This window comes from Bos indicus, chromosome 17 (assembly GCF_029378745.1).
Source record: "Bos indicus isolate NIAB-ARS_2022 breed Sahiwal x Tharparkar chromosome 17, NIAB-ARS_B.indTharparkar_mat_pri_1.0, whole genome shotgun sequence".
Classification (NCBI taxonomy): domain Eukaryota; kingdom Metazoa; phylum Chordata; class Mammalia; order Artiodactyla; family Bovidae; genus Bos; species Bos indicus.
In genome coordinates this window covers 56,870,467-57,143,613 of record NC_091776.1, presented here as the reverse complement: position 1 = coordinate 57,143,613, position 273,147 = coordinate 56,870,467, and the positions used below count along the sequence as shown (strand labels likewise).

The window sequence follows — 273,147 nt, the reverse complement described above, 5'->3', positions numbered from 1 at the left end:
TTCTGTGTAAGGGGGGTTATCTAGAATTTTTGTGGGTGGAGGAGGGGTTGAGTTAGAGAGATGATGACAGCAATTGAGATGTAAAATCATAGTCAAGGGTTCTCACAGGAAACTGAGAAGAAGAATATACTATATCTTATGTAGGAGTCCAAAGTCAGTGTGTAAGGCCAAAGCAATGGCACCTCACTCCAGTACTCTTGCCTGGAAAATCCCATGGATGGAGGAGCCTGCAGGGCTGCAGTCCATGGGGTCGCTGAGGTTCGGACACGACTGAGCGACTTCACTTTCACTTTTCACTTTCATGCATTGGAGAAGGCAATGGCAACCCACTCCAGTGTTCTTGCCTGGAGAATCCCAGGGACGGGGGAGCCTGGTGGGCTGCCGTCTATGGGGTTGCACAGAGTCGGACACGACTGAAGTGACTTAGCATAGGATAGCATAGCAAGGCCAAACATGTAGCTCCCTAAACTACTTACATTATAGTCAATTTGAATTTTAAAAGTAAATTTCTTTTTTTTTTCAGCAGGGGGCTTCCCTGGTGGTCCAGTGGTTAAGAATTTGCCTTGCAATACAAGGGATACTGGTTTGATCCCTGGTCCGGGAGGATCCCACATGCCGTGGAGCAACTAAGCTCATGTGCCACAGTTATTGAGCCCACACACTGTGACTACTGAAGCCCGCACACCTCGAGCCTGTGCTCCTCAGCTAGAGGAGCCACCACAATAAGCCCACACACCGCTGCTAGAGAGTAGCTTCTGCTCACCACAACTAGAGAAAGCCCGTGTGCAGCAATGAAGACTCACCACAGCCAAAAAATGAAATAATTTTTTTTTTAAGTAAATTTCATTTTAAGTAAACTTAAACTCTCTTTCCTAAGTGGAAATTACAAAAGTTGTATATGTAGATAATACATTTATTATTTAATATACATATATATTTCTGTATTTGTGACATTTGCCCTTCTAGAACTTTGACTAAGGGAAATAGCTGGGCACCCTTTGGTTATCTAATCTCTGTTCACTTGCCTTGAACTTCTGGACAAATGTTAATTAACAGCAAAACCTTCCTAATTTGAACAAGTTGGGGAAGTCAAAGCAAATGGTAGGTTAATGTGTTTTAATAAATGTACAGTTGACCCTTGAACAACATACTGGTTAGGGGGTACCAGTTCCTTCATGGTCAAGGCTAATGCTGACCACAAGCCTTACTCATACCATAAACAGTCAATGTATATTTTGTATGTGATATTTTTATTTTTAAAATTCTGTATGTTATTTATTTACATACATTTTATGCACTCATGTCTTACCTTTTTCTTAATTTTTTCTATATTTCTAGGTTATATGGTTCATGTGCCAGTTTTTTCAAATTGTCACAAATATCCAAAACATTTTTCAATATATATACTGAAAAAAATCCATGTGTAAGTGGAGCTGCACAGTTCAAATCAAGGGTCAGCTGGAGTTGCTTAATTTCTGGAGTATGCAGAAAGTTCTAGTAAGCTCATAAAATTTTAATAAGTAATGATGGAGTGTAAAAAAGTGGCCAGTATCATAAGTAATTAGTATTAGTATTAGCTGTGAACTCATGCAAAAAGCTTACTAACACAGTGCTTGAAAGTTGCTCTTTTGAGCTGGTTAATAGGATCTCTGCAAAGGTGTACGCTTTTACCCCCTTGCTACCTGTAGAATATATGTCTTGCTTTTGCTTTTCTGCCTCTGTTTCTCTTCTTTCTGGTATTGGCACAATTATTTTCCTCTGGAAAGCTGCCCCGCCCCAATTCTAAGCAAACAGGGTTGGAATGGAGCTATGGAGGGGATGAGGACCCAGGCTGGTCAGAGTGATAATGAGTGGGTTAAGGCGGGGCCCACAGTTGGTCTGGTTTAGTGAAAGGCAGTCCTTGTATTCCTCTGGCAACCCCTCCTCCTGCTGGAGTTGCTAACCTGAACAAATTCAGGCCTGAAGTAGCTGGTGGCTGTCATTGGTCAGCTATTGCTGCATAAGAAATCACCACAGACTTTGCAGTTTAAAATAATATTACTATATTATATATCATCTCACAATTTCTGTGCACCAGGAGCTCTGCCTCAGGGTCTTTCAAAAGACTGCAATCAATGTGTCAGACTTCCCCGGTGGTCCAGTGATTAAGACTCTATGTTCCCAATATAGGAAGCATGAGTTCAATCCCTGGTGAAGATTTGGCATAAGCTGGGGTCTCCTTGGAGAAGGAAATGGCAACCCACTCCAGTGTTCTTGCCTGGAGAATCCCATGGACGGAGAAGCCTGGTAGGCTGCAGTCCGTGGGGTCGCACAGAGTCGGACACGACTGAAGCGACTTGGCGGCGGCGGCGGCGGGGTCTCCTTGTCAGGATCCCAGTCTAGCTGGGACAGAGTGCTCAAGTGTCAGGTGTGCAAGTAGCCAATTAAAGCTACAAGCTGAAAATGAAAAAGTTAAGCCTTTGATCATTTGCTTAGATGGTTTAGAGAAGAGACTGAAACTGGAGGAAGTACCTACTCTCCCCGTTGAATTTTCCCCTATATACATCTCACGGTTGAAGAGATTTTATAGCCCCTGGGACTTTCAGGGTGGGGACGGAGAGAGAGGAGGGATAGGAGTAGAAGAATACTGGGTATGAGGTCAGAGTGAGCAAGTGACTGCAAGGTCATGCCCCACCCTCCCCCATAAGAAGGCCTTGGCAGAGGTGCCTGGAGAGGACCTCTGCCTAGGACCTCAGATAAAGGGACCCAGGAAGCAAGGAGCACAATACACATGAGAGTTTGACAGGTAAGAGGGGCTGAGTCCTTGAATGCAACTCCCTTAGAGACAGCAATCTGCTGCCCATGCACCAGGTCTGGTGTGGGAAGGGCAGCTTTCCTCCCAGAGGCCTGCCAGGTAAAGCCTTTGAATTGCCTATGGCCTGAGAAATTACACGTAGGTTTTTCGCTGGAAGCCAGACAGTTCATTCATCTGGAGCCTTGACTGGGGAGCAATCTGCTTCCAACCTCACCCGGTGGTTGTTGGCAGGATTCAGTTCCTGGTGGGACATTGGACTGAGGGTTTCAAGTCTTCACTGGCTGTTGGCCAAGGGCCACCCTCAGTTCCTTATCACATGAGTCTTTCTACTTGGCAGGCGATTTTATGAAATTTAACCAGAGGAGATGGCAATAGAGTCTGCACCAGTAAGAGCTAAGTCCCAGTCTTATATAACCTAATCACAGAAGTGACCTCCATTAACATGACAGCGACAGTGACAGTGTTAGTCACTCAGTCGTGTCTGACTCTTTGTGACCCCATGGACTGTAGCCCATCAGGCTCCTCTGTCCATGGGATTCTCCAGGCAAGAGTACTGGAGTGGGTTGCCATTTCCTCCAGTCTATTGATTAGAAGCAGAGAAGGCAATGGCACCCCACTCCAGTACTCTTGCCTGGAAAATCCCATGGATGGAGGGGCCTGGTGGGCTATAGTCCATAGGATCGCAGAGTCAGACAGGACTGAGTGACTTCACTTTCACTTTTCACTTTCATCCATTGGAGAAGGAAATGGCAACCCACTCCAGTGTTCTTGTCTGGAGAATCCCAGGGATGGGGGAGCCTGGTGGGCTGCCATCTCTGGGGTCGCACAGAGTCAGACACGACTGAAGTGACTTAGCAGCAGCATTGATTAGAAGCAGGTTACTCAAGGGGAAGGGATTGCACAAGGCTGTGAATACCAGGAGGTAGGGGGATCACTGGGGCTGTCTTAGAAGCAGCTGACCACAATGACTGTCTGGTAACATTAAGGGAGAGTCTACTTGGGATTGACACCAGCCCAGAGGCCAAGAAAGTTGACAAATAGAAGGGATACTTAGGGCACCATTTAAGCCTGTGGACCCAGATACTTCTGAGGTCAACTATCCATTGGCATCCTAGTACCAGAACTAATACCTTTTCTTCTTTAAGGATTCCATTTGCACTGCATTTTAGTCACTTGCAACTGAAAGAGTACTGATTAACATAAAAATAACGTGGGCAGGTTCTTTTGGTTTCTTGGGACAGAGAAGTGCTGAGGTCACCTTAAGAATAAGGTGTTTCTTTTGGTGGCAGGAATGTAAATTGAGAAATTTACTGTGGAGAACAGTGTGGTGGAGGTTCCTCAAAAAAATAAAAATAGAGTTACCACATGATCCAGCAATCCACTCCTGGGCATGTATCTGGACAAAACCATAATTTAAAAAGATGCCTGCACCTCAGTGTTCATAGTAGCACTATTCACAGTAGGCGATACATAGAAACAACCTAAATGTCCTTGGACTGATGAATGGGTAAAGATGTGGTGCATACATACAGTGCAATACCACTGGGCCATAAAGAAGAATGAAATGATGCCATTTGCAGCAACATGGATGGATTTAGAGAATATTAAGTAAGAAAAAGACAAATACCATATCTGTCACCTACATGTGGAATCTAAAATATGACACAAACTTATCTATGAAACAGAAAAAGACTCACACAGAGAACAGAATTGTGGTTGCCAAGGGGATGGGGGTGGGAGGGATGGATGGGGAGTTTGGGATTAGTAGATGCAAACTGTTATACAGAGAATGGATAAACAACAAGGTCCTAGTGTATAGCACAGGGAACTATATTCAATATCTTGTGATAAGCCATAATGGAAAAGAATATGAAAAGAATGTATATATATATATATATATATGTAGCTGAATCACTTTGCTATATAGAAGAAATTAACACAACATTGTAAATCAACTATACTTAGTTAGACAAAATAAATTTTAAAAACCAAAATGTTTGCTGAAAGGGTGCTGGTGGTCTGGAACCCACCTGGAGCCTTTTTGTGGAGTGGTCAGCTCTGGAGAAGGGAAGCCATCTCTTCGGTACTCACTGTTCTCTGTGAATCTGCTGTTTTCCCACTATCTGTGGGCCATTTCTTCTCCATACTATTTACCCTTTTACCCACACTCCCTGTTGCCTCCGATTTCTAGCCTGCGCAAGACTCCTTTAATGGCCCCTTTGCACCATCTGTACATCTTCTCCTTTCTGCACTAGCTCCTACCAGTTACTTACACCTGCCTGTTCCTTCTCATATACTAGTGCAGATTCAAGAGGTCGAATCTGATTGGTGTGCATCACCTTTTTTGAGCCAGGCTAGTTCACAGGTGGTTTGACAGGCCTGTGCACTGCCTATCAGGTGGGGCAGGAATGGACTCATGAGGGCTTCCCAGGGGCTGTGGGCAGGCTGGGCATTCTATGGCTTCTCTTGTTTAAGGCATAAGGCAAGGGACTTCCCTGGTGGTCTAGTGGAATCTACCTGCCAAAAGCAGGGGACATGTGTTCAATCCCTGGGCAGGGAAGATCCCAAATACTGCAGAGCAACTAAGCCACAACTACTGAGCCCATGCGCCGAAACTACTGAAGCCTGCATGCCTAGAGCTTGTGTTCCGCAACAAAAGAAGCCACTGCAATGAGAAGCCCACATAACGCAACCAAGAGTAGCCCCCTCTGGCTGCAACTGGAGAAAGCCTGGTGCACAGCAACAAAGATCCAGTAAAGCCAAAAATAAATAAATAAATCTTAAAATAATAATAATAAAAATACAGATTCCTGGATACAGAGATTAGGATTTTTAAAAAAGACATAAGGCAAGCCATTTTTCATGAAGATAGTAAAGATTCCAGTTTGAATAATCACTGTCTTGATAGTTTAAGGTCTGAAAGAATGAGGCTTCACTTAGTTTTAGCATGACTTGGGAGACCTTGTTTCTATTTCTAGCTACTTTTTGATGAGCAGATCATCTGCAGTGATCAAGGACTCATTCTGTTGCAAATGAAAATCATTCAACTTAAATAGGCACACGTCCAAAATGGAATTTGCTGGCTCCTGTATCTGAAAAGTCCAAGGGTAGATCTTGTTTCATGCTTGGCTCCATCTAGGGGTCAAACAGTGTCAATGTCATCATATCATGATGACTATCTCAGAGATACTTTCCTCTGTATTGGCTCCTTTCCCAGGCAGCCTCTTTGGTCCTGGTGGGAAGATGACCACCAACATCTCTAGGCTGACATATTCTATCTTCAGCAGCACTGCTGGAAGAGAGATTCACTCTTCCCAGTGTCCTGGAACTGAGTCTCACTGGTTTGGCTTGACACACCTGTGCTTCCCTGAACCAATGGCTAGACAAGAGGGATCCAATGCTTTGGTTGGCTAGAGTTGGGTCACGTGATTATCCCTGCAGCCCCACCTAAACCACAGGAACTGAGAGTGACAGAAGGATGATTCCAAAGGAAGAGTGGGGAGATATTAATTGAAAGAGAAATGGGTGTTGGCAAAGGCAACACCAGTGTCTGTATTCCTTAATCTATTGTTGTTTCCCAGTCTCTGAAAGCACATGCCAATTGCAGAGTAACCATGTAAGCAATCTCTGAGCCTAAAAACATCTGCAGGTGACTTCTAGAATTTGCTTATATTTTTAATTGAAGTAAGATTCATGTAAAACAGCAAAATGGCTGAGGAGGCCTTACAAATAGCTGTGAAAAGAATACAAGTGAAAAGCAAAGGAGAAAAGGGAAGATATTCCCATTTGAGTGCGGAGTTCCAAAGAATAGCAAGGAGAGATAAGAAAGCCTTCCTCAGTGATCAGTGCAAATAAATAGAGAAAAACAATAGAATGGGAAAGACTAGAGATCTCTTCAACAAAATCAGAGATAGCAAGGGAACATTTCATGCAAAGATGAGCACAATAAAGGACAGAAATGGTATGGACCTAACAGAAGCAGAAGATATTAAGAAGAGGTGGTGAGAATACACAGAAAAACTACAAAAAAAGATCTTCATGACCCAGATAATCACGATGGTGTGATCACTCACCTAGAGCCAGACATCCTGGAATGTGAAGTCAACTGGGCCGTAGGAAGCATCACTACGAACAAAATAGTAGAGGTGATGGAATTCCAGTGGAGCTATTTCAAATCCTTAAAGATAATGCTGTGAAAGTGCTGCACTCAATATGCCAGCAAATTTGGAAAACTCAGCAGTGGCCACAGGACTGGAAAAGGTCAGTTTTCATTCCAATCCCAAAGAAAGGCAATGCCAAAGAATGCTCAAACTACCACACAATTGCACTAATCTCACACGCTAGTAAAGTAATGCTCAAAATTCTCCAAGCCAGGCTTCAGCAATATGTGAACCGTGAACTTCCAGATGTTCAAGCTAGTTTTAGAAAAGGCAGAGGAACCAGAGATCAAATTGCCAACATCTGCTGGATCATCAGAAAAGCAAGAGAGTTCCAGAAAATCATCTATTTCTACTTTATTGACTATGCCAAAGCCTTTGACTGTGTATGCTATGCTATGCTAAGTCGCTTCAGTCGTATCTGACTCTGTGCGACCCCATAGATGGCAGCCCACCAGGCTCCGCCATCCCTGGGATTCCCCAGGCAAGAAAACAGGAGTGGGTTGCCATTTCCTTCTCCAATGCATGAAAGTGAAAAGTGAAAGTGAAGTCGCTTCTGACTTTTAGCGACCCCATGGACTGCAGCCTACCAGGCTCCTCCGTCCATGGGATTTTCCAGGCAAGAGTACTGGAGTGGGGTGCCATTGCCTTCTCCATTTGACTGTGTGGATCACAACAAACTGTGGAAGATTCTGAAAGAAATGGGAACACCAGACCACCTGACCTGCCTCTTGAGAAACCTGTATGCAGGTTAGGAAGCAACAGTTAGAACTGGACATGGAACAACAGACTAATTCCAAATAGGACAAGGAGTATGTCAAGGCTGTATATTGTCACCCTGCTTATTTAACTTATATGCAGAGTACATCATGAGAAATGCTGGGCTGGAGGAAGCACAAGTTGGGATCAAGATTGCCGGGAGAAATATCAATAACCTCAGATATGCAGATGACACCACCCTTATGGCAGAAAGCAAAGAAGAACTAAAGAGCCTCTTGATGAAAGTGAAAGAGGAGAGTGAAAAAGTTGGCTTAAAGCTCAACATTCAGAAAACTAAGATCATGGCATCCGGTACCATCAATTAATGGCAAATAGATGGAGAAACAGTGGAAGCAGTGACAGACTTTATTTTTTTGGACTCCAAAATCACTGTAGATGGTGATTGCAGCCATGAAATTAAGACTCTTACTCCTTGGAAAAAAAGTTATGACCAACCTAGACAGCATATTTAAAAGCAGAGACATTACTTTGCCAACAAAGGTCCATCTAGTCAAAGCTATGGTTTTTCCAGTAGTCATGTATGGATGTGAGAATTGGACTGTGAAGAAAGCTGAGCACCAAAGAATTGATGCTTTTGAACTGTGGTCTTGGAGAAGACTCTTGAGTCCCTTGGACTGCAAGGAGATCCAACCTAAAGTTGGATCCTAAAGGAAATCAGTCCTGAATATTCATTAGAAGGACTGATGCTGAAGCTGAAACTCCAATACTTTGGCCACCTGATGTGAAGAGCTGACTCATTTGAAAAGACTCTGATGCTGGGAAAGATTGAAGGCAGGAGGAGAATGGGACGACAGAGGATGAGATGGTTGGATGGCATCACTGACTCAATGGACATGAGTTTGAATAAACTCCAGGAGTTGGTGATGGACAGAGAGGCGTGGTGTGCTGCAGTCCATGGGGTCACAAAGAGTCAGACACGACTGAGCAACTGAACTGAAATGAACTGAAGATTCATGTAACAAAAATTAACCATTCTTAAAGTGTGGAGTGGCTTTCCTGGTGGTCCAGTGGTTAAGACCCTGAGCTTGTGCTGCGTGGGGCTCAGGTTTGATTCCTGGGTGGGGAACTAAGATCCCACATGCCGCTTGATGTGGCCAAAAAATAAATAAAAATTAAAAAATGAATCGTGCAGTGGCATTTAATACATTCACAGTGCTGTATAACCACCACCTCTATCAGGTTTCAGAACATTTTTATCACCTCAAAATAAAACTGTAGTAGTTTCCCATTTCCTACTCCTAGGCATGGTGACCATCAGTCTGCTTTCTGTGCCTGTGGATTTACCTATTCTGGATATTTCACATAAATAGAGCCATAAAATATTTGATTTTTGTGTCTGGCTTCTTTCACTTATACCAGGGTTTTCAAGGTTCATTTACATGGTAGCATATATCAGCACTTCATTCCTTTTCGGGGGGTGGTGCTGCTGCTGCTGCTGCTGCTGCTGCTAAGTTGCTTCAGTCCTGTCCGATTCTGTGCGACCCCATAGATGGCAGCCCACCAGGCTCCCCCATCCCTGGGGTTCTTCAGGCAAGAACACTGGAGTGGGTTGCCATTTCCTTCTCCAATGCATGAAAGTGAAAGTGAAGTCACTCAGTTGTGTCTGACTCCTAGTGACCCCATGGACTGCAGCCTACAATATTCTATTGTGTTATTATATTAGACCATTGTGCAACCAACCTCTGGGACGTTTTCACCTCGCAAAACTGCAACACTATTCTCATTAAACAACTCCCTATCCCCTCCTCCCTACCTGGTTCTTGGCTACACTATTCTATTTTCCGTGTCTATGAATTGACAACACTAGATATCTCATGTAGTGGAATCATACAGTATTTGTCCTTTTGTTTCTGGCTTATTTCACTTAGCATAATGTGCTCAAGTTTCATTCATGTTGTAGCTTATGTCAGCATTTCCTTTATAAAGCTGAAGAGTATTTCATTGTATGTACACACCACATTTTGTCTATTCATTCATCTGTCGATGGACACTGGCTGCTTCTGCTTCTTGGCTATTGTGAATGAGGCTGTTGTGGACACGATTTACAAAGATCTCTCTGAGACTCTGCTTCCAGTTCCTTTGGATCTACACTCAGAAGTGGGGTTGTTGAATCATATGGTAATCCCATTTTTAGTTTTCTGAAGAACTAGAATTTCCTTGTTTTTAAAATTAATTTTCTGCCTCTTTCCTGAACTATTTTATGCAGAAGGTGCCAATGGGAATGAGTGTGTTTTAAAATGTTTTGAAATTCTCGGAGAGGAAAAGCAAAAATCTCAAAAAAAAAAACTAACAAGTGGAATGATGGAAACCAGTTGAAGGTCAATTTCTAGAACAATGTCTCAGTCCATCTCCTTGGCCAAGAGCCAGAGCCTGGACCCCTGGAGTCACAGTTCCAAGGTCACTGAAATGGCCTTGATGACAGTTTATGAACTCAAGTTTTGGCCACAGGTGGGAGATTTATCTTTGTTCAGGCCTCCCTTATGAACACTTTCTCTAGCAGAAGCACTAGAGTAAAACTGGAATGAAGCCATTCCGCTGAATAACCACATCAGTGAATTTCCTGCCCTTACTCAACAAACAAAAACAGCCTGTGGTTTTACAGGCTCATTCATTCTAGTCTACCCAGAGCAGCCCTACAAAAGCTCCTTGCCCAGACTCACAGACAATTTATAACCCAGAAAGGCAAATGTACAGAGTAGATGTGTGTCCATAAATACTAACATTGTTTTTCTTTTTAAAAATTGCTTTTTCCACCTCCTTTAAGACCTCTACCGTGACCTGAGTCAGCAATAAGTGTCAGGAGCTAAAAAAGTCCCCCAGTGCTGAGCTTTTACCTGGATTTTTAAAGCACTTCTTGGTTTCTAGACAAAAACAAGGCTTTCCGGAGGCATCTGCAAGTGTGCCTGGCTCCACCGCTCTGGCTGGCAGAAGTCCTCTCCCCACATACAAGATATGTTCTCCTTTCAGTTGGATTTCAGCCTTTGGCGAGTCCCTGAGGCTTTCTGAACATCAGTTTCCTAAACTATGGGAGGGTAAATGAGAACCAGTCTCAATATCTAACAACAAATGCATGATCAAATTATTCATGACATCATAATTGACAGTTGTTTTAAAAAACAATTTTTTCAAATGTATTTAGTAACAGAAAATATTCAACATAGAATATTAAATAAGAGATAATACAGAAGTTTGTGTTCTTATGTGGATCGAATACATTCTATATATATTGTTAAAATCATGAATATAAAACTTCATGGAGATAGAAAGGAACATTGAAAGACAAATGAGAAGGTAAAACAAAAACAAGCAAACAAAAACCATGAGAGAAGGATGTCCCCGGTGGTCCAGTGGTTAAGAATTTGCCTTGTCTGAGTCCCTTCGCTGTTCACCTGAAACTATCACAACACTGTTAATCGGCTATGCTGTGCTGCGCTGTGCTTAGTCACTCAGTCCTGTCTGCTCTTTGCAACCCCATGGGATGTAACCTGCCAGGCTGCTCTGTCCATGGGGATTCTCCAGGCAAGAATTCTGGAGTGGGTTGCCATGTCCTCCTCCAGGGGATCTTCCCGACCCAGAAATTGAACCCGGGTCTCCTGCATTGCAGGTGGATTCTTTACCAGCTGAGCTAACATAGAAGCCCATTAATCAGCTATACCCATAACACATGTATACCTGTGGCGGATTCATTTTGATATTTGGCAAAACTAATACAATTATGTAAAGTTTAAAAATAAAATTAAAAAAAAAAAAGTTCAGAAGAAAAATCTGCCTTGTAATGCAGGAGACGTGGGTTCAACCCCCGGTTGGGGCACTGGGATCCCCCATGCCACAGGGCAACTAAGCCTGAGCACCACAACTGCTGAGCAGGCCCATCCTGTGTGCCGCAACTCAGACTCAACACAGCCAAATTAAAAAAAAGAAAAGACACAACAGAATAAATCTGTTGATCACAAGGTTTCCTTTTGGCTTAAAAATCAGTCAGTCACAGAGACTTCACACAGTATGGAATATGGTATCCCAAACTTAAAATGCAAATGTTTGGCTCACTTCTATGATTTTTGTCCTTAGGAGAAAACAACCAACCAAGTAAGTGTACACGTAAAGAATATGTACATGTAAAAGAACACACATTGTGAGATGTTTCTAGAGCCTACTAGTGAGATCACCTAAAGTATTCCCAAATGGCAAATGTTGTGTTTAAACAAGGGATTGATAGACACAATAGAATCCTGTGCAGCCATTAAGAATGTTGCTGTAGTAGTTTATTCACGGACATGACAGGAGGAAGTGAAGAACAGCAAATTACACAGTAGCATGCATGTATAATTTGACCCAGTTCATATTGAATCCAAATTATCATATATGCATATTCACATTTATATACAATGAAGTTTGGAAGGAAAATCATAAGATGCTCATTGCTTTTGGTTGGTTGGATTATTAATCAATTAGTTAATTAATTTTATGTTTGTATTTATGAGTTTTATATAATGTAAAAATAGTAATAGCCTCCCATTAGGAGGTGCTCGGAGAAGGCAATGGCACCCCACTCCAGTACTCCTGCCTGGAAAATCCCATGGATGGAGGAGTCTGGTGGGCCGCAGTCCATGGGGTCGCTAAGAGTCGGACAAGACTCAGCGACTTCCCTTTCACTTTGCACTTTCATGCACTGGAGAAGGAAATGGCAACCCACTCCAGTGTTCTTGCCTGAAGAACCCCAGGGATGGGGGAGCCTGGTGGGCTGCCGTCTATGGGGTCGCACAGAGTCGGACATGACTGAAGCAACTTAGCAGCAGCAGCAGCAGCAGCAGCAGCAGCAGCAGCAGGAGGTGCTAGGTTGTGTATGAAGCATACCACCTGTGTTTCATTTAATTCTCACTATGATCATTTCAGGGGTGTTGACAAATCCATTTTAGAGATAGGAAAACTGAGGCTTAGTGAGGAAAGGTCATATTCTGTATAACTTTCTTATTGTTGCTACAACAAATTACCAGAAACTTAGTGGCTTACGGCAACATGAATTTATTATCTTACGGTTCTGGACGTCAAAAGTCTGAAATGGGTCTCACTGGGCTAAAATCAAGGTGTCAGCTGGGCTACATTCATTCTGGAGCCTCGAGAGGAATCTGGTTCCTTGCCTTTTTCAGCTTCTATAGGCTCCCTGCACTCCTTGGCTTCTGGCCCCTTCCTCCACCTGCAAAACCAGCAATGGCTGGTCAAGTTTTTCTCACGTGGAATCCCTCTCCTTCTAACAAGCCTGCCTTCTTCTCCATTTAAGGACCTTTGTGATTACATTGGGCCCACACAGATAATTGAGGGTAAACTCCTGATTTTAAGGTCAGCTGATTAACAACCTTATTTCCATCTGGTATCATAATCCCCCCTAGTCATATAAACGGAATATTTTCACAGACTCTGGGAATTAGGATGTGGCCATCTCTGAGAAGCCATTCTTCTGCCTGTTCCCCTTGCCTAAGGTTTCATAGGTACTAGGTGATGAATTAGAACTGTGAATGCATTCTGATTTCCATTCCTGTGCCCTTAGATTATGTTATTTGGCTGATTAACTGTGTATCAGTGGTTGTGGTTTAGCCACTAAGTCGTGTCTGACTCCAGCAATCCCATGGACTGTAGCCCACCAGGCTCCTCTTTCCAAGGGATTTTCCAGGCAAGCATACTGGTGTGGGTTGCCATTTCCTTCTCCAGGTGATCTTCCCAGCCTAGGGATCGAACCTGAGTCTTCTGCATTTTAGGCAGATTCTTTACCACTGAGCCTTCAGAGAAGCCCACTTGTATATTAAAGATGGTTAAAATTTTTTTATATGTTAAAAAAAAATAAAAGGACTTTCCTTTCGCTGTCCTTTCAGCTTTTTTTGCTATGTCATCCATCTGCCCCTACCTAAATCTCCCATTCTAGCAAAACCAGTCTGCTCACTGGTCCAAGCCCAGCATCCTCAAACACACCCCAAGCTTGCTTCCACTGCAGGTGGTCCTCATACTGTCTCTTAAACTTGGGAGTGTCACTCTTGGTCATCTGAGAAGCTGATGACAAGATGGGATTCAATGTGCAAGGAATTTATTAGGAGATATGACTGAGAAAAAAAGGGGAGAGAACCTGAGCGAGGAAAGGTAGTAACCTAGCCTGAGGTGCAGTTCCAAGGAAACAGGCAAGCTGGTTCTGACCACAGAGAAGCCCTGAGCCTCCCAGCTGTGGCAGCTTAACCCTGCCAAGTTTGGTCATGGGCTGGGGGCAGTCTGCCAAAGCATAGTCTTGGCCTCAAAGCAGAGACCAGCAGTGAGGGCCCTGGCCAACTTCTCTCCCTGCAGTCAGAGGTGTGAGAGTTGCATTCTCATGGCAGCCGGGCAGGGTCGTAATGGTGATTTACTGTATAAACCTTCACCAGTGGAAAGTTATCTGGAGTCAAAGACCATGCTTGCCTCATCTACTGCCAGCACTTCCAGCTAAAGCATGCTTAAGGACTTTGTGTCCATCTGACACTGGGGGCCAGGTGGGCTTTCAACCTGCTTTGTCACTTCTACTTCTCCAAGTCTCAGTTTGTCTATGAAACGGGTGAAGAGCAGTGCCTCGCACACTGGATTGGTGTGAGGCTGAAATGAAACTCTGAGCATCAGGGTCTTTGGGCAAGGCCTCGCATGGGGAAGTGATAACCATGAGGTGACGGAAGTTGTTCTCACTGGAGCACACTGACTTGCACGCAGTGCTTAGTAATGATAATTGTTGTTACTGGGGTATACCTACAGTGGATGCTTGGTAAATGTTAGTCATTCTTGGAATGAACTGACCTATAGGGAGCATGCACTTGGTAATGGCAGCAGTCCTTATGGGAACAGGCTGATCTGCACACAATGGATGGTAGTAAATATAGTTTGGCTGGTTCCAACTTCCCTGATAGCTCAGTTGGTAAAGAATCTGCCTGCAATGCAGGAGACCCTGGTTTGATTCCTGGGTATAGAATATCCTCTGGAGAAGGGATAGGCTACCCACTGCAGAATTGTTGGGCTTCCCTTGTAGCTCAGCTGGTAAAGAATCTGCCCACAATGCGAAAGACCTGGGTTCAATTCCTGGGTTGGGAAGATCCCCTGGAAAAGGGAAAGGCTACCCACTCCAGTACTCTGGCCTGGAGAATTGAAGGAATGTACAGTGCATGGGATAACAAAGAGTAGGGCACAACTGAGTGACTTTCACTTTCAACTATTGTTTTAATGGAAGTGGTTCTAGTTCTCTCTCTCACACACACATTCATTTCAGTTTGTAAAATGAAAAAACAACCAAAAAAGCACAAATGTCCAACATAAAGAAGTGAATAAATTGTGGTGCATCTAAACCATTAAAGTAATGAAGTTTTAAAAAAATTTTTTTCAGGGTGTGGATCATTTTTAAAGTCTTTACTGAATTTGTCACAATATTGTTTCTGTTTTATGTTTTGGTTGTTTGGCTGCTAGGCATGTGGGATCTTATTTCCCCAATCATCAGGAACTGAACCCACACCTCTTGCATTTGGGGAGAAGCCTTAACCAATGGACTTAGAGGGAAGTATCATGAAGATCTATTTTTAAAACAAATATTCTACAATGGTAAAGTAAATGTAATTGTTTTGGTGAACAAACGAACAAAATTATTTCTATTCATAATTTTAAAATTGGAAAGATATGTCCCAAATTGTTACCAATGTTTATGTCTAAATAGTGGAATAGAAGCAATTCTTAATTATTTCTTTGGATTTTTTTAATCTTAATTTTCTACAAAGCACTTGTATTATTTCCTAGTAGTAACTAAAAAACAACAAACAACTTGGGGGGAGGGTAGTGATCAATGTAAAAAATTGTCCTATGGTCTCTTCAGTCGTGTCCCACAATTAGCAACCCACGGACAGTAGCCTGCCAGGTTCCTCTATCCATGGGATTCTCCAGGCAGGAATACTGGAGTGAGTCGCCATGCCCTCCTCAAGGGATTGAATCCAGGTTTCCTGAATTACAAATGGATTCTATAACGTCTGAGTCACCAGGGAAGCCTTAAGGTCACATTAGGTAAGGACTAGTAAATAGTGCCCATCATATTTAGCAAAAATAAAGCTGGTGGCCACAACGAAAGCAGTTTTGAGGCAGAGTCACTCGTCAACAAAGGAGGAATAGTAACTATGGTTTGTTGACTAAAACAAAAATGCACAGCATAGCTCTGAGGAACTGCTTGGAAGAGGAAGGGGGAGAAGCCAGTACATATGTAATTTTGGCTAAAGGGGTATGTGCGATCAAGCTTAAGTCTTAGTATAAGGTTGCTTCTAGGAGCAAATAGTTCATGATTTTAGCGCTTTTTAAAAGAAGTATGGAAAGATGCAAGAATCTGGATTAATTTAAAAAAATTCTTAGAATATATCTAATTATCTAATAGTTTTGCCTTTTCTTCCCCAAAGCACAAAGTGCCTCGTTCTGTCCCGAATACCTCTCAGGGTACCTATATTGTAAATCGGGGACTGCAGTGGCTGACTTCATTCTTTTAAAACCGGATGGTAGCAACTATACTCCAATAAAAATTAATTAAAAAAACACACACACACTAGATGGTGAGCAACATTCCTCGTTTCACAAGTTAAAAAATAATTTCTCAAAAAAAAAAATTTTCCCCCAAATCTTGGCAAGACCAAGTGCGGATAGGAGAATCAAACGCTATGTGCAAATATTCTTGCCAGTTGAGAAAAGCGCAGACAGAAAGAAAGTGAAGTCGCTCAGTCGTGTCCGACTCTTTGCGACCCCATGGACTGTAGCCTACCAGGCTCCTCAGTCCATGGAATTTTCCAGGCAAGAGTACTGGAGTGGGTGGCCATTTCCTTCTCCAGGGGATCTTCCCGACCCAGGAATCAAACCCGGGTCTCCCGCATTGGAGGCAGATGCAAGAGGGGATAGGAGAATCAAACGGCATGTGCAAATATTCCTCCCGGTTGAGAACAGCGCTGACAAGCTCCCCGCAAGACCGTCTCCAGGCCGTTACCGAAGCCAGTGAGCATGCGCGAAAGTACAACGAGGCGGGGCAATGTGGGTTGCTTTAAGAAGTGCGAGAGAAAAGCGAGGCCTTACCATTTCTGCATTTATAAGGTTGAACAAAGAAAAAGGCAAAAAGCTTAAAAAAAAAATCGAAAGTAGCTCAATTGCAATTCTTGAAACAACAGTCTTGCAAGCTCAGTCATAACTCTTCGGAACTCCTACAGCAGCGAGTAGCTAGATCTCCCTCTGCAAAAAGAAAGGCCAAGCTTGGTGCATTGACCCAGGAGCGCCGGACGGCCCGCGATACAGGGCTCGACCAATCAGAGAGCAGAGTGGGGCCCCTCCCCGCCGGTGACTGGAGGAGCAGGGATGAGGCGGGGCGGTGGCTCAGGCGCATGCCCTCCTCGGCCGTGTGACTTGAGGTTCTTCGGTAGTGTGCAGACTGCTGTGAGTCCACAAGCCGCTTTCTCTGCTGTCTGACCCGCTCGGCTCCGCGATGCCGGTGGACCTTAGCAAGTGGTCCGGGCCTCTGAGCCTGCAGGAAGTGGATGAGCGGCCGCAGCACCCGCTGCAGGTCAAATACGGCGGGGCGGAGGTCGACGAACTGGGCAAAGTGCTGACACCCACCCAGGTACCGAGGGCGGAAGGGGTGCAGCTGCTGGAGGCTGGGAGACTCTCAGGTCCGTGGGTCGGCGACCCAGTGGAAGTGGGGAGGACGTTCCGGTCTCTAGTGCGCCGGATCTACCTAGGGAAGGGAGTCGCGGTGCCTAAGCCGCAGGCCTGCTGACCGCTCCCTCCCCGTTACCGGCGCCCGGAACCTGGCACGTGGCGGGCGGGGCTTCCCCTGTGGAAGAAATTGATACACTCTCCTGGGACTTCGAGGAGCAGGCAGGGGAGGAGGCCTTCCCCCGGAGGAAGTGGGCAGTGGCTGCTCACGCCCCCAGAGCGTCCCCTCCCGGCCCGGAATATTAGGCCGCAGTGTGGGGAGTAAAAGCCCCACCCGAGGGCGTTTGACTCATTATGTAACCAGTGAGCAGTAGAGCCCTGTGATTCCTCCTTTGTTTTTAACGGTCTGGAGCTGGAAGCCACCCAAAGGTAGGTGCGTTCTGCAGCTGGAAGGCTCGAGGGTAACGGCCGTGTTTTACGGTTTGGCCTTTGACCCCCGGCCCACCAACCCCACTTGGCTAAGGCCTAACCAGGTTCTGGCTGCTGCCAAGTGGGGGAACTAGGTGCCCGGACACCGTGGCCAGTAGTTGGTCCTGAAGCTTCGGGGCAGCAGTGCGAATAAACAGTGCTCAGATGGTTTATTAATTTAGATGTTTACAGAGTTTCTTGTTTTGGGTGTGTAAAGTGCCCGTCTGGCAGCCTCTTTTTGCCAAACTCACTGTCCACGTCTATCCATCTTGGTTTTCTCTGCCCTTTTAAATATACACTTAATTCAGATTTCACTTTAGCAGGCCCCAGATAATGTGGTCTCCAGTCTAGAGATTGTGTCATTCCAAATAATGTAAGGTTGTAGTCAGCAACCCTTGAAATCCTGACCCACCTCTTTCTGTTAATAACATGCTAGGATACTAGCCCCATAGTGTTGTTGGGACTAAAATAAATAACGCATATTAAACATCAGTTCTGGGTTCTTTGTTGAGTCAGTACAGTTGAGCTTTTATTAATAATTTCTGTGCTTGACCTTTGAGGAATCCAAGGTCAAAGAAAGAGTGCTGGTTTCTTCAGCATTTCTGACTTTTAAGCTCCAAATCTGTTCCTTCCTACAGGTTAAAAACCGGCCCACCAGCATTACATGGGATGGCCTTGATCCAGGTAAATTGTACACCTTGGTCTTGACAGATCCGGATGCTCCCAGCAGGAAGGACCCCAAATACAGGCAAGTTGGAGAAAGATGGGGAATAGTGGGTCATCCAGTGTGACCCAGTGCTTCTTGCAGTGTGTAAGTCCCTTGCTGGACATGCTGTGTGGGAAAAAATAGACTTGATTTGGGGTGTTCACTTCCATGCTTAAACCTGAGTGTGCTTTTTGCTCCCTAGAGCAAGATTCTAGAATAGCCGAGAGCTGGATCTACCCAGGCCTGTTTTTGTACAGCCCCATGAGCTGAGAATGATTTTAACATTTTTAAAAGAGCAATAATACTTTGTGACATGTGGACATTACATGAAATTCAGACTTTGGTGTCCCTAATTAAAGTTCTGTTGGCTGACTTCGCCTGTGAGTATGTACCGACTTCCTGTGATGCTGATGGTCCTCTCTTCCTCCATGCAGGGAATGGCACCATTTCCTGGTGGTCAACATGAAGGGCAACAACATCAGCAGTGGCACGGTTCTCTCCGATTATGTGGGCTCTGGGCCTCCCAAGGGCACAGGTCAGTAAAGGTTGCATTTGGAAGGAGATGGGAGGGGAGCCTGGGTGCATATTAGGATTGATATAAAGTGCTACAAAATCCTAGTCTAGCTTTTAGAGTTTTATATTTATGAGAGCCCTTACCCTAGTGAAGATTTTAGGCAACTCCGTTCCCCTCTAAAGCAGCTGCCTGTCGGGGACACTCAGACCCACTGTAGTGTCACGTGGCCAGAACCATGGTACTGGTTAGATGGACGTTCTTTTAGAGAATAGTGTATTGGACCTTGCCAAGTTGGATCAGTGCTGCCTAGGCTAATGGTGGGAGATGCGCTGTTATCATGTTGTGCCTGACAGGTGTTGCCATTTCCTGGAACAAGGAACTGGAATGAGGCAGAACACTTGATCTTGTACACACTGTTCACCCATAAGTTACTCTGAAGAGGTACAAGAAGGTCCCTGACAAGGGACCTGGTGTTTTATCTATAGGCCCAGAAGCTCAAAGTCCTCTCATGCATTCATAAGAGGGACCTCTGTCCCAAGCATCTCTTTAAGTTCTCTAGAGCCAGTTATAAAATCAGGCAATTTAATTATGGAAAGTATACCTATGAGAATAAAGCAGTTCTCTCAAGTAGCAGCTGTGTTCTCATTAACCAAAAAAGCTTCAGTGACTCACTTCTTTTTCCTTTTCACATTTGTTTAGTAAGGTATAATTTACATTTAATAAAACACAGATCAGAAGGGTTTAATCAATAAATATTGACTGGTGCATAAATTCATGTTAGCACCATGGGAAATAAGATGTAGGATGTTTCTGTCACCCCAGAAGGTTCTTAAGGGACTTTTTAAGTTAAATTTCCCCAGAGCTAATCATGTTCTGGCTCTTCTCTCTATGGATTACTCTTGCTGTTCTTGTATTCTTATAAATGGTGTCATGCAGTATGCATTTGTGACTGGTCTTCTGGACTTAAGGTAGTGTCTGTGAGACTCATCCAGGTGAGATTAGTAGCTCCTTCCTTGTCATTGCCAAGTGGTATTCCCTTGTGCAAATATACCACAGTTTGTGTAGCCATTCCCTGGACATTTGGCTTGTATTTTAGTGTTTGGATATTATGAATAAATTTGCTATTTCCATTCTTGTCCTTTTATGGGCATGTTTCCATTTTCCTTGGGTAAATACTTAGGAGTAGAATTGTTGAGTCATAGAAGTCCAAAATGGTTGAAAAACTTCTATACTCTAATCAGCAGTATTTCAGCAGTATACTGAAAGAAAGTTTCAGTAGCTCCATATAAGATTCATGCCATATGTATTGATAGAACCATTCCAAGATTCATCCATGTGGTAGCATGGGACAGGATTTCCTGCCTTTTTTTTAAGGCTGAATAATATTCCACTGTACATATATACTATATTTTGTTTATCTTTTCAATTGTCAGTGGACATTTGGAGTGCTTTCACCTCCAGGCTGTTGTGAATAAAGTTGCAGTGAACTTAGCCCCCTCTCATAAATGGGGGGTGGTCTGGGTCCCTCCGAGTTGGTGCATTCTCAGAAAATGGGTGACATCTCCCTCTCAGATGCTTAGCTATGTGTATGTCTTCCCTTCTGCCTCTCCCCCCAGGCCTGCACCGCTATGTCTGGCTGGTTTACGAGCAGGAAGGACCACTGAAGTGTGATGAGCCCATTCTCAGCAACCGATCTGGAGACCACCGTGGCAAATTCAAGGTGGCCTCTTTCCGCAAAAAGTACGAGCTTGGGGCCCCAGTGGCCGGCACGTGTTACCAGGCCGAATGGGATGATTATGTGCCCAAGCTCTACGAGCAGCTGTCTGGGAAGTAGAGGAGATGGACACCGTCCCAGAGTTCCCAAACAGTGTTTCAGTTTAGTGATGCATGTAGATTTTCCCCCATCTCTCTGCCTAAGCCCTGAGTGGTCAGATTTAGATTTAGGGTGACTTTTCTTTCCTTCTGCCTGTATTGTATAATTTTAGGGGGGTTATGTTTTGATCAAATTTGAACTCCATTTTGGTGGGGGATTCTTTGGTACTGTGATGCAGTTTATCCAAATGTTAATAGACGAACAACAACCCAGACTTTAAAGAAGAAAAAAAATTCTGGTAAAAAGACCAGGTCTGCAGTATTAGAACAGAACTTCAAAGAGTCTTTAAGGGAGGTTGAAAACAAAAAAGAGATTGACTGTCTCCGCCTTTGTGACCCTGAGCACAGAATTGTGTGTGAAGGTACCTACTGGCATGTGTTTTCACGGCTCTGTCTCACCAAGACAACCAGGGGACCCCCAACGTCTCAGGCTGGTTACTGCGTGTCAGTGTCCCACTGTGGCTCCTTTAAAGAGCAATACTGGAAAAAGCTCCATAGAAGAAATTGCTTTGCTGTTAAAGCCTGGCCATCTAGATGAGCAGCAGGGCTGGGTTGGGTAAGAGGTTATCAGAATCTGAAAGTCTGTGCTTGTTAAATTAATCACACTTTGGTTTAAAAAAGAAAACTGTTCTGGAGTTGGTGAATATTGTGTTAATTTTGCTGTTTGCTTATAGTTGAATAAAAATAAAAACACTGTGTAGATGAACCCGGCCTTCAGATACTTTGCCTTTTTCAGTGTGGGGTTTCATAAATAATGAGACAGCAAGAGATAATCTTTAGGGAATTCCCTGGCAGTCCAGTGGTTAAGACTCCATGCTTCCACTGCAGGGAGCCTGGGTTTGATCCCTGATAGGGGGAAGATCTGCAAGTCATGTGGTGCAGACCAAAAAGAAAAAAAACCCTGACCATCTGTTAAGTGAGTAGCCCCTTTCCCTGATCAGCAGTGATGACTGGGACTTGATGTAGGAACTATACAGGGGGTTCATACTTATATACGTGTCATTACACAATAGCAGGAGCAACTATTAAAACTGGAGGTCTTAAAGTCACAAAACTTTAGGCCAAATCTTGCCTGTAAAGCACTTTGTATTTTGTAAGTGGTCCTTTCCAACCTGAGAGTGAAGCTGGTTGAAAACGTTCCCTTTTGGTGTAGTTCAGTATAGAAACCACAGCAACGACTAAGAAGTTAGTCCATGCTTCTCATTGTTCCGTGATCCATATAGATCTATACCAAAAGAGCGGGGGAAGGGGAGACGGAGGTCTGTTTCACTGACCTGGTCTGTAATGGAGAAGCATCCTGGCCAGACCTGGCAGGTGTCAGCAGAGCTGGGCCTTTCCCCACCTTTGGCTGCAGTACCTCTTCTGAAAAAACTGTTGGGAAATGTTGCCTCGTGTAATCTCTGGGGACGAGTAAGGGAGAACATAATTTTTTTTAACTTCAGGGTTTTAAAATTCAACTTTTAAACAATATTTTGTAAAACAAAAGCTATAAAGGGAATGACTACCCTATTGCCCTTAAAAATAAATGTAAGGGACTTCCCTGGTGGTCCAGTGGCCAAGACTGGGCTTCCAATGCAGGGGGCTTGGGTTCAATCCATGGTTGAGAAACTAGGTCCCTTACGCCACAAATGAAAGATCCCACATGCTACAACTAAGACCCGACCAAATACATACATAAATAAATATTTTTTTTTTAATGTGAGAAGCAAGACATGCACTTGGTAAGACAAGGCAAATGGTAAAGAAAATGCCAAGCCTCCTCCATGGCAGTTAGCAGTTACTTGTTTTCTTTCAGAAGCAAATGTAAATATTCATATCAGCATATATCTGCATGTATATTGTTTAGTCTTCTATACACTGGTATACATTGTTCTGTACTGTTCCCCCTAGCTAATGTACCTTCATGTCATATGTCTTAAGGTAAAAGGTCACCACAATTCATATCATTATTTTGAACAAATTATCTACTTTATAGATGTTCCATAATTAACCAGTCTAGTGCCTTCTGTGGTTAGATTATTTCTGGTTATTTGCTGTTTTAAAAAGTGCTTCAGCATACGTTCCTATGTGTATAAAATGCTTTTGTGAGTAATTCAGTGGGAGTAAATCCTTAGCATTTTCAGTTCTGATACTGATAAACCACCCTCCAAAAATATCACTCTGATTATATTCATGTCAGTGGTACATGAAAGCACCTGTTTTTCCGTTTGCTCACCAGTTTTCTTGTCTGTTTACCAGTTTTCTCAAACTACCTGTTTGAACAGTTTGATATTTATGTATATTTAAAATCATTTATTCTTTTTATCTAAAGTTCTGTTTTCTTTGAGAGTTTTTAAAAATCTGCTAACCCACAGTATTTTTTTGATTCTAGATATAGAATCTAAAGAGTAATGAGGAATTATAGTAATCTATTAGTTTCCTTGTTAAAACAGGTACAGACCCAAAAATGATTCAGAAACAGGTAAGCAGCCTAACCAAAATTATGAAGTGTATGCACAAGAAGTTCACACAAAAAGAATACATATGAAAGCACATATTAATAACCTTAGAAGCAAGGAGATACCCTGCTTCACCTATTAAATTGGAAGAAGTGAATTTGCCCTCAGAATCCCCTACTTCCAGCTAGGAAGTAGGGGATTCTGGTTCTGAATGCAGCTCTGGCTTCAGAGCCAGCTCATCACCACTTCACCCACTTGCACACAAATTCCTTGCGAGGTTTAGCATCCTCATGTGAAAAAATGGGCGGGAGGGAATCATTAATCTGCCTTATTTACCTCAAAGGGTTTTGGAGAACCAAAAAATGATCTGTTGAGATTAAATGGATTAATACAGATGAATAAACTTGACCTGACTGACATACAGGGATCATGTCTACAAATGGCTCACTTTGCTAAAGGCTACACAAAAGTGTGTCTGTAGGTTTTAGAACAGAAAGACACAGGAGTCTGTTCTGTAACATGGTGCAGCTTAGCAGCCCTTCAGAGCCCAGTATTTCTAATAAACCTAAACCCTTGGGAGCTGCTCATCATACTGACTTAATTATAGAAAACATGGCAGTTACTCTGGAGGCCCTCAATCCCTGGTGAACACAGACTCTAAGACCATACATATCTAGTCCAAGCTCACAAAAATTTTGTTTTCTTCTAGAAATTTTATAGTTTGATTCTTTACTTGAATCTGTCATCCATTTTGAATTAATTTTTGTGGATAGTGAAATAAGGATTGGTGTTCAAGGTTTCCCATGTGGATGTCCAGTTGATCCAATACTATCTGCTGAAAAGATTTTCCTTTCTTCATTAAGTTGTACCTTTATAAAAATATGTGTAAATTAACCATATGTATTAATCTATTTCTGAATTGTCTGCATGGTCCCATTGTTCTGTGTTTATCTTTTTGCCCATATTAAAGTGTCTTGATTACTGTAGCTTTATAGCAATTCTTGAAATCAATGGAGTAAGTCATCCAATTTTCATCTTTTAAAAATTTGCTCTGGTTATACACATACATTTTAGGATCTGTTTGTCAATACCTATAAGAAACTTTGCTGGAATTTTTATTGGGATTGCACTGAAACTACAGATGGATTTAGGGAGAATATATATCTTAATACTATCGAGTCTTCCTACCCATGTGCAGAGGATGAGATGGTTGGATAGCATCACTGACTCAATGCTCTTGAGTTTGAGCAAGCTCTGGGAGATTGTAAAGGATAGGGAAGCCTGGCATTCTGCAGTCCAGGGGGTTGCAGAGTCAGACATGAATTAGTGACTGAACAACAACAATTATTGATATGGTGGGATTTAGGTTTTATTGATATGATAAAACAACAGAAAAATGTTTTATGTTTCATCATTTCTATGGCAAATATATTACTAAATTAAAACCAGAGGTATATGTAATTCTTACATGTGCATGTTTTCAGCTACCCAGGAATACTTTTTTCAGTAGATATTTAATTTTCTGTTTTTTGTTTGCCCTTTTATGTATACCATTTTATGTTTTCTGTTTGCCCTTCTTTTTCTTTATATCTCTGTTCTCCCTTTACTGCCTTCTTTTGGATTATTTGAATTTAAAAATTTTTAATATTGTTTGAGTATCTTAATTCATCTCTTGGATTTTTGGCTAATACTTTTTTGGGTTTTGTTTTTGGTTAAGTTACTCCAGGAGTTAAAATATACATAACTTTTTTTTTTTTTTTTTAACTTTTTGGTTGTGCCATTCAGCATGTGGGATCTTAGTTCCCCACCCAGGGATCAAACCCATGTCCCCTGCAGTGGAAGCTCAGAGTCTTAAATATTCATTGGACTGCCAAGGAAGTCATACATAACTAATTTTTCATAGTCTGCTTAAAATAAGAATTGTACCACTTCATGTAAAATCTAGAAGCATGGCAACCATATGGGTCAAATAACCCCCAACCTTTAATTTATGGTTCTCATATGGATTGCATTTATATACAGTGAAACCCTCCCCAGACAATGTTATATTTATTGTTTATAAGTATATATATATATCTGTATATTTTAAAGACTTACAGGGAAAAAAACCTTTTCTATATTTATCTAGATATTTATCATTTCTTGCTTTTCCTTTCTTCCTAGAGATCCAGTTTTCCTTCATGTTATCATTTCCCTTCAGTATGAGGAACTTCCTTTAGTGTTTATTGTAGAGTGAGTCTGGTATTGGTTTTAGTTTGCCTTCATTCCTGTGTCTAGGCTGCTTCTCCACAATCCACCTGATTTTATTCCTCTGTATCTTCAGATAGTTGTTTTTGCATTTTTGTCTATTTTTTAGCTGTAGGAAAAGCACACAGCTATGCCAAACTAGAACAACAGAAAAATGTTTTATGTTTCATCATTTCTATGGCAAGTATATCACTAAATTAAAATCAGAGGTATATGTAATTCTTACATGTGCATGTTTTCAGCTACCCAGGAATACTTTTTTCAGTAGATATTTAATCAACTAATTACAGTTGGTGGTAAGTTCAATACATTTTTACTCAGTTAATTAGACATCAATGGTAAGTATTCTCTGATATTCCCCATGACTGTAATTTTTCCTTTAAACTCCTGGTCACACCTGTCCTTGTCCACTATTGATTTAAATTACTCCATGCTTATTTACTTTTCAGTGGAGATTTAAACCATGAGCAGACCCCATCCATCTTACTTATTGCTACATCTCCAGGCACACAGTAGATGCTCAATAAGTATTTCTTGAATGAATGAGCTGAACGTATGCTGATCCTGGCACTTCTGACCCCCCTTACTCTTTCTTTTATCTATAGCACTTATTTCTATTTAAGATCATTTAAAATTGTAATTCTTATGTGTCATCATTTTCCTCCTAATGTAAGCTCCATTTGGGTGAGGATCTTTAAGGTTAAGATACATTGACAGAGCTTAAACATCTGGCACTGCATCTGACATACAAGGTAGTCAGTAAATATTCAGTGAATAGTTGCAAACCAAAGGGAAGCAGTCCTTATATTATGACAAACCTATAATAATCAACTCAGGGGAGTTTAGTATATGCTGGAATAATACCAGACACTGGCTCTCTGCTCCCGTCCCCAGTACTTTTATACCTCTTCTAGCTACTATTCTGGTCCCTGTCTGTTCTTACTGCCTAAGGTACTAGGATTTGGAAGACAGTCTGTACCAGATGTTAGGATCACAAACCCACATTCCTTCTGATAACTCCACCTTGGGACATATCATTGATAAAACTGTGGAGAGGGAATTTTTACAAAGCTCAGCACCTATAATCTCACAGACATAAGGCCTTTACATAAGCTAGCTAGCTAGTTTTCACTACAGACAGAAATGGATGAAATAAACTACAGGAAGTTTAATGTCCCTTTGCATGGCAGTGTGATTATACTTAGGAGTGTGGGTTCAGAAATCAGGTCTCAATTCAGACTCTATTGCCTCCATTTACCCTGGTCTGAGCTTAATTTCTCATCTACAAAATGTTTAGAGTTCCATCACATGGTAAGCATAATGCAGTACAGCCTTTTCCAGTATTACTTTCTGATGTACCTAATATGGGAATTTTAAAGACCTAAGCTGCTTAGGAAACTGGATGTTAATTATTAAAGGATGGACTTCCCTGGTGGCCCACTGGTTAAGAATCTGCCTGACAATGCAACGGATATGGGTTCGATCCCAGGTGAGCAACTAAGTGACTGAGTCACAACTACTGAGTCCGCGCACGTTAGAGCCCATGCTCCACAACAAGAAAAGCCACCCCAGCAAGAAGCCCCGTACAGCAATCAAAAGTAGCCCTTGCTTGCTGCAACTAGAGAAAGCCCACATGCAGCAACAAAGACCCAGCACAGCCAAAAATAAATAAATTGATTAAGTCTTCATGCTAGAGATCAGTTCTCAATGACCAGGGCTCAGAACCCTAAGAATATGAAATCTTACTGAGACTGTCTTGACCCCAAAAAACCATACCCTAGAAGTTATATATTAGTATTTTACTCCCTCATTGTCATGTGCACAAAATTATTCTAATAAAAGCTGACTATGAGGGGACAGGGTATCTACTATTACAGTGGGATCATTTCAAAATTTGGTTATAATGTCTTCTTCACAGCCTGCTTTAAGGTGCCTCACTTCTCTGAGAGACAGGGATCAAGACCATCTCCAAGAAAAAGAAATGCAAAAAAGCATAATGGCTGTCTGAGGCGGCCTTACAAATAGCTGTGAAAAGAGAAGTGAAAAGCAAAGGAGAAAAGGGAAGATATACCCATATGAATGCAGACTTCCAAAGAATAGCAAGGAGAGATAAGAAAACCTTCCTCAGTGATCAGTGCAAATAAAGAGAGAAAAACAATAGAATGGGAAAGACTAGAGATCTCTTCAAGAAAATCAGAGATACCAAGGGAACATTTCATGCAAAGATGAGCACAATAAAGGACAGAAATGGTATGGACCTAACAGAAGCAGAAGATATTAAGAGGTGGTGGTGAGAATACACAGAAAAACTGTACAAAAAAGATGTTCACGACCCAGATAATCATGATGGTGTGATCACTCACCTAGAGCCAGACATCCTGGAATGTGAAGTCAACTGGGCCTTAGAAAGCATCACTACGAACAAAGCTAGTGGAGGTGATGGAATTCCAGTGGAGCTATTTCAAATCCTTAAAGATAATGCTGTGAAAGTGCTGCACTCAATATGCCAGCAAATTTGGAAAACTCAGCAGTGGCCACAGGACTGGAAAAGGTCAGTTGTCATTCCAATCCCAAAGACAGGCAATGCCAAAGAATGCTCAAACTACCACACAACTGCACTCATCTCACACACTAGTAATGCTCAAAGTTCTCCAAGCCAGGCTTTAGCAATACGTGAACCGTGAACTTCCAGATATTCAAACTGGTTTTAGAAAAGGCAGAGGAACCAGAGATCAAATTGCCAACATCTGCTGGATCATCAAAAAAGCAAAAGAGTTCCAGAAAATGATCTATTTCTGCTTTATTGACTATGCCAAAGCCTTTGACTGTGTGGATCACAACAAACTGTAGAAAATTCTGAAAGAGATGGGAATACCAGACCACCTGACCTGCCTCTTGAGAAATCTGTATGCAGGTCAGGAAGCAACAGTTAGAACTGGACATGGAACAACAGACTAGTTCCAAATAGGACAAGGAGTACGTCAAGGCTGTATATTGTCACCCTGCTTATTTAACTTCTATGCAGAGTACATTATGAGAAACGCTGGGCTGGAGGAAGCACAAGTTGGAATCAAGATTGCCGGGAGAAATACCAACAACCTCAGATATGCAGATGACACCACCCTTATGGCAGAAAGCAAAGAAGAACTAAAGAGCCTCTTGATGAAAGTTTAAGAGGAGAGTCAAAAAGTTGGCTTAAAGCTCAACATTCAGAAAACTAAGATCATGGCATCTGGCCCCATCACCTCATGACAAATAGACGGGGAGACAGTGGAAACAGTGGCTGACTTTATTTTGGGGGGTCCAAAATCACTGCAGATGGTGACTGCAGCTGTGAAATTAAGACACTCCTTGGAAGAGAAGCTATGACCAACCTAGACAGCATATTAAAAAGCAGAGACAATACTTTGTCAACAAAAGTCCATCTAGTCAAGGCTATGGTTTTTCCAGTAGTCATGTATGGATGTGAGAGTTGGACCATAAAGAGAGCTGAGCACTGAAGAATTGATGCTTTTGAACTGTGTTGTTGGAGAAGACTCTTGAGAGTCCCTTGGACTCCAAGGAGATCCAACCAGTTCATCCTAAAAGAAATGAGTCCTGAATATTCACTGGAAGGACTGATGCTGAAGCTGAAACTCCAATACTTTGGCCACCTGATGCGAAGAACTGACTCATTTGAAAAGACCCTGATGCTAGGAAAGACTGAAATTGGGAGGAGAAGGGGATGACAGAGAATGAGATGGTTGGATGGCATCACTGACTCAATGGACATGAGTTTGAGCAAGCTCCAGGAGTTGGTGATGGACAGGGAAGCCTGGCGTGCTGCAGTCCATGGGGTCACATGACTGGGCTACTGAACTGAACTGAACTTCCTCTCAGCAATACACGCTCCTACCATGGCACAGTGTGTGTGTGTGTGTGTGTGACATGTGCCACCTTCTATTCTTTTTTTTCACCTTCTATTCTTAAGGGTAAAAAGGTGAACTGACAACTTCAGACAGTGTGACACCATCTTCAGCTCTGTAGAAGAACTTGAAGACACAGCTTTACCTGAAAATCTTGAATGGCTCTTCCTGAGGGGCCATGGAGAATGGTTTCTGGATGGTGGCTCTCCTTCTGCGTTAGGAACTGACGAACCTAGAAAGGAAACTTCCTGCTACAAGAACACAGCAAGGCAATGTGATGAACGCTTTTATTTACAAATATAATTAAAAGCTCTGACAGTTATCATGCTCTTCCTTGGAACCTGAAAAATGTTTTTTTTTTTTTTTTTTAAAGTGCATGCAAAAGAAGTAAAGCCTTTTTTTTTTCCATCATTTTTTATTGTAAGAAAATACACAGTTTGAAAGTGTGAATAATGCAATATTTATGACCAAGATATGGGATTTAGGGAGGGGCAGGGAAATAAAGAAAAAAGATCAAGATGATCTGATTGAGAGACAGTGTTGAACTCCAAATACTGAATTGGAAAAGGAGGGAGGTGGGGAGGACTAGAGGAGGAAGTAAAAAAATTTGATCAGAGAAACAGTTAAAATACAATATGAAAATAAGTAATACCTCTCCTTAAATTCCTTCTATACACAAAATACACGATTTGCCAAAGCCCAATTTGTGCTACTGGGATTCTGTGAGCTCCTTAAGTGTATTCACATCCTCTGCAACAGCAGAAAATGATTATGATACAATCAGAATATGCTGAAGACAAGTTAAACTCTTGCCAGCAGGTTCTTAAAAATCACAAGATCTCTTCACCCCACCCACCCACCCCATTCCCCAAAAAAGTAATAATATGTCACCACTGATATGTACATCACAATTAGTTTCTGTAAAATGTATCAAATTTTCAATCTTTAATAAAACTTTGTTTTTTTTTTTAATTCCTGATGAATAAATACCAAAAAATAAAATAAAATAAAATAATGCAGCAGCTAGTTAAGGTGTAAGGCTGCGGATATTGTGTCTCTCTCCCCCTTGGCATTTATTATTATTATTATTTTTTGCTTTACTTTCACAGATTGGTGGTAATGAGTGATTGCTTAAAGCAATATACATCCACTTTTTTTGTTGTTGTTGGTTTATTGGTTTTGTTAAAACTGTCTCCAAAGTTTTCACTGAAACACTTTGAATCACATCAATACTGTGACGTGTACTATGAATAGAAGAGATGGCCAAGTTCTGGCCAGCACTGAAAGTTGACACGGGGGGAGGAAGGGGGCCCCTGATGGAGTAAGAATAAACAGGCACTAGTCCGACACGATGTCAGTAAGAGTAAGAGAGAGAGAGAGTGAGAGCAACGCCCGTTAAAATGGGGAATGTGGTTTTGTAGGGTCTGAATTTTTTTCTGTTTTCTTTTTTTTTTGTAAATGGCAAAAAAATTTAATCTTATCTATAGTCCTCCTTAGGAAAATCTAATGTAACCAAATTCCCAAATCCCATTCTGAGGCTCTCCATGTCAAAAGTTTCAATCTCTCGCTCTTGCCTTTCCAATAGGTACTTTATTCTCTCGCTGCGTTCCTTCTGAAGGGCAGCCAGCTCTTCTTCAATCTGAAATAAGCACAATGAGCAGTTCTTAATGGAAAGCAGCTCCTAACAGGCATACATATACACACAGATGCACACAGATGACACACAAACACACGGGAACCAAGCGTTAAACTAGTCTGGGGCAGGCTGGGAGAGTCTTGTAATAGATGCTGTGTGTCCCATCCGTCATATTTAAAAGTTGCTCACGAGAATAAAAATGTCTGGGGCCACCTAGGGCTGGCACTGCCCTGCTAGCAAGTCAAGCAGCTGGGCTGATCTAGGTCAGTGTCCTGTCTCAGCAGGAGATGGTTCAGGAGAAGCTAAAAGACACTCATGCACAATTAGATTATGTAGCTTTCCCAGAGAGAGTCAAAAGCCCCCTGGGTCATTAGCAATTTAGTTCTAGATCAGGAGCTGGGAAAATAGTCTTTCTCGTTGACCTCTGGGAACTACCAGAAGAAACCCCAAATAACTGGTTAAGCAAATACACACTTAATGGCTTTGAGATGCTTTATGGCATCTTTTCTACTTCATATTCCTCGTAACATCTAAAAGCAATAAATATTTAAAAATCTGATAACATTAAGTATAGCAATATCAGTCTCTCTTCATTTTGACTTTTTTTTAACAGCTCTGCAGGTGATTTCTTTTGGTTTAGAAACAGCTGAGAACAAAAACCAGATCTGCATTTGGCTTCCTTGGGCCATTCAGTGGCCATACTATCAACTTAGAATACCTTTTATATGTCAAATCAGCTACCTAGTTATCTGTGTCAGCCCTCAGACTGTGAAGGTGGAGGGTTTCTGAGCAGAGTAATAGACAGAATTCAGGCTGTGGGATCAGATTTACGCATGTAATCTAAGCCTTTTGAGCCTCAGCGTCTTGCCTGTGGAATGGGGACTGTGCCTACCTCTCAGGCACTAGGAGGGTCAAAGCAGGTACAAAGGGAACGGCACCTTGTTAACCCCCCATTACACAAACAAGGGTCACGCCCAACCTCTGTCCAGTGGTACAGGACCCCTTGGCAACACGCTCATACCTTCTGTTCAAGATGTGCTCTGCGCAGAGACACCCTCTGCTCTAGCTTCTGGAGCTCACGTTCATGTTGTGCCTCTGTTTGCATCTTGATTTTGCTCTGGTAGGCATTGAGCAGCTCCATTTCCTGCTGGAGCTGTAGCCTCAAGGCCTGGCATTCTGCTTCTTGAGCCTCATCTAGCCGTAACTGCGGGCACAGAAGACAAATACTGTGATTGGCTCCTAGCTTACAGTGCATGGTGGCTAAGGGAGGATGCTTCCTTGTCTGGACTGAATTGGGCCCCTCAGGAAAACAGACGCCCTGGTTACATTCAGAGTTACAAATCAAAGATAGCACATTCTGCCTGATGGGCTACAAGTTCTAAAAACACTTCCATTAAAAAAAAAAAAAAAACATTCTTAAGAAAGCAAAAACACTCTTTTCTTAAGGAAATCTGGCTTTCTTAAAACTACACTAGCCAGGAAAGTGCCACACTCCAGAGATTAAGCCTGTGGGCTTTCCTCGAGGCAGACTCCTGAGCTAGAATTCCAGCCTCACTATTCACTGAGGTGTGTCACCTTACTAAGTTACTTAACCTCTCCAAGTCTCTCTCTCTCTTTTTTTTTTTTTTTCCATCTCAAGCAAGTAACAATAATATTTCTTGCTTTCTAAGATTTGTATGAGGATTAAATGAAAAAATTCATATAAAATTCTAGGCATAGTTCTTGATGTCTACCAAAGGATCAGTAAAGAGCAGCTGCTATCATTATTTTGACTAACCATTTCCATATTTAGATATCTTTAAGCCCCAAACCATCATACATTTAGATATCCTTAGCTCTAAGAAGAAGAGGAAGAAAAGAGTTCAATCTCTATAATATTTGAGGAGTATACCACAGTACCATTATGTTCCTAGCAAGTAAAGTTGGTCCCTATAATGTTGGCTGTACTTTATCCTGCTGGCCAGCCATCAAAAACTCAATTGGTTCAAAATCTCCTCCCCATAGAAGGTAGCCTAGATAATCTTAAGGAGCATATTCCAGTTTGAAGTAGTGAAATCTAGATAAAGTTTTCCTTGCGCCCTGCAGCACCCATACTTTGTATTATTTATTCACCAGGATACTGATCCTGTGTGGGGAATGGGCCAAGGCAACCAGCAGAAACACCAACCTTTCAATAAGTACAGTCGAAAATTTAGGGCCATTAGCAGGACTGTGTTTAGGGATGATGGCCCTCCTGCCCCACCTGGTTTAGTTTGGTCTAGATTTAGCAGGCCCTCAGTTCAGCTGGGAACTATAAGATTAGAACCCTTGAATTAGACAGTTCTGTCTACCCTGAGTATATTGGCATGTTTCCATACAGACCGCTTAGCCAAGATATTTACTTTCTATCTTAAACTGCCTTCCCTATTCTGTATAATTTATGACAAGTAACAACATTTCTTAATCTCTTGACTGAGTTATGGCTTTTTGAAATGTTATTAGAATAGTTTTATAAAGCTATTTTTATAGTGTCTTCTTTTGTACTTTTGGAGAAGTATACTCTATCAAAGGAACACAAAATAAATAATGGAGTCATATTTCCAAAGTACTTTCTAATAATTAATCCTAACCAGTTTTCACTCAAACCCACTAGAGAGGATACCACTCTTCTTTTTCCCAATCACAAGTGAAGGGAGAAGAGATACTAGACACAAAGAATGGTCACTCTGTAGCAGCAACAGCTCAGATAAAGCCCAAACGGCTCCCAATGAGGTTGTTCTTGATTCCCTCTTGATATGGGAGGCTTCTTACCAATAAAGGGAATGAAGTCTATTATTTTCTACGTGGTTTGGTTAACTGTCATGAGTACTGGCCAGAGGCTCATTCTCTGGACAATTCAGACCACTGAATTACCTCTGTCTTCTTTTCTTTCTGGCAATCCATTATTAATATCAGTAACTATGTTACTCTTAACCAGCTCTGACTCTAAAAAAGTGTCAGTCTAGAAATCAGAGGATATTCCAGTATTTGATATTCATCAACCCAAAGTTGCACATACCAAATCCATTAAGAAGTTTTATAAAAATATAGGTAAATATCAGGTTTGTTCCCTCTACTGGGTTAAATTCAAGAAAGGGATGTGACAGAAGCAGCATATGTAGTAGTGGCCAGGCATACAGGTTTACAGGGTCCCCCCAAACGTGTTCAAATCGCAGTTCCATCACTAATTAGCTACTTACCAGTAAATGACCCTCTAAGTCAAGAGTGGGTACACTATGGCCCAAAGGGCAAATTTGGCTTGCTGCCTATTTCTGTAAATGAAATTTTCCTGGAACAGACAAACTCATTCATGGCTGGACTATCTATGACTGCTTTTGTATGACAATGGCAGAGTTGAGTAGTTGTGACAGAGACTTTGTGGTCCACAAAAGCCTAAAACATTTACCATCTGCCCCTTTACAGAAAAAGTTTGTACAACTTCAATAAACCTCAGGTAAATCAGGGTTTAAAAAAAGTAACTACTTCAAAGGTTAGAGGGGATTCACAAAAATTAGATAACACAAAATACTTACAACAGTGCCTAGCACATGGTAAGTGGGTAGTAAAGGAAGCTGTAATTATCATCTGTACTTTTATCTCCTCCCTGACACAGAAGGGTTATTTCTCTTCTTTTATTCAAGGGCAATCATGAACCTATATTCCTGACCCTGTTCTCTCTCATCTTATGTAACAAACATCCATTGAGCACTTGTTGGATGCTAGGCATTGTAGCAGATGCTGAGAATTACAAATAGGAACAAAACCCAATCTTTACTGGAATCCCACCAATCTTTATGTTCCCACTGCTAATTCTCTCCTTACCTTTAACCCCTGTATGCACTCCTTGTCCTGATTCTACATCTCATCTCTGACCATCCTGCAGGGGCGCTTATCTTACCTGTCCTCCCAGCAACATTTGATACTGTGGGCTACTCCTTCTTTCCTGGAATCTATCCTGTCTTCTGAGACATTGAACTCTCTTGGTTTTTCCTTCCTTCCTCTCCTTTTCCAGTTATTCTCTACCCCTCACTGGGTCATTAAATGTGGGTGCTCCTTAGGGCTTTGTTAGTCTTCTTCCTCTAATCTCCCTTCCTAAGGAGTCTCATCTATTTCAAAGGTTTCAATTACCATCTTTCTACAAATGATTCCCATAACCACACCTCTATTTCAGACTTCGTTTCTGAGATCCAGGCTAGCTTATCCACTCTATATGAGATATCTTCATCTGGATGGTTCCCAGGCCTTCAAGCTCAACATGACTAATATTTATATATATATGTGTATATATGCACACACACACACATACATACATATATGTGTGTGTGTTGCACTATGCAGCATGCAGGATCTTAGTTCCCTGACCAGGGATCGAACCCTTGCCCTCTGCAGTGGAAGTGCAGAATCTTAACCACTGGACTGCCAGAGAAGTCCCTCAACATGACTTCAGTTCAGTTCAGTTCATTATGTTGGTGCAAAAGTAACTGTGGTTTTGCATTGCATTTAATATCGAAATACTTTCTTAAATAAATGTGGTTATGTTATACATTTTAAATCACATTTCTTGATTTATGGTTTTTGCTAATGAATTATTACTTACTGTTTATTTTACACATACTTTGTACTATGGAAATGATGTTAGACAAAAAGCAAATTCAAGTGATTTTCTTATTTGAGTGTAAAATGGGTCATAAAACAGTGGAGACAACTCACAACATCAACAATGTATTTGGCCCAGGAACTGCTAATGAACATATAGTGCAGTGGTCACTCAAGTTTTGCAAAGGAAACAAGAGCTTTGAAGATGAGAAGCAGAGGCCAGCCATCAGAAGCTGATAATGACCAACTAAGAGGATCATCAAAGCTGATCTTACAACCACATGAGAAGTTGCCCAAAACTCAGTGTTGACTGTTCTATGGTCGTTCAGCATTTAAAGCAAATTGGAAAGGTGGAAAAACTTGGTAAGTGGGTGCCTTGTGAGCTGACCAAAAATAAAAAAAATAATTGTTTTGAAGTGACATCTTCTCTTATTCTGTGCAAGCGATGACAATTTCTTGATTGAATTGAGATGTGCAATGAAAAGTGGATTTTATACGACAACTAGTGATGACCAGGTCAGTGGATGGACTGAGATGCCAAAGCACTTCTCAAAGCCAAACTTATACCAAAAAAGGTCAAAGTGAGTGAGTGGTGGTCTGCTGTCACTTGATCCACTACAGCTTTCTGAATCCCAGTGAAACCATTACATCTGAGAAGTATGCTCAGCAAATTGATGAGATGTACCAAAAACTGCAACTCCTGAAGCCAGCATCAGTCAACAGAAAGGGTCCAGTTCTTCTCCACAACAATGCTCAAGTGCACGCTGCACAACCAATGCTTCAAAAGTTCAATGAACTGGGCTAGAAGTTTTGCTTCAGCTGCCATATTCACCTGACCTCTCGCCAACCAACTTCCACTTTTTCAAGCATCTAGACAACTTTTTGTAGGGAAAATGCTTCCACAACCAGGATGAGGCAGAAAATGCTTTTCAAAAGTTTGTTGAATTCTGAATCACAGATTTTTCTGCTACAAGAATAAATAAACTTATTTCTTATTGGTAAAAATGTGTTGATTATAATGGTTCCTATTTTGATTAATAAAGATGTGTTTGAGCCTGGTTATAATGATTTAATATTTAGGATCTGAAACTGTAATTACTTTTGCACCAACCTAATAATACTAACTAATCATTGTTTCCTTCCCACTTTCCCAATTTCCAATTCATTTTTTGACCATATAGATAAATGGTATCATCATCTACCATTTTATTCAAACCACAGACTGGGTGTCATTCTTAATATCTCACTCTCCACATTCAATCTGTTACTAAATGCTTCTAGTTCCACCTCCTGCCTCGCTCTCAAACTGAGTCACTTTCTGCTTCATCCTGTTCCCTCTCTAGTCCGGCCACCATTCCTTCACACCCAGTTAAAGGCAGCAACTTTATACACGCTCTCCTTATACCTGCACTTGCTATCTCCCAAGCCATTGTCCACATTTCACCTGAGTTATCATTTAAAAATGTAAATCTGACATCAGTCTCCTCCTTAATGCTCTTTAATCGCTTCCCAATGCTTTTAGGATAAGATCAAAATTCTTAAGAAAGCTTACTAGCCTATACATGATCTCGTCTTATTCTCGTGTTAGTTGCCTCCTAGTTCTCTATATTCCAAATACAATGGACTTTGAGTTTTTTAAAAGTGACACTGTCTTTCCCATCTTTACATATGTATAATAGTTTCTTTTGCCTAGAATGTGCTCCCTACCCCTCGGCTTAAATAATCATTTTGTCTGAGAGCCCTTTCCTGACCCTCTAGACTAGGCACACTCTGTGGGTGGGCACACTGCACTTGTTCTGCTGTTACATGTAGACTTTTCCAACATCTTTTTTCTTCACTCTTTCATAAATTCCATGAGGACATTATCAACCTCTGTTTTTTTCACCACATTATTTCTGGATGTCAGGGGCAGAGCAGAGGCATTCAATAAATACTTATTAGATGAAAGGATGAATGAATTACACTGGTTTCTATTCTCAACTAAGGACATATTTAAGCCTTTCCAATTAATAGAAGTCCCCCTTTAACTGTTTCTTCCTTTAGCTAGAGCTCTATTTCGCCTTTCCTTCACTGACAAGAATCTGGGAAGAGCAGTCTCACAGTTTTTATCTCATTCTATAATCCCTTTTTTCCATTTCCAGCACTCCACTGTCTGTGACAAGCAATGGAAAAAGCCACTGCTGGGTCCACCTGGTCTCTCTGAAACATCTGAATTCATCAACTAGAAACCTTTGTTCTGGTTTCTGTGACACTCCCTTTGGTTCCCCTTCCACAATGCTGGTTATTCATCTTCTTTGGTCTAACTTCTACTTTGCCCTCAAATGTTGGTGCCCTCTACTCTGTTCTGAGTCCTCTTCCTCTTTAAACACAATCTTCTATCCCTTGGAGGTCTCAGGTATTCCCAACAGCTACAACTGCCCCCATATAATAATGACTTTTTTTTTTTTTTTTAAGCTGTGTCTCATGACATCAGCGATTTTAGTTCCCCAATCAGGAATTGAACCTGTGCCCCCTGCATTAGAAGCACAGTCTTATCCACTGGATGGCCAGGGAAGTCTTTTAAATTTAAAAAAACTTTAAATTAAAAATTCTGGGGGGCCATGCTACATGGCATGTGGCATCTTAGTTCCTCGCCTAGGTATCAAACTCAACCAGGGATCAAACCTGAGCCCCCTGCATTTGAAATGCGGAATCTTAACCGCTGGACCACCAGGGAAGTCAACAATGATTAACTTTTTGATGTTAATCCGGACACCCTTTTGAACTGAAGATTCCCATCTCTGTACCTTTCTACCTAGATAGCCACACAGCTAACAGGTCAAGTAATCTTCAAGGCACCCTAACTCATTTCTCCTTCTGATTTTCTACCTTGGTAAAATGATGACCCGTTCTGCTGTTATCAAACCTACCTCTCAAATTGGTCCCTAAGTTCTCTCTATTCTACCTCCTAAATATTTCTCAAATCCTCCTCTCCCTCCTCAGTACCCCCATTATCATGTTCTTAGTTCAGGGCTTCATTTTTTCCCCCTGGACTATTACAACAGCTTTCTAACAGGTCTCGTTACCTGCATTTGCCACATTTACAGCCAGTATCTTTCTACAGCCCACATCGGATCCTGTCACTTTCCTTCTTTAGATAGGTTTCAGCAGCTCTCTCTCTCTTTCTCTTTTTGCCACACTGCACGCATGTAGGATCTTGGTCCCCTAACCATGCCCCCTGCATTGGAAGTGCAGTCTTAACCACTGGACCACTGGGCAAGTCCTTTTAGCAGCTCTCCATTGTTGACAGAACAACGTCCACACCGCTGGCTTTTGAGGCTCTGACCCCTGACTATCCACCAGCTGCCTGTCATCCTTCTACCACCAACTACTCATCGTTTCTCAAATGCACCATCCTCTTTCAGGCCCTGGAATCTTTACATATACTGTATTGTCTGCCAGGAGTAACTTTTCCATTTCTGCTCATTTGACCAACTATTACTGTTTTTAAGATTCATCTCCTTGTGAAAGCTTCACTGAATTACTGGGCAAATTCCCATCCCTGGCTCACTAAGTTATGACTTCTCCATTTTGGGCTCCCACAATCCTCCTCCTTGAACTTTTGGGCTCATACCAAAGTTCTTTCACTCCCCAAATGCACACTTTCTATCTTTGAGCCTCTGTCTTTGTAGGCCCTTTTCCACGTAACCTGTTTGCATCAATAAATTCCTTCATGCTTTTTGGCTCCTGATGAGAAGCTTTTCCTCGACCAGATTAGTTGTTCCTACTTACCCTCCCATAGATCCTGGCAACTCCCAGTTCAAAGCACTTTTATGTTTTATTTTCATTGCTTAATTATCTGACCTTCTTACTTGACTGACAGGTGTGTGAGGACAGGGACCACTATCATCTCTCTAGTTCATCACTCTTACCTCTGAGCCCAGCAGAGTGCTGAGCATAGGTGCTTAATAAGATTTTACCAAATGAATGTGTCTGTGTGTCTCATTCATTTGTGCCTGACATTAGCTGTGAAATCTTTGGTGAATGAAATTATGATATTACAATGCAGTATCTATCGCACTGTGCCCTCAAAGAACCTATGTGCCACAGGTCTCATTTAGTGCATTATTCCTTGAATTCCATCTCTTAAAACACACTCCAGCAAGTATCCGCACTGGCTTGGCTTTATTCAGCGTCGTCATTTCCTTCAGTTCTTTGGGTGGAAAAATACCAATATCTTAAATGTGCACAAGAATCATCCTGGGACCAAAAGGCTGGATCTTGAATTTTCTTGATTCCTAAAGCTCTTGAAGCTGTGGCACTGAACCTAAACCACTTACCGCTTGAGAGGCCATCATTTCATTTATACTCTGTTCATACTGCTCTGCCAAAATGGCAAGTTTTCTTGTCTGCTCATCTTTCAGTGTCTTTAAGATTGTTTTGTGCTCATTCTTTGGAGTAACTTCCAACTGGTGATTCTTGAGTGCTTTATACTGTTTGGTCTGTACTTTGCAAGTGTCCTGAAACTGTTTTTTAATTTGCATTTCCATGGCCTGTATAGAAAAAGTGACAAAAGGAAAATAAAGACACATCAGTAAACACAGAAAGTCTTCCATTCTTATCATACAGTATAGGTTCTGGGACCAACTGTCTTTTGGTGCAGTGACTGATACTACTAGTCAATGACAATGAAAATAATACATAAGTCACAGACAGGAGTTAACTCCACCAATACTTTTGGTTTTATTGTCTGAATAGAAGTTGTTTTGAATTTACAAATAGATTTAAAAAACGAATTTTTACAAAATCACAACTCGAAGAAGATTGTGGAATATTGTGAAGCTTAATTTGTTAAAAGCTTGTTCATTATTTCAGTGGTTTCCTAATTAAAAATTTCAGTGTCTTCTATTGCTTGTTGCCTCACCTCTTTTTAATTGTTTTCCCCCATTTCCAAGTAAGAAAGGGGACAGCAACATATAAGTCATCTCTCACTGCTCTGTGTCTCCTTGACAAATCAATAAAGGACAACACTGGATTACACTTCACACCACAACCCATTCCCACTACTTGCATATAGCAATATCAAATATGCATTTTGGCAAAGATAAGGTGGGGTTTTTAATTGTTAGTCCAAAACGCATTCCATCATGTTGCTTGATAGTCACATGTACACTTCATGAACATGTGGAGGAATTTGGAAGACAAGGATCACTAATTAGACAAGTTGGCATCTAGCTAGAGAGAAGCATGGCCAGTGTGGTTGAGGTTGACCTTGTATCTTTGAAAATACTGACAATGACTTCCTTGACATATAGCAATGGCTTAGTCCACATAGCTTGTTAATGAGCAGTCGGCTAAAATTCTCTGGAGCTAGTGAGGGCTAAAGGAGCTCTCTATTTCTAATGTAGGTAAAATAAATGCTTGGTATGTCACTGCTGATTCCCATGCCCGGGACAGATGTCACTAATAAATTATACTCTTTGTTACTAAGTGTGGATATGGCCTTAGAGTCTTTCTCAATAGAGTAGCACTCAAGGTAACTAACACCAATAATATGACTGGCATGACTGATAAAATTTATCTGCTATATTTTGTCAGGTAACTTTCTCATTTCCTGGGATAAGAACCATGGACTGCTTTTATTTTATGTGTTATAATTTTAAAGAGAGAATGTCATGAAGGGGGTCAAAGAGGTTGTATATAATGGATACAAAGAAAAAACAGAGGTATCACATGGCCCAGAAACATCCCTTTAGGAGTCTGTTATACCTAGACTCTTGTGCTTCTGATTCAGTAGCCGAGGGGCCCTGAAAAGTGCAATTTATGGAGCTGCCCAGGTGACTCTGACAGTCATCCATGTGTAGGAACCACTGATATAGCCTAGCTGTGTTTTGGAACACAAACCAGGGAATTTCTTCTCACCTTTAAGTTTTTTGGCTGTTGCCGAAGTTCCATGACATGCTTTCTGTGCAGTTCCCTTTCTCGCCTCTTATTGTACTCCAGCTGGTTTTCCAGTTCAGTCTGGTGCTGTAGCCGGATCAGATCCATGCGGAGTTTCTGTAACGTGTGCAGCTGCCTGTACTCGAGCTCTCGGGTGGACTCGTCGTGCCGAATCAGCATGGCATGCTCCATCTCCTTCTGTGTCCTCTTTTTATTTAGTTCCTGCATTTAGCAACAAAAAGTACATGGAGAGAGATGAATGGAGATGAACTGGAGGAAAGTCACCACTCAGTAAGGGATGGCAAGGAATAGCACTGTTAACTGTCTCTTAATTGCCCATTAGTGTTTGGGAGCATGACTTAATAAGACTAGATGAACAATCCCTGGAGACTGAGATTCTGTATGTTCCACCATTTACAACTTGGGCATCTTCAGAGCCACCACAACCACTCCACCTGTAAAATGGGATTAATTCTGCCTGACCCCTTCTTACCTCACAGAGCTGCGGAGAGCCTTAATTAGGTGATGTGTTATGCATGGGTCTAAATAAACATTTATTTAGTTAGGCTGGCTGGCTGCCTGCCCATTAAAATCATGTGAGGAAGCTTTTAAACCAAAAGATGTCTGAGTCTCATAACCTGAAATTCTGAAAACTGAGTGGAGTGTGACCCTGACATCAATAGTTTTAAGAATTCTCTGCTACTGTTTCGTTGCTAAGCTGTGTCCAACACTTTGTGACCCCACGGGACTATAGCCTGCCAGGCTCCTCTGTCCATAAAATTTCACAGGCAAGAATACTGGAGTTGGTTGCTATTTCCTTCTTCAGGGGATCTTCCTGACCCAGGGACTGAACCCACGTCGGCTTGGCAGGTGGATTCTTTACCACTGAGTCAACAGGGGAGCCCTAAGAGTTCTCTGTTGCTGCTGCTGCTGCTAAGTCGCTTCAGTCGTTTCCGACTCTGTGCGACCCCATAGACGGCAGCCCACCAGGCTCCCCCGTCCCTGGGATTCTCCAGGCAAGAATACTGGAGTGGGTTGCCATTTCCTCCTCCAATGCATGAAAGTGAAAAGTGACAGGTAGATCTAATATGCAGTCAGAGTTGAGAATCACTCTATTAAACTGATCATGTCTGCAATGTTCCTAGTTTTGGGGGAAATACTCTGCTTTTGCATGTATCAAAAGTAGGCCAATTATCTATTTTTCAAAATCTCAGAGTCAGCGCTCACTGGGGAAAAGCAGATGAGATCTTTCCCCATTCATCTTTTCCATTACAGTCTGTTTGGTCATTTCTAGAGCTAATCATTCTGCTCCTCCCAGTTTTACTCATGTCTTCCTCTTTTGTTGAAGGGAGAAAGAAAGGAAACTAGAATTAAAAAAAAAAGGGGGAGGAGGAAGTTGGGTGAAACTTTTTTATTCACCAATTCAAGAATATTTCCTGAATGGCAGTGTATCAAAGCTGTGAACCATGTTCTCTGGGTACATAAACATATTTACTAAGCCATGACTTGGTGGCCAACTTGCTAACACCCTGACAGGGAAATGTAGTAGACACTTATGAAAGTATATGCTCAGCTCACAGCACACTGAATCAGTCTATCTTCTCTCCTGGGAATTTGGATTCAGGGACAGTTAATCTGTGTGTGTGTGGTTAGAACTGAGGGGCATATTAAGAACTACATATGTGGAAGCCACCTGCTGCTATAAGGGCTAAGGATTAGATAAAGCTGAGCTTCAGAGCAAGAAGAATGATAAAGAGAAGAAAGAAGGGCAGGAAATATACTGCTACCCAAGTTCCTAACTGGTTCTAAGCTCTCCGTATAGGTCCAGATATGTTATTGCTACTGGGCTTTATGAAACATTCCTATCTTTCTGTAGAAAATACCTTGGTTTTGGTTTTAGCCAGCTCAAATAAATTTTAGTAAGACACAAACAAAAGAAGCTTGATTAATACAGGGACATAAATTTTATGTTTATTTTTTTTTTTTCCCCAAAGTGCAAGGTTGGAAGTGGTAAGAGATACAAAAGAGATGAAGATTATTTGCTAGAAGATTTCCAAAAAGAATGTTATCACTACTAGTTAAGAAGAGCAAGGAAAGGAGAAAGCCCTTGAGCTGAACTTTATATCAGAACAATAGGGTGCCTCTCTTTTCCAATGGCATCCACTATGGAGAAAATGCAAGATCATTTTCATAGAGATATCATTAATATTTGTGCCCTGGCATGGTTGAGAAATATCTTGTGTGTTTGGGCCTTCCATTCACTTGAAGAGAAGTCCTTTAAACAGCACAGTATCTGTTACTGGAGCAAAGTTGCTAGTCATTCATTTACTTATTCAACAGATATTTGTTGAGCATTTCCTGTATGTTGGGCACTGTTTTAGGCACGAAGAAGGGTCCAGTGAACAAGTACATCCCCTCATGGGCTTATTTTCTAGTGGGGAAATACCTGGAGTATAAATGCCATTTACATTTGTTACAAACAATAAAAGATCATCTCCAGAGTATCTCCCCACATCCTCTCCCACGTTTTTCTTTTCCTTCCTTACCTGGACCATCAAATGTCTTTTAAAAATCACTAACTGGCCCCTGCTGCTGCTGCTAAGTCACGTCAGTTGTGTCCGACTCTGTGCGACCCCACAGATGGCAGTCCACCAGGCTCCCGTCCCTGGGATTCTCCAGGCAAGAACACTGGAGTGGGTTGCCATTTCCCTCTCCAGTGCATGAGAGTGAAAAGTGAAAGTGAATTCGCTCAGTCGTGTCCGACTCTTCGCGACCCCCTGGACTGTAGCCTACCAGGCTCCTCCGTCCAAGGGATTTTCCAGGCAACTGGCCCCTAGGTGGCACCAAAGGATGGTGAGGGCCTCTCAGAGACTAAAGCCAAGGAAAGCTTTTTGGATGGCTCAAGATTCTGTTCCTAGAACACTATCATCTTCAGTCTTTGAGTACCAGGAGCCCCAGTATTGGGCATTTATACATTTCACACATTTTCCTAAATGGAGAAGTTCAAACTGAGTCTGAGCTGTCCAGAGCTCAGAAATTCACAGGGGGAAAAAGATACAAAGCAAACAGCACTTTCAGAAGAAAACAATTGCTTCTCTGTTTAACGGAATGCTTCAGGATGTTGTCCTTGGAATATCTGCATCAGAATCACCTGTACTTGATAACATGCCACCCAGGTAAGTCTGATATGTACTAAAGTTTGAGTATCAGTGGAAAAATAATTCAGGGTGTGAGTCAGTTTTAGCTTTTCCATTGACTCATTATGTATGGCATTTGGTAAGACTTCAAATCTACATTTTGGTTTCCTCAAGTGTAAAGTACGGATAATAGTACCCATCGTGAACTACCAGTCTTGTGAAGTTGAAAGGAAAGACCATAAGAAAATGCTTCAGAATATATATAAACATGCCATTACTATTTTTCTACATTCAGAAGCGAATATCTGGCATACAATAACAAATCTAGATACTATAAACTATTTAAAAGGTGAGAGAAAAATAATACTGAAATGTTTTTTCTATTACAATTATAATAGAAATTACCTTTAATTAATTATCTTTAATTCATATGTCTGAGTTGCAGAGATGTTAAGCTGCCTATAACATTTTACACTATGGGAAAAAACCATTATTCAGCTTATTATGAGCCCATTGCTGTACCTACATAATAATGTGTAGTGTGCTCTCAATTATTAAAAGTGATTTTATATATCTTCCTCAATCCTAGCTGCAATCCTTATGCAGTGGTAAGACTGTTAGGATTTAACCATTTTTATATATGATAGTAAGGCATTTGGGAATGGAAGGGCTAACATAAGGTTACATAATTTCTATAAAGTAGAATTGAAGCTAAAACTCAGGTTTTTAGCTTTTCAACATTTTCCACTAAAAATGTCCCAAAGAATGGCTTATGTTTTTCTGTTTTATGCTGTTTCAGTCTGGAATACAATATTCTGAAGAGTCCCTCTGCTCTAGCTAGACATGATGCAATGGTTGCTTAGTCTGTACAAATGATATAATATATATAGTAGGGCCATATTCTAGCTTATATAAATTCAATAAAATTAGCTGAGCAAAAATACAAAAACAAATTTCACAGTAAAGGTGATTCTGTGCACTCCAGGTATATATGCCTTGGAGGGAGTATAAGATAAGAAGGCAGCTCCCTTTACCCCAGCCCACATCACATACATTGAGCATCACATCAGGCTGATGTGAGCTTAGGGGTGAAACATACATACAACATATGGCCATGACAGTACACCATGGCCACAAAACACATTTCTGTACACATTATTTGAACCTACTTCCTCTGAGATGTGGATCTAGGGTGTATCCCCAAACAAACCTTCCCCAATCATGATTCAAGCATTCTATTTAAGTTTCTATGGACGTACTATTGACTTCTTTAAAAGCATCTGATCTGACTCAAAAATTTTTGTGTTCATGCCCACTGACACTGAGTAAGAATGAGAATTCAAAATATAAGTGGGGATGTTGTTAGCCTATGACATTTAATATTTTCTTAGCTTCAGTTCTTAGCTGCATAACTGGTTAGGAAACAATGAGCACTGACGTGTAGTGACGATAAAAGAGGCTCAACTCAGCCTAAGGTGATCTTTTTAAATGTTTTCATTAACAAAAAGGAATGCTGGGGACTTCCCTGGAGGTCCAGTGGTTAAGACTCCATACTTTCACTGCAGGGCGCATGGGTTTGATCTCTAATTGGGGAACTAAGATCTTGCATGCTGTGTGGCAAGGCTAAAAAAAATTTAAAGTCTACCAAAAAAAAAAAAAGTGGGGGGTGGGGAAGATTACTAATTCTCAGTTTTGGCAAAGGTAGAGGAAAACAAGTAGTTTTTCTTGGTGGGAGTTATAAATCCTTAGAGGGCACCTAAAAATTCTCCTCCTGAGAATATTATATCCTACAAAATACTTGCTTACACGTAAAAAGTGATATTGCACAACTCCAACAAAATACCCAGAGAAGTGCTTCATTAAATAAATTATTCTATAGCCATACCAAAAAATACTATTGATGATTAAAAAGAATGAAGCAGAGTTATAGGTTTTAGATAGTAAATGAAAAATAATACAAACGGAAAGAGAGTTATGAAAGAGTAAACTGGATATTTTTGTAGGTTCAGTATCCATTTTCCCTTCTTTTTGTTAACAGGCTCCTCTTTTTGCTTCAGAAACTACTCCACCCTATGTGGAAATCAGAGAGACTACTGAGTAAGTGAATAAGCACATTACCCAATCAAGGGCTATCTCTCCTAGGAATTTGAGTCTTAAGCAAAAATGATACAAAGATGAAACATGGTTGGAAGAGGTACATCCAAATGGCAGTGTCTTGAGGAATGTCAATTAGCTCTTGCCCTCTAGGTCACGAAGTTGCTTTCCCAGCTTGATTCTTCATCTTTTCCAGCTTGGGTCTTCAGCTCTGTCATCTACCCCATATCCTTCCAATTAATTACTTTCCACGCTAAGTCAGTCAGTTTGTTTCTATTGCTTGCAAATCAAATAAACCCACTGGTACTAACATAATCTTATTTTTGTAAGATTAAAGTTATATATAATATATAAGTTGTACACACACACACATGCATATCTGAAAAAACTCTGGTAATATATCTGCCAAATTAATGGTGACTGTCTCAGGGGAGAAAATGGGTGGGATGGGATTATCAAGCACTTTCACAACTCAGTGTTTTTCTGCATTTGTCATTTTCAATGTTCTTTTATAAATAGAAGACAAAAAACTGAACATTTTCACTGAGGTGGCTCCAGGATAAGACTAAACAAAGGAAAACCTAGACTTTTCAGAAATAAACCCTTGTAGAGTTATTCTTCACCCAGTAGGTTAGAACCTGATACTAATGAATATAGTTTTTATCATTTGGAGGAATAATTGTCTTCTATAGTTTTTATTGGCACTAACTGCCCCTTAATCTCAGACTTCTTCCAAATACGTGACACTGGAACAAAAATAATAACTGCCAGATGGAAAGAATCCCAAATACCTTGTTTGTAACTGGCTATTGGACTTTTTGATTTGAAATTTTTAGCCTTCTAACAAACTCAACACATGTAATATTGAATTAACCAGTTTCTTACCAATATCTCTCTCTAAGCTTCTCTGTTTCTGCCCAAATCTACATTTCCCCAGCTCTTAAATCCTAGAAATAACTTTGACTCTACCCTCATCTCTTTCTCATATCCTTCTGTATGCCAAGTCCAGCTTATTTTATACTTCAAAATGTTTCAAACCCATCTCTCTTTTGCCAGCTAACACCCTATCTGTGTCTATAGCCTATTCCTCCCACCGGATCTCTTTGCTTCTAGTTTATTCCCTCTAAATTCAATGTTTCTCAACCTTTTTTCTCCCCCATTATTTCCATCAGGGGCCTTTTTAGCCTCCACCCTTCCCTGATCATCATCACCATTGAAATGCTAATAACAAACATGTACTGCATATCTTTTTATGTACTGTAGCCCTTCAGAGAGCCACAAGTCACTATAATATCCCCTCCTCCACAAGAACTCCCTTTTTACTCCCCAGGGGGTTATACTGCTCCCACTGACCATGCATGCTCTAATCAATCTGTGCATCACCACCAAACTGGGCTAATCTCTGTAAAGTAGAATGTTAGCCATATCACTCACTGCCTGGCTCAAAAATGTTCAGTTTCTCCCTCTTCCAATAAGATGAGATAACATAGATAAACAGCCTGAGCCTGGCCCATGATTATGTGTTCAATAAATTTTAGTTTGCTCTTTTTCTTCCCATTTGAATACTGCTCTCCAAAAAGCTTACACCAATTCACATTCTCATTAAATGTGCCGAAGGGCTTGTTTCCCTCCTGCAGCCTAACACTGGGTTTTTAATCTGACTTTGATAATTTTACCAATGTGCTAGCTCACTTGAGGGCTTCTCGTATTACTCCAGGTCACAGTGATTTCCTACTGAACTTTGTCTCTGCAACCAATTCACATTCTGTATTCCTCGTCTCAGCGAATAACATCATATTCGTCCAATTTAGAAACTCTGCATTCATTTTTTGACTCTTCTTATTTCTGAAATTCTCACAGCATTTGGTTTGAATTACTGTCATTTCTGCTTTAGAAATGTCACTCAGATCTAATCTATATCCCCACTGCTTCTTCCAGGTAGAACTAGAGAAAAGGCATTCTTACTGACCTCACTGTATTTTGCCTTGTACCACTCTAGGCTATCTTCAACGCTGAGGCATTCATTCTTCAAAACAAAGAAAAACTCTCATTGTCATTTCTCTGCTTAAAATTCTCTCATTTTGACTTACTTCACTCAATATTGTAGAGCAATTATCCTTCAATTAAAAAAAAACACACCTCTCATACCCATGCAACTGACTTCAGGCTGAAATCTAAAAGCCTTGCCTTCAGAATCAAGGCCCTCCGCCCTCCATTCTGCTTCCAACTGTTCCTGCTCTAACACTCCACTCCACACACTCAGAACACACAACTCCTCTTCAATCACAGACTCTTCCAAGCCCTTTCATGACTATATGCCTGTCAGAATTTATTTATGTCTACTATGGTAGACAACATATTACACTGTGATTAGCGTGTTACGTGTCTATTTCTCGTGTCTTCAGAGAAAGCTGAAGGTAGGGAGGATAGCATTTAAATAGCCCTGGCATCTCCAGTAAGTAAGAAGGCACTCTGTAAGTGCTGGATGACTGAATGAATTACCTTAACTGTAGAGCACCATTCTGTTCTTTTAAGTGCTTCAGAGAGAGTCACAAAAACTCAAGTCTTTGACAAACAGGCTAAAAGCAAAAATTCTCTATTCTACTTCTTTTGATTCTCCACTGCATGAATTTGGCTTATAATAGGTGTTCAAGAAAATTTTATTTGGAAAAAGTTGATTCCTTGTTCTGTAAATGGGCTTTCTCTGATCAATGGTAAACTCATTCCCTTTCACTTTTGTCTATCTGCTTTGTGTCAGGCATCACACTGAAGTCTGTATAGGTTAAGGATATAGGTATGGTCAAAACAGACACAGTCATGGTCCTCACAAATTAACTTATGTCTTCATAAGTTAATGACGATAGTTGTGGACAAAATACATACCTCCCGAATATTCTGCTGCTCCACTTCATGCCGCTTGATCATTATTTTCCGCTTGAAGAAACGACAGTTTTTGTCATAGTACAGTCTCTGCTGAGTGAGAAGGTGGGCTTCCTCTTCAGCCTGTGTGTGCTGCAAGTTCTCTTTATGCTTAGATATCCGCTCTTGCTTTTCCTTCTTGGGTGTGCTATGGTCCTCATTCATCTCCTTCACAAAACCAAAAACCAAAAAAAAAAAAAAAAGAAAGCTAAGCTCATCAGGCAAAAGGAACTATAATAGCTTATTGCAATGTAGATTACATTATTTTTGAAAGCAATTGAGAATGTAAGGTCAGAAAGTCTTGGTGTTGCAAAAAACACTCCCCTGCCATACGTCCCTCTCCCTTTTTTTTTTTTTAATCCGTTGAGAGGGAGACATGTTAGCATTCATGTCTCTGTCTTCTCACGCTCAGAAATCATGGGTTCACTCATTTAACCAATATATGCTTGCTGAGTTCTTATCATGCAACAGATGCTGTGCAAGGCAAAGGAGACAACGGTGAGCAAACATAGTATCTGCCATCATGGGGCTTTACAGTCTAGAATCAAAAATAAATCAAAGAACCACAGAAATTAAGTGAAGATTACTGTGATAATAACTACTGTGTAGTTGAAGTACTTGGTTTGAAGAGTGTTTAATAAAATATATTTGACCTTGGTAACAACTAAGCTGAAATTTCAAAAATCTGTAGCGAGAAAGGACAGGGAAGAATACTCTGGGCAGAGGAAACAGCATGTGCAAAATTGCTAGGGAAGGTTAATTGAAACATGGTACAGTTAAGGAACTGAGAGAAGGTCAGGGCAGGTGATACAGTGTGACATGAGATGAAGCTGGACTGGTAGGCAGGACCACTGGAAGTCTTACAGGCCAAGTTAAGGATACTGAGCCTTAGCACAGGAGAAATGGATTTTATATATACGTGGGGGTGTCATAATGAGATGCATTTCAAAAAAGATGACTCTGGCTGCCATGTGGAAAACAGAATGAAGGAGGCAAGAGCATGTCCATGGAGACAGCTAGGAAGCTATCACAAAGTCCAGATGAGATATAATTGTAGCTTGGACAAAGGAGGTGGTGACAAGATGGAGAGAAGTACATAGATGTCACAGGCGGGAGGTAATACTGCAAATGTCGCTAGTTTGAATTTTAGGAAAAAGCATTCTTCATTTGGTATTAGACCACCTGATCTGCCTCTTGAGATATTTGTATGCAGGTCAGGAAGCAACAATTAGAACTGGACATGGAACAACAGACTGGTTCCAAATAGGAAAAGGAGTTCGTCAAGGCTGTATATTGTCACCTTGTTTATTTAACTTATATGCAGAGTACATCCTGAGAAATGCTGGGCTGGAAGAAGCACAAGCTGGAATCAAGATTGCTGGGAGAAATATCAATCACCTCAGATATGCAGATGACACCACCCTTATGGCAGAAAGTGAAGAGGAACTAAAAAGCCTCTTGATGAAGGTGAAAGTGGAGAGTGAAAAAGTTGGCTTAAAGCTCAACATTCAGAAAACGAAGATCATGGCATCCGGTCCCACCACTTCATGGGAAATAGATGGGGAAACAGTGGAAACAGTGTCAGACTTTATATTTCTGGGCTCCAAAATCACTACAGATGGTGACTGCAGCCATGAAATTAAAAGACGCTTACTCCTTGGAAGGAAAGTTAAGACCAACCTAGATAGCATACTCAAAAGTCAGAGACATTACTTTGCCAACAAAGGTCTGTCTAGTCAAGGCTATGGTTTTTCCTGTGGTCATGTATGGATGTGAGAGTTGGACTGTGAAGAAGGCTGAGCACTGAAGAATTGATGCTTTTGAACTGTGGTGCTGGAGAAGACTCTTGAGAGTCCCTTGGACTGCAAGGAGATCCAACCAGTCCATTCTGAAGGAGATCAGCCCTGGGATTTCTTTGGAAGGAATGATGCTAAAGCTGAAACTCCAGTCCTTTGGCCACCTCATGCGAAGAGTTGACTCACTGGAAAAGACTCTGATGCTGGGAGGGATTGGGGGCAAGAAGAGAAGGGGACGACAGAGGATGAGATGGCTGGATGGCATCACTGAATCGGTGGACGTGAGTCTCAGTGAACTCCGGGTGTTGGTGATGGACAGGGAGGCCTGGCGTGCTGTGATTCATGGAGTTGCAACGAGTCAGACACGACTGAGTGACTGATCTGATCTGATATTTCCAAAAGAACAAAATACATAATTGTTTTAGATCATATGAGTGAAGGGAAGAAAGCAGTAAATCAGAGCAGTTAAGAAGATGTTAGTCTATGGGGAAAGTAAGAAGATCACTTTTAGAGAAAGTATTGGGCATCCTTTGTTCATACTGTTCATAAAGGTCCAACTACAAGCTGGACCTTTAATATCTGGTTAACTATTCAGTTGAAATCTTTTATTTATACCTATTTTACTTATGTTTTGTAATGTGGATGTCACACACTGTTTAGATTGTTTTGGCACTTAGCTAAGAAGTATTTGTAAATCAACTTTCAATTTTCCTGTTCCAGTGAAATCTCAAGTGAAATATTAGAATCAACAAGAACAAGAGCTATTTCCATTATGGAGTAAGCTGGGATCTAGATGCTGTGACTTCACTACTAGGTTTGGCATTAACCACTATATTGGACATCTAAACTGAAATATGATCATAAAAATTCATTTCAAAATCAAAAATAAATTATTTCTGGATCATCCATCATTCTGGATTACCCAGACCCCAGTTATCTATCAACAGTAGGGATAATGGAGATTGTTCTGTAATCTCAAGGATTATACCTTTTATTTTATTTTTTTTAGGATGATACCTTTTATATCAATATTTAAGCATACATGACATTTTCTTTTTCTAAAGATTTTTTTTTTTTTGATGTGGACCATTTTTAGAGTCTTTATTGAATCTGTTACAATATTGCTTCTTTTTTTTTTAATGTTTTGGTTTTTGACACAGAGGTATGTGGGATCTTAGCTTCCCTACCAGGGATAGAACCCCCTACACTAAAAGGCAAAGTCTTAGTCACTGGACCACCAGGGAAGTCAACAGTCTGAACTAAGCTTTACTTCATAAGGAGTAATACTAGCTTTGCATAGAGAAAGTATTATAGAGGCTGTCTTAAATTGAGTGTAGGTTTGTTTTTCTTCATGAGAATGTGAAAGACTTGTACGCTTAGGCCCGTGGTCTTTAGCACTCATAAATCTGAGTATGGCAAACCCAAAATAGCTCTATGCCTGAGGACTGAGTGGGGACTCTCGAACGCTGTTCTGTGGGAGCATCTTCTAAAGATGGAGTTCATACAAAGCTCCAAATACCTTAGTGGTACAAATGCTCAAAATGGTGGCTGCAGCCATAAATATGGCTTCCAGAACATGAGAAAACACATGGAGCTGTAAGTAAAAATCTATCTGCAGTTGAGAAAATTCCAAAATTTGTTACTGAAAAATCAGGTTTATCTCTGTGATCTAGTAACATCTATTAGGATATAATAATCCAGATCAAGAAATAAGTAAGAGAAAACGGAGAGCATGTAAACCTTCTTAGTTGGGCTATTTCTCTCCATAGCCTAGTTTTCCAGACCTTACAGTGTCAGACAGAGATGATTCTCATTCTGGCAGTGCAGGTTAGATAGAAATTTCTGTCAGTTCCAACAACTACCAGTGACCCATCTGGGCAGAGCAAACCCCAAGGCACTTGCTTTTAGTTATTGATTTAAAAATAACTGTTTAAAAAAAAAAAACAACTGAAAAGGAACCTAGCTAACTCTCATACTGTTAACTTGGAATATGTGCCCAAGTGACTGATTTCATATACTAAATCAAGTCCCATCTGACTTCTGTTAAGCCTTAATACACTAGTAGTCCACAAGTGAGAAACCCTAAGTCTTATGAGAAGGAATGTCTATGGACCTGCAAGCAATTCAGCTGTAAGTCCTGGTAAAAGAAGAAGTGAAGTCACTCGAGCTTCCAGTTCAAACTGCAGTTCCTCAGAGGAACTAAGTCCACTAGAGGTCTTCAACCTAATACTAAAGAATCACTTACTCACTGATCAAATATTTCACATGTACCAGGCACAGGGAAGTAATGACACAAAGAAAAAGACATATGGTCTTTGCTCTTACTGCTTACTGGCTAGTAGGGTAAAATAGCTCAAATAATCATATATCTATATATAGATACATATAAAACAGAAAATTAGTGTTATAATACCAGAGGTACCTATCTTGGTCAAGGCAGTCAAGGGAAGGTTTTCCTGGGGAAGTGAAATTTAAGTTATGGTACTAATAAACAATCCTTAGTCTTACAAGGAGGCTGGAAAGGGATTGGGAGTAGGGATGGGGATGCAGAGAGCACCTTGGTGGAAGAAAGAGTGTGAGTGAAGACTGTGGAGATGGGCAGAGCTAAAGGACCCAAAGGTGACAACTGTGGCAGGAGTAGTGCTGAGCTGGGATGGGTAAGAGGTGAAGGGAAAGTTGGTATGAGGTAAGAAGGGAGGCTGGTAGCTGACCACATAGGGACTTCTAGTATTTTGATCAATGAGCAAATACAAATGAAAGAGCAATGAAAAGTCAATAAATATTATACTCATGAAGTGATATGATGGTTTGAAAACTTATGGTTTGAAAAGATCACTGGCTGACATGTGAAGAATAAACCAGAAATAGGCAAGAATGGTTTAGAGGGTTCCTGAAGTGTTCCTGGACAAGCACCATGAGCATCATGTGGGAATTTGTTAGGAATGAACATCTCAAACTTCACCCCAGATTCACTGAATCAGAACATCTAGTAGTGGGTTAGCAATCTGTTTTAATAATCACTTCAGGTGATGATATTAGAAAGTTTGAGCATTAATGGGTTACGATATTGTTCACAATGTAAGATGAATTAAGTTCTAGTCATTCTAATGGCAACTTGATGACTGCAAAATAATGGTATGCTTACCTCTTTTATTTTTTCCTTACAAATCTTATACTGCTTCTTCTGACTTTCTAAGAAAGTTGTCAAGTCTTTCTTTTGCTGGGCCAAGATCTGTTGCTGGAACTTCTTCTCATCTGCTGCAGCTACCTTTGCCTGATAAAATAACAAATATAATATAGGATGAATTGTTCTTAACACAGAATTCAGCTGTCTATTCTCCAATGCATTCAAAGAGTCCAAAAGTACCGAACAGCATAATTTTTTTGAACACATAATTCATAAAACACAGAAAAGGAAATACCTGTTTTGATTCTCTTGTATCTTAAACAAAAAATTTTTAAAACTTATACCATCAAAAAATATATTCCCAATTATGGGAAAAACATGAAGGTAAACTGTAAATGTGTTTTATTGGACACATACATAAAATAAATGGGATGAAAGGTGGACCAAGGATTATAATAAAAACTCTTCATTATACTGCTGGTGGCCGAAGGGCTAAAGTATAAAATAGATAAATAACCATGACTGGCCAGTTTCTTTCTTTCCCCTCAAGAATTTAACTCTCTAATTGGTTACTTCAACCATCAGATATCTGAATGAGGTCATCTTTAGTATAACAGGCAAAAATTAATGACTTTTTGTTTTCTGAAGGATCTGCTATAATCCACAATAGTTGGGTATCAGGACATTTTGAGGACTCCTAGATGGATAGAAAATAGACTAGTCTTTGGCCATATAAGCCTGAATGCATCCAATCTCATCTGATCTCAGAAGCTAAACAGGGTCGGGCCTGGTTAGTACTTGGAAGGGAAAAAATAGACCAAATAAAAGATAACCCAACCAATACTGGCTCCTGAAAGTGACCAAATCTAAGCTTAACGGAACCATAGGTGAAGTACATGTGTAAGATGATATACTTAGAGAATAGAGGGGGGAAGTATGCGTCTTGGTTCTTTCTATGAATCTTTTCACTTTTATCTTCTATTATTAACAGTTTTTCCATTATGAACAATTTTTTCCACATATTTACCAAATCTAATTCCCAAGAAAGACTGACTGGCTTATTTAATCAATATTACCCCTGTTTGGGCAGAGGTTTTCATGACACACTGCCTCTAGATTGGTGGCTGTTTGGGGGAATGATCCTACAATTCTGATGTTTCCTCCCATGTAGAGAGAGAGAGACAGCTAGTGAGCCTGATTACTGAAGCACCCCTGACACCCTGTCCCCAGTCACTCCATCCCCAGGGAGCACAAATTCATTCCTGCTTTCCCACACTATGTAACTATATAAGTCTTATCGGGGTGGGAAAGGCAACTGGTTTAGTACTGCCAGTGCCTGGGTGGGTGAGTCTGTTTAATTTTGTTTGGGATTGTTAGGCCCATTTCCCTTCAGATATAAATCACTTCTCTAACATTTATTGGTAATAAAGAGATATTTTGACTATCTGCATTACCCTTCTGTCTTAAAAAATTTTTTTTTAAATTTATTTGGCTGTGCAAGGTCTTAGTTGTGGCATGCGGGACCTTTAGTTACAGCACGTGGGATCTAGTTCTCTGACCAGGGATTGAACCTGGGTCCGTTGCATTGGGAGCATGGAGTCTTAGTCACTGGACCACCAGGGTAGTCCCCCATCTTGTCTGTTTTTAAAATTAGTTTAGAACCTGGATGGGGAAGAAAGATGTTCCTAGAAGACCCAACAGTAGCCAGATCAACTATTTGCTGCCATTTACCAAGGTAAGGTGCCCATTCGTAGGCCAGTCACCACTAAAAGGGACTATTTGTAGAGCAGTTTTCTTTTGAAGAGGACTGTATGAGGCAGGCACACAGTAACAGACCTGAAAGGTGCAAGTTTCCATAGGATAGAAGCATCTTGTTTCTTTTCATTTGTATCATACCTCCATCAGGGAACTGATGCTCAGAATACAATTGAAAAGACAAGGATGCAATATATACTTTCATTTACTATTTGAACTTATAATGACAAATTTAAGTAGCCTCATAAAACCTGGACCCCTCTTCCCCAAAGCAACCCTGTTCCTCCATCACTAAAAAGCACAATACACCTGCCTCCTGCTCACAGGATGTGGCTGACTGGGACAGGCTTGGCTTGGCTGTGGTACAAGGGCATGAGTGTGTATACTGACCTCCTTTTCTATGATAGCCACTTGCTTCTTGGCCAGCTTCTCCAGCTCGATGGACGAGTTGTTGGCATGCGTCTCCACCTCTTTCTGTAGCTTGAGGCGGTGCTCGTCCATCTCAGCCTTCAACTTGTTCTCCAGGGCGATCAGCTGCTTCTGGTGCTGGCGCCGCATCCGCTTATAACCTGACATCTGTTCCCGCAACTCGTTCTCCTGCTCATGCTCATGGATCTGTCGTGTAACCTGATTTGGGTTGGGGAACAGAACTCAGGTTACCAGATTCATGGAAGAGGAACGTTCAGGCAAAGCAGAAGAACCCTCTGGTAGAATTTTATTTATCATCATCAGCATCAGTTCAGTTACTATTTCCTGAACACTCACATGTTCCAGGCACTGTGAGTAGGGTCATCTCTAATCCTACAAACAATCTCATTCACTTGTTCATTCTATTCACTCATGAAGTATTGTTACCATCACCATTTTATAGATGAAGAAATTGAGACTTAAGGAAATTAATGTATCCATTCAGCCAAAAATATTCACATATTTTTGATATATCACAATATATATCCTCATGGTCATATAGCTAATAAAGATTAGAGCTGGGATACAGACCCATTTCTATCTGATTTCAGAAACAGCACATGCTATTTCCACTACACCAGGATCTTTCAACCTCAGCACTACTGACAATGAGCCAGATAATTCTTGGTTTTGAGAGGCTACCTTGTGTGTTGTAGGATGTTTAGCAACATCCCTGGCTGACCCAACAGATGCCAGTAGCACGTCCCAAGTTAAGACGATATTAAAAGTCTGCAGACATTCCCGAATGTCCCCTGGTGGGCATCTCTCTCTGGTTGGGAGGCACTGCACTATAGCATACTGCTTATTTGTTTCTTTTTAAAGATCACATCTCTAACAGTTATAGGAATCTTAAATATCCTTTTAACATAGTTTGAATGAGATTTATTTCTGATTCTTAGTATGAACTGAGTGAGAGTGAGAACAAGCTCTTTCCTTTTAAATCATCTATCTCCTTCCTCCCCTTCCCCACAAAAGAGATATTAACAATTACAAACACTCACTTGCTCTCTGAGGAGAAAAGATTCCTGTAATTTTGGGATGGTTACTTTTCTTAGTAATTTTTCCTTAACCCATTCTCAAGTGACTATCCAACAAACTGAAGATTCCAAGTGTAAATTTCAACATCTCTTGTTTCTATTAAACCTTTTCTGGTTTTCCAGTCCTTTCTTCAATTTACAACCCCTCATTATTGTCTTGTTAAGAGTCTCTGGTCACTTCCTTCTAATCTTCCCTAGTTTAGTAGAAAGTCTTAATTACATAATTATAACTTTAATTTTGTTTTACACTATATAATTCAGTCATTCCAATCTACTACTACAAGACACTTCTCCCCAGCCTAACCCTCAGACTAAGTTTTACTGGAAATTTTCAAGCTGCTCTTAATTCTCTCTACTGTTTTCCTTTAATGGGTCAAAGTACATTTTGTACAAAGGACAGTTTGTTTCTTTGCTCTTTTTAGAAGGTGTCCCTGCATTCTTGACTGAGTCCTTACTATCAAGAGAGTGCTGTTCTGTAACTGGATAGCATTATCAAAGTACACCATTAAACAGAAGGCGAACTCTTGAAATCTTTCCAGTTGAATCTAACACTAGGTTTCTCATATTCATGTTTCTTTTCTAAAGGACAACACTCTTTAAGAATAAAGAATAAGAGCAGAAGATGTTTCAAGACCAAAGAACAAACAAAAAACAGGATAGCATCACCAAAGAGACACCTGACACTTTAAAAGAAAATAATCTGTTTTGCCATCATTATTTTTTTAACATGTATTTATTTCATGATAAAAAGAAGAATTAGTTTGAAATATATGTATATGTTTTACTTTCTTGTGTCTTTCTGAAGTTCAATTATAGAGGAAAAAAATTCCAATCAACTGAAAGGATACCATTTAGTTCTTTTCACATTCACTTCTTTTTCAAACAAATATGGCAGTAAAGTGTCTGTTTTGGGGTAATGAGTTTGAGACATGTTTCACATATAAATTTATTTTTTTCTTATTTGATCATCCCTTTCTTAATCAGAGTCTCAAAGTTGAGGCATGGCACACTCTACATACAGCCATCATGACACATTTAAAACTTGCCAGCATATTGTTTGGCTTGTGGTCAATAAAATAGTCTCAGGATAGCCACTTCCCTAAACCAGGTAGCCTCAAGATAAAATGGAAATGAGTTGTGTCAAGAACATTTTCTATCCTAATTGGTGGGTGAGTCCCTGTGAAGAGGGTTGGTCCTATCACATACCAGATCATATAAGCATGTGGCAGAGACAAATTACAAGCTCACCATATTATCACTGTACATCACTGAATGTTGGGAGACATTTTGCTTGTAAATGAGAATGCATCCCGTAATTTGGATAATCACTTTCTTAAACTCCTAATATCACCTTTCATTTGTTACAACCATAATTTCTAAATTTCAAAGTAATTGTCTTTTCAGGTACATTTAGAGTTACTGAGTTTTAGAGTTCCATGCTCAAGTTAGATAGATGAATTTAAATAAAAGTATAATGATATTTCATTTATCAAGTCTAACATGAAATACATTAAATTATTATAGTTATGTATTCAGTATGTTTTAAGTTTATAGTTTGTGTTTTATGAATATACTATCTGGTCAACAATGAAAAATCACTCATAATTTTAATCATGCTTTACGGTTTACACAATGTGCTTTCACATGTAATTTATTTCTTTAATTTTAATAAAGCCTGGGATTTGAACTAAGGTCCTAGGCTCTTGAATTGATTAAGGAAATTCATAACACCAAGGCAGAGAAGAAAGGAAACTTTCTGTTATGAAGTAATGGAAGGAACCAAACACCCCGGAGAGTGAGAGCTGGAGAGAATGGTAAGTCTAAACTACAAACTGAATAACTTGAAGATCTGAAAAAGTTATCAAAATGTAATTGACTGGTTTTTACAACGATAGCCTCAAAAATGTGATCAGCGAAAAATGGGTAGTATCATCTTACTACACTAAATAGGTTTCTGGGAGATAAATCTCATTCCATCCCTCCCTAAATAACTGATCTTGGGCAAATTACATAATTTCTTGAAGTCTAACAATATCTTCATTTGTAAAGGGGAACTACTGCGATGATGAAATAACACTTGTGCCTAGCAAGGTGTCTGACACATAGGAGATGTTGAATATATGTTGGTTTCCTTCTTCTGCCAAACTAACAGAATTTTTTTTTTTATTAATTTTTTTTAATTAATTTTTTTTTTCCCCTCAGCATTTCTGGTGATGGAGACATAGTATAGAAGTGGATCCAAATTTGCTGTGTGACACAGAGAGCTCAACCCAGTCTCTTTGACAACCAGAGGGGTGGGAATAGGGTGGGGGGTGGCAGGAAGGTTCAGGAGGGAGGGGAAATATGTATACTTGTGGATGATGCATGTTGATGCATGGCAGAAACCAGCACAATAATGTAAAGCAATTATCTTCCAATAAAAAATTTAAAAAAAGAAGTGGATCCAAGAGAAAGGACAAATTTAACAATAAAACTGTACCTGTATCCAGGTTGTGGATTATAAGTATATATAATTTCTGACTCTGAATTAGCTATTTCATGTATCTGGAATAATATATAAAAATAAAAAAACCATAAATGAAGACTGAACTTTTTTCAGGAAGTTTCTGTAGCCATTGAATTCTACCCTACTTATTCCAGCAAAATTTGGTCCTAAAACAAACCACTTCATTCTAAGTGTACTTTGTGCCTATCCCAAGTACAGAACATTGCACTAGGAGGCTAATAAACAACTTACTAAAGATAAAAGAGGAGTATGGTGGCTGATAATGTTACCCTCTTAAGAGATCAAAGCCAACTTACAAGACTAATTATGTGGAAGAATAAAAATAACATAAAACTGGCTACCTCAGCCCTTAGAACAAATGAACTTTATAGCAAGTTCTTAAAAAGAATAGAACGAGTCACATACTGGCATCAGAAATTTGTCATTCCACTCTTTATAACACCTAGGGAAAAAAAATGTTTCAAATTCATACTAAAGTAATGACTGATCACAGGCAATTCTGCCTTATACAGAAAAACTGACATAAGGAGCTTTGAAATGCACACTTATAAATCCAAATTCTCCTGTGATAAGAGGACTGGAAGATACTTCATTTATTCATTCATTCAACACTTTTATTGAGAGACTATGGTCATGTGAGTTGGGCGGTAGCACAAGTGAAAAATACTATCAGCAATGATCTTAGTGAGATTAAAAAACCAAGAAAAAGGAAAAGAGGAGATGTGCAATATTTTGATAAGCAGCCTCTGGTATATTTATGCTGAGGTTCTAGTATTTTTATGCTTGTCTATCAAACTCTTTCAGGTACACAATTTCACAGTCAGCTCAATGATTAGGTTGCATTTTTAAAAATCAATTGAAGATTTCATTTTTATATGAACTTTTCTATTGAATCTGGTAAAACCAAAGTGAAAGAATCTATATTTGAATGGATAGAACAATAATCATCTTTCTCTCACATGCTTTCCTGGAGACTAGAAATTAAGAGTTTCATGCCCCTCTCCCTAATGTGCATTCTAACATAAATCCACACATGTAGCAAGACCACTGCATTCTAGTTAGAATTCCTTTACAAGGCCATACAGAGGCTGAACTATCTTATAGAATGGCCTTGGTGCTCTCTATAGTAACATCTACTTGGGAACTGCCAGGGACCCAGGACACTATGAAATTTTAAGAAATGACATCAGATGTAACAACAGCTGAAAACACACTTATGGGTCACTAATTTAATTAAAATATTATGGTCTCCATTCACCAATAATAAAAACTCAAGGAAAGCACATCTCAAGAGTCTAAGAAGTCAGATGAGTAATTCTGAAGAACTATATAAATAATTCTTTTCTTCAGACAACAAATCAGCCCAGTATGAACTTTCTTACAGAAAAAGAAAAAGAAAGGATAACATAAAAGAGATTCTATGAAATGACATTCCTTCTAATTTTTCAAAATAAGGTCAATAACTTCTGCTCTTAAATTATATACATATATATATCTGTAAAGTTTCCTTAGAGTTTACTCTGGCATCAAGGTCCTTTGTTACAAACATAATTGTGCAACAGTCCATGATAATGTGTAAAAAAAAAAAAAATCTCAGTTTTAAGGTGCCAAAATAATAAAAATATCTAGTAGTAAAAGCCTGTAGATCCCTGGCTTAATATATTTGTCAGCAGCCCCATTCAAAAGCACAATGTAGAAAGAAATGCTAAGGGGAAAAATAGCAGAGCTAGGCCTCTTACCAGTTTATGTAGAAGAGGTAGGCTGATACAAGAAATTTGAGGAATTGTAATTATTTTTTTTTATCAGTTTGCAAGCCTGTTTAAAACAGACATCACTCATTTATCTAGTAACTGAAAAACTAATTTCTAAATTCTTTTTCTTCTTGTTGTTCACTTTTAGATCACTCTGTGGCTTGCTAACACTTCTGCTAGAATGTTATAAAGAAAGAGTAGGACCAAAATAAATAAATCAGTATAGTATTTCTACTAACTATGAGATGTGAAGTTTCAACAGTGACTTGATTATTTAAACCCCAGTCTTTCATTTTTCTGTGATCTTGTTCTTACTTTTATGTCATTTTAAGGAATTTTAGACTTTCTCACTTGAGTAGGGATCCACAAAAAATAATAAGGTGTGAGATAAGTTTTTAAAAATTAGATACTTCCTTTTGATGTTCCAGTATTCTGATTTATATATTCCTATTGGAATTAGCCTTTAAAATAACATAATGATAGCGGAACTGTAGTAATCGATAATACACATTAAAATATCCATACCAACAGTTAGATTGTCCAAAATGGGACATGGAACAACTCAACACCACATTACTTTTCCCTTCATTATTTTTTTTCTCCCTAAAAACCATTCGATACAAATACTGCTGAACTCTAATAAACTTACATCAATCCCACTCTGACTCCCAAATGATCACATTTGCAGAAAATTTTACACATAAACCAACTTATTCTGTGATTACAGAAACAGCCTATCAGCCACTCTGTTTTTAACTTAATGCAGGTGCAGGGGCCTTCTAGCAAATCAAAAGTCCATCAGATAGACTGATCCCAGCTGTTCTCTGAATGGGCACTAGGAAGTCTGCAGGATTCAGAAGGGCTCCTAAGGACTCTGCCTGTGGCCCTGAGATGGCCTAGTAGGGAAGCAGCTTTCATCATCCACAGAGAGGGAGACTGACGGCTGATGTACACACAGAGTAGCCCTGGGTGAGTCCACAAATGCAAGCGTGAGATCATTCTGGCATGGCAGTAGTGATCTTCCTGGGCGGCAGGAGAGGTCATGAATATATGATGTGGGAATGAGGGTGTGGCAAGTTGACAGAAGAAGAGAACCTGTCCTAGAGAGGGAAAACCCACTTGGTACAATGTCTGCTTCAAATATTCGAAACCTGTTTATGGAGCCCTGAATCTCAAGGGCTGTTGATTTCTCTCATTTCAACATGCATGAGTCTGGATAAAGGTACAAGTCTCAGAAGAGTCAGTGGTAAGTAGTCATATTCCAAACACACCATATTTCTTCTTTTATCAGGTATCATGGTATGAAGGTATTTATTCTTTAATAATTTCATGATACTTTATTTAGACTCAAAGCATGTTTTATAGTTGGCTTAAACAATCATTAGCAAATACAGAGTGGACATTTTAAGATCTCCATTACACAGTACGGCATGCATTTAAAATGAAAAATTGTTCATTGAAGAGAATACAAGAAACTTCTATACAAAGGAACTTAAAGGCAGGCTTATTTATAAGCAGCCTAAATTAAATTGCTTGCTTTTAGACAGCAGCAGGCATAGCAATATGTAGGTGCTTTAACTTCCATTTTCCTTATATTTTGGGTTTTTCAAAATTACAATCCATTATCAATCCCAAAGATAAATGAAGCCTTTTAAAACACTTGAGAATTACAAGTGGAAATCAGATTTTAAAAATAGGACAAGAAAAAAATCATCATTTCTGGGTCGGCCTTGGATGATGTCATCATAGGTTCTAAATGTAATAGCTGGGCAGTGTACACTAACTCTTCCTGCCCATGTGACCTCTAACATCAATTCAGGCAAAACAACTAATATTTCAATAATTTTTTTGGCTGAGAAGTGAGATTTGGAAACAAAAGATTAAAGAGAGTTTAGAGTGCCAAGGATGAAATGATGTGAATGTGTGTGTGTGTATGTGTGTGTGTGTGTGTGTGTGTGTGTGTGTGACTATGAGTGCGCACGCGCACGCGTGGGGGGCCAAGGGGAGGAGGCATGAAAACTAACTCTTCCAGCACACACCCCTTTTGCTACTACAAGGGCATCCAGCAATCACATTTGCAATAGTAAAAATGCTGAAGGATCCTACAGTATCTTTGCGCCCACAACCATCCCCACCCTCTCTTACAAAGCCCTTCTTGTTCTACGGGTGCCAGGAAATTCTTCAGGGGTTAAATGGGGAAGTGCAGCCACTACCATTGTTGCAATAAATAAATGAATGAACCAGAACGAACCGGCAATCCATCCTTGGGAACCAAGTATCTTATTTCCTACAATTATATACGTTAGCCAGCAACCATATATATATATATTTTTTTAAATTGTGTTTTATCTTTTGATGTGTGTGTACACATTACAGACACACATGCATCTATACAAAAAGGAGCATAGTGCCCTGCATACACACACATCCAATACCTTTAAGATATTTTTTTAGCATTATTATTTCAATGAAAAGACAAACAGCTTTTACAAAATTAGATACATTAGCAACTTCATCTCAAAGGCCTTTTATTTTGCACACACAGCATATATAAATACACACACACACACACACACACACACAAAGGGTTTTTTTTTTCTATGCCGTAGACAATGCTAAAATATCTGAGATCAGGTTGCTATGCCAACAGATTTTTTCTAAAATGAAAAAAATTATTAGGAGGGAGAAAACATTCTTGACTCCTTTCCTCCCATCCATGAAGCCGAGAGAGGCTCAGGGAGGGCGAGAGGCTGCCAGATGGGGAGGAGGGGAAGGAAGGGAAGGTGGGTAGAGGGGTGTTTGCTTACCAAAGATGCTGATTTGATCGTGGCAAAGCGCTCTCTGTTCCGGTAGTGGAGGGCCTGGCTCTGAACTGACTGGGTAGGCCGCGGCTCAGGCCTGGGATCGCCGTGGCCCGCCTCATCCCTTATGAATACATGATCCTGCAGAAATGGATAAAAACAAGGAGAAAGTCCAGCTGTGCTCTTTCCTCGCCGGCTGCCTCTCTCTCACCCCTCTTTCTGCACAAGCACTGCTGTTTGAAATGCATAGTTTAGCTCTCTGCTAGTCCCCGCAGCTCCCACGGTACAAAATGAATAAGCAACACATTGCAGCCTTCAGTTAGGAATGTCAGCTGATCGCTAGTGGGATGCCTTCTGAATCCCTGGCAGGCTTTTTCTTTACCTCCAGAATTACATATATGCAAAAGAAAAAAAGAATAGAAAAAACAAGGCAATGTACAGACTCCTTAGAACAGTTTGCTTAAAACGCTGTAACCAAATAATTCCTTTAAAAATGTCATGTCCATGTCTAGCAAGGAGGATGCTGGTGGCTTTTAACATAAAAGCGAGCCTCCGCCTCATTCCCTTGAAAGATCTGCTTTCTCAATTTAATTTTATTTGAAATCTGTTCGGTAGGATCATCGTTCTGCCTAGAACCAGTGTAGGCTTGTGCTGAACTGCCTCTCTATCTTGTGCTGGGAAGATTCGGCAGTCACTGAGGGATCCTGCTTTCCAGTCATGATCGTACACAGTTCTAGCACCTTCTCTCTACAGCTTCTGAAAGGATTTTTTTTTTTTAGATTTAAAGAGACAGGCATACAATTTTAACCAAATGATACTTTCACAAATTCTTCCTCAACTCTGTGTCAGTATGGTCACAAGAGAGAGTATAGCTGGAATTTAATGCCCTTGACTGATTTAATCAAGTCTGTGCTTCTTGACGGGCAAAGATGATTAATCTTATTGTAGTGCCCAGTGAAAAATAACATTCCCTGGAAGGATAATAATGGATGTTTCTTAAATGCCATTGAAATGACTTTTAAAGGGGAAAATGCTTTCAAAGGGCGATGCTTTGCTCTATAAAAGATGAAGTGGTCAGTCAGTAAATAGCACTAACCTTTCAGAAAAAAAATTACTATAATAAGTAATAACTCAGAAACATGTACAACCATGGGGGATTTTCAAATAGTACATGTTCAGGATGGGGAAAGAAAAATTAATTCTCTTATTGCCCTGGGGTTTTAGGAGAAACCATTGTGAGAAGTCAGTTTTGCATTCTGTCTCTGGCTATTTGGAATCTCTTATAATTGCTCTTTCTTTCTTCAGGAAATAAAATTATAAAGAGGTTTAAAAAACAAAATTTTATTATATAGTGTAAAATGTTGACAAGTCAAAACATATAAACTCCTTGAGGAAAATTAAATTTTACACCCAGGTTTCTAAGTAAAAGAGAAGAGCCATGATTAAATTTATCACTGGGCTAATTTTCTTTTCCCTTTTATAAAGTTAGAATGCTTCAGAATGTTGCGAGGGTATCTACCGTTACATCTATATTTAGATTTTTTTTTCAGAATTACTATATTGTGGCCTATTTTGCTTTCAAATAATTAAAGTACCTTTAATGCCACTGAAGACATATATATCAAATTTGAGGGGTGCTCTACCTCTGTGCTGTCCAATAAGATAGGCTTTAGTCACATGAATATTTTAATTAAATAAAACGTAAAATTCAGTTTCTCACATGGATATTTTAATTAAATAAAATGTAAAATTCAGTTTCTAAGTCATTCCAGCTATGTTTCAAGCTAGCCACTAACTATGGCTACCATATTGAACACTGCAGACATAAATAATTTCTATCATTGCAGAAAATTCTATTAGATGGTGCTATAGATTAAGAATGCATCTTAACCCATATTTTTGAAATTTGTAAAAAAAAAAATACTTGATAGGTCAACTTAAAATTTTCTTATCATCTCCTTGGAAATCTAAACTCTTATTTCACTGGGCAAAGAGAGATTAGGTGCAGGATATATGCACCTAGATTTATGGTTCTAAAGATGAAGGCCCTGAGATCTACTGCCATTCAGATTATTTATTAATAAATATTTATTCTGAATATTAACTCCAAAATCAACCTTACTTAATATTATAATCCCAGAAAAGCAATAAGCTTCTAAATGCCAACAATCAGAAGAGAGAGGCTCAGCAGAGGCCTGTGGTTTTACAGGTCAGAGTTTTGGTATTAGTTAGCTAAGTACACTTACTGAGAGGGAGCTCTTCAATGCTGTGGCAGCAGCTAAATTTCAAATTTTAATAACTTGGTTTACAAAGTTAACCAGTGACATTAGAATCCACGCTATTCACATAACAGAATAAAACAGAACACATTCATGTGCAAATAAGTATAACTCTAATATTAGTTTTCTATAATTTTCTAATAATTTTCTCTCAGATAAAAATTAACACTTGTAGGTTAGGACTCTGCTTATCAAATTAAAAGTCACATCATATTAGCTAAGTTTTTAAACTCAAGGATACTGAAATACACTGGAAAAATTAAAATCTGAAATCATAGTGATTTTAGTTGACATGAAGCAAATTAAATGACCAACTATGGCATATTTTAAAAATAATGCTATTTTAGAACTTAGTCTGAGAGAATAGGTCCAAAATTTTAATCTACTTTAAGTATAATAAATAATATTAAAAGTATAATCCCTTGTGTTCTTCCTCATTTTTTTTTTAAATTTTATAAAAGAATTCTTAGTTCCTGTAGTAGCTTTGTTACAGAGATCACAAACATTAAAAGTCTCCAAATAGATGAGAGACCACAGGATGAGGCAGTATTTTCATCTAACAGTAGATATCCACTTCAAGAACACAGGGATAAATTTTAAAATATTCAACACCACTGCTTAAAGTTCAAAATTCTACAGACAACTTAAATAATAATGCAATTTTAAAATTAGGGCAATGTGACTTGAAAAGCAAGTAAGAACTTATTAAACTATCAGCTTTATTGGGTATGTACTCTGTTGGTTATATCACCCCTTCAAGCAATAGCCCCTTTGAGAATGACTGTACCTGCCTCCCAGAGTTTCCGACCTGAACACATTTTAAGATCAATACTGGAGTGGGTCAATTTGCTATTTTATGCAGTTAAGCACCACTGCATATGATTTACAAATGAAGATGAGAAGACCAACATCTTCTCTGACGCTGAAGAATGATTTTTAGAACAAATATCATGTTTTACTTTACCAAGACAATATATATGACTTGCTTATAGTTTATCCTTAAAATCTTATCCAGAAGTGAGCAAAATAGCTCTCTGAAATATACGGTTTTGGGACCAGTTTTAAGTAAATTTATAGTGTCCTTTCATTATAAAAAGAAATAAAATTTCTTCAGATTTAAAAACTTTACTCTTATTCCCTGGACAAAGGGCTTTACTTTTATGTAGAAGTTTTCCCCTAAATGTCTGACTATTTATGCTTCTGAAGTGATATGGTGTGATCACTCGCTCAGAGTTTCTAGATTAACTTGAAATTAACCTTGGAAACCACTCCACTGGACTCTATTATGCTTTCGGTATATCTTTATCACACTCCTCATCATACTTATACTCATCTGTGCATGAGACTGTGAGCTTTCTGAAGGCAGAGTAAATGTGGTTCAAAAAACCTCAGTCTTTGCAGCACCTATCATGGTGCTTGATACTTTGTGGGCATTCAAAAAATGTTTGCTGAATAAATAAGCTCAAGAATATAGGTCTGAGAAGATTCTGAGAAAGTGACTTTTTTTTATTATTTAATAGAATCCTAATTCATATTTCATAAAAACCTGTCACTTTGTACTTTAAGGCAGTTGCAAAACAGTGACACACACACAAGCACATCTTTACATGGGGGGATTGGAGGGGATCTAAGAATGGCTCTTTTTTCTGGTGATGAGAAGTCTTTTTATAGATTCCCATACCTTTCACACTGTGGAGAAGGGATCAGCAAACTCACCATCTTTTTTGTTTTGTTCACTTCAAAATGATTAAATAATTGCCTAAGCAGGTGCAACTATCAAAAGCTGGGGCTAGAGGAAGGGGAGAAGATGGAAAAGGGTGTCTTCACCTGGAAAGATAGCTGTTAGGGAGAAAAAATGACTGGCAGAACACTGAAAGAAGGTACCATGGAGGGGTGGTTTGTACGACTGCTCTGTTCAAGAAACATTATCTTCATATATTAATTTACTTTTACTTGGCCAAATGCAAGTTGAAGAGTCAAAGAAACTGCCCCGCTCTTCAGCAAAAATAATAGGAAAGGCCACTGAAGCAAGTGAAAATTAAACTAGAACATCCTATCCCCTCGAGGACATTTCTTTCTTTCCTCTCACGAAAATGGGGAAAGCTGTTCTTTTTTTAAATAAGGGGAAAAGAAAACCCTCACTAATATTGATTAATGGAAAGGGTCAAGGAAAGCTTTAGGAGTTAGAAGAGAACAAGTTTTTAAAAAACTGATCTCTAAACAGGGGCCATGATGACTACAGTTCATTAGGCATACTAGAAACAACAAATTGATTAGTGAACAAAGAATTTTAATACATAAGTCTCATGATCTATATTAACAGAAGGCAGCAGCAAGCAAAAATAATTGATTGTAGACTTTAACAAAATAAAAATATACCTTTCAATTGACAAATTAAAAACAATAGACTTTTGTTGCTTAGAACAAAATTAAAATCTGCTTGCTACTGCTGTACACCCAATGGTTAAGGTGTAGGGTGGAGGCTCAGAGGCAGCCTAGGCTACAGCAAAAAACCCAATCTGGATTAAGAGTTTACCCTGGACTCACTTGTGAATAATCAAGAACTGAGGTGTAGAGTTGTGTCCCATAAAAGTTCATCTTCATGTTAGTTCACAAAACATTTATTGGGTGCTTACTATGTGATAGGGATTTCCCAGGTGGCACTAGTGGTAAAGAACCTGCTTGCCAATGGAGGTAGACTAAGAGACACAGGTTTGATCCCTGTGTCAGGATGATCCCCTGGAGGAGGGCACAGCAACCCACTGCAGTATTCTTGCCTAGAGAATCTCATAGACAGAGGAGCCTGGCAGGCTGCAATCCAAAGGGTTGCACAAAATCATACACAACTGAGCAACTTAGCATGCATACATGCACAATGTGCTAAGACACCCAGCTAGGTGGTATTTGAAGAGAGGTGTCCTGGAGAAGCAAAGAGTCTAGAGATGTAGTGATAGTCATATTATTGGAAAAAGCAGTGTGGCAACGCTACAACGGAGGAAAGAAGTGCGTGCCTAAAGTTTATTTTGTCAGAATATACCTTTAGACTTATCAAACCATTCTTGTTCAAAAGGAAGATTGGATTAGGATTTCTTCAGGGCCAGGGAAAGACCAGAGTAGAGGCAAAGATTGTAGAGAGGGAAGTAACTTGAAAATCTGGTGTTAAAGGAAAATTTTCAGTGTGCCACTTTGCATTTTTTGGGCTTGATCTATGATAGGTCTGTCCTCCTAAAATTAGGTTATCTTTATTCTGGATGCAGAACAGTTAGTTGCAAATCACGCTCTTAATAGTTATACATGGCCCTTAAAAGTAAGTTTACTTCCTATACAAAATGGGCATTCTGTTCATATATATGATTTGACTAATTTAGCATATGTCTGCAATCTTAATTGTAACAGTCAAGAGCGGGGAACAAAACAATTCCCTATCCTTATTCTTACATTTTAATATTTATTAAGCCAGTTCTTATTGTCAAGAATACTGTTATTGGAGACAATCTATTGTTTAAATCTTTCAAACCATAAAAATAATACTTAATATTATTCAAGCCTTTTAAACCATTATGTTCAAAATAGCACGGTGTTTAGTATCTGGTAAGCAATTTATTCATTGTGTATTTTTTGTTTGTTAATTCACTCATTCCTTAGATATTTACTGAGTGCCTATGCTGTGCCAGGTACTGTTCTAAGGTGTTGAGATACAGCACAGAACAAGGTAAGCATAATTTTGGCTATGATGACATTTATACCCAAATCATGAAATAATGAATTAGTACATAGTATAACTTTAGATAGTGACAAGTATAAAAAAGACAACAAAATAGGATAATGAGATAATGGTAGAACATTATTTATAAAATGATAATTCAGTGATACATAGGCTTTTCTATATCAAGGTATCTCTTTACCAAACAACTTGAAAGTCACATTAGACATTTACTCTTTTAAAATTTACAGGAATAGAAGCACAACATTTTAGAGCTAGAAACAATGTTGGAAATCATACGGAACAACTCCTTATTTTACAGATGGAAAAACTGAGGTTTGGAGAGGTTTGTGACTTGTCCAAAGTAAAATAAAACTAACAGTGGCAGACAGAACTTAAAACTAATTTTCTCATTCCTAGAGTCCACACCTAACTTTCTGTTGAGAGTTTAAGATCCTACTTTCTTCACAGTGTCTTATTGATTTTGAAAAATGTATTATTTATTACTGAAAACATATGTTATGTAGGAAATAAATAAGTTACTTTTTTTAAAGCAAAAAAAAAAAAAAAATCCCACTTTATGTTCCCAAGTGAAAAACTTTGAATTCAAGTAAAAAAACAAATATGAAACTTATGAAAAATTTATTTCTATTATGTTTAAAGACATGAAGCCCAAGTATAAGGCTAAATGGGTTTCATGAAGAGATACCATTATTTAATATTAAGTTTTTATATGCAATGGGCTTCCCTGATGGCTCAGGTGACAAAAAATCTACCTTCAATGAAGGAGACCTGGGTTCTACCCCTGGGTTGGGAAGATGCCCTGGAGAAGGGAATGGCAACCCACTCCAGTATTCTTGCCTGGAGAATTCCATGAACAGAGGAGTCTGGGGGGCTACAGTTCACGGGGTTGCAAAGAGTCGGACATGACTGAATGACTAAGCACATATATATAACATGCTCTATTTTTTTAGCCTGCTTCTATGTTTTCCTTTTTTAAATTGTGGTAAAATAAAGTTACCATCTTGATTATTTTTAAGTGTATGGTTCAGTGCTGGACTGGAAGAAACACAAGCTGGAATCAAGATTGCCGGGAGAAATATCAATAACCTCAGATATGCAGATGACACCACCCTTATGGCAGAAAGTGAAGAGGAACTCAAAAGCCTCTTGATGAAGGTGAAAGTGGAGAGTGAAAAAGTTGGCTTAAAGCTCAACATTCAGAAAACGAAGATCATGGCATCCAGTCCCATCACTTCATGGGAAATAGATGGGGAAACAGTGGAAACAGTGTCAGATTTTATTTTTCTGGGCTCCAAAATCACTGCAGATGGTGACTGCAGCCATGAAATTAAAAGACGCTTACTCCTTGGAAGGAAAGTTATGACCAACCTAGATAGCATATTGAAAAGCAGAGACATTACTTTGCCAACAAAGGTCCATCTAGTCAAGGCTATGGTTTTTCCAGTGGTCATGTATGGATGTGAGAGTTGGACTGTGAAGAAGGCTGAGCACTGAAGAATTGATGCTTTTGAACTGTGGTGCTGGAGAAGACTCTTGAGAGTCCCTTGGACTGCAAGGAGATCCAACCAGTCCATTCTGAAGGAGATCAGCCCTGGGATTTCTTTGGAAGGAATGATGCTGAAGCTGAAACTCCAGTCCTTTGGCCACCTCATGCGAAGAGTTGACTCATTGGAAAAGACTCTGATGCTGGGAGGGATTGGGGGCAAGAGGAGAAGGGGACGACAGAGGATGAGATGGCTGGATGGCATCACTGACTCGATGGACGTGAGTCTCAGTGAACTCCGGGAGTTGGTGATGGACAGGGAGGCCTGGTGTGCTGCAATTCATGGGGTCGCAAAGAGTCGGACAGGACTGAGCGACTGAACTGAACTGATTAATCCTCTCCCCAAATCCCTAGTAACTATCATTGTACTTTCCATGATTTTGATTATGCTAAGAGCCTCATATATGTGGAATCATACAGCAATTGCCTTTTTGTGACAGGTACATTTGTTCCACTTAGCATAATGTCTTCATGGTTCAACCACATTGTATTAATGGAATCTGGCAGAATTTCCTTCCTTTTGAAGGTGAATAATACTCCATTGTTTGTATATAACACATTTTGTTTATTCATTCATCATTTACATGGCTTCCACCTCTCTGCTGTTTTTGTGAATAAGGCTGCAATGAACATGGGTATACAAAAATCTCTTTGAAATCCTTCTTTCAATGCTTTTGGATATATACTGAGAAGTGGAATTGCTAGGTTATATGGTAATTCTAGTTTTAATTTTTCAAGGAACCACCATTTTCCACAGTGGTTGTACCCTTTTCAATCCCTACCAGTAATGAACAGGGTTCTAATTTTTCCATATCCTCAGCAACACTTGTTACATTCTGTTTTTTTAAACAGTGGTCACTCTAATGTGTGTGATGGCTACACACATGGGTGGTATCTTACTGTAGTTTTGATTAGAATTTCCCTAATGATTGATAATGTTGGAGATCTTTTCATATGCTTATTGATCATTTTCATATCTTCTTTGGAGAAATGGTGATTCAAGTCCTTACTCACTTTTGATTCCAGTTGTTTTCTTTTTTTTTTCCTCTTTCATTGTTGCTGTTGCGTTTTAGGAGTTCTCCATATATTCTGGATATTAATCCTTTAAAGATAGATGATTTGCAGGTATTTTCTCCCATTCCGTGGGTTTCCCTTTCACTCAGTTGATTGTTTCTACTATCTTACTTCCTTGCTTATATTTTAAAATTAACTAATTCATAGTTTTATTTTCAGATGTTTTTCAATATTTTTCATCACATTACCTCTATATTTAGTAATTAAATAGAAATACATTTTGGAAAAAATTTTCCTGACAAATATTTTCTGTATATCAAACACAACTACCTTCTATTTTGGATTATAAATTAAAATCTTATCTTCTTAAAATTACACCAAGGAGAAAAAGGCACTGAAAGGCTCATATTATTACAAGAAAGCTCTATACCAGCCTGCAAAAATTAAAATTAAAACCTCCAATGAGTTCAAGACCAGGGTCTTCTTTCTTGTTGATTATGCCAGTAATCTAATTTTGCTGATTATTCCAGTAATCTAATCTAATTATCTCTCTTCTAATTTTGGGTGCTCATTTGAGATGTCCTAGAGTAAAAAGATCCAACAGAATTCCTTTTTTTTTTTTTTTTTTTTGCTCTCTATCCCCACAAAGCCCTAGAGCTAAAAGAACGGAAAAAGTCAATATCTCTCAGCATCCATGATAACTCCTTCTAAAAAGAGAGCCCAGCAAAACCTTTTCCACCCTTCAAATACATGACCATTTGCCCATGTTTAAATACGGCTGACTGACAATGCTGAACTCTTAGCAGATTTCTTCATCTGCGTGGTATCACTGGTTTCCTCAAAATGCTTTTATGGCTTTCTAATAATCTGGGTCCTTGCTGTCACTCTGGTCCCAATTCAGTCTCCACACAGTCCTCCAAGCTCTAATTTCTCAGATTTTCCCTTTTTCTTGAACGTACAGAATTTCTTATCTCAGGGCCTTTGCACATATTGCTTCCTGAGTCACCCCCATCTTTCACCCCAAATTAGCTAACCTCTGTTTGTCTCTGAAGTTTGAGCTTAAATGTCACTTCACTGGGGAGATTTTCCTCTACTCCCCAATAGAATAAGTCCTCCTTTTACCCAGAACACGTTTTATAATTACACAATCAATTTACTTGTGTGATTATCTGCTTAATCTCCCCCACAGATAATAAGCTCTATGAAGGCATCATGTCTGTTTTGTCTGTATCCAAAGGACCTGCTACAGCTCCTTGCAGATAATAGGGGTCCCCACCAATGTTTGTTGAATAAATGAGTAAGTTAATCAGTTCAGAAAATAAACGTGATCCCTCCACTATTCATGACTAGGCACCAATATATTTTCACATGCTCTTCATCCTACCTGTTTAATTTTCTTTTTCTCCCAATAATAATATACAACCAGCAGACATCTAAGTGAAAAAATTCTTAAACCTGCTCTCCTACTTGGAGTTAGAATGTAATCACTCACATTTATTAAAATGAGTACATATACCAGAGAAGGCAATGGCAACCCACTCCAGTACTCTTGCCTGGAAAATCCCATGGATGGAGGAGCCTGGTAGGCTGCAGTCCATGGGGTCGCTAAGAGTCGGACATGACTGAGCGACTTTACTTTCACTTTTCACTTTCATGCATTGGAGAAGGAAATGGCAACCCACTCCAGTGTTCTTGCCTGGAGAATCCCAGGGACGGCGGAGCCTGGTGGGCTGCCGTCTACGGGGTACCACAGAGTCAGACACGACTGAAGCGACTTAGCACCAGCAGCAGCAGCAGCTGGTACATACACAACTCACATATACCTAATATGGAAAAAGTTATAAAGGATTCTTTTCTATAGTCCCATATTATGAACTGCTTACCTAAGGTACTTAAAACACTTTTGGGAATTCCTCCAAAAAATCATTGATAATTCTGTGCAATACTCATCTTATTGCTTTGAAAGAAGCTTAAAAATAATTTTTCATTTTAAAATAAAGCATATCAAATTATAAATCACAATAGGCTTTGTATGAAATGAATGATCCTCCATTGGAAAAGTAAAGTCAAAACAAAAAACAATCATTAACTCAAAAGTCAGACTATTTAAGCTGACACAGAGCTGGTCTTAGAAGAATTAGAAATGACAAATCCAAGAAACAACAAAAAAGAGTGGAAACTTTTTCTAAAACAAAGAGTATTTTAAGACTACTCAGGAAGAAACATACATCTGAAATACTTCTATAAGGTCACAACCAACATGTTTTACTTTAAAAGTAAAACCAATAGGTTTTACTTAAAAGAAAGCTTTTAAGGTCAACAGTATTAAGGTTATTGGTTTAGAAAGGAACTTAACTGGTTTCTTTGATGTGGAGATTTATAGATTTGTTTTTGTTTATTTGATGGTGGTGGACATCAGAGTATCAAGAGAGGAAGATGAAGAAACAGGCACAAATACAGCTTGCCTAGTCCTTCATTATCTTTTTTACCGAAAAGAACTATCATGTGCTCAGCTGAGTTCCATAATTTCAGCTGTAAAGAGGGAACTAAAATATCTGAATGCTAAGTGACCTGAGTTGGCTTCATAATGATGGGCAAAGCCTAGCACTGTGAAGGGGATCATGAAACTTACTTTCTTGTGCACAACAGAGGGAGTGGAATTTACTGGGCTTTCATCATCATGCATCATGACAAGTTCAGAGCTGCTATCGTCCATGACCTCTTGCATGCTGTTCACGCTGCTGCCCTGGCTGCCTGTACTCACAGACATGCTTGGGATGGAATGGTTGCTGCCCAGGCTGTCCAATTCCCTGCTCAGGCTGGTTCCATGTTCGCTGTCCTATAAAAATGGGGCACTTGGGTTAAAAAAAAAATGACTGGAGATAAAGCACCAATCCATTGACTAAGCTATTAAGTACATTCAATTTTGCAGTGCCAAGTTGCTTTTCTGCCAAATCTGCAAGATGAAACTTTTAATGTAGTGGCTCCACTACTCCACCACCATTTTCAGACATCTCCAATTCACTCTGATGCTGTCCCAAAGGCCTATTCTGGTGTTAGGGAAAGACTGCAGGCTACTGAACAGGGGATCTCTAGGAAAGCTACAAACATAGCAGTGGGCACTTGAAGCTCAAAGAGGATAAAAAGAGTTTTCAGAGATTTGACAAGCAATATGCTCTTTTTGCAAGTCATTATTGAGAAACTTCATATCTGAGCAGGGATATTAATTCTACTGTCCTGGACAGGTAATTAAATTCTGCCTCCCTCAAGCAATTCTATCAAGCTTACCTCTGTAATCTTATTAAATATATCTGTTAAATAATACTGGTATTCATCACTACTAGTCCAAAGACTACTATTTGAGAAATGCTAAAATAATTGGAACATATAATTTATCCATCACAGTGGGTATCTTTTGATACAAGATTAAGTAATATAATTAAAGCAACTTAGTTCCAAATAAACCCTGTTTTCAAAGAAGCATACTCTGTACCTACATAACTTTAATGAATTGCTCTTTAGCCATGGCAATATAAGGAATCACTGACAAAGGTAATTTGAGCAATTTAAGATGATAGATAATACATTATATTTTAAATAGATTTATTTCCCCAATTAAAGGGGCCTATTTGTATATATGCAATCAAGAGATTTTTATATTCCAGTTCAGCTTTCTGAATTTTATTTTTATAATTATTGATAAAACAATTTTATTTTCTTCTATATTAAAAAGTTAAACTAAAATTCATTCTTCATTTTTTCCCCCTTTTTAATCTATTTTTAGAAGAGTCCTTTCTTTTGTTCAAGGCTAATCCCTGCACTAATGCTCTTACTCCTATGCACTTTCTGAGATCCTAATTCCTTAATTGTGTCTCCTTCCTCTATTTTCAACGCCTCTGTCCTGGCTCCTTTCCTTCTGCATAGTATGAAGAGACTTGCCTTATATGTATGTACCTTTCTACATACTGCCCTTTGTCATTTTTCCTTCTTGACCCAGTTTATGAATCTTAAAATGACCAACTTTCACTATCTTTACTTTCTCACTTCCCACTTATTCTATAACCCACAGTAAACGACTATTCATCCTAACTATTCCTGTAAAACTGCTTTTACTAAGGTCATCAAGAAGATCCTACTTGAAAAACCCAGTTAACACTGTTTTTGGTCCTTGTTTAACCTGACTTCTCTGTGGCATCTGATGGTATTTGTAGCTCCCTCCTTGAAGCTGTGTATACTTGTAACATCTATGATGCCTTTATCTCCCCGGTTTCCCTTTTCTTAGGTGGCATGGACTCTCTTCTCATTCTACATTCAACTCCTGATTCATCATCATTTTAATGTCCTTGACCCCCAACCAACTACCCTTTACCCAGACCTCTTTCCTATGTTCTGGATTTGTATTTTCCAATCAAATGCTAGACATCTCTATTTAGGCCTCTTCGACTAATCCTTCTTAAACTATTTGAATAACTTAAACTAAAGTCATCTTTCTGAAAAAACTCCACCTGTACACTGTGTCAATAGCAGATGATGCCAAGACCTTACTCAGCAGGCATCAAACTGAAATCATCCTAAACCAACTCTTCCTTCTTGGTTCTTCTCTGTTCTTGGTACTGACACACTCTAGTCACTGAAGCACAAATGCTCAGAGTCACCATAAGCTCCCCTTCATCTGTCACTGTCAGTGAGAAGCACAGTATTATCAAGTTCATCTCTCTAGTGTTTCTCAGTGTTCCTTCTCCCCAATTCCCATGAATATTGCCCTTACTGCCTCTTGCATGGACTATTACCCAGAAAGTTATCCATTCAAATCCATCTTACATTCTGATGCCAGGATAATCTTCCTAAAGCACAGCATGAAAGTGCCCTGTAACTGCCGGTCAAAAGTGACCCACCTCTTCACTAATCCCACCAGCAGATGACTTATTCTGTCCCCACTATGGACCCCTACTGTGTGCTCTACCTCTGTAACACTGTTCATATTTTATCTTATTTTTTTCAATATCTCTTTTGCAACTGTGCATGTCTCTTAAGGCAGAGAACATCAACTGAATACATTGTTATTTCCCAAAGTGTTTTTCATAGCATCCTAGTCCAGAACTTTTACACATAGTAGGTACCCAATGAGTGTTCGCTAAAAGAAACTCAACCTACTTCTTCATCTTCCTGTGACTCATTCAAGGGTCCATTTCGTGTCTCTTGGAAAAGGATTTTTTTCATTTTCCGGTATTGTAGGTTATCTAGCTCACGAACGGCATCTTTTGTCCTCTGTATAAGGTCAATAAGGACACGAAGTGGACGGTCTCGTCGAACGAAGTCATGCTGATTAAGGGAAGAGAAAAAAACAGAAACTGATAATGAGGAGACATATTTTTAGGTGCAAGATTAAGATGTAAAGATAAATCAACGTAAAACAGTTCTGTGGATTTTGAAGATACAATTTTCATCTCATGTAGCCTCATACCTTGTATAAATCTCATAAAGTCATAATCATGTTTTTTCTCTTCTTCCTCAAGCCACGTTTTGTGGACTTGTTCTAGAATTTACTTGAGAATTCTTGAGGTTTACTTTGCCATGCAAATAATAACAATGACTAGAACTTTAAATAGTAGCTGAGAGCTTGTGCCTTTCAAACCTGAAACTATGTAATAAGCAAAAGCAAGGCAGAGTATAGAATATTCTTGTTATAATCTGCCTCAATCCTCTTTCTCACCCTACACTACCGTTTTAAAGACAGACTTCTGAATATTTTGTTTTCTATTTCTGTGGTCATATACAGTGTATGCTTGAAAATGTGGCAATTATTCCATTTATCTCAGAGGTCAGAATTTTGGCAACTTCATCTTCCCTTTACAGAGCTGTACAATGAGAAATAAGGCAAAAGGGTCTCCAAGGGGTTAAAATATTCACCCCAAGTCCACAAGCTTTTCTTGATGTAAACAAGCTTCACTTTCAATATTATCAATGATCTTTAACACATATTCTGGTTTCCTGGTTTCTCAGCCACAGCAGTTTAGAAAGAGGGAACAAAAGTAGGAGAATAGAGGACTGAGGACTGTTAGAGAGTTACTTGTTGCCAAAAAAAGAGTCTGTTGAAAAGGTATCTGACCACCTGACAGTAAAGAGAAGGAAATTCCATGATTAACACACCAAGCAACCAACCAACCAAATAAAAATGAACTAGGGTTTGTGGACTATTTTGTAAACGGGCAACTGTCCTTCATACACTTTTTTTATACTCCCAAGATCTCATGAAATGCTATTATCTCTGGGTAATCAAGAAGTGGCATTATATTCATTATGCTTTCTTGAGGAAGGCAGAGAAGCATATCACATATTTTGATAAGATCACCACACAAAATGATCAAAAGGAGGAGGAGGAAGTTTTGTTTTTTAAAGGAAAAGTTTCAGTTATGTGGAAAATTCGCTTATGTGAAATTATAATTTGAATATATTGGGAAAATGAGGTATTAATGTGGTAGGCCTCAGATGATGGAATGGATTTAATTTCTTTATAAGTTAAACAGATATAAAAGAGGAGCAGGACCACTGTGAGGAAAAAAAATCTGTATGTCTTGCAGTTCTTCACTCTGACTTTGCTGTCCAGGGAATTGTGGCTTTTGCTCCTATTTTAATAAAATATCTCTTTCTCTGCAAAGAATCCCTTCTGAAAATGAAACACCATTCCTGGAAGGAAGAGTAGCTTGCATATTTGAAGAGGAGAATTTAAGGGAGAAAGCAAAATTATTTGGCTACTTCAGTGCTTGCAATTAGACAAGAATAAATCAGTCTTTAGTAAACTTCAAGATATAATCTAGGATACTGAATTTTAGAGAAGTAGCTCTTAGTAATTCTTTTATTTCCAAGGTGAGGGATTTTAGGCCCAGAGAGGTTAAGTGATTTACCCAGCTAAACAATGCAAGAGCTAGAATGGACACCCAGGTTTCTTTATTTGGGAGTTTGTTTTCTGGTGGTCTACCACAGAGTTGATCATGGTATTAACTGTGACAGACACCTATTTATCCTTCATTCCAATCTCTTTTCCTTGCCTTTCTTTCTTGAAAGTAGTAAAAAGTATAAGACCTGGACTCTACCTTTCTTTGCAGGTATAATTAGCAATGTGACCAAGTTCTGGCCAAATTCTGAGATATAGGCAGAAACCCCAGAGGAAGGCTTTGTTTTCCAGGATAAAAAGCAAGGCACAGGAAGAGAAGGTGTTTTACTCTTTGTCCTGCCTCCTTTCTCCTGCCTGGAATAAAGTCTGAGTCCCGGAAACACAGGAGCCATTTTGTGACCAAGAAGACAAAAGTCAAGTGCAAAGAATGGTAAAGTAGAAGACAGGAGGAGCTATTGAGCTGCTTACAGGTCTGGACTGCTTCTAACACCTCCTTTCCTAAATCCTGGACTTCTTATTGTGGGAGGTAATTAAACCTTAAAATATTTCAAAACTGATACACCCAATGTCTTAAAAACATCTCATGGCCTCCATTGTAAAGTCTGGCCTGAACAGTCGGTTCCTGCTTGAATTTCTAGGCTCCACTCTAGTCACTCCTATTCCCTGTTCCACCCAATGCAGCATACTTGTAGATCATTCTTGTCTCTGCCATGGGTTTCACACCTGCATGTCTTTTCCCCTGTTGTTCTCTCTGCCTGAAATCCCATCTCTTCACTGTTCTCCAAACCCATACAGTTGAAAGGTTCTCAGATCATTTTCAAAGAATGCTTTCATTGTTCTTAGAAATATGTTTACTTTAAACATTTAAATAATAGAGAAATCAATAAAAGATAGTAAAAGAAAATCAAAATTCTGCCATCCAGAAATAAATGAAATATTATTTTAGACACTTTCCTTCCCTCTCTCCCCTCTCTCTCTCTCTCTCAGAATGATGGATATCCAGAAATAATTTTACATGAGAAACTTATTACACATGGTAATTTAAAAAATAATCTATTAAAATAAGGTATATTTGAATTTCATAGAATTAGAGGAGTTTAAAGTAAGATGACTGCTTAATGTTAGTTAAAATTTCTTCACCAAGAGTTACCAGTTCCTAAAAGGCCCTCTAAAGTTAAGGGGGGAAAAAAAAGATCATGTAAAGCTTTAAGAGATTAGAGTTACTTAAAAAAGACTTTCAGTTTAAGAACTGTTATTGACTATCTACCCTGAAAAACAGGAAAATCAGTACATTTACATTTCTTTCCTACCCCTACTTCTTTCTAGGCACATTATTATTTTCACATTGTTAATACATATACTGTCAATGTGTATAACATTTACATTCTGCCTTTTAATCACAGCAATGATTTTACTGTAGTTCTCTCTCTGTAGTTTTAATTCTTTGTGAAGGTGACATTTTAACACCAGGAAGAAAATGTTTGGAAAAGATGGATTATTTTAAAAATATTTGGGAATAATTAGAAAGCCAACTGGAGGAAAAAAAAAGTTAAATTCCTTATAACAAATTTCTGCACCTCCCCCCAAAATCCCAGAAAAAATAATGTCAAAAGTGAAATAAGAAAATAGTATCTATAAGATTTACTACAAATTAACAAGGGAAAAGCCCTCAGACAAATGAGAAAGATCAACAGAGAGTTCACAGAAGAGGAAATAGAAATGGCTTATCAACATAAGAAAGACAATCTAATTCATAATGAGAAATACAACCTAAAATGACAGTGAGAAAAGTTTTCCACTGAACTGATTAGAAGGTCAAAAAGTTTTGGTATTCATACTTTGCTAACAGGACCATAAACTGGGGCATCCTCTTTGGAGGAAAATTTGCAACACCTTTTAAAATTTAAAATTCACATTCCATTTGATTAGCAATTTCACTTCTAGGAATTTATTCTTTGGATATCTGTATATACAGATACAAAATGACACATGTGTAAGGATATTTATTGTAGAACAGTTTGTAACAGCAAAAGACTGTCAACACCATAATGAGTTGGTTATAAAAACAACCATCCATCTGACTATATAATGGAGTCCTTAGAGACGTTGAGATAGTTCTGCATGTAGTAACATGGAACAATACACAAAACACACTAAAACTTAAAATATTCAGGGTAGAACAGTTTGCTACCATTGGTTCAAAAATTTAAAAGGATATTTACTTCCATATGCATAGAATATTTCTAGAAGGACATGTACAAAATTGGTGACAGTGGTTGCTAACTCTAGAGAAGGGCCTTGAATGGGAAGGTTTTCTCACTTTTTATTCTCTCTTCTACTGTATTTTTATCTTTTGAAATTTGTATTGGTTATTCAAAATGAGGAATGTAGTCTCTTTACCATGCTAAACAAACACACAAACTAGTAGTGAATGAATAAATAAATGAATATTGGAGAGCAAACTTAAATTCAATGATCACCACCAGTTCTTTCACAAGTTTCTCCAGTCCCTAATTTACTTTTTCTTCCTTCTTCCCTCCCTCCCTCTCTCACTTTTTGTTTCATTGATAGACTGGCTGGATTTCCTTATCAAGCAATTGAGAAAAAGCTTTTAAGAAAGGAAAACTGCTTAAAATTTGTGAGGCTGGAAAATGTCCAGCTGCATTTATAATTGAGGAGCACCTTAGCTGGGTCACAAATCTTTGGTTTACATTTTCTTTTTCTTAGAACTTTGTAAATATTGTTATATAGTTTTCTGGCTTTGAGTGTTCCTGAAGAGGCAGATCTGAAGTCAAATGGTTTTTTTAGCCCCAAATAAATTTTTTTCAGCCTATTATGAATTTTTCTTTATCCTTTGAATTTAGAAACTAGATACAGGTAGGATTTGTTGATCACTGAAGTTCAGTTTCACCTCCCTAGAAATGCCTTGTATTAAAGAGCAGCTCCTGTCACTCTTTATCCCAGTCCTTGCTTTATTTTTTTGACATTATATCAAATTATTTGTTTGTTTTCTCACTCCTGCATTAGAATATAAGTTCCAGGAAGGCAGGGACTATCTTTTTCTTTGTACCACTGTATGATTTTCAGTGTTTAGAACAGTGCTTGGCACCAGGTAGATAATCAGTAAACATCATTGACTAAATGTTAGGCTTACTTGATTTGGTCCACCAAATCAAATAAGGGTAAATCAGGGGATTTCCCAGGTGGTCCAGCAGCTAAGACTCTGTGCTCCCAAGGCAGGGGGCATGGGTTTAATTTCTTGTCAGGGAACTAGATCCTGCGTATCGCAACTAAGATACGCATGGACAAGTATATATGTGTGTTTGTATACATGCGCACGCATGTGTGTATATACACTTAAGTAAATCAAATAAAATAAAGGTCCTAACATTAACTTTCAAAAAGTATATCTTCAAGTATATCTTTAAATATCTTCTACTCCATGTGTTTTGCTTTCTCTTTTAGGAATAACAGGTTGAAATATATATCTCCTCTGCCTTCCACATGTCATCTTTTCTATAATCATCTTTAGAAATTTTTCTTCTTCATTTAATTTTATTTCCCTCGGGCTATCCATCATTGGAAATACCCTACATGGGTGTGTTTATCATATTAGCTTGTTGTTTATGATATGATTTGATATGATATATCTTTAAATTTTTCTCTTTCATTTTCTTTTTCTACCTCTGCCCATTTGTTTTTTATATCCTTTTGTTGTCTGTTGCCCTATCATCTTCGAGGCATGTTTTTTGCTTTATTATTTTTAAAGCAAACTTTTAATTTTTTTTCCTCTTCTTTTCTTTCTCTAAACTGCTGTTTGTGTCCTGTATTTATAAATCTTTGCCTACTTCAAAGTAATAAAGACACTGTCTTGTGCTTCTGGTATTCTATTGTCTATAGTTTATGTTTAGAACATGTGATGCTTCTACACCAAAAGAGAATAAGGTAAAGCCCATTGTCTTGTTGCTTCTGTCACCATATTCCTGTGACCTGTTACTCACAAGAAGGAAAAACTTAATTTTGGGTAGAAAAGCTAGTCAGCTTCAGACCTACCTCTTCAGGATACTCAAAGCCAGAAAATAACAGAATAAGATTTTTGAGAAAAAGAAAATATAAACCAAGAATCTGTGACACTTAGCCAAGGTGCAATTATAAAGGCAGCTGACATGTTTAAGCTTCACAAATTTAGGCAATACAATTCTGAGGTTTTCTTAAACCAAAGAAAGAAACAAAAAAAGACTGGAAAACACACATACAGAAAAAGATTAAAGAAACCTGGACTATTCTGTGGCCAATAAAATACATTTATATTGTAAAAACAACTCCCACATACTTCACTGATATTAATGGAACACTGCCTATGTACACAGAGCCTATAATACAAAGTTACATGAAAACAGATGCTCAAAAATGCTATATTTAAATCAAATGAATGCAGTTAACACACAATAATTTTGTCACCAACATGTATGATGTAACACTATGTAAATATCTGTCTTATATATTTATCACATATCTTCACTGCCTGATGATTTGGCAACAACCTAACTGAAATCCTAGAGTTGGTATTTGAACCATTGGCAGACTCTGTCCTGAAAACTTTGAGTTAAAGTTCAGGCAGATATTAGTCACTGGAACATCAGAGTGATGACCAGAGCAAGGAGAAATGTTCTTTGTCATAAGGCAAAAAAGGTGGGTGGGGTGGGGAGCAGAAAAAGGGAAAAGTTGGAGGGAAAAGTATTCATGAGGAATATACAGTGTATCAGTTCAGTTCAGTTCAGTTGCTCAGTCATGTCCAACTCTTTGTGACCCCATGGATTGCAGCACGCCAGGCCTCTCTGTCTATCACCAACTCCTGGAGTTTACTCAAACTCATGTCCATTGAGTCGGTGATGCCATCCAAGCATCTCATCCTCTGTCGTCCCCTTCTCCTCCCACCTTCAATCTTTCCCAGCATCAGGGTCTTTTCAAATGAGTCAGCTCTTCGCATCAGGTGGCCAAAGTATTGGAGTTTCAGCTTCAGCATCAGTCCTTCCAATGAATATTCAGACGGATTTCCTTTAGGATCCAACTTTAGGTTGGATCTCATTGCTGTGCAAGTGACTCTCAAGAGTCTTTACCAACATCACAGTTCAAAAACATCAATTCTTTGGTGCTCAGCTTTCCTTACAGTCCAACTCTCACATCCATACATGACTACTGGAAAAACCACAGCTTTGACTAGATGGACCACTGTTGGCAAAGTAATGTCTCTGCTTTTTAATATGTTGTCTAGGTTAGTCATAGCTTTTCTTCCAAGGAGCAAGTGTCTTTTAATTTCATGGATGCAATCACCATCTGAAGTGATTTTGCAGCACCCCCAAATAAAATCTGTCACTATTTTCACTGTTTCCCCATCTATTTGCCATGACGTGATGGGACCAGAGGCCATGATCTTAGTTTTCTGAATGTTGATCTTTAAGCCAACTTTTTCACTCTCCTCTTTCACCTTCACCAAGAGGCTCTTTAGTTCTTCTTCACTTTCTGCCATAAGGGTGGTGTCCTCTGCATATCTGAGGTTATTGATATTTCTCCTGGCAATCTTGATTCCAGCTTGTGCTTCATCCAGTCCAGCATTTCTCATGACATACTCTGCATAGAAGTTAAATAAGTAGGGTGACAATATACAGCCTCCACGTACTCCTTTCCCTATTTGGAACCAGTCTTTCGTTCCATGTCCAGTTCTAACTGTTGCTTCTTGACCTGCATACAGGTTTCTCAGGAGGCAGGTCAGGGGGTCTGGTATTCTCATCTCTTGAAGAATTTTCCAGTTTGTTGTGATCCACACAATCAAAGGCTTTGGCATAGTCAATAAAGCAGATGTTTTTTTGGAACTGTCTTGCTTTTTTGATGATCCAATGGATGTTGCCAATTTGTTCTGTTTCCTCTGCCTTTTCTAAATCCAGCTTGAACATATTGTGTTAATCTTGCTACTTCTATGCCTAGCTACTGTCTCTGGACTTTAAATGACAAGGTGTATGTTCTAATCCACTTTGTCATGATGAGCTGCCACAGGAATGATTTATTATATTTCATTACAGTTCAGTTCAGTTCAGTTGCTCAGTCGTGTCTGACTCTTTGCGACCCCATGAACTGCAGCACGCCAGGCCTCCCTGTCCATCACTAACTCCTGGAGTTCACTCAAACTCACGTTCATCGAGTTGGTGATGCCATCCAGCCATCTCATCCTGTTGTCCCCTTCTCCTCCTGTCCCCAATCCCTCCCAGCATCAGAGTCTTTTCCAATGAGTCAACTCTTTGCATGAGGTGGCCGAAGTATTGGAGTTTTAGCTTTAGCATCAGTCCTTCCAAAGAACACCCAGGACTGATCTCCTTTAGAATGGACTGGTTGGATCTCCTTACAGTGCAAGGGACTCTCAAGAGTCTTCTCCAACACCACAGTTCAAAAGCATCAATTCTTTGGTGCTCAGCTTTCTTCACAGTCCAACTCTCACATCCATACATGACCACTGGAAAAACCATAGCCTTGACTAGACGGACCTTTGCTGGCAAAGTAACGTCTCTGCTTTTCAATATGCTATCTAGGTTGGTCATAACTTTCCTTCCAAGGAGTAAGCGTCTTTTAATTTCATGGCTGCAGTCACCAACTGCAGTGATTTTGGAGCCCTCAAAAATAAAGTCTGACACTGTTTCCACTGTTTCCCACATGACTTTAAATTCCCCCCCTCAAATATAAATTTGAAAAATTACCCGTAACAGTTCTGCTGATGTTGGCCTTTCCTGAGGCATTTTCTGCAAGCAGTAATCAACAAATCTCCTGAAGGAATCTGTCCTGTGTGTGCAAATACAATGAAAGAAAATAACATCAGAATCTGTAGAACATACTGATCACTTTAAATAATTTTTATCCAAGGGAAAACTTTTTGATTTGGGAGATTTTTATTAAAATACTTTGGAATATCAGGAGAAGTGGCCCATTTTCAAGTCTGAGGTATGTAAAATTAATTCTTTAGGATAATGAATGTGGACAGTTTCAAGTCAGTCAACACATAAAGGTATCTTATGATATAAACAAAGTCAAATTGTAATATATCTCAGAAAATGAAAAATACTATATTTATATAAAACAATTTTGTATACATTTTTCTCTCCAAAGATAACAGCTCTCCTAAGTCTAAAGCCTATATTCTTCATGACAAATTGGTAACTCTTTCATCACCCACAACCTATAACCAGGTAGTAAAACTTGAAGCATAAGGGACAGAGAACCTAGGAGTATGCTCTCTGGATGAAAAAGCCTTCTCTCTAGAAAATTTCATTCTGTGTACTCTTCTTGGACATTGCCCTTTTACAGTAGCTCTGTGATTCTAACAGTTATTAAAATGTTATAATTTTCAGAGAGGGTACTTTATCCTTGCTGACAAATGATAAGACTGAGATGATCAATATAAGACCAATCATGACTTAGAGATTAGACTTGTTAGGAAGGTAGCAGGAGATATATGTACCTGTTAGAATTTCAGTTACTACACATATTAATAACACAAACCATAGTAAGGGCAGAAATACTATGTGTGTGTGTAAAAAGTTCAGGCTTATAAAGCATCAGTGTCCATTATCATAGCATAAACGAAGGAATGAAATGCTTTCTAGGTCAGATATTTAAAACGTAATTTAGTGAAAGTGCCAAAAACATATGGTGATTTTCTTACAGATTTAAAATGACAGCTCAGCCTTACCATTCATTAGACTGTAACGTGGGGGAGTCATTCTGGGCAATGTGATATAAGGCACTCATGGCATTCATGTTGAAAAGTGGGGGCTTCCGTTCCGCTGAAAGAAGAGAAACACAATAAAGCAGTTCTTGAAAGACATTAGGCAGATGGAGAAATAAGGAACTGTGAGCAAAGCTTGGCCACTAGCTTGCTATTATCATCATGCTGTATAATCCACTTATTGTAATCTCTAAGGTTGCTCAGGATAGCCGTTCAAAAGAAGCTGCTGGTCATCTTAAAGTACACTGGAAAAGCTCCAAACAGAATCCATTTCAAGAAAGTAAAAAAATTTTTCCTATGTATCTTCAAAAAGTTGAACTTTGTTTTCCTACAATGGGTATGAACATCTTTGTGTATTGTTTTATTTCAAATAAAAATGCGTATTCATTGAAAAAAAATCAGAAAGCAGAGCAGTCGAATTAAAAAAAAAAAGATTATGGAACATCTTAATCATCACCAACAGAGTATGGAAGATAGAGTAAATCAATCCAATAAACACCATTTGAGGGCTCATCCAGACTAACGAAGTGGTACAAGTAGGGGTGGAGGGGAAAAAGGAGGATAAATGTAAGCAAGGTTTGGCCCATCCACTTTCTAAGGAGAAACTCACTGAGTCAGTTACTTCTTTATAAAATACATACTCCACCTCAGCCCATTGTTAACTCCTCTTTGGAATTTCTATTACTCTTTTAGTAGAGTGCTCACTTGGCATGCACTCTCCTATTGCATTTACATAAACATACAACTCTTTCCTCTCAACACAAATCATAAACTCTTAAGAGCAAGATCTTATAACCTTAATACTCTTGTTCTTTTATTTATTCTCTAGCATATGTAATAAGATGCTATTCACATATTAGGTGTTCTACTTGTTGACCAAAGGAAAGAAACAAGGTTCTAGTTCTTAGTACAGTTAATTTTACGCTATTTACTAGTTATGTCACAGAAGATAAATCACTATCTTGTTCCACTGTGCTTATCCTAATGGATTCTTGATGTAGTTCCACTCTGTAATTCATAATCTGATCTCAGGTTTCATCAGAGCATCTTGGTTTTTAAGTAAAGATTTAACCACTTTAAAAAAAGTGATTCCAGCTTATTCTATGCAATTCTAAGAAACAGAACAAGAAGTAAGGGCAGGGAACAAGAAGTTACAGGTAAGACATTTTTACTCATAGAAGGAAGAACTTCTGAAAAACCAGAATGGTAAAACAAAACCAAAAAACCCCACGAAACCCAGAATGAATAATGTTGAGATAGTGAACTTTAAGCTATTGGCAGAGTTCCAGTAGAAGCCAACTATATTTATCAGTGATCCTCCGGAGGGGCCTCTTATATTCTTAACTTTCTCAATAGGATACTTTACACTTACCAGATATCAGTATTATAGGGACATGGATGGTTAACAAGTGGAAATTTGAAAGTTGCAGTGTGGACAAAAGGATTTTATACCTGTTTCAAGCATGGAAGGCAAAAAAAAGTCTCAGGTTTATTTTATTTATCAGGAGGTAGATCTGAGAAAGTTTTTAGAGCTTGGCCTTCTGAAAACTTCAAGTATTTGAAGCCATGTGGAAGCAGGAACTCATCATGTAACCATCAATGGATTCCCACTGTTCTTAGGACAAAGTCTAGATTCTTAAACAAAGTCTCCTGGCCTTTACTAACATGACCCTGGCTACTTCCAGCACATCTTTCTGAGAAGCAATTTTACCCCCACCCCGTTCTCATGCATCTGTTGCTTCACTGAAAGAACCAAGGTCAGAGCCTTTCACACATGTTGCTTTCTCTGTCTGGTCTCCCTTTTCACTTTTGTTCCTTAGACTTTACCTGGTTAATTCTTCCAAATCCTTCAGGTTTCACCTTAAATAAAGTTGCATTTCTGCATTAGTTTAATACATATTTATCCAAGGCTTTTTATATGCTCGCAATCTCTTCCTTAGGGAACCTCTGACGACTAGTTGTCCCACTAGATTTTGTCACTGCAAATTACATTTTAACTTTTTACTACCTATCACAACCATAACTGATTATGTAATTCTTTCCTTGATGTATATCTTCCTTGCTAAATTTCATTAGGGACAATGTCTATTATGTTCATCTCTGCATTCTCACTGCTGAGTATAACATCTGGTATATATTTTTGGTGGCCCCAAAATACCTCTAAAATAAATACATAAAGGTTAATCAAATTAAGACAAAGAAGAAACTTTGTCAACAAAGAATCTTTGTGCAGCAAGAAGTCACAAAGATGACTGAGAAGTGACTAACTCTTGGGGCTTACATCAGATACTATATGGTGGCTTCATTCACTATTAGAATAGTAGGAACCCTCTCATCGGCCAAAGAAACACAATTCAAACTGCTCAGAACATGAAATTGCACAGGAGAAACAGTAAGGAAGGGGAAATAAAGAAAGAAGAAAGTAGAAATTTAGAAAGAGGAGGATGAAGGAACAACAAAATCCAATTCAATTATGATAAGGCTCCAAGATCTGTCTGTTCAAATAGACCTCAGTGTCTCTTCAATAATCCTGTGCATTTTATAAAGATAGTACTGGTATTTCAATTTTAAAAAGATTTAAAAAAGGAAGAAGCTCTGTAAGACTAAATATATCCCTATCCCCTCAACATACATTACAACATTCATTTATTAACCCAAACAGTGAGTGGCAATAAGAAAGTGAATGGAAGAAGAAAATTCCAGGCAGAGAAACTATGTAACAACATTTATGTCCTCCTGCCCCCATTCCTTGGAGAATTCATTTCTGAAAAGTCAATTCCCTGTCAATGCTGATGAACCATTTGCCAGCTTCTACCATGATCTGTGCTGGTGAACTAAGTGTCTGTAGATTAAACAGAAAAGCATCAGATGAACCTATTCTTGAAATAATCTCAAAAAATAAAGTATCTGGTGACTGGATAATTTTAATGTCCAAGAATTTTCCAAGGATGCATGAATTTAACTAGTTTTTTTTTTTTCAGTGGAAGATCAAGTTAGCAAAGATAATTTGTAACTACTCAGGAATCTTGGAGCTTGATCCAGGAAAGAGGGATGGTGCCAGTAAAAGTATCATCTTCTTGCTTTCTGATAATACCTCAGTGATTCAATGTACAGATTAGGGGGCTTCTTAAGAATATGCAATTCTACAGAAGAGGTATTATAAAAAAAGGGGACAACATATTATTCAGTCACTACAACTTGTACTGTAATTTCAATATTAAAAGCACAATTTAGAGTATACTGTCTGTATGTGAAATTTCATTAAACCTAAAATACACAGAAAACTTAGAAAAATTATTGCTTAGGATTATATACACAGCAGTTTAATCATCTTTCATGTAAAAAAAAAAAAACTTCTTTTATGTGTCCATTAACAAGACTAATGGAGAAGGAAACGGCAACCCACTTCAGTATTCTTGCCTAGAGAATCTCATGGACACAGGAGCCTGGTGGTTTACAGTCCATGGGGTCGCAAAGAGTCAGGCATGACTGAGAGACTAAACAACAACAATAAGACTAATGCCAAGGAAATAGAGATGTTATGGTAAAGTTGTCAAAAAGATACTTGTATGATTTATTACATTACCAATATAATGTTTTGAATAACTACTGAGAACTTTAATATCCTTGGTAGCAATTTTATTTTATGAATATTAACTGAGCATGTACTATCATCCTTCTCTGAATCTGTCATTGACAATAAGCTGCATTGCAATTTAAGATGCACCACTATTCTAACTTAGAATAAAATCTGCCAATTATAATCATGAAGTGCTGTTGCCTGTAAAATACCTTCCTGTTTAAATAAGAGATGTTAAAATGTAATTAAAAATTTGATGAAATATGACATATATTACTAGGATTGTGCTGACGATGCCTAACATTTACTGAACACATACTATACACAAGATTTAATAATAAGCACATTAAATCCATATTTTCATTTAATCCTGACAATCTGCATAAGGTAGGAGATCTTATTAGGCAAATTTCATAGAGAGTTAAAATATCTTGAACAAAGTCATACAACTAAGAAATGGCAGAGCTGGCATTAGAACTCAGGTTTATCTGACAACAGAGCCTGGGTGTTCTTAGGAATAATGTGATACTGTCATCTATCAATTTGAAGGAATAGCTGTTGTGGAGGATAAGACAATTTGAGAGAAAGTTACTTTGTTCTTTGATTCAGTAAGTTCAGTTCAGTCACTCAGTCGTGTCCGACTCTTTGTGACCCCATGAACCGCAGCACGCCAGGCCTCTCTGTCCATCACCAACTCTCAGAGTCCACCCAAACCCATGTCCATTGAGTCAGTGATGCCATCCAACCATCTCATCCTCTGTCGTCCCCTTCTCCTCCTGCCCTCCATCTTTCCCAGCATCAGGGTCTTTTCCAATGAGTCAGCTCTTCGCATCAGGTGGCCAAAGTATTGGAGTTTCAGCTTCAACATCAGTCCTTCCATTGAACACCCAGGACTGATCTCCTTTAGGATGGACTGGTTGGATCTCCTTGCAGTCCAAGGGAATCTCAAGAGTCTTCTCCAACACCACAGTTCAAAAGCATCAATTCTTCGGCACTCAGCTTTCTTTATCGTCCAACTCTCACATCCATACATGATACTGGAAAAACCATAGCCTTGACTAGACAGACCTTTGTTGGCTGTAAATCACTTTATAAAAGGCAATAAAAGTCAGGTTGATACAGAGAGCATGTTGTTATATATATTTCAATTTAAAAAGGTAAAATCAGAAATTAAACACATACAAGGGACTCTCAAGAGAGGAAATACCAAGGTATCTCCTGGAACCTGTACCTATTTTGCCAATATCCACTGCTGTTTGAAACTCTAGTCATTATTACATCTACAGCGTATTAAAAAGCAGAGACATTACTTTGCCTACAAAGGCCTGAATAGTCAAAGCTATGGTTTTTCCACTTGTCATATACAGATGTGAGAGCTGGACGATAAAAAAGGCTGAGCGCCGAAAAACTGATATCTTCGAACTGTGATGCTGGAGAAGACTCTCGAGAGTCCCTTGGATTGCAAGGAGATTCAACCAGTCAATTCTAAAGGAAATCAACCCTGAATATTCACTGGAAGGACTGATGCTGAAGCTCCAATACTTTGGCCACCTGACATGAAAAGCCAACTCATTGGAAAAAACCCTGAAGCTGGGAAAGACTGAAGAAGGCAGGAGGAGAAGGGGATGACAGAGGATGAGATGGTTGGATGGCATCATCAACTCAATGGACAAGGTTTGAGCAAACTCTGGGAGATGGTGACGAATAGGGAAGTCTGGCATGGTGCAGTCCATGGGGTCGCAAAGAGTCAGACATGACTGACTGACTGAACAACAACATATCTACATAGTATAAAAACTGATGTGATGATGATCTTGAATCATCATAAAAGGGTATGTGCCAAACCCATGTTATAGTTTAAATACATTTAGGTAAGAAAAAACTTGTTAAAACAATGGGTGGGCACTAATTAGCTGTAATGTTCAACTCAGGGGACATCCTTGTAAAGTGCTGTAAGTGAGGAGGTGCTACTATAGTTTCAGTGTTACAAGTAAAATTTTGATTCATTTTAGAATATAAATGACAAAATAGGAATAATCCTTTCTTCTAAAAAATAAGTAGATATAACTTCCTCTTCTATTCTCCAAAATTACTATTCTGAAATGGTATCTCTTACATCTATTAGTATATATGTATGCTCATAAACAACATATAAAGTTGCTTATAAAACTTTCATAATTGGTATCATACTGTATACTCTTCTGACGTTTTTTGTTCATTCAATGTTGTGATTTGAGATTTATCCATGATGACACATGTAGATCTAGTTCATCCTTAACTGTGATATAGTAATCCATACTTAATTTAGTCATTCTTAGGATAAGAATTTAGGTTGTTTCCACCTATTCTTGCTTCTACAAACAAGGTTGAAGCCTTCCACATTTTCTAGTGTACATGTATAAAATTTCTAAAGTGTATACTTAGAAGTGTTGAGTCACTGACACTCATCATCCTTACCAGATGTTGCCAACTTGCTCTCCAACACGGTTATACCAATTTACACTCCTATCAATAGTGTTTGGGAGTTCCTGTTTCTTTAGCAGTTTCCCGTCTGACTTAAAAAAATTATACCAATCTAATAAATATGAAATGGTTTTACTTTGCATTTCACTGAATATTAATGAGATGGGGTATCTTCTGATGTTTGTTGTCCATTTATGCTTTCTTTTCAGTGCTAACTCCTTGATCATACTCATTGCCCATTTTTCTGCTGGCAGTTTGTTGTTTTCTTTTTAATAAAGAAATTTGGTAAAGAAATTTTGAGAGTTCTTCAGAAATTCAGGGCAAATACTCTGTTAGTTAGTTATGTTTCAACTACTTTCCATTAGTCTATACGTAAAGTAATGCTCAAAATTCTCCAAGCCAGGCTTCAGCAATACGTGAATCGTGAACTTCCAGATGTTCAAGATGGTTTTACAAAAGGCAGAGGAACCAGAGATCAAATTGCCAACATCCGCTGGATCATCGAAAAAGCAAGTAAGGTCCAGAAAAACATCTATTTCTGCTTTATTGACTATGCCAAAGGCTTTGACTGTGTGGATCACAATAAACTGTGGAAAATTCTGAAAGAGATGGGAATACCAGACCACATGACCTGCCTCTTGAGAAACCTGTATGCAGGTCAGGAAGCAACAGTTAGAACTAGACATGGAACAACAGACTGGTTCCAAATAGGAAAAGGAGGACATCAAGGCTGTATAATGTCATCCTGCTTATTTAAATTATATGCAGAGTACATCATGAGAAATGCTGGGCTGGATGAAGCACAAGCTGGAATCAAGATTGCTGGGAGAAATATCAATAACCTCAGATATGCAGATGACACCACCCTTATGGCAGAAAGTGAAGAACTAAAGAGGCTCTTGATGAAAGTGAAAGAGGAGAGTGAAAAAGTTGGCTTAAAGCTCAACATTCAGAAAACGAAGATCATGGCATCTGGTCCCATCACTTCATGGCAAATGGGTGGGGAGACAGTGGAAACAGTGGCTGACTTTATTTTTCTGGGCTCCAAAATCACTGCAGATGATGACTGCAGCCATGAAATTAAAAGATGCTTACTCCTTGGAAGGAAAGTTATGACCAACCTAGACAGCATATTAAAAAGCTGAGACATTACTTTGTCAAAAAGGTCTGTCTAGTCAAGGCTATGGTTTTTCCAGTATCATGTATGGATGTGAGAGTTAGACTATAAAGAAAGCTGAGTGCAGAAGAACTGATGCTTTTGAACTGTGGTGTTGGAGAAGACTCTTGAGAGTCCCTTGCACTGCAAAGAGATCCAACCAGTCCATCCTAAAGGAGATCAGTCCTGGGTGTTCAATGGAAGGACTGATGTTGAAGTTGAAACTCCAATACTTTGGTCACCTGATATGAAGAACTGACTCATTTGAAAAGACCCTGATGCTGGGAAAGATTAAAGGTGGAGGAGAAGGGGACGAGAGGATGAGACGGTTAGATGGCATCACCGACTCAATGGACGTGCGTTTGGGTAAACTCTGGGAGTTGGTGATGGACAGGGAGGCCTGACGGGCTGTGGTTCATGGGGTTGCAAAGAGTTGGACACAACTGAGCAACTGAACAGAATTGAACTGAATTTTTAAATTTTTTGTGTTTTATATAGCTTTATATTTTAGAGCATTGGGTTGGCCAAAAAGTTAGTTTGGGTTTTTCCGTAAGATCTTATTGCTGGAGATATTCCCTAATATGAAGTTTTATCTGGAACTGCTCTCTATGTAGGTGAGTTTTTAAGAGTCTGATTTGATAAGCCTGTTGTTACTTTCCCAGAGTTCCCTTATATAAGCTGAAATGTAAATTAAGTAATGGATATTACCATGAAGGAAGAACATATGTCATCATTTGTGGTATGCAGAATGGATATTTTTCAAATATTAATACCAACTATTGTATATTTTTACACTGGTTAGCTGCCATATCTGCTCTAACTCTTTTACTTAAAACAATAACATGAAAATATAGCAGAGAGAAAAAGCAATCTTATGAGGTTATTATAACAAAGCATAGAAAAAATATACTAAACTCACACCACCTAGCACATATGTACCAGAAACTCATTAAATATTTAATAATAGCTGGATAAGTGAATTTGTAATTGTAATAAGGAGTGATTCTCAAAAGTACAATGAAAACAGCTCTTTGCTCACCCATTTCAATGCAGGTGATCCCAAGTGACCAAATATCAACTTTCCCATCATACTGTCCTTCATCCATAGCTAAGATCACCTCTGGAGCCATCCTGCCAAATATAATTCACAAAACTCAAGTTGCAAATTAAAAATAAAATTCACTTACTATATCCATATAAATAGCTGTTCTTGAGCATATTCTAAAGTTTTATCTGATAAAGTTATCATTTCTTTTTTTTCTTTTTTCTTTTTCTTTTATTTTCTTTTATTTTATTTTTAAACTTTACATAATTGTATTAGTTTTGCCAAATATCAAAATGAATCCGCCACAGGTATACATGTGTTCCCCATCCTGAACCCTCCTCCCTCCTCCCTCCCCATACCATTTCTTTACACAAATAATTTGAAAAAACACTATTGAAAATACAAAAATATACCCAGTGATTTACATGAAACAATACATCATTTTCAACAGGGCTTTTACTATTCTTTGATCTTGGCTAAGTTACTTAACCTTTCTTTGTATCAGTTTCCTCATCTGTAATATGCAGACAATTTTATTAGCTACCTCAGAGATATTTGTAAAGGATTAATATGTATGAAACACTTAAACTACTTTAAACAATATGAAAAATATTTCATGCAATTACATAAAGCAATATATAATCAGATATTTCCAAGATGTTATAAGTTAAAAAACAAATAAACTGGATATAGTAATGGATATTATTTTGTTTGTCCATAATGGATTTTCATTAGGAGGGTAAGGGTTATATAGATTAAGATGATCTATTCTCTATTAGTGTGTGTAGGTAGTTGCATAGTATATGTTATTTGATGATGGTGGGAAAAATTTCAAATAGTAACTGATTTTTTTTTAGTAGGCAAGTTAAGTTTCCAGGGGTGTAAGTCATTCCCCAAGGTACAGTGAAATTCCAATGTATCTATGAAATAAAGCAAAGGTGTCTTGAATAGAGTGAGATGAAACTTTAAGTCAGAATGACAAGTGAGATAAAGTATCAGAGAATTCAACAGAAATAACATGGATTTCTTTCATTGAAAGGTAAAATTTATGCTCATTGGCTAGAAAAGGCTAAAGAAATTAACTTGCTCTTGCCTAGGGACTCTGCCTGAAGAGAAAAGTTCAAAAGAAACTTCAAATGAAATATAAAACCTGAGCTTGGTCAGTGAGTTGATAATCCTACTCAGTTTACACACAGTGACATCAATCTTATTTGAACAATTTAAAGTCACTGGAACTTTTATACTCAGTCTAAGTATTTCTTTTTTGCTAGTGAAGTTTCTATCCTTCCTAATGAAATCTCATTTGAGGCACATGGTGAGGCAGTGTTAAAAAAAAAAACAAAAACAAACAAAACCAGTGCTATGAGCCCATCTTGGTTACACACACATACTGTAAAACTATGTTGTGTTTTCTAATTCCACATACCAGTAAGGTGTGCCCACGAAGGAGTTGGCAGGAGAAGCCATTGAGGCAGATCCAAAATCTGCTAGTTTCACCTGACCTGGCTCTGTTAGAAGAATGTTTCCTGCTTTAATATCCCTATAGGAAAAAATAAGAGGGTTAGAAAATTACTTTTCAATTTTGATTATGGAATAGGTCAGAGCATGCAATTAATAAGACAAAAAATTTATTAAAAAAAAAAAAAAAACTTGCTCAGATAGCCAGAAGGGGATTTAGTAATTACTGCAAGTTATAAAGGGGACCAAATTCCTTGGTGTACTTACTGGTAGGTCATAGTAATTATTAAAAGATACAGCTTCCTTCAGAGGCGAGGAATGAAATGAGAAAAGAGGCAGACATGGCAGACGAGGTAACCTACTCAGTTCCTACACTTACAAAAGCATATGAGTTGCTAAATTCAGTCATCAACAGTATTCTTCATGCTGGGAAAACTGGTGCCATTTGTAACACTTTTTTTCTTTTCTAAATTTCATGACATTTTTTGAGTCTAAACAAACCTTTAATGACTCTGAATTGACTACCTACCAATAAACCTCAACTACAGACATACCTTTTCTTTCTTGCCTGTGACCCTTTCTCTCTGCCTTTAATTGTAACTGCAACTCTAAGGCATTTGAGGGTACATGTTATAGAGAAGGTGTTATTTTAAAAATAACACTGTACAGTAAAAAGAAGACCCTGAAAGATCAAAACAAACAAGGATTAGGGGTTAGGAAATTGCATTTCTATTGTATTATTACATCTCAACTAGTTACTATTAAAGCTATTAGAAGTTTTATGCAACAAAAAGTTAAAAAAACATGATTTTAAAAAATTCAATCTCAAGTGGTTACTACTAAAGCTATTAGAAATTCTATGTGGCAAAAATTTTTAAAAATATGATTTAAAAAATTCAATCTTTAGTATGAAAATTTGGAATGAGAAGATGTGGATGTACTCTTTATTATTTTTAAAAAAGGCATGAGGTGTAATGAGTACTAGGAACTAAGAATTATACATTGATGGGCAATGGAAAGATAAAGCAGAGGGAATGAGGAAAACTTATGTCAAGTTGAAAATAAAAGGTTCAAATGCTCCCAAAATAACTTTTCCAAAAATCTTCCCTTGAAAATTCAGTTTCTTTCCTCATGATGACATTAGGCATTGGCAGAGAGAACTAAAAAAAAAAGAAGCATTATTTAATTCTCATACAACAGAAAAATATCTTTTCTCTAACACTGACTTACTTGCCTTTTAAATCAAAACAATAAGAATCTGAATTTATTTTTAACTAAAGAGCATTCTTTAAAAGTTTTTTTGTCTTTTCAATTCCCTTTACATATTAAAAGATAAAGTGTAATATAGAACAAAACATTAATGTGTAAATTAAGGTAACAAAGGCACAAAAAACTGAACTGTGACTTTTATAAACAGAAACAAGCAAAACTGTCAGAAACAAGTTGACATTCAGTAATGGCACCTTATATACATTCATTTTAAAGTTGTCAAATCTTCAGAAATTATAGTTAAATTAATTTTGTCAATATTTATTAGCCATGGCTAGGGTCATCCTTCATCCTTATAAATAAGCCAGACTCATGGCAGGAATTTCGGTCTGTCTGTCTTGAGGGAGTTCTGTTTTGAAGTATGTACCAGTAACTGACAATGGCTACTCTAGGGGCATGAGAAAAGAAGCAAAAGGAGAACCTATGACTTAATAGTTTCATTTCTTCCTGGTAAATGTAAATTTTTTTCTTATGACTTTAAGCCATCTCAGATCCTTTATGCCTACCTCATATACCACTACTTGGCCACTATTCATTAAAGTAACAGTACTAGAAGTTCTTTACTGAGATAAGGAAAAACTGGTAATGACATCTTTGTTTAGAAATTAGTGCTGGGAAGTAGGTTGGAAAGAAGAGAGTGGGGCTGTGACAAAAAAAAAAAAATGTAACTTAAGAGGGAAGCCTTGTGTTAGGCATTAGAAAATCTGAGTTTCAATCTTTATTACATAAATGCTAGGAAACTATGGGCTAATTATTTAAATTGCTCTAAGTCTCAGTTTCATTATCTGCTAAAATGAAGATGATAATACCTTCCTATATATCTATATGGACTAAAGAAATGCAAAAAATTTTAAATTGATAGAATAGCATATATTCACATGAGACTGACTTGTTATTGGCAACAGGAAAAGAAGAACTCAGCTAGGAAATAAACATATGCAAGGAAAGCTAATTTTCTTTTCTTTTTTTTATTGACACAGTATCAAAAGGTTGCTGGGCTCTTCAAATTTCGCTGCAGCATTAAGCCTGAAGAACAGTCACCTAGAGAACAGGGATGATATAAGTCTTTATGGATATATGGGAGAGACGAAGAGTTAGGAGCTAAATTCTGGCAACTTTACTCTTTACATTCAGAAGAGCAGCAACCTGTTTGCTTCCCATAAATCCTCAGGCACCCTAAAAATTTGAGCATGCACTAGTTTTCAAGGTTCCTTGAACAGACAGTCCTGTAACTGAAATGAAAATGTAACTGGTCTCTAATCTTACCTATGAATCAATGCATGAGAATGCAGGTAGGCTAGCCCCTGCAAGGCACCGTGAGTAATGGCAGCGATCTCCATTTCCTGAAGTGGTTTCTTATGAACTGAGGAAGGAAAAAAAAAAAGCCCAGTGGATGATCAGTTTCATTCCTATTTTTATTATCTTATATAGCAATACCAGATTGAATTATGTACTTTCTTAAATGACAATTTGGAAACACATTCACTTAAATACATAGAATATATATTTCCTATAGAATAGCAATAAATAATCAGATAACAGAAAACTCAAGCATAAAAACAAACTCCTTCAAAATAAAACAAAGCCTGATAGTCACTGTGCCTCTGTGCTGTGCTGTGCTGTGCTCAGTTGTGTCTGATTCTTTGCGACCTTATGGACTATAGCCCTCCAGGCTCCTCTATTCATGGGATTCTCCAGGCAAGAATACTGGAGTGGGTTGCCATTTCTGTCTCCAGATATTCACTGTGAGTAACTGTTAATTTGCTTGTCAGTTGCAAGTCAAAACCACACTGATTCCAATGTGTGGAATTTGGCCAGGTCCAAATTTACCAGTCCCGCTGACACTTTAAATGCCTAGAGTGTTTTCAGTTCAGTTCAGTTCCTCAGTCCTGTCCAACTTTCTGCAACCCCATGGACTGCAGCATGCCAGGCTTCCCTGTCCATCACCAACTCCTGGAGCTTGCTCAAACTCCATCCAGTTTGTGATGGAGTTGTCCATCCAGTCGGTGATGCCATCCAACCATCTCATCCTCTGTCATCCCCTTCTCCTCCCGCCTTCCGTCTTTCCTAGCATCAGGGTCTTTTCTTCGCATCAGGTGGCCAAAGGATTGGCATTCCAGCTTCAGCATCAGTCTTTCCATTGAATATTCAGGACTGATTTCCTTTAGGATGGACTGGTTGGATCTCCTTGCAGTCCAAGTAACTCTCAAGAGTCTTCTCCAACACCACAGTTCAAAAGCATCGATTCTTTGGCATTCAGCCTTCTTTATGATCCAACTCTCACATCCATACATGAGTACTAGAGTGTTTTAGATTGCATTATTTTCCCCTGTCACAAGCCACCTATAAGTACTCCTTCTAACTACAAGTTTTCATTATTGGTGAAAGCAGCTAATAAGCAATTTCTATTCAGAGATCAAGGATAATATAAGAAAGTCTTTTTTAAAAATGTAAAAATTTAACATAGTCTCTGGTTATAACAGTGTCCTGCATAGGAGAACTAGGTCAGTCAAAAGATGTGATAGGGTTAAATATCAATATAATTTGATACAATCTGCCTATATTTCAAAAATACACATGAATTTGATGTTTCTGACTACACATACTACATGACATTACCCAAATATTTTAGTAGTATCTGCCGTGGATGGCCATGAACTAAAATACTGAGAGGGCTGCTAATCATTAATCATTACACAGATATTATCAGTGACAGTGCAGAGATGGAGTCTGCATGGCTTATCCACGTAACCCTTAAGTCTAAGTGGCATTAGCCATTTAGTTTGCCCAAGGGGTGCTTTAGTATAGGAGCAGATAACATTCTGGTCAAGGTAAAAAGGAAAGAAGGGGAAAGTGCTTTTATCCTTACCTTCTAACAAATCAGAGGCTGAGCCTAAGCAATATTCCATCACCAACTGTAACAGATTGAAATAATAACCAGAAAAATTATTCTTATTAACCTAAGAATAAGAAATTGCTAATACCAATCAACTAACCAAGAATTAAGAATACTAAGAGAATAAATACTCTGATATACCTGAACCTGGATTAAATCTTGGTCATCTGGCACTAGTAATTGATTTTTATAACTTTTATCATCTGCTTTTGCTATTTTCTATTTGAAATTGGAATTGGTCTAAGACAATATGGGGATTGTACTCAAGGATTTAAGGTGGTTAGGTTACAGTATAACTTTAAATTTTGTAACTTTAAAAAAAAGTGGTAACCAAATAGTGACCCAGTAAAATCTACACTAGGAATTACTAACTAGAATAAGTCAAAAGCTATAAATTCTCTACTTTCACATTTTAAAAAATTCTAAACAAGAAAATACTAGAACCTCAATCTAAAAATGTAGGCTTCTATGCGTCATTACATTAGCTTGAATTCCCAAGAGAGATGGGATGTTCAATGTATGTCTTAAAATATTTCTAGAATATTATTAAAATTAAAATAATATATTGTTTTGGGATTTGCAACCTTGGAAGACTTTTGAAAAGCAAAAATGAGAAAACTCTTTACTCTCATCTTAGATTATTTTATGCATCCCAGACTACTGCTGATTTGTAGCCAAGGTCAGAAGTGGAGTGTTCAATGACCAATCTACACACACATACACAAGCATGCACACTCCTACAAATTATTATTTCTTAAAAACATAATATGTTTATTATGAAATACAAATTTCCTATAATCACATAGACACAACTACTAATAACATATTAATTCCTTTCATTTAAAAAAGTATATGTGAAAACACTTGTGTATTATTTACCCTGCATTACTGGAGTATTTTAGAAGGATATGAGATATAATATTATATATTATATTATAATTATATGTCATAATATAATAAATAATTGTACATAATATAACAATATAATATATATCTCATATTCTTAATTATTCTAGTAGCAAGGCACACAATACATATTATATATCATACATATATTATATATAATAATATACATATAAATTTATATTATTAAATTTATTATATATTTATAGGTGTAATTAAATATATATTATATGAAAAAGATTGTATTTCTAGAATACTCTAAAAAGTATGAGAAATTTAGAAGCTTAAAGTTTAGAAACTTTATTATAGCTTTCTGCTTTATATTAAAAGTAAGGAGATTCAGAAATATTAATTTTATATCTTATTGTGAAATGAAACAGTCCACATAAGTGAATATTATAATGAACATTAGCCTTTTATGGGCTTCCCTGGTGGCTCAGCTGGGAAAGAATCTGCCTGCAATGCAGGAGACCTAGGTTCAATCCCTGGGTTGGGAAGATTCCCTGGTGAAGGGAATGGCTGCCCACTCCAGTATTCTGGCCTGGAGAATTCCATGGACAGTGTAGTCCATGGGGTCACAAAGAGTTGGACATGACTGAGTGATTTTCACTTTCAACCTTTTATGTGTACTATTTTTCTTTTTTATTCTGCATTATTAAGGTATAATTGACAAACACTATTGTCTTCTTAGTTTTGATGGAAACATTTCTCATCTGTATTACTTACTTTTCTAAGTTATTTTTAATTAAAAAATTTTTTTAAATTTTTTATTTTTTCAGTGGAGTTGTACAGCTTGCGAGATCTTCATTCCCAAACCAGGGATGGAACCTAGGCCCTCTGCAGTGAAAGCATGGAATTCTAACCACTGCATCACCAGGGAATTCCCTCTACTTTCTTAAATTGTGTAAACTAATATGCGCATGTAACTTCCATAAACTGAGTATAAGGAAAATGAACATAGAATTTTAAAAATGAATGGAGTAAATGTTTATAGTTATGCTTCTATTTTTTAAATTACATGTTAACTCTGTATTTCTGTCCCAAATATTCTTTTTCCAATTACTACAGAGCACAAGGGCACCTGAGCATGGCTAGATGTTTGACCCTGACATTTAACAGCTCTGGTTGTTCTGCTTTTAAATTATTAGGTCTGCTCTCTAAATTCCCTAACTTCTTCCTTAAGATCAAATTAGTTGTGCCTATTTGTATGCATGTCTCTGGCAGCTTAGTTCTATGAGGTTCCTTCTAATTAGCCTAACAAATTCTTATAGACAGAGACTAAGTAACCAAACTTATTAGCACTCTATGTAATCAAAGAGTAAATAGGCTTCAAATAAGAGCTCAGAGAATTTTCTGAAGTTCTGAAACATATGAGATTTAGCACTTGATTTTGTAACATTTACTCTGCCTGCTCAAAATCCCTTTCTTGACTCCTTTAAGATAGCTGAGATTGCCAGAGAACGGATTTCCACATAATGAGATACTCCTCTTAATTTCTTCTACTCAGGATAGACGCAGTGGCTCTACATATCTTAAGAACTGCTTGAGCAGAAAGGTTTTATGTTTAACCTTTGCTAGTCTATCTGAGAACAAAAATTCCATTCCCTAGCTGGAGATCATGTATAGGAAAGCACTTGTACAGTGGTGAGTATTCAGTAAATGATACTGATATTGAATACTTTAAACTGGAATGTGCAATCCCATAAAATACAAAGTATAGCATTTTCTGGTTCTATACAATGTCTAATGTGTCAGATTAAAATCAGAAGCAAAATCATGTAAAAATAAAAACATACCAAGAGGACAGAGTGGAACAAAAGATTGTTTCATTTAATCATAACCTAGCAAAAAAAATCCAGCAAAAAACCTTAGACAGTGATAGTAATATCAAGCACAATTCCGAATTTGTGGGGAACTGGAGTAGGGGATGAGAAATGACAAAGATAAAAACTGTAGGATGAGAATAAAAGGCCTTTCTCCTTACTTTTGCAAATAAATCATTATAAAATGATGTTATTAACTTTCCACTATCTTTTCATTGAATGTTTAACAATAAATTTCCTATAGACTCTTAGATGTCATATTTAAACTTAAGAATGTATACCATATGACACACACTGGAGTAACAAATATTAAATACTGAAAACGAAAATCAAATGGGACAGAAATGGGCTGATAATTTTATAAACCAAAGACGTAATAGAAAAAAAAGGAAAACACAAAAAATTTTATAGGAAAAGATTAAAAGATAATAGAGGTCCTTTGACTTACCCAAGCAGTGTGCTCTTTCAAGTAACAACCTTTGTATTCAATGGTATTAGGATGTCTCAATTGTTGTAAAAATTTGACCTCCTTAAGAATATCTTGCCATTTCTATTGAAATCAAAAAGAAATATCATGATTTTTTAACAGAAGACAGTGTTTTATTTTCAAGTATACATACATAACATTCTTTTCATTATTTTAAGTGGATAAAGAAAATGCTTAATACATGAAGAAGCTATTTAAACTTGTGTTACTTCTTGTTTTAGTACACGTAAATTAAATCAATCACCAAATATATTATAACAAATCCATTATACTAATCCTGTGGCTTCACAAGTGGTGCTAGTGGTAAAGGACCTGCCTGCCACTGCAGGAGATGTAAGAGACGTGGTTTGATCCCTGGGTCGGGAAGATCCCCTGGAGAAGGAAATGGCAACCCGCTTCAGCGTTCTTGCCTGGAGAATCCCATGTACAGAGGAGCCTGGAGGACTACAGTCCATGGGGTCGCAAAGAGACATGACTAAAGTGACTGAGCATACTAAATTCATATTTTATTCCACAAAAGAGTTGACTGAGGTAGAATATTAGTAAATGTTTATTAAATTATACATAAGGGGAAAAAATGCTCAGGAAACTTTGTTTCTACTGTCACTTTCATACTAACTTGCATATGTCAGTTTAGTGACACAATGTCTTTAACATACCTCATGTGCCTGCTTCCCACTATAGGACATTTTCTTAATTGCCACCACCTCATTGGTGTGAGCATTTGTGGCCTGTGTTAAGAGAATAGAGAAAAAAAGTTAAAAAGAATGAACGGTGTTTCAGCCAGTTTAATTTAAATATTTGACTTGACTTTTATAACATTTCACATTCATTCTCACAGCTTAAAGATGTTGCAACTTTTGACAGCCTAGACAGACCTTTCCAGCCCACTTTAAGGCACAACTTCTCTTTATCCCCTTCTGAATACATGCAAAGGCTATAATGTAAAAATGGATTGTTGTTGTTCAGTTGCTAAGTCATGTTTCATTCTTTGTGACCCCATAAACTGCAGCATGCCAGGTTTCGCTGTCCTTCACTGTCTTCTGGAGTTTGCTCAAACTCATGTGTTGAGTTTGACTCAGTGGTTGAATCAGTGATGCCATCCAACCATCTCATCCTCTGTCGTCCCCTTCTCCTCGTACCCTCAATCTTTCCTAGCATCAGGGTCTTTTCCAAAGAGTCGGCTCTTTGTATCAGGTGGCCAAAGTACTAGAGCATCAGCAACAGTCCTCCTTCCAATGAATACTCAGGGTTGATTTTGGTTTAACAAAACATATCCAGTCAAAAAAAGTCGTATTTCTAAAATATCCTTACAGGCTTCACCATGTAGAACGTCTACCACTGGAGAAACAGTTAATTAAATATGGTAGAGTCATGTAATGAAATAAACATTAAAAGAATGAGGTGATCAGGACTACCCCGGCAGTGGTTAAGACTCCACGCTCTCACTGCAGGGATCATGGGTTCGACCCTGGTCGGGGACCTAAGATGCTGCAGGCAGGGCTGTACAGCCAAAAAAAGAAATGTTAAAAAAAAAAAATGAGGTAATCAATATGTATATGTGATAACAGTAAAAACTAAGATGATCACTGGGCTCTGCATCAGTGTTATACCCTTGATGTTCAATATGATCTTATTTTTGCAAAACTGTAATAATGAGTATATGTGTAGAATAAATTATAAAAGAATTTATACTGAGATACTTATCAGTGATAATCTTGGGATTATTTAATATATTATTATTATAATTATTATTAATAATTATATTATTATGGTTCTTCTTATTATTATCTAATAGAACTTTCTGTGATGATGGAAATGTTCTATATCTACATCTACATAGTAGATGTATATAGTATATAGTAGGATGTCAAATGTGGCTCTTGTGACTGAGGAAGTGGATTTTTAATTTTAATTAACTTAAAATTTAAATAGTGGTTAAAGTATTAAACAGTGAAGCAAAGGATAACATTAAACTTAAGAGGGGCTTTGACTTTCAAAGATACTTATACTTTATAATAAGAAGGTATTATATAAATATATATACATATTTAAGTGTACATGTGTATATTCATTTATAAACGTTGCCTTGTCTCATAATTATCTGTATGTATCTTCTCCATGGGGCTTTCCTGGTGGCTCAGTCGCAAAGAATCTGCCTGTCAATGCAAGAGACGCAGGTTCGATCCCTGGGTCGGGAAGATCCCCTAAAGAAGGAAATGGAAACCCACTCCAGTATTCTTGCCTGGGAAAAATCATGGACAGTGAGAAATCCATGGAAATCCATGAAATCCATGGAAATCTCATGGAGCCTGGCAGGCTACAGACCACAGAGTTTCAAAATGAGTCAGACATGACTGAGTGACTAAAAACAACAATCTTCTCCAAACTGAAAACATAACAGTTCATTGAAAGCACGCATGACAACCAGAAATACCTCAGGTAATAATCTTTCCCTCCAAATTCACTTAAGAAATTAAAAACTAAGTAATTTTCTAAAAATTTTCAGAAAAATATAAACACAAGACATTAAAGATTATCTAATCTTAGCCTTCTTTATTAACAGGGTTCCATATCAATGTCATATCCTTGATGTTAAGTAAGCTGTTTTAGTTCTGTGATATTATTATTGTGGACTAATAAAGCTATAGCAGTGTTTCTGAAGTAAAAGATTGGAATTCACTCTCTGGTAAAACAAGGTCACCGATTTTAAAGAAAAATCCCTAATCAGTTTCTTATGTACAATTAGAAAAGCTCCTCAGATACAGCAATGGTTTCTTTCTAATTAGAAAAAATAATTTCAACAATAAATAATAATGGTATACAAAGAATTTAACCACAGAGTCTTATTCCAAAATGCAGAGAAAATAGAAACTTACTAAATTTTTTTTGTACAAGCACTCAGGTAAAAGTATCCTATTATAAAAACAAGGTCTCCACTAGTTACAGTTTTTAATTGGCAGGACTGTGTAAAGGCATTTTTTAGTATTTTATTCATTTAGAAGGTACAGATTGACTTTTGTTAAAAGCAAAAACCTCTCACATTTTGCTGGTTTTTAAAATGCAATATTAAGACTATGCTTGTGTAACAACAAAGAAAAGTTGGTGTAAATTCAGTAATACAGGTAGAGGGACTGTATCTGTAAAGCAGGTATTTGGGGTATGAATCTATGTACTATGCAGCTTAAGGAGTCTGGGAAAGGCTTAGAAAATGCTAAAACAATGCTGAATTTTAACTTATAGTAGGGGTTTATAACAAACAAATCCTTACACTTTATAGAAAGAAAAAAAAAGGTCCACACAAATGTAATCCAATAGTATTATATAATTGCAATATTATTAAGGTTATTTATTATCAACACTTATTTGGAACAAGAGAAACGAAAAAAGAATCACCTTACAATAAAAATGTATTTCTTCACATTTACAGAGTTACCATCACTTAGAACTTGATATGTATACTTGTTTACAGAACCTATTGGCTAGGCAAAGACTTGAAATTTGAAAAACATTTCCATTTATCTATACATGGGAAATTTTTAATGCATTTTACACTAGTTAAAATTCAGAACTGAAACTTAAAAAAAAAAACCAGAAATCAGTGTTTTAGTACAGAGAAAGGAAACTATCAATGGGATTTCAGCTTTCCAATGCATCATACTGCTTTATGAATCATTCAGTTCAGTCTCTCAGTTGTGTCTGACTCTCCGCAACCCCATGAACCCCAGCACGCCAGGCCTCTCTGTCCATCACTAACTCCCGGAGTCCACCCAAACCCATGTCCATTGTGTCGGTCATGCCATCCAACCATCTCATCCTCTGTCGGCCCCTTCTCTTCCTGCCCTCAATCTTTCCCAGTGTCAGGGTCTTTTCAAATGAGTCAGCCCTTCGCATCAGGTAGCCAAAATATTGGAGTTTCAGCTTCAACATCAGTTCTTCCAATGAATACCCAGGACTGATCTCCTTTAGGATGGACTGGTTGGATCTCCTTGCAGTCCAAGGGACTCTCAAGAGTCTTCTCCAACATCACAGTTCAAAAGCATCAATTCTTCGGCACTCAGCTTTCTTTATAGTCCAACTCTCACATCCATACACAACCACTAGAAAAACCATAGCCTTGACTAGACGGACCTTTTTGACAAAGTAATGTCTCTGCTTTTTAATATGCTGTCTAGATTGGTCATCACTTTCCTTCCAAGAAGTAAGCGTCTTTTAATGTCATGGCTGCAATAACCATCTGCAGTGATTTCGGAGCCCCAAAAAATAAAGTCTGACACTGTTTCCCCATCTGTTTGCCATGAAGTGATGGGACCAGATGCCATGATCTTCGTTTTCTGAATGTTGAGCTTTAAGCCAACTTTTTCACTTTCCTCTTTCACTTTCATCAAGAGGCTTTTTAGTTCCTCTTCACTTTCTGCCATAAGGGTGGTGTCATCTGCATATCTGAGGTTATTGATGTTTCTCCTGGCAATCTTGATTCCAGCTTGTGCTTCATCCAGCCCAGCGTTTCTCATAATGTAGTCTGCATATAAGTTAAATAAGCAGGGTGACAATATACAGCCTTGACGTACTCCTTTTCCTATTTGGAACCAGTCTGTTTGTTGTTCCATGTCCAGTTCTAACTGTTGCTTCCTGACCTGCATACAGGTTTCTCAAGAGGCAGGTCAGGTGGTCTGGTATTCCCATCTCTTTCAGAATTTTCCACAGTTTATTGTGATCCACACAGTCAAAGCCTTTGGTATAGTCAATAAAGCAGAAACAGATATTTTTCTGGAACTCTCTTGCTTTTTCGATGATCCAGTGGATGTTGGCAATTTGATCTCTGGTTCCTCTGCCTTTTCTAAAACCAGCTTGAACATCTGGAAGTTCACGGTTCACGTATTGCTGAAGCCTGGCTTGGAGAATTTTGAGCATTACTTTACTAGCGTGTGAGATGAGTGCAATTGTGCGGTAGTTTGAGCATTCTTTGGCATTGCCTTTCTTTGGGACTGGAATGAAAACTGACCTTTTCCAGTCCTGGGGCCACTGTTGAGTTTTCCAAATTTGCTGACACACTGAGTGTAGCACTTTCACAGCATCATCTTTCAGGATTTGAAATAGCTCAACTGGAACTCCATCACTTCCACTAGCTTTGTTCGTAGTGATGCTTCCTAAGGCCCACCTGATGCTTCCTAAGGCCCACCTGACTTCACATTCCAGGATGTCCGGTTCTAGGAGAGTGTGAGTGATCACAGCTTCATGATTATCTGGGTCGTGAAGATCTTTTTTGTACAGTTCTTCTGTGTATTCTTGCCACCTCTTCTTAATATATTCTGCTTCTGTCAGGTCCATACCATTTCTGTCCTTTGTTGAGCCCATCTTTGCATGAAATATGAATGATTACAACTTCTAAACATTTCAAGTTTTATTCTTGAAACTTATGTTCATTATTATTTCCAATTGTCTCAATGGTCTCAGTAATGTTAAACAAGATCACTGATTCAAAATATATTTATTGTGAACTTACTACATATGTGCTTCTAATATTTTCATAACCATTTCCAGCTACATTTAGACTATTGTCAACTCTTTGCTAGTTTATGGAGAAATATAAGAATTAAAACATAAGTGTTTCCTTTTGCCCTAGTTATTAAGCCTCAACTAAAACTAAAAGGCATTTATACCCAGAAAAACAAAACTAAATGATCTGCTTTAGGTAGATTATGGATGATATACTGAATTCAACAAGGCAACACTAGAACCCTAGAAACTTTATAACTGTCTTTAGTGAATACACTGTCTTTAAGTGAATACAAAAATGAACACATTCTGCCCTTATTTTCCTTTAATACAGAGTTTTTCATTATTTCATTTTTACTGCTACTAAATTCTAAATTACTTATGTAAATCCAAATACACAGAGATATTTCATCAATAGTTTCAATTTTCTCTGAAAATAATATATATTCTTAACTGATTGATTCTATAAGAGCAGTGCCAGCATACTATTCACTTTTAACATATTCCCTGGCATCATTCTGCATAAAAGTTATAAACTATAAAAAGCCTAACAGAATTATAGTGCTGAAGTGTAAAAATTTTGAAAATGTTGGTTGCTAGACTCTGGTCTTTACAGCTTGCTAATATGACTCTGCCACAAGAAAAGTACTAATAAGCAGTGGCAAATTCTCTGAGTTCTTCATAATTCAAGTATTTATTAGGTGTTTAAAATTTGGCAGGTATTGGGCTAAATGTTAGGGATAGAATTGTGAGTAAGTATGCCAAGTACCTCTCTCTCTTCTAGTAGCATAGACAGCAACAAAAATAAAATCATAATTAGTATAGATCCTATGATGGATGATTACAAGAAAACGTTTATGTATTAACTAGAGCAATGAGAATAAGAGGGAATATAGAGCAAACCAGTGAATCCTAAAGGAAATCAACTCTGAATATTCATTGGAGGACTGACGCTGAAGCTGAAGCTCCAATACTTTGGCCACCTGATGGAAAGACCCAACTAACTGGAAAAGACCTTGATGCTGGGAAAGACAGAAGGCAAGAAGAGAAGGGGGTGGCAGAGGATGAGACAGTTAGATAGCATCACTGACTCAATGAACATGAATTTGAGCAAACTCCTGGAGATAGTGGAGGAGAGAGGAGTCTGTCATGCCGCAGCCCATGGGGTCACAAGAGAGTTGGACACGACTTAGTGACTGAAGAACAACAATAGTTCAGATATAGAGGGATCACCTCATAAAGGACCTTAGAGGCTGAATGCAGTAAGGAATTTGAACTTAACCTAAGGACAGAGGAGGAGATCCCCTGAAGACTTTATAGAGAAAAGGTGATGTGATCATATTAACATGTTTCTGCTCCCCAACAACCCTCAAGCTCTCTGTGGTGTTGCCGAAAGACTGGAGAGAGACCAGAATGGATGTACAAATATCAGTTTGGAGGTTACAGCAGTTGTAAGAGATGATAGTCTTCTCGGTTATAATGGTATGAGTGACAAGAGGAAGAATCTATTAATAGGGAGGAGCAACATGGACTGGCACAGGAGAAAATCCATTTTATGCCTATGAGACCACTGTAGATAAAAGGTTAAAGCTTTTTAAAGTTTTATAGTAAAGTATCAGTTAATTTCCCTTTAATCTGTTTTTTTTTTTTTTAATGTGCCTTATGGGTTTATATGGGGCTGCACTATATACTTTTGTATACAGGCAATATATAGTTAATGATTACATTTCAGTATCAAAGCCATCCAGGTATCTTTGTGATTTCTCTAGTCTATCATTATCAACAAATAACAATTTTTTTCAATACATCATGTTACTCAGAACATCTAGCAATTTAAAACTCAAGAATTGCTTATTTCTGGATTTTTCCATTTAGTATTTTTGGACTGAGGGTGACCACTGATAACTGAAACTGTGGATAAGAGGAACTAGTGTACTCTAGCTAATCAGACAGGACTTAGTCCAAAAAGTACTGGGTTTTCTATAGCAAAGTAGGTCTCATTTAACTCCTAACACAAACAGCCTGTTAGTAAGTTTCAAAGCATTCTTGGTTTATTGTATTTATTCTAAAAGAGAACTTTGAGAAGGGTCTGGCTGCTTTTTAAATCTGAAGAGTCAAACAGAGATTGGAACCACTCTCTTTCTTTAACCAAGGGAGATTCTGAGATAATGAATTAGTCATAAAGTAATAGAAGGACAGTAAGAAAGATGACTGGCTGAAGAAAGTATCTCTAAGCAAAACAAACAGGTCACAACCAAATGTATACAGAATACTTCCGTGTTAAAAAGTTCAAAATGAGGCAAAACCAAATTACATTATTAGGGGGTGGAGAAGTAAGTGGGTTATATATAAAGACAAGGAAGTCATTGTAACAAAATTCAGCATAGTGTATTCTTCTAACCAAAAAGGGGCTTTTGGGTGTTGGCAATATTTTATTTCTCAGCATGGCTGGTGGTTACAAAGGGATTTACCTTTTAATTATTCTTTAAATTATATATTAAAATATACGTGTGTATGTGTCATGTACACTCTGTATATATGATATAATTGTAATTTTAAGAATCCTTTTTAAAAATGGTGTCTCAGTGAATGAGAAAGATAGGACTTTGATTGGCCTGTAAATACTACTCTAACCTCAAAGATTAACATGAGTGTATTAACTAGAAAATTAGCACTCTCTTCAGCCCTGGAAGGTAGTACTTAATGATAAAATGTACTTGAGTGGGAGCCAAGTATTAGATGAGGGAAGAGGAGTAGTGGTAGTGCTGAGTATAGACATGAAGGAATGAGAGAGCACTCAGAGAAAACTCGGGCTTAAGATTTGGCTAGAAACAAAAGGATGAGCTCAAGATGCAATTAATATAATCGTGTTTGGAAGGACAACTAAAGATAAGCCCTATCTAGATGGAAGGACATAAAGGACCACTTTAAAAAAAGTCAAATACTATTTAAGAAAAAAAAATGTGATAACAGGTTTGGAAGAGAAATAGGTAGTAAAGTCATACTTAAATATTACTTGCTTTAATGAACTAGTACTCTTAAGGAAGTATGTGTTAATTTGATGATGCAAACTCCTACAGTTATTGAAATAAAGTAGTACATGTTTTATGAAATGAACTTTAGGTGAAGGAGGTATGTTAACACTTAGCTGATCATTTCTCACTCTTCTCATCAGAAGCTAAAGTCTTGGAATTCAAATTGACTCTATGGAGCTAGGCCAAGTATCCCTTAACCTAAGATACTGGGTTAACATGATTGCTACTAAAAATCTGTCAGTCCATCTAAGTGGTTACCCATTTGGCCATCCACCCATCTATCCATCATTTACTGATGTCATTTACATCCTACTACTCAGACATTATACTAGTTACTGGGGATATAGCAATGAACAAGTAGATATAACTCTTGTCCTCATGGAGCTTATTATTTAGTGAGACATAGAGGAATCAAAAAAATTCACACATAATTATACAATTGTAACTGTGACAAATGCAACAAAGTGGGCTAAGCACAGGGGGCTATGAAACCATAAACGAAGTCTTAATTCAGTGATGCAGGGTTGAACAGAAATGGCTTTCTTGTGGATTTAACACCTGAGCTGATATCTGTAGGAAAAACGAGAGTTAGACAGGAATGTAGAATGTAGAATGTAGACAGGAATGTAGAATGTAGAATTCCTGGTAGGAGGAATAGCATATATAAATGCCCTGAGGCAGAAAAGAACATGGCATGTAAGGAAAATGTACAGGGTTCAAATTCAAGCTTATAATGTTTTGGCCTCACTTTGAGAGCAGAGTCATTTGATATAGATACCACTGACTTGAATAAGGCCTAGAATTCTAGGACTGGCTTTTCTGCAAAGACTATTTGCCTGGACTGTAGACATCATTTAATTTGTAGAATAAACATTAAAAACATGTGCATTTTACAAGTAATAGTTGGAATGTATAGAAATCAAACTTTCGTAATTTGATCCAAACAATTTTTAATCACTTACAAAATAAACTGCTCCAAAACTTCCATGTCCGATTTCATGTAAACCAATAAAAAGTTCTTCAGGATCATCTTTATAGAACAGATCAGCAATCTCTGGGTCTCGTGGCACGCCTTTCCGCATGATGACCAATATGTGCAAGCACTTTGCTTTTGAAATCCCAATCAGCTTTCTCTCTCATTGACAAATATTTGAGGGGGGAGGGTGTAAAATTTCAGTACCTGTAGGAAAATAAGGTTTGACATTAGATTATACATTTTGTTTGGTGGCAATTACATATTAAATTCATATTAATTAAATTCATTAATTCATATTAAAAAGCATCTTGGTCTTATAAATTATAATAAAAAGACAGGTAATCCAAAAGAAAAATGGGCAATGGATCTGAGTAGATATTTATCCAAAGACATACAAGTGGCCATTAAGACATAAAAAGATGCTCTACACCATTAGTCATAAGACAAATAAAAACTAAAAACACATGAGACACCATTTTCATACCCACTAGGATGGCTATTATCAAAAAGTCAAATAATAAGTACTGGTAAGGATATGGGAAAATTCAGACCTTCCAAAACTGCTGGTGGAAATGTAAAATGGTACAGTCATCTTGGGAAAAAGATTGGGAGCTCATCAAAAACTTAACATAAGAGTTATCACTTGATCCAGAAATTCTCACTTCTTGGTATATACCAAGGGAAATAAAAACACATGTCCATACAAAAACTTGCATGGATATTGATAGCAGCATTATTCAGCAACAAACCAAAAGTATACTTGGTGAAACAAAATAAGGTGTATCAGTACCATGGAATATTATTCAGGGATAAAAAGAGATGCAGTACTGATACACACCACAACACAGATGAAACATTACACTAAGTGAAGGAAGCTAGTCACAAAACACTATGTATTGTATGATTCTATTTATATAATACATCCATCACAAGTAAATTATATTATAGAGACAGGAAGTAGACTTTTGGTTGCCTAGGGCTAGGAGGTGAAAGAGTTGGGTTGATAGCTAAAGGGTACAGGCTTTCTTTTTAGTATAATGAAATGTTCTGAAATTCATTGTGGTGATGGTTGTAAAATTGTTTATATACTAAAAACTACTGAAATGTACTCTTTAAATGGGTGAATTGTACTGTATCAGAGTTATATCTGAGATGCAAATCAAAACTACAATGAGATATCACCTCACACCAGTCTAAAGGGCTATCATCAAAAAATTCACAAACAATAAATGCTGGAGAGGGTGGAAATGTCAATTGGTACAGCCACTATAGAGAACTATGCAGGCTCCTTAAAAAACTAAAAAAAGAACTACCAGATGACCCTGCAATCCCACAGGGGATATAACCAGAGAAAAACATGGCCCAAAAGGATATATGCACCTCAGCGTTCACTGGAGCACTGTTTACAACAGCCAAGATAGGGAAGTAACTTAAATGTGCAGAGAGAGAGGAATGGAAGAAGAAGATGTGGTACATGTATAGAATGGAATATTACTCAGCCATTAAAAAGAAACAGATAATGCCATTTGAGACAACATGGACAGACCTAAAGATTGTCATATTGAGTGAAGTAAGACAGACAGATAAAGTGAAAGATCATATGATACCGCTTATAAGTGGAATCTAAAAAGAAATGATATAAATGAACTTACTTACAAAACATAAACAGACTCACAGACATAGAAAAGGAACTTGTGGTTACCAGAGGGGAAGGGTGCAGGGAAGGGATAGTTCGGGAGTTGGGAACTGACATGTACACACTGCTATACCTAAAAATGGATAATAAACAAGGACCTACTATATACCACAGGGAACTCAATTCAGTATCATGTAACAACCTAAACTGGAAAAGAATTTGAAAAAGGATAGATACATGTATATATGTATAACTGATTCACTTTGCTGTACACCTGAAACTATCATAACATTGTTAATCAACTATACTCCAATAAAAATATAAAGCTAAAAAAACCAAAAATAAATAAAATAAAACAGAAAGACTTCTGTTTTAGATAACTGAAACAAATGGGAAGTAAAGATAAGAAAATCAAAATATCAATGACAGATTTTGAGAAGAGAAAGAACAGATAAATTATCAATTATGTAAGGGGAAGAAAACTCAAAAAATTTCCAAAAGGGGACTAAAGAAATATAAACATTATTATTCTGAATTGATTCTCCCATTAATGAGTTAATCAAACAGTCTGTAAGACTGCAAGGCCAAGTATATATCCTTCCTGACCATTAGCTACATAGATACTTTCTCTAGTTAATGACAACTGCAATAGGCAACTGGAAAATGTCACTTAGCCAGCATGCCAGCTGGATCTTCCTTGACTTCTATGATGAAAGCTTTTCCTAGGGAGAGACTACATATTTATCCCAGATACATGACTGACAATAGAGGTAAGACATGCAATGTACTTTAGAGTTTGTAGACTGCTATCTAATTTGGGGTAGCGGGTGGTTAGTACTACGTAGATTCAGAGAGAAAAGTCTGGTGAGAAAAACATGTGTTAAAATATATTACAATTCAGCTGCTACCTTTTTATGCAACAATGATTCTGCTTTTGAAGTATATTCATTTAGGTGTGATCTGTTGTATTTAGAGCATCAGCAGTGGTATTTAAGTTTCTATACTGGGAAGGTTACTTGGACAAATGCAAAAAAACAATGAGCATTGATTTCAAAGTGGGTAATAAGCAGTCATTTAAAAAACAAATTAGCTTAATTTTAGTTTACAATATAATCTAAATTTTGGATAAAACTGTTCTTGTCATTGTTGTTCAGTCACTAAGTAGTGTCTGACTTGTTGCAACTTCCATGGACTGCAGCCTGCCATGCTTCCCTGTCCTTCCCTATCTCCTGGAGTTTGCTCAAATTCATATCCATTGAGTTGGAGATGCTATCTAACCATTTCATCCTCTGCCACCTCCTTCTCCTTTTGCCTTCATACAGTCCATGGGGTCACAAAGAGTCAGAGAGGACTGACTGACTAACATTTTCAACTTTTTTCCCAGTATCAGTGTCTTTTCCAGTATCAAAGCCTTCATGCAGTAATGAAGACTCACCACAGACAAAAAAATAATACTAACTAACTAAATAAATCAACTTTTTAAAAAGCCTAAAAAATAAAAGCACAATCCATAAAGGAAAAAAAGGTTAAATTAGATTAAAAACATTCTTTTTGAAAGACCTGGTTAATAGAATGAAGCCACAGTCTACAAGAAGGTCTTTGAGAAACATATGTCTCATGATGGATATGCATTCAGAAAATATAAACAATCCTCAAAACATGAACAACCCAATTTTAGAAATGAGAAAAAGAGGGTGAGAGACTTCCAATTCAAGATGGTAGAGTAGAAGGATGTGCACTCATCTCCTCCTGAGAGAATACCAAAATTGCAACTAACTGTTGAACAACCATTGACAGGAGGATGCTGAAACCCACCAAAAAATGATACCCCACATCCAAAGACAAAGAAGAAGCTGCAGCAAGACAGTAAGAGGGGTGCAATCACAATAAAATCAAATCCCATACCTGCTAGGTAGGTGACCCACAAACTGGAGAACAATAATACCAAAGAAGTTATCCCACTGTTGTGAAGGTTCTGAACCCCACTTTACGCTTCCCAGCATGAGGATTCAACAAAGGGACTGGGAATCCCCAGGGAATCTTGCCAGCAGGATTTGATTATAGGACTTCCATAGGACTGGGGAAAACAGAGACTCCCATCTTGGAGGGCACAAACAAAATTTTGGACACATTAAGACCCAGAGGAAAGGAGCAGTGACCCCGCAGGTGATGGAACCATAACTACATGCTAGTGTTGGATGGTCTCCTGTGGAGGCGTGTATCAACAGGGGCTTACCACAGGGACAGGGGCACTAGTGGCATTAAGCTGGGAAGGTCCCCCTTGGTGTAAACCCTCTCGGAGTTAGCCATTAATCCTACCACAGAGTCCGTAGACCCCAGGGCTGGGTCGTCTCAGACCAAACAATTAACAGGAGGGAGTACAACTTCACCATCAGCAGATAATTGGATTAAAGCATTACTGAGCAAAGCCCTGCCAACTAGAGCAAGACCTAGTTTTCCCTATCACCAGTTCTTGCCATTAGGAAGCTTATACAAGCCTCTTAGCCTCATCCATCAGAGCGCAGACAGAAGAAGCAAGAAGCACAGTCCCACAGTGGCCAAAACAAAAACCATATTACAGAAAGTTAAATATGATGAAAAAAGCAGTAAGTTACATCCCAGATGAAGGGACAAGATAAAACCCCAGAAAAACAACTAAATGAAGGGGAGATAGGCAAGCTTCCAGAAAAAGAATTCAGAATAATGATAATGAAGATGATCCAGGATCTTGGGAAAACAGTGGAGAAGATGCAAGAAATGTCTACCAAAGACCTATAAGAACCAAAGAACAAACAAACAGATGAATAATACACTAGAAGGAATCAACAGCAGAATAACTGAGGCAGAAGAACGGATAAGTGACCTGGAGGATAGAATGGTGGAAATCACTGTGGCAGAACAGAATACAGAAAAAAGTATGAAAAGAAATGAAGACAGCCTAAGAGACCTCTGGGACAATATTAAACACACCAACATTTGCATTATAGGGGTCCAAGAATAGGAGAGAGAGAGAAAGGACCTAAGAAAATATTTGAAGAGATAAAAGTGGGAAAAAGACTAGCACACACACTTCACCAAGAAAGATAAATGGATGGCAGCTAAGGGGAAAAAAAAGATGCTTAATATCATTATTGATTAGGCAGGTACAAATTAAGACCACAATAAGATACTACTACACATCTTATTAGAAAGATTGACATTAAAAAGACAGACTATACCAGCTGATGGTAAGATCTGAGGTAACTATATCTCTCAGATGCTGCTGGCGGGATGTAAAAGTGGTAGAAATACTTTGGAAAACTATTTGGCAGTTTCTTAAAAACTGAACATACATCTACCATATGACCTAACTATTCCACTCCTAGGTATCTACCCAAGAAAAATGAAAGCAAATGTCCTAAAGAAGCACAGCACACAAAAGTTAATAACAGTTTTATTTTTAATAGTTAAAACTGGAAACAACCCAAATATCCATCAACAGATAAATAGATAAAAAAATTTGTGGGACTTTCAGACAATGGAATGTACCTCAGAAAGAAAATGAACTATTGATATATGCTACAACATGGATAATTCTCAAAATAATTATGCCGAGTGAAAGAAGTCAGAACAAAAATAGAGAATATATTTTATGATTTCACTTACATAAAATTCTGGAAAATGCAAACTAACCTAGAGTGACAGCACATCAGTAGTTGCCTGGGGACAGGGCTAGGGTGAGAAGAGAAAGGATGTGAGAAGCTTTTGGGAGTGATGAATATGTTTACTATCTTCATTATGATGATGGATACACATACACACACACACATGTTAAAACATTGTGACTTAATATGTTCAGATTATGGTATGTCAATAATTATTGCTTTAAAAAGTTGAAATAAATAAAATTGAACAGCAAGTAGAGATTGTTCTTGCAAAATAAGTCCCAGTTAATTTATTCTTAACATCAGATAAGTAAACATATACATACACATACCAACCCACACACTCAAAGGACATAAATAGGAAATTAAAGAAGAAAAAAAGCAGTGTCTATTAATGATATGAAACACATATAATTTCAATAGTAATCAAAGAAGTATAAAGTAAAATAACAAAAAACCTAATTTTACCCACCAAATTGATAAAGTAATAAAGAAAAGATACATTTTATGGTGAGAGCATAAGGAAACAGTCATCTTTATACATTCCTGAAAGAATAAAATAGGAATTCTCTGACCAAGTGTTATTCTTCTACAAGACAATTTCTACTTGTTTTGCTTTGATTTATTTTAGTAAATAAGCCAGGGTATAAGGTAGAGTGGGCTTCCTATCTGGCTCAGTGGTAAAGAATCCGCCTGCCAATGCAGATGACATGGGTTCGATCCCTGGGTCAGGAAGATACATTGCAGAAGGAAATGGTAACTCACTCCAGTATTCTTGCCTGGGAAATCCCAAGGACAGAGGAGCCAGGGGTCCCAAAGACAGAGATCGCAAAAGACTCAGACACAACTTACTGACTAAACAAGAACAACAATAAATAAGGTACAGTACAAGAGACATGCAACAGTGGAGATGGGAAACAAGGCTTCTTTCACCTACAAATTTGAATTTCTTTGCAGGCTTGTGTTTTAGCTCAGGTAGGAGTTGGGATTTCAGGTTATTTTTTATTTTCTTCTTTTTGCTTATTTGTACTTTCTAAATGTTTTGCAAAGCCTGTTACTTTAACATGAAAAAAATTTGTTATTTCAAAGTCGAATTATGAAGCAAAAGCAATATATATACAACAAAAAAAGCAATATATATTTCTGCAAATAACAATAATAGGAATAAAATAACTTTAGCCAGGTAATTATCCATATTTTATGCCATCATCGAAAATAATGAAAATGGGTTGGGAAGATCCCCTGGAGAAGGGAACAGCTTGTGGCTGTTCTGGACAGTATTCTGGCCTGGAGAATTCCATGGACTGTATAGTACATGGGATCGCAAAGAGTCGGACATGACTAAGCAACTTTCACTTTCATAAGGAAATAATTTGAAACTAAAAAATTTTTATAAAAGAATATTTTGTCCCAATTTTATTAATTCCTTTTTTTTGTATAAATATAATAAAAGTTCACTGCAGAAAACCCAGAAAATATCATTTGCTCCCATTTGGTAGGAGAAAGCTAAGTCATAAATCTATAGACAATACCTTTTCATATATGGCACAAAATATACTGTATTGTTCAGAGTCATTAAAGCAGCAATCTTTTTTTTTTCTCTTTTATAACTTCAGTCTTTTGTATTTATGGTGCACCTATGGAAAAAGAAGAATAAAATATGTAATTATAGGGGTAAAATTCAAGAAGCAGTAACTGATAACATGACAGTTTTAAGTATTTACAAATGTAGTATTACAAAGTTAAAATTTTATCTTAATCAGTTTGTGGATGACATATGTAAAGGTAAAATTTTCGCAACAAAGACCCAGGCTACTCTGGCATAAACAACACCAGGGGGACAAATAAGTCCTTAGATTTCAGAATCTACAGTAAGGCTTCCACTGGTCTGTCTGAGTCTTAAGGAAACTCAATAGAGGCTACTAGTAGACAAGACTAATCTGACAGCATATGGTGATGCTACTGATTCTCTGTCACAAAGGTTTATATTTTGAATTGCTTTTCTGAAAGGCATGATGATTTAAATGGACTCATCAATCTTCCCTTTCCTAGTCTCTCTATAACTCATCTCTCAGATTTGGGGGGTAGTGATAATTCTTTATTATCTATTAAAGAAAAATACATGCCCAGTGTAGAGTGGGAAATATGCACCATCATGAAAAAAAAATCCATAATCCTACCTAGGATAAAACTTCATTAACAATTTGGGATTGTTTTCTTCATGAACATATTTATTTCTTCATGCATATATTTTTTTGTTATACCTCTGAGATCACATTATACACATGATTCCACCAGTCAACCTCTTTTATCTAACTCTAGATCATTAGCATTTTGCCATGTTATCAAACATGGCAAACTATTCACAAAGATCATTTAAAGGCTGTTCAATGTTTATCTTATGGAAAAGCCACAATTCATTCACAACTGTTTATCCAAAATTTGAAATCAAGGCTGTATTCAATCCTTTGTTCAAATACTAAAAGTTACTGTGTTTTGAAGACGTTTGTCTTATTGTCCATTTACATTTTGGGGTTTTTTTGGGAATGTATTTCTAGAAGTAGAACTATTGGGTCAAAGAATATAATAATTTAAAATTTACATATATTGAAATAATTTGGGGATGCCTGACTAGCTTTGGATATGAAATCCCTACAGGGGGAAAAATACTATTAAAAAAAGGCACTGACCCCCATTTGCACATTTCTCCTGTAGAGGATATCCTAATCTCCTCTTACATCTATACTTATAAACTAATTTTTCATTATTTTGTTATTTCCTCTAATTCTATGGCTGTGGAATGCTTTAGATCAACTGGTAGCTAAAACTTGCCTGAATTCAGCATCACATTTTACCTAAGCATCACCCAGTCAAAAACTACAATGTCTGCATGTACGTCCTGCTAATCTAGTCTGACTATAGCTTCAAGGAACTAAAACATTCCTTGTTATATGAACACTAGTTGCGAAATTTCTGAGAAAGTAGTTTTAAAATAAGGCATTTACTAATATCTTCATGTCCTGACTAGTTTCAAATGCAGGAGGTGTTCACTCCTAGAAAATATTTTTCTAATGCTATGGACACACATGCTGAGTATTTTTCTTCTCTCTAAATACTTATTCATTTTTACATAATTTTCCTTAAAATGGGTACTCTCTCCATCTGCAGTTACACAGATCTATAAATGTTTTAAAATAAACTCTTTAAGATTTCTAGGAATTAAACTTTCTTGGTTTTATCATTCCCCCTCCCCCACTAGAATACTGCACATAGCATTACGGCTGAAAACCTTACTTCTAAAGTCCAGTTCTTTGGCCACCTCATGCGAAGAGTTGACTCATTGGAAAAGACTCTGATGCTGGGAGGGATTGGGGGCAGGAGGAGAAGGGGACGACAGAGGATGAGATGGCTGGATGGCATCACTGACTCGATGGACGTGAGTCTGAGTGAACTCCGGGAGTTGGTGATAGACAGGGAGGCCTGGAATGCTGCAATTCATGGGGTCACAGTCGGACATGACTGAGCGACTGAACTGAACTGAAAGTTTATTCATTACACCTAAGATGTTCTGGATTTTTCCCCCATTTAACCACCTTCCTTCTTTATTTATAAATGTCCCTTGGGTTCCCTGAAACTGTCCTCTCCTGTTTTTCCACATTATTCCTCCTGTAGTTCCTCTTCTCTCTGATCTCTAAATCAATGTTATTCCTCCAGGTATTTGCCTAAAGGCCTCTGTGTGATGTAGGCTGCTATCCTAATTTCTGTCCACTTAATGGTTTCAAGTAACACTTTGTCAATAGAAACTTCTGGCCACTGTTTTAAACCCCAGACCCATTCTTTCAACTATCCATTTGGCTTCTTCCCTAAATGTGCATGCATGCTCAGTCACTTCAGTCATGTCCTACTCTTTGTAACCCTATTGACTGTAGTCTGCCAGGATCCTCTGTCCATTGGATTTCCCAGGCAAGAGTACTGGAGTGGCTTGCCATTTCCTTCTCCAGGGGATCTTTCCAACTGAGGGATTGAACCTGTGTCTCCTGCCTTGCAGGCAGATTCTTTATCGCTGAGCCACTAGGGAAGCCCCTTTACTAAATGGCTCACATCAACTTTCTGACTCTTTCCTTCTCATTTTCCTTAACATTCAATTAAATCACAAGTGTGCTTCAATATTTCTTTTTATCTGTTCTTCACTTTCCCTTTCTGTTAGCATTCATTATCTCTCTCCTTTGTTTCTGCTCTTTCAGCTTCTAGTCTATCTTTTCTGGAATTCATCTTTAAAACACTACTATTACAATCATCTTCCTGAAGCACAGTTAAGATAGTAGCACAGCTCTGTTCAAAATACTTCCATGTTTCCATACTGCCTCCAGTAGAAACATTAACTTTACCTAAATAACATTCAGAGCTGGCCTCAAACCTCATGAAAAAATGAATTACTACAGTTGCCTCATCATACCTTTGTCTTTGCTTACGCTAATCCCTCTACCTAGAATATCCACATCCCAACTATTCTCACAGTCTAGCTAAATGTCACCTCTCTTCTAAGGCTGACTGTTTTCTCTTTTTGCTTTCAGTTTTAAAAACTTAAATATTGGTATAAGTAGTATAACTGGATGACAAGTGCTTTCTTCAGAGGAGGATACATGTGTAAATCTATGTTTTGATTAATCACTATATTCCCCCATTTTTTTGAGATAGAATTCACATACCATATGATTTCATCTATTTAAAGTGAACAACGGTTCTTAGCATATTCACCAATGTGTGAGAGCATCACCATGGACAGTTTTAGAACATTTTCATCACCACAAAAAAAGTTTTATTTCCTTCAAATATTAATCTCTCCCATCCAACCTCTCCATTCCTGAGCAACCACTAATCTGTCTCTATAGATTTCCCTGTTTTGAACATTTCATCTGAATAGAATCATATAATATGTGGTTTTTTTGTGACTGGATTCTTTCCCTAGCATAATGCTTTTAAGATTCACCCATGTTGTAGCATGACTCAATATTTCTTTTCATTGATGAGAATTCCATTGTACAGATATACCACACTGCTTACCCATTTATAAGGTGATAGATATTTGGGTTGTTTCCACTTTGGGGCTATTATGAATACTGCTGTTATAATCACTTGTGTACACATATTTGGTTTCTCTTAATTATATTCCTAGAATTGGAACTGCTGGGCCCTGTGGCATCTTTATACAACAGATAGTCTATAAAAATCTGCTGACTCTCCTTCCCTTTTCCACTCCAATCTCAGCACTGGGAATGATCTTTAAATTCATCCTTCCCTCAAAAGCTGAACTAGAACATTTTTCCTTCCAAGAGGATAACATTATAAGAATTAACTGAAGATGAAGTGATATGCATGAAATTATTTTTCCTCCTCTTCCTTGACCTCCTGCAACCTCAGGTATTACATTTATAGTGAGAACTCAGAACTGTGCCAAGAATGTAGAATTTCAGGTCTCAAGCTCTTGGGCCAACTGAACAATCCAGCTAGCTTAGAGGAAAAGATTGCATCAGAGATGTGGAACTGAAATACTTATCCTCATGAAATCCTTATCCATTTATTCTGAGGAATGGAAATCCTCCAACAGTGATAATCAAGTAAATTATTTTTCACAGACATTCTAACTTAATATACACTTGATAGAGAGCAGAAATATAAATATTTTTCATGTTTTCCCTTTTCCCAGAAACTTTCCAGAAAGATGATTCAGAGAAGATCTTAGTTGCTTTTCAATGTTGTAGTCACACTTCTGCAACAATAAACCTGGAGCCAACTAGACTGAAAATCCACAATATTTCAGCATTAAGAAAGGAAGTAAGAAAGCTTCATATTGGATGCTACACATATGAGGAAATAAAAAATATGACACAAATGAACTTATCTACAAAACAGAAACAGAGTCGCAGACACAGAGAACAGACCTGTGGTTGCCAAGCAGGATGGTGAGTAGGGGAGAAATTGCTTGGGAGTTTGGGATTAGCAGATGCAATGGAAAAACAACTAAGTCCTACTATATAGCACTGGGAACTATATTCAATATCTTGTGATAAACCATAATGGAAAAGGACAGGCATAATGAGGTGAACGAACCTAGAGCTTGTTATACAGAGTGAAGTAAGTCAGAAAAAGAAATATAAATATTGTATACTGACATATATATGGAATCTAGAGATGGCACTGATGAATATATTTTCAGGGTAGCAATGGAGAAACAGAAGTAGAGAACAGATCTATGGACATGGGGGAGGAGAGTAGGGAAAAGGGGAGATGTATGGAGAGAGTAACATAGAAATTTACAATACCATATGTAAAACAGATAGCCAGTGGGAATTTGCTGTATGACTCAGGGAACTCAAACAGGGGCTTTGTAACAGGCTGAAGGGAGGGGTGTGGAGGGAAATGGGAGGGAGGGGACACGGCTGTACCTATGGCTTATTCTTGTTGATGTATGACTGAAAACCACAAAATTCTGTAAAGTTATCTATCCTTCAGTGAAAAAATTTTAAAGCACACTTATGCAGTACTATTATCCCAAATTAAAATTCCTTCTAACTTCTCACTCCAGAAAACTTTTTTTCTGAATCAAGCTGCCTAAATCAGACTTCAAAACACCAAAAAGTTTTCTATTTTGGAGGGTGATAAGAAAAGTTTAATTTAATATAAGATTGAACTTCTCTGTCACTATTTCTCCAAATATACTTGAATAAATAGTGGTGGATTCAGTTATTATGGATACAAATTTGGAGATCTCTTTAAGAAAAATTTTTTTACAAACTTTCCATACAAGAATAAGGTATAGGACCTTAGGAGCTGGTATAAATAAGGAGCTCTGAAATGTAAGTTTCACAGTAAATCTGCCTGTGTAAATTTCTATTACTGTATTCATGATTTTGTTCCCAGAAAATACACAGAGGCTGGTAAAATCTTCATTTTACAGCAATGAAGAAAAAAGTAGAAATTGATGATTGGACTTTTTCAAAGTCAGGACTACTCTGATATATTTAATCCTCTGATCTTATAATACAACCTCCCATATAGACTTAAACTATCTTTAAAGAAAATAACAGAAAACTGGTTTTGAATAGTTTTTACCACTGTCTGTCACTAATACTTAATTGTTATGCTGAGGTAACAAACCATTTTTATGGTACTTTCAGTATGAAAATGAAGTGTTTTCTTTATGCCAAATGATCACACAGCCAATTGTGACAGAATTTGAGAACTGGAAGGGGATTTTAGTGATCATCTAACTTCTACTTAAGCAAATAATGCAGAAGTATCTGGGACTTACCATCATACCTTGTAGACTACTTCTAACTGACATTAAATTATATGAAAACAATCATAGTCATCATTTAAGACTATGTGTGCTTAAAAAGTAAAAATATCAATTATTTTGGTTTCTTAAAAAATATTACTTTCTCCCCCTCTTACAAAAAGAAAAAGAAAAACAAAAACAGGTTTAGGTTGTGAGACAAATGGGAAAGGAATCATTCCTTTAGATTTCTTAAATTTAATACCAAAAGGTTTTGTTCTGCCTGATAGTTTTATATGTGGCGAGCAACTTTAAATTATGCATTCATTTTGGGGAAAACAGTACATTCTTAAAATTAAGACCACTATAAAAATGGTGTCTGCTAAGTCACTTCAGTCGTGTCTGACTCTGTGCGACCCCATAGATGGCAGCCCACCAGGCTCCCCTGTCCCTGGGATTCTCCAGGCAAGAACACTGGAGTGGGTTGACATTTACATAAATTCTGAACTATTCGAATGGATTTAACCAATCTTTTGAAGTCTTCATTTTACACAACTTAAACATGTGTGGTATAAAAATTGTAATGATTATAATATACATAATTTACTCTCTAATACAGGGTTTTTCAAATCTGATTAATATTCAGCTTCCTTATAGAAAAACACTCAGATCTCTAATGTTTTCTCAAATTATTTTTAGTGATTTCTTTATTCATATGTTCATTCGTCCCAAAAATGTTTATAAAGTGCTTATTATCTGCCCAGAACTGACAAAGCTTTAGGCTCTTTCCTACTCTTATAAAACTTACATTCTAGTGGAGAGAGACACATAAATATTGCTATGTCAGGTACTAAGAAATATCATGAAGGAAAATAAGATAAAGTAGAATCAGTTAATATTTTAATATTTTGGTAACTTAGGAAAGTGAAAGGAGTATCTTTTGTCATCCATGACAAGTCCCTTCCAACCATGCCTGTGTGTGTGTGTGTGTGTGTGTGTGTTAGGTGTGTGTGTATTAGCTGCTCAGCTGTGTCTGACTCTTTGTGATCCCATGGACTGTAGCTCTCACCAGGCTCCTCTATCCATGGAATTCTCCGGACAAGAATACCAGAGTGGGTTGTCATTCTCTTCTCCAGGGGAATCTTCCTGACCCAGGGATCTGAGTTTATGTTAAATGGTGACTTAGAAAACCCCTTAGTAAAGGGGCTGATAGCCAGGAGAACCAAACCTGATAGAATTGGAATTTTCAGCCCTAATCCCTGACCTCAAGGGAAAAGGGAAGGACTGGAGTGACCAAAGATTGATTGTACTTCCCTCGGAGTTTGACTGGTAAACAATCCACCTGCAATGCAGGAGGCCCTGGTTCAATCTGTGGGTCGGGAAGACCCCCTGGAGAAGGGATAGGCTACCCACTACAATATTCTTGGGCTTCCCTGGTGCCTCAGTCAGTAAAGAATCCACCTGCAATATGGGAGACCTTCATTCAAAGCCTGGGTTGGGAAGATCCCCTGAAGGAAGGCATGGCAACCCACTCCAGTATTCTTGCCTGGAGAATCCCCATGGACAGAGAAGGTTGGTGGGAGACAGTCCATGGGGTCACAAAGAATTGGACTAAGTACTGTAATAAACTGGTAAATGTAACTGTTTCTCTGAGTTCTATGAGCCACTCTAGCAAAACCTGCTCCACAAAATCAAGGAAGGCTTTTAGGAACCTCCAATCTACAACTGGTTGGTCAAAAGCACAAGTAACAACTTAGACTCACAACAAGCACTGAAGTTGGTAGTAGGGGCAGCCTTGTGAGACTGCTTCCTAATCCTGGGAGATCTGATGCTACTCTCAGGTAGATAGTGTCAGAATTAAGTTAATACCTTGGTGGTGTTAGAAAACACACATCAGAACAGCCTATCTCACAGAACAAACCAGGATGTTCAAAAAACAGAGAAAGCCCTAGAAGAAAAAAGGCATAATCAAGATCATGACATAGTAACCATCTGCTGATGCCATTGCCACTGGTTTCTGTTCTCTTAGATTCTTCTTTTTTAAAATTTTTATTGGAATATAGTTGATTTACAATGTTGTATTAGTTTCAAGTGTACTGTTCTCCTAGACTCTTAATACCACAACTGCTAGAATTGTCTCTGTAATGCCCTAAGCTCTCAAGATTCAAAGTCCTGGGTGGGAGTATCTGACTGATCAAAGACACAGGTCCATGTCCAGCTGCCAGGCAATCAAGAAATGAATATCTGCTTGTGTTTCTTCCATATCCATAGCAGGAGACCACTGCCTCCCTCTTGAATCTAAGATGGGATTATGTTCAAGTGATGGCAACTCATAGGAAATGATGGAATAACAGTTGAGCTATTTCAAATCCTAAAAGATGATGCTGTGAAAGTGCTGCACACAATATTACCAGCAAATTTGGAAAACTCAGCAGTGGCCACAGGACTGGAAAAGGTCAGTTTTCATTCCAATCCCAAAGAAAGGCAATGCCAAAGAATGCTCAAACTACCATACAATTGCACTCATCTCACATGCTAGTAAAGTAATGCCCAAAATTCCCAAGCCAGGGTTCAACAGTATGTGAACTGTGAACTTCCAGATGTTCAAGCTGGATTTAGAAAAGGCAGAGGAACCAGAGATCAAATTGCCAACATCCGTTGGATCACAAAAAAAGCAAGAGAATTACAGAAAAATATCAACTTCTGCTTTATTGACTACACCAAAGCCTTTGACTGTGTAGGTTACAATAACCTGGAAAATTCTTCAAGAGATAGGAATACCAGACCACTTTACCTGCCTCCTGAGAAATCTGAATGCTGGTCAAGAAGCAATAGTTAGAACCGGACATGGAACAACGGACTGATTTCACATTGGGAAAAGGGTACATCAAGGCTGTATATTGTCACCCTGCTTATTTAACTTATATGCAAAATACATCATGCAAAATGCCAGGCTGGATGAAGCACAAGCTGGGATCAAGACTGCCAGGAGAAATATCAATAACCTCAGATATACAGATGACATCACCCTTATGGCAGAAAGCAAAGAGGAACTAAAGAGCCTCCTGATGAAAGTGAAAAAGCTGCCTTAAAACTCAACATTCAAAAAATGAAGATCATGGTATCCAGTCCCATCGCTTCATGGCACGTAGATGGGGAAACCATGGAAACAGTGACAGACTTTATTTTCTTGGGCTCCAAAATCACTGCAGATGGTGACTGCAGCTATGAAATTAAAAGATGCTTGCTCCTTGGAAGAAAAGCTATGACCAATCTAGACAGCATATTAAAAAGCATAGATATTACTTTGCCAACAAAGGTCCATCTAGTCAAAGGTTATGGTTTTTCCAGTAGTCATGTAGGGATGTGAGAGTTGGACTCTAAAGAAAGCTGAGTTCCGAAGAATCGATGCTTTTGAACTGTGGTGTTGGAGAAGACTCTTGAGAGTCCCTTGGACTGCAAGGAGATCAAACCAATCAATCCTAAAGGAAATCAGGCCTGAATATTCATTGGAAGGACTGATGCTGAAGCTGAAACTCCAATACTTTGGCCACCTGATGCAAAGAACTGACTTGTTGGAAAAGACCCTGATGCTGGGAAAGACTGATGGCAGGAGGAGAACAGGATGACAAAGGATGAGATGGTTGGATGGCATCATTGACTCGATGGACAAAAGTTTGCGCAAGCTCCGAGAGTTGGTGATGGATGGGGAAGCCTGATGTGCTGTAGTCCATGGGGTTGCAAAGAGTCAAGACACGACTGATTGACTGAACTGAACTGAACTCATTCATAGCCCAGAGGATAAGAAACAAACTTGGATTTAGAGCATTTCAGTTTTTAACTCTGTCTCGTTACTCAATTCCTTCTAATCTAAGTCCTATTTGTTTAAGCTTTTTCTACATCTACAAAATCTTGGTTTTCTTATGAGTTTAATAAATGGTATAATGACCCCAAAGCAGTGTTCAACTATTCATTCATTCATTTATTCATTCAGCATTTACTGGATACCTGCTATGTTTAAAGACATCATGCTATGTGTTAAAAATACATAACCCTGAAATGTGTTCATCAGAAAATAATTATCTAGAATAAGTGCATGTTCCAAGTACTACAGAAGTTCAAAAGAGGGAGAGAGAACTTCTAACTCTAAGGAGTAGAGGTTGGGGATGGGCAGGTGATTGATGGCTTCATGGTAGAAATAGCATTTGGAATGCTATGCTATGAACAGGAAATAACTGGAGCTTGCAGCATGTACCGGCAAGTAACTAAAGGGGTTGTTTTGCAGGTTCAGGATAGAATCCTTTGGAAACAAAGCTGGAAGAGTCTAAAGGATCTAGATTGTCCAGGTCAAGACTGAATACCATGCAAAGAATTTTAAGCTTTTTAACTGTAAATAATGAAATCATTTGATATTAAAATTAGTCTTCAAGAATAACACTCTAGTTGTTTGGGAGTAATATACAGGTTAGAATTGAAGTAGTATATTTAAAAACATTATGCACACATCATAGAAAAAAATTGGAAGAATATAGACCAAAATGTTAACAGTGATTATCTTTGGGTATTGGGAATACAGGCATTTTGTTTTCTTTTTACCTTTCTGTATTCCCTATATTTTCTCCATTGTAATAGAAAAAGTAAGCTAAAAATATCTTTAAAAGAATGGACTGGAATAGGAAACTAGAGCAGGAAGGTCAAGTTAGGGCTACCAAGCAAGAAAGAATGATAATCTTTTTCTATAACATTGGGAATAAAATTGAAACCAGAAGGCAGGTACCATGTCTCTGGATTCAAGAATAACACAGCAATCACATGGCCGTAGAACCAGCAATTGATGGGCTACAGAGCATGAAAAGGATACAGAAGTCAAAGTTAGCTCTGAGGCTTTAAGATCAAGTGAAAGAGAAGATGACTGTTCTATAAACAAAAATAGGGAATTCAGCAGAAGGCACAAGTTTAATAGTAGAAAGATGGTAAGTGTATCCCAGCCAAAATGATGTTTAAGTGCCAGATGGGCATCCAGGTAGAAATATACAGCAGGAGAAATAAATACAGGCTGAAGTTCAGGGGAAACAATGGAATCAGAGATTCAGATGTGGAATTATTTGTGTAAGGTAGATAAGAAACTCAAGAGGGAATGATGGTAACTTTGGCAAAAATTGCAGACAGAAAGGCTGAGAATAAAATTTGGGAGAAATATTTAAAGTTGAATCCTTAGTGATATTATGTAAGTACTAAATACAGTATTTCTATAATTATTCATTCATTCCATTCTATATATAATCAAAAGGTAAAAATGACTTCTCTGAGTTTAACAAATTAAGATGAATAGTCAAAAGAATAGTATCAGAAATAAAATTTAGGTTATTAACTGGCAGTTCAGTGGTTAGGACTCTGCATCTTCATTGCTGACGGCCCTGGTTCAATCCCTGGTCAAGGAATTAAGATCCCATGAGCCATGTGACATGACCAAAAAAAAAGAAAAAGAGAGAGAAATTAAATTCAAATTTTAGAATAAATTGGCTTGTCAGTTGCTTCATTTGCTATTATTTTCTCCCATTCTGAAGGCTGCCTTTTCACCTTGCTAATAGTTTCCTTTGTTGTGCAGAAGCTTTTAAGTTTAATTAGGTCCCATTTGTTTATTTTTGCTTTTATTTCCAATATTCTGGGAGGTGGGTCATAGAGGATCCTGCTGTGATGTATGTTGGAGAGTGTTTTGCCTATGTTCTCCTCTAGGAGTTTTATAGTTTCTGGTCTTACGTTGAGATCTTTAATCCATTTTGAGTTTATTTTTGTGTATGGTGTTAGAAAGTGTTCTAGTTTAGCAATAAATGCTGGAGACGGTGTGGAGAAAAGGGAACTCTCTTACACTGTTGGTGGGAATGCAAACTAGTACAGCCACTATGGAGAATAGTGTGGAGATTCCTTAAAAAACTGGAAATAGAACTGCCTTATGATCCAGCAATCCCACTGCTGGGCATACACACTGAAGAAACCAGAATTGAAAGAGACACGTGTACCCCAATGTTCATCACAGCACTGTTTATAATAGCCAGGACATGGAAGCAACCTAGATGCCCATCAGCAGATGAATGGATAAGAAAGCTGTGGTACATATACACAATGGAGTATTACTCAGCCATTAAAAAGAATACATTTGAATCAGTTCTAATGAGATAGATGAAACTGGAACCTATTATACAGAGTGAAGTAAGCCAGAAAGAAAAACACCAATACAGTATACTAACGCATATATATGGAATTTAGAAAGATGGTAAGAATAACCCTGTGTACAAGACAGCAAAAGAGACACTGATGTATAGATCAGTCTTATGGACTCTGTGGGAGAGGGAGAGGGTGGGGAGATTTGGGAGAATGGCATTGAAACATGTATAATATCATGTATGAAACGAGTCGCCAGTCCAGGTTCGATGCACGATACTTGATGCTTGGGGCTGGTGCACTGGGACGACCCAGAGGGAGGGTATGGGGAGGGAGGAGGGAGGAAGGTTCAGGATGGGGAACACAGGCATACCTGTGGCAGATTCATTTCAATATTTGGCAAAACTAATACAATATTGTAAAGTTTAAAAATAAAATAAAATTTTTAAAAAATTAAACATTAAAAAAATAGTATATTGTTATTTTCAAAAAAATATATATATATATATATATATATATAAAGTTCCCTGTTTTTCTGTCCTTGGAAATTTATTTTGAAAAAAGAAAATATGTGCAGTACAGCAATAAAATGAACCAAATGACTGGTAATTGCTAAGTTAACCTGTATATTTTTTACATTCTCTTTATAATCAGAATTTTAGATTTGGAATGGATCTAGCATGGTTCAAGTAGTTTCTAAATAGTTTAGCAGCAATGGATTGGTGTCATTATGGTCTCAATTGAATTAATGATCAGAAACTTGCCATGTGGATTGCAAGCATCCTGATTCAGTGGAAAGAATTCTGAGTGAAAGACAGAAGTCTTTGGTCCTAATCCCATATTGGTCCCCAAATGGCTTTTTAGCATTAATTAAGTTACTTAATTTCTCAAAGCCTCAGTTCCCTGGTCTTGGGGCTAACTCAGATAATCTAAGTTTCATTCAACTCTAAAAGTCTATGATTATGTATGATATCACTTTATGTGGATTCTAAAATATGAAACAAATGAACCTAAGAAACAGAAACAGATTCATGGACATAGAGAACAGATCTGTGGTTGTCAAGGGGGAGGGAGTTAGGGGAGGGATGGAGTGAGAGGTTGGGACTAGCAGATGTAAGGTATTACATGTGTAATAGATAAACAAGGTCCTAAGGAGTACGTCAAGGCTATATATTGTTACCCTGCTTATTTAACTTATATGCAAAATACATCATGCAAAATACTGGGCTGGATAAAGCACAAGCTGGAATCAAGACTGATGGGAGAAATATCAATTATCTCAGATATGCAGAGGACATCATACTTAATGGCAGAAATTGAAAAGGAACTAAAGAGCTTCTTGATGAAAGTCAAAAAGATGGCTTAAAACTCAACATTCAAAAAACAAAGAGCATGGCATCCAGTCCCATCACTTCATGGCAAATAGATGGGGAAACCATGGAAACAGTGACAGACTTTATTTTCTTGGGCTCCAAAATTACTGCAGATGGTGACTGCAGCCATGAAGTTAAAAGATCCTTGCTCCTTGGAAGAAAAGCTATGACCAATCTAGACAGCATATTAAAACGCAGAGATGTGATTTACTTTGCCAACAAAGGTCCACCTAGTCAAAGCTATGGTTTTCCCAGTAGTCATGTATGGATGTGAGAGTTGGACTATAAAGAAAGGTGAGTGCTGAAGAACTGATGCTTTTAAACTGTGGTGTTGGAGAAGACTCTTGAGTCCCTTGGACTGCAAGGAGATCAAACCAGTCAATCCTAAAGGAAATAAGTCCTGAATATTCACTGGAAGGACTGATGCTGAAACTGAAGCTCCAATACTTTGGCCACCAATGTGAAGAATTGACTCATTGGAATAGACCTTGATGCTGGGAAAGACTGAAGGCAGGAGAAGGGATGAGGATGAGACAGTTGGATGGCATCACTGACTCGGTGGACATGAGTTTGAGTAAGCTGTGGGAGTTGGTGATGGATGGGGAAGCCTCATGTGCTGCAGTCCATGGGGTTGCCAAGAGTCAGACACAACTGTGACTGAACTGACTGACTATATAGCATAAACAGCTAGACTCAGTATCTATGATAAACCATAATGGAAAAGAATATTTTTTAAAAATGTATATATATGTATAACTGAATCACTTTTCTGTATAGTAGAAATTAGCAAGCATTGTAAATCAACAAAACTTAAAAAAATGTGTATGATTATGGCATGTTGATTGGTTTTAAAATCTTATTCAAATACACACACATACAGAAAATGTCCTGAGTTCAATATAACTGAAATTCTCAGCAATCTTCACTTTAATTGTTCCAAATTCAAATAAAAGAAAAGCTAAAGATAAAAACACTTTTAGACTGTGAATTTTACCTGCCATTGATGAAGGTACTGCAAGAGTCCTGTATTGATAACTTTTGACTCTCTGCTACAGGATTACAATGCCAGGCACTGGAGATAAAAGAACATGCAGCAATAAGTGCTCTGAAAATAAACCTTCTTAGAGCTAATGAAGGATTATCTGGCATGCAATTTTTCTAAAATGCCACAGCTATTAGCACGTTCTTTTCTCGTTTGTTTGTTAGGACAATTTCTTTCCTGTCTCCACTTTGTTGCCCAGAAAGCTTTAGGGACCTTAAAAACCTAGACTTAGGGATCCTAAAACATCAAAATTAAATTGTGTATACTTAAATTTGGGGCTTTCCCAGTGGCTCAGTGGTAAAGGATTTGCCTGCAATGCAGGAGCCTCAGAAGACACAGGTTCAGTCCTTGGGTTGGGAAGATCCTCTGCATGAGGGTATGGTAACCCACTCCACTAATCTTGCCTGGAGAATCTCCCATGGACAGAGGAGCCTGGTGAGCTACAGTCCACAGGGTCACAAAGAGTTGGACATGACTTAAGCGACCTAGAACGTATACTTAAATTTATATTTACTTTTATGGAAAAAGGCCTACTTAGCCTCTGCTATGCATTGAATTATATACCCCTCAAAATTCATATTTTGAAACTCAGCAGTGGCCACAGGACTGGAAAAGGTCAGTTTTCATTCCAATCCCAAAGAAGGGTAATGCCAAAGAATGTTCAAACTACCACACAATTGCGCTCATCTCACACACTAGCAAAGTAATGCTCAAAATTCTCCAAGCCAGGCTTCAGTAGTACTTGAACCATGAACTTCCAGATGTTTAAGCTGGATTTAGAAAAGGCAGAGGAACCAGAGATCAAATTGCCAACATGCGTTGGATCATAGAAAAAGCAAGAGAATTCCAGGAAAATATCTACTTCTGCTTTACTGACTACACCAAAGCCTTTGACTGTGTGGATCACAACAAACTGTGGAAAATTCTTCAAGAGATGGGAATACCAGACCACTTTACCTGCTCCTGAGAAATCTTTATGCAGCTCAAGGAACAATAGTTAGAACTGGACATGGAACAAGAGATTAGTTCCAAATTGGGAAAAGAGTACGTCAAGGCTGTATGGAGAAGGCAATGGCGCCCCACTCCAGTACTCTTGCCTGGAAAATCCCATGGACAGAGGATCCTGGTAGGCTGCAGTCCATGGGATCGCTAAGAATCGGACACGACTGAAGCGACTTAGCAGCAGCAGCAGCAGCAGCAGCAGCAGCAGCAAGGCTGTATATTGTCACCCTGCTTATTTATCTTACATGAAGAGTACATCATGTGAAATGGCAGGCTGGATGAAGCACAAGCTGGGATCAAGATTGCCAGGAGAAATATCAATAACCTTAGATATGCAGATGATACCACCCTTATGGCAGAAAGTGAAGAGGAATTAAAGAGCCTCTTGATGAAAGTTCAAAGAAGAGAGTGAAAAAACTGGCTTAAAACTCAACATTCAAAAAACTAAGATCATGGCATCCAGTCCCATCATTTCATGGCTCATAGATGGGGAAACAGTGGAAACAGTGACAGACTTTAATTTGGGGGGGGGGGGGCTCCAAAAATCACTGTGGATGTTGATTGCGGCCATGAAATTAAAAGATGCTTACTCCTTAGAAGAAAAGTTATGACTAATCTAGACAGCATATTAAAAAGCAGAGACATTACTTCGCCAACAAAGGTCTGTCTAGTCAAAGCTATGGTTTTTCCAGTAGTCATGTATGGATGTGAGAGTTGGACCATAAAGAGAGCTGAGTGCCGAAGAATTGATGCTTTTGAACTGTGGTGTTGAAGAAGACTCTTGAGAGTCCCTTGGACTGCAAGAAGATCAAACCAGTCAATCTTAGAGGAAATCAGTCCTGAATATTCATTGGAAGGACTGATGCTGAAGCTGAAACTCCAATACTTTGGTCACCTGATGTGAAAAACTGATTCATTGGAAAAGATCCTGATGCTGGGAAAGACTGAAGACAGAAGAAGGGATGAGGATGAGATGATTGGATGGCATCACCATGGTCATGAGTTTGACCAAACTCCAGGAGTTGGTGATGTACAGGGAAGCCTGGTATGCTGCAGTTCATGGGGTCATAAAGACTTGGACATGACTGAGTAACTGAACTGAACTGAATGTTCTCTGTGACTATATTTGAAGATAGAGCCTTTGGGGAGTAATTTAGATTAAATGAAATCATGAGGATAGGGAATATCTGTTAGGATTGGTGACCTTAGGAGAAGAGGAAGAGAAGAAAGATCTCTTTGCACAACACATACCTCACACACGTAAGGAGGAAAGGCCGTATGGGTACAACTCCAGAAGGTGAACAGGAAGAGAGACGTCACCAGAAAACTTAATGCTGGCACATTGTTCCTGGACTTCCCACATTCTAAAACTGTGAGAAAATAAATTTTTATTATTTAAAGCACCTAGTCTGTAGTCCTTTGTTATAGCAGCCTAGGCAGACTAAGACCGCCTATTTAATCAATTTTTGGACTAAGAGTTCAAACAGTTTACCAAACGAATAGTCAAAATGTATTTTTTTTCCAGGTAGCTAGAGAAACTAGCTGGATTTTGAGTGGATAATCCTTTCCCATTCAAAAATATATCTTCGTAATTCAAAGCATTTGGTAGGGAAATATTATTTTTTGAACTACAAGAAAAAATTTACAATTACTCCATTAGTTTCTACCAAACAACTTAAAAAACATAAATAAATATGGTAATTAGAGCACACATACTTGATTAAGTGTAAAATCTTGACCTAAAATCTGTTTCCTAAAACTCTTTGCATTTATTTGATCTTTCAACAATGCTACTCTGAATGAAAAACCTCAAATGTATAAATTCCACAAGATATAAGTGATTACAAGTACTTTCCTGTTCAAGTATTTAAAGCAGTTTCTTCATACTTGAGTGATTTACTTGAAATTCAGAGTGAATGAACCCTATCAGTTCTCTATATACCACTTGATTAAAAAAAACAAAACAAAAACACCTCTGTAAAGCTGTTTATGAATGGAATCCATTCCCAACACTACTGCCAACATTATCAACCTGAAAGTAAAATCTCACCACACCACTCTCCAGCTTAAAACCCTTTAATCCCACCATGTATAGGATGTAAAATCCAAGCTCCTTGTAAGTAGATGGCAAATACAATCCCTCTGTGATCTGCTCCGTCTGCTCCTGAACTCTGTCCTTAGTAACTTCATGGCTTCACCCTGGACACCCAGCTACCTCATACTACTTCCCTGGGATATCAAGAAGCATTTGTTGGCAAACTCTTATTTTCCGAGATATCTAGAATTTCTTCAACAATCTGCTTATACAGTACCTCATCAGAGAAACTTTTCTGGTTCTCCTCCAGGCTGAGGTGGGTTTTTTCCTTTATGTTTCCACAGAAGGGCACTGTGAACATTTACATAAATGGTATAAACACAGATTTAGGTTGTCTTAGGTAAATCTTTCTCCATTTGGACCCTACACTGCTAGGAACAAGGGATCATATTTCTATCACCAGTGCCGAGCAAACTGGTTGATACACTGCATTTGACCAAAATATGTTGAATTATCCCAGATACCAAATACACTAAGTTGTTTATGATTTTAAGGAATATTATGGCAAATTTTTTTTTTGTTAAACGATAACCATCACTCCTCCAAGTGTTTTTGAATTACTATTTCTCCAGGCTGCTTTACTTCAAAATGATCTTGACCTTCATTTTGAAAATTTATAATTTTATTGAACTACCTGGTACCCAAATGTCAATAATTTAAGAGTTGTCAGCACTCTCAACTTACTTGTTCAAGAGCCTATTTTTAATGGGTGTCTTAAAGAAACTGGCATCTGGTAATACATCATTTAAACACTGAGAAACATCCCTGGGAGTTGAAATTAGCATTTATTATTTTTTTAGGTGAAATAAAATTTATATTACATATTAAACAAAAATTTAATCCCGTTATACTGTATTTTTTCCACATGGACAGTCATAATACATGGCATCTTTGCATTAAGTAATTTAGAATCCATTCCTTAGGCCTGCCTTCCGTCAACAAGGCAAAAATTTCACTTATATTGGTTTACAGGACTTCAATCTTTTATTTCCATTATTGCTTTTGACAAATGAACTGAGCTTAGAACAAATATAAAAGAGAAAATCAACAAGCATTTATTTTAGATTATTATAGGCACTAAGGAAAGAAAGAAGTAAAAGCTGCTTTCATTAGTAGGGCCTAGTTAAATGTAATCAACACTGTCATGACCATACTGACATTTATTCAAAGTTCACTATGTACCAGGCATTATATATTACCTCATTTAAACTTTAACACAATACTATGAAAGACTTACCATTATAGATGTCAGTTTACAGATAAAAATCTGAGACCCAGCTTCACAGAGCTAGTATAATGTAGAGCTGGGATTTAAATATAGACTGTTCAATCTCAAGCTCATTCTCTCAACCACTATGGTATAGTTTTCAGTTAAATCGCTATATAAAAGATTTCAGAAATTAATGACTGGATAAATTATAAAGGATTCCATTTAGCCGACAATATTCCTGAATACTAGCCATTTAATCTTTTTGACTTTCTTTACCAAACCAGAAGATCAAGCCCCTCTGTCTAAAACTTTCTTTTCACTTCGTGCTTTAAAAAAAAAAAGTCATCATTGAGAATTTCTGTTCAGCAAATAGTAACGTGCCAATTCAAGACAAGGGAAGCCTAAGTATTCCAAAATCTTCTGTACAGGAGGTAATCCTGTCTTGGGACTTTCAGAGATGCCTTAATAAACAAGAAAGTATTTAAAACTTTAACTCTTGCCTAATTTCTAATGTTGAAAGAATAACTCAGCATTCTTAGTCATTTTTAATTTTGCTTTGCCACTGGCAGAAGGGCAAGCATCCATATATGCTGACAGGATACATGTTGGAGCAGTTTAATCCCGTTGAAAGTTGCCTTACACTGTTTCAGCAATTCTCTCTCACAGGAACTGCTGTTTTCAAAAATATATGAACCTACATCTATTATAGATAATATATAAGCAAACAAATAGCAGTACTAAAATGCCTTTAAAAAGTAAACAGTCTTCTAACAACTGACCTGGGATAGCTTCAAATTTTTAAATTAATTTTGAGTAGTAGAAAAAGTATAAAAGCAACTGAATTTAATATCCAAAGGAAAAGTTTTATCCTTTATGTATTTAAAATGTAGAAGGAGAGACAAACCACACAAGCAAATGATACTTATAGTAAATTCAATCTCCTCCTACATAAATCTTGCTTCCAATCTCATGGACCAGAGAAGAGGGGAATTAGTGAACCGCTAAATAAATTTAGCTCTACTTAGGTGTAAAGAAAGAAAGAAAGAAAGAATGAAAGACAGGATGAAAGAAAGAAAGAAGGAAGAAAGAAAGTGAAGACACTCAGTTCTGTCTGACTTTTTGCGACCCCATGGACTGTAGCCTACCAGTACTCCATCCATGTGATTTTTCCAGGCAAGAATACTGGAGTGGGTTGCCATTTCCTTCTCCAGGGGATCTTCCCGACCCAGGGTTTCAACCCAGGTCTCTGGAATTGCAGACAGATGCTTTTCCATCTCATGATCCACCAAGGAAGCCCTGACTGAAACAAGGCTTCTCAATAAATTATTCCTTAAATTTATTTCAATGATGTAGAAAGAAAACACTTTCTAGGATATAAAAGAATTGCCAATAATGTGAATAAATCTGTTCAGTCCTTCAATTTTTAGTCCAGTTTGTCAATTTTTAAGAAAATCTTAGCCCAATTTTGACAAATATAAAAATTCCATGCCATTTTAGGACATCCCTGGTGATCCTGTGGCTAAGACTCTCAATTCAGTTCAGTTCAGTCACTCAAGTCGTGTCTGACTATTTGCAACCCCATGGATTGCAGCACACCAGGCTTCCCTGTCCATCACCAACTCCCACAGCTTGCTCAAACTCATATCCATCAAGTCGGTGATGCCATCCAACCATCTCATCCTCTGTCGTCCCCTTCTCCTCCCTCCTTCAATCTTTCCCAGCATCAGGATCTTTTCCAGTGAGTCAGTTCTTCGTATCAGATGGCCAAAATATTGGAGCTTCAGCCTCAGCATCCGTCCTTCCAATGAATATTCAGGACTGAATTCCTTTAGGATTGATTGGTTTGATCACCTTGCAGTCCAAGGGATTCTCAAGAGTCTTCTCCAACACCACAGTTCAAAAGTATCAATTCTTCCGTGCTCAGCTTTCTTTATAGTCCACCTCTCACATCCATACATGACTACAGGAAAAACAATAGCTTTGACTAGATGGACCTTTGTCAGCAAAGTAATATCTCTGCGTTTTAATATGCTGTCTAGGTTGGTCATAACTTTTCTTCCAAGGAGCAAGCATCTTTTAATTTCATAGCTGCAGTCACCACCTACAGTGATTTTGGAGCCCAAGAAAATAAAGTCTGTCACTGTTTCCATGGTTTCCCCATCTATGTGCCATGAAGCGATGGGACTGGATGCCATATCTTCGTTTTTTGAATGTTGAGTTTTCTTTTTCACTCTCCTCTTTGACTTTCATCAAAAGGCTCTTTAGTTCCTCTTCACTTTCTGCTTATGGCACAGGGTGATGTCATCTGCGTATCTGAGGTTATTGATATTTCTCCTGGCAATCTTGATTCCAGCTTGTGCTTCATCCAGCCCAGGATTTTGCATGACATACTCTGCATATAAGTTAAATAAACAGTGTGACAATATACAGTTTTGATGTACTCCTTTACCAATTTGGAACCAGTCCGTTGTTCCATGTCTGGTTCTAACTGTTGCTTCTTGAGCTGCATACAGATTTCTCAGGAGGCAGGTAAGGTGGTCTGGTATTCCCATCTCTTGAAGAATTTTCCAGTTTGTTGTGATACACAGAGTCAAAGGCTTTGGTGTAGTCAGTAAAGCAGTAGATGTTTTTCTGGAACTCTCTTGCTTTTTACTATGATCCAATGGATGTTGGCAATTTGATCTTTGATTCCTCTGCCTTTTCTAAATCCAGCTTAAGCATCTGGAAGTTCATGGTTCACGTACTATTGAAGCCTGAGTTGGAGAATTTTGAGCTAGCGTGTGAGATGAGTCTAATTGTGTGATAGTTTGAACATTCTTTGGCATTGCCTTTCTTTGGGATTGGAATGAAAACCGACTTTTTCCAGTCCTGTGGCCACTGCTGAGTTTTCCAAATTTGCTGGCATATTGAGTGCAGCACTTTACCAGCATCATCTTTTAGGACTTGAAATAGCTCAGTTGGAATTCCATCACCTCCACCAGCTTTGTTTGTAGTGATGCTTCCTAAGGCCCACTTGACTTCAGACTCCAGGATATCTGGCTCTCGGTGAGTGATCACACCATCATGATTATCTGGGTCATTATGATCTTTTTTGTATAGCCCTTCTGTGTATTTTTGCCACCTCTTCTTAATACCTTCTGCTTCTGTTAGGTCCATACCGTTTCTGTCCTTTACTGTGCCCATCTTTGGCTTCCCTGATAGCTCAGTTGGTAAAAATTCGCCTGCAATGCAGGAGACCTTGGTTCAATTCCTGGGTGAGGAAGATCCACTGGAGAAGGGATAGGCTACCCACTCCAGTATTCTTGGGCTTCTCTGGTGGCTCAGCTGATAAAGAATCAGCCTGCAATGTGGGAGACCTGGGTTCGATCCCTGCATTGGGAAGATCCCTTGGAGAAACAAAAGGCTACCCACTTCAGTATTGTGGCCTGGAGAATTCCATGGATAGGCCTTGGAGTCGCAAAGAGTCAGACACAACTGAGCGACTTTCACTGCACAATATAGGAGGGATAAGATTCTATGCCACAATTAACAGTTCACATCCCTCATCTAAAGATCTCGCATGCCTCAACTAATATCGAGGATCCTGAGTGGTGCAATCAAATATATAAATATTTTTAAAATGTCATGTCCTCTTTTTAAATGATTTAAAATGTCAAAAGACCTCACCTGCACCCATTCTGAGTAATACACTGCACTTCCAGAGTTAAGAATCATTGTTCTAGTATTAAAAATGGGAGGAATGGATATAATATGATTAGAGTAGGCAACAGCTAATACATAATCTTCAGGTTCTAATTGATTCAGATCTCCTAGAATGCCCTGGTATGATATACTGGCAAATGACCAGATTTTATACGTGTGTGTTACTTTGACAATACAGCATCTTAGGCCAGCCATTTAACCTCTGTACCTCAGTTTATTTTTCTGTAGAATGGGTGACATTTATACTGTCTCCATGGTTAAAATATGTTACATTTCATTACTATATATACATTCTAAAACCTTGGAAAATGCCCAAGTATTTACACCTCAAAGTTTAAAAAGAATGAACATTTCAAACCACATTTAGCTTACTGCATCTAGCTATTGAGTACCTACAGTAAATTTAATATAGATAGGGAAAACTGAGTTATTATATATGAATATGGATTTTTAAACAACTAGGATATGGGAAGCAAAACTGACTAATGAAATAAAGCCACTCATCTATTTAGCTAGCACCTAACTGTTTTAGAAAACAGACAACTATGTATTTAAGAGGCTGTCTTTGGGTAGGAAAGGCACTATTTCCTATGCCAGTTTCTGTTATTTCCAATGTCTTCCACTACAAAGCTTCACATGTTTCCTTATGTCTCCAGTCCTGAGTTTGCTACCTACTCCTGGAAAGATTTCTTCTTTCTCGTGATTAAGAATTTTTTAAATGATGTATATTGGCCACAGTCACAGCAGAAGTGAACAAGGTAAAAAGTTGCCCTAAAGAACTAGAATGGAAGGTAAAGGGCTTAAAGAGTAAGTTTTAAAAACCTCAGATACCAGTCATTGGTTAAAGAAAGAGAGGTCATATTATGACAACTATTAGTCAAATGTCTTAAGGTTAAATTTTATGTGATCTGCCTTTCCTTAATTGCCTGACTGTATTCCACATCATTCTCTGCTCCTTTTTGCCACACCTCAGCCACACTGGCTTCTTTTCATACCTCACAGCTTGACTGGGCTGGTTCCTTCTGGACTTGAAGATCTCTGCTCAAATGTCACCACTTCAAACAGCCCCTCCCGGAACACCCTTATCTAAAGTACTTTTTCTTCTTCTCACTGACTATCACTATGCTTTCCTTTACATCACAGCCCTTGAATTTATCTGAAATTATTTTATATGTATGTTTGTTTATATTTTTATTGTTTCTCCTCTGTTATTTCCTGTTATATAACAGGCATTTGACAAGTAGTTGTTGAAAGAATAAAGGAGATACCCAAATTATGTTCTTTTACTGGGATCAATCACATGGTAAAAAGTTATCTGCAAAATTCTACTAAGAATTCAAAAATAACTACCTACTGTCTACTCAGATAAAGCACACTGTTTAAAGTGTAACAAAAATATAATATTCAGGAATGTGGACAGCACAGTTGGTAATGCCAGGTTATATATAAGGTGCTTTTCATTTTAATCCAAACTACTGTACTTCTTGGGCTTCCCTGGTGGCTCAGATGATAAAGAATCTGCCTGCAATGAGGGAGACCAGGGTTCAATCCCTGGGTCAGGAAGATGCCCTGGAGAAGGGAATGGCTACCCACTCCAGGATTCTTGTGTGCTTAATTACTCAGTTGTGTCTGACTCTTTGTGACCCCATGGACTGTAGCCCGCCAGGCTCCTCTCGGGAGATTCTCCATGGGAATTTTCCAGGCAAGAATACTGGAGAGGGTTGCCATGCCCTCCTCCAGGGGATCTTCTTAATCTGGGGATTGAATCCAGGTCTCCTGCATTGCAGGTGGATTGTTTACAGCCCGAGGCACCAGGGAAGCCTAGTACTCTTGCCTGGAGAATTCCATGGACAGAGGATCCTGTCAGGTTATAAAGAATCAAACATGACTGAGCGATTCACACACACACACACACATACACACACACACACAGTCGAACACGACTGAGTGACTAACACACACACATACACACCATTTCTCACAAATAGGGAGTCAATCCATATTTCAACACTTCCTTACAAAGTCTCTCAAATTCCAAGGCGCTCTCACAAATTCTTTTGAACCATAAATTATTTATTGGGGAAGACATATGCTTTGAAATGACCCAATTAATGCTACATTAATTGGATGCTTACAGAGGTCCCTGAAAATAAAGGGAAGTTTAGCAATTAACTATTCTTAAGGCTGTCACTGTCTAGTAATTCTGGACCAGTAATTCTCAAACTCTGCTGTGCATCTATTACCTGGTATCCTGTTAAAAAGTAGATTCTGAATGACAGTAGGTCTGGGGCCAGAGACTCTGTATTTCTAACAAACTCCCAGGCAGTACTGCTGGTTTATGGACTACACTTTGAATTGCAAGGCACAAAATGAAATTGTAAACAAGGCTCTATTTTTATAATTAAAAACTGTCTTTTGACGTTCATTAGAAAGGAAAAAATGTGCTAGGCAGCTGAAAGCTGCAAAGGGAATGGGAGCTTTTCATAAAGCTTTTACTAATAATTCATCCTTGTCCCCTGATAAATTCAAGTTCACATTTATAAACCAGATTTTTTTTCAAGGCAATGCCTTTACCCAGAATTAACTACTTAAACTTAATTAAATACAAAAAGGAAAAATCCATTTATTATATTTAACTACTGTTTTCTACCTCCCAATAAGCCAAATAATTTCATTTTAATCAGCATATATGGAAGCATTACAGTTAGAAAGAGAACACTAATTTTGGTAGTAATATCTGGACAACTTTACTAGTCAAAAATATTTTTCCTCCTTTTAAATTCTTGGCATCTCTCAGGAAATCATTAGCCAATACATAAGTTTTCAAGTGATATCTTTGATTTTTTAAAAACATCAAGTAGCTAAAGACTATATAAGATTAAACTGAAATGATAACTATATCAAAAAAGTTAAACCAAAAATTAGAATCCCTCAAATATATAAACATGAAAATGAAACTGAGTAGGACCCTCTGGGACCTTTCCAGGTACAAAAGCCCCTCCATGTCACCTGTTTCTTGTTCACAGAAAAAAAATGTCTTTAGTCTTGGAGACCTTCCCAGAGTTCCAGATAACAGACACAAGCAGTTAATGATAAGAACAGCAGAGTCATAGGACTTCTAGTTCCTCCTGAAGGGACACAGATAACAGTCTCCTGCATACCTTTGAATTGCTCTAGTGGAGGACAGTGACTACTGTCTGACCACAGGCACATAGGCCCCAGACCAGTTTGAACCAGAAGGTTAATGACTGAGATTCCTGAAACATGACCCTGTTATTTCACCACTAACAAAACAGAAGAATGTCCAGGAGTTGCTCAGGCACCCTGCAACCCTCACCTCTAAGGCTGCCTTAAAAAACTCTTCCCAGAAATCCAGCAGGAAGTTGGGTCTTTTTGAGTGTGAGCTGCTCATCCTTCTTGCTTGACATCCTGCAATAAACACTGTACTTTTCTTCACCAAAACCAGTTGTGAGAAGATTGACTTTGCTGCACGATGGGCAAGTGGACCCAAGTTAAGCAGCAATGATCTTCACAAATCTTGGAAGAATATTCACTTGTTTCAGCACTGTTTTTCCTCCTTTCATGGGTAAACTTCTTTTAATTTAACACACTTAACACTTAACAGACTCATATAACCCTTTATAGCTATCTTGAGATCAGCACACAGCACCCATTTTTTAGAAAAAGATAATAGTTCATAATGACAAATCAAAAAAGACACAAATGTGTTCTGAGATGTTTTTAATGGGTCTATGGTACTTAAGGTTTCCCACAATTTTGTGAACCATTATTAACAGAGTTCTATTTGTGTTCAGTTTAAATTACTAAAGATTGTTTCTTGTTTTTTTTAATTAAGTGTTTTATTCTTTGTGGCTGACAACTAGGGGTAAAGAACAGTTACAATAAAAATGCATTCCTGCGAGTCTCTGTTGAGGGAGTCAGGCTGATTTGACATCAGGGCCAGTGGGTATTTTTTGCTTTCCTCTCCATCCATCCTCTTAACCGTATCCTGTAATTAAAGCCTAACATGTACAGATCGAGCAGGATTACTGGGCAAGAGCCATTTCAGGAGGGTATGAATTGCTTCTGTGCTAGTTCTAGAATATCAGCTGGGAAACATCATCAAAAGGAAATCAAGGCAATTCCTTTGCTGATAAGGAAATTGTAAAGAATCTCTTTAGGAGTAGAAACAGCCAGTTCAGTAATGCAAATGCCCTTGTGTTTATCTCAACAATAACAATCTCCGCATTTACTATTTAGCAAAGATTGAAAGAGCAAAACCAAAAACTCAAAACATGCAAGGTGTAAAAGAAGTCTCTCTACTGCTCAGTACTTTGGCAAGCATAATACCACATTTGCATCTGTCTGAGTGGTAACTTCCAAAAGTCTGAGAAAAAAAGTGTGAGCTGAATATCAAGCAACAAGAGAGATAATTCTGAGCAACTGTGTGTTGTGTGTGGAGGGAAGGGGTTGAGTACCAAAGAGGTGAACATTAAGCAGAGTGAAGAAAGCTCATAAAACTGAAACTCAGTAGCTTTAGCTGCTGAATAAAGATGAACTCAGAGCAAGTTTTCTAAATCATCTCGCCATGTTAAATACACACACACCGAAAAAGCTTCAGTACATTTAAGGATATTTTGTAAAGTACTCTTTTCTTCCTGAATTCTGCTATTCTTTCTGTTCCTCAATAATTATGTGTGTCCATGGTCTAATTATTTCCTCATTCTCTGCTCATCTCTCCTTTCTTAAGACCCTCCCTTCCCACTTTTTTTTTTCCGTATCTCCCTCATCCAGCCAGAAATGAGCAAATCCAGTTCTCCTTCAGTATTCATGTTTTAGTTAGATTCATATTTTTTGTGCCTTCTCCATTAGTACTCATTCACAACTGCCCTGGTTTCCTTGGTGCTTGATAAATGTTAGTATGATGCCACAAGTAGCTGGGAAATGTCACTTAAGAAGGCTTGATTACAGTGGCAAAGAAGTGAAAACATCAAAGCAAAATAGCTAATGGAAACTTAAAATAAAAAAATCCTCACACTTAGCTGAGTGCCTAAGAGGTACATGGAGGGAACTCAATAATAAGTTTGCTTCAGTGTTTGTGTGGAAATTTTAAAGACCTTTCTTACCACAAGCAACCTTGTACTCTGAAGCTAGACTCCTCCCCAAAGCTAGAAGAATTCATGAATGGTGATTGAACAAGGAGTTTTTTTTTTTTTTTCTTTCATTTAAATTTGCAGGTATTAAAATCTGAAGTTGTGGTCAGGATAAGTGAGAGTTCAAAGCATGACAAGAATGAGTGCATTAAAAATAAAAAAGGCTGGAGATGATCCTATTATGATATATATTTTTTTCTTCTCAGATCATCCCTCTTCAACTTCCACAGAATTACATGACTTATGAACAAAATAAAATTAAAAAAGTCTCTTTTAGAATTTTGGTATGCTTTCAGATATTTTGCTCATAGATATTTTTTGTCATCCTCTGTCTCCATTCACTCATCTTTCAGTTCAGTTCAGTCGCTCAGTCGTGTCCGACTCTTTGCGACCCCATGAACCACAGCACGCCAGGCCTCCCTGTCCATCACCAACACCCGGAGTTCACTCAGACTCACATCCATCGAGTCGGTGATGCCATCCAGCCATCTCATCCTCTGTCGTCCCCTTCTCCTCCTGCCCCCAATCCCTCCCAGCATCACAGTCTTTTCCAATGAGTCAACCCTTCGCATGAGGTGGCCAAAGTACTGGAGTTTCAGCTTTAGCATCAGTCCTTCCAAAGAACACCTAGCACTGATCTCCTTTAGAACGGACTGGTTGGATCTCCTTGCAGTCGAAGGGACTCTCAAGAGTCTTCTCCAACACCGCAGTTCAAAAGCATCAATTCTTCGGTGCTCAGCTTTCTTCACAGTCCAACTTTCACATCTATACATGACCACTGCAAAAACCATAGCCTTGACTAGACGGACCTTTGTTGGCAAAGTAATGTCTCTGCTTTTGAATATGCTATCTAAGTTGGTCCTAACTTTCCTTCCAAGGAGTAAGTGTCTTTTAATTTCATGGCTGCAGTCACCATCTGCAGTGTTTTTGGAGCCCCCCAAAAATAAAGTCTGACACTGTTTCCACTGTTTCCCATCTATTTCCCATGAAGTGATGGGACCGGATGCCATGATCTTCGTTTTCTGAATGTTGAGCTTTAAGCCAACTTTTTCACTCTCCTCTTTCACTTTCATCAAGAGGCTTTTGAGTTCCTCTTCACTCTCTGCCATAAGGGTGGTGTCATCTGCATATCTGAGGTTATTGATATTTCTCCCGGCAATCTTGATTCCAGCTTGTGCTTCTTCCAGCCCAGCGTTTCTCATGATGTACTCTGCATATAAGTTAAATAAGCAGGGTGACAATATACAGCCTTGACGTACTCCTTTTCCTATTTGGAACCAGTCTGTTGTTCCATGTCCAGTTTTAACTGTTGCTTCCTGACCTGCAAATAGATTTCTCAAGAGGCAGGTCAGGTGGTCTGGTATTCCCTTCTCTTTCAGAATTTTCCACAGTTTATTGTGATCCACACAGTTAAAGGCTTTGGCATAGTCAATAAAGGAGAAATAGATGTTTTTCTGGAACTCTCTTGCTTTTTCAAATGATCCAGCATATGTTGGCAATTTGATCTCTGGTTCCTCTGCCTTTTCTAAAACCAGCTTGAACATCTGGAAGTTCATGGTTCAGGTATTGCTGAAGCCTGGCTTGGAGAATTTTAAGCATTACTTTACTAGCATGTGAGTGAGTGCAATTGTGCAGTAGTTTGAGCATTCTTTGGCATTGCGTTTCTTTGGGCAATTTCACTCATTTTTAAGTGGGGAAAACGAAACACAGCATGACTTTCTGGACACATAGATCAAGGAAGGAAATTAAAGTAACCTGTGCCATTCTCAATAAATGGATCATATCTACATTCTGCTGGAGGGGTCAGGAGAAGAACAAAAAGGTTAGTAAGAGGAAAAAATAGGTCAAGCCCTAGGTTTCAGAATAAATGATGGTGCAGGTTTTGGCTATCTCAACTCTACTGCCGATTACTGAAGGCAGTTTAGATGCTAGCTAAGAATATTAGCTCAGATACGAGATTACCTGTGTCCTAAGCGAGCTTCTGCCTGACTTACAGTATGGTGAAGTAACTCAACTTCTCTAAGCCTCAATTTGTCATGAGTAAATATGGACACTAAAAATACCCGTAACTTATAGGTTCTTATAAGGATTATATGAGATTTTTCAAGGAGAAGGCTAACTGTCACACATCAAGACTCACTTAATAAATTCATCAGCAATATTGCTAGTGGAACTTCCCTGATAGCTCAGTTGGTAAAGAATCTGCCTGCAACGCAGAAGACTCTGGTTCGCTTCCTGGGTGGGAAAGATCTGCTTAAGAAGGGATAGGCTACCCACTCCAGTATTCTTGGGCTTCCCTGGTGGCTCAGCTGGTAAAGAATCTGCCTGCAATGTGGGAGACCTGGGTTCAATCCCTAGGTTGGGAAGATTCCCTAGTGAAGGGAAAGGCTACCCACTCCAGCATTCTGGCCTGGAGAATTCCATGGACTGCACAGTCCATAAATGGCAGTTCTTATTTTGTATGTAAACTGATACTCCTATAAATGCAGGCTCAGTCATGTCCTATTCTTTGTGACCCCACAGACTATAGCCCGCCAGGCTCCTCTGTCCATGGAATTTCCCAGGCAAGAATACTGGAGTGGGTTGCCATTTCCTCCTCCAGGGGACCTTCTCTACCTAGGGATAGAATCTGCAACTCCTGGTCTCCTGCATTGTGGGCAGATTCTTTACTGTTGAGTACCTGGGGAAGCCTCTCCTATAAATAGTATGTTCTTAAAGGAACAGGGTGTCTTTCTAAATCCCCAAGTATCTTTTATACTAAATATTCTGTATGTTGTAGTCCATGTTTAAAGGCAATAATCACAATATTTACTTTCAGAAAGATGGCTTGCTAAGATGTCAGTGCTTTGCACTGGATAAATCCAAAATGAAGAAATAATGCTAAGGCAGACTCTGCCTGTTGGTTACCTGTCTAACAACCACTTCTCATTATTCTGCTAACAGAACAATTTTCTGCCCTGTGGTGATACAGGATAAGCCACAGTAGGTATAAGCTAGTTGTGGTAATATTTTAATTGTCATCGCCAGTGATTGATCTAGGGGTAAGCATGTGCTCCAGTTTGGCCCAACAGAACCTGAGAGGATGTCTGCTAGAGGGTTCTGAATAAGTAACCTGTGTGTGTGTGAGTACCTAGTGAAATAAACACCTAGTGAATAAGTGAAATGAGGACCTAGTCAGTAAGTATCTAGTGAATAAATACTAGAAAAAAACAAAATTTTCCCCATCTGCACGAAGAATTAGTAAGTTAGCAGTATTTGTTATTTATCCAGTGTGTACAATTCTAGATAGATACAATTCAAATAAGTATAAAATTTCCAACAGCTCTCATTCATTTTTCACAGTATGTTTCTAAAATGATGGGGGACAATAAGTAACTATAGGGAAGTAACAAAAACACATATCAGATAGACTTTTCTACCTGTGTTAGACTTGTGTAAGGATTAGGCATGTATGTGTATATCCCTTGGGAAAAATACTATATCAGCTGATGTAAGGTAAGACAAAGAAATGGAAAAGAAATTAAAGATGGTTTCAAGTCTGAGTGATTAGAATGATTAAAGTGTCACAACTAAATTACTAAAAAGGAGTACATTCTGAGGTAATTCTGATGAGGTCTGCTTTAAACAAGTTGAGTTCAACATGATGAAAGCAAGATAACTCAGAGCAAGCAGCTGGAGGAACAGGATACAATGTCAATGTCTTTTAAACTGAAGTACAGTTAATTTAAAATGTTTCAGGTATACAGCAAAGTGATTGTTTTATACACACACACATGCACATATATAATTTTTCAGATTCTTTTCCATTACAGGTTGTTAAAGACACTGACTATAATTCCCTGTGCTATACACTAGGTCCTTACTGTTTGTCTATTTTATATACAGTAATGTGTATTTGTTAATCCTAAACTCTTAATTTATCTCTCTTCATAATGTCTACTCTTAAAGTGTTGATTTTGATGTCACTAGCATAGAACTGCCAATTGAAATCAAGAATGAACTCTACATGGGAGAGAAGAGTGTGAAGAATGGGCAGAGAACTAATATCTAAGTCCCAGAAAAGCTCAGTTAGTTTAATTGGTGGCTCCACTATGTACTGGGCTTCCCTTGTGGCTCAGCTGGTAAAGAATCTGCCTGCAATGCAGAAGACCTGGCTTCAATCCCTGGGTTGGGAAGATCCCCTGGAGAAGGAAAAGGCTACCCACTCCAGTATTCTGACCTAGAGAATTCCATGGACTGTATAGTCCATGGGGTCGCAAAGGCTTCCCATATAACTCAGTTGGTAAAGAATCCACCTGCAATGCAGTAGACCCTGGTTCGATTCTTGGGTTGGGAACATCCTCTGGAGAAGGGATAGGTTATCCACTCCAGTATTCTTGGGCTTCTCTTGTGGCTCTACTGGTAAGGAATCCACCTGCAATGCGGGAGACCTGGGTTCTATCTCTGGGTTGGGAAGATCCCCTGGAGAAGGGAAAGGCTACCCACTCCAGTATTCTGACCTGGAGAATTCCATGGACTGTCTAGTCCATGGGATCTCAGAGTCAGACACGACTGAGCAACTTTTACTTTCACCACCATGTATTAGCTAAATATGTGGGCCTGCTAATTCACTGAAGAGTTCTAAGTATCATTTTCCTCATCTGTAAAAGAAAAATAACTACCCTATCAAGTGGTTGTGAGAAATAAATGACATAATTAATACAAAGCCTTCAGCACAATGACTAATATATATGTTCTTAAGCAATAGGTTATGGGTCAGAAAGAGGAAGACCATAAAAGGAGATGGATAAGAAGTGATAGGTTCATGCTTTCATTCATACAAACCACAATGTACCAAGTATCTACAATATTTAAGGCACTGAGCTGGAACAAGAACCCAGAGATGGTAAAGTCATTTGCAGTTCAAATTCAATCAACATTTGTTGAGTACTGTCTTATGTCAGACATTATGATATGCTTTCACTGATCTCACTTAAGGAATATAACACAAGGTGGGAGACTTTTCCAAAGAGATCAGGTGGATAAGTTAGATAGGAACTTAGAAAAGATGATTAATGTGGGTAAAATGGAAATTACTGGTGATCTTTGAGAAAATCTTTTTGGTTTACAAGAACAGGGTTGGGATGAGTGGACAAAAAGGGAAGGAAATGTGGGCTGGGGAGTGTGGGGGGGGCGGGGGTGGGGTTAGGTGGTTTATAGGCACACTAGAACAAAACAAGAAAGTAGTACTGGTTTATGTAGGTGAATTAGAGATTGTGCTTGCCTCAAAGAAAGTGAGAAGGGGTCAGTGGAAAGGAAGAGACAAGAACAATTAATACTTCAGTTGGTAAAGCATCCAACTGCAATGCAGGAGACCTCGGTTCAATTCCTGGACTGGGAAGATCTGCTGAAGAAGGGATAGGCTACCCACTCCAGTATTCTTGGGCTTCCCTGGTGGCTCAGCTGATAAAGAATCTGCCTGCAATGCAAGAGACCTGGGTTTGATCCTTGGGTTGGGAAGATCCCCTAGTGAAGGGAAAGGCTACCCACTCCAGTATTCTGGAGAATTCCATGGACAATGTAGTCCATGGGATCTCAAAGAGTTGGACACAACTGAGCAACTTTCATTCACTCACTCACTGATTTTTTAAACTGTGAAAAAGAAATACTCAGATATACTTGGAAAAGAAAATATTTTTTGTACAAATTAGTCACTCAATGAATGAACAACTCAACTAATCAACACTTCGGTAGGCTCAGTTTGATAAAGAGACATGGAAGATGCAGATTTTTCTTAACTACGATAACTTCACAAGATTTTAAGAGGATAGACAAAACATTTTTTTCTACAAGTGAAAATCTCATTCTCCTGAACACTACTCAGTAGGCATGTTCTTTATGCTTGCATACAGTGTGCGCCAAGATCTCAGGGCAAGGTGAAGGGAACCGTGCTCTACTATCAGTGAAAATATCTTGAATACCACGCTCTCTATCCCATTTTATCACAAGAATGAATCAGCACTATCAAAGCACCAAATTTACTTCTTTTTTTTTTTTTTTTGCAGACTTCTTTTGGGGGGCTTCACTGGGTCTTTGTTGCTGTGCATGAGCTATCTCTAGTTCGACAAGTGGGGGCTACCTCTTGCTGCAGTGCTGTACAGCATGGGTTTGAGGACATGTGGGCTTCAGTAGTGGTGGTACATGGGCTTAACTGCATCAAACCCATGTCCCCTGCATTGGTAAGTGGATTCTTAACCATTCCTAACCAGGGAAGTCCCAAAATGTACTTCTAAACACCTCCCAAACAAAAGGATACAACCAGGACCAGGAAAGGGGTAAACAAAGTGCCTGACACCAGTCTCATCCCTCCATTGACTTCCTCTCACCAATTTCTTCACTAGAGAGAAGAGCTTGGTCCTGTTTTAACTTTGGCTCCAACAGACTAACATGATTTTAATAAAAGATATATTATAAACCCTACCTACCCTTCTTAAAATTATAACCTCCCCCAGTGTCCATCTTGCTGCTTTAATCAGCTTCAAATACACTATGTGCTCAATTTGTATGTGTTCTCTCTCCCCCTTCTAGAATGTAAACCTCTTAGGGGAGGTTTTTTAGTCTGTTTTGTTCACAATTGCATCTCCAGATATAATGCTGGACAGACAGTACTCATGAAAAATAGAGTTGATGAAAAACTGAGTAAAATCAATCCCATCATAACAAAAACAATGCTGTGAAAAGTTTCTTTTGCATGGACTTTTGCACCATTTTTCCTGTGTTAATGTTATTTTGCAAATCTCACAATATTTCATATGAATTGGTTTCTTTCAATTCGACTGTGACTTTCTGGAATATAGCTCCACATATTATTTTTAATTATTTCCTTATTGCTCTCATGTACTAAATGCCAGCTAATAAATAAGGTCTAGTTACCTCTTCTTTACATTCCTGGTCTTGCCTTCTCCTTTTGCTGCCTCATGCCAACACCACTTCGCTGAAGAAGGTTTGGCACTGTTTCAGCGAAGTCATTCTCCACACTACTTTGTTATAAAGTGATTGAATAGACCACGGTTTTAAGTTGTTGAAATGGCAAGCAGTGTTTTTCAAACGGAATTCTTTTATGAGTTACAATGCAATAAAATAGTTCAGTGATTCAACTTGCTGTATTACGTTTCATTCACTTACAGAGAAATTCCACTACAGACAACTGAAGAGAAATCACTTTTATTTTTATTCTCCAGATACTTCACATTTGGTGAGATTTCTCAGACTGAGTACCTGAACCCTCAAAGGTCTCAGAATAGACATGGACTGTTTAGACTAGGTTAACTACAAAATATATTAACCACAAAGAGCCCTTCACAACTTGGTCTTCAGTTATTGATTGCCTCTTCCTAGACTTCTTTGTATGATATTTGAGTACTTCTTCATAATCCAGTTTAGAAAAACTATAACTTATGTTTACAAATAAGGAATTCCCTAAATATTTCTTAACAAGTTTGTAAGACTGCAATATTCTCTAAAAAATGAATGTAAATGGAAATTAAGACAATGTTAAAACAAGCCTCTGATAAATATCACCTCTATTGATTGAAGGCTTTTGATTTTTTCAAAGTCACATGAATACAACCTGTATTTCAGGTGTATTTAGTGATCACTACTGTTCATTTTAGAAAAATTATTTATGCCTAGAATAATCAAGCCACAATGGTTAAGTTCCACCTTTAAAAATAGTATATGTAATAAATATACTTTAGAATACTTATGAATTTTTGCCTAGCTAAAACATTTATGACATTTTGATTCCACTTATTTGACTTAGTATGAACAGAATGCTAGATTTCCTCCCAGAATATTGGAAATAAAAGCAAAAATAAACAAATGGGATCTAATTAAAATTAAAAGCTTCTGCACAACAAAAGAAACTATAAGCAAGGTGAAAAGACAGCCTTCAGAATGGGAGAAAATAATAGCGAATGAAGCAACTGACAAACAACTAATCTCAAAAATATACAAGCAACTCCTGCAGCTCCATTCCAGAAAAATAAATGACCCAATCAAAAAATGGGCCAAAGAACTAAATAGACATTTCTCCAAAGAAGACATACAGATGGCTAACAAACACATGAAAAGATGCTCAACATCACTCATTATCAGAGAAATGCAAATCAAAACCACAATGAGGTACCATTTCACACCAGTCAGAATGGCTGCAATCCAAAAGTCTACAAGCAATAAATGCTGGAGAGGGTGTGGAGAAAAGGGAACCCTCTTACACTGTTGGTGGGAATGCAAACTAGTACAGCCACTATGGAGAACAGTGTGGAGATTCCTTCAAAAACTGGAAATAGAACTGCCATTCGATCCAGCAATCCCACTGCTGGGCATACACACCAAGGAAACCAGAATTGAAAGAGACACGTGTACCCCAATGTTCATCGCAGCACTGTTTATAATAGCCAGGACATGGAAGCAACCTAGATGTCCATCAGCAGATGAATGGATAAGAAAGCTGTGGAACATATACACAATGGAGTATTACTCAGCCATTAAAAAGAATACATTTGAATCAGTTCTAATGAGGTGGATGAAACTGGAGCCTATTATACAGAGTGAAGTAAGCCAGAAAGAAAAACACCAATATAGTATACTAACGCATATATATGGAATTTAGAAAGATGGTAATGACAACCCTGTATGTGAGATAGCAAAAGAGACACAGATGTATAAAACAGTCCTTTGGACTCTGTGGTGGGGGGGGATGATTTGGTAGAATGGCATTAAAACATGTATAATATCATATAAGAAACGAATCGCCAATCCAGGTTCGATGCAGGATACAGGAAGCTTGGGGCTGGTGCACTGGGATGACCCAGAGGGATGGTATGGGGAGGGAGGTGGGAGGGGGGTTCAGGATGGGAACAAGTGTACACCTGTGGCGGATGCATGTTGATGTATGGTAAAACCAATATTATATTGTAAAGTAAAAAAAAATAATAATAAAATTAAAAAAAAAACAATAGGTATGCAACAACGATGGTTTATGTATAGCACAGGGAACTGTAGTCAATATCTTGTAATAATCTACAATGGAAAATAATCTGAAAAATAATATATATGTATATGTATAACTGAATCACTTTGCTGAGCACCTGAAAAATTGTAAGTCAACTCTACTTCAATAAAATAGCTATATCAAGGAAAAAAAAAAAGGAATTTTTTTTACATACTATACTTTGGGCTTCAGTCATTTGTTTGTAAAGTACATATATTTAACATTACACTTTTGCTGTCAGAGTTTGTTCTAGATCAGCACTTTCAGTTAGAATGTTTCATGATGATGGAAACAGTCTATATTTGCAGTGTCCAATACATCAGCCTGTACCACATGTGGCTACTGAGCACTTGAAATGTGGCTAGTGTGACTGGGGAACTGAATTCGTAATTCTGTTAAATTTCAATTAAACTGTAATTTACATAGCTACATGACGAGCAGCAACCAGTTGGACAGTACAATTTTAGACAGTTCAAAAAATACTGGTAATTATTATTGAAAATAAATAATAATGATTCTCATAACTATACTGTAAAGCTTGTATTACTGCCTCAGGAAATGCTGACGCATCTTGACTACTTGTGCAAGAAGTACTCAGGTTTCAGTACTGTTTGACCATTTTATAAATCAACCTTCCACTGTCTTCTCCCTCCCCGCCATCACTTGTGGCCTCTACTCTCTCTTTGAAATCAATTGTGAAACAAAAAGCTAAGATCTAAAAATCTAACCAGTAGCCTAACTCTGACCCCAGGCTGGAGGTATAGCCACCAATGCCATCTGTTTAACGTACCTTCTCCTCAGACTAGTCACATTCAATTAACTCTTGACCAGGCTGTCTTTGTTTTAAGCAGGAATGAAAGAGAACCACAATGGGAAACAGGAACTGTTGCATTTAGTTATCACACAGCAGTGAGAGTGTACATGTATATGTGTGTTTTCACAGGGTCTAGGAGAGCAATTATACCTATCCCTTCCTTCTTCTTCCTGTTAGATATGTTTTCAAGCACTTGACAGAAGAGTCCCACAGCTAGCTAAAAGTAATTCCTCCCTGAATTGTTAGTGAAGTTCAGGGAGTCTTCCCGTAAAAGACTATTACTTGTTCTCAATGGTTGCTTGAAAGAGACTGCTAGAATTAAGCTTGGTTTCTTTTCTCATTTTAAGAAACAACAATATTAATGCTTACACTGGGATAAAATGCTTTCTTTCACATACCTGTGTGTCAGTCGCTCAGTCATGTCTGTTTCTTTATGACCCTGTGAACTGTAGCCCTCCAGGCTCCTCTGCCCACAAAATTCTCCAGGCAAGAATACTGGAGTAGGTTGCCATTTCCTTCTCCAGGGGATCTTCCCTACCCGGGGATCAAACCCAGGTCTCCTGCATTTCAGGCAGACCCCCAACCATCTGAGCCACCAGGGAAGCACCTTCACTTACCTAAATGCATTCAATTATTGTAACATCCTGGTAAGATAGGAAGATGTTATGATTATTCTGACTTTTTTATGAGTGGCATCTGATTCCCAGTTTCTCACATTTTTCTGGTATACCAACCCTTCTACATGGCAAAAGTGCTAACCCAACAATGGCTCTGGGAAAAAGTGGACACTGTAGAAAAAACCTATGACCCACTTCTTTATGATATTTGGGTTTAATTAACTGAGCTCTCAAATTTAGTCCATGAAACTTTTTCATTCTTTTCTTGGTACTAAAATGGTTTAAAAGGGAACTATGAAAAGTATCCATAGTTTTGCTTGGGAAGATTTCTATTATTTGTCTACTTAATATATGATCTCTGATAAAATTGGTTAAATGCTTATAATCATCCTTCTATTATATTGTTACTAGTCATATAAATAGGTTTACCACATTTGCTTGATGATGTTGCTAGCTCTTTTCTGCTTATGTGAGAATATGGAGAAAGGATTTAAAGAATGGGACAAAAAGAAGTCAAGAATATGTAAGTCATATAGTGAAGATGATGTTAATATGTTCTTAGTTTTAGAGTTTCAGGACTGTTGGAAAACTAATCACATTCATAAGACATTTTGCAACTATATTATTTCCCCAATAAATCTATAAATAATAGCTACTGGCTGTACCTACAGAATTAGTGTATATATTCATAGATTGTCTATAATTTCTACTTGTTCTTATTAATGTTTTGTGAATATTCATGCAATTTTGTTTTGTTTTTGTTTTTTGAGCATACGATAAAGCTTCTAGGATCTTAGTTCCCTACTGCTACTGCTACTGCTAAGTCACTTCAGTCATGTCCGACTCTGTGTGACCCCATAGACGGCAGCCCACCAGGCTCCTCCGTCCCTGGGATTCTCCAGGCAAGAACACTGGAGTGGGTTGCCATTTCCTTCTCCAATGCATGAAAGTGAAAAGTGAAAGTGAAGTTGCTCAGTTGTATCCGACTCTTAGCGACCCCATGGACTGCAGCCTACCAGGCTCCTCCATCCATGGGATTTTCCAGGCAAGAGTACTGGAGTGGGGTGCCATTGCCTTCTCCTGACCAGGGCTCAAATCTGGGCTCTTGGCAGTGAAACTCATAGTCCTAACCACTGGACAGCTAGGGGATTCCCCATTTTTTTTCTTTTTTAAATACAATTAACGAATTATGTCAAGAAAAGGTCTGTATTGGTCTTTCCTTCAAAATTAACACAATAAAATTGCTAATCTGTTCTTTCAGTAAAAGTAGGGACTAAAAGGACTCAGAAATAGGTTTGTTCTAATAACATTTGTCTCAGTTAAAATAAAGGCTAAAATAATTCATCAATAAGCTTGTCAAAAGGATCTCCACCAGTAAGCAGGAAAAACTCTTACTAGCACTATAATAAAACACGGTCCTGGGCCACCCCTCATAGGAATCTCATAAGACTAAGGAGAGCTCATCTCATTTAGAAATGAATACTAATAAAAAATGCTGTCATAGATCAGATGGAAGCTGAATTAAAAAAAAAAAAAAAAGGAGGTATTCAATGAAGTAATTGCTATATAAAACCAGGGCTCATGGCAGGGATATAAGAGTCAACCCAAAAAGGGAATGAAAAATGAGGTGGCAAAAGTCAAGAGAGATGTGAGAAAAAAATAAAACCACTACTGAAATGTAGCCTGCACTGGGAGGCAAGACGAAAATGTGCACTGCTGCAGGAGCGTGGTAAGGGACATGCAGCACAGAACTGAGAAAATTAACCAGACGGCCCTGAACAAAGTTTTAAAAATCAGAGAAAATTAGAGCTTTTAGCGATGAATATACTCATAATCAGTAACTGGGAAGAGGATGAAAATATAATAAAATTTTAAAATTAAGATAATTTTTGAAAAAAGCTTTCTAAGAATAAGACTTAAAGCTACATACAGATTGAAGGGGTCCACAGTATGCCAGGGAAAAGGAACACAGAATAATTAAACACTGAAACATGTCCTAATTAAGTTACTAAATGCCAAAGATTAAAGAAAAAAAATTCTTCAGGCATTCAGACAAGAAAGGCTCAAGAATAAGACTGGGAAAATATTTACAACCTAAAGACTACAACAAATCCCGTATTTATTCACTTTAATTACTGGTTTAAAAATTAACATTTATCATTACAATAGTTTTTCACAAATGCATTACTTATTTTATAAAAGAAACCATAGATAAAAATTATAGAAAATTAAAACAGATTAACTGAATAAAACTGTAAAACCTAAGTGATTCCTTAGTATTAAGGATTAAATTTTTAAAGAAAATCTACTACCTTATGGTTTGACATTTATTAAGACTAGTTACAACTTCATAGAAGAAAAACAGTTAAATCATATAAGCAATTGTGATTTTTAAAATAAGCAACAATGCCATAATTTTGGAATATATTAGTTACCCATGTTTCTATAACTTATAATCAGTTAAGAAATTTTTTTTCTTCTAAAAATTTTTGTTGGAGTATAGTTGATTTGCAGTATTGTGTTACTTTCTGCTGTTAACCAGTCATGTCTTAAACAGCTGCAATAAAGTAAGGTAATTTTCTTGGGGTAGGGACATAGTTGTGAGAGAATAGCTTCTTACAATTATTTATTTATAATATTATAGGTTTAAGACTAACATCTAATTCAATGGACATAACAAGCTACAAATGTTTTATAATTCAATTATTTGCTAAATCCAAAAGATAGCTTGTTAGCTTCATTTTACAAATGAAGAAATGAAAGCAAAGCTAAAGGAAACTAATTGGCCTAAGTTGCATATTGAATCAACGGAAACAGACAAGTATCACTTCTACTATGAATTTTTTGTCTCTAACAGCTTCAGTCACAACTTTGCACTCATATTATTTTGGCTACTGAATAACACTGATCTAAAACAGAGCTTGTAGTATCATGATCTAGCACAACAAAATCACGAGGTGAATGCTGAAAGACTGGGGGGGAAATACATTTTGGGAAACACAACAGATGAGAATTCCATCAGTCAAAAAAGCACTTATCTGATAAGACTATTCTGCTGAGTCTTATATAAAAAACTGGAGTTTTTTTTGTTTTGACAAAAAAAAAAATTCCTATTATTGAAGAGGGGGAAAATGCAGAAAAGATGCTGAACAGCTAACTAATAAAGAGTTAAAAGAAAACAAAATGAAATCTTCTAAAAATGACAGTTTAAAACCCATACATAATAGGGAGCCAACCACCTAGAGGAAATGGTGGATCCTAGTACAATGGTCAGGCCTCACATTACAGAGGAAGGTGTTTTCAGCTGTATTACAAAGAAAGAAAGACCATCTCATAACTTCACCTAACTGGGACACCTAAGATTATTGTCAATAGTAACACCTTTACAAGGCTGTATTAGATACTTTAATGGTCATTTTTTACACAAGAGAAATTATTAAATTGTCCAGTAATCTAGAGATTACTGGATGTCCAGTAAACTAGAGATCTCTTTAAGAAAATTAGAGATACCAAGGCACAATTTCATGTGAAGATGCGCACAATAAAGGACAGAAACGATATGGACCTAATAGAAGCAGAAGATATTAAGAACAGGTGGCAAGAATACACAAAAGAACTATACAAAAAAAATCTTCATGACCCAGATAACCACGATGGTATGATCACTTACCTAGAGCAGGACATCCTGGAGTGTGAAGTCAAGTGGGCCTTAGGAAGCATCACTATGAACAAAGCTAGTGGAGGTGATGGAATTCCAGCTGAGCTATTTCAAATCTTAAAAGATGATGCTGTGAAAGTGCTGCACTCAATATGCCAACAAATTTGGAAAACTCAGCAGTGGCCACAGGACTGGAAAAGGTCAGTTTTCCAATCCCAAAGAATGTTCAAACTACCACACAATTGCACTCATCTCACATGCTAGCAAAGTAATGCTCAAAATTCTCCCCCTGGAGAAGGAATTGGCAATCTACTGCAGTATTCTTCCTTGCAGAATTCCATGGACAGAGGAGTCTGGTGGGCTACAGTCCATGGGGTCACAAAGAGCTGGACATGACTGAGTGACTAACTTTCACACGCTAGCAAAGTAATGGTCAAAATTCTCCAAGTGAGGGTCCAACAGTATATGAACCAAGAACTTCCAGATGTTCAAGCTGGATATAGAAAAAGCAGAGGAACCAGAGATCAAATTGCTAACATACAATTTGATTCCTGAGAAATCTGTATGCAGGTCAGGAAGCAATAGTTAGAACCCAACATGGAACAACGGACTGGTTTCAAATTGGGAAAGAAGTACATCAAGGCTGTATACTGTCACCCTGCTTTTTTAACTTACATGCAGAGTACATCATGCAAAATGCTGGGCTGGATGAAGCACAAACTGGAATCAAGATTGCTGGGAGAAATATCAATAACCTCAGCTATGGAGATGACTGGAGAAGGCAATGGCACCCCACTCCAGTACTCTTGCCTGGAAACTCCCATGGACGGAGGAGCCTGGTAGGCTGCAGTCCATGGGGTCGCTAAGAGTTGGACATGACTGAGCGACTTCACTTTCACTTGTCACTTTCATGCATTGGAGAAGGAAATGGCAACCCACTCCAGTGTTCTTGCCTGGAGAATCCCAGGGATGGGGGAGCCTGGTGGGCTGTTGTCTATGGGGTCGCACAGAGTCGGACACGACTGAAGCGACTTAGCAGCACCAGCAGCATGGAGATGACACCACCCTTAATGGCAGAAAGTGAAGAGGAACTAAAGAGCCTCTTGATGAAAGTCAAAAAGTGAAAAAGCTGGCTTAAAACTCAACATTCAAAAAATGGATATCATGGCATCTGGTCCCATCACTTCATGGCAAATAGATGGAGAAACCATGGAAACAGTGACCAGCTTTATTTTCTTGGGCTCCAAAATCACTGCAGATGGTGACTGCAGCCATGAAATTAAAAGATGCTTGCTCCTTGGAAGAAAAGCTATGACCAACCTAGACAGCATATTAAAAAGCAGAGACATTATTTTGCCGACAAAGGTCTGTCTAGTCAAAGCTTTGGTTTTTCCTGTACTCATGTATGGAAGTGAGAGTTGAACCATAAAGAAAGCTGAGCACCAAAGAACTGATGCTTCTGAACTGTGGTGCTGGAGAAGACTCTTGAGAGTCCCTTGGACTGCAAGAAGATCCAACCAGTCAATCCTAAAGGAAATCAACATTGAATATTCATTGGAAGGACTGACGCTAAAGCTGAAGCTTCAGTACTTTGGCCACCTGATGTGAAGAACTGACTCGATGGAAAAGATCCTGATGCTGGGAAAGACTGAAGGCAAGAGGAGAAGGGAACGACAGAGGATGAGATGGTTGGATGGCATCACCGACTGGATGGACGTGAGTTTGGTAAGCTGCGGGAGTTGGTGATGGACAGGGAAGCCTGGTGTGCTACAGTACATGGGGTTGCAGAGTTGGACATTTCTGAGCTGGTGATGGACAGGGAAGCCTGGTGGTCCACAGTACATGGGGTTGCAGAGTTGGACATGTCTGAGCGACTGAACTGTCCAGTAATCTGAGGTCAAAAAATTAAAGAAATGAAAACTCAACATTTTACTTTAAAGGAAAACAAAGACAATCTCTTCTGAAGAACTGGAGTAAATAATAATGGCTTGTCTAATTTGGTGACTCAGAGTAGTTATTTACCATTATTGCTCTTGAAGTTCTGTTGGCTTTTCTGCTTAGTATTTGCTAAAATTTTCTCCACACCATGACTTTAATCTTATCTTCCTTTCTCTAGAAGTAGTAAAATGAATGGTGCTGCTGGTGGAGAAAACAAAGCGTAAGAAGGAAGTCGTAGGCCCTTCCAAGACCACAAAATGCAAATCTTTTCGCAGTGACATTTTAATTTTCCATCACAGAACACACCATCCATATATCTTGAGTTATAACTGTATATTTGTCTAGGATTTCCTGAAATTAACGTTAAATTCGTTTGCAAGTGTTGGGTTCCAAATGCTTGCTTCCAAGTTAAGTATCTGTTTTTACCCACAAATCAATGTTTCATAAGAAATGTAAGTTAGTTCACAGAGTTTATTAACTATAATGCAAATCTAATACTTTATTTTGCATTTTAAAATATCTTTAAAAAATACAGTTGAGATACAACTAATTATGCAAATCAGAAAATACTGAATTGAGTAATACTTTCAAAGCTCTATCTTGAATTAAGATAGAGTACATACAAATGACATAGCAAGCGGAGACTTGAGACTATTGTGAACTGAACTTTTTGATTACTTAAAGACTTTAGGGACTGCTGACAGTAGCCTTGTATTAAATCACATTTCATTAAAAGTGTATGGCCCTTCTGTCGCTCAACACACGATACATCATTAGCACTGAAACCACAGAAAATCAAGGTTAGAAAAGACTTCAGAGATTACATTCAATTTGACCTTACTTTAGAGGTGGAGAAAACAGATTCAGATGGAATAACTTAATATAAGTTATGCAACCAATTAGTTCTGGAACTGAAACCTCATCCTAATTTTCATCTAGTATCTTTTCCATTATTGGGGCTTCCCAGGTGCTGCAGTGGTAAAGAATATGCCTGCTAATGCTGGTTCAATCCCGGGGTCAGGAAGATCCCCTGGAGTAGGAAATGGCAACCGGCTCCAGTATTCTTGCCTGGGAAAGCTCATGGACAGAGGAGCCTGATGAGCTATGGTTCATGGGGTCACAAGGAGTTGGACATGACTGAGGGCACACACACACACACACACACACACACACACACATATCTTTTCCATTATAATAATGCTTACTAGGCTGCAGTCCATGGGGTTGCTAAGAGTCAGACACGACTGAGAGACTTCACTTTCACTTGTCACTTTCATGCATTGGAGAAGGAAATGGCAACCCACTCCAGTGTTCTTGCCTGGAGAATCCCAGGGACGGGGAGCCTGGTGGGCTGTCGTCTATGGGGTAGCACAGAGTTGGACACAACTGAGGCGACTTAGCAGCAGCAGCAGCAGTCATAATCAATGCCAGTAAAAAGAAAAAAATTACTATAACCATTTTATCAGCATAATTTAGCATTATTTAGTGAAGCTGGGGATGAGTATACCAATTGACTGAAATATGGGCACACGAATTCATTAAGGCATTGTTTGTAATGGTAAAAAATGAGAACAACTTAGACATCTATCAACAGGGGAAAAATAATTATGGCATAATCATCTGATGTGTCAATAAATGCCATACTATAGTTTTTTTTTATTATTATTTTTTGGCAGTGCCACATGTCATGCAGGATCTTAGTTCCTTAACCAGAGATCAGAACCCATACCCCTTGCACTGGAAGCACAGTCTTAGCTACTGGACCGCCAGGGAAGTCACTGCCATACTGCATTTTAAATCAGTGAACTTGATTTAACTATTTCCTATATAACTCTTTCTTTGGGATTGGAATGAAAACTCACCTTTTCCAATCCTGTGGCCACTGCTGAGTTTTTCAAATTTGCTGGCATATTGAGTGCAGCACTTTCACAGCATCATCTTTCAGGATTTGGAATAGCTCAACTGGAATTCCATCACCTCCACTACCTTTGTTCGTAGTGATGCTTTCTAAGGCCCACTTGACTTCACATTCCAGGATGTCTGGCTCTAGGTCAGTGATCACACCATCGTGATTATCTGGGTCGTGAAGATCTTTTTTGTACAGTTCTTCTGTGTATTCTTGCCATCTCTTCTTAATATCTTCTGCTTCTGTTAGGTCCATACCATTTCTGTCCTTTATCGAGCTCATCTTTGCATGAAATGTTCCTTTGGTATCTCTGATTTTCTACAAGAGATCCCTAGTCTTTCCCATTCTGTTGTTTTCCTCTATTTCTTTGCATTGATTGCTGAAGAAGACTTTCTTATCTCTTCTTGCTATTCTTTGGAACTCTGCATTCAGATGTTTATATCTTTCCTTTTCTCCTTTACTTTTCGTTTCTCTTCTTTTCACAGCTATTTGTAAGGCCTCCCCAGACAGTCATTTTGCTTTTTTGCATTTCTTTTCTATGGGAATGGTCTTGATCCCTGTCTCCTGTACAATGGCAATGTACAAAGGCAATACCAAAGAATGCTCAAACTACCGCACAATTGCACTCATCTCACACGCTAGTAAAGTAATGCTCAAAATTCTCCAAGCCAGGCTTCCGCAGTATGTGAACCGTGAACTTCCTGATGTTCAAGCTGGTTTTAGAAAAGGCAGAGCAACCAGAGATCAAATTGCCAACATCCGCTGGATCATGGAAAAAGCAAGAGAGTTCCAGAAAAGCATCTATTTCTGCTTTATTGACTATGCCAAAGCCTTTGACTGTGTGGATCACAATAAACTGTGGAAAATTCTGAAAGAGATGGGAATACCAGACCACCTGATCTGCCTCTTGAGAAATTTGTATGCAGGTCAGGAACCAACAGTTAGAACTGGACATGGAACAGCAGACTGGTTCCAAACAGGAAAAGGAGTTCGTCAAGGCTGTATATTGTCACCCTGTTTATTTAACTTATATGCAGAGTACATTATGAGAAACGCTGGACTGGAAGAAACACAAGCTGGAATCAAGATTGCCGGGAGAAACATCAATAACCTCAGATATGCAGATGACACCACCCTTATGGCAGAAAGTGAAGAGGAACTAAAAAGCCTCTTGATGAAAGTGAAAGAGGAGAGTGAAAAAGTTGGCTTAAAGCTCAACATTCAGAAAAATAAGATCATGGCATCCGGTCGCACCACTTCATGGGAAATAGATGGGGAAACAGTGGAAACAGTGTCAGACTTTATTTTTGGGGGGCTCCAAAAACACTGCAGATGGTGACTGCAGCCATGAAATTAAAAGACGCTTACTCCTTGGAAGGAAAGTTATGACCAACCTAGATAGCATATTCAAAAGCAGAGACATTACTTTGCCAACAAAGGTTCGTCTAGTCAAGGCTATGGTTTTTCCTGTGGTCATGTATGGATGTGAGAGAGGGACTGTGAAGAAGGCTGAGCACAGAAGAATTGATGCTTTAGAACTGTGGTGTTGGAGAAGACTCTTGAGAGTCCCTTGGACTGCAAGGAGGTCCAACCAGTCTATCCTAAAGGAGATCAGTCCTGGGTGTTCATTAGAAGGACTGATGTTGAAGTTGAAATTCCAATACTTTGGCCACCTGATGCGAAGAGCCGACTCATTTGAAAAGACCCTGATGCTGGGAAAGATTGAAGGCAGGAGGAGAAGGGGATGACAGAGGATGAGATGGTTGGATGGCATCACTGACTCAATGGACATGAGTTTGGGTAAACTGCAGGAGTTGGTGATGGACAGGGAGGCCTGGCGTGCTGTGGTTCATGGGGTGGCAAAGAGTAGGACATGACTGAGCGACTGAACTAAACTGAATGGAGAAAAAAACATAGAGAACAGACTCATGGACATGGGGAGAGGGGAGGAAAGGGTGAGATATACAGAGAGTAACATGGAAACTTAAATTACCGTATGTAAAATAGATAGCCAATGGGAATTTGATCTATGTCTCAGGAAACTCAAACAGGGGCTCTGTATCAACCTAGAGGGGTGAGATGGGGAGGGAGATGGGAGGGAGGTTCAAGAGGAAGGGGATATATGTATACCTATGGCTGATTCATGTTGAGATTTGACAGAAAACAACAAAATTCTGTAAAGTAATTATTCTTCAATTAAAAAATAAATAAATTGAAAAATAAAAAAGATATTTGTAATAATTATAATATTTAGTCTTACTCTAATTTATATTTTCAGATTATTAATAAAGTTTAACATTTTCCCACTTAATGAGAAACTATTTGTAATCTCTTTTAATCACATGTCTAGTCAAATATGTCTAGCATCATAGGTCTAGTGAAATTTAGTGATCTTGTAAAGGCTTATGACTTTTTTATGTTTTGAAAGTTAAGTTTACAGAAGTTTAAACCATCACTCCTTGAAACTGATGCTGGCAGCACATGAATAATGAAACATGAAAGTATATTGATTATGCCAGGATACCCAACAGGATATTCAGTTCAGTTCAGTCGCTCAGTCGTGTCCGACTCTTTGTGATTCCGTAAACTGCAGCACGCCAGGCCTCCCTGTCCATCACCAACTCCCGGAGTTTACCCAAACTCATGTCCATTGAGTCGGTGACGCCATCTAACCATCTCATCCTCTGTTATCCCCTTATCCTCCTGCCTTCAATCTTTCCTAACATCAGGGTCTTTTCAAATGAGTCAGCTCTTCACATCAGGTGATATTACATCCTCTTTTTTATACTGTTTCCCCCATTAAAATACGTATATTTGCCTAGTAGATGAGAGATCTGTTTTGGCACAAGCCCACCAGTAAACAGCATCTTGCTACCATTTCCTATACACTTTGTTTCACATACTTGATTATCAGCCTGTCTCCCTGCAATCTGTTGGAGGCTCAGGGCAAGTAAGTGATCAGCTCATAGTCATGACCAACATTTTACAAATTATAATTTATAGTAATTATCATCGATTTGATACATGATGGTCAACCACACTGAACTGTAAGCTCATTGATATAAGGACTGTTTTATTGTTGTTGTTGTTTAGTCACTAAGTCCTGTCCGACTCTTTACAACCCCATGGACATGTATGTGTCCAATTGTAGCCCGCCAGGCTCCTCTGTCCGTGGGATTCCCCAGGCAAGAATAGTGGAGTGGGTTGCCATTTCCTTTTCTTGGGGATCTTCTTGATCCAGGGATCAAACCTGGGTCTCCCACACTGGCAGGCAGAGCCCTTTTACTATTCAGGAAACAAACAAAACAGGACTTTCTGTTAGCAACTGCTTTACAGTAAAGAGGCCTTCATACTGATGAAGTTCAAGGAAAAAATAGGGTCCTCAAGCTGTAATACTTCAGAGTCAGAGTAGATGAACTGAAAATGAGTCACAGTGCTATTTATAATGATAATTATAGCATGGTTTATAATAGAAAACATTTGGAAACAACCCAAATGTCCATCAAAAAGAAACTGGTACAATTACATTTGACCATGTACCTAACAGAACCAGAGACAGATCTATAGCAAAGATGTCTACTAATGTACTGTGAGTAAACAGTAATAGGCATGATATGATTCCAATTAAAAATAACATCAATAATATGAACAATGTTAGATATAAAAGAAAAATTTAGAAGAATATGCTTCAAACTGTAGTGACTATATCTGGTGGAGAAAAGTTTAGTGTAATATGTAATAGGTAAATTTATTTGACTGGGGACATCTACTTTCTATACTGTGTATTGTTGTATCATTTAAAATATAAGTATCTTTAATTAAAAATAATTTTAAGCAACAAAATTAATACTTTTGCCTTTGATCAATTAAAATGTGTGCAAACACAGTAAGTTAGATTTTAAGATATTTCAAGAAAAAAATATGTAAAATTCCAGGAAAATAATTTCTTGCTGCTACTGCTGCTAAGTCACTTCAGTCATGTCCGACTCTGTGCGACCCCATAGACGGCAGCCCACCAGGCTCCCCCGTCCTTGGGATTCTCCAGGCAAGAACACTGGAGTGGGTTGCCATTTCCTTCTCCAATACATCAAAGTGACAAGTGAAAGTGAAGTCGCTCAGTCGTGTCTGACCCTCAGCGACCCCATGGACTGCAGCCTACCAGGCTCCTCCGTCCATGGGATTCTCCAGGCAAGAGTACTGGAGTGGGGTGCCATTGCCTTCAGTTATGTTTTAAGTAAACAACTTCTACATCTGTTGTTTCACTTATTTGATTGAGGCAGAAATCTTATTTTTAATCAGTGAAGTTCTTATGATACGTCTTCATTATTTCTGTAAGTATATATTTTTAAACATTTTTTTAAAAAACAAAGCATATACACAGAGACACAAATAAGAAAAAAAACCAAGTGTAAGAAAAGATCCCTTTAACAACTGTATTTAAAAAAACAACCCCCAAAAGTTCAGGAATAAATTCAGTAGAAGTAATATACAGGAACTAGATGGGAAAATACTACAAAATGCTAAGAGATATAATAGAAAATCTAAATAAATGAAATATCTTTTGTCCTTTTCAATACTGAAAAGATACTATTTCTCTTGAATCTATATATTACATGAAATTCCAATAGATTTTCCTTTTTAATTATTAAAAACTTAACCTAGTACAAGGCTCGGAGAACATTTTCTATAAAGTACCTGTAACAGTTTTAGGTTTTGTTGGTCATATGGTCTCCAAAACAACTCAATTCTATCTTGTAGGGTGAATTCTATCTTGTAGTGTGAAAGCAGCCATAGATAATAAATTAGTGTGCACTCTAATAAAAACTTACAGACATTGAGATTTGAATCATATAATTTATAAATTTCAAGAAATATTATTCTTCTTTTGATTTTTTCTCCCAATCATTAAAAAACTTGAAAACTATTCTTGGTTTGCAGGTTACACAAAAACTGGTCACAAGACAGATTTGGTTTGTGGGCTATAGTTTGCCAAATTCTAATCTAGATGAATAAATATCTAATGGCATCCGGTCCCATCACTTCATGGCAAATAGATGGGGAAACAGTGGAAACAGTGGCTGACTTTATTTTTCTGGACTATATTTCTCCAAAATCACTGCAGATGGTGACTGCAGTCATGAAATTAAAAGACGCTTACTCCTTGGAAGGAAAGTTATGACCAACCTAGATAGCACATTTCAGGATGGGGAACACGTGTATACCTGTGGTAGATTCATGTTGATATATGGCAAAACCAATACAATATTGTAAAGTTTAAAAAAAAAAAAAAGCAGAGATATTCCTTTGCCAACAAAGGTCCATCTAGTCAAGGCTATGGTTTTTCCAGTGGTCATGTATGGATGTGAGAGTTGGACTATAAAGAAAGCTGAGCACAGAAGAATTGATGCTTTTGAACTGTGGTGTTGGAGAAGACTCTTGAGAGTCCCTTGGACTGCAAGGAGATCCAACCAGTCCATCCTAAAGGAGATGAGTACTGGGTGTTCATTGGAAGGACTGATGTTGAAGCTGAAACTCCAATACTTTGGCCACCTGATGCGAAGAGCTGACTCATCTGAAAAGACCCTGATGCTGGGAAAAATTGAAGGCAGGAAGAGAAGAGGACAACAGAGGATGAGATAGTTGGATGGCATGACCGACTTGATGGACATGGGTTTGGTTGAACTCTGGGAGTTGGTGATAGACAGGGATGCCTGGTGTGCTGCAGTTCATGGGGTCGCGAAGAGTCAGACACCATTGAGTGACTGAACTGAACTGAACTGAAATAGTCAGGGAAACTCTGTCAGGGGAGGGAGGAGTGAGTAACAAAGAAGGAGTTCTTCCATCAGGTACTGAAACAAATTGTAAAACTACAGCATATCAAATATTGAGATCTAGCACTGGAAAAGGACAAAAAGATCAATGAAGCAGAATGGTGGTCTCAAAAACAACCAAATACATATGATATAGGTGGCACTTCCAATCAGTGTGGGAAGATGAATTATTTATTCACTAAAATGATATAAAGATAAGTACCTATTCAAAGTAAAAAATATAATAAACTTCTACTTTGTTCTTTACACCACAATAATTTAGACATTTATGCAGAAAAAAATAACACTGAACCATTACCAATGTGAACAAATATTTTTAAAATCTCAGAGTTTAAGTATGATACAAAATATAGAAAATTAAAGACATTAATTTTGCTAAATAAAAACATAAACCTCCAGAATGATGTTGAAGGGAAATCTCTGAACAGTAACTGAGTAAGTGCGAAGTAGTATTATGGAGACAACCAGTCCAGATCAGAGCAGAAGGACACAGAGATCCTACAGGGAAGTCTTTAAGAAGATGAAACTGATAGATTAACATATCTGAGTATACTAAATGGATATATTAGAGGATATTTATAATTCTGGCATAGAATATGGTGATTAGTTAACACATACTAATAAAAGAAAAATGAAGCAATTGTTTAGGGAAAACGAACTGTTATACAGAGAAAGCAAATTTAATCATCGTACACTAAAAATCACAGCTGTAAATAATATACAGAATCAGAACAATGGAAGTATTGTCTATTGAGCCAACCAAAAATTATAACTATATCTGGAAGATGGAGGTCAAATGTGTATATATGTAGGTATGTGTAAAAGCTAAATTTTCACCTTTTATCTAAGACTTGAGTACTGAGATGGCAGTCTAAATATGTTCTTTAGAAAGAGAGGGAAAAAAAATAGAGAAAACCCCTACTAAACTTTAAAGAGGTTACTTCCGGCAAACAGGATTTGGGAGTGGGAGTAGAAATGTGAGGCAGAAGACAACTGTTTATCATTATCAACTTTGAAGAAAAATCTTACTTTTTAAACTGCATAAATGTACAATTTTGATAAACATGTGATTACATAAAAAATTAATGCTTCTTTGGCATGAAATACTATTAAAAGATAGAAAAACAACAAATGGGGAAAATATCTGTCTCATATACTACAAAGACTGTCATTATCCTAAATATATAAAGAGCACTTACAATTCAAAAAGAGAAAGTAAAAAAAGGTAAGGTATCACAATGAGCAAAAGAAGGTGAATAGCCAATTTATAGAACTATAAATGGCTAATGAACATATGAAGAGATTTTTAACCACAGTAGCAAAGAAACGTAAATTAAACTATATTGATTTCTTTATTATTGTTGTTGCTCAGTCATTAAGTCATGTCTGACTTTTTGCAGCCTCACAGACTGCAATACATCAGGCTTCCCTGTCCTTCACTATCTCCCAGAGTTTGCTCAAACTCAAGTCCATTGAGTCGGTGATGCCATCCAACCATCTCATCCTCTGACACCCTCTTCTCCTTTTGCCTTCAATCTTTCCCAGCATCAGGGTCGCTCCCCAGAGCAGCAAAAAATAACTTATTCTTAGAGTTTACCAGCACATTCAGTGGTTTATTCTACTTACAATCTCTGCTCTACCAATTGCTGCCAAAACATTGAAGTGTTGGAACAAGTAATATTGGACCCTGTGGGTGGATGGGTGGGTGTGCAAGTTGTATAATAATAGAATTTTCATTGGCAGACAATCTGGCACTGTCTATCAAATTTGAAAATAGAGATACCTTGTCATCTGGCAATTCTACTTCGGGCCATTTGTTCTACTAAAATGCACAATGGGATAGGAGTGTTTGACACAGCAAGGCAAGGCAAAAGCTTTAACTTTCATCAATAACATTGATTAGATAAATTATGGTACAAAAGGTTAGAGATTAAAAAGAGAGTTAAGTATATATATACTGATCTTATATAAATACACAGAGTGAAAAAAGGCATGCTGAAGAACAACACATATAATGAAATCTCATTTTAAGAAATGTATGTATACAATTTTATGTGGGTTTATGTATACCCAAAGGAAAAATTCCAGAAAAATATACATCAAGTAGTTAACAGTAAATAAACTTCAGTGATGGTGTTACTAGAGAGAACTCCACTTTCAACTCTTATATGTTGTTTACATTTTTTACAGAAAAGAAAGTACTCTGAATTAAAAACTATGACAGGGAATTCCTTGGCAGTCCACTGGTTAGGACTCTGTGCTTTCACTGACGAGGGTCTGGGGTTAATCCTTGGTTGGGGAAGTAGGAACCCATAAGCCTCATGGCATGGCATCTTTAAGGTACCTAGCATTTTGGCAGGTATTTGGGATTAATTCATTGTAATTTTAACATCAACATTTCTATATCATTCATTTCTATTTCATTTTTATGATCATGGGTTTAATTCTTCTGATGCTTTTATAAAAAAAGATAACTTACTCTTAGATTTCACCAGCACATTTATTCGGCAGTTTATTCTCATTTACAATCTTCACTCTACCAATTGCTGCTAAAACATTCATTTTTTAAAAAAAATAAAAGTAATATGTTGAACAACATCAGCTCAAAAAAGGGTGCAGAGAAAAGAAAAGGTTTCTCTCTCCCCTTAGTATCTCTATTCTCACTCTTCAAAGGTAATTCCTAAGAAACTACTGTGTATTCTTCAAAATTTTTCTATCAATATGTATAATGACTGACCCCTTTTTCTTACATTAATGAAGTCACACTATAATACTAATCTGTAACCTCCTGACTTACATCTTCACCTATCAGCCTAAAGAGATACCTACAAGATTATTGCAAAGTATTCCTTAGTGGTATTTCTTATTTAAAAGATATATTTAGACTAATTTGGGTCTACATGATCAAAAACAAATAAGCAAAGCAAAATACCTAATTCAATTCCTGTATATGGTTTTAATAACAAAAATGACTACTGATTCCACCTTATCACTTACCTATCTGTGAAATGCTTATTTTGTGGTGCTGGAGGATTTATATATATTATGTCAATTAATTCTCCCCAAATCCTAAGAGATAGATACTTTCATTCCCATTGTCCAGAGGAAAAAGCTGAAATTCTGAAAAGGTTAAGAACCAGGACTAGTGGAAGTTCATTTTGCTAACTTTCTAATTATAGCATGAAAGCCAAAGTCTAAACAAGTTTGAACCATTTTTTTATATAATGTAAAATATATCACTCCGAAAGAAACATACTTATTTATATTAAGAAATAATAATAGTAAAGGAAAATTCCCAAAACATACATATAAATGGTATGTCTAAGCTATTTTTACCTTGGGCCAAAAATAATGAAGCCAACCAGTGCTAGACAAAGAGTTAAGTTCATTCAATATTAAGTCCTTAGAGACTGGTTCTCAAACTCAAGTTTCCTTTTTGGCAGAAGACGAACTTTTATAAAAATCTTAAAATATAATGTTCACAATAAGCCTCAGGATTATTGGCATTTAGAGTTTCCATTTTAAGTCTTCCTGAATAAAGATTTACTTAGAGGCCACAAACACTATCCTTTTCAATTTTTATTGGTAGATAAAATTTGAAAGGTCGATTTGCTCTTTATGGATTAATTTTAGACTCACTAGGCCTGAAAGCGGAGAAGGCAATGGCACCCCACTCCAGTACTCTTGCCTGGAAAATCCCATGGATGGAGGAGCCTGGTGGGCTACACAGTCCATGGGGTCGCTAAGAGTCGGACACGACTGAGTGACTTCACTTTCATTTTTCACTCTCATGCATTGGAGGAGGAAATGGCAACCCACTCCAGTGTTCTTACCTGGAGAATCCCAGGGACAGGGGACCCTCGTGGGCTGCCGTCTATGGAGTCGCACAGAGTCAGACACGACTGAAGTGACTTAGCAGCAGCAGGCCTGAAAGAGTAACGATACTGTATAAAACCGATGCCAAAGTTGTGGTTTTCCTAATCCCAATAGAACCTTTTTGCTTATTTCCAGAAATCATACTATAATATTTAGACAGTAAGTTCTACTTTTGATATTGGCCATATATGCATTCTACCACACAGAGTTCACATAAAAAACTAAGAATGCCACTGGAAGGTTCCCCTTCTTTCATGAATTTATACAACAAATTTTAACTGAGTTCCTAAAATGACCAGTTTGTGCTGGGTACTAGACAGAAATGTGACAGCCCCACACCCTACTTCCAGGAAGCTTGTAGTCTACAGAGAAACAATTAATTTAATGATCTACCCATCACTTTCATGGGAATGGAGAACCAGACTCTACTTCCCATTCAAGCTCAAAGCTCTACACTGGGAACAGCAAACTCTAACTTACTATTAAAAAAACAAACAACCCAGCTATTTCAAAAATTCACATTAGTGGGTAACATGTTATACTAATGATTTCCTCTGGGTAGATGAGCTACACCTTTTTTTTCTTCAAAGGAAACTGGAGATCTCTTACTAAAGAAGCCATTTTGCCAGTCCCAAATTTAAAATATAACCAAACTATTGAAACTTTCCATTTGTATGAAGAAATGTAGTGTTAACAAGGTAACATATATCTTGGTATATGGGATCCATAATGGCTTTTAATTCTAAAGAAATATGAAATTAATCAACATTATTTTTCCTATAAATTGTATTCATATATTCAGCAAATACTTAATATCTATTGTGTGCCAGGCTTCATGCCAGATAAGGACATAACTGTGAACATATTAAGATTTCTGTCATGGACAGAGGAGCCTGGTAGGCTGCAGTCCATGGGGTCACTACGAGTCAAACACAACTGAGCGACTTCACTTTCATTTTTCACTTTCATGAATTGAAGAAGGAAATGGCAATCCACTCCAGTGTTCTTGCCTGGAGAATCCCAGGGACGGGGGAGCCTGGTGGGCTGCGGTCTATGGGGTCGCACAGAGTCGGACACGACTGTAGCAACTTAGCAACAGTAGCAGCAGCCTCAAGGAGTTTATATTTAGTAAGAAAGCAGGCCCAAACAGGACAGTGTAGCACATATAAAGGTTATCTAATCTACTCTCTTGAGGAAAGAGAGTAAGACAGTTCCAGAGAAACCAAAAAGTATTCAAGGCAGGGGGCACTAACACACTGGCCTAGAGGCAAGAGAGCATGACAGAGTGCAGAACTAACAAACACAATCAACAGACTGGATAACAGAGTTTGTCATGCTTCCTGAAGGAAAGAGTGTGCAACTCCTTTCTACTAGGAATAGTGATTTAGTTCCTGAGATTAGGATCATTTTCTCCAGAATTAACATAGGAACACACTAGGATTCTGCGTCCTGAAAGACTTGAATTCCAAAGCAATTCAAATTGATTCTCAACCTTTAAAAACTCAGCAATCAAAATTATCATTTATTTCAGAATATATTTAGGGAAAATAAAATAGGGAAAAAGGAAATAATGTACTAAGATAAACGTTAAATATTTGCCAGAATCATAAACAGCAAGGCTTATTTAAGTTATATGCAGAGTACATCATGTGACATGCTGGGCTAGATGAAGCACAGGCTAGAATCAAGATTGCCAGGAGAAATAACAATACTTCACGTATGCAGATGACACTACCCTAATGGCAGAAAGCGAAGAGGAATTAAAGAGCCTCTTGATGAAGGTGAAAGAAGAGAGTGAAAAGCTGGCTTAAAACTCAACATTGAAAAAACAAAGATCACAGCATCTGGTCTCATCACTTCATGGTAAATAGATGGGGAAACCATGGAAACAGTGAGAAACTTTATTTTCTTGGGCTCCAAAATCACTGCTGATGGTGACTGTAGCCTTGAAATTAAAAGACACTTGCTCTTTGGAAGAAAAGCTATGACCAACCTAGACAGCATATTAAAAAGCAGAGACATTACTTTGCCAACAAAAGTCTACACAGTCAAAGCTATGATTGTTCCAGTAGTCATGAATGGGAGTTGGACCATAAAGAAAGCTGAACGCCAAAGAATTGATGTTTTTGAACTGTGGTATTGGAGAAGACTCTTGAGAGTCCCTTGGACTGCAAGGAGATCCAACCAGTCCATCCTAAAGGAAATCAGTCCTGAATATTCATTGGAAGGACTGATGCTGAAGCTGAAACTCCAATACTTTGGCCACCTGATGCGAAGAATTGACTTACTGGAAAAGACCCTGATGCTGGGAAAGACTGAAGGCAGGAGGAGAAGGGGATGACAGAGGATGAGATAGTTGGATGGCTTTACCAACTCAATGGACATGAGTTTGGGTAAACTCTGGGAGTTGGTGATGGGCAGGGAAACCTGGCATGCTGCAATCTAGGAGGTCGCAAAGAGTCGGACACGACTGAGTGACTGACTGAACTGAATATAAATCTATTTGCTGGTGGTATAAAAAACAATTCCCCACTTCTGAATGAATTTTTAAACTATGCCAAAGCAGCTTTGTGTATTTTTAGGTAGTATTCAAATTCTTGACTGAAACTCTATTATCATGACTCAGGCCCTAGGCACTCTCCCGGCAATCTTGATTCCAACTTGTGCTTCTTCCAGCCCAGCGTTTCTCATGATGTACTCTGCATATAAGTTAAATAAGCAGGGTGACAATATATAGCCTTGATGTACTCCTTTTCCTATTTGGAACCAGTCTGTTGTTCTATGTCCAGTTCTAACTGTTGCTTCCTGACCTGCATACAGGTGTCTCAAGAGACAGGTCAGGTGGTCTGGTATTCCCATCTCTTTCAGAATTTTCCAGTTTATTGTGATCCACACAGTCAAAGGCTTTGGCATAGTCAATAAAGCAGAAATAGATGTTTTTCTGGAACTCTCTTGATTTTTCGATGATCCAGCGGATGTTGGCAATTTGATCTCTGGTTCCTCTGCCTTTTCTAAAACCAGTTTGAACATCTGGAAGTTCATGGTTCATGTATTGCTGAAGCCTGGCTTTGGCATTGCCTTTCTTTGGACTGGAATGGAAACTGACCCTTTCTAGTCCTGTGGTCACTGCTGAGTTTTCCAAATTTGCTGGCATATTGAATGCAGCACTTTCACAGCATCATCTTTCAGGATTTGAAATAGCTCAACTGGAATTCCATCACCTCCACTAGCTTTGTTCATAGTGATGTTTTCTAAGGCCCACTTGACAAAGCCTCTTGATGAAAGTGAAAGAGGAGAGTGAAAAAGTTGGCTTAAAGCTCAACATTCAGAAAAATAAGATCATGGCATCTGGTCCCATCACTTCATGGGAAATAGATGGGGAAACAGTGGAAACAGTGTCAGACTTTATTTTTTTGGGCTCCAAAATCACTACAGATGGTGACTTCAGCCATGAAATTAAAAGATGCTTACTCCTTGGAAGAAAAGTTATGACCAAGCTAGATAGCATATTGAAAAGCAGAGACATTACTTTGCCAACAAAGGTCCGTCTAGTCAAGGCTATGGTTTTTCCAGTGGTCATGTATGGATGTGAGAGTTGGACTGTGAAGAAAGCTGAGTGCCGAAGAATTGATGCTTTAGAACTGTGGTGTTGGAGAAGACTCTTGAGAGTCCCTTGGACTGCAAGGAGATCCAACCAGTCCATTCTAAAGGAGATCAGTCCTGGGTGTTCTTTGGAAGAAATGATGCTAAAGCTGAAACTCCAGTCCTTTGGCCACCTCATGTGAAGAGTTGACTCACTGGAAAAGACTCTGATGCTGGGAGGGATTGGGGGCAGGAGGAGAAGGGGACGATGGAGGACAAGATGGCTGGATGGCATCACCGACTCGATGGACGGGAGTTTGAGTGAACTCTGGGAGTTGGTGATGGACAGGGAGGCCTGGCATGCTGCAATTCATGGGGTTGCAAAGAGTGGGACACGACTGAGCAACTGAACTGACCTGAACTGAACTGAGGGACTCTCCAGATAGTTAAGATATAATGTCTGTGTATATCTGGTTCCAGCTGATAGTAGAACAAAGAGGAAACTCTTGCAAAGAGGAAGTATACTGCACAGCAACCCCTTTGGATTACAAAAGAAGACAGTTGGCCATTAAATTTTAAATGTGTTGGCAGATAAGAAAAAGATAAGGAAAAGAAACCATGAAAGAAAAGAGGCCAAACAGAGAAAAGGAGAGGACAAAAAGAAGGAAAAGAAAAAAAAGAAGGGGAAAAGAGAAGAAGAAAGCCAGAAATGTGTAAAAAGGTACAGAAGGCAATCTTGGTGAACAATGATCCTTTGGTTTGACAATTCTCATTTATGTTTAGGAGGTTCCTAAGTCTGAAACTACCATAGACCTTGTGAAAATGTTGGTTGCTTCCTTTGGTGTGAAGAATGAGACTGTTGGGTTTCTCGGATCTATGCCTAACTAACTGCCACCTACTAAAAACAATCAACAGACCAAGAAGCAATACCAAATTCTAGATAAGGTAGCCAGGTCTGTGGTCTCATTTTATGTTGTGGGGAGTTATACAGACACACACACACATACACACATATAATATATATGTATATATGATTGGTATTTTTTAAGAGGAGTAATTACTAGAGAAGAGAAATGTAATACAGAATTCAGTTGCATTTCTTTTAGAAGGAAGTCTATACTGTTTTACCTTTGATTATTGAATTGATGTACACAGGGAGTTGATGTAAGAGGCAGACAGCAGGGGGTCCCAGAAAATGATTCTACCATGCTAAAATCGGAACCCAAAAGCTAGGTTCTGTTCCATCTACCCTGTGACTTTGGGCCAGATGTTTACCTAAAATGAGGATAATAATATGTGACCTTATGATAGTCTCAAGGATAAAATAAAATAATGTACATAAAGATGCCTTAGAAATTGCTATAAAATATAATCTATGACTAGTAAGTAAAAGCATTTTGAAACCTATTAAGGTAAAGTATGATTATCACATTATAAATTAATAAATTTATTTTTAACACCTATGATACCTATGAATAGGAGAGAAAATAAGGAAGAATCTCTACTGTTTATACTAATTGTTTATTTTTTTAAAACTAAAGATCATCTTTATTTGTGGATTTTCTTGTTATCACCGGCCTGCCTCCAACCCTAATACTATCCAGTCTTCATTTTCTATTATATGACTTTATTTTCTCATACTTGTGGTTATAAACAAAGCTATCTTTTCTAAGATACTCATGTCCATTTAAAAAAAATTGTTAATATACCTGTCATTTAGAATTCTCTCTTTTTAAAATTAATCATCTTTATCGAGTATCATTACAGAAAAATTTCTCTATCTGTAGGTCAACTGACATCTCAGTAGCACCTTATACTTTATACTTCTCTTTTAGTATAAGGCTACAATTAGATAAGAATAAATAAAGTGTCTTCATTAAACACTTCTTTTTCTGTATCCATTCCTTACAATACACAGAGAAAAAAACTATGCTGTTGTCCTGTCATTAATTAGTCATTCCCCACTGCCCAATGATATAATTTTCCATAAAGAGAACTGCATGCATAGTCTATTACACAATGGTATGGGTAGGTGGTAGAATTAGATCATGTAATCAGTTTCTTTATTTAAATTAAACTTTTAAAATCATTTAAATGTGATCTAAAGTCTCTTTTGTCCTATTTGATGTGACTAGAAAACCCAAAATTAAAAAAAGAAAAAAAGGAATGCTGTTTTTATAAAACAGAAACACATACTAAGTAACCATATTATAACTTATAGATTTACGTCACTTAACCATCACAAATTCAACCACAGCTCCTTCTCTATACTACATATTAAAAATTATATTCATGGGGTCCATGTCTGTGATGGGACTGGGGAACACCTCAAATTTCCTTGACACCCACAATGCTGGTCAGCCGGCTCCAGTTCAGCTTAAAGAGAAAGAACTGAGAGGCTAAGCAGAACCTCAAGTTTGTTATAACAAAAACTGGGAAATGGTGGTTATCTCAGGATAAAAAAAATGAGTTTGGTAAATTTACCATTTTCTACACTGATTGTAAAAAAAAAAATACCCATGCTTTAAATTTTCCTTTGTATGAGTTTATTTTAATAAAGTTCTTCTGGTTAAAAGATTTTCATAATGATGACTCGGAATCATGTAAAATCCTGAAGCAACAAATACATTATCAGATACATTATCAGAAATTCGGTTACGTTCAATATTGCTTTAGTGTTAGCTGTATAACATTCCTCTTTAAAAATCCACATAAGTTTCTTGTTGGGGATGAGATGGCTCAATTCTCCCTGTTCCTCCCCTCCAAGTACAACTATACAAACTGTCAATAATTCAGTAGATAACCATAATGGACTCAGAAAGGTAAAAAGAAGGAGGGAGTGACCTCAGAATTTGAAGAATTTCTTGACAGAGTCTCACTCCCTTTTATCTCAGTCTGTGCATGACAGAGGTCTGCATCCCTTCAGCCATAGCAAAACCCAAGCAGGCCGACCCATTCTTGTCCCACAGCAGGTGGCAGCAGGTGTGCCGCTCCACTCACCCCAGTGACCCATGGAGGCCTGTGTCTCCCCGCTTTCATCCAGCAGAGAACTACCCAAAACTGGTGGCCCCTAGCCATCTCCCAGCCCTTCACTTAAAAGCAGAAGAGGAACCAAGCCCGGAGTCTCCTGCCTTCTACCCAGTAGCAGAGGCCACTCATAACCCTTAGCTCCTGGCCCTCCATTAGCAGTAGAAAGTGGCTGCAGAAGGGTGTTCTCCAGGAGCACCATCAGAGACAGAGTGGAAATATTAACTAGGGGAAATGCTCTCCATTCTGGAATTCAGCATCTCACACCCCCTACCTAATAATGATGGTAAGTTAGGAGGTCCAGGGGAGTGCCATCCATGCCCACAGGTGGCATCAGCAGGGATCCAGCAGGGAGCTCAAGTGGGGCCAGAAGAATGAAGTAGACCAAAGTCGCATTGAAAAGAAGACTCAAAACTAAATTGTCATTGAAGCTACCACCCACAAAATAGTGTATAACCTACATGCTAAACCTAAACAGGGCAAATGCCTGGAAAAATAGATTTAAAGAGGACCAGTGGTTGAAAACATAATATCCATTATTTTAGCACACAACAAAAAAGTCAAAAACTTTTTGTTGTTTTGTCATACCAAAAATCACAACTTGAATGAGAAAAAACAATCAACTGATGTCAATACTAAGATGAATCAGAAACTGGAACTAAGAAAGCTGTTAAAGTGGCCATCATAAAAGACTAACAGAGTGAATGAAATTCCATAAACAAACAATATGATGGTTGTAAGAAACTCAATTCAAATATAATGTCATAAGTAGGATGAAAATATAAAAGCATGGAAAAAGATATATTTTGCTAATTTGCATAAAAAAGAGGGAGTAGCTATGTTACTATCAGATAAAGTAGACTGAGAATATAAAATTACTATCGAGTTGGTGATGGACAGGGAGGCCTGGCGTGCTGCAATTCATGGGGTCGCAAAGAGTCGGACACGACTGAGCGACTGATCTGATCTGATCTGATCTGATGGACAAAGAGGGACATTTCAGAATGACAAATGGATCAATCTACCAAGAAGACATAGCAATCCTAAATGTGCACATACCAAACAGCAGCTTTAAAAAAAAAAAAAAAAAACTACCCCAAAAAAAACCCCAAAAATCTGAGAGAGCTAAAAGGAGAAACAGGCCTACAGTTACAGTTGGGGGCTTTAACAGACAACTCTTAGTAATTGGTAGAATTATTAAATAATAGAAAATAAGCAAAGATATAAAAGAGTTGAAGAACACCATCAACCAATATGATCTAATTGACATTTATAAAATACTTGACCCAATAACAGCAGAATACACATTCTTTTCAAGTGCCTATGGAACATCACCATATCCTGGGTCAAAAAACAAACTTCAACAAATCTAAATAAACTAAAAATCATGCAGGCTATGTTTTCTGACCACAATGAAATCAAACTAGAAATCAATAACAGAACAAGGAAATCCTTAGGTTAAAAATTAAACATTTCTGAACACTGCATGAGTTAAAAAACTTGTTTCAAGGAAATAAAAAATACACTGATCTGAATGAAAATGAAAACATGGAACATCAAAATGTGGGATGCAATTAAAGCAGTGCTTAGAGGGGAATTTGTAGTACTAAATGCTTATATTAGGAAAAAGGAAAGGTTTCAAATCAATAATCCAAGTTTTTAAGAATCTAGAAAAAGATTAGCAACATAAACCCAAAGTAAGCAGAAGGGAGGATATACCAAAATAAGAGCAGAAATCTATGAAATTGAAAGGGGGGGGATAAGCAAAATCAATGGAATGTAAAGCTATTTAAAGCTGATTCTTTGAAAAAGGATCAGTAAAATTTAAAAAAAAAGTAATACATAAAAATTCTCAACAAAATATTAGCAAATTGAGTCTAACAATGTATAAAAAGAATTATACACCATAACCAAAAAAGATTTGTTTAAGTATGCGAGGGTGGTTCCATATTTGAATGTAATCTACCTTATCAACAGGCTAATGAAGAAAAGTCATATAATCATATCAATTGATGCAAGAAAAAACTGACATAATCCAACACTAATTTATGATGAAAATTCTTAGCAAGTTAGGAACAGTGAACTACTTCAACTTGATAAAGGGCACTGACCAAAAAACAAACAAACGAAAGCAAATATCATACTTAATGGTGAAAGATGATGGTTTTTCTATAAGGTCAGGAACAAGACAAGGATTTCCTCTCTTGTTGCTTCTATTAAGCACTGTACTGAAGATTTCTAGCCAGGACAATCAGGCAAGAAAAACACATAAAGATTGAGAAATAAAATGGTCCCTACTTGCAGAGATATAATCGTCTACATAGAAAATCGCAAGCAATCTATTAAAAACTAGAACTAATAAGTGAGTTGAGCAAGGTCACAAAGATATGAGAGAAGCCCGAAAAATCAATATCATTTCTACATACTAACAATAAACATGCATGCAGATACTAACATTAAAAACAGTGTCATTTATAATCATTCCACAGAATATTAAATACTTAGGTATAAATTAAAAGAACATATACATAATCTGCATGCTGATAATTATAAACTGCTGATGAAAGAAATCACAGATTTAAGTAAATAAAGAGATATACCATGTTCAATAATCAGAAAACTCAATTTCAAAAAGTTGCCAATTTTCTCCATGCTGATTAATAGTTTTAATACAAAATTTCAGCAAAGTTTTTGCGGATATAGTAAAACTCATCAATTTATATGGAAATGCAAAAGAGCTAGAATAGCTAAACAATCTTGAAAAAGAGTAAATATCAGCAATCACCCAATATTGTAATATTGCTTAGAATATAGCTACAATAACCAAGATAGTTTGGTAATGGTGGAGAGAGAGACACAAAGATCAACTGAGCAGAATGGAACACCTAGAAAACAGACTCACAAATAGACCCAACTGATTTTTGACAAAGTGCCAAAGTAGTTCAGTGGAGGAAGGACACCCTTTCAACAAATGGTGCTGGAGAAACTGAAGATCCATAGGCTAAAAATAAACCTTGACCTAAACCTCATACCTTATACAAAAATTAACTCAAATAGATTATGAATTTAAATGTAAACATAAAACCATAAAATGTTTATGAAAAAAGCACTAGGGAAAATCTAATAGGATCTAGTCAAAAGCAAAGAGTTCTTAGACTTGACACCAAAAGCATGATCCATAAAAGGAAGAATTGATAAACTGTAGTAAATCAAAACTTAAAGCCTCTGCTCTTCAAAACTCTTAAAAGTATGAAAAGACAAGATACAGACTGAGAAGAAATATTTGCAAACCACATACCAGTAGGTAAAAAATATCAAGAACTCTCAAAACTCAACAGTAAAAAAACAAAAATTAGCCCCCCACCAAAAAAAAAACCTCATTAGAAAATAGGCAAAGACAAATAGTAATTTCACTGAAGAAGATATACAAATAGCAAATAAGTACATGAAAAGATGTTCAACCTCATTAGCCATTAGGAAATGCAAATGAAAACCACAATGAACTATTACTACAAACCTATCAACATGGCTAAAATAAAAAATAATGATATAACCAAAGGCTGGTATGGATATGGAGAAACTGGATCTCTGCTCTACTGCTCTGCTATATATAAAATGGCACAGCTCTCTGGCAAACAGTGTGGCACTTTCTTATAACACTAAACATGCAATTACCACATGACCCAGCAATTATATTTCTGGGCATTTATCCCAGAGTAATGGAAATTTGTGTTCACATAAAAACCTATACACAAATGTTCATAGCAGCCATTATTTGTAATAGCCGAAAACTGGAAAGCAACTCAGATGTCCTTCAATGGATAAATGATTGAAGAAGTTGTAGTATATCCATACCATGGGATACTACTTAGCAATAAAAAGGAATGAACTATTGATACATGAAATATCTTGGAAAAATCCCCAGATTATGAGTTTAAAGGAAAAAAAGGCTAACCCCCAAAAGGTATACACTGTATGATCCTATTTTACAACTTACTTGAAATGACAAAATTATAGAAATGTAGAGTAGATTAGTGGTTTCCATGGGTTAAGGATAGAGACTGGGTAGAAGGGGATGTGAGCAGGTGTGGTGATGAAATTATTTTTCATCTCAACTGTGGTGATAGATATGCAGCCCACACATGTGAGTAATTGCATAGGTCTAAATATACACAAACACACACTCTCTCACACAGAAGAGGGGCAAGAAAACTGGGAGACATCTGAATAATATCAATAACTTAGTTGTGCTATTGTACTATGGTCTTTTTAAGATGCTGTCATTAGGGAAAACTAAGTTAAAGGGTATATAAAGTATCTCTGTATTATTTCTTAGAACCGTGTGTGAATCTATAAAATCTCAAAATAAAGCTTAATTTAAAAGTTCCATGTAGTTCATGTATAGTTATATATTCATTGCTGACTTTCTAAAACATTTATTGAGTTGCTTATATACGTGAGGCATTAGCTTAAGTGCCAATGGCCTGGAAGTAGGGAAAAAGGAGGGTGGGCAATCTATAGAGGTATTGAGACCCCACCTTCACTGATGTCACAATTGTAATTATATAAAAATATTTTCATTGTAATTTTTTTTAAACACGTGTCTCCACTAGCAGAGGGCAGAGACTGTTTTAATTACCACTCTATCTCCAGTGTCAAAACAGTCAAAACAGAATATAATAACTATTCACCTGATGAAAGAATGATTAAATGAATGAAACAATACAAAAGGTGCTAAACACCATCAAATGGTTAGAATACAGTATAAACAATAGTGATATGCTGAAAAGTGCTGATGAAAGCAGAGGAAGGAATAACTAGCATTGTCTAGGGGTTCTGGGGGAAAACTTCAAAGATGTAATCTTTTAGCACAGTTTTATAAGAGATGAGGAAGAGGAGAAAAACCATTCCAAGCAGAGGGAATGGGGCATTCAAAAGCTCAGTGGTATAAGAAAAGCACAGGACTTCTGGGGCCAGCAGAGTTTGTTGTATACGTGAGTTTACAGTTCTCTACTGAGGAAGGCAGTGGGTGAAGCTAGAATTGTGGATTCGACACTAAGGCAAATAGTGCTTTCATATGAGTGATGTGGTGATACTAGTTTTTGAAGCCTGCAAATGATGATCAGATTTATCTTTAAGAAAGTTAACTCTGATGGCAGTGAGGGAGATGCACAGGAGGGAGAAGGAGAGAGAGAGAAGGTGAGAAACCAAGACAAATGCTTGAAATGAATGAAAATTCTCAATTCTTCATTACCAATTTCCAAGAAAGCTCAATTCCCTGAAGTCCTGCATTCATGGAAGTGTTTGTAATTGCTGACCTGAATGGGTTATAATATTGTTATCTTTAAATCTATGTAATGAATCATATCACAAGGCTGTGAAGTAAAGACATTTATTGAATTGGTCTTTTCTGCAGATTCTTCCAATAGAAGCATGCTGTTTTAGTTTCTATTTTGAAATTTCCTTACCAATTTTAAAAAATTTGAAATAATAAATTATTTTTATATTTAACAAAATTTTGCATGTTAGTATTTTGAACTCAAAAATGACTATTTTAACAGCAAGTTACAGCTTCAGTAAATAAAATATTGATCTTTGGAGAGACTTAATTATAAATCTGAATTAAAGAGAATAACTGTAAGTACTTTCCACACATTTCTGTGTGTATATACATGTAGTACTTGTTTATGATAAAACGTCAATACAACTGAATGGCATCTTTCTAATGTGTTAACAACATGGCTGAACCACCCCACCCTCCTTCTCACCCTGCAAAAAAGAAAACTCTCTGCCAGGTTGGAAAGGGAAGAGCAAAGGGGTTAAATACAATTCCTTCAGGTAGAATGAGATGACTTTATACCCTTTGCTTTCTTTTTCCACTGTGTGACAATTTTAACAGTTCTTTTCTAACAGCAAAGAGAGGAATATGGATTATGGGAAGAGAAGAGAATGGTGAGGTGTGCAATTTATTGTAGGTAATACTTTTCTTTCATTTTACAAGGAATAAAGACTTTTTAAATGGTTTTATATATAAAGCCTCACAGATGAGTATTAAAAGTTATTTTTTATTTTTTTATTATAGAAAAAGTCACATATAATGATAAGTTGACAGAACGGTATAATGAACCACCTGGGGCCCAGCTTTAAATTATCAACTCACTGTCCACTCCGCATTATTTTGAAACATAACCTAGATGCACCATTTCATCCCTAAACAGTTCAAACTGATTCTCTAAAAGAACTACTTTTAAAAACATAGTAACCATACCATCATTATAACTAAAATTTAACAATCAACTTCAATGTCATCAAAAATAAGGCCAAATTTTTGAAGTTCCCAGATTGCCTCATAATTTTTTTTTCTGCTGTACTGTCTTCTACACGAGACAAAGTTTAGGTCCACGTACTGTGGTTAACTGATGTGTCAAAATTTTATTTTAATGTCAATAATTCAATATTCTTTAGAAATGGAACTTAGAAATTTTAATGAATTTACATAATTAAATCTCATAAAATGAGTAAATAACCAGATTTAAGTCAACCTAGAAGGACAATGTTGATATGTGTGCTACAAAAACTTTAAAAAAAGTGGTGGTGGGGGGAGGTTTGATTTCATTTTCGCCTGTTTTAAAAACACTTCCTTTTTCGGTCAGTTTTAAGTACAAAACTGCCTATAACAATGATCTTAGTAAGATTTTTAATAAGGGAATTCACTAAATCATGCTAAGAAAACTCTTTTGTAATCTTTTACTTGCATGTTTTAACATTTTCCCTGTTTTACTTTGGCCAAATACTTCCTTCTTCATTTGAAATTAACTTGAAATCATAGGATTTCAGAGTTTGGAGGGATTGTGGCTTCCTCATCTCAGACAGTAGGCAGCTTCAATATTATTATAATATTGTGTTTTCAGCAAGAAAGCTAGCGTGAGAAATAATCTGCTGACAACTACAATTTGTTGACAGTGCTATGTAAACATAATTAGTAAAAGTTTTATTAGCACAACATGAAATGACTTTGGATTTTATCCTTTTATAAAGCTAAGTTAATATTTCTTTATGGAGAATATTAATATTTCTCCATGTTGAAAAGATCTTGTTATACGAGTAAGAAACACATTTAGCTCAAGATTTGAAATAATAAAGGTTAGTATCTTATATTTCACAGAAGCTTACAGAAATCAACATAGTAAATGCTACAGACTCTTTAATCAGATGGTATTACAACAAAAGTTATAAACTTGTATACTATCAATAAATTTAAAATGTAACATAAAATACTTGATGTTTATGTGATACTGTAATTAGAAATTACTAGGTCATCTGAAGTTTGCATATCAAATTTTAATGGTAATTCCTAGGTTTAAAAAAAGTATACTATGGTCTCTTCCAATATCCATTAGTAAATTCTAGAGAGCAGTTCACTATGGAGTAAATTAAAAAGCAAAAGTTTATTATGGAAATTCAGGAGTTCTGTGCACTCCATATATGTGACACTTTAAATTAAGCCCAGGGCTTAGAATGCCCAGTAAAGTAATTAACAGCACTTGGTGAGTGCTTGATATATATAGGGAACTGCACTAGATACCAAGTGCCAGAATGATACCAAATTAAACCATTAATACATTTTGTTTTAAAAGAAGTGCTTAGAGAAAGTAATTTGGAGGTGGAAAAATTTGAGATTTAATGTTTTCTTTTAAACTCAGAGAATCTTGTAAAAATTTCCAGGATTTAAACTGTTTCAAGCTCTACAACATAAAAAGAAAAGCCCTGCATGGACTTTGAAAATTTAGAATGTTGACAATGAACTGACTTCTAATTCTGTTTATTTTTACTATTTATCCTGATGTCACTCATTTTCTCCCAGAGACCCTCATATACTAGTTGCACTTTATTCTGTGTACATTCCAAAATTTTCTGACTTACAAAAATACAAAAATTCAAGTTCTTGATTCTTTTAAAACAAAGTAAATGAAGGTATAAAAGCAAATATAATTCACTAGATTGCAGTAAGGCAATTATAGAGTCGAACTGTTCAGTTATTATATAAAAGTACAGGTGTAAATCTCTGTTAATGTACAGAACAGATGGAATACCACATTCTAACCTAACCATCCATCTTACCTGCCTCACAAGGGAGAAGCAGTGTTCACATCAACAGTACCTATTCACATTTTGACAATGATGGAAATATCTAAGAAATGTGCTATCAGCACTATCACTTTTCAATATGTTCAATAACATGAAAGATATGTGGCAATTAGAACTTTCCGATCCCACAGTCCTGTTTGTTTTGTTTTTGTCAACTTGTGTACGTCTCTCCCTCTCTTTCTTTCCCTCTCTCTTCTCTTTTCCTATTCTCCTAATGCATATTGGAAATGATGGAGAAAGCTTAGTCAAAAATAAATTTATTAATAAGGCTCCTTCTTAACTGTAAAATAAGTCATGATCAGTTAATAACATCTTAATATTATGAATAGTTTTATGGCCTTTATGATGATAACAATAATTTACTGTCCCATACTTAACACTAGTTCTCTTTCTGTCATGCCTTTTTTAGTCTGGAGCCCAATGCTGTATTTACACTTTAGTTTTTAATTCAATGAATCATATGTCCTCTACTTAACTTTCTCCTGCTGTTAATACCCATGCACCCCTTCACCTTGTCAGAGATAGTTAGAATTCAATTTGTTCTTCTAAGAAGAACAAATCCAGTTTTCAGTTCAGTTCAGTCGCTCAGTCGTGTCCAACTCTTTGCGACCCCATGAATCGCAGCATGCCAGGCCTCCCTGTCCATCATCAACTCCTGGAGCTCACCCAAACTTATGTCCATCAAGTTGGTGATACCATCCAGACATCTCATCCTCTGTCGTCCCCTTTTCCTCCTGCCCCCAATCCCTCCCAGCATCAGGGTCTTTCCAATGAGTCAACCCTTCGCATGAGGTGGCCAAAGTACTGGAGTTTCAGCTTTAGCATCATTCCTTCCAAAGAAATCCCAGGGCTGATCTCCTTCAGAATGGACTGGTTCGATCTCCTTACAGTCCAAGGGACTCTCAAGAGTCTTCTCCAACACCACAGTTCTAAAGCATCAATTCTTTGGTGCTCAGCTTTCTTCACAGTCCAACTCTCACATCCATACATGACCACTGGAAAAACCATAGCCTTGACTAGATGGACCTTTGTTGGCAAAGTAATGTCTCTGCTTTTCAATATGCTATCTAGCTTGGTCATAATTTTCCTTCGAAGGAGTAAGCGTCTTTTAATTTCATGGCTGCAGTCATCATCTGCAGTGATTTTGGAGCCCAAAAAAATACAGTTTGACACTGTTTTCCCATCTATTTCCCATGAAGTGATGGGACCAGATGCCATGATCTTCGTTTTCTGAATGTTGAGCTTTAAGCCAACTTTTCCACTCTCCTCTTTCACTTTCATCAAGAGGCTCTTTAGTTCCTCTTCACTTTCTGCCATAAGGGTGGTGTCATCTGCATATCTGAGGTTATTGATGTTTCTCCCGGCAATCTTGATTCCAGTTTGTGCTTCCTCCAGCCCAGCGTTCCTCATGATGTACTCTGCATATAAGTTAAATAAGCAGGGTGACAATATACAGCCTTAACATACTCCTTTTCCTATTTGAAACCAGTCTGTTGTTCTATGTCCAGTTCTAACTGTTCCTTCCTGACCTGCATATAATTTCTCAAGAGGCAGGTCAGATGGTCTGGTATTCCCATCTCTTTCAGAATTTTCCACAGTTTATTGTGATCCACAAAGTCAAAGGCTTTGTCATAGTCAATAAAGCAGAAATAGATGTTTTTCTGGAACTCTTGCTTTTTTGATGATCCAGTGGATGTTAGCAATTTGATTTCTGGTTCCTCTGCCTTTTCTAAAACCAGCTTGAACATCACTTAAATTTTGTAAGTTTAGTCTACTCAAACACCTAGTCATTAAATACAATGTTAAAAACCAAGGACTTCCCTAGTGGTCCAGTGGCTAAGACTCCACATTCCCAATGCAAGGGGCCTGGGTTCAATCCCTGGTCAGAAAACTAGATCCTATATGCTGCAACTAAGACCAAAAGCAGCCAAATAAATTAATTATTAATCAAAAAAAAAAAAGCAACCAGGCTTACTGAATCATATCTACTTTTTGGAAGGAGCTTCTAAATTGTATTCAGATTTACTATCGTGATATAAATTTGAAGTAAAATTTTAAGATAAGAATGAAGATATCTGTTTTATAAAAGGGTCAGACCATGAAAAAAATTTAAAATAATACAAAGAGAAAAGATTAAATTGAGGAGGCTGAAATACAGCCTTTACAATAATGGACAAGATATAATCATTAATCAAAGGACTACAGTAATTGGTTCTTTTGAATAAATCCAGATTCTCTCCCCTCTTAATGATACTCCTAAAGGACCCATAACCAAGAAGTTTAAATGTAAAACTTGAACAAAACATCCAGAATAGGAGGGAATATGACAGGAAGGAAGGCTGGTGACAGTCTAAGGGAAGAAGGGGAGCTAGAGTTCCTTTGGAACAGATGAAGGCAAAGGAAAGAGCCATGTGTTTAGGGAGATAAGTATGTGTCCCTTGAAGTCCTTGATGACTGGTAGAACTGTCAGAACACTACTAGCTCATGTTTCTGGATGGAGAAAATGGGAAACATTCTTAAACTACAGTAGGCTTGGTTGAGACATATAGTATGATAATGATATTCACTCTTCCTATCTGAAAAAAAAGTAAATCATATTTTGAAAAGTAATTTCTTATCTGCTGTAGAATTTCCTATCATTGGAAAAAAACCTAGAGTTGTATTGGAGATAGAATAACTGAGGAACCATCCAGAACAATTTGAAGAATTAAAACTAAAAAGAAATAACCCACCATGAATAGCCATCTAATAAGGATGGTTTGAAAATGAGGTAGAAGAACTATATTTAGACACAGAAAGATGAGTATTTGTTAATATGGTATAGAGATACACTGTTAAAGCCTTTGTTTTTTTAAAGCAGCCTTAAAATAATACATAGAGTATAATCCTCCAAATTACTATTTTTAAATAACTGAAAAAAGTATGAGAGGTTATATGTAAAAAATATTTGGGTATAGAAGATAACTTGCTGCTGCTGCTGCTAAGTCGCTTCAGTTGTGTCCGACTCTGTGCGACCCCATAGATGGCAGCCTGCCAGGCTCCCCCGTCCCTGGGATTCTCCAGGCAAGAACACTGGAGTGGGTTGCCATTTCCTTCTCCAATGCATGAAAGTGAAAAGTGAAAGTGAAGTTGCTCAGTCGTGTCCGACTCTTAGCAACCCCATGGACTGCAGCCTACCAGGCTCCTCCATCCATGGGATTTTCCAAGCAAGAGTACTGGAGTGGGGTGCCATTGCCTTCTCTGGAAGATAACTTATTTTCTTCTGATTACTCATCTGTGTTTTCTATTTATTAAAATAAAAAGCATATATAACTTAGTTGTTAAAACTTATATAAGAAAAGTTATACTGGGTCAAAGATTTCCCATCATTTTGTGTGGAAAAGGAGAAAAAGCTGAGAATAAAGGAGATCCTAGTTTCCATATCCACACATTTACCAACAAGTCTTCTTGCTGGGAACTCTGAAATTCAGGAGTAATAAGGAACTGATTTTATAACATTACAGGGAATTTATACTTTCAGAGTGATATAAATTCATCATTATTATTTAACTAAATTCACTAAATTTACTTATGTAATAATCATTACTAAATCATTATTAAATATTCAAGGAAATATTTATATTTAACTAAATATTAATAAATAATTACATAGATTAAAATGTTTCCAAAGTACCTGCTACACTACAGAATGGAAGTAACAAATTTCTAGCCTATGGAACATAGCAATAATACTGGTTTTAGGTATCTTTCAGAGAAAATAAAACATTTATATAAAAAGAATTCAAACCAAGGATTATGATCTAACCTTTAAACAAAATACCTTATTTGGGTTCCAACTATTACTAGCGCTTAAAATATACAGTTTGAATAATTATCAGAAAAATGTACTCCACAGGCCTAACTGGTAATCTATATATTCTATTACATCATGTAACTATGCTTCAGGAACAAAAATCTATTTAAAATCACAGGCAAAGGCATGCTCAATACACAGGCAAAGGAATGCTCAAAAAACATTTATATAGGGTAGAAATTCAGAATCCAATCTTTCTATATAATAATTCAAGGTATTTTCTAATTTTAACTACTACTAATAAGCAAATCCTGAAAAGATGATGCTGTGAAAGTGCTGCACTCAATATGCCAGCAAATTTGGAAACTCAGCAGTGGCTATAGGACTGGAAAAGGTCAGTTTTCATTCCAATCCCAAAGAAAGGCAATGCCAAAGAATGCTCAAACTACCACACAATTGCACTCATCTCACACGCTAGTAAAGTAATGCTCAAAATTCTCCAAGCCAGGCTTCAGCAATACATGAACTGTGAGCTTCCAGATGTTCAAAATGGTTTTTTAGAAAAGGCAGAGGAACCAGAGATCAAAATGCCAACATCCGCTGGATCATCGAAAAAGCAAGAAAGTTCCAGAAAAACATCTATTTCTGCTTTATTGACTATGCCAAAGCCTTTGACTGTGTGGATCACGATAAACTGTGGAAAATTCTGAAAGAAATGGGAATACCAGACCACCTGACTTGCCTCTTGAGAAATCTGTATGCAGGTCAGGAAGCAACAGTTAGAACTGGACATGGAACAACAGATTGGTTCCAAATAGGAAAAGGAGTACATCAAGGCTGTATATTGTCACCCTGCTTATTTAACTTATATGCAGAGTACATCATGAGAAACACTGGGCTGGAAGAAGCACAAGCTGGAATCAAGATTGCTGGGGGAAATATCAATAACCTCAGATATGCAGATGACACCACCTTTATGGCAGACAGTGAAGAGGAACTAAAAAGCCTCTTGATGAAAGTGAAAGAGGAGAGTGAAAAAGTTGGCTTAAAGCTCAACATTAAGAAAACGAAGATCATGGCATCTGGTCCCATCACTTCATGGGAAATAGATGGTGAAACAATGGAAACAGTGTCAGACTTTATTTTTTTGGGCTCCAAAATCACTGCAGATGGTGACTGCAGCCATGAAATTAAAAGACGCTTACTCCTTGGAAGAAAAGTTATGACCAAGCTAGATAGCATATTGAAAAGCAGAGACATTACTTTGTCAACAAAGGTCCATCTAGTCAAGGCTATGGTTTTTCCAGTGGTCATGTATGGATGTGAGAGTTGGACTGTGAAGAAAGCTGAGCGCCGAAGAATTGATGCTTTAGAACTGTGGTGTTGGAGAAGACTCTTGAGAGTCCCTTGGACTGCAAGGAGGTCCAACCAGTCCATTCTAAAGGAGATCAGCCCTGGGATTTCTTTGGAAGGAATGATGCTAAAGCTGAAACTCCAGTACTTTGGCCACCTCATGCAAAGAGTTGACCCATTGGAAAAGACTCTGATGCTGGGAGGGATTGGGGGCAGGAGGAAAAGGGGACGACAGAGGATGAGATGGCTGGATGGCATCACCGACTCAATGGACATAAGTTTGGGTGAGCTCCAGGAGTTGATGATGGACAGGGAGGCCTGGCGTGCTACGATTCATGGGGTCGCAAAGAGTCGGAAATGACTGAGCGACTGAACTGAACTGCACTGAATAAGCATTAATATTAAAAATTCTACACTGAGGCCATTCAATGTACACTTGCTTCCTCAGTTTTTCTCCATTTCAGTTTAAAATTTCTCTTCACCCTTCAGCCTTCCTTTTTCAGGTTAAACTATCTCTTCCCATTACTGCCCAAGAAATGGCCTCATAATTTTGTAGCCTACTACCTTCTCATTTCATTAATTCACTTTTCTCCATTTTCTTAAATCTTTCATTGCTCTTCATATACTCTTTTTGGACTACAATATGCTCAAGGTATCATTTATTGAGGGGAGAGGAGGGAACTTGCCCTGACAGGAAGACGCCCTGGGGCTAACAAACTCACCAGGTCCTAACCTCCTCATCTCCAAACCCAACAGGATCCTTCTCAGGTGGATCCTTCCATGACATTCATGCAGCATCTCCCTACAAGGCTCTCGTTTCTTGGTACATATGGCATTTTGCTCTAGTGGTTTCTTTCCAACATCTCTGCTTAATTGTCTTCCTCTTACCTTTTAACACAGCATCTGTACTGGGCCTCTCTTCTCTCTACACTTTCTCTTATTTATCTGATATGCTTTCAGCTCTCTCCCCCAAGCTGTGGATGCCCTTCATCAATCTCTTTACAGACTGATTTTCTTCTTTCCCTGGAGGCTGTCCTAATTCCAGAACCTCATTCCCAGTCCAAGTTCTCATTCCCAATCTCTTTCTTCTGTTAAAGCATTCTAGGAACTCTTGGTGGAATAGTCTTTCAAAGGCTCTGATTGTATCAGTCTCTAATCAAACACTGTAAATGGCTCTCCAACATCTAGTATTTAAAATTCAAAACTCTTGGTATGTGATTCGAAGCCCTTTGATCTGAGGGACAGAATACTCTTCTTAAGTATTCTATACTTTATTCACAATGTCTGAACTGGGCTAAAAAAAATACATTGATTATATCCTACCACACCTGCTGAAGAAGTTACTAAGTATTTAAACTCAGCTCAAATTCTATCTCCAAATTACCGCATCTCCTGGTATAGAAATGATCTCTTCATTCTTCATGTGTAGAAAGTACTTGACAACTTTTTGTAGCACTGAAGTCATTCTGTCTTGATATGAAAGGACATGGACATTTCTTAATTTCATTAATTGAATATGACCAGCAATAGGAATCTTATTTACTTATTTGTCCTCTTTAGTGTCTTGAATGTAGTAGGCAGTGCAGATTATATTCATTTAGAATGAGAGACTACTCCAGGATCTGAGCTAAAGTTTGCCTCTGACTTATTTCTGAAGAAAAGACCTGGGAAACAAATAAGCTAAATAAACAATGGTGTGTGAGAGAGAGTGTGTGTGTGTGTGTGTGTGTGTGTGTGTGTGTGTCTTGTGGGGCTGGTATTTAATAAAGGACTTAAAATGATTTAATTTGAATTATTTTACAAAAATAAGCAACTCTACTCCTAGACCTATACCCAAGAGAATTGAAAACTAAGTTCACACAAAAATTTGTACATGAATATTCATAGCAGCATTATTCATAAAGCCAAAAAGTGGAAACAACTTAAATGTCTATCAACTGAAGAATGAATAAACAAAAAGTGGAATGCCCACACAATGGAATAGAATTAAGCCATAAAAAGGAATAAGTACTGATATATGCAACATGGATGACCCCTGAAAACATTATGCTGGAGAAGCCACACCCAAAAGGCCATATACTATATAATTCCATTTATATGAAATGTCTAGAACTGGTAAACCCATAGATACAGAAGGTAAGTTAGTGGTTGCCAGGGGATGGAGGTAATTCAGAGTAACTGCTGACAGGTACAGGGTTTCTTTTTGAGGTGATGAAAATGTTCTGGAATTTAGACAGTGGTGATGGTTGCACAATATTGTGAATATACTAAACCCCTGAATTGTACACTTTAAAATGATGAATTTTATGTGAATTTTAGCTTAACTAAAAAGAAAAGAAAAAATAGTTGTGAGTTTGGTCTCCTGAATAACTTGATTTGTATTTGTGGTATAACTGAAAAGAAGTCTGACCTTTGAGTCAGCAAATCTAGGTTTAACTTATTTCTGCCACTAACCAGCTGTGTGATCTTAAGGACATTACTTAACATCTCTAAGCCTCACAGCCTCATCTATAAAGTGAGAATAATTAACGCCTCACAAAGCTGTGAGACTCATGAAATCATGTCAACCATAAAGCCTTTCATATAAACTGAAAAAACTTTCATATAAACTGAAAAAACTTTCATATAAATAAAGCCTTTCATATAAACTGAAAAACCTTACTATCATTTTGTACACTTATACTTAAAATGATTTTTTAAAATCGTAAGCTGTATTGAATAGTCCATAACTTCAACTTTTACCACTGGCATATTATCTAACCAGCTTTTATTGTCAAATATGAATGGCATCCTGGACTTGCAGCAGTTATCCTGTAGGCACTAGTAGTACAGCATGTTACAAAGTTATTTAATTCTAATCTTCACGGTGAAAGGTAACATAGAATGATGGTTATGACCAGAGGCACAGAACTGAGTTTCAGTCCAGGTTCTTCCATTGACTTTGAGCAAAGACCTAACTTCTCTGACCATCAGTGTACTATAAAGTATGTGTCTGTGTGAGTGTGCATGTGTGTGTGTGTGTGTGTGTGAGAGAGACCTACTTAGTAAAGGAGTTATAGGATTCATTAAGATATTTGATATATAAGGCACATATTGCAGTATCTGGTACCTAGCAAGCAATCAATAATCAGTAGTTGTTATTATTATTTCCATTTTATGGAGTAAGAGGTTTAAATAACCGGTCTAAGTTAACAAGTCTGAAGCATAACCAGGAAGAAAAAATAGATATTTTGCTCACACTACGTCAGGTGATCAGGATAGGGGATGATTCAGTATGTTTCCTATGTGTTAAACAGCATCATATAGAGCACTCTAGTACTGCATTAGCCAAATAGCTTAACTTTTTGCTCATCAGTTAAAGAAAAGACATAATCCTATTCAGCACTAGCACAAGGTCTGACACAAATAAATTTACACAAGTAAATATTTACTGAATAAACAAATGAATAAAGAGTGTTATTATTGGCTATATTTACAACCAAGCATCAACACAAAATCCAAAGACATTTCCAAATACCTGTACTTTTACATATATAAAACATTTTGGGTTTTCAAAGTTCTCATTTGTATTTTGAAAGTTCTCATTTCAGTGTCCTATCTGTTCTTTGGCATTAATACAAAGGAAGGCACATATTTTTTTAAGTAGGAATGTAAACTGATGCAGCCACTGTGGAAAACAGTGTAGAGATTCCTCAAAAATTTAAAGACAGGGACTTCTCTGTCCCAATTGCTGGGACTCCAGGCTCCCAGTGCAGGGGGCCCGGGTTCAATCCCTGGTCAGGGAACTAAATGCCACATGCCACTGCTAAGAATCCTATATGCCACAACTAAAGATTCTACATGCCACAACTAAAAGATCGAATGCTGAAACGAAGATCCCACCATGCTGCAACTAAGACGTGGAGGAGCCAAATAAATAAATTAATTAAAAAAAGTTAAAGACAGAATTACCAAATAATCCAGCCATTCTACTTCTGGGTATATATCCAAAGGAAAGTATAAAATACAATTTTATTCATCCATAAAAAGAAATAAATCTTGCCACTTGTAACAACATGGATGGACCTTGAGGACACTATGGTAAGTGAAATAAGTCAGACAGAGAAAAATAAATACTATATGATCTCATTTATGCATGGAATCTAAAAAACAAAAAAGGTAATTCAAGCATATAAGGAACAGATTGGTGGTTTCCAGAGGTGGGGGTAATGGGTGAAGGTGGTCAAAAGGTAAAAACTTACAATTAAAAGATACATAAGTTCTGGAGATGTATGTGCAGCATGGTGATTACAGTCAACAATACTGTACTTTATATTTGAAAGTTGCTAAAAGAGTAGATCTTAAAATCTCTCTCCCAATGGAAAAAAAATTATAACTGAAAAGTGAGTGTGTGTGTGTGTGTGTGTGTGCGTGCATATAATGAGAACTCTTTAGGATTTATTGTCTTAGAAACTATCATGTACAACATATAGCAATGTTGATTATATTTATCATGTTACATTACATCCCTTGATTGATGTTAACTAAATTTACAATGGTAGTCACTTCACAATATATACATATATCAAATCATTACAGTGTATACTTTAGACTAATACACTGTTGTATGTCAATTAAGTCTCAAAAAAATTGGAAAAATATAAAGGGGAAAACAAAAAGTTTTCATTTGGGGGCTCCTAAATGCTCTCTGGCATTGATACAAAGGAAAGCATTTACTATTTCAAACAACAGGAGACTGAGAATGAAAGAAAGATATTCAACAAGTATTCTTATGTTTCAGATTCTGAATATATAGTTTGTCTTCCCTAACAGAATTCTGATAGTTTCCTAAGAGCAGGAATCATATGCAATTAATTTCAGTTTACCTTTACAGAGCCTAACCTTACACATGCTGCTGCTAAGTCACTTCAGTCGTGTCCGACTCTGTGCGACCCCATAGACGGCAGCCCACCAGGCTCCCCCGTCCCTGGGATTCTCCAGGCAGAAACACTGGAGTGGGTTGCCATTTCCATCTTCAATGCATGAAAGTGAAAAGTGAAAGGGAAGTTGCTCAGTCTTGTCCGACTCTTAGCGACCCCCTGGACTGCAACCTACCAGGCTCCTCTGTCCATAGGATTTTCCAGGCAAAAGTACTGGAGTGGGGTGCCATCGCCTTCTCTGAACCTTACACATAGCAGGCACTTAATTACAATATATTTAAACAGCTGGGTAAGAATATTTCTTGGCTATATAAAATGTATTGATCATATTTAACCTATTCTGCAAAACACTGAAGGTTAATATCAGAACTAAAACTCTCCATGTGTGGCTGGCTATATCATTTTAAGAAAATAAAATCATACAGATACACACATACATACACACAGTTTCTCATAAAGAAATGCAAATATGTCAAACTATAACCAGTTTATAAAACTGTCTTCATTTGCCCTGCATATTTCTATAAATTAAGTGACAGATCTGCACCAAGCTGGAAAAATATTCGGGTCCCCTCAATATTACTAGGATTGCTGACTTGACTTTAGACCGGTATAATGAAACAGATATACTACGTTGTTTTTTTTTTCCCTCAAGTCATAGTAAGGTATCTCAGCATTATGCTAGAAACTGTTAAAGATTTAATTGTAAGATATTGTCCTTGTACTCAAAATACTGACATCATTAGTGAAGATAAGACAACAGACAATGTAAAATGGTATGCACATTTTCGTTCACTGCATTGCTAATTTAAAAATCACCTGGGAAAGACAAATATCATATGGTTTCACTTATATGTGGAACCTAAAAAAGAAAAGAATGATACTAATGAACTTATACACAAAACAGAAATAGACCAACAGACATAGAAAACAAATGTACTGTTACCACAGGGGAAAGGGAACAGGGAGGGATAGATTAGGAGTTTGGGATTAAAATATACACACTACTACATATAATATAAATAACCAACAAGGACCTACTATATGGCACAGGGAACTATACTCAATATTTTATAATAATCTGAGGGAAAAAAATCTAAAGAAACAGATATATATGTTTGTATGATGGAATCAATTTGCTATACACCTGAAACCAATACAACACTGTAAATCACCTATGCTTCAATTTTAAAAAATCACCTGGGAGTTTGCAGAAAAACAGTAAGAACTGAATAGGAAAAGTTTCAAACAGGAAGTAAATTTTACACAGGGTCTTGAAGAAAAGGTAAAATCTGACAAGGCAGAAAGAAGGGAGGAGGGTTTTCTGAGGAAAATAAATAGTAACAGAGGCTCAACACTTGAATCAGCACAACGTTCAAGACAGACTTCAATGGCAGAAAGAACAGGCCAAGGAACACAGGAAATGAAGATGGATGAGTAGTATGGGACAGATTAGACAGGGTGTCAAAAGTCAGGCAGAAGAGGTTAGACTTAGTGTGGTAGATAACAGGGAACCAATGAAACTTTCCAGTAAGGGGAGAGATGTGCTAAAAGCAGTAGCATTTACAGAAGGTTAATCAAGATGAGCTGGAAAAAAGAGGGAAGCGAAGGAAGGCAATTGTAGTAATCCAGTAATGAGGTGGTAGGGGTATGAGTGTGATAAGTGCACACAGAGTGTTTCTTAGTGGCAATGTGATGGGCCTGGAGACCGTACAATCGGGAGGGGTACCAGAAAAACACAGACTAACCGAGGGACTGGCTACAAGGTAAAAGAGTCAGACCACAGATCAAAACCTGGACATCTCAAACACTAGAAATACTTATGCAAGGCCTAAAGGTTTTTCAAGTACTCTCTCTGTAAGTAGTTCCATTGTTTTGTTTAGTAAATTTACTGAAGGTGCTCCCTACTTTCACAACTGTTTTGCTAACACAGCCCCATGAAAGTCTGTTAAGGTAAAAATTCATTTGTTTTCAATACATTTTTCAATACAAAGTTAATTAACGTGTCACAGGATATAAGCTCCCAGAGAATAACATGGTGAAAAGAGAAAAACATTCTTCTTTACATTCAAGTGTATGTTCCTTACAGTCTGGTTCTAGTCCCCCTCCGCCTAAAACAAAAACGAAAAAAACTAACACATCCCTTGAAAACTCAACCTGGTTTGTTTTTTTTTTTTCCCAGCTGATCTAAAATCTCAAAACATAGTCCCGACTTTAATCTGGTAGTGAGCCAGTCCGAAAAAAACCAACAAACTCTCGTGAGAAAATGAATTAAGAAATCAACATTTTGCCATGTTGCTTTCCTGAGTTGTGCTATCAAATTAGGAAGAAATTCTCAGAAGTGAAAAACAAGGAGAAAAACGTTACTAAAGCCAAATTTAGCAGGTTCATATGTATATATATATTTTTTTTTACTAAATATTTAAGTCTACAGTCAACTCTTCCCTGCTTCCACTCTCCTTAGAGAGTAGTAAATACAGAAATGGCATAAAGAAGATTTACAGATTTCATTCACATGCTCCACAGTTTTTTCGGATTCTTCTATTCCTGCAACACTGACCCTGCTATCTATACACAGCTGCACGCACTGTTTCATACCTTCTCTCAAGATCATTTTCTGGTAGACCTGTGAATAAGACTCGAAACATTCCCAAACAGCAAAAATAACTCTATCTGCTATCATTCACTGAACTCTTCCTTTACAATGTGTAACCAAACTTGTGCTTTAATACACAACCTCGTTTAATCCTCATAGCAATCTTGCAAGGTAGGTACTATGATTATGCCCATTTAACCAGTGAAGAAACCAAGGCTTTGGGAGTTCAGGGAATTATACAAGGTCACAAACCTAGTGACCTAGTAAGTGGCAGATATGTTCATCTGACATGCTCTTGTGAATCGTTAGAATACACTGCCAATCCTACAGACATGTGAGTGAAACCAAAAGTGAGAGATAAGGAAGGGTGGCGTGCTATTCACAGAGTCCAAGGGTTTGAGAGGAGCATCAAAGATACAAATGGAGAGATTTCTGGACTCGTCTCTAACCTTTCCTTACACAATTCCTGGAGGAGAGTGAGACAGTGCTATGAAATGGGAGTGAACTGTCTCCTCTTGTAGGAGGACACATATTACACGACTATTTCATGGTATTGACAGGATCTCAACATCTTAATTTGATTCACATTAAAAAAAATGTTACTTAGATAGGCCAGGTCAAGACGAATTAGGCTGATTGGTGACATCAAAATGCTTTAAAAAAATATTTTCTTAATAGAATTCCAGTGACCTGAGAAACCTATGTAACTCCTACCAATGACCCTGAAATAGAAACTAGCTTTTTAAAGCTACTTCTCAGTACAACATATATATTCATAAGAAAACATTTTTAAAAATAACTCTCCTTATGCATCTGGGCAGAGATGTCATATTTCCTCCACAAAGCTTCCTTTTATGTTGCAACACTAAGAATCTCAATTTTAGGCTGAACTAGAACAACTGAGAACTGCAAACTCCTTCACAGGAGATGATTATTTTTAATAGTTTTTATATAAATTGTCTAAAACTTTACGTTTTAACTCTGCAATACTCTTCACTAGAGGGTAAAGCAGTTAAAGTTTCAAGTTCTGTTTCCCCTCACCCCTCTCTTTTTTTTTCTGCTAACACATGGTCTTTCACAAAAGAGTCAGTGTGATCTCTGCCGACTGAAGATAACAGATATGACTGTGGTAAACTCAAGAAGATTAAGCACATGTCAAGTAATTCAGAAGTTTAAAACTTGTCACCTGTGTGTGAAACCAGCAAACAGTTATAACTGGTTAAATAAACATGGACAAATTAGTAGGATGTAATTAGTAACTACCACTTTTCCCTCCAATGAGTGGTGTCTGGGCAGGCAGCCATACAATCTGCAATAATCGGTCACTACTGTGAAGCCCCAGCAACTTCCTCTGCCCCACCCTCATCTAACCTCCGACTGGGATACTTTTGGACTGCTAAAAGAATGCTCAGATAATCACAAAAGTCCTCTTTATCAGTGAACACTGAAATTTACCTAATTTGCTCTTTTAGGTTTTTAACATTCATAAATATTAAGAAAAAATGCAATATGATAATATTTCAAAGATTATTTGAAGGTTTTGATTTCCTTTTTATATGTTAGAAAGAATAGTGTCCCCAAATCAGTAATATCCACTGCAATGCTTCTTGACCCTGATGCTGGGAAAGACTATAGGCAAAAAGAGAAGAGGGCAGCAGAGGATGAGATGGTTGGATGGCATCATTGACTCAATGGACATGGATCTGAGCAAACTCTGGGAGACAGTGAAGGACAGGGAAACCTGGCATGCCTTCAGTCGACAGGGTCACAAAGAGTTGGAAACAACTTAGCGACAGAACAACAACAATCCTATGTACCATCATAAGACTTTACAGATAAAGACTTTACATAAAATACCAGGAGTTTAGAAGTCAGGGTTATACACATTTCATTTAAACCATGTTCCAAGAGTCTAGTAAATTTGGGAAAAACTGTTAAGGTAGCTTTCCTGGTTTATAAAATATTATGAATGACATACAAATATGAGATATTTAAAAAGTATCCACTTGCCTACTTCATGTAATTTCACCTCATGGACTGGAGTAGTCCCATAAATTATTACCTCATGCCTAAGATATTTTATTTTTATACTTTAATAAGTAAACTACCCTTACTACTAAAGAAAAAAAATTACAAAACAAAGTAAATGTGATCAAATCTTCTGACTTTTCTGCCTCTAAATGTGATATTACATAAAAAAAAAAAAAAAACCTGCTCTGTTTTCTCTCCTTTTATCCCTTTCTGTGAAAGAAGAAAAATGGGAAGTGGCTTGTTATTTTTTAAGATCTCCGGGATAAACAAGTGTGCTGTTTTAAGTAGCCTAATTTTGAACTGTTGTCTTATAGTAATAATATCATTCATTATCAAAAACTGCATCCATTTAATAAAAATGGCCTTCAGTATATTTAAAATTTGTGTTTAAAAAACTCTTCTGACAAGATTTTGATGTTTTATTTGCAGCTTAGTATTTACCTTACTTATCCAGGAGAAAGGAAAAAATAAAACACTTTGAAAATAATCCCCACTAATAGTTATTTGTAGAATATCAAACTACAAATTAAAATTAATAGAGCATATGAATCCAGTGAATTTTTAGGTTGATTGCTCTCAGCTGGACTTTTGAGTTAAGGCCATAAATATTCACATGAAACTCAACAGAGTTTATTAGCTATGTTTAGACACAAACTATATTTATAATAAAACATTACATTTAAAACAAAACACCAAGCTTACTCTAAGTAGATCTTCTCAAACGCATGTCCTACATTCCCCATTTGACATACTAAAGACTTTAAAAATTCTTTACTTAGCTACAGCAATCAGTAAGATTGCCCCAGAGATGGCTTTCTTTAAAAGGCAGCCTCTTATTCACTTAGGAAAGATAAAACTGAATTCCACTTAAGTTGTAAGAACAAGATCATGCTATCAGCACCTTCATCCTGAGAAAGGAAGTTATTATAGTCACAGTTTTATAAATGAGGCTTTAAGAGAGTACTTCCTGGTCAGACAGTTAACGTCAACAGCATTTTATATAGCTTTACATTTCGACATTTTGAAAAGAGCTTTCTGAAAACTTTTCCTGATTCTTTTCCTCCTGTCCCCACAACAGAGGAAAACCAGCTCAAGCTAAACGAACCTTAAGGTAAAATCTACGAAATCCTACCAATGTCTACCGTTATGGTATCATGTAAATATCAGAACTGGTTGTTATTGTTGATAATATCAGCTTAAGTTTTAGTTATTGTACATTTACGCACCCTCTGTCTAATCCCCTCTGTGCGCTGGAGTGAAGTTTCAGGGTACACAACATTAGAAGGAAAAGAAACGTTAGAAAGAAAAGAAAGGAAAGACAACTCACCAATTCCTTGATAATGAAGATGATGCCAGTCAGCATTCACAGTTCAATTTTCAAATTCAAAGTTAGTTATCTTTTAAACTTATATATATACATATATATATATACACATATATACAAACAAGCAAAAAAACCCAACTCCACGAAACCTTGTACAATCCGAATAAGGAACTGCAGATAAAAGCAGCGTGACCTGGGTGCTGCTCATGACTATCTGTATTGCAAGCTCAAGTATTTCCTGTTACGACGCCCATTGGTTCCCACAGGTGCAAGTGCCTATGGGTGTTGCCGCTTTACCCTTCCTTTGGTAAGTGAACCGCTAAAGGAGATTTCAGGTTGGCATAATCAATGCTGGGAACTATTGGGGCAGAACTACCCCGGGCTAATACCAAGAGCCTCCCAAACTAGCTTGATTGTGAATTGATGATTACCTAATTCAAAACGGCTGGAGAAAATTTATTTTAGTAGATGTTTATGATTTTTCTAAGACGCACTGTTATTAAAGAATATTTGTGATTTTACTCAACAAATATGTATTAATTGCTTTCTCTGTGGAAAGCTCTATTTAGGCACTAGGAATATAGTAGTGAACAAAACAAAATCCCTGTGGTCATTCATACACTGTCTGGTAGACTTTTGACTATTTCACATATATAATGAGAAAACTTCCCTAAAGGCAGAGATAAAAGAAATTTGTATGGAAATTTGGAGAGTCAATTGTAGTGCTTATTATACAAAACTAAAAAGCACTGTAATTAAGGCCATGCCACCTTAAACCTTAAAGAACTTTTCCAGAACCTAGTACAGAAAAACAAGATTCTTTATGTTTGCAGTGTTTCTAAAAGGCCAGGTTGGAGGCAATGGCGTATGTTCCAGCAGGGAAAAGGAAAAACTTCTCACCATGAGTCACCAGTGACTAAGTTCTTTTAATTCAGGCTTAAAACACATTTCAAACCCAATTACTTGTACATGCAGAAAACTGATAACCCCAAATTAACATCAGGAGCTTGATTTGACCAATTTTCAGGGTTAATATTAGCAGCTAAGAAAAATAAATGAAGTGCTTTTAATGCGAAAATGCCCCTGTACTGAATTTTGTTATCATTTTGGTCTTATAAGTCTTTACTGCCTAAGGGCCATGTTAGAAGCTTCCATTAGATTTTATTACAAGGAATGTTGTTTTCTTAGATTGTAGCCAGACTGGGACACAATCATCTTGGATATATGATGTCATGGTAGGAATGGCTTTTATTTGTATTCAGTAAAACAAAAACACAATAAATTCAGGGCTGCTCAAAAAAATGTAAAGCCCAGAGAATAAAATATATGGATAAAATCCACTCTTCCCAGCTATGCTTCACTTCCTTAGGATTTTATTATGTTTCAAATAACAAACTTTCTTTTTTGACAACAAATGGGAGAAATTCCCAGAGCCAAATTCATCCATTTAGTGAGTCAATAAATCTTTATTGAGCAACTACTACGTTTCCCTGGTGCCTCAGTCACTAAAGAATCCTCCTGCAATGCAGGAGACAGGAGTTTGATCCCTGGGTTGGGAAGATGCGCTGGAGAAGGAAATAGCGACTCACTCCAGTATTTGTGTCTGGGAAATCCCATGGACAAAGGAACCTGGCAGGCAGTTCTTGGGGTTATAAGGGTCAGACACAACTTAGTGGCTAAACCACCACCACTACATGCTAGGTAGGCACTGTTTCATGAGTTGGGAAAAAGCAATGAATAAGAAAATCTCTGCTTTCATGGAGTCTAAATTCTAGTGGAGGGATATAAGGCAAACAAAAACATAAAATATCTGATGTGTCAGAATGGTGTCCTCTCTCCAGTATAGAGAAGAATGCAATATGAAAGATAAGGATAAAAATAAGAAAATGTACAAAGTAAGCACTTAAGGAATTTAGAGGAGAGAGTAGCAAGAAGATGATCAGAGAAGGCCTCAGGAAAGATGGCATTAAAATTAGATCTGCGGGAATTCCCTGGTAGTCCCAGTGGTAAGGACTCAGCGCTTTGACTGCTGGGGACCTGAGTTTGATCACTGCTTGGGGAAACTAAGATCCCACAAACTGAACTCTGAAATAGGAGGAATAGAAAAGGCATTCCAGGGAAAAGAAACAGCAGGAACAAAGGCCTGAACGTGTAATCAGTATAAGTGCTTGGCTGTAAGCAGGCTGTTCTGGGACACAGGAGATAGATATAGATATATACAGATATAGATATAGATGGATTATGGGGCTATAGGAATGCTAAAACAGGTTGATAAATCTGTACTGAATTTAGTAGGCCACAGGGTATTAAAAGTTTTTAACACAGAAGTGACAAAATCAGAGCTGTACTTTAGGGGGAATAAGAGAGCAATAGTGTATACAGGAAGAACAAAAAAGAGGAGACTGGAAACTTGTCACAGTAGACCTTCCTGAGCACATATTTTGGGCTTTCATTAGCTTTTTCTTGAACCTTTAAGAAATATACAGTAAAACGTGTATTGAGTTGAAAAACCAGATCTAGGTTACAGTGGTCAAGTTTGCCACTGTCGGTATGGCCTTGGGAAGTCACTCACATTGTTGTTGAGTCGCCCAGTCATGTCTGACTCTTTGTAACCCCAGGGACTGCAGCACACCAGGCGTCCCTATCCCTCACCATCTCCAGGAGTTTGCCCAAGTTCGTGTTCATTGCATCAGTGATGCCGTCCAGCCATCTCATCCTCTGATGTCCTCTTCTCCTTCTGCCTTCAATCTTTCCCGGCATCAGGGACTTTTCCAATGAGTCATCTATTCACATCAGATGACCAAAATACTGGAGCTTCAGCTTCAGCATCAGTCCTTCTAGTGAGTATTTAGGGTTGATCTCCCTTAAGATTGACTGGTTTGTTCTCCTTACAGTCCAAGGGACTTTCAGGAGTCTTTTCTAGCACCAAAGTTTGAAGGCATCAATTTTTTGGTGTTCTGCCTTCTTTATGGTCCAGCTCTCACAACAATACATGACCGCTAGGAAGACCATAGCCTTGATTATACAGACCTTTGTTGGCAGAGTAATGTCTCTCCTTTTCGGCACACTGTCTAGGTTTGTCATGGCTTTCCTGCCATGAGGCAATGGTCTTCTGATTTCATGACTGCAGTCACCATCTGCAGTGATTTTAGAGCCCAAGAAGAGGAAATCTGTCACTACTTCCACCTTTTCCCCTTCTATTTGCCATGCAGTAATGGGGCTAGATGCCAAGATCTTAGTATTTTTAATAGTCTTAAGTTGGCTCTTTCACTCTCCTCCTTCACCTTCATCAAGAGGCTCTTTAGTTCCTCTTCACTTACTGCCATTCGGAGAAGGCACTGGCACCCCACTCCAGTACTCTTGCCTGGAAAATCCCATGGATGGAGGAGCCTGGAAGGCTGTAGTCCATGGGGTCGCTGAGGGTCGGACACCACTGAGCGACTTCACTTTACTTTTCACTTTCATGTATTGGAGAAGGAAATGGCACCCCACTCCAGTGTTCTAGCCTGGAGAATCCCAGGGATGGGGGAGCCTGGTGGGCTGCTGTCTATGGGGTTGCACAGAGTCGGACACGACTGAAGTGACTTAGGAGCAGCAGCAGCACTTACTGCCATTAGGGCAGTAACATCTGCATATCTGAGGTTGTTGACTTGATTCCAATTTGTCACTCATCTAGCCCGGCAATTCTTGTGATGTGCTCAGCATATACGTTAAACAAACAGGGTGACAGCAGACAGCCCTGTCGTACTACTTTCTCGATTTTGAACCAATCAGTTGTCTCGTACAAGGTTCTAATTGTTGCTTCTTGACCTGCATACAGGTTTCTCAGGAGACAGGTAAGATGGTCTGGTATTCCCATCTCTTTAAGAGCTTTCCACAGATTGTCATGATCCACATAGTCAAAGGCTTTAGCATAGTCTATGAAACAGAAATAGATGTTTTTCTGAAATTTCCTTGCTTTCTCTGTAATCCAGAAAATGTTGGCAATTTGATCTCTAGTTCCTCCTCCTTTTCTAAACCCAGCTTGGACATGTGGAAGTTCTTTGTTCACATAATGCTGAGGCCTAGCATGCAGGATTTTAAGCATGATCTTACTAGCGTGGGAGATGAGTGCAACTGTCCAATGGTTAGCATATTCTTTGGTACCACCCTTCTTGGGGAGTGGGGTGAGAATTGATTTTTTCCAGTCCTGTGGGCACTGCTGGGTCTTCCAGATCTGCTGACATAATGAATGCAAAACCTTGCTGACATCATCCTTTAAGGATTTGAATCAAATTGATTACATTCTTTGAGGCTGAAGATGGAGAAGCTGTATACAGTCAGCAAAAACAAGACCTGGAGCTGACTGTGGCTCAGATCATCAGTTTCTCAAAGCAAAATTCAGTCTTAAACTAAAGAAAACAGGGAAAAATAATAGGCCAGCCAGGTATGACTTAAATCAAATCCTGTATGAATTTGCAGTAGAGATAATGAATAGATTCAAAGGACAAGATCTAGTTAACAGTGAGCCTGAAGAACTAGGGACAGAGGTCCGTGATATTGTACAGAAGGTGGCGAATAAAACCATCCCAAAGAAAAAGAAAAGCAAGAGGGCAAAGAGGTTATCTGAGGAGGCTTTACAAATAGTGGAAGAATGAAGAGAAGCAAAAAGCAAGGGAGACAGGGAAAGGTACATCCATTTAAATGCAGAGTTCCAAAAAATAGCTAGAAGAGAAAAGAAGGCCTTCTTCAAAGAACAACGCTTAACAATAGAACAACAAAAGGAGAAAGACTGGAGAGCTCTTCAGGGAAATTGGAAACATCAAGGGAGCATTCTGCCCAAAGATGGATACAATAAAGGATAAAAATGGCAAAGACCTAGTAGACGCTGAAGAGATCAAGAAGAGATGTAAAGAAAACACAAAAGAACACAGAAGTATAAAAAAGATCTTAATGAAGTGGATTACTACAATGGTGTGGTTAGTCACCCAGAGCCAGACATTCTAGAGTGCAAAGTCAAGTGGGCCTTAAGAAGTACGCTGTTAATAAAGCTAGTGGATGTGATGAAATTCCAGGAAGTCACTCATACTGAGTCTCAATTTCCCTACGTGTGACCTATTAATTATTCTTTTTGGAGCCAGGAGCCACGGGATTCATCAAGTGATTAGATACTGAGGATAGAGCAAACACAGCACTAAAAAATGGTTTCAAGTGATTAAAATAACAAGCAGCTATCACTTGTTAAACACTTCCTATGCATTTATCACTGTACTTGGTGCTTTACATAAATCACATCATTTATTCCTTATAAGCCATAAGGGCTTCCCTTATGGCTCAGCTGGTAAAGAATCTGCCGGCAATGTGTGAGACCTGGGTTCAATCCCTGGGTTGGGAAGATCCCCTGGAGAAGGGAAAGGCAACCTACTCCAGTATTCTGGCCTGGAGAATTCCATGGACTGAACAGTCCATGGGGTCGCAAAGAGTTGGACATGACTGAGCGACTATCACTTCACTATTCCTTATAAGAATCTTGTGAGGCCCATATTTTTGTTTTACAGATGAGAGAACTGAGAGCTTTAAACACTTAAGTAACTTAACCAGGATAAGCAAACTGGCATAGTGATAAAGCCAAAATAGGTGCCTGGGTCTGAGTCTCAGGCCCTTTCTCTTTTCAATGTATCATGCTGTTTTCTACATGGCAGATAAATAATGCTAACATTTGTTCTTGGGTTGCAACAGAATCATTCTTTTAACACTCTTTTGATGCACTAAAAGCCCTCAGTGAAAATATGAAACTAAATGTGAACATAATCTAAGAATTTTCCATCATTAATTCATTCACATCCATTCAACTGACATGTAATGAGCACCCTTCATACTCTGTGCCTGCTATTAAATCTTGATCTAGAAGAGTTAAAAACTCTATTTATGTGGTTTGGGGAAATATTTGTGTATTTACACAGAAAGCCTTCAAGAAGTAAAGGCTAATATTTGCAATAGAATGAAAAATTGGCCATGAACTCCGATTCTGTTTTGTATGCCTACTGCCAAGACCAATTAGGTTTTTGTTTATTTAAGAAAGCATTCTGTCTTGATTAGTGCCATCTATTGTAATGGGTAAATAAAATGTATCTGAATTGTCATAAGCCTTGATTGCTATGGACAAAAGCCACTGTCATTAGACAGAAAATGAAACATATAAAAATACTACACAGAGTCCTAGTCTGATTTGGAAATAAAAGGTTATCCTCCTGTCCATCAAAAATAGTGTGAGGAAGTAAAACTGAAATCTTCTAATGAGTACTTTGATAACTGACTAAAATAGTAAGCATAACAAATATGGGGTTGATTTTGCTATCCATCATTTTTACTGAGGCCAGGGGTTAGGTGAAAGGTTCCCAAACACTAGGCTACAACATATCAGTTCCAATGTTAGGAGCTAAACTGACATGAGCCACCTATAAGTAGGTTTTGCTAGGTGTAAGATGTTTATTACATGGCATGTTCCTCTTCTCACTCTAGGGATGATAAATGTGTATCTTTGAGAAAGGGGATAATGGTTAGGAGTTGATCTGCGTATCATGAAACTGACCCCTATGCCACTCTGATGTAAAGTAGAAATAATTTACAAAGACTTTAAATATACTCATTTCTAACAAATCCCAGGTCAGACAGAAAAAAATGCATTCAGTTCAGTTCAGTTTTAGGTAACTTTAAAAACATGTAGCTGGAATGATAAAATTTATCAACTTAATTCCTACATCATAAAATTTCTGAATACCTGTTATTTTTAATTTGTTGCCCATAGCCTGTAAGTTAGTTACATCACATTTTGGTCCATAAATTCAATGCATCTAATCCATTATTAGATGTAAGTAAATTTTTTTTTTTACTACAATGAATTCGAGTTTGAAAATAGTAACAAATTTTTAACGTATCCTTACAAATGACAAAGTAACCAATTAAATGAATGTTAAAGCTAAATAACCACAAACTACACTTTCCATGAAGAAATGCAATTGTACAATATCCCATAACTCAAAACTACTAATCCAAAACTATGGTGGGACTCTTTCATTGAAGACTGAAAAGAAGTCTTCTCTTAGAACAGTCACAAAACACTGTTTGATGGAAGCTTTCCCTCTGTCCACCTGCTTTCTTTTTAGGGGGAGGGAAAAAACAGACTGAAGGAAAAGACTATAAAGGAAAGATGCTTTTAATGTCTATAAAATAAACTCTAAAAAAACCCTAAAGTCAAAGTACCAATAGTTACTTTTCATTCATTCTCCCATATCACTGAAACCAACAAGTATGAACAGTGGCAAGTAAGAGAACTTTTTTCAGGTTGGCTTAAAAATTAAGCCAAATTAGATATCAAGGTAGACTCTGAGATTACAATGATTTGACTGTATATGACTCAAGTGCTAAAGAAAGTATAAAATGGGTTATTGTATTTACTGGGCAGTACTTGCATCCTGCTAAACTAAGAATTATTTGAGAACTCCAAACCAAAAAAAGCATGTATTCTTTGGTGGTTATAACCATGGAAGGATGAGGCTCCTTCTTAATCTCTGCTTTTGATTATATTTTTTTAATCAAAAAGTAACAGGTATAATGAAAACCAGTATTTTACATATTAACAGCTTCTCAAAGTGTAGTTTTATTTTGTGAAACAAATGAAAATAAACTCCCACAGAATTGCTACGCTCCTAACCAACCTCCCCTACCTCCACCCCATGTCCCCAGAAATAAAAAGTTATTATAGACCCTGCCTATTATTAAAAATCCTATTACAAGGGTTTTCTTGTCATCGTCTCTGGGTCAATACCATAGCATAACATGGTTTAAATGACTGCTTTAGTAATCACTCAGGGGAGTATCAGAATATTTTCTTTTCTTAGAAGGAACTAAAGTTTCATCTTGAGAGACCATAATTTGTACCAGACAGAAATGAGCTAACAAGGATGATGGAAGAGCTTATCTATTCAAACATTTCTATTACTTTGCAGGATTATTGTTACCGAGATTCTCAATCCTTCTACAGACTATTTTATACATTACATGCACTACATGGAGAAGGCAATGGCACCCCACTCCAGTACTCTTGCCTGGAAAATCCCATAGAGGAGCCTGGAAGGCTGCAGTCCACGGGGTCGCTAAGAGTCGGACACGACTGAGCGACTTCACTTTCACTTTTCACTTTCATGCATTGGAGAAGGAAATGGCAACCCACTTCAGTGTTATTTCCTGGAGAATCCCAGGGACGGGGGAGCCTGGTGGGCTGCCGTCTATGGGGTCGCACAGAGTCGGACACGACTGAAGTGACTTAGCAGCTTAGCAGCATGCACTACATAATAAATACATGCCCCTTATAAACCTAGGCTTTCCAGGTGGTTCTGTGGTAAAGAATCTGCCTGCCAATGTAGAAGATATGGGTTCCATCCCTGGGTCAGGAAGATGCCTTGGAAAAGGAAATGGCAACCCACACCAGCATTCCTGCCTGGAGAATACCATAGACAGAGGACCATGGTGGGCTACAGTCCAGGTGGTCGCAAAGAGTCAGAGTCAACTAAGCATGCATGCCCCTTGTAAATAACCCTCTGGAGTTAACTAACCTTCCTTTTACTTATACCTAGGGTTCTGGAAAAATAAATTTAATGTAAAAAAGTTATACTTTATACATCTTAAACATAGTCTCTCATATTTCAAATTTGTTTTTGTGTATCTACTATTTGTATTTGTGTATTTGTTCCTCTCATAACCATAACTTCTGTTTCTGAGGACTTCTCAGAAAGAGAAGTCCTTTCTCTTTCTGGTGGAATTTTCATAACCACACCAAACTCCACACTCTCTGAAACCATTGTACCTGATACAAAACAGTTCTGTATCAGGTAATATCAAATGAAAATCCTCAAATGATACATTACCTCTACTTATTATCACCCTCATGTAAGATATCTTCAGTAATTTTTGTCTTGGATTTAAACATTCAGTTCTCTGTAAGCCTTCTACATTATGTCTTTGAGAAATAATACAGCATTTCTTTCTTCTTCTTAGCTGCCCATTACTGAACACAGGCAAAGGCTTCCAATAAGACATTATTTTCAACCTGAAATAAAGACAATATCTAAATAACTGCAAAATGATAGGGTAATTACGTGAGATAAGTCACTTCAGTCCTGTTGGACTCTTGGGACTCTATGGATTATAGCTCTTCTGTCCATAGGATTCTCCAGGCAAGAATATTGGAGGGGATCATCCCCCAGTATTTCCCCCAAGCCATCATTTTCTAAGTCTACTTCTATCAAAAAGAAACCTGTCTCAAGGGTGAGGAGAAGCAACACACACACAAAAAAGAGGTTAAAAAATTCAAATGTAAAACCGCTGGGAACAATCATAACAAAGCGTGTGCATTCAAGAGAACACTGGAAAGGTAGTCAGGACAGTATTAACATATCCTAAGTATTCTGAACAACTAGCCTGGTCATTAATTTTCACATCTGTCAAAGTAGGAGGCTGCCCCTCATTTCCTACCCTCTATGGCTTTCCACTATTTGTTTTAGCATTTTACTAGACATACACTTGCTTTCCACCGGTGTAGTGTCTGGTTTAAATAGGCTTCTCTCTCTCCTTAGCTTGTCCTGGAATTTCGCCTAAAGTTCAGTCCTGGTAGCTTTTAGGACAAGAATTCTAACTGGAAAGTGGTGTTAGTTCAGTGACTCCAATACTTCTTTTCAAAATTTAGTTTGACTTTTCAATTATCTTTCCAACACATCAAAGATAAACAGTCAAACTTACTATATTCGCTCCTTTAAGTCTGCCTTGTAAACACTGATACTGGTGTGCTGCCGAACCTGAAAGAATTTCTGAGCTCCTCTCTGAGCCCAAGTGAAAAAAGAAGCAGGGTCTATCAAAATTTAAACAGCCTAATGAATCAAAAACCTGCATCTCCAAGAGGGGCCCTTCCCTTTCCACTTGTCTGTGGGAGTTAAAGAAGCCCGGTTCAACTTTTCACGCTCTGAGGAAGCACTGAAGTCAGGAAGCCCCTCACTTTCAAGGCATCCACGCCCAACTAGGAGAAACAGATGGGAAGCCAGGCGGCCAGTGAGCCGAGGTCCCTAGCCCCTCGCTCCTGCCCTTTCCCGGATCCTCGCACTTCAGCCGGACCCTCCAGTCCGTGCGTTCTCCCAGAAGATGTTAATTACATAATCCCCGTTCCTCAGAGTCACCCACGGAGTCCTGGGGGCTCCCGCGGTCCCCCGTCTCCCACTCCGTCCTAAGAAAGCTCAGCTGACTGCACCCGGGGAGCGGCGGCCGGCTGTCGCGATTCGCCCAGCGCCGCGACCCGGACCCAGACCCCCTCTTCTCGCCAACGCGGGGCGGGGCCGCACCTCCGCCGCAGCCCCTGGGGAACCCCTCAGACTCAGGTCCTCAGCCCCCAAGGGGTCCCCCGTCACAGCCGCTGTCCCAGCTCCTCTCGGTGTCCCCCAACACACCTGCTGTCCCAAGCCTCAAGGAGTCCACTTTGCCGCTCAGACCCTCTGTCCTGGTCCATTTCTGGGGCTCCTCCTTTGAGACCCTCTTCCCCAGCCGCTCTCGGGGTCTTCCCTCAGACCCACTGTCCCAGCTCCTTTCAGGGTCTCGCCCTCCTCAGATCCACCGTCCCAACTCCTCTCAGGTCTCCCCCCTCCCTCAGATCCCCTATCCCAGCTCCCCAGGGTTCCCTCCTTACACCCAATGTCCCAGCTCCTCTGAGGGCCCCCTCCCGTCACTCCCGCTGTCCCAAGCCCTCTCGAGGTTTCCCTCTCAGGCCCGCGGGGCCGGCCCCTCTGAGGGGTCTCCTCTCCACAGAGAGGACTGTCAAAACCACTCCCGGAACTCCTCTCCCTCGAGTACTCGCCGACCCCACTCCGCCCTGGGTCGGCTCGTCTCGACTCACTCTGTCAACTCCTCGCGCCCCGGTGCTCTCACCTCAGATCTGCTGTCACCACCCCGGGCCCCGCGTCGCCGCCGCCGCTTCCTCTCTCACACTTGCTCCGGAGTCGCTCTTCTGCCGCTGTTCCCCGGTGAATACCTGGGTCCAGTCACTGAATGTCCGGTCCAGCAGCGCAGAGCGTCCGCCCGCGGTCTCCGTGTCGGGTCCCACTCTCGCAAGCAGGACCCCAACGCCGCCGTCGCAACTGGGCGCCTCACGGACCCTCCCGCGGCAGCCGCTGCTGCTGTCCGAGGTGCGGCTCCTGCCAGGGGTGGCCAATCGCACCCGACTGCGCCGAGCGCGCTCCGCCCAATCGTCCCAGTCTGCCCGCCCCCTGCCCCCGGCCACGCCCCTAGTCAGGCTCCGATAGGCTCTCTACTGACCTTCCCTGATCGTGGGGCACAGACCCGTGGCCGGATATAGGTACTTGATTGGAGGTGCCTGGGAAGCCGAGCGGTCGATGGCTCCCGAGGATTGGCGGAGTTGAATGTGGGCGGGATAGGGAGGGGCGGGGTTTCCTCAGACGCGGAAGACCTCGCAACTTCAGATACACACTGGCCCGCCTGGGGTGGGGTCTGGCTTGTTTGTGCTGCGTTGGGGGTCAAAGTTCATGGCACTCCTGTCTGAGTTTTCTTGGGAGACTCCCAAAGGCGGAGGCCCCCTGGGGCTCCCTGGGACCACCTTGTTAAGAGTCTTTGGGGTCCCCATTCCCCCTTTATACCTGGCACACCTTTCTAAGTAATTCTGACATAAATTGATAATGGCATTTATTCACTAACGACTTGTAACTGTTTCCTGAATTTAAACTCTCTAATATCTTTGTCTAGGGAGTTGCCCTTCCTTGCATTGCATTCTACAGACGTCAGTTTGATGCTGCTGGGGGGAAAAGAGTCTATATACTACGTGCATACTCTGCACAACTTGGCAGTCAACACTGACGGGGCACATTTTGATAGGTACAAAGACAAAGCTTAAGAAATACTTAGTTTGTGGGTTATGATAATCATTTTGACAAGTAGGAACAGGAACTGTGTGCTAGGGGAACCCTTGCTAGCTTTAGCAAGGCTTCAACATACTCTTTTTCAGGGCAACATGAAATGATTTTAATGATTTTGTGGGAATTAATGGCCAAAGTATAATGAACTTTGACCCAAAAGCAACCCGTGATAACCAGAGAGACCCATCTTGACCCAAGCAGCAAGAGGATACTTGCCAGCGGTGAAAGTGCATCCTATTAACTCAGAGTCATTCTTTATATTTTTGTGAAACTGGCTATGTTGATTAAATCAATTAAATTAAACCTAAAACTCCTACCGGCACCCCAAAACCCTAAAGTTTATGGACTTTGACAATTCAGCCTTTTGTGAAGACATTGTTTCATTTTAGGAACACAGTTTGTTCCTAAGCCTTGTCAGATGTATACAGGACTTTGCTCTTACAAAAGTCTCCATCATTAACTCTTTTTTAACTCCTGCTAACAAAAATTTTCTAAACTATTCAGGTTTTTCCTAGTATTTTTAAAATCATTGTTGTGTGTTGTTAGTCGCTCGTGTCCGACTCTTTGCAACCCCATGGAGGTCCTCTGTAGCCCACCATGGTCCTCAGTCCATGGAATTCTCTGGGCAAGAATACTGGAATGGGTTGCCATTTCTTTCTCCAGGGTATCTTCCTGACCCAGGGATCAAACCTGCATCTCTTGAGTCTCCTGGATTGGCAGGTGGATTCTTTACCACTGTGCCAGTGGGGAAGGATGGCACAGTATGATTTAAAATCATTATTTAAAGTAATGCTCATTCCAATTAAGATCATACTGATCTAAGATCATACTGTAGATAGCACCTGAACCGTGTGACTGAGTGCCTTTTTGGGAAGGGATGCAGAGATTTCAAGGTGGTAAAACTTGGTTTTAAGGGAACTTGATTTTTAGAGGCCTAGGGAAAGACTGTCCAAAATCATATTAGACAACTATACTTGTTGGGTAAGACTAAAGTCATGGGAGAATTTTTTTGACTAGGTCCCCTTTCTTTATAAAGTATTTATTAGTTAAGAGCTCATCCTGAAAATGTGAAAGTGTTAGTTGCTCAGTTGTGTCCCACTCCTTGCAACCCCTGGGACTGTAGCAACCCCCACCCCCTCCCTGCCGGTTCTTCTGTCCAAGGGGTTCTCCAGGCAAGAATACTGGAGTGGATAGCCATTTCCTTCTCCAGGGGCTCTTTCTGACCCAGGGATTGAACCCAGGTCTCCTGCATTGCAGGCAGATTCTTTACCAGCTGAGCCACCAGGGAAGCCCAAGAGCTCATCCTACTAATTGCAATATGGATGGGAAAAAATGGGTTAAGTTCACTATGCAAGTGTTCAGTTCTGTCTAGTTACATAAAAAAGAAATGCATGATCATTAACAGATACTATTTTCAATTAAGTAGACAAAAGTAAGCAACATAGACATGCCAGTGTCTTGAAAGGAAACCAATTAGCAATGATATCAACACTTTAAAAAAAATCATTATATCATTGTATCAGTGAACTCTGATTTCTAAAATGTTGGTGCTTTGTTTGGTGTTATTGCTACTGATGGAAACTAGTTGCTCAATATAGTTGATTACAAATAATTTAGACATGACCCAACAGCATAAAAAAAGAAAATGACTTCATCCTTTGGACAAGAGACAGTTTTGAAGTTTTAGTTTTAAAATAGATGGTGGACCTACAGGAGCCATGCGAATGTCTCTTATTTAGGAGCTTCAGAAGATCTCTGAACTTCTGGGAAGACATTACAGCATTCCATTCTGAAAATTTTTGAGTTTTGTTGGGAGGAAGAATCTGTCAGAAGTAGAGCCAAGATTTTATTTACAACAAAGCATAAAATAAGAAATGTTAAATGGGATGAGAAATAAAATTTTCTTTTTGAAAAGTCTCTGTGGGGACCAATTTAGAGATAAATTTGGTCACAAAGGATTTGATATTGGGTTCCATCCTGGCTTTTACATCTGTGTTCAACTTTACTGCTTGTACATTATTATTTCCTATGGAGACTTGTTTAGTTGCTCAGTTGTATCTGACTGATTTGAGACCCCCTAGACTGTAGCCTGCCAGGCTCCTCTGACCATGTGATTTCCTAGGCAAGAATACTGGAGTGGGCTGCCATATCCTTCGCCAGGAAATCTTCCTGACCCAAGGGTCTAACTCGAGCCTCCTGCATTGGCAGATGGTTTCTTTACTACTGAGCCACCAAGGCAGCCCTATGGAGATTTGGGTGCAACATAAAGAATAGTGTTACTCTGGACAAACCGTTAAACATCTCTGGGCCCTTTTATCCCTTTTCTTACTACACACATCTGGATGAGGGACATCCTCAATTTGTTCATTAAGCAAAGCTTATAATATCATGTCCCCTTCTACTCAGAGTAACCACACAAATGAATTCATACATATATTCAACTTTCTTGTTTTCCAAGTTACCAGCTAGCACTTTCCTTACATGTGTCTAATTAATTTTCTGCAGGCACATGCTCCTCTTGCTCAGTTGAGAGCTGGTTAACAAGTTACTGGATTGGGAAAAACAACCTTTTAAAAAATTTATATTCTGAGAAATATGAGGCAGCTGTACTGCAGAGGACCTGGGGGTGACAGTCTAAACAAAGCAGGCTGGTCGTTACCTTTTTTTTTTTTTAAGGAAACTGACAGCTCTTTTCTTATCTGTAAAATCGAGATAATACCGTACTGAGCAAACCTACACAAGCGAAAAGTCCTCCTACCGACTGGCAAAATACAGTTTTGCTGGCTCCAGCATGGAATATTAGCATCTTCGTTTTCATTTTAGTTCTTCAAAAGCTCTAAGCAGTCAGACGAGAAGCTGGGCTCCTTTTCTTCCGGATGATGACGCAAACTCTAAATGTCTAGGTTTCCCGACCTATAAACGGGATGGTTCATGCCATTCACCTGTTTTAAGTTAGAGACCCACCTCCATCTACGTAGTAGAGCCCTGGGAACCCTTTGGCTCCCAAGTCCCTAAAAAAGCATCTCTGGTTTTGGCTCCAGGCGCCGCCTGGTGGCTGTTTCCGTAAGTGGCTCTGCGCTATAGGGTCCTAGCCGCGGTCGGGCCTGCCCAAGAATTTGCCTAACTTGAGAGCCTGTCTGTGCCCCTCCCCTCTACCCGTCGAGGGTTTTAAAGACGGCGATGAAGGAGATGGCGTTAAGGCGAAGAGGGAGACCGGCGGCCTCGTCACTCCCTCTAGGATGGCGGAGTCAGGCGGTCGTCAGGCAGCTCGCGACCCGGAAGTTGCGGCAGGCGCGAGGCCCCCGTTGCCGAGAGCGGGCGCGCGGGGCGGAGCCTGGCGAAGACGGGGACGGGGTCGCCGGCGCTCCGGCTCTTGGAGTCGGCGGCTCCCTCAGGCGCTGCGACGCGGACGTAGAGCCTGGAGGGCGGGTGGCTGTGGTTCCCGGGGGGCACGCTCAGCTTCGGGCGGAGGCGACATGAGTGCTGCGGCGCTTTTGGCGCCTGCTCCGGCCCCGGCTGGAGCGCCGCCGGCCCCGGAGTACTACCCAGAGGAGGACGAAGAACTGGAGAGCGCCGAGGATGACGAGCGCAGCTGCCGTGGCCGCGAGTCGGACGAAGGTCCGTCTTCCCGCCGGCTGTGCAGCCCCAGGCGGGGGTGGGACGGCTGCGGGAAGGGGTGGGGCTGTCTGGGTGCGGGGCGGGGCAACTTCTGGGCCTTGGGGGTCGGCTGGAGGGGCCGCCCGGAGGAGAGCGGCTCCCGGAGGTTCCCCCGACCTGTGTTCGGGAAGGGGGAACCTCTGAGGACTTGGTTGCAGACAGTTAACGCGGAGAAGGGTCTTAAGGAGCTGTTGTCAGAGCATGTAGGTCCCTTTAAGGTTCTGCTCGTCTCCTCCCAGCTGTCTCCGTTTGAACTTCAGCTTTTCACGGGTTGGAGTGAAAGCCGCCATTCATTGGGTCTACTGAGCACTCCTCGCTTTTTAGTTCCTGAGAGGATCTAAGCAAAAGCCCAGTTTAGCTTCCTAGTTACCAAAGTGTCCCCCCGCGTCGTCCCCCCCCCCACCCCCCCCATCCCCGGGAAATGCTTAAGTCAGCCCCGCTCACAGGTTGGTTAAAAGAAGGAGTCCTGAGATCGGCCACATCGAATTAGATCTAAATTTGGCTTAGTGAACCCAGCTTAATGATATCAGGCAATTTACTTAAGCTTCTGAGTCTCAGTTTCTTTAACAGCAGTGGGGCTTGCAGTAGTACCTGCTTCCTAGCGTAGGTGCCAGGATTAAATGAGCTTCAGGCCTAAAGCAGATCTTCCCTAGTGGCTCAGTTGTAAAGAATACGCCTGCCAATACAGGAGGAGACACGGGTTCGATCCCTGGGTGGGGATGATCCCCTGGAGAAGGAAATGGCAACCTGCTCCATTTTGCTTGCCTGGGAAATCCCATGGACAGAGGAGCCTGGTGGACTACAGTCCATGGGGTCGCAAAAAGAGCCAGCGAGGATTTAGCAACTGAGCACATACACTGGCTTAAAGCATGTGAACTGGTCCTTGATAAAAAATACTCAGTGTTTACCATTGGGAAAACACGCTCAGGGAACAGGAGGTAGGGATTTGCTTAATGATACTCAGGTGTTATTTTTTCAGTTCCACAGTCTATATTATCATTACTGAAGTTTGGCAAGTGTGAGGAACACTTTTTGAGGAACTGAGGAAGGAGCTGGCCGCAGGAGGAGAAAGGTGAAGTTTTCAAAGGACAAGAGAGAAGAAAGAGAGAAAGAGAAACATTTGGGTGGACTGGTCTGGCTCAAAATAGCGCGGTGGAGCAAAAGCTAGAGCAGCTGTCTGGAATCAGGAGTATGTTTTATTAATCATCTCACTGTGAGTGGCAGACAGGTGACCACTCAGGGTAGGCTCCTTCACTGAAGGAGGGAGGAAAGGGGGGATGGAGGATTGGATCTGCTGCTGCTGCTAAGTCGCTTCAGTAGTGTCCGACTCTGTGCGACCCCATAGACGGCAGCCCACCAGGCTCCCCCGTCCCTGGGATTCTCCAGGCAAGAACACAGGAGTGGGTTGCCGTTTCCTTCTCCAGTGCATGAAAGTGAAAAGTGAAAGTAAAGTCGCTCAGTCGTGTCTGCAGCAGGCTTTAAAAAGGCAGCTGTGTGTGCAGATACAAAGTTGAAGGAACTTGCTACAATTCTGGTTGAACTACCTTTGAAGGCAAGGCTTAACCAGAGAATTTGAAGGTGAATCCCTTGTATTGCTTCTAATGCCCACAAGGGGGAGCAGTGAAGCAAAAGTTGATTTTCGTTTCCCCCTCAAATAGGACTGTTGAAATTAGGTAGACACTCCAGCCGTTTGCTTACTCTAAAAACAGTGTTTAAAGTATTCTGAAACAGTTTCTGTTTAATCTTCTTGTCCCCTTCCTTCTCCCTTTGAAAATATTTCTGTAGTTAGAGTTCCTTTAGTTGGTTTGGATTCTCCTTTTGTATATGTGCTTGCTCAGTTCTGTCTGATTCTTTACAGCCCCATGGACTGTAGTCCACCAGGCTCCTCTGTCCATGGGATTTCCCAGGTAACAATACTGGAGTGGATTCTCCAGGGGATCTTCCTGACCCAGGGATCGAACCTCCGTCTCTTGAGTCTCCTGCATTGGCAGGCAGATTCTTTACCACTGCGCCCCCTGGAATATATAATGTAAAATCTCGTAGGGATTCAAATTGGGCATATACCCAAAGAGGATGCGTGTATTAGGTTGTTTGGAGTAGGAGCAAAGCTTGCTGCTTGTAGTTTTCCAGTCTTACACCCACATCTCCTTTTCCTGAACTGCCAGTGTTTTGTTTCTGCCAAAGTTACAGCCTTGACTGTGACCAATTGTGTCTGATGCACCCTGTTCTCTGGCTGCAGTTCAGATAAAGGCAGGCTCTTTTTATAAATCTGTCTGTATACAAGTTGGAAATGGCGCTTTCTTGTTTCTTTGATGGCTTCACGCAGGTCTGCATTGAGTAGAAATTCATTTTTCAGAAGTCTGTCAAGTGTCACTGTATCAAGTGATACAAACTCTGTGAATTATGATTTTAACAAACCCTTATTCCCTAATTTTGCTCAGACACTGAGGATGCTAGTGAAACTGACCTGGCAAAGCATGACGAAGAAGACTTTGTAGAAATGAAGGAACAGTGAGTATGATTATTTTACGTTTCTTCTTTGGAATACAGAATTGACAAGGGCATCTTTAATGGTGGCCTGGCCTGGTGTGTATGGTTTTCACATAGTGCTTCCAAAGACCATGCATGTGGGTGCAATTTCCCCCCTTTAAATTTGTCACATTTAACCAGTCTTCCTGTGATAAGAATCTTTTGAGGGTTAGGCTAGAAAGAACCTGGAGTAAACTTTCCCAGAGGAAGAAGACCATGGAGGAGGGAGGGGGGGACCCATTGGTCCCTCCCCCCAACCCCTTTTCTAAGTGAAAGCGTTGCTTGGAGAGGGGAAATGATGTTTCGCAGCCCCTTGGTTCTCAGGTGGGTGTGACTGCACTGAGCACTGACCAAGGCAGGGCTGCGTGTAGATGCCAGGAGAGCTCAGACCAGGCTTGGAGAGCAAGGCCAGGCCCCTGACTCCTGCTCCAGTTCACTCTGCGCCCACACCTAAGCCTCAGTGGAACCACACCTCAGAGCAACTGAAAGCACTCCCTCTTATCCAACACTCAAGAGAGCATAACACAGATCTGATAAATATTTGTGGAATGTATTTTGAGAATCTAGCCTTGGCTTTTCAAATTCTTTGAAGTGAAGTGAAAGTTTCTCAGTCGTGTCTTTTTGACTCTTGGTGACCCTGTAGACTAAACAGTCTGTGGAATTCTCCAGGCCAGAATGCTGGAGTGGGTAGCTTTTCCCTTCTTCTCCAGGGGAATCTTCCCAACCCACAGATCGAACCCAGGTCTCCTGCATTGCAGGCAGATTCTTCAGCAGCTGAGCCACCAGGGAAGCCCAAGAATACTGGAGTGTATAGGCTATCCCTTCTCCAGGGGATCTTCCCGACCCAGGAATCGAAACGAAATCTCCTAAACTGCAGGCAGATTCTTTACTAACTGAGCTATCAGGGAAGCCCTCAAATTCTTTACCTTTAAACTAGACGATCCACATTCTTTTCCTTATGGAATGTTTTCATATGCAAATGTTTTGTGACCATCCTCTGCTTTCTGTTAACCTTTTCAAGCTTTGGAATATAAAGGGGAAACTCAGCTAAATCTGTACAGGGCCGAATGGAGGACTGCTTTAATAATCGATGTGATTTTTCTCACAACTTTAGCCGTGAAACTGTGCTGCTGGTTTTTTTTTTTTTTTTCTTTCACTTGCCCTCTCTCCAGACTTCTTACTGATTTACCTGGACCCATTTGAGATGTATTTTTCCATACCTGTTTTCTTCCCTAATCTGAATTTTCTTATTGTTTACCTCTTAAATCTATTAATATTCTCTTTTAAAGACACACTAAGGATTCAAAGGCATCATCTGTCACACTCTGTGGTGGACAATTTAAAACACTGAGTTCCAAATACTGGCTTTTTGTGTGCAGTTTACCTATCTCTTTTCTCTTCTATACTTGGCATGTTTAAGTGAACATACCCCCTAATATTTGATGATGGTGAAAGTAATTTTAATTAAATTTAAAGCGCTGAAAGTACATCAGAGTTCTCCCTAAAAGAATCTGGGCTTCCGTGTAATTCTCAGATTCTTATTCTTCCTCAGCCTATAGACAGATGGATTGTATTTGCATCTCTTACTTGAGCAATCATCCTAAGGCTATCCTTCCTGTTACCTGTTGGACGGTGTTCTTTTGGGTTGCAAGTCTTTTTCGTCCTCGTGAAATTGAGTGTGTTTTTCAGGTAGAAGCAAAAATATGGCTGAAATGTAATTTATGTGTGGCATTCACAGTTTGAACAGATTGACCAGGGTGCACAGTTGCCTATGATCCATTCAGTGCGAGGGGGCAAAGGTAACATGCCGAGTTCTTTTGCTTCATGTGTGCTGTGTTCTTACCCTTCTGGGGCTGCAAGTAAATCCTGCATTTTTACTTTTGTCACTGAATTGCTGTTATTTCTCAGATCACAAAAAGAGTAGTGTTTTTAAAAACGACATGAGGATTTATTAACTTAGTGCTTACACAGCTGTGCTATCTATACAGAAAAATGTGGTTGGAGGCATAATCTTACTCCTTTCAGTTTATAATCTAATTTCAGAGTTGATATAAGAGCCGTGTTTAATGCTTTTTATGTTTTTGTGTGTATGTTACCCTTCTCAATCTTGAAGAAAATGGCGTTACACTTTTAATTTTTCTTTATATTCTTGCCTAACACATTATTATTGCCATTTATTTATTAAAATTTGTGTGTCTTCATATTTGTGGATTTTAGGTTGATTCTCTAAAGAGAACACAGGAGTACCTGCCTTTCAAGAACACAGAAGCCTTATCTCTTTCTGATCCCTTTAGCTATGGGCATATTTTAAAGCACCAGGCTTTCATTTTCTCTCTCACTAAAGGACATTAATGACATTCCCATAAAAACCCAGGCAGTTTCTGTGTGCAGATTATTGTGGACTTGGGTATTGGTTGTTTTTATCTCTGAGTGTGGCTTTTTTTTTTTTTTTTTTTTTCTTTTAAACAGGATGTATCAGGATAAACTGGCTTCTCTCAAGAGACAGTTGCAACAACTGCAGGAAGGTTGGTGTGGGATTTCATCCTTTTCTAAACATCCTTCCTAATATTACACACCTTTGAAATCTGTGTATTTCACTTCTCAGCGGGCATGATTTAAAATTTGGTTTGATTGATCTTAGCTGTCATTAAAGTGGCCGTTTTCAGACTCTTGAAATCTCACTGAAAGCCTTCTGCAGAGCAAGAACTGAATACCACCATGCCAAAAGCTGGTTGATTTTAGGAGAGATGCTTTTACCAAGAATAAATATAATTGTGCTGTTCTTTCTAAACTAGATGCTAATGAGTTGTGGGTCATCCCCTGTTTGCTCTCTTTGTTTCGTTAATGACGGGTGGGCTGTGCCTTCTTGAAGGCTTTTTGCTGCTAGGGGCAGTTCAGCACCTGGTGAAGAGCACAGGCTCTCAAGTCCTGTCATGAGTTTGAATCCCACCTTCGCTACTTTCTAGAAATTTGACCTTGGGCACATCACTGTCTCCTCCTTAATTTATCTTCTGTTCTGTGAAATGAAGAAAATGGAGGCAAGTGAGATTGTGTGAGGAGCAACCAGCACGTCTGGGTACCCTGTGACAGCTCAGGGCCGGTGGTTGCAAACCTTGATTTCCCCTGCAGAGTGAAACATACTCCTGTGACTTGCAATCGTGTATCTCTGTTTTAGTTTTCCTTCCAGTGGGAAAGGAGGTGTTGCCAAAGAAAGAAATATGGCCCCCTCTAGCAGGTCTGTAAGGTGTGCTTGGCAGGGTTGAGTGAGGAATTGTGAAAAAGGTGCCATTAATGTATCCCACCGAAGCAGTCGTCAGAAAGCAACTTCCCACATGAATTGGGACCCTCATCATTAGCTGCTTCAGGGAAGAGCCACTTGATCAAGCTCTGCTGGAGTGTCACTAGCCATGTGTGGCTGCCTACATTTGACTAGATCAAATTAATAATTCGGCTCTTTGCTGCTACTAGCCCCATGTTCAACTGCCGTATGTGACTAGTGGCCCCATGTTCAACTGCCCCATGTGACTAGTGGTCCCATATGGCCTGTTTGCGCCGATGCACAGCAAGTTCTACTGGATGACCTTGACCTAGACCTTACTGTGGGGGAAGGAGCTTCTTCAGCAGAGGGAGGCCCATGGGCCAAAGCTGCAACATCGAATGATGAGGGTCCCTGGTGGGTGGCTGCTCCTTTCTTCGACTCCTCACTTGCTTGAGAGTCTTAAAACCACGGCTGCTGTGCGCCTTGGCTGGGAACCGAGATGGTTCTGTTCGTGGGTGCCTATTCACAGTGTGTGTTTTCCTCTAATGTTATTTAAAACATTTACTGCTGGTGCTAGAAAATAATTTTAGGAACCAGTGTGTAGAGCAGTTTTATCTTCACAGTAACTATTTTATGAATCTCCATCAGGTACATTACAAGAATATCAGAAGAGGATGAAGAAATTAGATCAGCAGTACAAAGAGAGGATACGAAATGCAGGTGAGGCTCTCTTAACTGGAAGTAAACCCAGTTAATCCACATTTTCAGCAATTTGGACGTACTGTGGCCAGAAGAGCCATTCTCCAAAATGTGTTTGAGATATCCCATTGTGGGGCGAGTTTTGGGAAACTCCAAAGCTGCACTTACGTAGAACCGTTCTTCTTTGCCAGTGAGTGGCCTGTGGTCAGGGTTGTTTTCGGAGGTGCCTTGAGGTCAGGCTCCCTCCGTGATGCCCCCAGAGTAGTCGTGCACAGTTTTTCATACATCTGTGTAGTTGGCTCAGCAGATGACACAGGAGCTGACGTGGAAAAGGGTTGTTGGCCACTTCACTCCATTTTTAAGTTTGCTTCTTCTGGTCTTTTCTTCCAAGAAGATAGGGTGCCCTCATGTCATTCCCCTCAAGTATGGTATCAGAAGCATTTAGAGGGAGAGATTGTGTGCCTTTGTTTTGGTCTGTTGTGCATAGGAACTGTATTCCTTCAACACACGTGTTGAGCCTATGCTGCATCCCTGCTCTTTGAGGACATACAGCCGTGAAATGCCTTGTCCTTGACTTTAGGAAACTCACCGTTTCTTTGGTAGAAGATCTTCAAAAACATATCCAGGTTAAGGAACATTGTGACTCAGAGTCACACGAAAAGTAAGATGTGATCAATGTTGAAATAGTGTGTAAACACAGATCCCTGTGCTTATTGGAAATCTTCTATAAGTTGTGAATCTTGAAGCTCCTTGGCCAGCATTTTCTGGGCCAGGACAGTGCTTGTTCCTGCAGAGGTGAAACTCGCGCCTGGTTCCAAAAGGAGGTCTGGACCCCGCTGCTCGAGTTGCTGTTCTCTTGCTGTCTGAGCCATTGACTTTCCAGCTTTCTATGGATGGAGGCCTTCTTTCCTTCAGTGAGCAGGTGTCCATGTCCACCAAGGCACAGCACAGGAGCTGCGGGGCGTGGGGGATGCAGGAAGAGTGGGGGACAGAGCCTCCGTGGTGACCCGGCTCCACTCCCACTCCACTGGCACCCCTCGTTCTGAATTCCTGAGGCGTCTTCTCAGGTGACCCAGCTCCACTCCCACTCCACTGGCACCCCCTCATTCTAAATTCCTGAGGCATGGGGGATGCAGGAAGAGTGGGGGACAGAGCCTTCGTGGTGACCCGGCTCCGCTCCCACTCCACTGGCACCCCCTCGTTCTAAATTCCTGAGGTGTCTCCTCAGGGCATTTTTCCTGGAGTCCCCTTTTAGCAGGGAAAGGAGGTGGCATGTCAGAGGCCGAGGTCCCAGGTTGATGGCTTCCTCCCAGCACTTAAGGGCCTAAACCTCTAAGTGGCTGTTTACCCTTGGAGCCTCCGTTTCCCCATCTGGAGAGAGGAATACTAACGTCTCATGGAATTGGTTTGAGATGCAAGGAGGGAAAGAAAATTGATGTGAGTCTCTTCTCTTAAGTGAGGACTCGAGGCTGAGTGTTGATTTGTTTCTCTCTTTTTTTTTAGGTTACTAGTTTAAATTTTTAAATTTATATTTTTATCTCTTTTTTTTTGGCTGCACTGGGTCTTGTTGCTTTGCTTGGGCTTTCTGTAGTTGCTGTGAGTCGGAGCTCCTCTTCATTGTGGTGCTCGGGCTCCTCACTGTGGTGGCTTCTCTCGTAGTTCACCTCAGGCTCTGAGGTGCACGGGCTGCAGGAGTTGCAGCACTCAGGCTCACTGGTTGTGGCGCACGGGCCTAGTTGCTCCATGGCATGTGGAATCTTCCTGGACCAGGGACTGAACCCGTGTCGCCTGCCTTGGCAGGCATGTTGTTATTCACTGCCACCAAGGAAGTTTTACTTAATTGTACTCTCAATCTTCTGTGTTCTTTCATAAGCACCCCCCACCCCCACACCCGTCCCCAGGTAAAAATGTGGAAGAGCTCCTGAATCAGTTGCATCTTGAGCTCTAAAAAGCACATTTCCTGCAACACTAATCCACCTGTTTTTGTTGTGTCTGGTGTCTGGCTGCTTTGAAACATCCACCACCAGCTCTGAGTGCTCATTGTCACTTGACTTGTTGGTGCAGATGTGATGTCTCAGAATGGCGCAGACCTCACACGTCTGGCCCGTTCACACGGTGCGAGTGCAGCAGTCATAGGAGTGAGTATGTGGGGCTGGGTGCACTCAGGCTTGTGTGCGCCATGCTTCCCAGTGCCGCCGGGATGGCAGCTTCTAAGGGTTAGAAAATTGCGACGGCTTGTCTGTTTCCTCAGTTAATTTTCTCATTCAGCAATTGTTGGCTGACGTTGGAGTCTTCATCTCAAGTTACTGAAGCTGTCAGTTTTGTATGACTGTGCATATGTGCTCCTCTGTGAGTGGATGAATCGGTGGGACTGATTAGGGTTGCACAGGAGACCCTGTCAAATGGTATCCGCATCCCTTGGAGTTGTTACTCCCCCAACAATCTTTGTGGACCATTTGCAGCAGCTCTGCTGTCACCCAGAGAAGATCAGAAGCCATGGACTTATTTTGTTCCAGGTGCTGGGTTTGTAGGGGCCTTGTAGTCTAGAGGTGGGGGAGCTGCTGGATTAACAGGCACTACTCTCCTGGCACACAGTGGGTGCTAAATAGCCGGTGATCCTATGAGTAGATGCTCTGAGAGGGGCTTGGTGGGTGACGGCCTCAGAAAAGTCCTTGCTGAGGAGGCTGCAGTAGATCTAAAATTTGCAGTTGTGGTCAGAGCCTGGAGGGTGTTGTGGGTGGAGGCCTGGGTGTGACCAGAGGCTGGGTGGCCTGTGACCATAGCCCCACGAGGCCTGGGGCCTCTGCCCTCTGTCTGCTGGGGGAATGTTCTTCCTCACCACAGAGAGCCCTGTGCACGAGGCTTTAAAAACATCCACATTGCCTCTGCTTCTGGACTAACTGAGTTGTTTCTTCTGTCCCTTAAGACTGTTGAGGGCGTGTGCTCAGTGAAAGAAGGGCTAACTTTACTTTTATTTTGCCGGGGTAGCTTGGTTCCTGCTGCCCCCTTTTGCCCTTGGGCAGAGCTGCCAGAGCGGATTCTGTTCAGGGCCAGATTTTAACTAGTCCTGCCTCTTCATGTAGCCACACTTTATTGATGGAAACATTTGCTCTGTGTAACGGTGCTCTCAGAAGGCAATTACTGCTTCTAAATGAATCCTAACGTCACTGTCTAGAAAGGTGGCACAGCTTCACGAATCTAATTGCATGTTTTCTCTCTTTCAGAGCTCTTCCTCCAGCTGGAAGTAAGTACCACGGGTCTTCTGGGCTTGCAGGATCTTTGTCAGGGTGGGATCTTGCTTTCCCAACCCAGTGGGCCTTTCCTTCATCACCACATAGACATAGGGAATCCCCGCTGGAAGCCTCGATTAGGGTTCTGTTTGACTAAAGGACGTTTGGTCTCAGCTCAGAAATTCTGTTTGTTGGTCGGGCAGCCTGTGCTTATCCCAGGGGTTTGACAGATGGATACTCACCCCTCACTGCTTTCTTGTTGACTCTCATCTCACATTATAGCCGTTTGGGGGTACATGGTAAAAAACTCACTTGCCAATGCAGAAGACATATAAGAGATGCAGATTTGATCCCTGGGTCAGGAAGATCCCCTGGAGGAGGGCATGGCAACCCACTCTAGTATTCTTGCCTGGAGAATCCCATGGACAGAGAAGCCTGGTGGGCTGTGGTCCATGGGGTAGTAAAGAGTCGGACATGGCTGAAGCAAATTAGCACACATGCACGCACTGAATTATAATGGCCTCGTAGTTGGTTATATTGGTCCTCAAAGCAGCCAGGTCTCTGAATCAGCTCAGGTTCATCCCTTGAAACTCTGGATGGGAGGGAAAGACTGATTAAGATCTTTGACTCAGCAGATGTCTGAGTGCTGGTTCCGTGTGAGGTGCAGAGCTACAGGCAGTGATGAGGGCCAAATCTTGGGTGATGTGCTTGCTCCTAAGGGGCCAGTGTGTGTGTGGCGAAGCAGGAGGGTGGGTGGGTGGTCATGGTTTCTCAGAGCTACGTTATTGGAGACTGAAGTCAGCACACACAGTCACAGCCCAGAGGGTCACATGACCCACAGCCATACCCACCAGGAGTCCCCTTGTTCTTCACCTCAGGCAGTGATGAGATTTGGAAAATGGATGCTTATGCATTTTTTTTTACTTAGTATAATTTCACTGTTTGAGTGTCTCTCGGGGTTCAGTCACCTAATAAGTGATCTTGTCCTCTTGTTGGTCTTTATCTTACTGTTAGATCTAACCTCACTGTAAGCATCAAAAGATAGGGTAACTCAGGCTGTCTTGGTATCTTATAACTCATCTTGAATATAGGTATTTTATTTGGAATATACTATTTTCCTTCGAAGTTGTGTCTTCAGAAGGGTTTATTTATTGTTTTTGAGAATCTTATATTTTGTTTTCACATACAAGCCACAAAGTATAAGATGTGGAAGAGAGGAAATACCTGATTACAAGTGAGGGATTCACATAAAAATGAGAAGTTGTGTAGTTCAGTTTCATGCATGCATTGGAAACCTTGCTCCCAGACACCTTGTTAGTGCTCGCTGGTGTGTGACTGCTGCTGTCTCTCTTATTTCTAGAAAAGGTATTTTCTTGGTGCTTGCACACAGAACAAGGCTTTGTGTTCAGACCCTGGCTCCCAGGGTTATATAGCTACAATCTGTGTTTCTCTTTTGCTCAGACTGAACAAGTGGAAAGAAATTACATCAAAGAAAAGAAGGCGGCAGTGAAAGAATTTGAAGACAAGAAGGTTGAGTTGAAAGAGAACTTAATTGCTGAGCTAGAGGAAAAGAAGAAAATGATTGAAAATGAAAAGCTAACGATGGAACTGACTGGAGGTACGAAAGCACCACAGAACAGGATCCAGGGAAATTTGAGGGGATCTTTGAGGGAGGGAGGCACTCCAGTGCTGACTCCTGTCAGTTCCTTATCATCAGAGCAGTGAGCTGAAAGAGGGGTGGAGGGGCAGTCTTTGACATGACAGGTCAGAGTTAGAGCTCTGTTGTATTGGCTGTGTGACTTTAGTCAAGTCACTTAACCTCTCTGAGCCTGTTTTCCCCTCTGTAAAATGAGCCTGATCATACCTTATCCCACAAAACTGATTAGAAATATGAGTGCCTAGTACAAGGCCCTGTACATAACGTGTTGGGTAAGTTAAATGGTAGACCTTTAACAGTGACTGCAGCATCAGGCTTCTGCTTTATTTAACAAAATTTGTGGGTCAGCTGTCATTCCAGTCTTGCTTATCTTCACGAATTACTTGGCCAAGTTCCTCTGTGCTGGTGGAAACCCCTCTCTTTGGTTTTTTTTTTGGGTGGGCGGGGGGTGGGGGCGGGGGGTGGGGGCGGGGGTGGGTCTACCTTCGTTATGGAAAAAGCATTGTCTTAACTTTGACCTGACTGTGAGAACGGAGGCTTTGGCTATATCATCTGTGCTGTCAGATCCCTTCGCCCCCAGTGTTACTGTGAACATTTCAGCAGGGGTAGCTAAACTGAGCTGTTCTCCTGTGAAGCTAGTAAAGTTACGTTAAACTTGGAGCCAGTTGCTCCCTGGCCTTCTAGGATTCAGTCATCTGCATATGGGAACTCGGCAGGTTTGAGGGAGAAGCAATATGGGCTGCTTTTTCTGTTGCCATATGCGGACCAGTGACTCTGAGAAGGATACAGGATGGGAATTGGCTTGAACTAGCTGTTTTGGAACTTGGCAAAATTTCCATCAGCAAATACTGAAGGCACGTCAGTGGTGAGTTTGTCACTTGGATATGTAAATGGCATGCCTTCTGCACACCCCCAGATTTACTCTTATAATCATCTTCAGAAGGTCCTGGGGCTCTGGCATGTCTCATTTTTGTCGAGTGCTCTAGAAAGACCTTGTTTTATGGAAGTCCTCGGGGCTGACTTTGAAGCTAAAAGTAACAGTTTAGAGCTCTGTTTCCCCTTTGGTATTTCTGGTGCTGTTAGCCAACACGGCCCTCCCCCTGACATGGACTTCTAGCGCCAGTCCCCACGACACACCAATGATATTGTGGTTGTGTCTAAAGTAGGGGTCTGGCTCTTGAAAAATCTCTGTTCTGATACCTTCCTCATTGAAAGACTTGGCAAAAGGAATGAATTCCTTGAAGACCACTGACTGCAACTCAGAAATATGTCTTGGTGAGAATGGATGCTATATACAACAGCATCTTCAGAACGGCACTGTCTTGTTCTTGTTGAGGCGCTTTTTTGATTAAACTGAGAGCACATTGGTGCCTTGTCCAGTCTCAGTCTGTGTGGCTGTGTTCTGACCTGCACACCCTCTTCTCCAACGTGGCTCTGGCGGCATTGACGCCTCATCGATCCCTGCTAGAGCCACCAGATGCTCAGATCCTTCATTAGGCTGGTGGGAAACATTGTCAGTTTACAGCCGCTCCCTTTCCATCTGTGGGGAAGGCTGTCAGCCCCTCACCTGTGATTTGGCATCCTAAATATTGACAAGCAATAGTCATTGTTGAGCCAGGCTGTTTTACAGCCGGAATTTTAACAGGGACAGGAGGCATCCTCGGTGACTTAAGAGGCCGAGCCTGCCAGGGTAGAAAAGACAAATAAATGCAGGGAAATCATTTGTGACACAGTAAAATCGACTACAGGAGTGCTTACAGCCTGCCATGGGCATTAAAGGTGCTGATGTCCTTCCGCGAGCCGTGTGGTACCCTTGGCATGGAAAGCACGGCCGAGGTAATGATGGACCGTCTGAAGAGAAGGCAGCGGAGCTAGAAGGGTGACGAACGCTTCCACAGATGGTGCTGCGATGGTGTCGGCTCAAAGGCCCGCTGCCTCCCTCTTGCTGAGTGACTGATTTCACCTCTGGATTGATGCCCAGCATCAGTGCTGCTTAGCTCTGCCCAGAAAAGATGCTTCTTAAAATTTCCTTTTCTGGTTCAACATGAAGATCTCTTGAAAAACAAAATGGAGTGTGGCTCCGATGAGAAACTCAAACCAAATAACCCGTTGGAAAACGGGTGTTCCTGGTGAAGTGCTCTATCTGAGCAGGACTTCAGCCTTTACAGCCCTCCGTGGGAAATGGTGGGACATTTTCTAGGGTGTGAACCACTGGTGGAGACCTTGGGACAGCTGGGTTGTTCAGGCAGGAAGGTGTACTGTCGTAAAGAAACTGGGATGTGAGCAGCGATTCCCTCACCTTGAGTATGGATGTGAGTCACCTGTGGTCTTGATAAAATGCAGATTCTGATTCAGGGGTTCTGGGGTGGAGCCAGTGATCTGCATTTCTGACCACCTCTTCAGGGCCTATGATGCTATTGGTCAGACCACACTTGGAGGAGTGAGATTATAGATTGAATCATCTAAGTGTGAGTTTTCTCTGCAATTGAGACCAAAGTTATAAGTAACTGCGATAATTAATGAGACCTTCATGAGCTTGAAAACATGTGGGTGCTTTATCTTTCTTCGTTTGTGTGTCCCCTTCCTACCTTAGGCCAGCCATCTTTTCTCCTGCCTGCTGACAGCCCACTAACCACCACTTCTTTAAGTGTGTGCCTCACCTGGGGCGTCTTCCAACCAACCTGCAGGCCCCTGTGGAAGCTGTTCATGACCTCAGTAAAGCCTGTGAGGTTCCTTAGAAGATACTGGATTCATGGCAAGAGCCATGAGTGATGATGACATCAAATAGGAGCTCTGAGTACTTACCTCGAGCTAGGTGTTATATGAAAACATGAGAGCTGCCGCTGAAGGCTGACAGGAGTGGATGAACCCCAGTCTGCCTTGAACTTGCTTCTGTGGTGGGGGTTCTGTTGTTTGGCAGGGAGCTGATAGAACCCGCTGTGGAGGTCTGATGTGGAGATGGTGCGATGTGCCCCTGGGGGGCTGGCACACAGAGCAGGCACTGAGGGCCAGTGAAACTGGAACCTCATTCAGCCCCTGCAACTCCTTCACCTTGACTTAGCAGGGCAGGCACGTGGGAATGGAGCCCTCTGCTCCAAGCATCCCAGTGAGATGATTCTCCGACTCAGGCATGTTCTGTTAACCACCACGTGATGCTGACTCCAGAAACCCTCTGAACTCCTGTGGCACTGGGTGTGCCACAGAATGGCTGCCTGGAAGGCCTGTGTCCTCAAGGAGCCCGTGTTCTCATAGTTACAAGACTGACGTGGTTCCGTGCCTTCCTCAGTGTGAGGTGGTTCCGACAGAGGAGTGTCCTAAATAAATGCAGGTAAAGATGTGTCAGGGTGGTTTCTAGTGGCAAGGAAACTTTACAAGACACGTGTGGTTGTAGTGATGCAGGAGGGGGTTCACACAACACAAATCAGATGCCAGTGAGCCGGGACCCTTGGAAGTCAGAAGAGGCTCCAAACAAACGGCATGGGAGAGAGGATGGAAGAGGGAACCTGGATTTGGGGTGGGGCGGGCTCGTCCCCTAGACTTTCTTTTCTGATGCTGCCATTGTGGAGTCCAAGCGTTGTGGGGGCTTGATCGGTTCACCCTTGAAATGCAACCTCTGCATTGTGGGCTGCTGGCCTAATGGAGATCAGTCCCTTCATTCCTACCAGTTTGACTACGGAAGACATGACCTTGATTTTCATCCCTCTCGCCCGTCTCTTACAGGCACCCATTTGTAGTCACAATGCAGCCTTGGTTTGTGACGTTGCCAGTAGAAAGGGGTGCCTGGGGTTTGCCTTGGGCCTTCAGTCCAGCCTTTGGTTTGGGGGTAACTGCCCATCTGCCACAGTGTTGACCCTGCTGTGGCTTTTCAGTCGGAGATGACGCTGTTTCCTGCTCGAGTGACTTCTCCAGGGTGGCCACACTCTTGAAGTCTGAGTTTCAGTCCCAGAAGTTTGTCTTTTGTCAGAGCACTTGGGACCCCTGGTTAAACCCAGGAGACTGATGTAAACCCAGCCTGTTGATTCTGGTGAGAAATACAATTTCCAGATCAGCTCAGACCCAGGTGGTCAGCACCTCTCATCTTTCTATGAAAAATCGTCTGTGGAAGCCAACCATGCAAACCTTGCTGGGACTGGAGCAAAGCGAGTTAAGTAAACAGTCTTACTGTGTCATTTGGGACTGTGACGCTTACACACGTTGCCCTTCCCCTTGAGTTACATCCTCCACCTGGACCCTGGGCCAGGACAACTTCCTGCTCACTCACTCTCCTAGACAGTGGTGGGGACATGCGAATTAATTTTAGAGATTTCCTTAGAGCACCTTCCTTATGGGTCTTTTGGGTAAATTGATTAGGCTAATGCCATGACTAGGCCAGTGAAATAGATTGATTTTTACCATTGCAGAATTCTATTATGTTTTCTTATCTGTGAGTGATTGGGTGCAGTTATTTTTTTCTGAGTTTTTTGGCTTTGAATGGACCAGCTTATTCCCAGATCATCTCACATCTCCCTCTCCCTGCTTGTTTCCATCATGTATCTCCTACCCCTGGAGGGCAGGGCACACTTGGCTGGAGTCTTGGTGCCTTATCTCTGGTGTTCTTTCATCTTCCAGATTAGGTCTAAATGTTGCAAAGCCTCACGGTTGACAGCAGTTGCCTTCAAGTTTGTAACTTCTGTTGCAGCTGTTTGTGCCATGACTTGTCAGAAAGATCTCTGTTATGGTTTTTTCCTGGCCGAGAGCTTGATGATAAAAACTGGCATTGACTGAACTCTAGTTACGCCAGGCATCATGTTGAGGGCTTTATACCTGTCATCATGTAATCTTCACAGCACCCTGTGAGGCAAGTGTTACCGGTATGTACATTTTATAGATGAGGAAAGTTGAGATGCAAGAGCATGTACTCAGCCTGCCTCACACGTCACACACTACCACGGGGATTCCCACCCACCCAACCAGTAAGAAACTGAGGAGGGTGGCATCTCAGCACAGGATAGGGAGACAGCCTCTCACTCTCCCCTGTTATATCCTCTCAGGCCTTGTGCGTTGCTGTGGTAGACAGGCCACGTCGAATTCTGTCAGGCTATCCTGTCAGCTGTCCATGTAGGTAACAGTCACAAATGAACTGGCCCTCAGTATCAGGCTTGACTTCATCTAGTTCTGTGGGAAATCCTGTGTAGCCAGCCCCTGCTGTGTGCCGGAAGTGTGCTCGGCCTTGGGGTGGAGTTGGTGTGTCTGCTGGGGGAGCGACCAGGAGCTTGGTGGAAGGGCTCGTACAGATGCTCTGGTTGCTGGGAAGAAGGCGGGACTTCTCAGAAGCCATAACAGCAGGGGGAGTGTTGAGCTGGCGCTCAGAGGTTGTCATGTGTAGGAGTTTCCTGGCAGAAAAGAGGAGGCTGGGCAAGGGACAGCACGCAGAGGCTGAAGACATAAACAGTAAGGTGCCTGTGGGTGACAGAAGAGTTGAAAAGCTTGCAAGAGACTCTGTGTGCAGGGAGGAGAAGGGACGGAGACCAGAAGGGAGAAGTGAAGTGAAGTTGCTCAGTCATGTCCGACTCTTTGTGACCCCGTGGACTGTAGCCTACCAGGCTCCTCAGTTCATGGAATTTTTCAGGCAAGAGTACTAGAGTCGGTTGCCATTTCCTGCTCCAGGGAATCTTCCCCACCCAGGGATCGAACCCTGGTCTCTTGCACTGCAGGCAGATGTTTTACCGTCTGAGCCACCAGGGAAGCCGGCATGGCCTTTATTCTGTAGCCAAAGCAAGGCATTGATGTGTTTCCTGAGAAGAGTGATGTGATGAAAGATCTGATTTGTGTCTGAGGAAGAGCCCGTTGACAGAGGCGAGGGTATGACGAGAGGATGGAGTTGAGAGGTAGTGAAAAGGCAGCATGCATGAGTGCTAAGTTGCTTTAGTCGTGTCCGACTCTGCGACCCCACGGACTTTAGCCCGCCAGGCTCCTCTGTCCATGGGATTCTCCAGGTGAGAATAGTGGAGTGGATTGCCATACCCTCCTCCAGGGGATCTTCCCAACCTAGGGATCGAACCCACATCTCTAAAGTCTCCTGCATTGGCAGGTAGATTCTTTACCACTAGTGCCCCCTGGGAAGCCCAGTGAAAAGGCAGAACTGCCATTATCTGAGGGATCTGATGTGTAGGTGAAGAAAGTTACAGATGACAGTTGGCTCTGACTGGGGAGGGTGGGTGGTGGAGGAGATGGTCTTGGGGGTGAATCACAGGGAAAAAGTGGTTCACTCAGAACCTGAAGAAGAATGTGTGGCGGTGTAGGGTGCTATGCGACAGGGTGGGTGGAGCTGGAGCGAGAACTGACAAGACCTCAGAGTTCACCTGCATCTAAGGAGCAGGCCAGTAAAACGGAGCCCAAGGATGGAAACCAGGAGAGAAGGAGGGACCTCGAGGAGAGGTTGTGTATGAGGGGAGGTGGCCACGGTGACAGCCAGTCGAGAGAAGTCAAGGAGGAGGAAACTAGACTTTTACCAGGAGCCTTCAGGGTATCAGTCTGGATAGTTGAGTAGTTAAAAAAGGTTGTAAAATAAAATAATAAGAGTTCAGACTTGTAAATCTCATGTAAAAATGTTGAGACTGAGGCTAGAGGCCTCTCAAGAGTCTATTACACCACTGGGCTTTGGTTTACTCACTGTCTGTGGGAAGGGCGGGAATTAGCTGAGACAACCCAGATGTTCCTTCCAATCCTAAGTGCCTACTGCTCTGTGGCTTTTTGATTTGAAAGAGGAGGAAGAGGAAAAACGCCTGGTTTCCAGGGAGTCGGAGCGAAGCCGCAACAGCTGCAGTGGGAAGTTGCAGGGGGGCTGCCGTTTCTGAGCAGGGTGTGCGCTTGGGTCAGCCTTCCATGTCTCTTGAGCACAGGCCTCTCGGAAGTCATCCGGCATCTGACTCAGGTCACGCATGGATTGGACGTCCCCCATGAAACAACTCTGATGGGGTGGCTCTGGGGCTGATAGTCCTACTGTGGATTCTTGCAGACTTCGGGTGGCAGTTGGATAGCTTTACCCGTTCCATTCTTGCCACAGATTCCATGGAAGTGAAACCCATCATGACCAGAAAGTTGCGGAGGCGACCGAATGATCCTGTCCCCATCCCAGACAAGAGGAGGAAACCTGCTCCTGATATCCACTCGCATCAAGCCTTCATCACGCCTTTTCCTTTAGACCACAGAATCCTTTGCTTTTCCTTTTGATAGACTGAACATGGCCGTTGTGCTACAGGAATTGTCATATTAGGTTGGAAAGCACATATATTTGTCCATGAGATAGAGGGTGGCCATTTTATGATTGGAGTCCTCAGTCATTTCTGCTTTGAGTGGGAGGAAGTTGCAGAGAGCAGTCATTTGGAAAGGGACTCTGGGCTCCTCTTACACTCACTCGGAGATTCGGGACAGCTGAAAATTTCATGTGCCCTTGATTTTTCTACTTAGCAAATGAGAACAGTAACTGCCTCTTGTACTTCAGTCAGCTATATCCCCCAAACCGTGGATTGCAAACTGCTGTTCAATTGAAACAAAAAGAGTTTAGTTAGACGTCAAGAAACCTCTCTCATCATAAGAATGGGAAGGGGATACGTGGCGGGGGCAGGGGGGCGTTGTTTATCTTCTCGAGGAGATAATAAATAGCCATTTGTACAGAATGGTTTTCTTATTTATCTGCCAGGAAGACAGGGCATGACTTCAGGTCCCTTCATCTTCCCAGCCGAGAATTGAAGCTGCTAGGCAAGATTATGTATGTGTGTGGAAGTCTCAGATCTTCGGGACAAAAGCACTTCACAAGTGGCAGGTGAAGTTTTTTCCTGTGTCCTGGGCTCTCACTGTTACTCTAGTTACCTGTGGAGTCTCATTTCACCTTCTTAACCATCGACATTTGTTAGATGGGGGATTGTGGATTCTTGTACATACCTGACTCCACCACATTGAGTAGGAGGATCAGAAAGTTCCAAGAGGCAAACTGTAGGAACATAGTGGAACTTCCTCTCACTTGGTAGATTCTCAAAGGCTGACACCATTTTGTTGAATTCTGTTTGCTTGGAAATTGTCATTTTTAGACACGTTCCTTTAACTCTCAACACCCCAGCTGAACTATTTGTTAACAGATGAGCAGATCATGGAGGATCTGAGAACGTTAAATAAGGTACGGTGTGATTTTTTTTTTAATTTATTTGAAAGCTCGGGCTTTATTTTGTTCACATGTTGCTTGTGAAATCACTGTGATACCTTTGACACCTTAAGTTGCACCTGAAATGATTTTCTCTAAGATTTTTTTGTTGTTCTTCCTACAGCTGAAGTCACCCAAGAGACCAGGTAAGTGCACGATGTTACAGGCATTTGTGCAGCGTTTTTGTATTTTTGGAAAAGCACGTGAATGCCTGACAAGGAGTTGTCATGGTTTTCAAAAATAAAACATTCATCATTTACCTAAGAGCAGTCATCATGATAACCAAAGGGGACCTTTAAGCTCATCCTCCCTTGATTTTTATTTTTAACCTTGCTATGTTAAAGGTACCTTTGTCTTTTTCTTAGGATTTATTGTAAAAAAGATATATGATCTTTTCCTATCCTTTGTAGGCATTAGGCATAAGATGTCAGCACAGATCCATTTCTGAAAATGAAATCAGAGAGTGCTTCAGTGGTAGTAGCTTGGTAGAGTTCAGCACGAGGCGTCTTATCCGGTGGCTTTTCACAGGCTGGTTCTCCTAAGGGCCTTTCGGGCTACTCCCAGTCCCAACTTACAGAAGAGACAGGCCCAGTGTCTAGGGTGCTTCATTCAGAGCAGCACTCAAGGGTCTTTGCTAGGCTGCAAAATAGAACTCTGGACTGGCAAGGCTTTTTTTTGTTGTTGTTTTTAAACATGGCGATTGCTTACACATCCCTCTATGAGTCGAGTCTTGCTAAAGGAAACAAGATTCTTCCCACTCTAAATAATTCCCTCCTGAAAGCCACCATGGTCTGGAGAGAAGTCCTGAGTGTCTGAAGGCCTGGTGGGGCAGGTTTGTGAGTAAGTGTGTGAATTTAGATGATTTGAACCCATTTTAGTTATCAGCGCTATTAGCTTGATTCGATACATACCCCAATAACCTGCTCTATCTCTTAATAAATATTTCTAAGCATGATTTAATTTTTATAAATTTAAAGATATTTTTCTAGTTCTTGCCCATTGGAGCTTCTGATTGTCAGTGGTGTTTTAGTCCTACTCTCAGTCACCTTGGGCACATCCTTAGCCTGCCTGAGCCTCAGGTTTCAGTTTCTCTTCCGTGGGGAGGTTAATCTTTGCCTTGCCTGCTCACAGAGTTGCTTTGAAGATGTGATGTACAAGAATTTTGTTGAATTTCCATTTATTACAGTGGTAAGAACTTGAGATCATGAGGATCCTTACCCCCTTTTAAATAGCATTTCACTTAAAGCATGTTAGTGGATAGACTCGCATGCTTGTGACACGCGTAGTCATGGGAATATCTCTTTGGTTCCTCCAGCATCCCCATCCTCTCCCGAACACTTGCCCACCACCCCTGCAGAGTCTCCAGCGCAGAGATTTGAAGCTCGGATAGAAGACGGCAAACTGTACTACGATAAAAGATGGTAAGTTCTGTGTGAACATAGGTTATTCATTAGTATCTCAAAAGAACCGTTTGGAAAGAGGGCCAGGGCTGTCTCTAGTTATTATTTCAGAGCATGGCTGCTGCTTAACTAACGGTGGAGGGACATTAAGAAGTGTGTCAAGAGTCTTGGATTGATGCTGCTTGTTAGATCTCTGAAGGCAGTGTTCCCCAAAACATGTTCTTCTGATCATGCTGCTGCCACCATACTAGATCCTGCAGGCTTACATCTTTTGTGGTGCCCCTGTAGACTGGGGTCAGGGTTTATGTGCCCCTCTGCCTCCCCTTAACTGTGGCCTCTGTGTGCTGAAATTAATAGGGGTTCTGTGGAAGAAAAGATTCTGTGGTCAGGTGAGTGTGGGCAGTGGCTGTGTTAACTAAGATCAGTGGGTTTCATCATTGTAGCACTCTGGGTCTTCTGATACGCTAATGTACACTGTGAATTTATGAGATGTTACTCAGTACTGTTTATCTGACCAAGGTACCCTTTTACATGGTACCGTTTACACAGGCCGTCCTGGTGGCTCAGTGGTAAAGAATCTGCCTGCCAGTGCAGGAGATGTGGGTTCAATCCCTGGGTTGGGAAGATACCCTGGAGGAGGAAATGGTGACCCATTCTAGTATTCTTGCCTGGGAAGTCCTATGGACAGAGGAGCCTGGTGGGGTCGCAAAGAGTAGGACATGAGTGAGTGACTGAGCATGCGTGCGCCCTTTTACACACCACATCCTGCAGCACAAGTGTTCCAGGGAAAGTGCCTGGGAGAGGTGTAGCCTAAAACATTACGAGTTTAGATTGAAGATGGTTTGAAACCTTCAGGCCACCATTGAGGTCATTGGGAAGGAAATAGCAAAATATGAAAAACCTTATTCATGCATTTGCTCTTTTTGTAAATGTTTCCTACTGTTTGCTCTGTGACTGGGCATCTGCTAGGTGTCAAGTCACCTAGACCCTGCCATCTTTTCTTTAAATTCTCAATTCCTCCTTTTATTCATTGCCCACGTGTAGGCATACTGTTGCTCAGGGTAAGTCATGGTGGACACGTTTTCATGCTGCCTTTCTACTTGTTTGTATGGAGAATGTTTCTCTGGGTTATTGTAGGGTCTCTGTAATTGCCATTTATAATGGTTATATAATGTTTTGAGTTTCAATATTTAAACCAAAATTCAAAAATTAGTTATGATTATTTTGAATGTTTTGAGGTTTCTTTAAAAAAAAAAAAAAGCCCAACATTAAATGTCTGAAGTTGGTAAAAATGCCCAGAGACCTAGTGGTGCCTGAAGTAAATCAGTTCACCCTTGAGGTTACAGTGAGTTAATAACCCAGTAGAGGATGAAGGCTGGATCTGTCTGTGAGCCTGATCTTGGTGACTTCTGCCCCTGTCATTTGATTCTTCGGTGTCCTTCTAAAAGGCCAGTTGTCTTGTTTTCTAGGGTTGCTTGTTAGAACACAGCACCACTAGATGGCAGGCCCCGACAACTCAACACATCAAGGGGCAAAATAAGATGAAAAATGTTTCTAATAATGAAAACCAAATAACCTTTAAAGATCAAGCCCACACATAAGAACCATCTTCAAAGATGATGAGATTTATCACTAACATCTTTACAAATCTGTGAGTCCTAAAGCCCTGTGATATTTCAGATGATGTTCATTTTGTCATTGTGTCGCTTTCTGTCTTCCTTCTCCTAAGGCTTAGTCCTCAGATTTACGAGATATGAAAAGGCAGTAAAATAAAATTCTGTTTTTCTAAAGAAAGAATCCACAGTGACGGGGGTTTCACAGTGTAGACCGTGGTCAGGTGGGATGTGTCCAATCAGCTAAGCATTTGGAAGGAATTTCACTGTCTTTCTCCCAGTGGCAGCAGAGATCTTTCAAGTGTCTGGAAGCATCTGATAATTTCAGTGACTTTCAGGTTGCTTACTCTGTTGTTAAGTATGATGACTGTTGTTTTCTGCATTCTTTGTGTTCCTCTTCTGTGGCCTTGCCAGTCAGAGTTCACATCACATCTGCTGAGAGAGGGCCCTTCCCTTTCCGCTGGATCTGGAAAGTGTGTTTGCCAGAATCCTGGCTGGTACACTCCCAGTGCAGGACTGGCCTCTCACATCTGACCAGGCTTCTGATGTTTGGCTCTGTGTCCTTGTCAGTTTGGAGGCTCTCATTCTTCCTTCTTTCTCAGTAGTCCTAGCCTGTGGCCGAGAGGTCATCTGAATTGCTTTCTGCTCTTGCCGGTGGCATGAAGTATTTTTATGAAACAGTATTTCTGGCAAAACACATTTCATTGAGTTTTATTTTTTTAAAACACATTTCATTGAGTTTTAAATGACCTCAGCACAATGAGTGTGATTTGGGCCGCCCATCTTGGCTTGAATGCTTATTTATCAGGCTACGTTTCACTTGGGAAGATGAGCGTCTGCCCTTGCCTCTGGGTACACTGCTTTTAAGATATTTTATGTCCTGCTGGAGGTTTTCCTCACATTTTGATTTGTACTAATGACCCTCCTTAGAAAGCACTGTGAAAGTAGCTGAGATTTTAAGGTGACTCACTGATGCTGCCTGTGCCGGTGGACTGTATTTTCTCCCCTCACTTTAAATCTGGGGCTGCTAAAGTGAATCCAGTGAAATCAACCACTTGCACAGGTGGATTTAACCCTCCGGCCTGGCTGTTATTAATAACTGAAAGCAGTGACTCTTTTTTCATTTTTAATTGGAGGATAATTGCTTTATAGTGTTGTGTTGATTTCTGCTGTACAGCACCTTGAATCAGCTATAAGTGTACGTATATCCCCTCCCTCTTGAGCCTCCCACCCACCCCCACCTCCCCAGCAGTGCCTCTTTACAGCTGGAATTGGGACTTCTTGCACTCCTGTGGTTGTAACATGGCATTCGTTTTTTGGGGGAAATAAAACATTAATATCAGGATTCCCAGGAGGATACAAAATTAAATTAATTCTACCCCTTCTCTGCCCCACTTTTTGACCCACCTTCTAAAGAAATTGCTTTCTTCAATAATAGTAGTTGTGGTTCTAGTTCATTGGATTTAATAGTAGAGGCAAAACTTTAAGGGCTTAATTGTAGAAATTCCCCCAGGTCAGAATTTCCATTAGTAATAGAGTCAATTTGATGTTTGGGGCTTCTTCTCTGAGGCTATTTAAAATATTTTTTCAGCGGAGATGAGTTGTAGCTTATCAAACAAGTTAATTGGTTTAAAAAAAAAAAGGATACATTTTTACTAATTTAACTCAATTTTTGTTGCTTTTTTTTTTAAACATTTTTTGAACATATTTTGAATTTTCTGCTATTTTTAAAATTAGTATTTAGAATTAGCAAGTAAATTTGTGTGGTAAGGTTGCTATATACTTTATGGTTTCTTCTTGGAAACTTACCCCTCCTATCACCCACTATGTATGAGCACTTTAATTTCTGAGGACTTGTTTTTTCCCAGAGAATTTGGGTAATTAGTAGATTTGATATCCAGGGATAATGGTTCCCCAAGACCACTTTGTGACGGGAGAGAACCCCCCAGAGGTCCCAGAGCCTCTGCTTCAGAAGGACTTGGGAGTCAGCTCGTTGGGCAAACAGTGCTGGCCAGCTCTTCTGTGGAGCACACAGTGGGCACAAGAGCATGTGAGCAGTGGTGGGCATTCAAGCCACCAAGGTTCAGTGACCCCAGAGCAGGCAGCTTTGAGAGGTGGCCGGTTATGTTAGTCCTAGACCGCTTCCCAGGCTTACCAGACCAGATTGCATTTACTCCTGATATCTACTTTAAAGCCAGGCTGGTGTGTTGGCATTTGAATGCTGAGTGTATCGGAAGGAAGATACAGTGCATCCCAGGACAGCTGTTCTGACTATCTCCCAGAATTGCCTTTAACAGATATTAAGACATAATTTGTAACATTAAGTTTTCTTCTTACCATTTTTTGGTTATTTTGGTATTTTCCAGCATTGTGGCTTATAAGAAAGTACAGTATACTTTTTAATACAAGTAATGGGGCTTCCCTGGTGGTTCAGACAGTGAAGAGTCTGCCTGCAATGCAAAAGACCCAGGTTTGATACCTGGGTCGGGAAGATCCCCTGGAGAAGGAAATGGCAATCCACTCTAGTATTCTTGCCTGGAGAATTCCGTGGACAGAGGAGCCTGGTGGCCTACAGTCCATGGGGTTGCAAAGAGTCAGATATGACTCAGTGACTAATGCTTTCACACTTTTGTACCTATTTATTCTGAAAAGAAGAAAACCACGCAATGAAAGAAATATCATTCTTTTCTGAGGTTTTTATTTTATATTTTGGTGAAATTTTTATATATTTAATAGACATTTTAATATATAAGCTTACCTGTTTTTTTTCTGTGTATATGATACACACATAACACATATTATGTTGTGTTATGTGCCCAGGGACATAATGGATGTAGCCTTTTTCTTGACTTAGCAGTATATTGAGCACATTTCACACTAGTTATGTACTTCTATACCACACCCACCCATGACCTTTCTTTATTAAAGTACTTAGAAAGTAGTATCAGGGTGACTTGAGGCTAGTTGCATGTTGTTTTGTGTTTTTTATCTCTTTAATAACTCATAATCCCCATAGAGTAGCTGTGAATAGTCTCCCGTTCTGTTTTTATTCTAACCATTACTCACAACTTTACCATTTACATGGGATGGTTGGCTTAGATGTGGGAGGGAAACTCAAGTTTGAGTTTTGCCGTGAACCAGTTCACCCTTTGCTTATGTGCTGTGATATTAACATATTTAAAGTTCTGGAGGTCCCCTGACCCAGTTTACCAACTAATCCCTGGCCAAAGGCAACTTTAAAGCTGAGTCTCAACCAGTGTTGCTGTTCTAAATGACTCTATGATTCTATTTCTTTTCATAGTGTTCTCAGGAAATAAATTGACTTGTAAGCTTGAGTTTTCAGCTCTAAGTAGCATGTTAAAGAATGCTTCAGTTCAGTTCAGTCGCTCAGTCATGTCCGACTCTTTGCGACCCCATGAATCACAGCACGCCAGGCCTCCATGTCCGTCACCAACTCCCAGAGTTCACTTAGACTCATGTCCATCGAGTCAGTGATGCCATCCAGCCATCTCATCCTCTGTCGTCCCCTTCTCCTCCTGCCCCCAATCCCTCCCAGCATCACAGTCTTTTCCAATAAGTCAACCCTTCGCATGAGGTGGACAAAGTACTGGAGTTTCAGCTTTAGCATCATTCCTTCCAAAGAAATCCCAGGGCTGATCTCCTTCAGAATGGACTGGTTGGATCTCCTTGCAGTCCAAGGGACTCTCAAGAGTCTTCTCCAACACCACAGTTCAAAAGCATCAATTCTTCGGCACTCAGCTTTCTTCACAGTCCAACTCTCACATCCATACATGACCCCTGGGAAAACCATAGCCTTGACTAGATGGACCTTTGTTGGCAAAGTAATGTCTCTGCTTTTCAATATGCCATCTAGCTTGGTCATAACTTTTCTTCCAAGGAGTAAGCATCTTTTAATTTCATGGCTGCAGTCACCATCTGCAGTGATTTTGGAGTCCCAAAAAATAAAGTCTGACACTGTTTCTACTGTTTCCCCATCTGTTTCCCATGAAGTGATGGGACTGGATGCCATGATCTTCATTTTCTTAATGTTGAGCTTTAAGCCAACTTTTTCACTCTCCACTTTCACTTTCATCAAGAGGCTTTTGAGTTCCTCTTCACTTTCTGCCATAAGGGTGGTGTCATCTGCATATCTGAGGTTATTGATATTTCTCCCGGCAGTCTTGATTCCAGCTTGTGCTTCTTCCAGCCCAGCGTTTCTCATGATGTACTCTGCATATAAGTTAAATAAACAGGGTGACAATATACAGCCTTGACGAACTCCTTTTCCTATTTGGAACCAGTCTGTTGTTCCATGTCCAGTTCTAACTGTTGCTTCCTGACCTGCATACAGATTTCTCAAGAGGCAGGTCATGTGGTCTGGTATTCCCATCTCTTTCAGAATTTTCCACAGTTTATTGTGATCCACACAGTCAAAGGCTTTGGCATAGTCAATAAAGCAGAAATAGATATTTTCCTGGAATTCTCTTGCTTTTTCCATAATCCAGTGGATGTTGGCAATTTGATCTCTGGTTCCTCTGCCTTTTCTAAAACCAGCTTGAACATCAGGAAGTTCACGGTTCACGTATTGCTGAAGCCTGGCTTGGAGAATTTTGAGCATTACTTTACTAGCATGTGAGATGAGTGCAATTGTGCGGTAGTTTGAGCATTCTTTGTCATTGCCTTTCTTTGGGATTGGAATGGAAACTGACCTTTTCCAGTCCTGTGCCCACTGCTGAGTTTTCCAAATTTGCTGGCATATTGAGTGCAGCACTTTCACAGCATCATCTTTCAGGATTTGAAATAGCTCAACTGGAATTCGATCACCTCCACTAGCTTTGTTCCTAATGATGCTTTCTAAGGCCCACTTGACTTCACATTCCAGGATGTCTGGCTCTAGGTGAGTGATCACACCATCGTGATTATCTGGGTCGTGAAGATCTTTTTTGTGCAGTTCTTCTGTGTATTCTCACCACCTCTTCTTAATATCTTCTGCTTCTGTTAGGTCCATACCATTTCTGTCCTTTATCGAGCCCATCTTTGCATGAAATGTTCCCTTGGTATCTCTAATTTTCTTGAAGAGATCTCTAGTCTTTCCCATTCTGTTGTTTTCCTCTATTTCTTTGCATTGATCGCTGAGGAAGGCTTTCTTATCTCTTCTTGCTATGAACCTTAATTGAAAAAAGCCCATTTGGGCATGAAGTGAAAGTGAAAGTCGCTCAGTTGTGTCCAGCTCTTTGCAACCCCATGGGCTATACAGTCAATGGAATTCTCCAGGCCAGAATACTGGAGTGGGTAGCCATTCCCTTCTCCAGGGGATCGTCCCAACCCAGGGATCAAACCCAGGTCTCCCACACTGCAGGTAGATTCTTTACCAGCTGAGCCACAGGGAAGCCCTTGTAGGCGTGAAGTGCATCCTTAACTGTGATTTCTTTGCGGTGGATTATTTCATTGTACCAGCAAAACAGAGTCTGTCTTCTTCCCCAACAGAAATCGTGGTAAGATGGCGATGCTTTGCTGGGGGATGCATTTTGGTGGAAGCTACATGAGTTGGTGGGTCTGTTAAGTCAACTCTGCGCAGCCAGAATGAATCAAAGGTTACGTTTGACTGGACTGGACTGGCCCAGGCCAGAGTTGCCAGCAGCACCTCTGCTGATGTTTCCAGCTCTGGTCACACAGCAGCTACTCATTCCCCATGTGGCAGCTGTTACTGACTCATTTGTGCTTTGGCCCTGGTTTCCTCACTTTCATCCTTGGCCTTGTCCCTGAACTTGTAAAAGAAAGTGAAGATGGTCCTGCACTACAGGCCAAGAGAATAGATGCAGAGACTGAAAGGGGGAGAGTCTTGTCTTTTCTCCTGGTCAGTTCTCCCAACTGACCAGGGCAAAGTTAGGTACCTTTTGGTCCAAGTCTAATGCTCTGAACTTCGCCTAGTTAGACTTGGCAAGTATGAGTATTTAATAGTCACTGCCACTATATTCAAAGCTCCTGACAGCAGAGACCCTATGGCCTTGTTGGCTGTCTGCCTCCACCCTCTAGGGTGGCCAGTGAAATAGTGAGTGGCTAATGAGTATTTGTTGAATGAGCAGTCAGAACAAGGGCTGAATTTGACCTGTTGTCTTGTTGAAAAAGTCAGGCCAAATTTACTTATTTTCTATGTGTTATCTGAACAAATAGAAAATAATGGAACAGTGTGTTCAAGCCCATCTATTAATTTTGTCCATCCTCCCGTCTCAGTGTTTTAGGGGTGGAGATAGAGAGTGGGAACAGGTTTTACTTGAAAAATTATATTTTACTTTTTGAACTGGGTCAGTTCAGTTCAGTCGCTCAGTCATGTCCAACTCTTTGCCACCCCATGAACCGCAGCACACCAGGCCTCCCTGTCCATCACCAACTCCCGGAGCCTACCCAAACTCATGTCCATTGAGTTGGTGATGCCATCCAACCATCTCATCCTCTGTCGTCCCCTTCTCCTCCTGCCCTCAGTCTTTCCCAGCATCAGGGTGTTATTCAAATGAGTCAGCTCTTCGCATCAGGTGGCCAAAGTACTGGAGTTTCAGCTTCAGCATCAGTCCTTCCAATGAACACCCAGGACTGATCTCCTTTAGGATGGACTGGTTGGATCTCCTTGCAGTGCAAGGGACTCTGGAGAGTCTTCTCCAACACCAAAGCTCAAAAGCATCAATTCTTTGGCGCTCAGCTTTCTTGATAGTCCAACTCTCACATCTGTACATGACTACTGGAAAAACCATAGCCTTGACTAGATGGACCTTTATTGGCAAAGTAATATCTCTGCTTTTTAATATGCTGTCTAGGTTGGTCATAACTTTCCTTCTAAGGAGTAAGCATCTTTTAATTTCATGGCTGCAATCACCATCTGCAGTGATTTTGGAGCCCCCAAAAATAAAGTCTGACACTGTTTCCACTGTTTCCCCATCTATTTGCCATGAAGTGATGGGACCAGATGCCATGATCTTAGTTTTCTGAATGTTGAGCTTTAAGCCAACTTTTTCACTCTCCTCTTTCAATTTCATCAAGAGGCTCTTTAGTTCTTCTTCACTTTCTACCATAAGGGTGGTGTCATCTGCATACCTGAGGTTATTGATATTTCTCCCGGCAATCTTGATTCCAGCTTGTGCTTCTTCCAGCCCAGCGTTTCTCATGATGTACTCTGCATATAAGTTAAATAAGCAGGGTGACAGTATACAGGCTTGACGTACTCCTTTTCTTATTTGGAACCAGTCTGTTGTTCCACGTCCAGTTCTAACTGTTGCTTCCTGACCTGCATATAGGTTTCTCAAGAGGCAAGTCAGGTGGACAGGTATTCCTATCTCTTTCAGAATTTTCCACAGTTTATTGTGATCCACACGGTCAGAGGCTTTGGCATAGTCAATAAAGCAGAAATAGATATTTTTCTGGAACTCTCTTGGTTTTTCGATGATCCAGCGGATGTTGACAGTTTGATCTCTGGTTCCTTTGTGTTTTCTAAAACCAGCTTAAACATCTGGAAGTTCACGGTTCACGTATTGCTGAAGCCTGGCTTGGAGAATTTTGAGCATTACTTTACTAGCATGTGAGATGAGTGCAATTGTGTGGCAGTTTGAATATTCTTTGGCATTTCTTTTCTTTGGGATTGGAATGAAAACTGACTTATTCCAGTCCTGTGGCCACTGCTGAGTTTCCAAATTTGCTGACATATTGAGTGCAGCACATTCACAGCATCATCTTTTGGGATTTGAAATAGCTCAGCTGGAATTCCATCAGCTCCACTAGTGAACTGGGTCACATAGTCTTAAATAAAAAACCAAATACAGAGTTGGTTTTCCAGCCCTTTCTTTGGCCCCCTTTTCCACTCTGCAGTGAGACCAAGAATGTAGATTTTAGACTTAGAAGATTAGGAGATTGTCTAATCCAAGGAATGGAAGCATTGAAATTAAACTTGAAATCCAGGCTGTTCCTCAAATATAAATTAAGACTCCTTTAATTATATTTTTTGTTGTGGTATTTTTTTTCTTCCCTCCTTTTCTTCATTTCTTTATTACTTTCTTAAATTTGTGCCAGTACTTACATACTTAAAATTTTTAAGAGGGTTAAGTGAAAGTGAAGTGAAAGTTGCTCAGTCATGTCTGACTCTTTGCAACCCCATGGACTATACAGTCCATGGAATTCTCCAGCTCAGAATACTAGAGTGAGTAGCCTTTCTCTTCTCCAGGGGATCTTCCCAACCCAGGGATCGAACCCAGGTCTCCCACATTGCAGGTGGATTCTTTACCAGCTGAGCCACAAGGAAAGCCCTTATGTTAAATATTCTTACCAAAAAAAAGAAAAAAAAAAGCTACAAAACTATAGTTATAATAAAGAGGATGGGAAAGACTTTGGGAGGAGACAGATGTTTATGACTGGTGGTGATGATTTCATGGGCATGTACTTATTCTCAAACTCACTTATTTGTGTACATTAAATATGTACCACATTTCAGATGTCAATCATATCTCAAAAAGGTGGTTAAAAAAATAAGTGTATGTCTTGTTTCTGGCAGGTACCATAAGAGCCAAGCCATCTATCTGGAATCGAAGGACAACCAGAAACTGAGCTGTGTGATCAGCTCCGTTGGAGCCAATGAAGTAAGGACTGAACTCCCTCACCCTTTAGGAATGCAAAGTGGGACAAACCTGCAATGCAAGCACCACCACGGAAGTGCAGTGGAATCACTGTACCCACTATATTGTATGTGGGTTAGATTCGAAAGGTAGCACTTTCAGGCAGAAATTGCACATATTGCTCTTGAAAATCTCTTTGCATGATTACAGTATATGTGGGTTTGTATATTCCTTGTGATTGTGAACTCCCTACAGAGTAGTTGAGTCAGGCACCACTGAGATAGACTGCACGAAGGAACACAAGGCAAGTCGGTTTGCCGTCTGCACATTGAAATCATGCCACTTTTTAAGGAAACAGTCCACTGAGGGTGGGACTTGCCTGTGGAGCCAGCTTGTCTTTGTTGTTCTCTCTCTCGAGCTCTCATGGGTACTCAGATTTGTTTCTCGCTCTGAGGATCTAGCAAGGCACCTGGCACACAGTAAGTGCTCAATAAATGGGTGGTGGTCTCTTCTGACCCACATGCCACTCCTCGCCTGCTGTCTCTCTCATCCTGCATGTCCTGTTGTGCTTCTGAGCAAGGAGATGCTAGGCTCATATCTTCAGGGACTGGTGTCCTCCAGTTACTCTTGTGGGATGGGGGCTGGTTGAAAGTCAGCTCAGAGGGTCTTGAGGCCGAGGACGATGGGACTGGTCTGTGCGTTCTCCTGCTGGCCCTTCATTAGCAGGCTGTCAGCAGTGTGTAACTGGGTATTGTTAGTAGTCAAAAAACAGTTTAAAACTTTAATAGCTGTTTTGGCTTGATCTTTTATCAGTCCACAAATGTCTGTAAAGAAATTGATTTTTATGTGTCTACCCTCCAACTTATTCATGCCAGTGCACAGTAAATCTAATGAAGCTGGATTATAAAATAAAGTAAGCCTATTCTATTCTCCCAGCTTCCTGAATTGAAAATGCCCTCCAGTGTGACTAGTTTGCAGAATGATTGTTTACTTAGTAGTTACGGAGAGCCTACCAGATAAATGAATGTTATTTTTCTGTAGGCTTGGGATCTGTGTGTCATCCCAAGCCAAGTCAGAACAGGGCATCTCAGAAGCCTGCTGTTCCCTGGCAGTAGGCTTTGCAATTTCACAGCAGAGCACGTGTGCCTGGCCCTGTGGGCCACTGTACAAGGTGCATGTGGCTTCCTGGTACCTGAACCTAACTTCAGAACCTGTCCTGTGACACCTCAGGACTTTCAGGAAAATAGAAATGCAAGTTAGGTGGGGTTTTTTTTTTTTTCTTTTGAAGATTGTCTCCCTTTGACAGAGTATCAGCGAGATCTGACAAGGGAACAGTGAGACTGAGACATGTCTCCTGGAGGGGAGAAGCCTCAGTGCATTGGAGCCTTGCAACTCTGGCAATGGGGAAACTTTTCTCAATTCTTAGAAATATTTCAGCTCATTTTTTAAATTTCAAATCCTAAGCAACACTGAAGCTACTTGGCCGCTGCATAATTTGACCGTGGGCAGACTTGGTGCATGGGTCGTGGGTCTGAGCATGTTGGTGACTGCCTGCTTGTTCAGCCCTCCTTGGAGTCAGTTTTCAGTTTAAAATGGTTCTACAAGGTCCTTTAGAAGCTTGGCTTCATGTGAGGTCTTTATGTTTAAACCAGTGTACTTGACTAAAGTCTTTGTCTTGTTAAATAATCACAGTAAGGAAATTGAGATGAAACTGAAAATATTCTATGTGTGTCCCCCCACCCCCCAGTGGGTCAGATGGTAAAGAATCTATCTGCAATGCAATCAGGAAGATCCCCTGGAGAAGGGAATGGCTACCCACTCCAGTATTCTTGCCTGGAAAATTCCATGGACTGAGGAGCCTGGCCGGCTACAGTCTGTAGCGTTACAAGGAGTTAGAAGTGACTGAGCGACTTTTTTGAATAAGCTTTTTTAAAGCCTGAAAAATGAATGGGGGAAAGAGGAGAGAGATCTGTGAACTTGCACTTGCATATATGGTGAGATGCAGATCTTTAAAAGACTTACATTACACTTTTATCTCCATCTGATTGCATGTTAGGTACATGGTTGAGAGAACAGGTGAGAACAAGAGTGAGGCGCTGTGGTTGAGTGAGGAAGAGCAAGGGGCCTTGACGTCGTGTGCCAGGGCTTCCATCAGACAAGTGGACTCAGCCTTGCTCTTCTGTAGCGTGGGGATGATGCCAGTACTTCTGATGGTTTTCCTGAGAATGAAGGAGCTCAGCTTGGTCATCACAGTGCCTGGCCCCCAGGAATTCCTCCCTCAGGTTGGGTGGGTAATGGAGGGGTAGCCCTCCTTCCCCTCCCTGTCTGCAGGATGCTGTGTATTGAGTGCCCCTGGCAGCTCTGGCAGGCCCCCGCTGGAAGAGTTCTTTCTCAGTTCTGTGGAAGAATATATGTGCCCTGTCCAGTGCCAGACATCTGATCGCATCTGTGGGAGAATGATACTGTCAGGAGGGAAGGACTGTCTTAAGCTAATTTTGCCTTCTCAGCATCCTAATTGGACTTTCACTCACTCACAGGCATTTTTTGTTGTTAATTTTTCTATCATTTCTTGTTATGACCATTAGCCTTAATTGCCAGGAAACTAGAGTTCTAGAAGGCTGTACCATGAAAGTCCCTTGGGTCAAGGAAAATATTTTCCTATTTGGAAGTTTGTTTATCAATATGTGTGTCTTAATGTTGCTAATGCTGTAATCAAACCAAACAAGAAAGAGTCCTTAAGATGGAGGCAGAAATGAAAAAGAAACTCAGGATCACTGTGCTTTCCATTTTTGTACTCAAAGTTGTAAAAAAGGTGACTGGAAGAAATGAGTTCAAGTGCGGATGCCTGCTGTCTGCAGTGGAGGCCACAGGTCAAGGAGGTGCCTATGAAGGCCTCTTGGGTTGACAGGAAGAGGTTGCCCGCTGTCTGCCGGCACCTAGTTGATGCAGACATCCCTGTGCTCTGAAACATGTGTCCCTCAGTACTGCCTTCTCATCCTGTTCCTTTTCCTTCTCTCCCACAGATCTGGGTGAGGAAGACAAGCGACAGCACCAAGATGAGGATTTACTTGGGCCAGCTTCAGCGTGGGCTCTTTGTGATCCGCCGGAGGTCAGCGGCTTGATGTTCTCCAGTATTCTTCTTCCCTCGACCCTTTTTCTGGAATGGTTTTTGGTTTTGTCTTGTTTTCTTAATAGAAAATTTTTAACTTGGGAATGGCTCCTTGGCCTTGGCAGATGGAGAACACTGTGGTGGATTCTGCAAGGCACTCTCGTGGCCAGCCCCATCCCGCCTTGCATCATTCTTTCCCTGCGCCAACTTCTTCCGGTCGTCCGTCACCCTGAAACTGTTGTACTCTCTGGAGCATTGGGAGTTGGCTTTACCAATTTTTTTTTTTTTTGCTTATGCTTTGTCTTTTTTTTTTTTTCTCTTTTAAAGCCTCCTCTGAAGAGACAGCTCTCTCTATTATCTGTAGGTCTTTCTTCCATGGCGAGGAGCAGGAAGGGGTACCCTCTGCAATGCGTTTTCACCTTTTGAATCCAATCAGTGGATCACATAGGTCCCTTCCTTGTCGAGCGCAGTTCGCTGCTTCCCCAGAAGCTTGGGGCAGAGGTCCTAGCAGAAGAAGAGTCATTCTCCGGACTCTAAGCCTTCTTGGAGAAACGAATGTCTTGTGTTACGTCTGGTGTGTTCCATCCATTCCACCGGCTGAAAGACAGAAAAGTTTGCATGAGAGACAACGTGCACTGCAGTAAACAGAGCTGGGGCAGGGAGAGTGTTTCATATTCATAAAGTGCTGAAGGTACTGATTTCAAATGTTGTTTAGACAAGTGGTTTGTTCACACAGATTTATTCTAGCTCAGTCTGGAACACGAAGTGATCATTTCAGAAATGTTAGTGTGTAGTTCACTGCTGTCTCCTGCTCCCAAGTAGATGAGGTGGTCCCTGCTGCCAGCTGATGATCTGGGTTGTCTGTGGTCTGTGGGGAAGTGAGGTGGATGGTGGAGTCATCAGTGATCTGTACACTTTAACTCAGATCGCACTCTTGTTGCTGATGCCTGTGTTTCACCTTGGCCCTTCCAAACCCATGAAACCTTGTCAGCTCCCAGGAGCTCTGGCCCAGGTTGGAGACAAAGAAGGCTATGACCACCATTAAACCCACTGTCTCCCTAAATGAATCCGGATGAAACAGCCTGCCCTGCTCACGTTCCTTCGCTCTCCAGATTGGACAGATGACTTACTGGCTGATTGTTTGCTTTAATATTCTTGTTGCCATCTTAAGATGTTAAAGTATTTGGGTCAAGTGTTAGCATCTCTGAGCAATCAGTAGACGTTATGTGTCCTAGGAAACCTTTGTAAGCAATTCCCTTGGTCTCAAGTGATTGTCTTCGTATTATCTCTTGATACACATGTCCCAAAGTAGGTTGTGGAGCTACTTGTGAGCACAAGTAGATTATCTTCTCCAGAGTCCTGGCTTCAACAGAGACCAAACCTTAGTGACCCAGAGTAAAGGCTTGTACAGGTACATTTGAGTTTTAATTTATAATCCAGTTTTTCTCTCATTTTCTTCTGGTGTTGGAATCTCATTTAGAAAACAGGATAAATGACGTCATTTATCAGAAGTTGCCCAGGCGTTCTGAGTTTCTTTACTGCCTTCCAGCCTCCCACGGTGATGATTTTTACAATAGTGAACCGGATCTGCACTAAACAGGGCCTTCACCTTTTATTTTTTCTTGGCAGCCTTTGCTGTAAGGGCAGCCCTCTCTTGGCTGAATTTTCGCTGTGGTGTGTGTCACCTCCCATAATATCAGGGAGCTCTTTGTTATCCCCTTGCACACTGTGCTGGAAATTTATTTAGATGTATTTTGTGTGTGTTGCCATCAAAGATGGTTTAAAAAAAATTTTTTTTTTTTTTTAATGATTGTCTTATCTTCCTACCACTGCTCTAGAGTTTCTTTGGGGGAGTGGTGGTGGTAAGAATTGTATTGATAACAACTTTTCAGCATTGAAGCAGCAGCAACTCGCCTTGTTTTCTGGCCTTGCCTGGTGGTTCCTTTGTGCTTTCATGAAAAGAATAGTGATTTGAAGACCAGGCACTTTAGCCTTTTCTCTTCTGTAAATTTGGAGAATGTTTGAGGCCACGCTTCAGCGTGGACTCTGCCACACCACTACCTTCTCAGTATCCTCACAGCCCTTCACAGTCATGATGTGGTGAGAATGGGGGAGACCATGTGGTCCACTTGAGATATGGCACAGTAAATTATATTCCTGATCCTGGTATATTTGCTTTTTATTGAGTCACTCCAGAGGTGAAGAGTCAGCAGTTCTGCCCCTCAGTTAGACCCCTGTGGTTGGTGACCAGGGAGGGAAGAGCCCCCTTGTTAGGAGATAGAGGTGCTTTTATGATGGGCCAAGTCAAACAAGACAAGGAAAAAACAGATTCTGAGCTTCCTAGAATAAGAGGGGCCTGGCTTTAACCCAGGTGGTTATTGTTCTTCCAAAAGGCCTTTATCTCGTCAGGGCATGAGATAAATTCCCAGATTCAAACTATTTCCTGAAAGTGGTACTTGGATAAAGTTTGGTCCAGACAATTCCAATCAATAACCTATACATATGTTAATCTGATCAAGAACCTGTATGTATGTTATTCAAGAAGCTGTATGTGTGTGATCCTGATCAAGAACCTGTCCACGTGTTTCGTTCGAGGCATCAGCCTCAAGTGTTGCCCGCAGTGTTTGCTGCGGGTGTGCCCTAATATTTATTTTACCTCCACCTAGGAGTTGTGTCTCCCTCTCTAAGCCGGTGTCCTCTTGAACAGTTTCCAGATTTCTGTAGCCATACCAAAGCCAGGATATTTTCCTTGATTTGGATACCAGTATTTATAGAAGTCTAACTAACTACCTAACTTTAAGTTTTTTTTTTTAAAGAAATTCTAACTGGGGCCAGTAGAAGATCCCAGAAGCTGATCTGCAAATCAAGCTACTTGTATTGGTGTGTGAGACCCTATGTTTAGGATTGGGTGACTTTTCTAAGAGAAATACAGGGGGTGGGATGGAATGGGTTTGGTTGCAATGTTGTTTTTTTTTTTTTTTTTTAACCTAACTTGACTGGCTGGGGGGAGGGGAGGGGGATCCTATTTTTTACAATATTTTTGTTTTTTATTTTCTATTACCATTTCCTTTTACCCTTGAATTTCTACTAAAATTCCTCCTGATAAAAAAATCTTGTTTCTAATCTGGGAATTTGAAATCTCGGTACTTAATGTTACACCGTTTTTTCCAAAGAGTTTAAAACACTTTAGTACCAGAACATGGCAAAAAATAATAACAACATACAGCCATTTCAAGCAGTTGGTGGGCTTTTTTTTTTTTATACAATAACATCATTAACTGGTACATTAAATGTTCTGAGAGGTGAATGTAACAAGTAGAGGGTTTTATTTTTTTTCTTTAAATGACAATAAACTTTCAAAGAGAAAACCAGCATGTAATCTGTGTGACATCCATTGATTGCCTAAATGATTAAAATTTATTTTAGGTTTTCCCTTCAGTGGTCATGGAGGAAGGAAGTTGGAGAAGAGGGAGGGACCTCCTAGACATTAGCTTGCTGTGAAGAGTGAGATATGTGTGATGTCCAAGATGAACTCCCAGGTCTGTAAAGAGCCAGTCTATGGTTGTCAACCCTTAAGTGTAGCCAGCTAAGCTGTCTTCTGGTCAGAAAGGATAGAAGAACGTGATTAAAAATGGAGTAAATACGGTTGACCTAAGGTAGGAAAGGCCTTAAGGTAAACTGGTCTGATGAAGAGGATGCTGTTCATTGAGAACTCAAGAGCAGTACTTGCCAGTCTCACCAAAAAACATGGTGTTTCCACAGCTCCCCCGGGGGGGTGAAGTGGTGAGGCCACTTTCTGCCCCTGGGGGCCAACGACATCTTGTGCTCACAGCCCAGTTGTGCTTGTAACACCCATTGGGAAGGGCTGCTCCACACTCTGGATAATGGAGAAGGGCAGTCACAATCTGCATAATTCTTTATTGTTATTGTAACAACTCACTGGAAATGAGTTATTTATTGTTATTCGTACAACTCATTGGAAACGACCCCGATGTTGGGAAAGATTGAAGGCTGAAGGAGAAGGGGGCACCAGAGGAAGAGATGGTTAGATAGCATCACCGACTCAATGGACATGAATTGGAACTCCAAGTGATAGTAGAGCACAGAGAAACCTGACGTGCTGCAGTCCATGGGGATGCAGAGTCAGACATGACTTAGCAACTGAACCACCACAACAGTCATATAGAAAAGTGCACAAATCTTAATTGTACAAGTTGTTTTCTCAGTGTGAGTACGTACGTGTAACCAGCATCTAGACCGAGAGACAGTGTCCATGAGCTCCATAGACCTTCAGTTATCATTCCTTGCCCCGGTAACTGCTTGCCTGACAAGTTTCCTCTGTTCTAATCACCTTAGCCTTCAAGCTTTTCAGGTCTGTGGGTCCTTCCATAGTTGTAGAAGAGCCAAGTTTCTGGTGTAGGCTAGGGGCTGTGGATCGGGGATATGAGAGCTGGCAGCAGAGGGTGTGGTTCAGACTTAGGTCAATGAGCTCACTCCTATTTGTTACCAAGGCAAATGTGGCTTGCCCTTGATGTTAGTATCTGCCTTTCAGCTGAGTACTCTATATATCAGGCTCTAGACTAAACCCTCTGTAGGAGGTGTTTTCTCACTTAATTGTGGCAGTAATCTGTTGAAGAGTACTGATACAAAATCAGTCCAAGGCTTCTTTGAAACCCAGAGATCAGCACCATGCCTGGTAAGTGCTCCGTGAATGGTAGCTGTCGAGCAGCGTTAGTGTAAAATGATGGGTAGAGTGAGGCAGACCCGGCGCTGTGCCCTTCACCTGCATCCTCTCGTTGAAGCCTTGTAACAGTCTTGGAGGGAGCACATCATTGTTATCACCAGTTTATGGAGGAGGAAGCAGGTTCCATTAGTCACAGAAAATGGTTCAGTAACTTCTCCAAGGTCACATACTGAGGGGCTGAGTCCAGATCTTTTGGATTCTAAGCCAGCTTTCCTACCTACTACCTTTTGCTGTCCTTTCCCGACCTCTTCTGTTAAAATCAGATTCAGCATTCTCACCTTTCTCCTTCAGTGCTTCCCTAGCTGTTTGCTTTTATCTGCTCTCACCTCTTGGACACACATCCAGAGAAAATTTTAGAGGTGAAAACACTTGGTCGGACCTTTCACCTTGCCAGATGACTCTGGCACTCTCCCTTGGTAGGAGAGCAGCTCCCGAGAGCTGAACTCCTGGCCAGGAGGTTGCCTGCCTTTGAAAAGGCATGAGTGTGCCAGTTCTGCAAGAGAAGGAACCGTTGAGAACACAAAAGAGTCTTCCATTTGAATGGAGCTGACTTGGTCTCATGAGCAGTGAGAGCAAGGCTTCAGAGGCAAACACGGATCTGGTTTTCCAACCCACTTTCTTCTTGCCTTTCCTGTGTATAAAGTGAGGAGGAGGGTTAGGAGCCATTGACCTGGTTCTAAAATGTGGGCAGAGAGCTAAATATCTGACATGGTGCTGTACTCTGCATGTTGCATCCTGTGGAGTCACCAGCTGGAAGAGAGAGCCACAGGGTTCCACATTACTTGCTGCAAGCTCAGCACCCACCAGCAACCTGGGCAGAAGCAGGAACAGAACGAATTTCTGGTGTCTCACTAGTGTTAGAGACTCCCCAAGCCCCATTTTTGGGTAAGTACTTTCCCAGCAAGGCGCACTGGGACTTCCTTGGAAGTCCAGTGGTTAAGACACTGCACTTCATTGCAGGGGGTGTGGGTTTGATCCCTGGTTAGGGAACTAAGATTCTGTGAGCTGCATGGCTTGGCCAAAAAAACCAAAAAAGCACTAGATGGAATGAACTAGAAATATGGCACCACCAGCTCACCCTGTTGGACGTAATTGCATGGCCAGAAATACGTTAGCCATAGCAACTTTTTTCATGCTAACTGGAATTGATATTTTTGTGAATAGGTGTGATTATTAAGACAAAGAGATATGTATGTTTAGGAGGCTCCCCAGGGGAGTGAGATAGATAAGACACAGCATAGGTACCTAGGTGCTTAATCCCTTTAACCCATTTTCTCTAATTTGTGTCTGCTCAATTCCCTGAAAGATAGAGATCTATAAGATGGCAGAATTTGCTTAACAGATTGGGGAAGACCAATAATCAAAATGGTAAAGCTTCTCTCCCCTGTTTCCCAGGAGCTGGAGACTCAGCAGTCTGGGTTCTGGTTTTCTGTAGGCCGATGCTCGGATCTGTTGGCATCAGTGCTCCCTTTGCCAGTGGTGTAGATGGGCCAGGGTAAAAGCAGGAGTATTCCAGAGCCAGCCAGGAGAGAACAAGCAGGTGCTGGGGTGGTGGGGGGCGGGGGGTGGGGGGGGAGCGGAATGCGGTGTGCAGCCCTAGGAATCCAGGCAAGGCCCTGCCGACAGTCAAGAATCACTTACTTCACCATCAAGTGTTTACAGAGATGCAGTGTGGCAGAGCAAAGCTTAGAAATCAGCCTTTGAATCCGGCTTTGCTGCTTAACTAGCCGTGTGACCTTGGGCAACGTAATCCCTCTGAACCTCAGTTCCCTCATCTGTTAAATAATAATATCTACCTTGGAGGGTGATTTTGAGGATTCTAATAATACTAACACATCTATTGCTTACTATGTGCTAGGCATTTTACATATATTAACTAATTGAATCCTTATAATCCTAGGAGGTAGGTAGTCTTATAATCCTTATTATGTAGTTGAGGAAATGGAGAATCAGCTTAGGTAACTTGCACAAGGTCACACTGCTTGTATGTAGTGAGTGAGCCAGGATGCCAAGGCCAGGTGGTCTCTCCTGAGTCCCTGCCCTTGTCCATGGTGGTGTCCATAACACAGGGCTGAACAGGGAGTGCCCAGTCTACGGAGTCTGTCCCTTCCATTGTCATCCTATGGTCATCTGTCTGCCGTCCTTAAGTGTCAGTCTGACAGCCGAATCCTAAGAGACCAGAGTGACTCCTGGGAAGCTTACTGGTTGAGTGTCAATAGACATTGAAGATAAAGATGTTGGCTTAGGAAATCATGCTAAAAATCAGCTACAAATGGGTTGTGAATACCCACTCTGTTGGGTTGAGAAGGATTCTGTGGCCCAAGTTTGGGTGGAGTGCGAAAGAGTAGTGGGCAAGGGGAGCCTGTTATTTGCCATCCCTGAGTTAGACCCCTTCCTTCATCTTGAAGCTGAAAGCATCTGAGGCCCAGGGATGATAACAATTTGCCTGAGAGTCACATGGCTAGCTCTGGGCAATGCATGGCTAGAACACAATTGGGCCAGTCATTTGAATTACTTGTGTCAGACTCTGTGCTGGGAAGCCTGGTGGAGAGTCCACTTTATGACCTGGCTAATTTGTTGCCTTAGTGGATTCATTTTTGCCTTTGTGTCTGCAGTAGAGGTGATGGGGGTCCTGGGTTTGTCATCCTGGTTTGGCCACTCATTGATCTTGGGACATTTGCATAACATCTGTGTGCTTCAGTGTTAGGCACTCACCCCAGTGTGCCTGGGACTTTTCTGGGTTTTGCACTGAAAATCTTACATCCCAGGAACCCCCTCAGATCCTGGCAAACCAGGACAGCTGGTCATTTTAAGTTTTCTCCTTTGTGAAATGGTGAGAATTGCCCCTTTTCCATGGAGTTGTTTTGAGGATTAGCTGATTTATTTGGGGTAAAGCACTTAGAAGTAGTAAGTGCTTGTTTAGGATGTAGTAAGATCTCAGTACCTGTTGTTGTTTCTTGCTCTTATTATTATGAGAGCTGACGTGTCTCTGCCACAGAATGGTTTCCTGGAGAGCCTCACTCTCATCCCAGACAAGATTGGGAACCTACCCACAGTCATCTGGTCACCTGTACCCAGTTGCTTGGGATGTTTTTTCTTCTTGAAACAGTCCATAATTAGAGACTGTGATAGTCATTGCATTCAATTCACATGATATTTATGCCACATCTATTTTACGTTATGTAGTAGATGAGGCTCTTTTTGAGGATTTAGAGAGAAAAGCATAGTTCCATGGTTGTCAGTAATTCTGGTTCAGTATAATAGATGTGGAGGAAGTGGGACTGGAATGTGGGTGATTGAGAAAATAATAGCAGCTGACATTTATTGAGCAAAGGGTTTAGCCTTTGTGTACATTATCATTTATTATTGATTGTAACCCTATAAGGTTGTGACTACAGATCTACATTTCACAGATTAGAAAGCTAAGGTTTCTAGAGGTGAAGAAACTTGCCTCAAGTTCAACCAAACTCAATTCCAAAGCAGGTCTTGCTGACCCAGAGTCTGTATTCTTACTAGCCATGGAACACTTTATAATTTCTCCTGAAAGAAAATAAAATTTGAGCTTGGCCTGAAAGCTGGGCCAGTCTCGAGCAGTGTCTGTGGCGGGGAACGGGAAATCACATGGAGGAGATGGCTGGAGTGAAAGCACGAGGTGGGAGAGTGGGGGCCGTGCTGAAAAAGTCAGAGAAGTGTGTGTTCAGCCATCAGCCTGCATGACTGTGCTTTGAACTTCAAAGCCAGTTTGCTCCCCAGCCCCATATCTTTTTGTCCTTCCATACCTTCTGGGGCTCACCTTCTGTAGTTCCCCGCCTCGCTCCTTTTCTCGCTCTCCTCGGCCCACCATGTCCCCCGCCCTCCTCCCCTTTTATATTGCCAGTGCAGCGGCTCGTGGCGGTCCTGCAGTGACGCTTTCCAATTTCACACTTACATGCTCCTGAAAGTATTCGTAAACTAACTCGTATGTAAAACCAATAAAGGGCAACAACACACATCCCTGTTAGACAGTAATTCTGTTTGACTCCCTTTTCTTCTGCTTTGATCCCGCTTCTTCCCACAAGCATGGTGCACTGCCCTTACCAGAAGGAGGAGCTTTCAGAAGTCCAAGTGTGGGAGAACCCTGGAAGCATACGAGGACTAGGAAGGAATAAGGGCTTGTGTTAATTGAGCACTTACTCTGTGCCCAGGTGAGTGCTAAGAACTTTTCCATACATCATCTTATCTAATGCACTCAGCAAGCATGAGAGATATGTCTTAATGATTCCCTAAGTTTCTAGAAGGGGGCTTCCCTGGTGGCTTAGTGGTAAAGAATCTGCCTACAGTGCGGGAGACACAGGTTTGAGCCCCTGGAGAAGGAAATGGCAATCCACTCCAGTATTGTTTTTTTTTTAATTAATTTGTTTTTGGTTGTGCTGGGTCTCTGTAGCTGCTCAGGCTTTCTCTAGTTGCGGTGAGCAGGGCTAACCTCTAGTACGGGTGCAGAGGCTTCTCACTGCGGTGGCTTCTCTTGTTGTGGAGCACAGGTTCTAGGCATGCACAAGCTTCCGTGGTTGTAGCATGTGGGCTCAGTAGTTGTGGCTCCTGGGCTTAGTTGCTCTGCGGCATGTGGAATCTTCCCGGATCAGGGATCAAACCCTTGTCTCCTGGATTCTTTACCACTGAGTCACCAAAGAAGCCCCCATTCCAGTGTTCTTGCCTGGGAAATCTCATGGACAGAGGAGTCTGGCAGGCTACAGTCCATGGGGTTGCAAAAGAGTTGGACACAACTTAGCAACTAAACAACAGTTTTCCAGATGAAGAAATGGAGGCTCAGAGGAGTAAAAATGTGTTCACCTCTGCATCCCCTTCATGTGTCTCCTTTCCCCACTGGTTTCTCCTGTCCCTAACAGACTGGCCAGGTCCAGAGAATGCTGAGATATCACTGGAGTCAACCCCTTCCATTTTCACACCTGGTAAGCCACCTCCGAAGTTCACTGTGAGGATTAAATGAGGTCATGGAAAGCAAGCAGCCAGAACAATGGCCCTCATGCTTGAAACAAGCCTTTAGGTTGCTCTCCGCACTTCAGAGAATGTATCCCACATCGCTCACTGCCCCTGTTAGAGACCGTTGTTATCTTAGTTGTCATCTTTCCTACCTGCTTGTGTCCCATCATGACTTGAGGCTAAACTCACTGCTCCCTTGCCCACAGTAAGCCAACAGAAACCACTAGCGACAGGGCTTGAAATTCAAGACCAAGCAGGTGTCCAGGCCTCTCCTCTTCACCATATTAACGCCTCTCTAGAGAATAGTTTGAACCACTACCCCTCTGGTTGTGCTGAGAAACCTAATGGACTGTGAGCCAGTGAAGAAAGGGCCTGGATCAAGGAACTTTGTTTTTCCTCCAAATTCCCAGGGACTGGTATACAGTAGGCACACATTAAATGCTTATTGAACAAATCGATAGGTGACTGTTGCCTGATTTCTGATTGCAGCTTATTAGTCTCTCTCTAAGATCAACGTAATGCACATGCAGTTTAGAAAGTCAAAGGATTTTATCAAGTGGCCACAAAATGCAGTAGTCCTCTGTTTTCTCCTTCATTTCCCCTCCCAGAATCAACTACCTCACCTCCTTAAGCTGATTATTTTGGTATTTAACTTCTATATCTCCTTGTTACTAATGCTGGACATATCCATCCTAGGCATTCTCTATTAAATTCCTCCTGTGGAAGCCATTCTGTACTCCCCCAAAATAGATCTTTAGTAATTTTGATTAGCTCAGTATTCAGTGTTTACATCCTTATGGCTGGAGAACACTGGAGCTGTGAATAGTTGCAGCTGAATCATGTTGTAAACTGTGGTTGCCTTTTCTTTCCTGGACAATGTTTCCCCCAGGAGTTAATAATTACCTTGCGTTTTGCCCTCATTTTTGTTTTCTTGGTTTTCTGTGTACTCTTATAAATTTGACCTCAAAGACTTCAATGAGTGTCTCAATTCCCAATAAGACATTGAGATGCATCAGGTATTCCATACGTTCCATCGCCCTGAGAAGCTTCCTGCCTGAGGGCCTCTGACCTCCACTCTGAACCGGTTGCCCTGCAGCCTGACACATAGCTGTCCCTCTGGGGTTCCCCTCCTCACCACCATCCTGGAGATCCCCTATATCTCTCTGTGTTTGGCTCTCCCATCTCTTGTTTCTCTTGTCTTGTTTCTCTGCTTCCTCCCCAATTTGGGTAAAACGCATCTTGCAGTAACTTACCAAGCGTGATTCAAAACACTTCTATTCTTGTACTTCTGTTGATGCTTTGGCTGGTATAACTTAAGTTTTTCATGCCCAGAATTTAGTCCCTTACATATCCAGAACTTAAAAGGCCTCTTAAGTACTTAGCTCTTAATGGTATTTCAAACAGCCCCTCCCTCCCTGGACGTCCATTTCTAGAAATTCTTTGTGCTGCTAATTCATTATTTTCAAGTTCTTCATTGTCAGGTTTTAAAATTCAGGTTTTTTTTTTTTTTTTTTCTTTTTCAGTTTACTTCCCAGCTTCTAAAATTTGGTTGTTTCTTCTCCAGTGTTTCTCCATTTTGGAGGGTTTAATTCTGACTTGGAGATTGTTTTTCTGTAAGATTTTGAAGGCAGTGTTTATTGCTCTCTAGCTTCCAATGTTGTCTTTGAGAAGTCTGAAGCCATTCTGACTACTGATTTTTTGATCTGACCTTTTTCTCCAGCTAATTCATCACTATATACTTGGTTTATAACATTGTGTGCAAGTTTGAGGTGTACAACATAGTTTGATACATGTGTGTTATGATTATCAATAAGGCTAGTTAAACATATCCATCACCTCATTAGTTATGTTTGTGTGTGGTAAGAACTTTTAAGATCTACTGTCTTCGTAACTTGCAAGCACACACTACAGTATTGTTAACTAGTCACCATGCTGACCATTACATCCTCAGACTCTATTTATTTTATAACTGGAAGTTTGTACCACTGAACACCTTCACCCATTTCCTCCAGCTCCTATGCTCCGCCTTTGGCAACCACCAATCTACTGTTTCTATGAGTTCTTTTTTTTTAGCTTCCACATATAAGTTATATGCAGCATTTTTATTCTGTTTATTTCACTTAGCATAATGCCCTCAAGGTTCATTGATATTGTTGCAAATGATAGGATTTTCTTTTGTGTGTGTGTGCTTGTGGTTTTCTTATTTCAGCAAGATCTTAGTTTCCTGACCAGGGATTGAACCTGGTCCCATAGCAGTGAAAGCACTGAGTCCTAACTGCTGGACTGCCAAAGAATTCCCTGTACCACATTTTCTTTATCCATTCCTCTATCACAGGTTTTTCTCATGTCTTGGCTATTGTGAATAATTCTTTGGTGACAAGTTGGTGCAGATATTTCTTTGAGATGATGATTTCATCTTCTTTGGATATATACCCAAGAGTGGGATGGCTGGATCATCTGGTAGTTCTATTTTTAACTTCTTGAGGAAGCTCCATACTTTTTCCATAATAGCTGTCCAAATTTACATTCCCACCAACACTGCATAAGAGTTTCCTTTTCTCCGTATCCTGGCCAGCACTTGTTAACTCTTGTCTTTTTGATGATAACCATTTTACAGGTGTGAAGTAACATCTCATCATGGCTTTGATTTTCATTTCTCTGAGCACCTTTTCATGTACCTGTGGGTCATCTGTGTGTCTTCTTCAGTGATCTGAGTTTTTAACATCTCTGGAAGCTCATATGATCCTTGGTGTTTTGAAAGCCCATGACAGTGGGCTGTGGCATGGACCCATAGTGCTGAGTGGTTAGTGGGCTTTTTCAATTCTGGAAACTTAGATCCTCAAATTCTAAGAGTTGAAATATTTAAATATATATGTTTAATATATTAAATGTTTAATATTAATACATTAAAATATTGTATATAATCTTAAATATTATATAATATAAATATTTTAATTCTCAGAATTTCAGGATTTTATATATATATATTGTACACACACACATAAATAAATATACACACACCTACATATTTCGTGGATGTGGTAGTCAGCCTCCAAGATGGTCCCAATGATCCTCACCTCCTGATAATCATACCCTTGTACAGTTCTCATTATTGGACCAGGGTCTGTCTCTGTGACCAACAGCATACAGTGAAGTGATAGTAACTCCCTGCTGAGACTGGGGTATAAAAGGCACTGTGCCTTCCATTTGGCCATGTTCTTTCGTTCTCCTGGATCACTTGCTTTGGGGGAAGCCAGCTACCATGTGCAGAAGCCTTATGGCGAGGCCTCCTGCCAATAGCCAGGTAGCAACTGAGGCTTCTTCCAGTAGCCATGTGAGTGAGTCACGCTGGAGAAACTCCTCTAAGCCCAAGTCCAGCCTCCAATGAGACAGCAACCTTTGCTGGCACCTTGCTTGAAGCCTCTTGGAGGGCTCTGAGCCAGAACTATGCCATTAAACTGCTCGCAGATCTTGTCCTTCAGAAACAAGGTAAGAGAATAAATGTTTGTTATAAGTTTTCTGTGTGGTTGGGGTGATTTAAAAAAAAATAGTTTATGTATATATTTATTGACTGCACCAGGTCTTCATTATTGCATGGGTTTTTCTCTAGTTTCATAGAGTGGGGGCTGCTCTCTGGTGCATGGGCTTCTTATGGCAGTGGCTTATCTTGTTGCAGAGTACAGGCTCAATAGTTGTGGTGCACAGGTTTAGTTGCCCTGTGGCATGTGGATCTTTCTGAACCAGGGATCGAACCCATGTCTCCTGGACATGGCTCTACCACTGAGCCACCAGGGAAGCCCTGGGGTGACTTTTCTCTTATGCAGCGATAGATAAATTATATAATGGATAGTTTCCTCCCCTCCATTTTTTCTGTTCTTGCATTCAAGGATTCCTATTGGACAGTAGACTTCCTATGTGGGTGGGTGGGTTAATCACTTAGTTGTGTCTCTTTGACACTCTTTGCGACCCCACGACCTGTAGCCCATCAGGCTCCTCTATCCGTGGGATTCTCCAGGCAAGAATACTGGAGTGGATTGCCAGTCCCTTCTCCAGAGGATCTTCCTGACCCAGGGATCGAACCCAGGTTTCCTGCATTGCAGGCAGATTCTTTGCCATCTGAGCTACAGGGAAGATCTCAGCCAGGGTGAAAGTGAAAGTGAAGTCGCTCAGTCGTGTCCGACTCTCTGCTACCCCATGGACTGTAGCCTACCAGGCTTCTCCATCCATGGGATTTTCCAGGCAACAATACTGGAGTGGGTTGCCATTTCCTTCTCTAAGACTTCCTATAGCAGTCTTTAAATTTTCATTTATTTCCTATTTTTCTTTGTCTTTTTCCTTTCTGTTTTGGGTGATTTTCTTAACTTTATTTTCTAAACTTTCTATGGAGTTTAACTTTTGCTCTTTCATTAAAACAATTTTTAAAAAAATTTTTTTATTCTGTAAGTTTTCATTCTCTCTCTTTAAAAAAAAAAAAAATGTGGGACCCAGTTCTGGAGTCCTTTAGTCCAAAGACCTTTAGTTTTACCTTTTCTAGAGGAGAAATCTCCAGTCTCTTTCCAGGTTGGGATCTTGGCAGTCTTGCTACAGGAAATAGGGAGACAGATCTGGGGAACTTACAGCTTCTTAAGCTGAATTTCAGTCATTCCCACTGCCTTCACTTTTGTTTCTAGAGGCATCTTCCTTCCTGATTAGGTGCTGGTATTCCATGTTCCTCTGCTTTATCCACTGTTGTGTTTTGTTTTTTTCATCTACATTCAGCTTCTACAGTTGTTTTTTTTTTTGTTTTTCCTCTGCCTATTCTCTCCACTCTGATGGGTATAAAACCTAAAACAACAACAAAAACAAAACACTTTATGTATACTTAACCAACCCTTCATGCCTTAACTGTCCCCATCTCTCTCTGGGACCTTCTGTGACTCATTCAACCTCTTCCTAATCAACACCAATAAGAGGACATTGGCTTTCTCACTGTCACTGTGGTTCTGAGGTCACAGCAAATGAATAACTGCAGTGGGAGCACTCACAAGTTGTTTCTGAATAATCAGTCCATCAATACTAAGCACACCTGCTGGTTCATGCGTGAAGACACGTCAGTGGCCTTGACCTACAGACTTTGACTTCGGAGCCAAGTGTCAAAATTTAAGAGGAGGAATTTACATACACACACCTTGGAGGTCTGAGTATGTTATATAAAACAATGCCAGTGGGTTTATATGCATATATATGTACATACACACATCTCAAAAATGAGCTTTCTTGTGAAACAAAACCCACCTTTGGACTGTGGGTGAAATGAGAAGCATGAAAAATGTTTAGCCTAAAGAGTATTTAAATATTCATGACATCTTCAAAGCAAAGCTGTTGGGAAGACTAAGCCACCCAAACACAGCTGGGATAGTACAATGAGGTGTCTTGAAAAATCACAGAGTCCTGTGCAGGGCTGAGAATATTCAGAGATGACCTAGCCTGACCCCCTACTGCCTGCATGTCATGTTCATTATTAGCAAGATAAGATTAATATTTAGAAAGTATAATACTATTTTGCCAGTTTGAAGAAAATTATATTTTGGGTTATACAACTTACTTGGGATAGCAAATTCCATTTGTTGACTCCCTGTCTTTCCCCATGTGGTATGGTTTTAAAGATGGCAGTTACGTGGCACACTCATCAGTATTCTCCTTTATACCCTTGACAGACATTACTAATCAATCATGGCCCTCATTCTCTCTCAGTCCTGCAATGTGACGTTTCATGATCCTTTTCCATGCAGTGGCCACCAGCAGTGGTTTAGGGGTAGGGTGGAGTGGGGTGGCAGGCACACCCACCAGATGAAACATAAAGCCTTTTCTGGTTGAGTCTTTTATCACTAAT

The 273,147-nt window shown here is 39.5% G+C and overlaps 3 protein-coding genes and 1 long non-coding RNA gene across 18 annotated transcripts; 2 read left to right on the top strand and 2 right to left on the bottom strand.

Annotated features, from left to right (window-relative positions):
* Nucleotides 1–1,559: 1,559 nt before the first annotated feature.
* On the bottom strand, nucleotides 1,560–16,988 carry LOC109571329 (uncharacterized). The gene is made up of 3 exons (XR_002182639.2): nucleotides 16,825–16,988; nucleotides 10,566–10,753; nucleotides 1,560–2,436 (listed from the first exon to the last, which is right to left on the bottom strand). It is a non-coding gene; the product is annotated as an uncharacterized lncRNA (long non-coding RNA).
* Nucleotides 16,989–17,114: 126 nt separating this feature from the next.
* Nucleotides 17,115–21,663, top strand: PEBP1 (phosphatidylethanolamine binding protein 1). The gene is made up of 4 exons (XM_019977720.2): nucleotides 17,115–17,362; nucleotides 18,504–18,613; nucleotides 19,006–19,106; nucleotides 20,702–21,663. The coding sequence occupies exons 1-4, from the start codon at nucleotides 17,228–17,230 to the stop codon at nucleotides 20,917–20,919; spliced, it is 564 nt and encodes a 187-aa protein (XP_019833279.1). The 5' UTR covers nucleotides 17,115–17,227; the 3' UTR covers nucleotides 20,920–21,663.
* An 8,154-nt stretch (nucleotides 21,664–29,817) lies between these two features.
* Nucleotides 29,818–218,895, bottom strand: TAOK3 (TAO kinase 3). Of its 15 annotated transcripts, none has more exons than XM_070769581.1 (25): nucleotides 218,622–218,895; nucleotides 176,856–176,949; nucleotides 138,316–138,434; nucleotides 136,015–136,092; nucleotides 121,742–121,846; nucleotides 120,238–120,276; nucleotides 114,916–115,133; nucleotides 106,079–106,150; nucleotides 105,381–105,482; nucleotides 102,180–102,225; nucleotides 100,577–100,673; nucleotides 98,010–98,123; nucleotides 96,578–96,669; nucleotides 88,304–88,397; nucleotides 87,315–87,396; nucleotides 78,825–78,992; nucleotides 76,303–76,509; nucleotides 65,114–65,248; nucleotides 56,935–57,171; nucleotides 54,808–54,936; nucleotides 49,831–50,034; nucleotides 41,699–41,938; nucleotides 40,117–40,329; nucleotides 32,205–32,387; nucleotides 29,818–31,186 (listed from the first exon to the last, which is right to left on the bottom strand). In XM_070769581.1, the coding sequence occupies exons 7-25, from the start codon at nucleotides 115,033–115,035 to the stop codon at nucleotides 31,025–31,027; spliced, it is 2,697 nt and encodes an 898-aa protein (XP_070625682.1). In that variant the 5' UTR covers nucleotides 115,036–115,133; nucleotides 120,238–120,276; nucleotides 121,742–121,846; nucleotides 136,015–136,092; nucleotides 138,316–138,434; nucleotides 176,856–176,949; nucleotides 218,622–218,895; the 3' UTR covers nucleotides 29,818–31,024. The 15 variants fall into 15 exon arrangements, with proteins under 15 accessions (XP_070625682.1, XP_070625683.1, XP_019833345.1 ...); XM_070769582.1 differs by lacking the exon at nucleotides 136,015–136,092 and adding an exon at nucleotides 121,147–121,266; XM_019977786.2 differs by lacking the exon at nucleotides 120,238–120,276.
* Nucleotides 218,896–222,933: 4,038 nt separating this feature from the next.
* SUDS3 (SDS3 homolog, SIN3A corepressor complex component) lies at nucleotides 222,934–260,922 on the top strand. The gene is made up of 12 exons (XM_019977741.2): nucleotides 222,934–223,240; nucleotides 225,721–225,790; nucleotides 228,278–228,333; nucleotides 229,716–229,787; nucleotides 232,991–233,010; nucleotides 234,458–234,614; nucleotides 241,699–241,794; nucleotides 242,747–242,808; nucleotides 242,957–242,978; nucleotides 244,148–244,253; nucleotides 254,382–254,466; nucleotides 257,466–260,922. The coding sequence occupies exons 1-12, from the start codon at nucleotides 223,099–223,101 to the stop codon at nucleotides 257,562–257,564; spliced, it is 987 nt and encodes a 328-aa protein (XP_019833300.2). The 5' UTR covers nucleotides 222,934–223,098; the 3' UTR covers nucleotides 257,565–260,922.
* The last annotated feature ends 12,225 nt before the right edge of the window (nucleotides 260,923–273,147 follow it).

Excerpts from the sequence above, each read along its gene's own strand:
- PEBP1 (XM_019977720.2), top strand. The coding sequence starts at position 17,228 with ATGCCGGTGGACCTTAGCAAGTGGTCCGGGCCTCTGAGCCTGCAGGAA. Across the intron at positions 18,614-19,005 it reads AGGAAGGACCCCAAATACAG|GGAATGGCACCATTTCCTGG; the intron begins GCAAGTTGGAGA and ends TCCTCCATGCAG. Across the intron at positions 19,107-20,701 it reads TGGGCCTCCCAAGGGCACAG|GCCTGCACCGCTATGTCTGG; the intron begins GTCAGTAAAGGT and ends CTCTCCCCCCAG.
- SUDS3 (XM_019977741.2), top strand. The coding sequence starts at position 223,099 with ATGAGTGCTGCGGCGCTTTTGGCGCCTGCTCCGGCCCCGGCTGGAGCG. Across the intron at positions 225,791-228,277 it reads TTTGTAGAAATGAAGGAACA|GATGTATCAGGATAAACTGG; the intron begins GTGAGTATGATT and ends TCTTTTAAACAG. Across the intron at positions 241,795-242,746 it reads GAGGAGGAAACCTGCTCCTG|CCCAGCTGAACTATTTGTTA; the intron begins ATATCCACTCGC and ends AACTCTCAACAC.
- TAOK3 (XM_070769581.1), bottom strand. The coding sequence starts at position 115,035 with ATGCGGAAAGGCGTGCCACGAGACCCAGAGATTGCTGATCTGTTCTAT. Across the intron at positions 57,172-65,113 it reads CGATCAAATCAGCATCTTTG|GTTACACGACAGATCCATGA; the intron begins GTAAGCAAACAC and ends AACCCAAATCAG. Across the intron at positions 54,937-56,934 it reads TGGCTATCATAGAAAAGGAG|GCAAAGGTAGCTGCAGCAGA; the intron begins GTCAGTATACAC and ends TTATTTTATCAG.